This window comes from Pieris rapae, chromosome 20 (genome assembly GCF_905147795.1).
Source record: "Pieris rapae chromosome 20, ilPieRapa1.1, whole genome shotgun sequence".
Lineage (NCBI taxonomy): Eukaryota > Metazoa > Arthropoda > Insecta > Lepidoptera > Pieridae > Pieris > Pieris rapae.
Genome location: NC_059528.1, coordinates 7,142,538 through 7,430,895, shown reverse-complemented (window position 1 = coordinate 7,430,895; position 288,358 = coordinate 7,142,538). Strand labels below are relative to the sequence as shown.

General features: G+C 33.3%; 14 protein-coding genes, 2 long non-coding RNA genes and 1 other non-coding gene across 24 annotated transcripts in view; 9 read left to right on the top strand and 8 right to left on the bottom strand.

The window, feature by feature from the left end:
* The window catches only part of LOC110999482 (beta-alanine transporter), a 10,657-nt gene extending 3,086 nt beyond the window's left edge, over positions 1-7,571 (top strand). The window contains exons 3-12 of the mRNA XM_045632670.1: positions 473-518; positions 1,618-1,728; positions 2,643-2,746; positions 3,321-3,514; positions 4,030-4,150; positions 4,765-4,900; positions 5,191-5,707; positions 6,020-6,151; positions 6,564-6,745; positions 7,139-7,571. Of these exons, the coding sequence (XP_045488626.1) occupies positions 473-518; positions 1,618-1,728; positions 2,643-2,746; positions 3,321-3,514; positions 4,030-4,150; positions 4,765-4,900; positions 5,191-5,707; positions 6,020-6,151; positions 6,564-6,745; positions 7,139-7,315 (1,720 nt within the window). The 3' untranslated portion in view covers positions 7,316-7,571. The remainder of the gene's footprint in view (positions 1-472; positions 519-1,617; positions 1,729-2,642; positions 2,747-3,320; positions 3,515-4,029; positions 4,151-4,764; positions 4,901-5,190; positions 5,708-6,019; positions 6,152-6,563; positions 6,746-7,138) is intronic.
* Positions 7,572-9,517: 1,946 nt separating this feature from the next.
* Trnav-aac lies at positions 9,518-9,590 on the top strand. The gene has a single exon. It is a non-coding gene; the product is annotated as a tRNA-Val (tRNA).
* A 39,800-nt stretch (positions 9,591-49,390) lies between these two features.
* On the bottom strand, positions 49,391-65,411 carry LOC110999487 (CCAAT/enhancer-binding protein). The gene is made up of 2 exons (XM_022268550.2): positions 64,383-65,411; positions 49,391-51,159 (listed from the first exon to the last, which is right to left on the bottom strand). Exon 1 carries the CDS (start codon positions 65,241-65,243, stop codon positions 64,389-64,391), a length of 855 nt encoding a protein of 284 aa, XP_022124242.1. The 5' UTR covers positions 65,244-65,411; the 3' UTR covers positions 49,391-51,159; positions 64,383-64,388.
* An 11,754-nt stretch (positions 65,412-77,165) lies between these two features.
* LOC110999480 (trypsin-4-like) lies at positions 77,166-86,239 on the bottom strand. The gene is made up of 8 exons (XM_045632649.1): positions 85,932-86,239; positions 85,118-85,316; positions 84,359-84,455; positions 82,021-82,194; positions 80,924-81,073; positions 79,930-80,020; positions 78,798-78,927; positions 77,166-77,514 (listed from the first exon to the last, which is right to left on the bottom strand). Exons 1-8 carry the CDS (start codon positions 86,167-86,169, stop codon positions 77,190-77,192), a joined length of 1,404 nt encoding a protein of 467 aa, XP_045488605.1. The 5' UTR covers positions 86,170-86,239; the 3' UTR covers positions 77,166-77,189.
* A 9,232-nt stretch (positions 86,240-95,471) lies between these two features.
* Positions 95,472-135,148, top strand: LOC110999484 (facilitated trehalose transporter Tret1-like). The gene is made up of 10 exons (XM_022268547.2): positions 95,472-95,504; positions 123,312-123,382; positions 126,781-126,977; positions 127,427-127,590; positions 128,176-128,326; positions 128,396-128,606; positions 129,183-129,354; positions 131,243-131,357; positions 132,735-133,136; positions 133,636-135,148. The coding sequence occupies exons 1-10, from the start codon at positions 95,497-95,499 to the stop codon at positions 133,888-133,890; spliced, it is 1,746 nt and encodes a 581-aa protein (XP_022124239.2). The 5' UTR covers positions 95,472-95,496; the 3' UTR covers positions 133,891-135,148.
* Positions 135,149-139,527: 4,379 nt separating this feature from the next.
* LOC110999483 (long-chain fatty acid transport protein 1) lies at positions 139,528-156,218 on the bottom strand. 2 transcript variants are annotated; one of them, XM_045632665.1, is made up of 12 exons: positions 156,103-156,191; positions 155,232-155,485; positions 147,020-147,170; positions 146,551-146,788; positions 145,987-146,221; positions 144,625-144,826; positions 143,950-144,142; positions 143,021-143,099; positions 142,124-142,197; positions 141,492-141,687; positions 140,758-140,848; positions 139,528-140,102 (listed from the first exon to the last, which is right to left on the bottom strand). In XM_045632665.1, the coding sequence occupies exons 2-12, from the start codon at positions 155,444-155,446 to the stop codon at positions 139,797-139,799; spliced, it is 1,980 nt and encodes a 659-aa protein (XP_045488621.1). In that variant the 5' UTR covers positions 155,447-155,485; positions 156,103-156,191; the 3' UTR covers positions 139,528-139,796. The 2 variants fall into 2 exon arrangements, with proteins under 2 accessions (XP_045488621.1, XP_045488622.1); XM_045632666.1 differs by having other exon boundaries at positions 139,529-140,102; positions 156,107-156,218.
* A 1,010-nt stretch (positions 156,219-157,228) lies between these two features.
* On the bottom strand, positions 157,229-166,183 carry LOC111002028 (facilitated trehalose transporter Tret1). Its single transcript, XM_045632722.1, has 8 exons — positions 166,073-166,183; positions 164,361-164,590; positions 162,924-163,244; positions 162,618-162,732; positions 161,486-161,560; positions 161,088-161,305; positions 158,401-158,583; positions 157,229-157,766 (listed from the first exon to the last, which is right to left on the bottom strand). Exons 1-8 carry the CDS (start codon positions 166,107-166,109, stop codon positions 157,527-157,529), a joined length of 1,419 nt encoding a protein of 472 aa, XP_045488678.1. The 5' UTR covers positions 166,110-166,183; the 3' UTR covers positions 157,229-157,526.
* Positions 166,184-168,345: 2,162 nt separating this feature from the next.
* On the top strand, positions 168,346-189,168 carry LOC111002029 (dystrobrevin beta). Of its 2 annotated transcripts, XM_022272120.2 has the most exons (21): positions 168,346-168,615; positions 169,405-169,580; positions 170,886-171,102; positions 171,929-172,014; positions 172,623-172,774; positions 173,640-173,748; positions 174,241-174,407; positions 174,868-174,995; positions 175,701-175,804; positions 176,798-176,889; positions 177,152-177,190; positions 178,334-178,446; positions 179,010-179,181; positions 179,772-179,869; positions 180,855-180,943; positions 181,665-181,727; positions 182,489-182,584; positions 183,257-183,313; positions 184,352-184,434; positions 185,764-185,807; positions 186,799-189,168. In XM_022272120.2, the coding sequence occupies exons 2-20, from the start codon at positions 169,412-169,414 to the stop codon at positions 185,791-185,793; spliced, it is 2,064 nt and encodes a 687-aa protein (XP_022127812.2). In that variant the 5' UTR covers positions 168,346-168,615; positions 169,405-169,411; the 3' UTR covers positions 185,794-185,807; positions 186,799-189,168. The 2 variants fall into 2 exon arrangements, with proteins under 2 accessions (XP_022127812.2, XP_022127811.2); XM_022272119.2 differs by lacking the exon at positions 185,764-185,807.
* Positions 189,169-190,980: 1,812 nt separating this feature from the next.
* On the bottom strand, positions 190,981-213,409 carry LOC123690074 (facilitated trehalose transporter Tret1-like). Its single transcript, XM_045632736.1, has 7 exons — positions 213,184-213,409; positions 198,739-198,968; positions 197,492-197,815; positions 195,530-195,665; positions 192,701-192,924; positions 191,829-192,014; positions 190,981-191,379 (listed from the first exon to the last, which is right to left on the bottom strand). The coding sequence occupies exons 1-7, from the start codon at positions 213,254-213,256 to the stop codon at positions 191,128-191,130; spliced, it is 1,425 nt and encodes a 474-aa protein (XP_045488692.1). The 5' UTR covers positions 213,257-213,409; the 3' UTR covers positions 190,981-191,127.
* A 2,492-nt stretch (positions 213,410-215,901) lies between these two features.
* LOC111002035 (disintegrin and metalloproteinase domain-containing protein 10-like) lies at positions 215,902-225,661 on the top strand. The gene is made up of 14 exons (XM_045632601.1): positions 215,902-216,074; positions 217,120-217,308; positions 217,532-217,644; positions 218,256-218,378; positions 218,985-219,099; positions 219,767-219,962; positions 220,772-220,935; positions 222,089-222,286; positions 222,745-222,853; positions 223,577-223,688; positions 223,899-224,048; positions 224,751-224,904; positions 225,224-225,396; positions 225,554-225,661. Exons 1-14 carry the CDS (start codon positions 215,912-215,914, stop codon positions 225,659-225,661), a joined length of 2,067 nt encoding a protein of 688 aa, XP_045488557.1. The 5' UTR covers positions 215,902-215,911.
* Positions 225,609-232,953, bottom strand: LOC111002033. Its single transcript, XM_022272125.2, has 10 exons — positions 232,765-232,953; positions 232,387-232,692; positions 231,923-232,039; positions 231,643-231,760; positions 231,144-231,353; positions 230,811-230,883; positions 229,021-229,188; positions 228,384-228,550; positions 227,235-227,417; positions 225,609-226,680 (listed from the first exon to the last, which is right to left on the bottom strand). The coding sequence occupies exons 1-10, from the start codon at positions 232,903-232,905 to the stop codon at positions 226,457-226,459; spliced, it is 1,707 nt and encodes a 568-aa protein (XP_022127817.1). The 5' UTR covers positions 232,906-232,953; the 3' UTR covers positions 225,609-226,456.
* A 159-nt stretch (positions 232,954-233,112) lies between these two features.
* On the top strand, positions 233,113-233,535 carry LOC111002032 (splicing factor 3B subunit 5). The gene has a single exon (XM_022272124.2). It carries the CDS (start codon positions 233,262-233,264, stop codon positions 233,517-233,519), a length of 258 nt encoding a protein of 85 aa, XP_022127816.1. The 5' UTR covers positions 233,113-233,261; the 3' UTR covers positions 233,520-233,535.
* Positions 233,536-233,785: 250 nt separating this feature from the next.
* LOC111002031 (exosome complex component MTR3) lies at positions 233,786-235,044 on the bottom strand. 2 transcript variants are annotated; one of them, XM_022272121.2, is made up of 4 exons: positions 234,785-235,044; positions 234,593-234,713; positions 234,349-234,508; positions 233,786-234,276 (listed from the first exon to the last, which is right to left on the bottom strand). In XM_022272121.2, the coding sequence occupies exons 1-4, from the start codon at positions 234,954-234,956 to the stop codon at positions 233,794-233,796; spliced, it is 936 nt and encodes a 311-aa protein (XP_022127813.2). In that variant the 5' UTR covers positions 234,957-235,044; the 3' UTR covers positions 233,786-233,793. The 2 variants fall into 2 exon arrangements, with proteins under 2 accessions (XP_022127813.2, XP_022127814.2); XM_022272122.2 differs by having other exon boundaries at positions 234,794-235,044.
* Positions 235,045-236,714: 1,670 nt separating this feature from the next.
* LOC111002036 (transmembrane protein 165) lies at positions 236,715-263,683 on the top strand. Of its 4 annotated transcripts, none has more exons than XM_022272131.2 (5): positions 236,715-236,869; positions 237,333-237,451; positions 255,008-255,376; positions 259,978-260,248; positions 260,870-262,243. In XM_022272131.2, exons 2-5 carry the CDS (start codon positions 237,341-237,343, stop codon positions 260,938-260,940), a joined length of 822 nt encoding a protein of 273 aa, XP_022127823.1. In that variant the 5' UTR covers positions 236,715-236,869; positions 237,333-237,340; the 3' UTR covers positions 260,941-262,243. The 4 variants fall into 4 exon arrangements, 3 of the variants coding, with proteins under 3 accessions (XP_022127823.1, XP_022127822.1, XP_022127821.2); XM_022272130.2 differs by lacking the exon at positions 236,715-236,869 and adding an exon at positions 236,903-237,056; XR_006750872.1 differs by lacking the exons at positions 236,715-236,869; positions 237,333-237,451 and adding exons at positions 247,293-247,785; positions 262,719-263,683 and having other exon boundaries at positions 260,870-262,456.
* A 770-nt stretch (positions 263,684-264,453) lies between these two features.
* LOC111002034 lies at positions 264,454-270,944 on the bottom strand. Of its 2 annotated transcripts, XM_022272126.2 has the most exons (9): positions 270,739-270,944; positions 270,068-270,264; positions 269,517-269,612; positions 269,137-269,232; positions 268,065-268,220; positions 267,653-267,797; positions 266,305-266,452; positions 265,447-265,580; positions 264,454-264,624 (listed from the first exon to the last, which is right to left on the bottom strand). In XM_022272126.2, the coding sequence occupies exons 1-9, from the start codon at positions 270,872-270,874 to the stop codon at positions 264,479-264,481; spliced, it is 1,254 nt and encodes a 417-aa protein (XP_022127818.2). In that variant the 5' UTR covers positions 270,875-270,944; the 3' UTR covers positions 264,454-264,478. The 2 variants fall into 2 exon arrangements, with proteins under 2 accessions (XP_022127818.2, XP_045488589.1); XM_045632633.1 differs by lacking the exon at positions 265,447-265,580.
* Positions 270,945-276,312: 5,368 nt separating this feature from the next.
* LOC123690062 lies at positions 276,313-276,972 on the top strand. Its single transcript, XR_006750887.1, has 2 exons — positions 276,313-276,588; positions 276,908-276,972. It is a non-coding gene; the product is annotated as an uncharacterized LOC123690062 (long non-coding RNA).
* A 2,641-nt stretch (positions 276,973-279,613) lies between these two features.
* On the top strand, positions 279,614-281,321 carry LOC123690058. The gene is made up of 2 exons (XR_006750884.1): positions 279,614-279,925; positions 281,240-281,321. It is a non-coding gene; the product is annotated as an uncharacterized LOC123690058 (long non-coding RNA).
* Positions 281,322-288,358: the final 7,037 nt, after the last annotated feature.

Here is a 288,358-nt window from a genome sequence, read left to right as displayed (position 1 = left end):
ATTGTCATTATTCAATTATTATTATATATATTAAAACAATTAGGTCTGGACTTCAGATTTCTGTAGCCGTTTTATGATTATTGTCAATCAAGGCAAGTAGGTGATCAGCCTCCTGTGCCTGACTCCTCACGATGTTTTCCTTTAACATTCGAGCGAATGAACGCCCACATAGTAAGTCCGCAGCCAGAAATCGCATACTGAAGCCACTGTTCTGTCAATAATGCTGATCAACGAATGTTTTTGATATTTTTTTTCTATATATTTCGATGTTTTGTTAATCAGCGTTGTATCGATATAACATATATCTGGATTTTTTTGTCATCTGATCTGTAAATTCACTTGTTTTCAGAATTAATGTTTTTTGGCAGATAACCAAAATGTACATTGTTTTGAAGTTTTAATGACAGAACGATAAACAAAAAAATCAGTCCATTTATTTTAAGATACTGTTAATTTTGAGCTTTTGTTTCAGGTCCCAGGAACTAAACACGAACGAAAATTTTCCATTCAACGTATCTGTAAGAGTTTGGAATTTATATTAGAATAATAATAACTAAGCTTCATTCATTCCTTGAAACAATGATCCACCTTTACAAAATATTCACAAACATAAATAATTATTTATATTATTTCTGCAATGAACTCTTATGGAGTATAGCCCTCCTCCCACTGGATCAATCTCTCTCTGTCCTTCAATATAAGAGTACCTATATATAATACTCTTATAATGATGATGCGTACCAATTCTCAAAAGGCCAGCAACGCACTCGCTATTCCCCTGGAATCGAGTGTCCGTGGGCGGCGCGGCGGCACTTAACATCAGGTGAACATCTTGACCGTCTTGACCTCTCTTTCTTTTTCCTGGTAGTTATTTCCATCTTGTTACCCTGTTTGTCCATCTGCCATTGTTCATGCGAGCTGTGTGACTCGCCCATTTCCACTTAAGTTCATCAATTATAATGCTTATAAAACTGATAAGCAAGATGATAGATGATTATCAAAATAATCATATTAATACATCGTATTTTATGAGCGTTAAGTGTTGTAACAAAAAAAACTTATGACTTTGTAACTAATAACGGAGTCACCTCGTAACAGCTGACAATTTCCCTTCTAAACATTTAACAATGAAACAATTATTTTAACGGATAGACTCAATAGTAATAGGACTTTTTTTAGAAGTAATAACGACCACACAACATAATACACAACGCAAACCTACATATGCTATACGTTGAAAGAGATTATACAAAATAAAAAGTAAAAATAGCGTACCAATTCTTATAAGGCCGGCAACGCACTCGCGAGCCCTCTGGCATTGAGAGTGTCCATGGGCGATGGTATCACTTAACATCAGGTGAGCCTCCTGCCGGTTTGCCCCCTGTTCTATAAAAAAATGAAAAAAACTGCTTTTATATTATGCATTTGTCGCGTTCTTAATACATTGATACAAACCACAGCAGTTTTGTCATGCAACATATTTAATTATTTTATCATATTTTTCGGACCAATTCTTAAAAGGCCGGCAACGCACTCACGAGCCCTGTGGCATTGAGAGTGTCCATAGAATACCTATTTTAATAATGTTTTTCAATAACAGTAGTTTTTTAATTCCAGACTTCAGTTATAAAAGAAGCAATACTAGCTGTACGCAGCAAAGAAGCAAAGAAATGTGACAACGGATGGAGTTTCAGCACAGAGCTATACAAACGGACTTTGGTTACCAAGGTACTGACTGGTTTCTCCAGGTTTCAATTCAACGTTTTAAACTAAACTTTTGGATGTACCGCGCGCACATTTCACCTTGGTTAGCAAAGAGCCACTCACGCGAGCAATACAGAATATAATTCATAAATTTCTATTGAGATAGACCTATTTGTTTGTACACTGTCTGAGTGCATAAGAGTTGCTTGCTATATTGTTAGTTATAAGGTATAGGCATATAAATTTAATTTTTTAATGTTTACATGAAGGATAATTGGTCTGGGAATTATTTTGGAGTTCTATCGAAATAGTAGTAACTGTTAAGATAGAAAAATGTAGTGGAATAAATAAATAAATACATTTCTGGATGATAAAAATATCTGGTGACTTGGTTCAAAATCTCTTTCAAAAAATAGCTCACCAAAGTTCATACCCCTTGAATAAAAATACAAATTACAGTTTACTTTCTATATATAAGTTCTAACTGTCATTGCATATATTTTCCCATAAGCTCCAGTAAAAAATATTACCATTTTGATAATAATTCACACTGTAACCTGGTAAAAACACGACAACAGTTTCTTTTTGTCTCTTGATTTGCCTATTAAACAAGATACGACATTAGAAACTCCTCATCGAAGTCATTTTTGTTTTCACCATCTTTAGAAATGGTTGCAGTTATCTCGTCTTCTTCCGATATTGTGTCAGTCTATGATGTTTTATAATTATATCCTACTATGGAAAATTAATTTATGTGAGCCAAATTGTGTAAGGCAAAAATAAAAACTATGTGATAGTATCATAAAGAAAATTTTATATTTTGTTAAAGTTTGGATTGCGTTTTTAATTCTCAACTATGCATAAGTTACGTAAGTAATGTTAGTTTACATAACTCGGGTAGTCAAATTAAAACTATACATATTTTCTGAAATTTTCAGTACTTATTGGTGTGCGATGCTGACTGGTTACCACGTACCAGCAATGCTTTATTTTGGGTCGGATCTATCTTTGGAAATCTATTTTTTGGATGGATGTCTGACAGGTACTCGTTTTATTTTCTTTATATTCATTCTAAATGACTGGACTAAATTTTACATACAAGAGCTTTATTGATAGAAGCCTTCAAAGGAAAAAGTAAAGTTTTCGTTATCATATTTTAGCTTTTCTAAGCAAGTAGGCGATCAACCTTCTATGCCTGACACACACGCCGTCGACTTTTTGGGTTTGGTTGCTGGTAACCCACATTGTTTTCCTTTAACGTACGTGCGAATGTTATTACACACTCAGAAAGTTCATTGGTGCACAGCCGGGCATCGAACCAACGACCTCAGACGGTGACAGTCGCACGCTGAAGCCACTAGACGAACACTGCCCCTTTTCTCTTATTCCGTGGACTGTCCTTCCTTTAATCAAGGACAAATAATAATAGTGTTAGCCTAATGGCAAGAGCACTGTCATCCCTTGCTCACAGCAGTGGTAGGTAGGACGACTGTGCACCGATGTACCTTCCAGTCGGGTACAAAAGGCTGATCCACTTGCCTATAAGATTAAAGATAGAGAATGGCCAAGACCAAGAGATCTAGTGATTTTTCCAAAGAGACTATTTAATTTTTCAGATATGGCAGACGCCCCACAATCCTGCTAATGATTCTTCTTCAAGTGCCTCTATCAATCGCCACTTCATTCCCTGGAAATTACTGGATCTATGTCGTGTTGAGGATATTCTGTGGATTATTCTTTCCAGCATTATACCAGTTACCATTCATACTTGCTTTAGAATTAATGCCGCCAGCGCAAAGAACAAATGCTGGTAAGTTGTAGTTAGAAGACAAATGTCGCAGCCAACAAGCTATGTTAGCCGTTCAATTAACAGCCTAGCCGTTTAAACACCTTAACGTCCATCGTTCCACAACATAGCCATTCTTAAGGCAATTCCTGCCGCGCGCTGCCACCAGCTGCCCACTGAAGTATTTTTGAAGCAATTCGTCTTAGGGTCCTTCAAGAAAAGAGCGTAACAATTCTTAAAAGACAGGCAGCGCGCTTGCGCGTCTTCCGGCAGTGCCAGTGGCCATGGGCGGCGGTGACTCTGAGCATCAGGTAGCCTCCTACCCATTTGCCTCCTATAACTTAAAAAAAATCGGTGCCGTTTAACTAGCGGCCTATACCTATATCAAATCAATTTCCGTACTTGATAATAACCCCCTATTCTGAACTTTTAAAGAGAGTGAAATTATTGCATATGTCTAATTGCTAAAAGTTTTATCTTTTCTTGAGCATCAGCTGATCCTTCTCTTACATTTATTTATTAAAGCCTATGTTTTTCAGGAATCGTTGTTGGCATGCTGTTTGCAAGTGGAATGTGCTTACTCGCACTTCTAGCGTATGCCCTTCGTGATTGGTTCTACTTATCACTAGCAACGAGCCTGCCATTTCTACTATTATTCGGGTATGTTATTCTAAAAGAAAATTAATTTTTATTGTGAAACGTTCGTTAACCGATTTAAACTCATTAATAGCCTCACAATGACCACCACTGATTAACACATTAAGTGCTCTTTTCTAGGATCCGAGCAGGGTCATAGTAGCGATGCCGCCCACTCGGCTCCGTGTGAGCGTCTCCTTCATTTTTTTCTGCACCTAATGTGCTGCATGCTGACCACTCGGATCCGATTTTTTTAACAAATATAATAATATATATTGATCAATCACCATAAAAAGTTTTTTTTATCATCGCCGAGTCGTTTTAGAAATCTGGCAGTATTAATTATCTGCTATAATTATTATCATCTTTATTGCTACATTATGTTTTTTTCCTCACCTATGTATATCAGACAAGCTCTGTCTTTGAAAAAAACTTGTCACAACCCTTTCGTCATAAATAAAGTACATTATATACAGAGTCTTTCAAGTTGACTTTTTGACATTATTTATTTTATTAGAAACCCTACTAGGAAAAATTTGTTAGTGTGTGATATTGATGAGTTTATGTAATACTTTATAATGGTTCTTTATTAAGTTGGTTCATGTAAGCCGTAAATGTAGATAAAACTGATGTTTCAGATACGTCTTTATTCTGCCAGAATCACCTAGATGGTTGGTTGGGAGAGGGAGAATCGCTGATGCTGAGAAGGTCTTAATAAGTATTGCTAAGAGAAATGGAATCACTCTGCCACGAGGTTTCTTACTGGAGTTACATGTAAGAACATTATAATAATTATTAAGTATATGTTTTATTTATAAAGTAAAGTTTACCTTTTTCTCTATAACGAAATCATATCTTAAGTGTTTATAAGAAACGTCTTCGTTTTAGCGTTTTTCCTTCAACTTACTTTGCAAGTACACCAATAATTTTAATTAATCAATCTGAATACCAAAATTAATCGGAATCGAAAAATCCAATCACTGTTCTAGTAGTAGTATTAGGCAAGTATTGTTGAACCTTGTAAAATGCTTTATTACTGTCAACCATATAACTTTTAATTTTAGAAAACATTAAAAGAAGAAGATGACATCGAACTATCCAATGGTCGAAGGCCGAAAATCAGAAGAACATCACTCCGAGAAGAACACATAGAAAGAAGAATAAGTAATATGCCAACATTCAAACCAGATTTTAAAAGAATAGCCGAAATTAATGAAGAATTAAATGAAAATTCTTTGTTAAATGCCAACGATAATAAAAATGACGACGGAAGTGAATCTCAAGCATCAAATAATGAAAATAGCATAATTTTACAAATGAGTACTTTAAGACGAAAATCAATACAAATAGTGAATAGACTAATAAGTATTGAAGATGATGATTTCGACAATAAAATAATGGACGATCAAAATTCCGAAGGGGATTGTGAAGCTTCGCTTTTAGATATATTCAGATTTCCGAATATAAGAAAGAAATTCTTGATTCTTACCTTCAATTGGGTAGCTGTTGGTGTGGCTTATAATAGCTTAAGTTATAACACACCCAATTTAGGTGTTGATGACTACTTAGCATTTTTTATTGGTAAGTACTTTGAAATTTCATCTGATTTTTAAGGCATTTCAACTATGTTTTATTTATCGTCGGCGTCGAAACTCACCACCTCACCTCTGTTTTATTCACTGATCAGACTCTTATAAGGTAAATAATAATTTAGAAAATATACTGTAAGTATAGCAAAACTAAAATCCGTTCCGTTAACTTTCTCACCGTACCTACTTACTACGTTAATCGGGAATCTAGAACGTAGCAAAGACACATACTGACTTCAATAGATGTGAAGTGTATTTTTGTGAATAATACCAATTTATATCTTATAAAACTAAATTATTTTAGGTGGTGCTGTTGAGCTACCCTCTTATTTCATAGCATGGCGTTGTATCGAAAGGTATGGAAGACGATGGGTATTTTTTAGTTTCGCTACAATTGGAGGAATCGCTTGCGTTTGCTGCGGATTAGTACCTGAAGGTATATATTTCTATTTCCTAATTGTATTCAAGGATACCATTACAACTAATGATTTGAAGGAATGAATGTGATTATAGAACGTAGACCAAATAGATCAGAATGAAAAAAGAATTTGACGTTGTCACTTCAACAATTTGAAGTTGAGAAGTTCGGGAGAAATGTTACAATTCGGTTTATTTATTTATATTGTAATTCGTAATCGTTCAAACAATTACGAAAGGAAAACGTCAATAAAACTGAAAAAATATATGTCTGCAGTTTTGTTTTGTAATGTAATGTATACAAATACAAAATCAATGCTAACTTACCGTTAAACTAGTCCTTAAAATATTTTTACAAATTCAAATGAAGACAAAAAAAAAAGAAATTTGTTACATCTCAAGAAGTCATGACAATAAGACTGTTTTTTTAGATTTACCATGGATAACGGTGTCCCTTGCGATGCTGGGTAGACTATCTGCTGCTGCTTGCTTTGCTGTATTCTACATTCAAATTGGGGAGCTTTTGCCCACTGTTTTGAGAGCTCAAGCAATGGGTGCCTCTTCTTTCATTGCTGGTGTTGGTCTACTGGCCTGCCCTTATATTGTATACTTGGTAAGTTCTATGTTCTCATTGATTGTTGAACTCATCTATCTACTGTAAAGAATAACCTTATGCAGTCATCTGAATGATTTAGAATGATAATAATAAAGCCTGTTTATTTAAAATCTTTACAAATGTTAACAATGCAGTTTAAATTTTTTACAATATAATTTTTTTCTTGTTACTTATAACTTCCTTCAGCAACATTAATCAGATACTCTTCACGGGTATGCCCTCCTCATTCATTAAATTTCTCCATTTACTTCCTGATAATGCTTCTATATCTTCTATCTCCCTTTTTTTGTGACTTCTCTTTTTTATATTCATTAAAACAATAATAAATTATTTTGAATATTTATTGTGTATTGTTCTTTTGACAACTTGGAAAATTTAAAACATTTTCAGGCAGTGATCTTCAAAGCATTACCATTACTCATCATTGGTGTACTAAGTATAGCCGCTGGTTTCACATCTCTATTTCTACCGGAGACCTTGAACCAGCCATTACCTCAAACCCTGGGTGATGGAGAACTTTTTGGAAGAGACTTTAAGATACTCAGCTGCGTACAAGAAGAGGAATGATGATTCCAAATTTAATCAGTCCAATTATGTCAATTAAATCATTTGTTAATAGTTAACAGTCACTTGAACAATTGAATGCCACTGGCTCAGTTTGTACCTAAGCTTATGGAGGCCATTTTACTTATTTTATTTTTAAGTATTAAAGTTATTCAATACCACATGGGTGCTCTGCATTCAAATGCGATTGAGATTCACACTATTGTTACAGTAACTTTATCATTAATGTTAATTTTTATTATACAAATGTATAAAAATGTATAAACGCTTTTTATTTGGTTATACACCAATACACCAGAACCTCCCCTACAGCGCGGAATAGGAAATCGCGAAGTGGGTATATAACATATACGCATTATATAGCGTAAAACCGTTTTTTAACAATTCAAAAACTAGCAAACAAATTTATTAAAGTTATTAGTTTAATTTACAACATCACAATTAATGAAACAAATGCAAAGGTTTTGACAGCTATCTTCGAGATCGGACTCAACAAGTTAAAATAGGAAACCTTTACAGTGAAGAAGAAAATGTTTTATTTGGTGTGCCGCAGGGGAGTGTGCTTGGCCCAACGCTGTTCCTGGTGTACATTAACGAACTATGTAACCTGCTGGGCAGCGGAGGGAAAATATTCTCCTATGCGGACGATACAGCTATTGTCTTCCATGGAGAAACTTGGGAATCCGTACGCCAGAATGCTGAACGAGGTCTTGCCGTTATATTTGACTGGCTAAAGGCTAATTTGCTGACCCTAAATATTCCAAAAACCAACTTCATTTGTTTTTCTCCAAGTCGGAGATCTAAACCGGGTGCTACTTTTGGGCTTGGGATACATGAGTGTGCGGACCACTATACACAGAAGTGCAACTGTCAAATTATTCAGAAAGTTACCTCTACAAGATACTTGGGCATCATTATTGATGAATGTCTATCATGGCACTCACACATTTCTACTATTATATCACGAGTCAGGAAATTGATATGGATTTTCAAGACGCTACGCCATGTGATGTCTCCTGTGATACTGAGTAATGTTTACGTTGCATTAGCTCAATCAGTAATTACGTATTGCATACCAGTATGGGGTGGTGCCACAAAAACTAAACTTCTTGAGCTGGAAAGAGCGCAGCGGTCTCTAATAAAAGTGATGTATTTTAAACCATATCGATATCCCACAGTTAACTTGTACAGATCAAGTGGATTGTTATCGGTAAGGCAATTATATCTTTTAAATGTCACCTTATATCTGCATAAATGTGTTCCTTTTAATTCTGCTAGCCAGGATACAAGACGGAGTGGTAATGTGGCCCGCTCCGTAATGGTCCATTCAAATTTTGCCAGCCGTCAGTACGTGAGTCAGTCTGCATATATTTACAACCAATTGAACTCTAAACTCCGACTTCATCATAGAGTTTTGTATGATTGTAAAAAGGTTGTAGTAGGGTGGCTGAGAACTCTAACATACGAGGAAACTGAGCACATTTTGGTTCGAGTTCGCTAGTTTGAGACGGGCCGTATTATGAACTTGACAGCGTGCACACTCGCTCACACACAGCACACACATGCACACATACACACACATTCACACACATGCACACATACACACACATTCACACATTCATAGATTAAGTTAATTTAGATTTAGATTTAGTTAAAGTTTGTTTAGTTAAGGGAAGTAGCGAGCCAACCCCAACACAAGTGTCTCTTGACTACTTACGGGGGTTGTCTCATACTCATTTAATGATGTTAAAAATTTGAGAAACAATAAAAATTTTATTATTTATTATTATTATTATTATTATTAAATGCAAAGGTAAACAACTTATTATGGACGTGAGAATTCTCCGCGTCATAGGGAGGACAGAATAATAATGAAAAAATTGGCATTGAGAGTGTCCATCGGCGGCGTTATCACTAAACATCAGGTGAACCTCCTGCCCGTTTGGCCCCTGTTCTGTAAAAAAAAAGGGATTACTGCACTTACATTAATAAAACGAAACTGTACAAACAAATATTTAATAAAAAAATTCCCAGAAAAAGTAAAACAGTACAAAAACTTAATTTAGTTAATTATTCAAAAATAGCCAACATTTGACGTCTATTTGAAAGATTTATTATCTTTCAAATAAACGTCTATAAATCATTATTATGACAATAATTAATAGTTCTGTATTATGATTTTAAATTTTGCAATAATCAGTGTCGGTTTCCGTGGTGTAGCGGTTATCACATCTGCCTAACACGCAGAAGGCCCCCGGTTCGATCCCGGGCGGAAACATAGTTTTGTTTTTCTTTCTTATTTTTTAAGTTTAACTACAAATAATCTTACAATTTAGTTTAATCGCATGCATTTATTTTTAATATATTTTAAGATATAAGCATAGTTATTACCGAAATAATACAGTTTGTGGGATTAGTAAAAATAAAATATTCTTTTATTGAATTAATGATCATTATTATTGATACACCCATCGGTTAATTTCCATCTAATTTGTATTAATTTAGATTTAGACTTCTAGGACTGATATCTTTACCTTAAAGTGGTAATAGCGTCACCTATCGTAAAATAGCAGTACTACAATGTAATTTTACCTGGTAAATTCGACAGTTATTCTTGCTACACGGGAAAATGTGCTGATTAGTTAAGTAGAAAGCTAGAAAACGTAACACTACTTTTAATTTTACCAGAATTTATTTTTATTTTAAAATCTGCAGTTAAGCGAGCTTTATAATCTAAAACCGTGATCTATCTTCAAATAGCAACACAATAGTATTACAAACCATCTTCGTGATAAGCGACATCTATAATAATATATTTGTACTTTAATCTTTAGTAATTTAGTTGGCAATAAAAAGATGGCGACAAGAGTCTTACAACAAATATTTGATTTATAAAATACTCATTATTTTAGTTAGTTCTAGAGTTTTTAAATTTAAACCGTTGGATTTTCTTGGTTGTACATTTCTTTACACATAACCAGCAACTTTACACATACTATCATACATTTTATTTGTCTTTGGACCAATAAATATTTTAGCTTTTAAAGTTGCTTTGTTTTGACTCAATTCTTTGAGACTATTTCCTACACAATACCTTAGCCTTTATTGGTTGTGCCTTTTCGTTTATAGCCTGGTTAATGCTTTTCGATTAACTTTCCTATTTCAGTATTTGTTATATTTATTTTACGTGCCACGTCTAAACATAAACAATCACATCTTATAACACAGTTTTTCCGAAAAGAAGCTGTTATTTATTCTATCACACTTGCATAATATAAAAAACTGTAAAATTATTGGTTATATTTGTGATAATAGCAACACTTTTAAATACATTTATGACCCCTAAATGCATTTATACTGATTTAAGGCAACCATTTGGTATAATCGATCCTCGCCCATAGAGTTATAATTTTCTCTTGGCAGGGACTAATCCACGAAATCTACCCTCGCTTACTGTTCAGGAGGAGTGTGTACTGTTATACCTAAAGGGAGGTTCTTCGACCAGTCCAACCTTTGACAGGCCCGAAACTCAGGTCAGGCTGTTTTGGCCAGTGTGGTTTAGTAAGGCGCCTTCTCCCGACTACGACTAGCGCAAGGGCGTCTCCTGAACCCTGATTGTCAATCGCCTGAAGGACAGGACGGAAGCTCAAAAGAGTGCGCCAAGTACAACATTAAAAGTGGCTCAATTTTTTTAGAAATGGAATCTCGCTGTTGGCCTTTACAGCTCAGCTCGCGCTGTTTTGGTGAGCTGAGCTCGGCCTGAATGGGTGGTTTTCCCTCGACTCGCGCCAGAGCGTTTCCTGTGAAACTCGAACCTCGGCTTGTGCCATCGCGGGGTAGTCAACCGTCTGAAAGGCCTTCCCCGGTGAACGCGGTTTTTTACCCTAATCTGTTTATGGCTACTATTATTATTGGCCGCGCGCGGGCGGCTTTTAATTCGTCGTTAGCTATGGTAATTGGATGATCCGGATCCGTTAATACGTGTCGGGGCCACCTACGAGCCTTTTTGTCGGGAATAGGTAGTAACTAGTAGCTGATGCTTTTACATCATCAACGGGTTGGGATGGTGTGTAGTCTTGTCAAAATGGCGTGTGGATGCCACCTTCATCCATTGGGCTATGGTAGGGAAGTGACTCAAGACGAGAAGTTGTAAATATATATTATTATGCTTAGTTGGAAATACTTCGTTAGCGCATTTTAGGGTTATGACGTCATCGCAATGATTTGTAAACACAAAAAAACGTTTATTGTTTCTCAAATTTTACGTTACATGACTATGAGATAGTCCCCGTAAGTAGCCAGAGACACTTGTGTTGGGGTATAAATATAAATAAACACAGATTATATATGGATTTAGCTTCACACACATAATATTACATTTTAATAAAAAATTGGATCGTCAATGCGAAAGAACAATAAACCTGTCGGTAAAGCACAAGAGAATGCAATCTCGTGACATATCACACGATAATTAGAATTACTGTATGTTGCGTAATGATTGTGAGTAATTCTCATGGCTCCTATTGGTGGTATTTATTTAAAATTACGATTTACTTCTTCGTAATTTCTGATCATACGGTCCAGAAATTACAACCTTGATTCCAGGCAGGAATACTTAGGTCATTTTGGACACGCAAAAGTTTTAGGCTTGCGTTAGTCGTTACCATTTGATGGGCATTTTGACTCCAACTAATAGTAGTGTTAAAGAAAATTACTTTATTATACATAATAAAAAAAGGATGTTTACTTGAAAGAGAAAGCGGGAGCGGCTAAAGGCTACCTCCAGTTTTTTCCATAAATGTCTATCCATGGTTTTCTTTCTCCATTCTCTTCCTGCTAACAATATCTTCTATCCACCTTTTATTACATGTTGTAGTTAGCACTGCAGATTTCGTACCTAAGTCTAAAGACGAGTTTGAATGAAAGAAATCAATCTGATCCTGAACTGTGACCCCGTATGTCAAAATCCAATAAATTTTTGACGCACGGAAATTCAGGCTAAGTTGTTTTTGAATCTTATCCTGAAACTCCAGTCAAAAAACGCGCTCTGGTATTTTTTTTAAAGATGGAATATGTTAGTTTTAGTCTCTCCAAGTTTCGTAAGGTAAAGAAGGTGTGATTTTGCCAAAGAATTATAAATAAGAAGACGGACTTTATTAAAAGATAAAATAGCCTCTGGTATTTTTTTTTTTTTTTTATAGAACAGGGGGCAAACGGGCTGGAGGCACACCTGATGTTAAGTGATACCGCCGCCCATGGACACCCTCAATGCCAGAGGGCTCGCGAGTGCGTTGCCGGCCTTTTAAGAATTGGTACGCTCTTTTCTTGAAGGACCCTAAATTTCATTAAAGAGTTTCCCTTTTCCCTAAAGAGAAAGATTAATTGCCTCTTTAAAAGACATTACTATCTAGCCTTACTTAGGACTAAAAACTAACCTAATTTACTAATAATTAGAAGTCATTATTTGAGTTTTGACGCCGCAAGTTATTCTTGAAGAACATTAAGGAATCATTGTAATAATTAAATTATTACTAAAAAAATAGAACATAACAAGAAACGTTAATCAAGTTATATAATTTTAAAATGGCACGCGTCTGCATTATCAACGCACACATGCACTTTACATGTGTGTGTGGCCCTATGTTGAAATCTCTTAAATAGGGCGAGCCCTGCCACTAATAGAAAAATACAGGGCCAGCTCCGAAAACTTTTAAATTTATATTCGATTTTTAAATTTAAATTTCGAAGTTCTTTTGTCTACGAAAGAGGCCAATTGGATATTAGTTTAATATAATATTATGTTCTGGTATTAAGATCTATAATTGTAATAAAATATTTATTATTATTATTTTTTCCTTTGCTAGCTTACTTATGTTCTAATATACTTTATCTGTGTATAAAAAAATAAATAAATAGCGATTTCAGTCTCGTCAGTTCCCTAACTTTATTATTTATTAATAAACCGTTTTTCTATGTCGATAATTAGCACTAAGTATGCATTACCTTGTCATAATATTTTAATTATTGAAGCAGACGATTATAAGGATATTAATTATACGTAGGTTGTACGTAAGCTGATTTATTTGATTTTGACTTTCGTTGCATTTTAGTAAGAATCACAAGAAACAGATGTTAGCTAGATTTTACAATATTTTTAACATTAAAATATGGTACTTACCAAATCTAGTAATGTAAAGTGTAAATTACTCGTTAGCTGTACCTAGGAACTTCGTTTCAACTTAACACATTGAGTTATTAAACAATGGATTGAACATGTATTATGTACTATGATAAAAAATTGGTTCCAAGTTGTCGGCATCCGGCATGTCGAGTGCAGGATACTCGGATCCGAGAGCTAGGGATGGCAATGGTTTAGAAAATGAACGGGACACTCGCACTCCGGTGGTTCCGCTTACATGGCCCCGCTCCACTCGTATCCGAGAAAAGAACACTTAATGTGTTTATATGAAGTTTAACTTTTTTAGTAGCTACTTACCAACATATGGGACATTTTGCTGCCCCATAGTTCGCGAACACAATAACAGAAAAAAGTGTTTTTTAGTTTTTATTTGCAATTTTACTCTCTTAAACCTTCCACAGAGTTCAAGGAATGCAAATAATACTCGTCCGTATTCGTCCAGACGTTTTCGAGTTTTGCGCTTAGCAACTTATTATATTTTTACAAATTCTTAAAATAGCATTGAGAGTGTCCATGGGCATAAATCTCCACTTAAGATTAGATGAATGAGAAAAACCAGGGGCAAACGGGCAGACGGCCCTGGTTCAGTAAGGAAATAAATATGTATTTTAAAAGAAAGTGTCATAAGTCCGTCCCTGGTATCAAAGTTAAAAACATTGCTTGGATCTTTTAGTAACGATTTTAGGTCACACTTTATGTGTGCGTTATAGAATTATCTTGGAGATATTGATAGCTAGAAAAATAGTTTTCGATAAAATAGATAATGCGTAGACAAAACAAATGTATGCCAGTGAAATAAACGCAAGAAATACTACAGAAAATACTTTTCTAAATCGAATTAGTTCGGAAATATTTCCGTGGGCAGCTAAAACTGCCTTACACACTCGGTGGTACGGGTGGAAATTCGCATTCTATCCGATTATGAAACTTAACTTCTCTAAACACTCTTCATAGTTCAGATTGGTATCAAATTACGCGAAAGCGACATTAGCTTAGATCAATCTCTTTTTTATGTTGCAGGAGGCAAACAGGCAGGCGTCTCCCCTGATATAATCGCGAAGGATTCATGATTCAGATGATTATATTTTTGGACTAATTAATTCTTATGAATGTAAGTTATATAAAGGATACGTGTGAAAATTACAAGAGAAAAAATCGTTTAAAAAGGCGCAGCGCTAATCAGATCCATGCAACTTTCTCACAATCACAGACTATATGGTATGACACTGTATGGCTTAAATTATAGTCGATGCATTAAGAACAGAGGCTTCTGGTCATAAATCATATTCATCTGTCTCGCTCGCACTTCCAGGTCTTATGGACAGGTGTAATGCGAGTTTTTTTAGAATTGTATAAATGTATATCGATTGATTCGATCGATAATATGCTAAATACAAAGGAATAATTTTTTGTTAAAAAATATCAATCAATCAAAATATCTTTATTCATATAGGTAAACAAGTACACTTATGTACGTCAAAAAATTAAATTAATTGTAAATTTACATTTACTGCCAGTTCGCAAGTCAAGTGCGTAGAGTGGGCAAGAAGAACTGGCAAGAAACTTTCCGCCACTATTTTCAATCGCCAAGTTTGCTTGTTTTGACGTAATGTATATATCGTATCGTAATGTATGTATGTATGTATGTAAGGAACTGTATATATCGTAATGTGGCCCGGACTTTTTTTTATCTTCTAGGGATATTTCTTAGTTCTTAAAAAGTCATCATCTGTTATGTTCCTGTAGGTTATAAACAATGATTTGTAGTGGCTTCATTTTAAGAGTATTTTTGTTAAGTTGAGAAGAAGATTTCAGAAGTTGGTAAGTGGAATCCTGGCATCTTCTGGAAGCTTGTGAAAACATTTTTATTTATTTAGAATATAACCCGAAAGTACTCATGTTTATGAAACAGATAGACAATTGATACAAAACACAAGATTAACACACAATATGTATGTAAATACAAATTGGTCACTGGACCACTGACCTTACTGGCCTTGGGCTTAATTAAAACAGTTTTCGGTAGACGGCTTTACTAATTTCGATGAAATTCAGCATGATAGTCTTTATACTTATCGTGATAAAGTTATTAAATGTATTTAACAAGTAAAGGCTCGAATCTCGGTCGAAAACCATATTTGCAGAGAATTTTACGGTAAAAAGGAAAATTATTTTGGGGAATTCGAAAATATCCTAGAAATAAAGATGACGACTGTTATCTATTAAATCTATCAGGACTTTTTTTTATAGAACAGGGGGCAAACGGGCAGGAGGCTCACCTAATGTTAAGTGATGGCGCCCATGGACACTCTCAATGGCAGAGGGCTCGCGAGTGAGTTGCCGGCCTTTTACGAATTGGTAGGCTCTTTTTTCTTGAAGGACCCTAATATTCAAATTATTCATTGGTTTTTCTTAGGGTGTGGCTGCATAGACTATTCACATAAACCCCACGCTTGTGCCTGGTAACTAGGGAACCGGGTCCAGAGAAAGATTCATGCATACATATATACTTAATAAATATATTATATATGTATGAGTAGACAGTAGGAACTGAAAGTGGGCCGAACCCACGCAAGAGAATTTTGACTGATTGTTATCGCAATGATAAATCTGACCATACAGAAAACACGACTTTCATTATTTAGGTACATAGGTAATTTACCATTAAAGTTAAGACCAAGGTTCCAATAAGACCAACCAAAATGGAACTTTTGAACGTTAAATAAAATATAAAGATCTAGTTGCCGATTCCAAAGGGTATATTCGTGTGGAGAAAAATGGGCAAAAAACTCCACTTTTACTCTTTTAAAATCTTATTTAGAATATTTGCAGATATTAGTTAAAGAATTATATTATGTGAAGACCAAAAATTCTATACGGGTATATTCTAATATGTATCAATAAAATAACTAGTATTGTTGGTATTCATGTTGTCACATATATAATATAAAAAACCCTATAGCGTTTGGATCACATATACCAAGGTTCTCGACACCGAATGGGACAAAATCATATTCGGAGCCTATACCCCTGTATTTATCTGTGGCCATAGGTCAGAATATGATATATGCAATTGCATTACCAGGACAAGCAATTAAATTATTAAGAATACTAATACAATTTGAAATATTCCATATATTTTATTTACTTATATATATACATTCTAAAACAATGTGTATGCCTTAAGAAGACATCACTTATATGAAATCACAAATTGAACACACACATACACGTCCATTACAGTAAAACTTAAGCAATATATCAAAGGAAAACCTAAAGAAACGACCACAAAATAAACAAAAATAAAATAAAACAAAACAAAATATTAATAACAACTAAAACTAAAAGATAAAAATAGCAGTAATAAATAAACAAAATTAAAAATCAAACCACATTAAGATTTAAGAGACTGCAAAACAAAGTTACGGTATGTTGGTAGACTGTAGTAAAACACATCAATATTTTAATCAATTATTAAACTACTTAATTATTAAATTAATTAATAACTTATCATCCGACCTTTTATTTAGGATATGTTATTGTTTATTATATATTATTTATGTTAGCTGTAGGATTACGAAATAAATATTTATCAATAAAATTAAGAACATAATAGTAATAAACTATCCTTTGTTGAAATAATGAATTCTTTCGGGGATTCTACGTATACATAATATATTCTGAATACTGAATCTAAACTTGTCTTTTGTCTGACTTTCTAACCTACTTCTTAATTCATAGTTAATATTTGAATAAAGTTCAGAGTGTTGTCAGGCGCGAACTGCCCAGCTGTCTAATACAGAACTTCTTTTTTTTAAATATGCTATGAAGGATTATGGGTCGTTTATCAAAGAAACGATAGTAATTAGCACAAATATAACTTTTATTTGGTAATCAGATGAATGACAGCAAGAACACTTAGTTACAATCTTCATATAAAGTGTTGCCACCTAGTTAAATTTTCAAAAACTATTTTACTTAAATTGCTCAATACTCCCACTAAAATTTAAACTAGGTACAAATATAAAAAAAAATAAACTCCTACTGAAATTAGAGTTGTGAAAAGAAAAACAAAATGTGATCTCTTAAATAGATAAAAGCTTGAGTTGGTAACGCTTTAGTTAACATATCTGCTAATTGACTGTTACTAGGAATATAATTTAGTTTAATTACACCCAACTCAACCTTTTCCCTTATAAAATTAAATTTCACATCTATGTGTTTGGTTTTCTTATGATAAACAGGATTGCTAATTAACTTAATTGCACTCTGATTATCAACATACAATGGAACACTTGTAATATTTTCACCTAAATCTAATAATAATTGCTGTAACCATAATATCTCTTTTGCAGCTTCACAAGCAGCTACAAATTCTGCTTCAGTTGTGGAGAGAGCAGTAGTCTTCTGTTTCTGGCTACACCATGTTATAGGTCCCCCATTCATATTAAAAATATAACCTGTAGTAGACTTACGCGTATCTACATCACCTGCAAAATCTGAATCCGAATAGCCAGTGAGATCACTACTTTCTCCATAACATATACATAAATCTTTAGTATTTATTAGGTATCTAATAACACGTTTAATGGCATTTACATGTTGTTGACTTGGATCGTTTACATATCTACTCAAAACATTTACAGCAAAAGAAATGTCAGGCCTTGAAACAGAGCTCAAAAATAACAAGGACCCTATAGCTTCTCTGTATGGAAAATTAATAATATTTTCATCCATTTTTATAGCAAAAACCCACTTTGTAGTAAGCGTACGTTGACCAGACCTCTCTACTGGAGTCCAAGTATTATTCTCTTCATGTGCAAGCAATTCTTCATCAATAGCTTTCAACCAGTCGTTTCTTTGTGGACTTTTCATCGCTTCAGCATACGTTTGTGGCAGTGACAGTTCAATTAGGTTTGCTTCAACACGTCTATTAATCCTTGGTCTCAAATTTATGTTGCTTTGAATTAAATCATCATCTAATTCTTGAGAAAGTTCATATGTAGGGTCATTACTATTACAACTCAACATGCTATCTTCATTCTCTGATGATGAAGTTTCCACAAGAGTATCCTCTACATTTGTTTCTTGCATTTGATTTTGTTGTCCTAATGTCTTCACTTCATTGTCAATGTATATTTGTGTAATATTCTTCCTTATCTCTGGAACATTATGTTCTTCAAAAATTACATTTCTTGATATTTTAACCTTTTTGGTTTCTGGATTGAACATCCTGTAATTGTTATTATCATACCCAATTAGTATCATTTTCTCACTCTTTTTGTCAAGTTTAGTTCTTAGCTGATTAGGAATATGGACATATCCAATACTTCCAAACACCTTCACATGGCCTATATGAGGTTTGATGCCGTTCCATAATTCAAATGGTGTTTTCTTAGGAGTTTGGCTGGAGGAAGTCCGGTTTAATAAATATACTGCACAATTCACAGCCTCAGCCCATAATTCCAGTGACACATCCCTTGCGTACAACATTGAACGTGCACTCTCCACAATGGTACGGTTCTCTCTTTCAGCACGCCCATTTTGTTCTGGTGTATATGGCGCAGTACACTCATGAATTATACCTTCTTTGCTGAGATAGTCATTGAAGGTTTTATTCACATACTCTCTTCCATTATCAGTATGCAATATTCTGACACTATGCATGTACTTATTTTTGATCATAGCATTGTATTTCATGAATATGTCCATCACATCACTTTTATGTTTGACAAAATATACATGCCTGTAACTTGTAGCAGCATCCTTAAATAATATAAAGTATCTCATACCTTGGATAGATGTATGACTCATAGGTCCACAGACATCACTATATACAAGGTCACCTGGCTGTAGTTCTCCTCGTATAGATTTGTGAAATGGAAATCTGCACTGCTTTCCATATGCACATGCTTCACAAACAAAATCAGTTTTATCACTGTTATTCAGTTTCAAGCCTTCTACCACATTATCAGCACTCATACTCTTGATTTGTTTTAGGTTAACATGTCCCAGTCTTTCATGCCACATTTTAATGTTATTTTGATCACTTTGAACTAAGTTACATGTATCTGAGACCACAGCTTTAATTTTCAATTCGTATAAATTATTTTCTGTTATTGTTGCACACATTACCAAGTCATTTCCTTTGTAAATGAATGCACCAGAGTCTTTCTTGATAATGATATATGATTTACGCATTATCACACCTTCTGAGAACAGATTTCGTCGCAAATTCGGAACATACAATACATCATGTAGTTCACTGTTCTCCCACTGTCCATTGACACATCTCTTTATTAACACCTTGCCAATGCCAGCCACTTCCACTGATTGTTTGTTTCCTAATGTCAATGATTTCTGGTTACATTCCAATAGTTCTACAAAGAACTCCTTTCTATAGGTCATATGTGCAGAGGCACCACTGTCTAAAATCCACACATTGTCTTCAGCTTCATGGAATTTGGTTTCTACATTAAACGCTAACAAGTCTGCACCTTCCTGTTGAGGTTTTCTATACTTGGATTTCTTTGGAGCACGACATTCTCGAGAAAAATGTCCTCGTTTCCCACAATTATAACATTCAAATCTGTGTTTACTGTTTTTATTTTGATTTGAATTACTAGCATTTCTATTCAGCTCACTTTGTTTTGGGCTATTTTTACATCCTTTCTTAGCCACAAGAAGAGCGGTTTCTTGTTCTTCTTCACACTGTAAACTAGCTTCTTCATCTAACAAACGAGCAGTGAGATTGACAAGAGTCTGTTGCTCTGGATCCAAAGACATCCACGCTTGACGGAGTGATCTATACTTATAAGGCAGTGTTCCAAGTATTTTTGTTATCACAGCCATTTCACTAATACTTTCGCCACTTTCTTTTAACTGCTTGGCCAATGATTCCACTTTAGAAATGTGTTGAGCTACACTGTCATTTGTAGACATTTTATACTGATAAAACTTTTCATGGATCAACATTTTACATAATTCACTCTTCTGTTCGTATATTGATTCAAGTTTTGTCATTATTTCCTTAGCAGTTTCACAATTTTCTATTAAAGTTATTTGTTTGAAGTCCATCGAAGATGTTATAATAAACATGGCCATGCCATCATTCTTTGTCCATTCAACATTATTTCCAGCCGGTTTAGGCACTGAAATATCAATCCCTTTTGCTTTTAGGGCACACTTTATCTGGAATTTCCATTGCCTAAAGTTATTTCCATCAAATTTTTCTAAGTTTATTGACCGCATTGAATCCATTTTGAGGTTATTTTGTCAATTTCTTCACAATACGATTGTAACTTTTTCTTTGCTATTTTTCTTAAAACTTTCAATTGCAGAATCTACTGGGCCCATAACCTGAAGGATTATGGGTCGTTTATCAAAGAAACGATAGTAATTAGCACAAATATAACTTTTATTTGGTAATCAGATGAATGACAGCAAGAACACTTAGTTACAATCTTCATATAAAGTGTTGCCACCTAGTTAAATTTTCAAAAACTATTTTACTTAAATTGCTCAATATGCTAAATAAAAATAAATCACTGGCGCTGCATTTTTTTAGTTCTTAGACTTATATGTATCATGATCGTTTGTCAAACGAATAGGCAGATGATCAACCTCTTGTGTCTGACTTATGTCGATTTGGGTCTAAGGTTCCCCACGATGTTTGTAGAGCGAATGTTAAGATTTGCTTTTTTAAAAGACTACCGAGAGTTATTTACGCTGGCTTTTTCTCTCGGCCTACAACTTCTGCCTACAGGTTCAAATTTAATGACGTGGAATAAGTGATACCTAGATGATCTTATGTTCCAAAATAAACGTATTTTGTTTAATTTTTTTTATTTTTCATATACAAAGCAATAATGCCTCCTTATTATGGGGGAGAAAGCTTTGTTTTTAATTTATATTATTAATTATTACTTAAGATGTCATGGAACATGGTGTATCTATCTGTTTTTGACGTCCATAAGTTTACATTGTGTTACCAAAATGAATAAATGATTTTGAATTTGAAACCATTGGTGCACAAAAAGTACTAGTCATATAATTAAGAAATTCATCAGCTGGTAGTTGCGAGAATCGCATTGCAATACAGTGAAGAAATGCCGTCAACATTAAAATATATATATATGTATTTTAATTGTAATTTAGGTTAAAAAACAATTATATATATTATATAAATAAAGTATATGGTAGGAAATCATAGTCTAGATATAATAAAAAGAGTGGTATATTTTTTATCAATGTTTTATAATCCCTATGATTTGTATGCGTGAAGAATTGGTACAAACTTGATTTGTTTAGTTAATAGATACGATGCTGGGTCAGGCCGTTAGTTAATTAAGTCGAAGTTGCATTTAATTTGGTTTAATTAATATTGATTTGAATATTTTTCAGAATAAAGATTCATTCTACTATAACCAACTATCTATCTATCCACCACAGACTTTGGAGTAGAGACTCTTGAGCCGTGGGGATCAAGTCCACTGGTGCTAATTAAGGATGTAATTTGGCGCCTGGTAGATAGAAAAGTTCGTGCTATCCTCGCTCAACAAATAAGTTAAGAAATAAGCGTAAGCGAAGAAATGCTGCCACTTTTTAAATTTGTTTTAAAGTTCAATTTATTGATTTCAAGTTATTATTATTATTTATATTTACGCCTGGATTCTTTATTCAAAATACCAGTGGTTTTTGCTACGAGACGTAGATGGAACACCTTTGACAGACATTCATAAAGGAGGTTTTTGTGTGTGAGTTCGAAATCAGTAAGTATCCCATCAATCGTCAAATAAGTTTAAAAGAAAATATATAACGCATATATATTTTCATATAATATACGAAAAGAAGTAAATATACAATTTTATTCAGTTAAGATGCAGCAGAAGGCGTTCTCACCAACTTTCATTTTTTACAGCCAGCTTTCAATTTCAGTCCATCGCTCTTTTGCTACGCCCTTGTTTCTTTGTCCTTATGGGCCAGTCCTTTCGGTAAACGTTTGAAAATCTACCACCTGTATAACGGGCTACGTAACCTTATAAACCTAAAAAAAATATGAAAAAGGATTCAACTTTACAGCCAGTTCTTAATTCAAGAACAAGAACTGGCAATAAATTCCGCAGATGTATGTAACAAAACATCACCCTAATCTCAAAAAACTCAAAATTAAACAAACAACCTAATAAACGAATGAAGTATCAGTTACTCAACTGAAATCAAAAAAGGTTTTCTGTGCGAAATGGACCGATAAACCGGTAAATTGGCAAAAATAAATGAATCCAAGAAGTGGGCCAACAACGTGAAGGAAATGATCCGCTGTGGCCATTCTGCACGCTCTTGCGTAAAACTGGTTGCGGAGATAGATTATACAGGCTGTAGACGTATAGCTAGAAAGATTAAGAGGATAAGAGAAGCTACTTAATGCATGTGTAATTGAAGCTATTGATAAACACGCGCCTTTGACTCTTGTTCACTGAAAACGGTTGGAGTTCCAACAACTTGATTGGAACCCGCAAGGAAAGCGGACAATTGCAGGTGAAGCAAAAAATTGCCGGAAAGACTTGGCGGTGAATTACGAGGCTCAAGACCAAGCGCGATGGAGACTCATTGTGCCCTCTGCCCCATCTAGGTGTTATAGGACATTAAATCAAAGTCGTCAAAAATATATTGGATATGGGAGTCTTATTTTGTTTCTGATTCCACCCTCAATGGAACTGTGAAGGAAAATATCGTGGTTGTGAAGACAGGATGCTGCTTTGGTACTCTGGACTATAAATGAGTAAACTATACAAGAAACAAACAACAACACGAAAACAGTGTTGTTTTTTCATATACTTTTCACAACTCACACACACACACTAACACATACGAGTTGCAGGACTCACGGCAATGACTCAAAACTTGAGAATAGCAATACTTCAACATTTTCTGCCAACTGTCACGACTATTGCCTTCGACATTTTCTCACCCAGGGATAACTATTTCATCCAATGATTTACTGTACGGTTGGACACATTGAATTAATTTGTAGATAAATCTATCAAAAACCGAATAGCATTTTAAAACTTTACCTCCCTCGGACAAGCACAAAAGATGGTGCGGAACAGGTGGGAATAAATAAACGGCTCAAGAAATAAAACAATATAAGTATTTTCTTCAACTTTTATTTTGTTATGGAGAAGATTCAGTTCGATTTTTGGCTTTACTTCTCAAAAGATTCATTTAACGGGTGTTGTCTACCAGATTTATGAAAGGGTATTCAAAAAGAGTATTTTTGGAATCATTCGCGAACGAACTGGCCTGGTTGTCCACTTTAAACAAACATAATTTTAATTGATTGAATCGACTGAAGTAATCGTCATACATTTTAGATTATGTAAAATATGCCGTAGATTTAGCACTATGTACGATGTGGTAAACTGTTATAAATAAAAATAATGTATTGCTGTAATGGAAGAAGAGTAAGACAGGGCGACATACCATAAAAGGAACAGATAAATGTAGCAATATTATACAACTAAGGCAACCCAGAGGCCAGAGGCCATAGAAGAAACAGAAGTAGTTGACTTAGAAGGGAAATCATGGAAATGTCTGGAAAGACCTGGACGGGATTGGTATACAATAAGGGAAATGGGGGGGCTATAATAATTAATGCATATATTTTGTATTTCTAATATATGTCTATAAATAATGTAATACTGTATATAAATATGAATATAACTACTTTACATAGACGAATTAGATAACAGCCTCTATAAGAAACTGCGTTCCGGTCTAGTTGTATAGTTGCCCGACAATCGCGACTTATATAACACCCTGTGGCAATGCCTTTTTATGGCTATCTGATTGCTACGGATAGTTTAGGAGCCGACATAAAATGTTACATGTTTTTTAACCGACGTCAAAAAAAGAATGATGCTTACAATTCAACGTTTTATGTGATAGACATAGATACACATTGCCAGTGGGCTCGTAAGTGAGTTACCAGTATTTCAATAATCTGTACGTTTTTTCAGTCGACATGGTTCAGAAATACTTCAGTGGGTAGCCGTTAGCCTTTCTCAGTGGATCGACGGACGTCGAAATACGGGTGGAATTTCTTTGACGACATATTGTCGTCTATTTAATAATGCGTATGCGCATCCGATTATTCAACTTCAATTCAACAGCTCTTACACTAATTATTACGTGACAATTGACGTATACGTTTCACGATACGAAAATAACTGAATCTCTTTGTCACGGTCAGTGATTACGAAATCATTTAATTATTATATCATACCCTACTTTTTACTTAAAAACATTAATTCATATACAAACTTCCGCCAAGCCTTTAAAATTGTTGGGAAATAATTTCCGGCCGGGGAAACGCTTAGTGAAGCGGGTATGGGTGTCGCGGTTTCCAATGGACCCCTATCGAATTAAGTCATGGCGGCCCCTTTCTACTTCTTCTATACAAAGAGTTCCCTCGGGAGTGTGTTGCAGGGATCTGGCCTGGCACCATCTGAAAGTCTCATGTCATTTTTACACGTGTATATTCTTTCTAGGACATATTTTCATAAGTATTTTTTTTTATTTAATTTTATTGTCCTCATTTCAACATTTTGGAGCCAAATAATATGAAATCCAACTATGACGAGGCAGGTTAAGATGTTCTCATAATTTGTGTTTTCGTCAGGAACCTCTTGCTTGAACATGAACCTATTCTAAAGTCTTGATGATCTTTTTTATGTACTAGAAGACAAACGGGCACCTGAAGTGATACCACCCATGGACACACATTGCCAGAAAACTCGCAAGAGCGTTGCCGACCTTTCAAGAACATACACTTTGTTCTTGAAGGACTCCAAGTCGAATTGGTCAATACATCAAATTCTAGTAAAATTCTTTTGTTTATGAGAATATTAAATGAAAAAACGTGATACGGATGGACCGTATCACGTCCGTCCTTCGTCAACTGAGCGTGATATAAGCATTACCTCTACATGGAAGCAGCACTCAAATTTCACACACGAAAAAGGCGTACCAATACCTTAAAAAAAAATAAAAAAATCTCCTAGTACTATGTAAATTCGCTGACGAGGCTTCAATTCAGTCAAGGGAGGTCATCGTAATGAACAATTACAAATTGCACAGTCAGTGACCACCGACTGAGACAATTCATAAAAGTCCGCTCAGCAATTTAAAACAATGCAATATTCTTTATAAATTCGTCACTGGCCACCTGGTTTCATTGAATACTTTAGTAAATTTATAAACATATTAAGCCGTCTAAAGCATACGTAGAATAATGGTGAAAGGAGTCCTTTCGGTGACCGATGATATAGATCTTCTTAATAGCCCGGCGACGGACTCGCAACCCTTGTGTTGAGAGTGTCCAAGGATGGTGGTGAGCGCATAAGGAGAGCATTCTACGAAGAATTTAGGTACTAGTCCAACAAAACTATAAAAAGGAAAAAACAATAGTATTCTTTTAATTAAAGATAAACAATAAAATTTAAATCTGAAATGAAAAAATAATGAAGAAAAGTATAATTTACATATTATTAATTATAAAAAAACTTTTTTAATCATTGTAGTATTTATTCATTAATAGTTGATACTTAAAAATTAAAATTACATTCGTCTCATTATCTTGAAACTAAAAATCTTTGGAGGTTTCACTTTTACCACGTGTGAATTGCAAACTTGGTTCTATTATAGAACAGGGAAAATGTAAATGTAAATGAGCAGGCGATTCTCAAAAAGTTGCCGGCCTTTTAATATTTGGTACTCTCATTTCTTCTTGGAAATCACCCTTAGAAACGCTCAGTTTTAGAACGGTGGACGTCGAGGTAATACGAGTGGAATTTCGTAGATTACACGTTTTTCTTACAAATTTCATCCCGTACAAGTAGATGAGAGAAAAATGTATAAGCGGATTTAAAACCTACCCTTAAAAGATATTCTATAAAAGAGAACAGGTATAAAAAGGCACCGCAGCCCATAGACACTCGTTTTGGTTGCATTACTACAGTACATGAGCTCTCTAAATAATGAGACAATACCAGAGACAATCTCCATCAAGTGCCGATTTCAGATTAAACGAAAATTGTGAAGTGGACGTAAGTTGGATTAGAGCTCCGTCCAGGGCTGCATTACTATACACATCTTGTATAAGAACATTTGTGAGATATATACAAATAATTATAATCCTTGATGGCTGGAAATCTTCCATAGTCCGTTTCACAAGGCATTTTCATTTGCGAACTACCGAACTGTGGAATCGACTCCCGGTGGGGTCTTCCCTGAGAGATACGACCTCCAACTATTTAAAATTCGAGCGTAGCCTTAAAGGCTGGCAACGCACCCACTAAAAATGGGCGTCTATGGGCTGCAATGACTTTTTGGGCGTCACGCAGGCTCATTTATTATATAAAAAATAATTAAGTAAACGAAAGCCTTCAAAACATTTTTCTTTAAAAGCTCCGTAAGCTTCCGTAAGCTCTGATAAGGCTTACAATTTGGGTTCTAGCTAGCGGTCGCCGACCCGGCCTTGCACGTGGTGCGTACACCCGACTGAGAAATTGCTTTAATATTTGTGACGACTTTTCATAGACAATAGAGATTTTTTTATTTCATAGACAACAGACGTATGAAGTTACAATTTTTTTTTGTAATTTGAGCTTCATGCTGTAATACAATTAAAATAATCAGATAAAATCGATTCCAGGCAACTACTGTAATTTTTTTTATTGCTTGTTACACTATAAACTAATAGTACATTTGGAAAACGTATAACATATATAGGCTGGTAATTAGACTGTAGGGCTACAAAACACTACAAATTTTAAATTTAAGTTTTATTTTATTTCACAGGGGGCACTGATGTTGTGTGATACCACTGCCCATGGACGCTCACTGCCTGAAAGCTCGCAAACCCGCTTCAGGCCTTTAAAAATTGGTACGCTCTTTTTTTAAACTCTATGTCGAATTGGTTTGGAAATACTTCAGTGGGTAGATGCTTCCACGTAGTGATGTACAGCAGAAATTAAAAAAATACTAATATAAAAAACGAAAAAACATTATAATAGTATTTGATAAATAATAAAAAAATACAACATTAATGGAACATCACCCCTGTTATAATTAATTAACTCTAAATCACAAACCATAGACAATACTATGAAAGAGTAATTATGCGTCTAAGTGTACTGCGCGTACGCTGACCTGTGCGTTGACATTATGCAGTTTTCGGGAACAGGCTGTGACGTACTTAAACTGGATTACAGCCGTTTCACTCACGCATTAGCGTCACACATTAGAGCGAGCGAGATGTAGCGCTAAGGAAGAAAATCAGAACTACAATGCCCGTCTTACAGACTTATGTCGGCGACATCACTTGGTTCTAGGTTAATGTTATTTACTGAGTTTATACCTAGAGTGGCCTAGTGGTTTTAGCGTGCGACTCTCATCCTTGAGTTCATAGATTCGATCCTTGGCTGTGCACCAATGGGCTTATTTTCTTACACATTTAACATTCACTCGAATGGTTTTCGACCCAAAAAGTAGACGATGTGTGTCAGGCACAGGTGGCTGATCACCTACTTGCCTATTCACAGATGACCATAAATCAGTTTCAGAAATCTGAGGCCCAGGCTTAAAAAGGTTGTAGCGCCACTGATTTATTTTTATTAATTTATTGTGAAACATAAGGTTCAAAATAAGAGTAAAAAATCTAAATAAATCGACGCACGCCTATGTTAAGTTCACAATTCAACAATTGTAGAGAAATGCCCTGAGGCTGTGCGCGGGCGCCGGTGAATTCCACTGTCGCTTTCCGAGCTTTCTTCCGGCGCAGCCTTGAAATTTTGGCACAGAGTATCCGTGGAGCGTCATTCTCAATTTATTTTTTGTCATGTCAATATCATTTTATTGCATTTTTTTGTAACTGTTATGTTGTAAATTGACATATATTTTAGATAAAAAAAACTTTGAAACACGGTAGGCTTGTTGACAGTATCTTGCCCGCCCCTTGACTTGCGAACTTGCTGTAAATTTACAATTAATTTAACTTCTTCTCCGACGTCTATAAGACTTTATTACCTATATGAAGTTTAACACCAGAGCTGGTACTGGTGCTTGCTCAACGAATAAGAATCGCAATTAAGCGAGGAAAAGCTGTCAGAGTTAAACGCTAAACTTTTTAAATTAGTTTTAATTTTATTTTTAATTATTATTAAAATTACTATGTGGGTTAAGCAAATTATAAATTCTGTATATTAATAAACAATACCGTTCATATAGTTTTAAGTTATGGTAAAATTTAATAAATAAAAAACTTAAATAAATTAAAATAGCTTCAGCCAATTTAATTTCTGCTAAAAAAGGAAAAATATTTCTATTCTCAAACGTTTAACGATAACGTATTATCTAAATGTTATATAATATTTAATAAAAATAAAATAAATAACTTTTAAAGAAACTTTTTTGACACAATGACCTATCAAAATACTTGATGTACTCTATAGATCCCCTGTTCCAAACAGAGTGAATGAACCAAATGAGAGATGCACCGAACTGGTACTTTCACCGAGGTGAAGGCCCTGCAGGCCCTTACCCTCGGCCAATGCACTTCTGCATAGAAGAATAGGAATTATTTCTTTTTGTGCTATGATTTTTTTGAATTTGGAATACTTGTAGATTGCACAGAATAAAAAAATACTCAAAAAGTTTTTAATGTTGACTTTAATATAGATATATAATTTTAAAACAAAGACCCTTTAGATTTTCTTTGTGGTGTAATACCCGGTACTATGAACCCACTCTCCGAACATTTTTTTTTATAGAACAGGGGGCAAACGGGCAGGAGGCTCACCTGATGTTAAGTGATACCGCCGCCCATGGACACTCTCAAATCCACAGGGCTCGCGAGTGCGTTGCCGGCCTTTTAACATATAAATTTGTCCATAGTTTCGGGGACAGCATTCAGTTCGCAACGTCTTTGATGACGGGGATCTTTGCAACAGACTTTTCAAGCCCCGGTATCGCATAACAACCTTGTCCTTCGCCTTCAATGAAACCTAATTCCTGGAGAAAATTTGGGTTGAACAGTAGGCCATATATTCGTCCTGGTTGGGTTTGAAACTTACAAAACGCATAAAATAATGCTAGCCAAATAGGATTTCGATTCTGCAAAGGCACACATATTTTGATTTTGTTCCTAACACGGAAACAGCGCACGCTTAAAACTCTAATCCGCGCTTAAATACAGAGTGTTTACACACACACACACACATACATACACGCGTACTTAAGGCCTTTATACGACTTTTGTTTGATGTGTACAGACGACTTTTTTTAAATTTGTTTTCACTATGTACAACGGAATTGTAATCTAATTACCGAGTATGGGGCGTTAGAACTTTTTCACATCCATATTTCTGTCATGAACAGCGTAGTTTTATTATTATAATTTAAATATTTCTACAGTATAAGTTAAATTGAATTAAAAAGGTTCAATTTTTATCGCAGTTAAAAAATTTAATATTTGCTACTGTGTTCTGCGCTCCTAGTACCTCGAACAAAATGTTATAAACAATTTTTTTTTAAATAATTTTTTTTTCAGCTAATAAATTGTGCGATTCTCATCCGTGATCTGGGGTCGTAGGTTCTATTCCCGGCTGTGTGACTTTCTATGTGCGCATATAACAATCGCTCGTACTCTTCATTTGCTGTAAAGATAAATAAACTCGATACCGACCGCAGCGCCATCTGCCGCGACGCCAGAACGTCCACACACACAAAAAATCATTCAAATCCAGCCAGAGAAGTTAAGTAACACACACGTACAGTAGAATTATATATAAGATAAACAAACAACTTTATTTTGTGAAGCCATTAGCTTACAAACATTTGAAACTTAAATTACGTAAAATATTTGGAAGGAAGTTGTTTAATACAATAATTCTCCAAACCCTGAAACTTTGGTTACATAACTGATTTGTCCGACAAAATTTTATGGAGTTATTACATGATTTTAATACTTTTCATGTTCTTTTATTTTCCGTGTACTGAAAGCGTAGGTTAATTAGAGCGGCTTTTTGGGTAAAGCCGCTGTCTGTGAATCAAATTGATTCTGATGATGCAAGTCTGGATGGGGCTAAGCAAGGCCTGGGCCTCGCTCTTGCAGGTCTCGTGCAACAATCCACGCAAATTAAAAAAAAAAACATTTTTTTACTCCTTTTTTAAAATTCAAAACTTTTCAAATTGATCCTTAATTACTTATTAAAGTAACATAATGATTCTTTAGGCAATTTCTGCCAATTTCTTCTGAAATCCTTATAATTATAAAATAATTATAATTTCTGCGAAGCGGTCATGAAAATAAAAGAAGAGGCGGAAAGGACCAGGGAGCTTTGTCCCGATGCCCATCCGCGACGGCGAAGGAAACCGCAGGCCCGTCGCGTAAATGCGCGACGCGCTCACTAAATCCTCGCCACCTAAAAAGTGGTCCATGCGTTTAAAAGAAGGGATGATGACCCATCCCTGCATGTACTGGACCCGATCTCCCCTAGCTATTTGTAAATGCGTATGGCCCGGTCTGTGAAAGATGCATGCTGTGTCAAGCATCCTCACAAACCAACAATGAGCGTGAAGAAGTGGACGCAACTGCCGCATCGCATGTCGGGAAGCGGATAAGGCTCTGCTGTTACCGCATCCTGCATAAGGCGATTTTTGGTGGCACCTTGGGGTTTTAGTGCGTATGCACAATGGCGAGTCCCACATAACCCTTCTGGACCAAGCAGTTGTGCCGCGGAAGGATATGCGCAATGCATTTCACCAAGTAAAAAAAAAATTCTGCCGCCCATCATCATCTAGAACCAGCTGTTCAGTTAATTCTTAAAAGGGTGGCAGCGTGTTCGCGAGTGTCCATGGGCCGCGGTGTCACTTAGCATCAGATGAGCCTTCTGCTCGTTTACCTCCTGTAACATATAAAACGGGTTTAGGTGTCAATAAATTCGGATTTGCAGCAGAAGTTTAATTTGACAGGCAGGATTGAGAAGTATATGTATGTATATATGCTTCAAAAATTGAAAAAAAAAGCTAAGGATAAATAATTTTATACCTAGATTATTATTATGAAAGTCTTTATTGAGTGGTCTATGGCCGAGGCCCATAATATTGTCATCGAATTTTGATGTCAGTTAAATTTTTATTATACAATAACTCGTAAAGTATTTATGAAACACATATTTTTTCCTTTTTTTAGGCCTCTAAAAAACTAGTAATATATATTTATGTGTTTATGTAAGATATATTGATTTGTTTCTGTCTTTGACAAATATTTTTGTTAAAAGTCTGTAATAGACTACAATGTTCTATGGTTATGTTACGTTAAAAAATCTACGACACGTTAGAAATTACGACTGGTTATTTGAATAAGTAATGAACTTATATCTGATACGGTCTACTTTAAAAGTTTTTAATAATAAGACTAGTAGCAGACTGTAGCTAAATTAAATAATTGTGATTACAAAATTATTTAATTGTATTTTAAACTGTATTTCGTTGAATTAAGGGTGATTGTAATACACTGAGTTGTCGTGGGAGTGTTCCCACACTGAAACTAGAACTCCTAGACAATTATGAGCGCCTAGTACATGACATTTACGAAGATGTTGGCCTGGTAATTCATTTCTCTGTCTGTTTTAAGTATGGGTGGGGGTATTTTGTGTATCAGGGAGTCGAACGCACACCGATCTTTGTCGAACAGTGTGTGCAACCCTATTCGTCAAATTACTCATTTTATACGCAGACATGCATGCGTCAATTAAATAGATTGGCATGACGGAATTGTCTGTGGGGACTAGGGAAATCCAGGTAGACGGACATAGGAAGACGATTTATTTAATGCAAAAACTAAGTAATTGCTCCCCGACAGTTCAAACTAAGTCCTAAATATTTAATTGCCTTTTCTTGCAGATTTGTTGGATTCGAATTTGAATTTGAATGTTACGTATCAGAACAATCAGTATTTAGAATTTTCTTAACCAACATAGTAATAATAAAAATTTATAAAAATATAATTAAAACAACTTTATAAGTTTAATTCCTTTGGCAGTGTTGCTTGCAGCATTTCCTAGCTGTATTTCGATACTTATTCGTTGAGTGAGGAAACCAGCTCTGGGTACTATCTACCAGGCGCCAACTTAGTTAGCACCTGTGTACTTGAATCGCTCTCCAAAGAGTCTCTACTACAAGAGAACAAAATCGAAGTTGGAGGAAATACTCATTTTTGGTCATCTGCGACTACCTTAGCTTTTTTGCTCGTCTGACGCCCGGACCCAATAATTAATCCACAATCTAAGATAAATTAATCATCTATCGATCTCCTATCTGGAATCCAATAACAAAACTACGAACACAATCCATTTTTGGCGAAGGGTAGAATGCAATCTCTTAGCTTTTTACACTCATTTGATTATATCAATATAAATCAAACAGAACAAATAATATTAAAATATACATGTTTATTTTTAAAACATATCATAATATAGCTTCTTAATTATTTTAAAAACTGGTGTAAGTTCTTCTTAAGATAGGATCTTGACACAGTTGAACTGTCACTTTTATACAAAAGTCTATCCACATACACCGATTCGACCTACCATGAATAGCTTGTATCGCCAGGTAGGTGGCTATTACAATCCGTCGATTGGTTATTGGAACATTTTTATCAATATTTGGATTTAGAAGTCTATCTCAGGTGGTCAGAAATCGATTGAGATAGTAAATGGGTTTGGGTGAGTGAGGTGAGACGGGGCAGGAATTCTTTTTTTATGTTTCAGGAGGCTCACCTAATCTTAAGTGAAACCGCCGCCCATGGACTAAATGCACTGCCAGAAGGCAGCAAGCGCGCTGCCGGCCTTTTAAGAAGCATCACTTCGCTATTTTCTTGAACGGCTAGTTTGAATTACTTACTTATTTTTTTCATTTCCCTTCTTAGATCACCGAATGATGAATACAAAGTACCAGGCACGCATGACACGTACAAAGCTTTCATTTTCATAATCCCTTTGATTATGTGCGGGTCATCAAACGCCAAAATCCGTATTTACATTCTATTCTGCTCAGGCAGCCCCCCTCCGTGAGCGAAGCGGACTGCACTTTCACTTTTCATTGTAGGGCAATCTGGTAACAGCAACACCATTGTGTATCGTAAGAATTTTTAAATGAATTTGCACTATCGTACCTTATAATAGAGCATAAAATTCTTTAAAACTGTTCTTGCAAATGGAACCTTGTCGAATTAAGTGTTTGAATTGAGAACTGTCGTAAGTCAGAAATGTTTGTTATTAGATATAGGAACGTATCTTCTAGTGTTAAAGTCGTATATTCTTTAAGGTTTTTTGGAGATTCTACGTTTGTATATAAATGAAATGGTCTTAGGTTATTCCGCGGAGAGATTCGGAACCTTATGACGAATGTTATGAAATCTTTGACACGACTCTATGTATTGTTTTTGTGGTTAGAAATCGCAAGAAGTAAATCTAGAGCGATTTTGAAGAGATAATTGGCCATTGTATATAGAGATATATACATATATGTATATCCTAAACATTCTCAAATAGTACGGTTTTTATCGTAGTATTATTTTTAACTGTGCGCTCTAACAAAAGCCAACTTGTGCAGGAGTGGCAGGATGTTATTTATAATTAATATTTTAGTGTTATAAAAAATGAAATAAATAAGACAGTAGCGCTACAACCTTTTTAGGTCTAGGCCTCATATTCCTGTATCTGTTTCATGATCGTTTATCAATCTAAAAGGCAAGTAAGAGATCCTCATGTGCCTGACTCATTTCGACTTTTTGGGTCTTTTGACTTTTAAGGCAATCCAGTTTCCTCACGATGTTTTACTTCACCGTTCCAGCGAATGCGTATAGAAAGTCCATTGGTGCACAGCTGGGATCGAATCTACGACCTCTGGGATATTCGGATGACAAAGCCACAGGCCGTGTTTATTTGGAGAAGTTTCCTGCTCATTGTTATGTTCATTGTAGCTATCAGATTCACTATATTATATCTCCCTCTTCAATAACCGCTTAACTTTATTGTTATATTGTTTTGTTATAAAAAATGAAATAAATAAGACAGTAGCGCTACAACCTTTTTAGGTCTAGGCCTCATATTCCTGTATCTGTTTCATGATCGTTTATCAATCTAAAAGGCAAGTAAGAGATCCTCATGTGCCTGACTCATTTCGACTTTTTGGGTCTTTTGACTTTTAAGGCAATCCAGTTTCCTCACGATGTTTTACTTCACCGTTCCAGCGAATGCGTATAGAAAGTCCATTGGTGCACAGCTGGGATCGAATCTACGACCTCTGGGATATTCGGATGACAAAGCCACAGGCCGTGTTTATTTGGAGAAGTTTCCTGCTCATTGTTATGTTCATTGTAGCTATCAGATTCACTATATTATATCTCCCTCTTCAATAACCGCTTAACTTTAGTTGACATACTTTTTCATACAAGATGCGATCAACCAGGACCTGAAGTTAAATAATGATGCACTCATCTCGCAAGTGCGTTGCCTGCCTTGATGATGTTGATATCGTATACTATGTTTTTATACTTCTGTCTTCTATGGAATAAATTTGCTTTGTTCAAAATTTCATCCATTGGTAGGCGAGTGATCAACCTTTTTGACATAAGTGATTTAGACTCTGTGATCAATGTCTTATTTGTGTTTACTTATAACCAATCTTCAATAAGTTGAATCGCTCAAACGAAGTCTCGAGAAGCAGAAATTACACAATATTACACAATTATTTTTATCAAGACCTGGCAAACTTCGTACCCTGACTGGGTACGAATCGAAAGGAATGTCATGACATAGATTAATAATTTTAATAAACACACAACTTTCTAGAAATAAAGGGACAATCATTTGAAAATTGGACAATCATTCTATCAAACAAATATTCACTTCGGCAAGAATATTACCAGCAAATTTCTAGAAGATACTATTATTATTAGGCCTTTATTGCTGACATCCAGCATAATATATACAAACATGTGTTTTTGTTATATAAATCTTCTAATCTAAATTCTGTATTAATATTATTATATTAGATATGCTGGCTTTGATGTGTCAAATAACATATCTTCTGGCAGCTTATCTTAATATATATATTTCTTGTGTGCGTGTGTATGTGACTGAACTCCTCCTAAACGACTGGACCGATTTAGACGAAATTTTTTGTGTGTGTTCAAGGGGATATGGGAATGGTATAGATTCACAATTTAGTCCGCTGGACAATGTATTTTTAATTAATTTTCAATTTATTAGTTGTTGTTGATTTTGGAATGTTTTACATTGGATCCGACAGACGGCGCTACCATCGCAGTTTCAAATTTTAAATAATATTCGAATTTTAATTTTAGTCTGTCCCGAAATTTAAAAAAAGTTTTGTTATCATTGTGTTATATCGTGTGTGACCATGTGCTGGATCGTTAGATATTGTCATAACATTTGAATAATAATTTTATCAAAATGGCTTATTAAAAATTGAAATTTTGAAATTAAAGACGTGTAGACAGGACAACGTCTGTCGGATCCGCTAGTATTTTATTATTTATTTATATTCCTATTACCGTCTCTTGGTTCATTTCATTTTTTTGCGATGTCTCAGTAACCCATGATACGTCTTTCCCTTCCTCTCTGGCTTAAACATTCAAAATTCATTTTTTTCTAAGATAATGCGGATTGAGAATGTCCATGGGCAGTGGTATCACTTAACATCAGGTGAGTCTCCTGCCCGTTTGCCCCTGTTCAATAAAAAAAACACAACGAAGTTATATTTTATTTAAAACGTTCTTTGATTTGAGGGGAGAGCATATCGTATCGACGGGATGAAGTGAGAATATCGTAAACGTTCAATGTTTTTTGACAGAGACAAATATAAATAAAAAATGATATATTCCGGTTATCGAGTTCTAAGTGCGGACAAAACCAAATTTGTTTCATATGTTAAGAGGAAATCAAAAATAATTTTGCATTTATAAAATAAATTATTAACCCAAAATCGTGCAGGCAATATCAGAAACCGAAGATGTCCTACTTTTACAAGGATGACTCAATAAAAATCCGTTATGGAGAGCTGGCCACCTTCACACTGTACTGTATCATTAATAACTGTATTTAGCAGTAGTAGCAATTTATTTTTTCTTTAAAATATTTAATTGTAGTTTGTTTAATTTTTTGCAGTGTTGGCCTAGTGGCTTCAGTCAGGCGCAGGAGGCTTATCACCTAGTTGCCTATTATATTGACAATTTGATCACGAACAGAATCAGAATCTAAGGCCCAGACCAAAAAGGCTTGTAGACCACTGATTTCTTATTATTTAATTGTTTAATTTTAGTTTTATCTCTATTTATGTACTTAATTGTCTTATTTTTACTATTTCGTATATATTGTTTAACATTGTAGTCTATTTTGGCTCTGTATATTGTCTACGTTTTTTCTTGTATATGTATGAGTAGCGATTACTATAAATAAATAAATTTATTACTAACAGTGTAATAAAGAAAATTTACAATATTTTTAAACTACTTAGTAATAATAATAATTAAAAATCATAATAAGAAATAAAACAATTTTAAAAAGTCTCTGTGGCAGGGTATCTTTAATGCTGGCGTTCGCTGTATTGAGATTATATTCGTGGAGCGAGGAAATCATAGGACGTAAAGGCAGAATTTGAAATTCTCCGTAACATCTCGCTGGGGCCAGTGAAACCACTCTATATTTCAGAAACAATTCGACTTAGGGTCCTACAATAAAAGAGCTTATGAAAGCCCAGGAAATTGCGTTAAGAGGCCTCTGGCATTAAGTTTCCCGCGTTATCATCAGATGAGCCTGTTACATAAAAAAACAGATTTCCAATGAAACTGAAATTAACTGTTGATGATAACTAAACACACAGTAAAATTGTCATAGTATCTGCCTAGTTAATTTTAAGTTGTTTAAGAAGAATATACAGTACGGTGTGATAGCCGGACATTTTTATTCGCGGAGCCGGATTCAGGATGCGTTCCTTTTGCTTTCATTTGCTCACTTTCCTCGAAGCTATTATTAATAATTTTGGATGACCGTGACACCGTTGACGTAAGTATAATAAACAGTCATTTGGTGTCAAAATTAAAAAAAAATGACTTAGCAATTTTAAAAAGCGCTGTTTTTAGTCACGTATGTTTGCTAATACGTCATTGAACATAGGATCTAGCCTAACTTAAGTCTAACAAGTAAGGCGCTTTTCAAGTATTATTCAAATATTACTACCAAGCAGATTTATTGCTGTATATGCCCTCTTGTCCGCAAAAGTAATAATAGTAAAAAACCAATTAAAAAAACTATTAATTAATAAATTGTCACGTCTCATCAAAATCAAAATCAAAATTCATTTATTCAATTTAGCTGCGTCTTAGGGCATGCTTTTATGAATGTCATAAATATTTACAAATTAATTAATTAAATTAATTAATAATTATTTCTAATAGTAATTTTATTATTAATTGATAATTATTAAATTTACTAGTAATTGAAAATGTATATTTTAAATATATCTTTTGTAACATATGTTTCCCATAATTGACTGAATAGGTACCTTTATTTTATCAAAGATTGCTTGTAGAAGCTTGTAACCTGTACTGAACATATAGCATTATGTTGTGGTGAACTTTGATAAATAAATAAAACTATTGACCAAATTAAGTTGGGTCTTAGTATTACATAATATTGCAAAACGAATGTCGGTCAAGCGGTTTTGTAATAGAGAAAGGTTGCATAAGCCCGCGAGATGGGACTTGCGATCAAAGATTAATTAAACAGATCTACCACGTTTTTGTAAGTAATTTAGATGTAGTTCTCTCCTCGTGGCACTCTCTATCGGGAGGAGTTGGCGTTGAGGTAGGAGACTCACTTGGGACAAATAAGCTGGTGAGCGAACAAGTCGCGATCTCCCTTGGTAATACGAGAGATTCCCTTAAAACAAAGGCCAGCAACGCATCAACTGCCATTTTTGGGCGTCCTAAAGGCTAGTTTATGACTTCATCATGATTACATACAAAGTTGTCTTATCGGTATCGCTATCGCTATTCCTAAATTATACGCAAAACCTAAACATTCATACATAAGTTTATTTATTTCAATATAGCATCTCTTGCGTATCGAATTTATATCAATATGCGTACGCGCATCCATGACTGAGGAAAGCATCGCGTGTATTCTTCCAATATTATTATATCACTCAGTAGTGATCACTTATAACGCGTATTTGCAGTTAAAGGCAAACACCGAGAACGTGTGTCAGACACCCGTGAACCAACAGCTTGTCAGGCATCGGTGGCTCGCTCACTTGCGGTACAATCAGATGATGTATGTCAGTCATTCGTGCACCAACCGTGTGTCAGACATCCGTGGACCAACAGTATGTCAGGCATCTGTTGCTCAATAACACAGACAGAAATCTGATCGGGTTATCTGTGTGTTGTGTACGCTGTCGACATAAAATTATAAAATTATTACAAAACGCATTTTCATTATTACGGCGTATCAATTTCTTCAATTTCTCAAGATTATTATAACTATGATAACACACGTTTGTCTTATCATAAATAACTGAACGTGGTTTTAATAATATCCAATTTATTAATTTCTATTGTTAACTGAGACTAGTTTTGTTTTTCGACTTGTACCTTACATTTTAGATAACTATTTAGTAATCGTAACAGTCAAAACAATGTTTTACTGGTTCACTTAAAATATATTTCATCTGTTACGCAAATATTTAAAGCTTATATATATACAATTAAATAAATAAATACGGCACTACAACCTTTTTAGGTTAGGTTTCTGTATTGATGATCAATTTAACATGCAAGTAGGATCAGGCTCCTGTGACTTACTTATGTCGACTTTTTGGGTCAAAGGCAAGCCGGTTTTCTTATTAGTTTTCCTTTCCATAGTGGTTTTAAGTGCGCACATAGAAAGTCCATTGGTGCACAGGTGAACCAACGACTTTGGGGATGGGAGTCGAAGCTAGGCCAATACTTAACAATTTATCGTAATTACTGTATTACGTAATAATAATAAAAAAAACTGTTAAATTTTGTGCAATTCACACGTGATAGAATTGAAACCTTTAAAAATTGTAGTTTTAAACCAAAATTTAAGATGAATATAATTTTAGGTTTTAAGTTTGATACCAATTATTAATTTTGATAAAAACTACAATAATCCAGAAAGTGTTTATAGCTATAATAATATGTAAAATATACATTTTTGCACTATCAAAATGTAGTATTAGAATTTTCTTTAAATACATTTTTAAGTTTAATAAATTAATAAATAATTTTGATAAAAACCAAAGTTATTTAAGTTTGCAAGTCGATGAAACGAAAATGCGACAGCAAATATTTTTGTTAGACATTAAATGCCTAAGATTTAACGTGAGAGAAAATAAAATATATAGCATTGTACAGTGTATAAATTTTTGATTAGTTTTTTTTATATAGAACAGGGGCAGGCAATAGAGTCTAGGCAAATGGGCAGGAGGCTCACCTGCCAGATAAAAAACTGACTAAAGAAACTGAGAGATTTTTTAGTCGGTTTTTGCTGCGTACCACCACTATGGAACCAGCCCACAGAAGAATTACCAAACCAATTCCACTTAGGGTCCTTAAAGAAAAGAACGCACCAATTTTTGGAGGTTCTTTTCTTGAAGGACCCTAAGTGGAATTGGTTGCGCATAACGCAATTGCGAGCCTTTTGGCAAAGTGAGTGTCCATGGGCGACAATGACACTTAAAATCAGGTGAGGCCGTTTGCCTCCTATTACATAAAAAAGAATCTCATCATGAATACGTGTTTTTATTATTGTCTAAAAGCTACGCAGAATTGTCACTTATTTTATGTTAAGCTTTTGCGTATATCGTATCTATTTATTAATAGTCTTTGATGAGCAAAGAGGGGAGGAATGTAGGTTGCAGCGCCTTTGTCCCCTCCACAGCCCACTCGATTTAGTTAAGAATGTATAAGAAAAATGACATTTAACTTAATTAAATATTAATATGCAAAGTTGGAATTGGCGTTTCTAAATTGTTCGTGTGACATTTGTTGAAGTTATCAATTTCTGAATTATTTATTTCTTTACTCCTTGAACTAACATATTTCTTTTTAATAAAAAAAACAGTTATACTAAATAAATATAAATATTGTGTATTAAGTATTAGAATGCATTACCTGCATCTTGCTAATTATAAGTCCCTTGTACATTTTTAGAAAACGAGAAACATATTTGGAATTTATTTATTTTAAATTATTTTAATTCGTTGTTGACATTCAAACTTTAAAAAATAACATATAAGGGATGCAACGGGCAGTATTATCGCTAAAAAGCGATGTCTTTCAGGCAAACCCTAGTAAGGAAAATTAAACAAAAAGAAAATACTAAGGGTGTAAAAGAATAAATATATAATATATGATGGATACTCATACGAATTTTGAGTATTTGAAGACTGAAATAAAGCCATATCAGTTAACGTCCTGCGACGTTGCAAATTCCACTTTGAATATTCACCGTGATGGAAGACATCTTGACGGTATAATATTCCTCACATAAAATCCGCAAATATATTACGAAGACAGTTTCTTTCTTTTATTATTTTAAGTTTAAAATCGGCACTGGGACAACCTATACAATAAAAAATACTATTATATTACTAAATTTTATCTACAATTTAATTAAAATATTTTTTATTTAATTTAAATTTATCTCAGTGTGTTTTTTTTAATTTAATATAAAAATACACTGAGACCCATAGAACTTATTTTTTTTAAGAAACATTATAATTGGATTAGTTAGCGACTGAATTAAGGTAACATTAGCAGTGCTGGGTAGTTTAGCTTAGCTCAGGTATTTTTAAATCATACTGAGCAGTGTTGGTCTAGTGGTTTCAGTGCGGCATTTAAATTTCTAAAACATCGTAAAGAAGCCTTAGATCTAAAAATTCGACGGCATGTGTCAGGCACAAACTGACACCTACTTACACGATCATAAAATAAAAACAGAAATCTGAGGCCCAGACCTAATATGATAAGCGCCATTGATTTATTTATTGTTTTGTTTGAATCTTCTTAATAATCTAGAAGATACAGTATGTGCTGTAATATTTCATTTTACATTGTTCTGTTTTGTTTATATGTGTGTGTATGTGGTATTAATTATATAAACACACCGAATGGAATGCAAGTTTTCCATAACAATGTACCAGGATGACATAAACGCTAGGTGAAATAAGTTAAACAAAGGCCAAACAATGTCAATCTCTTGTTATGTATAAAGTCCTAGTACACTAGGACTTGGTAGCGGTGCAATTTTATTAGTTTGGTTAAGTGATATAATTCAAGCCACCACCTGTGCCTGCCTAATCATACGTTGCTTTGGGCTAGATTCGTTAATTGCGCAGAAATATTAGTGAACAGCCAGAAATCGAACAGACGACCTTAGGTTTTAAAATTGTTTAATAAAAGCACACTTTTATTCACTTTAGATAGCAGCGCTAATGAATATATTCCTGATGCATGAAAAGCTAATTTCCCGCAGAGTTCGGGTGAACGATCTATCCCGCGCGCCCGCGCAGCGCATTTATTACCGAGTAAGGGCTTAACCGACACAGAAAAGGACACTTACTTGTGTTAAAAAAAAAGATGAAATTTTTAACAAAATATTTAACTTGTAACTGACATTATAAACCTTATAGACCTCATAAACATTCAAATATGATTTAAATGAAATTTCTGTATTGTAGTTAGTATTGTTGATATCGAATTTGAATGAGAGATAGAGATATATTAGTTCTCAAATACTTTTTTTCCGAGATTGGGACTTTTACGAAATATGGGCTTAATGGGTTAAAAAATAAAATAAATTATAACTATGGAAAATATTATATAACAGTACACTAAAAAAGGGCCAGCCCTCCACGTGTCCCGCCTATCTCTGTGACCTAGTTACACACACATCTACATAAGTATGTGCGCGTGGGCATTTTGATATGCATCTACGTGCATTCATTCCCAACGCGTCGATGTGTGCATCATTTAGAACTCTAAACATGTACACTCGTTTCTTTGTGTGAGTGGAATTTTGGTAAGCCCTACACACTACTTGTGTACGATGAAATTAAATTGTCATTGTATGCGTGGAATTTTTTGGAGATTTCCTACTTCGGGCATGTGTGCGTTGATGTCTAAAATGTGTGCGTTTCGTTATTTGCATACATGTGATTTTTTGTAAACATAGTTTTATCGCCTGTTATTTATCAAAGAAAATGCTTTCGATAGCTTTATATCTTGGATAAAATATGACCTGTTATTAGCATGACATGAAGTTTCAATAGGTGGTCGACTATGTTCATGCAAAATATGGACCATGTCTCTAATAAATATTATTCAATAATTCCATATCTCCTCCTGTCCTGCCTTAGGTAGGTAACCCCAACAGGTAACCCCAAATTGACAAGGGTGAAGAATAAGTGAATAAAATTTCCAGACGAAACTAAAAAAACAAACATATGAAATTACATAATAAAAAATACAAGAAATTAACTAACTACTATAGGCACTAACAAATAATACAACTGTTGATACATCATGGCAACAGTATCTTGAATGATACGAATAGCCTGCTGACCAAGCGAGGCCAGTGGAAATGAATAGGCCAATACACTCCAAAGAGATGCCAATCATATCCCCAATCAGTCGCTTGATTGGAAGCCGCAAGGAAAGCGGTAGCTTGGCCGTCCCAAGCAAACCTAGTCTCGTCTGACAGTTGCAGATGAGTTGAAATATAAGGCTCAGACTGAACGCGAAGACGACTCATTGTGGACGCCAGCAGCTCTATCTAGGGGTCATTACATTAAGTCAAATTTTATGATAAATGATTAAAGGTACCTCTTCGCTTTAAATGAATTTTATTTGTAAAAAAAATTCAATTTTCTACTATTATTTCGTACCGTTTACTGCATTTTTCAAAGTCAAAGTCAAATCGTTTATTTGCTAGAAGTTAGATAGTTTTACAATTAGTTACATAAATTACAAAAATCCGCCACATTATGAATAGGCATGCAAATGTCATCTTATATTTTATTTATTTATTTATTTTAACCGTAAGGTTAACACTGAGACAAGGTGTGTATATTATTCTATGTACCTAATCTGTGCACCACAGACTAGACGCATATTAAGTGATAAATCAATTGTCAAACTTCAGAACAAAGAAATGGTTTAACGTATCTTAAACTAGACTAGAAGGCGTCCACAGTCTATTAATTCGTACCTCTGCTTTTTATATGTATAAATAAGTTAATGAATTCAATTTCGTCTATTATTCCGTAATGTGCAGTAAACAGTAACAGTTTTAAGTATTAAGTTTTTATAGGTTTCTCTGTTAATCTATGTAATCTGTTCACAACATAAATGAAGTGACAAGTTCGCGCGCTGTCGAATGTCAAACTTCACATCAAAGACATTTCTTTTTCTATACATGAATCTTGAACTAGTTTATATCGACTAGACGTCAGACTAGACTGCGAGGTTTACATAGCTCTTTTTTTGCTTAGCTTTATTAGCGCGATGAGTGTAATTTAGCTGAGTTTCCTTGTTCTATAAAGGAAAATAAATTTTAAACCAAACCGATTAATAATATCAACTGTGCAATTAATACCCATTGTACATAATATTCAACACTGAATAAAAGCTAGTTCGTAATGACTCTGAGTACAGTTATTTCTGAATAAGGTGGATTGTAAAAAGCATTTATTAATTACATGCGCGAACATATCTGTTCTACATATAAATAAAAATTAATGAAATCCATATGACGCCTGGGGCAATTCGAGTTTTTTTATTTATTCCTTGATTAATTTGGTTTTAATGAGAAAAGTTTAGAATTCCATGGACACTTAAAAATCCAGCGGTTATTCTGGTTAAGAGAAGTAAAACCTAAGTTAACTCTGGGGTTAAAATGTTCCAGAAAAAGTTTCAATAATATTAAGGCCTAAGTAAGATAGAAGAAACGTGAGTTGTTCTAAACTTTTTGGGTCTCTCGCGCCTGGTCTCCTATTACATACAAAAAAACAGTATGCATAGGTAACAAAGTGCAAAGAGTATTGCTTCCTTAAACACTGGACCGATCCAATAAAGGCCCTCACTGACTCGGGCAGTTTGTTTCTGAAGTTGAAACTCTACTAGGTGTAGTCTCTGACTGACCTTGACTAAACCTTGTCAGAAGACGACGAAGAGACGAAGAAGACACAAGTTTGCGCATTTTCCGCTAAAAAAACGCCCTTTTCAAAAAGAGGAGTGTTTTCGAAAAGGGCGTTTTTTTTAAACACTCTTCTTAAAGCCACAGGCAGCATTCGAATTGCTTTGACATGTCTAACTGAAGTAACCAGTAGTCCGAACCAATTCGACTTACTTCAAGAAAAGAGCGGCGGTATCTCTTAACATCAGTTGAGCCTCCTGCCCGTTTGCCTCTGTTCTATAAAAAAAACCATCAGATAAGCAGTCGCTTGCCGAAGGGAAGACAGACTGCGTTATCAAGACCTGAATGAAGAGTGTGACTGAAGAAGAAGTCACCCCGAGGTCGTGACAATACCACGTTAATACAAATGAATACCTTCTCGAAATATAATTGCAGTGAGAAATAACCCGGAAGCCTTGCAAGTCAATTAAGGGATAAACAATAGATCGTGTTTTTCCGTGATTTGCGCACGCGATGGTGAATTTTTTTCTTATTTTGCGTTTATTATTCGCCGCAGAAAATAAATACAATACGAGAAAATTAAGTTATTGATTGAATTGATATTGGTCCTACTTAAAGGGCAAGAATTGCAGCCCATGGTAACCCATATTAGTGGCGTTGCTGAATTTAGAGGGAGGAGTGTTTTGGATTCCGCATAGACATCCATTTAGTCCACTGTACGTCCTGGCTAATAAAGACATTAAGCTCCTTCAGAAAACTCAAAAGTTCCCTGGGCTCTTTGCAGCCACCTCAGTGTTCTGATTTCTGTCCGTTGGAAAATTCTCAGAGGAGTATCCTCTTCTTGAAGCAGTTGGATTGTATCTCCAAGTTCCCAAAAAAATCTAGTGAAGGAAGTAAAGTGAAGGAAGGACTCTCATCCTTGAGTTCGTACCTCAGAGTCGCACGCGCAAGTCACTGGGCCTGGCATATAGAGTATATAATATGGGCATATGTAGTGTACTTTGATATAAAAAAATCTCTTGAACAAGACCAATCAGAAGAAATCTGGGGCTTCTAAAGATCTTAGGAATGAATCAAGTCTGAATAATCAAAATTAGTAACCAGTAACCATGAAAGAGCAACCGACAGATCGGATTTAGATGAAATTTTATTAGTAGACGAAGTCGCGTGTAACAGATTTACAAATCCACTCGTATCTATGAGGGCCGATGTAGGGCTGCCCCACAAATCGCATCCCACTTTAGAAATTAGGTCGGTATAAATACACTGCACATGCACCGATTAGGGCTGTGCGAATAACTAATATTTAGAAAATTTTATTTAACGATATTTTCAATTTCTTTCCAAAATATAGCTTGTCCTAAAATAATTAAACGTTAAAAAAGGCAACCTTTGCGCTACACTTGCGAACCTTTTGGCAATGTGAGTTTCTTCACTTAACATCAGGTGAGCCTTCAGCTGGTTGAATAAATAAATATAATAATAATATAATATTTATAAAACTAAATCTAAGTCTATACATATTAAATACAAATATATAATTTATTTATCGTAATCAAATGAATAATTTTTCGATGGATATATTATGTAATAAATAAAACAAACTAGTTTATCATTTGTGGCAACCCTATCAGCGGACATTATAACGAGGAAACGAAAAGCAGAGTAATTTGAAATAATAAAAAACACCACACTCCTTTGTGATTTAATCCTATTTATTGATGATAGATACTCTTATCTTTGGATAGATAAGAGAATCTATCTCCAGCTTAGTAAAAAAATTGTGGCTTAACGTTTTAAGTCAGGGCCTCAGATTTATCCTCTCTCTTCCGTTCTACTTAATTTGAGGACTTGCCCAAATCTCTCTGTCTCCAATCAGTTACCCACTGACTTGAACCCTGTCTATTCGGATGTTCTATAAATGTCTTTCTTTCCACTTTGATTTTCTTACCTTGGGTAGGGTTCAAGTGCACAGCTAATTAAAGAGATGATTAAGTTGGTGATAGATAGTACCGTTGACGATAGAGCTTACTTTGCTCAACAAATATCGCAATACAGAGATTCTGGCGGCATCAGCAGCAATTGGCACAGGAAGCAATCTTTTTTTTTAAATTTGTTTTAGTTTTCTTTTAAGGATTTTTAATTATTATTATGCAGGTTTATAAAATATAATAACTGTATGTCTGTTTTAAACAAATATTATTAGCTATAATGCAGTAAAACAATTATATGAAAAATCTGTTTGAAATGTTATTTTTTAAATTAGTTAAAACGATGGTCTAGCATGATTAATCGGAGACATTAATGTGTCAAAATAACACAATCTGCGCTAACAGTTGTCCCACTTAACTGAGCCAGTTAAAAATAACCGGCATTCCGTCAACTTGCCAAGCGTTTAACCCTGGTTGGTTCAGGCTACTGACCTGATCGCACCTAGAAGCGTTCTATTGTAAGACTCTATTAGAGTTATAAGGGTCAGAACGGAGTAGTTCTGGGTCTTGTGATGACATTTATAAGAAATAAATTAGTAACTTCTTTCATAGACAAAATGCGTTCTACGTATCTGCAATCAAACCATAGACCACTATCTACCATGTTGTTCTTCCAAATTTGTCGCTGGACGTTTTTTATTTAAGGGTTTCTATTATCAATTTTATTTATATTATATAAAACCAAGTAGAGATAAATGAACTGAACTCGCTATCCAGGTTCTTAAGATGAAGAGTCCGTAATAATAATCCATTGATTCCAAAGAATCTTTTGGTATGGCAATTTTATATTTTAATTTATGAACCCAACATGTACTAAGAAAAAATTTTGACCAGTAAAGAATTGGATGATACCAGCTTATATCAGAAATTACCTCACATGATTTTGCCGTTTTCTCGAAGGTAAATCACGGATATCCACTTGATCCTGTCATACCTCTCCCGCTTTATCCACTGTCATGATTAGATCGTCGGTATAGATACCTTTGACCTGACCCATCCCCAGTAACTCCTGGATTGTTCCCAGTACTTCATTGATTGACAACCCACGGTTGTATCGTACATCCTGCTTGTTATCCGCTTCTCATTGATCCGTTTAACCGGAAAAAAAGGGGTGGGGTCCACCTGATGTTAAAAGAAATAGCCGCCCATGGACATACATTAACAGCGGGCTCAGCTTAATGAATAAGTTCGCTCTTTTCTTGAAGGACGAGTCGAAGATCAGTGCGTAGCTGGTTCCAGATAGTGGTTTGGAACGACAGACGTCTAGGTGATGTCCAAACCATCAATTATTCCCTTTCGTGTCCTGGTCACGACGTCCACTTTTAACACACGCTGCTCCCGTTGGTATAATTATATCTTATATATAAAATTCTTGTGTCACGGTGTTAGTAACCGAACTCCTCCGAAACGGCTCGACCGATTCTCATGAAATTTTGTGTGCGTATTGGGTAGGTCTGAGAATCGAACAACATCTATTTTTCATCCCCCTAAATGTTAAGGGTGGTCCACCCCAAATTTTTTTTTATTTATTTTTTTACGATACACCATAAAAAATACATGCAACCCTAAATTTTCACCCCTCTACAATCATCCCTTATGTTTTTTTTGTTAATTATAAACTTTAATTTTTTGGCACAAAAACATGGCAAAACAACGTTTGTCGGGTCAGCTAGTAATACATATATAGATGTTCTACTTTGTGTTAACAGTGCCATCCCTTGACCGTTTGGCAGCAGCGCGTACGTGATTCATTGCAAATTCACTCTGTCAGTGGAACGATTTAATTAAATTATGGTATAAAAATGTCAAAGTCAAGATGTGTATTATTTTGTACCTAATATTATTACATATATAATTGTCTTCTTATTTTAGACAAAGTGATCAACAAACTGTGACTGACATACGTTTTAATATTAAAATGTATTCTATAATTTCTTTTGTAAGGTTGTGAAAAAACATCCTTAAAACTTCTCCAATTTCTTTTCTATAGTTATTTACGGCTTGTATGTAGTACCCTAAGTAATATGAAGTAGGCCCTTGGCTTTGGACCCTTAAAAAACTTATATGCGTGATGAATATTAGGTTAAATTAAGGGCCTGATAGCCTAGCGGTCTTGCCGAGTGATGAAAATATGTAGAAAAAAAATTGGATATTCTTTTAAGCAAGACATGGTGAAGGATCTGATGGTCGCGGTTCCAAGGCAGAACAAAAGTAAGCTTAAGCACTGGACTAATTTCTTGTACATATCAATCTATGAAGCATCACACTTCGTTTTGAAAATTTATTTCATTCAACTGCAGAAATGTATGATAAAAATGCATAGCAAAATATGTAAATATGTGCTAAACGCAAACTGGAAACTTGGATCAATTCCAGTATTTTTTACTTATTCCTTGAACTCTGTGAAGGGTTTTTATAAAGAGAAAACATAATAACTAGTTATCTTTTTCTGTCATAGTCAACATGAACAGTCACATGGGGGACTTAACAACATGATCCATAAGTTCGTATGCAGGTAAAAGGTAGGCAAAAAATCATATTAAGGTTTGCGTGAATTATTATAAATAAAACCATGTTGTATATTAAATAAATTTATTTTAATTGCACCTATAACATCAATCGCAATTATTATCAAGGCCGTAAACATTTCTTAGAAAAAAGATTTCAAGCAAAAATATACAAAACAGAACAAGATTGAAAAAAACATGTCTTTGGCTCTGAGAAAAGAAAAATAATCAAACGTAGCACCATTTCGATAAAAGATAGAATAAAAATAACAAATTGCGTCTTTATCTGTGTAATTAAATAACATAAATAAAATTGATTTAAACCACAGACTACATTCAACCTGTCAAAGGTATCATATGGTTCCCACAGATAATGACGCACGGAAAATGCAAAGGGAGAAACTTTGTTTCTTTCAGGCCTTCTCACACAGCGTACCAAAATATTCATTAAAAATAAAAACACGATCGTTTATAAAAATCTATACGTACTTAAGTAGTGAAAATATATTCTTAAAAATCCTCTTACTATATTTTTACAATGAATTAGAATATATAACTCGGGACGGATTTCTTTTACAACTATTATGTATAAGTAGTGTCATTTGCACACTAATTGTTCAAAGCACTATTAGTGCGTGGGGTAAAAACACCGTTTGAAAATAGTGTAGAAATGTCTATTCTAATATTTATTGGATCAGTATGGTAACCATTTATTTCAAAACCCGTTTATAAATCACCATCGCTTATATTATTTTCACCTTATTGGTATTAAATCAATGTATATAATAGCAGCCTCTACCTTATGTATTATGTGCCTAACCCGTGAAATATAGCGTTGATGTTGAAGTACATAGATAAATACAATCAAAAACAGATTACATGTAAATTTGTAATAGAAAATAAACTATGATCTGTGTTATGTCAACGCTTGTATAAAACAATGTCTTGTACTTATCATCCGGGAGTGCCCAGATCGTGTTTTTATTAACCTACACTAATTAAACGACATTTTAAAGGTACTCTTTAGGAATAAACATTTTAGTAAACAACAAAATATCTTACCCCAATTACTCTTATAGTATATTTACATTAAGTCACGTGAAAATTTCAAAATCATCGATACAATGTCAGTCCTAAGTAAGCCTTCACGTATAAAATTGACGACGTATCGTAATTAGGATTTTAATAACAAAGACAAATTATATACAACCAATTTACATAAAAATTACAATTATTCTAAATAACTAATTTACAGAAATGTACCAATGTTTGAGCGACGCTAGCGGCATCTAGTTTTTGACAGTCTTCACTTAAAAGACTGATTTAATGATATGACAGTCTTAATGTAAAAGACTGATTTAATGAAATTATGTTTAAGGTTTGTGAGACTCTAATGGCAGTGATCTGTTGTGCTCATTTCTATAAAAAAAATTATGAAATTTTATGCGTATAATAAATTGGATCGACAAATGTATATTGTCATAATTTGGCAGTTACAAAACAGAGTATATTGTCATAATTTGGCAGTTACAATACAGGTAAAAAAGTTAAATCTTTCAAGTTCAATAGTAATTATTGTCGTTTATATATTTCTTATGTTAGATATTATATACTTAAATCGGTGATACTTGATATTTGAGATCCTTATCGTGTATGACCGATTCTCTGCATTTTATGAAAATATTGTATAAAAAGTATTTAATGTATATAGATAGGATAAGCTTTAAGTTCAAAATGGAACGTCACATTCATAAAATGCAGACAAAGTTAATCACAAAATAAATTTGCTAACTAAAACCTAATAACGTCGTGTCACGGAGCTTCTCTGAATTTCTTTAATCTGTAACAAAAAAAAAAGGATTTATTAATAAAAAATAATCTATGGTTCTTATAATATCTTTTATATCTAGGCGGTTGCCTGGTAAACAGTAATTCTCATTATCAAAAAAAATATAGCTGAACTAAAATCATTTTAATTTAACTAGGGACGGATAGCACTACGTATTGGACTTTCTCATACCAGAGTCATAGTTCTCACCTATATAACGAAAGCTCCAACTAAAATAATTATATTATATATAACATATTAACATAAAATATGGACCGATTAAAAAATACCGTCAATCTATGGTAAATTGTGTTTCAAACCATTACTTAACTCTGTGCCTAAGTGTTGAAGAAAGTGTGTCAAAACCAAACGAATCATTGACAACCGGATACGACAAATAAGGATATTAAAGCTCGGATGTTCATGTAACTTATTTGAAAGTAGCTTTTTATCATAATACATTTAATAAGGATTTCAAATTAAGTTTTTTTTTACTAGATCCCCTAAAACGCGGTACGCGATCATCTGCTTCCGAGAAGTCAGGCAAAACTTGCTTTGGATGTCTTTTTCGTAATCTTTATTACTGAAATGTCCGTCTTGAAAAGTCCTAAGCGATACGTCAACTTTCTGTGAAACCACTCTACCCTTAGCTTGTCTTGGTCAGACCAAAGCTACTCCTTGACCCCAACTTTTCCTGCCATCACTCCTCCCTACCTTTATCAGAACTATATTCAATATGGCCAAAGTAGCCAAGCACCCGTTTGTAAATGATAGTGATTGGTTCATTTTGCAGTCCATGATGTTCGCAACTAAAACCTTTGTACACTTTATATTCATAATCTAAGCACACGGAACATTAGAAGTGCAATTCCAAATTCAAAATTAAATGGTCACATTTTAAACGTATACCTTTTCAAGAACATTAAAAATCCTAATTAATAGGGCAAGCACAAACTGTGTTAGTAAGACAAGTTACATAACGCGGAAGAACTTTCACATTTGCGCAAGAGTTGCATAAGCCCAGAGACTCAATGTTCATAGTTATGCAACAATTTTTGGCGGTTTAACTCAAATGCTATAGAAAGTGGGACGTGCGAAGCTGCTACTAGTTCAAGTTGATGTAATCACTTTGAAATTAGAATTTTGGGTCCGCATTTGGCGCTATTGTGACCGTCAATGCCTAGTTTTGACAATTGACACGAACTTAACAGATTAATTACATGCTTACTCTATGGTTCGGCGCCACAGATTTACAAATATTTAGGTCAAATGATATAAATTTAAAAGGTTTAAATTTTTTAAAGAATACTTCGATACCGGTTCGTTACCGGTGACATTTGACAGTTATCGTTTGACAATTACAACTTTGTTTATGGTATGGTTAAAATATCCTTTTTTCCCATACGTCTTTGTGCATACCTACTAGCTTTCAAAATACAATAATTATTCACCATATGGAACGATTGAAAAAAAAAATAGTTTATAGTTTTACTTAATACCAAAAAATTTTGACTTGTGTAACCAATTGTTAAGGAAATTGACTATGTAGAACAGGCGGAAAATACACGGCTCAAATAAATTATTTCCTCCAACTTTATTCCCTTCGGAATAAAGATTGTTGGGACGTGGGGTTCAAGTGGACAGGTGCTAATTAAACATTGAAGTTGGCAGCAGATAGTACCGGTAACCCCAGAGCTGGTACTTTCCTCACCCAACGAATAAGTATCGCAATACAGATAATATAATATACCGGCATTAAACCCTGCCAGAGGCCTTTTTAAATTTGTTTCTATTTATCAGTGTTTCATTATTGTTATTATACGTTAATGTGTGTGCTGGGAACAAAAAAATATAGTAATTAATTTTTATATACTTATCAAAGCTTGTCTAATTAAATACATTTAGATAATGAGCATACTAGTTTTATGGTGAGTGACATTTATCAAAATTTAGTGCAGCAGAGTGCATTGCCTTCTCACAGTGCAATGACCTCAATTCACTTATTTTTTATGGCGCTCTAGCGAACTTCGGGAGATTTTTCGTTTCACGATTTTATGTGTTAGTGTTTGTTGATAAGTACCTGATTTTATTATGAATATTTTTAATCATTGCAGTATAATTCAAAGTGATTTGAGATTTGTTTCAAATATCACTTAAATATATAATATTGGAAATAATTGCTTTATCATACTTATTTATTATTAACATCAAACATTTATTAAGAAAATAATTAATTAATAATATGTCGTAAATACCTTCAAACAACAATCCATATAAAAAATGCTGTTCATTTGGCTCGCTAAAACTATGAAATACCTGAACATTGATCTCCAAATATTTGTGGAAGATCGGGGAATGATTAAACAATATTTTAATATATAGAATCGTAAATAAGAATAGATAAATTAATTCATTTTCCAATATAATTACTTTTTAACCGCAAAACATTTGATGTTTTGAATGTCTGTTGTTTTTTTACCATTATAATTCTTCTATGTTTGTAATAATAAACTCCCAAACAAGTTCAAGTGGATTTGCGAATGGTACTCACATAATTTTTACACAGACATTTTTGTTATTTGTTGTATTTTATGTTGTGTTTAAAACGTGTGGACAGAACGTTGTCGGTCATACTAATAAATTAATTTTGATATCCTTGCTACTGAAATTGTAGATCATGTACTATGACAATTGTTATCTATACATTTTTGAGTTTAATTCAGACTAAACGCGTTCATAATAATCAAACAAATAGTGCATTACATAAGTGATGACATTGCACGCGGGATCAACGCGTGTGACGTAAGCACTAAATGTGGGACACATAAAAAAAGAACGCCACACCTTCACACACACACGCACGTAGTGAAAGTGCGTGCGCGCATCAAACCGTGCGCATTCGGCGCATGTTCGGCGTGTTGATTGCACGTAATAAATTAACTTTTTGCTACAAAAACAGATTTTAATACATATCTCCTCATTTAATTAAAATAACAAACATTACTTTAGTAATTTATTTATAAACAACTTAGGGTAACTCTAAAGAGATCCCAGGAGTAGTAAGAAGACTTTTGTATAATCCCGTAAACTAATGTCTGGTACCCAGAAACATACATTACATATAAAAAATGTTTACGTATAGAAGAGTGAGGCAAAAATCTAGACCTAACTATAACCTATAAAAAAGGTATTGGCCTCAGATTTATCCTTCCGAAACTTAGCCCTGGGTACCCAAAAACATACATGTCAAAAATGTTTAACATACAGAAGACAGATCAAAGCAGACCAGGGAGTGGTTCAGAGGCAAAAAAATCACTGATTTCTAATAAGCAAGCCTATGTCTGTCACGTCGACTTTTTGGGTCTACTAAATGATGTCAATTTTCCTTCCATGCGAGCAATTAAGTCAATCACTAGGCCAGCACGGCCTTATAAATTTAGTTAAATTTATAAATATTTCCAAGTTATAATAGAAGAAATTACTTTCTAAGTATTACAACATTGAGGAAAAGGCTTGCTCTTGTTGTTTATAAGGCTTCGCCGCGGAATCACGTTGTAGCTAACGTGCATTTATATTTGAATTTCCAAATTATTATTAGCTTAACAATGACAACATTAATATAAATAATGAAACAATTAATTATGAAGTTGTAAATTACTAGATTAATTCATGAACGAGTTTCCCCCTTGCTTCTAGTGACAATTATGGGTCACAAGTTCTTAATATGCTTAGCTTTAACAAAAATACAGAAGCGGCAATGGGCATATAGCAAGTTATACTTTAAAGCCTACATGGAAAGCACCAAGGGGAAGAAAAAGAGGACGTACCCAAGCAAAAGGTGGACAGTGAAATAGAAGCGGCAGCAAGCGAGTGGAGATAGAAAGCCGTGGACACAGTTGTGGCATTTACCTGTGAAGGGGTTCTGACCGACGGTACTGATAGAAGCTATGATATTAGGATAACAAGAAAAAAAAATATATTATATATACTTATAATGTTATTTGTAATGATTGGAAATAAAACGGGATTTTATTATTATATAACATCCTTGAAAGGTCTACGAGAGGTAGCAATTATAGGTTCGGGCATTTTTTAAAGAACAGGAGGCAAACGGGAAATCACCTGACACCACCGCCCATGGGCACTTTAAGATCTGGTACGCCCTTTTCCTGGACCCTAAGTCAAATTTCAAGTTACTCTTCATCACTGCGTTTTACGCTTAGTGAAAGTGTAGTATCGGTGACTATTATTGAACTTAGAATACTTTTTATACATAATTTGTACGTTTAATTTTTTTTATTTAAAGCTTTTCTAGACAGTATAAAATGGGTGTTAATTTAAGCGGCGGTGAAACAGGCATAGAGACACGCGCCCTTGAATAGGCCACATATATAACATAAGGCCAAACGTATATGCAGTTCTGTAAAAAACTTTTTTTTTCAGATTTGAGTCAGTCCCACTATATCGAGTAGGGTTATGTAGGGCGCGTGTTGATAGCACTGACACAGTTAAACCGTATCAATAAACAAACAAACAAACGTAGAGATATCGATTGAGAAGAACTCTGGGCTTATTGATTTACATCAGGCATCGTGAATTTCGCCTATTATAACATTTATGCGAATCCAATTTAGATATTATACACAATGCTTTTCTAGTGGCTTCAGCGTGCGACTCTCATCCGCGAGATTTAGGTTCGATCTCCGGCTGTGCACCAATAGTGTGCGCATTTAACATTCGATCGAATGGTGAATGGATCGTCCGAAAACCGCCATAGACCCAAAAATACAGATACAGGAGGCTGATCACCTACTTGCCTGTTAGGATCTTGAAACTGATACAGAAATCTGAGGCCCAGACCTAAGGTTGTAGTGCTACTGGATTCAGCACATTTTCAGCTTTTTTTTTGATAAATAAAATTAGGTACATAAAATATATAAAGTAATTATGTAAATTTAAATAAAGATCTCCACGCTGAAACTTATCTATCGTCGTTAGTAGATTTTCGTAAAATTCAGTTTTAAAAGCATTTATTTAAAGCTTTATCTAGTATTGATTGATTATTCTTAACGTATATAAAAAATAGCATGAAAATGTCAGTTATTGTATGAATCACTATCCGGTACTTTAGATACAGCGTACTTGAGATAACTGCACGCTGGGAAAATAGTTGAACTGTATAGGGTTGCCAGATTTCTAAGACGAATGTTTAGTGAGAACCCTTATTTATGTATGCAAAATAAAAAACGGACTAAACCCAAAAATCTATCAGAACACATAAATATAATATCTTGGCGAAAAAAAATGTTTTAAAAAAATCGATTTTTTTATAGAACATAAAGTGGGCTTATCGGTTGATAAGTGATGTGTGTAAGTGACTCTCAACGCCAGAGACCTCGCGAGTACGTCGCAGGCCTTTTAGGAATTGGTACACAAATCGTTGTATCTTCCTCCTGTAACACGCACACACGTGCACGTAACTTATAAACAAATATCGTTAAAGAAATCGTTATCCCGTTGATAAATGTCAACATCTGCGGAATGACTAAGAAACTCTATGAAACGATATAATCATACAGATTGTGCGAATCACAATGGTTATTAATTTAGTTAAATTTGACTAACAATTTGATAAGGAACCGGAAACGCGATTGCCTTGAACGATATAATATTTTACATAATTCGGGAATTCGTTCGATTCATTTAAATAACGAATTTTAACTAGGATTTATTTTCACACTTTTAACACATCGCTCATTAATGAGTAATTCATGTAGAACCTGGTAATTATTAAGATTAGGAGAATCTCCCCTTTTTCCCCCTGTTCTGTAAAAAACAATTTCTTTATTTATTTGCAGTAACTGCACTCAACTGAAAAATGATTTTGAGGATTTTTATAGATCAAAAGGGGTAAGAGAGAGATCGAGTGAAGATCAGAATATATGAATAAGGATACAAGGGACAAGAGAAAGAATTATCTCGGAAATCGGAATAGATCAATTATTGGCAGTCATCCAAGTCATAATACAATTAAAAATGGCAAAATGACACTATATTTGCTAGTTCGTTGACACAGCAAACAAGTTGGTAATCGAAAGGTTTTTCACACGTTAAAAGGCGTTCCATATTGTTCATGATATCTACAAATCAAGAAGAAAAGTAAATAAGAAAAACTAGCATTTAACAGCGTAGCACGTAGGAATGGGAGCATCTAGTACCAAGGAGAAAGAAATACATGTTCCAATAAGAGCAAAGAACGTAAAACTTGATTACGTAACGTAAAGCTTGTTTCAAAGTACATAACGAAAGGCCAGCAACGCACTCGCAAGCCCTGTAGCATCGAATGTCCACGTCACTTAACAAATGAGACTTCGTTCGTTCCCCGTACATCCGAGACTCGATTCCCGACTGTGCACTAATGGTCTTTCTTTCCATCTCGTTGATGAACTCCATCATATATATATAGATATGATATCTCAAATCCAAATATTGACCAAGGAATGGTTGCAATTTACCCCTAAGGGTTTTAGCGCATCAAAATTATTAATATACTAAGGGCCTGTTTCACAATGTATGGATAAAGTGTCAAATAGCTATGCAACACATAAATTATTCGAAAGATAAAAGTTCCAAATAAGATACTTCGAATTTCATGACGTATAGCGCTATTTGACAGTCGTGAAACGCAAAAATACTATTTTTCCTACGAATAAGTAATAAATAGCTTATTTGGAACTTATCCGGACATTGTGAAATAGGCCCTAAATCTTAAGTAAGAATCGTTTCAATGAATGAAAACATTCTTTAAGAATCTTTGTGTCACGTTTTGCGGTCCTTGTAAGCGTAAGGCCACGTGAAATTTCACCAGTATGCAACGTGACCGGTTGCAAGCTTTTTAAAAGATTTAATATAACCATTTGTTTTATTTATAACTTTAATTTATTTTGAATTATTGGAAATCGATTAACACTTTAAATCACTTGAAATGTATTCTTGTTACACTTGGTTTAAATAGAGATGGCACTACACAGAGCCAAGTTTAATTACCCCTATTGACAAAAAGCGTACAATACTCGGCCGATTTCCCCAAAACTTTCCAACAGCCTACTCAACTCCTGCGCAGATGTTATGCAACACAGTGCCATACATAATTTTATTATTTGGATTTATTAACGGTTTATTTATTCTAAACTTAAATCAATTACTTATTAAACAATTTCCATAAATTATAACGCTATTTAGGGGTGATCAAATTCGCATCAACGATTCCAAGGATTTGACGGAAATTCCACTCAAAACTTCGGGGGCATAATGACATTATTCAATAAACAATGTGTTAAGGTAATTCCATGGAAAGTGAAAACAAAGCACGTGATTTATTTCTAGCTGGTTCTTGCGTGGCGATCGTTTGACACACATTCCGCGCAGGTTGCGAAACGCTGCGCGGGCGCTGTCTGGCACCGCGGTCATTTCTTGTAAGCCAGCGGATAGGCGCTTTGATGAATCAAACACCATAATTCGAGAATTTATTGATACTGTTTTTAATTTCTAAAAGTTTTTAGAAATTAAAAAAAAAGTATAAAGTATATTTCTATACGTTATGAGTTTGTCTTTTCTTGTTATTGTTAACTACTGCATAATATTTATAAATTTAATTATTAGAAACTTAAAAAAATTGGGTACTATGTGTATGCTGTACTGCGATAATTATTCGTTGAGCCAGGAAAGCAAACATTTAATTAGTACCTGTGACACTGCCCAAGAGTCAAGAATCTACTCAATACGTAACAAAATCCAAGTTGGAGGAATGTAATGAATTAGTATTATATTTTCTAACTCTAAACACGGATTTAGTGCTGAAAATCTTCTAAAATATAGCGATGGAAGCGCTGCGTTGTACGAATTTATTGCTTGGTTTGTTTGTTTAATTGCTGGAAAAGCATCACTGGCACTTTTAACGTCCATCAAGTGTTACAGATCAATGCCCCGTGAAGGTTCATTTCCTAACGATATAATTACAGTATTTCATATGTTAGCTGTATTTTAAAAACATAGTAATGTACTACTCAATTTGCGACTCGGTAACTTCTTTATAACTTCTCTGTAACTTCTAAAAGAGAACGCGATTCCGAATTCATTTGTGTATTTGTGTATTCCAATGCTACACTGACCGACAGTCGCGCATTCATTTAAAGAAAATATTATATTCTTTATTGCATACACTCATCCAAAACACAAAAGGTATATTCACGAAAAAAGTGAAAGCACCACGCACACCTACACAACGCACGCACACAATGACAATTTGGCTGAATCATCACTTGGCGGGTTAATTTCGAATAAACCAAACTATCCTAGATTTTATTCTTTTCGTGTTTTAACTTACATATTTTTTTTAATGAAGAGGAGGCAAACGGGCAGGAGGCTCATCTGATGTTAAGTGATACCGCCGCCTATGAACACTCTCAATGCCAGAGGGCTCACGAGTGCGTTGCCGGCCTTTTAAGAATTTACTCTTTTCTTTTTAGTTTAATTTAACGTATATTATACATAATTTCCATAAGAACGATTTATTTTTTTGTTACTACTTGCTTTTGCTGTGCTTATAAACAACAATATATTGTATCATGGTGGGTACCAGGAACTTATAAGTTCAAGCAACTATTTCAATTCATTAAAAATGCCTTATAAAAATATTGCTTTCTAAGAAAACAATTTATAAATTGTTCATTAATGCCAGCAGCATATAAATGAGTATCAAATTATATAATCATATTATGCATTTACTGCATACAATTGATTGAAATGCGATATGAAAGGCGTGTCATATTTAAAAGGAAGTTCAAATTATGTTGAAAATATACAGTTTCGTAAGCAAAATTTTCAATGGGATTTATGTCTATATGTCCACAGGATTAAATAAGAAGTCCATTTTTTAAAGACAGTTTTCTCTTAACTAGGTTGTGTTTTTATATTTAGGCATATATATGACCTATTTATGATAAGCTTATATAACTGTTTGAAGAATAAGAAAAAATTGAATAAATTAAAAAGCGATATCTGCTTGATACAATCTAGATATTTTTTTATTTGATAATTAAAGTTAATTTATCACATAACGTAGTAAATAAAACTTTCACCTATAAACCTTATTTAACAGAATTCAAGCGAATTAACTTTTAAAAGCAATCAAAAATGTCAGATATTTTCGGAACAATTATATTCTTTTGCTGTTTAAATGACATTAATTTTCTATGTATTTGACTTCGATTACCATTTATATATATTTAATTTATTATTAGTAGCACAAACTATTCTTCAATTAATTAATAAATGACATCGTTTATCAAATGGGATGTTTTAACAGTTTGAATGATTTCTGTAAAGCGAGTACCTAAATGAAATACTGAGAGCGTAACTGGCAGGGACCATACTTTATAAGTTTGTTTTATTTGCAATATACATTTTTACTATATAATTTAAGAATATGCTGTATAGTTGTATTTTGATAAAATAACTAAATTTATTAATTAAGAATTTAGAATTAAATAGATTAAGAATTATTCATTTCGACCGAAAAGCCAGCCAGCGGCGCTTCCGTTTTTATACGAAATATCTATACAAGTAGAAATCATTTAAGATGAGAGAATTTCAACCAAGGATACACGTTAAAAGTAATGTAGGCATATCAGCTGTATCTAGGACAGGCAGCGAAAATTTTCAACTTACACAAGCTAATAAGGACTGTGTGTTTAACACACAAGGTTTATATTTCATTGTACAATGAGAAGCGAAAATGAAAGTTATATGCCGTTTTGCACGGACAAATTTCAATACGAAATTCACGATTCCTTTGCTTTGTGTGGTAGGTCGGATGTAAATATGGGTTTAAATATATCCGACCAATTTCGGGTCATTCGAATATATCGGAGCTGACACTTATGTGGAATAAAACTAAGATTCAGTAGTCCGACTCTCGTTAAGTCAGATTAATATATTAGATTAAGGGGCTGTTTCACAATGTATGGATAAAGTACCAAATAGCTATGTCACACATAAATTATTAGGATGATAAAAGTTCCGAATAAGACACTTTGTGTTTAATGAATAGTGCTATCTAACAGTCGTGAAACGCAACAAACACTAGTTCATCCTACCAATAAGTAATAAATAGCTTATTTGGAACTTATGAAACAGACCCTTAGTATATCAAATAATAATAAGTAAGATTTTGATACTGGAGTTTCTGAAGGCTTAAGAATTAAACTTATTAATCCAAATTTCTTCAGTTATTAAATCTAATTATTTTAACAACTGAAAAAACAAACAATTACCAAACGAGATCGTCGCCCATGGACAAACTCAGAGCTCGCAATTGATATTCGAAGGTGAAAAGTACTTATTAATAAAATAATATCATTGGAAATCAAATTTATATACAAAGCTTAAATTTCGCTTGACGTCAAATATTCCTGAAATTGTAAGCATTTGCTTGTATTTACAAGAAATTTAAAACGAAAAATGGTGTCAAGTTAACAACGTGAATCGAGTCACGTTTCCGTTTCAAAAGTTCGGTGTTAAGTTAGTCACTTTTCCACGCGGTTTAATCATTTCAAAGAGGTCTAATTATAGATGTTTAGGGTAAAAATCAGAAACGAGATTTGGCGCTTAATCAAAAATTTTGACAATTCACATTTTGTATGGAATTCCAAAAATATAATTCAGATGAAATTTTGTATGACTATTTTTGAATTATTTGCTTATATTAATTTGATTAATTATTTTTGCCTTCATTATCAATACCTAGCTTCGACTCCTGACTACAAATTCCCCGACTTTTCATCTTGCCTGTCTGTTTCTTTTGTTTTTTCAGTTACTAGTTCAGTTACTCACGCTATAATATTTATAATAAACGTCCGATATGAAAACGTGACCAAAACATAGGAAACGTGAGGAAAATGACTCAAGGTATTCTAAAAATACGAGTTGGAAATTTATTGACACACCCCTGCCCCAAGACGAAGAGAAGCCTTACACGCCAGAATTCAAAGGCCGCTTGTGTCCTCCAAAACCTCGGTTCCTACAAGGTTACAGAGAAATTCGTGAACTTACCATATGAATGGCGCTACAACCTTTTTAGGTTTGAGCCTCAAATGTCTGTTTCGTGATAGCAAACGTGGTCCACCATCTGACACACACATTTGTCTTTGTGTGTCTAAGACATGTTACACTATAAGACTTGTTTAGACTGTTTCTTGACAACCACGTCATCATACATTAAATTAGATACTATTTGGGCTTGAGCTTTCTAGCTGCTTCGGAATCATCAGTATGAGATTAAATGCCAGTTCTTCTTTTTTTAAGTTACAGGAGGCAGACGGGCAGGAGGCTCACCTGATGCCAAGTGACACCGCCGCCCATGGCCGCATTGCCAGAATGCTCGCAAGCGCGCGCTTTTTAAGAATTGCTACGCTCTTTTGACGGACCCTAAGTCGAATTGGTTCGGTAATAATTCAGTGGGAAGCTGGTTCCACATAGTGGTGGTGCCAAGCAGAAATCTTCTCTTCCGTTCTACGCTCTTGATTTGAGAACTGGCAGTAAATGTAAAATTAGATGCATTTAATACAAGTATTTTTCATTTTTGACGTTCATAAGTGTAACCTAAATGAATAAATGAATTTGAATTTGTCCAGAACGCTTGTTTTATTCAATTATTCTAATTACATATTCCTCCTTATTTGTATCAACCATTTCAAGTAATAAAATATAATGTTTAAAGAACTTTATTTCTCATTACAAAAAAAATATTTTATTTATATGAGAAACTTATTATTAATAATGTTTTTTTATTACTTAAATAAATATGTTTTTTTTAACCTTACATTCACGGACTCGTATGCAGAATGCATGCCTAAGCGAATGTTAAATGCGCACATAGAAAGTCCATTACTGCACAGCCGGGGATCGAACCTACGACCCCAGGGTACAGTCGCACAAAACCACTAAGCCGACACTGCTTTGGTTGATTTTAAACTTATAAAAAATTCTTAGTAACTATTGCATGAAGTCGCGCCATTTTTAAATGCAAAACGCGTGGTGACGTTGGTAATTTTGGACACGTTTTCTCTTGTTTTCACTGTATTTAATACGCACATAGAGTACGGTAATTTTAGGGTTAAAAACGCAATAGATAATAAATATATAATAAACGCGATAGAAAAACGATTTGTATACGAAGTGTTTTTTCTTGAGCCAACTATAATATATAATAACTTTTTAGTATTTTTAATATTGCGTTTCGAGCTTAGGACTATGGGTAAGAACATTTTTATATCCATTAATAATTTTTTGATGATACGTGTTAATTTGGCCTAATTTACAATTCCTGATTTATTCGTAATGAATGATATTAAGTTAGTTCATTACTCATTGCGTTTAATTATTTCGTGTCGTTTAACCAAATTGTTGTAATTTGGTGATCATTACTAGGAAGTTTAATATATGTTACGTTAATGGCAAAGTTTTTAGGCAAACTTAAAACCAAAAATGACTAGTCATATACCACGTTAGTTCGCAAGTCAAGGGCATAGAGCGGACGAGAAGAACTTGCAAAAAAACTTTCCGCCACTCTTTTTTATTCCCTAGTTTTGATTCATACTAATTCTTTTAACTGGGATTCCAATCTCCTTGGAATCGGATTTTTTTGGATTGGGTTTAATTTGCTCATTTAAAATTAAAAATTTACTCAATTTCATTGAACCTATCGTCAAATTTATAAATACGTTATTTATTAATTTAAGTTGAATAAGAGTTTCGAATATATTTAGTGATCATTCTCTAATTGATTTAATTATTGGGAGTTTGTTGTAAAAACGAATAAGTTAATCTTTTGAAACCCGCGCACGGGCTTTTAAAAGTCTAAAGTTAAAACAAAAAGAAACATAGTCGAATATTAATAGTTAAACACTATAAACTATTTAATAAGATTTTTTATAATAAATATATTAGATATGACTTAAATTTAAATAAGTTAACCTGCAAATAATAATCTGAAAGCCAATTTAAACGTATTGATATATTTCAATACGAGAATTACATACAAATAAATATGTCGCAGTCATAAACATTGCATAACGTTCCATAAAATCAAATCCTTTTCCGATTTACGACTTTCACACACATGCGTCCCGCACACATGCACACCACACTCACACCGACACAACGCACACACTCACCTATGGTCAGAGCGTATGATCCGGCGCATGCGGCGCTCCTAGCTGCAGCATCGACCTGCAGAGTTCCGTGATCTCTGGGTGATTCAGATTTATCAGATGAACGTACATTTGTTTGTGCAAACTTAACTCCCCTGTGACGGCTTCTAGCCTCTTCAACAGAGCGTCCTTTTCCCTCAATAGGGTTTTAACTTTTTCTTCCACCTCTCTTGAACGCACTTTGGCCTTTTCGCGTGATTTTCGCACTGCTATATTATTGCGTTCCCTTCGCCTTCTGTACTCATCAGTACCTTTATCTAACCCTTTACCAGACGAGCGTCTTGGGGGTGGCGGTTTGTGCTTTAACAAGGGTGGTAGAAGCGGAGCACCTAGGGGAGGTAATGGGGTAAATCCACCCCCATACGGTCCGCTTACACCTACTGGCGGCTGAGGATTGTACTGTCCGGTATACTGGGCACAAGTAACAGATCTTCTGAAATCGTGTGGTTCCGGAGGTTCCTCCTTAATTGGCGGTGCTTGTTCGTGTGAATTAGGTTGAACTGGGGCAGCGTATGACGCACCGGAATGCACCGGCTGCGGCATATATGCTAAGGTAGTGCGAGCGAAGGGCCTCTGTTGGGGTGATCGTCCTCCCGGAAGGATTTCCTGGAAGAGGGCCATCGTTTCCTCTCCGCGGAACTGGTCCTCGATGAGGTGTTGTAGGTCCAAACTGATTTCCTGTTCATTGAGATCGGAGTCTAGGTGCCGGGGGTCTAAGTCTGGTGGTTGGTAGTTGGTACGTTTGTCGTCGTTGGTCTTCTTGAGGTCTGGTTGCGGCGGTGGCGGCGGTGCGCCGGCCGCGTCGTACATTTGCGGTGATTCCATACCGCCCGGGCCGATCGGCCCAGCGGTTCCGTTTCGAGTATCCACTTCAGAGCACTAAAGGATCACTAAAGCACATGCGGGTCGCGTGGCGTATCACTCGCGGTACCGGCTAGTACGTGTGTTCGCTCCGGCGTTCGGACGCTGACTGAGCGCGCGCGCAAGGTTGTCCGGAAGGAAGCTGTAACTGAAAGTTTACAAGTAAAAGTTTAAGCGTCGCGCACACAGCCAAGCGTCGATTTATGATTTTTCATACAGCCGGTTTGATGGGCCTTAATTTGACGCGTCATTTTAATATCAGGGCTTAGAATAATATATTAATTTTATAAACGTTACTGGAAGCTTTCTCGCAAATCCTTATAAAACATCGCACTGAAAAAATTACTTATATAAAAATCCAATTTTTTTATAAATAAATTAAAAATATAACTCTTAATAGATGTGCTAATGTAGAATAATTAAAGGCTTATATTAAAAGAAAGTTGCGATTTTTAATTAAGAAAATTAATTTAGCGAAATTTCAAGATAATTATTTTCCATTTAAATGTGGTTTATATGAGCATAATTACAGTACGTAGATAAGAATTTAAATTAAAATTAAGTTAAAAATAATATTTATGAATAAATAACGAGAATTAAAAAATATAATTACACTTGTAGGCTGCAGGCACGCAAAAATAATTTGATTTTATTTAAAATAAATATATTAATTATTTATTATTAGTATAGTGATGCTATAGGCGGCCTTATCGCTAACAAGTATATAAAATAATATGTTTAAAACGATAAAATTCATAAAAATATTGTTCTTATTATATTCTTAATTTTCTCAGTTATAAATTAAATCATTTTAATTTTTGTAATTATACAACAATCTTATAAATAAAATAATTAAATTTCGAAATAATTACGTAAAATAATTCGATCGCTATCAAGTCGATTGCACGTGTATTCGTGTCCCATCTCGATTCATCGATTACAAATAACGATGTGGATGATAAAGAGTTCGTGCCGATAAAGATAGCTCTTATCAGTTCACCGTAGGGGTGTATGTTTTTATATCAGTCACTGAACGGAGATCTGCAATTTTTTGAACCGGGATCGACTTAAAAAAAGTTCCCAGTCTCAAACTGCTGTATCATTTTCTAATTGGCTAGTAAGTGTCTGACACACGGGTATGGTATATCTATTGACCTCCGGGTTGAGAGGAACTGTCAAGCACTTTGACCGGCAACGCACTCGCGAGCCCTCTAGCATTGAATGTCCATGGGCTGCGGTATTAGCTTCGGGTTAGCCTATCGGTGTTCTAAAAAAAGGCCTTTAGTTTTGCAGAAGTTCAAACGCACTTCTTTAAGGTCGGCATGTCAGTTACTAGTACTGCCCTCTATTAGAAGATTATGTAAGCTTAATTTTTTATATTCCATGTATCCTATTTTGCGTATCCCTTAACGTTTTCCATAAAAAATGATTTACGTAAAAGAAAATTCCGTTTGAAAACCCGTTTAAGCGACAAATATTTTAACAACGCCATCTAGGTGAAGAAAACAGCGTAAAATCGATAAATAAATTATGCTTTGTTAACATTTTCACATCATTCTTACGTGCTAGCTATAGAATGACCCAATTAAAGTTTCCGATGTCTAAGTGATATTTGATTCTTGTATAGTATTTATATAACAACGAAATATTTTGACCCAATCAAGTTTCACGAACAGCGGGCTTTTAATACAAATAAAATACAACTGAAAATTATAAAGTAAAAACCCTAACACAGGTATATTTACTTAAAAGGGTTCCCAAATCTTACCGAAAGATGTACCAACTTAAAATGAATAAAGACTTTTTTATTATTATTATTTATTTATTTTTTAAAAAACACGATTCCTAACTTTTTGTGTATGAAGCTCCACTCCGCTCCTTTTCATATTTATTTAAATCTTGTGGAGGAAGGAAAGTGCTCCAGTTCCTCCAACCTACTTTCCAGTATAACCAGCGACTAGCTTGATTGTGTATATATAAGTCTCTTAGGGTCCTTCAAGAAAAGAGCGTACCAATTCTTAAAAGGCCGGCAACGCACTCGCGAGCCCTCTGGCATCGAGAGTGTCCATCGGCGGTATCACTTAACATCAGGTGAGCCTCCTGCCGGTTTGCCCCATGTTCTAAAAAAAAAGTAGCAATAATCATAGGACGTTTTAGAGTCATCGTTATTGCTAGTGTAACGTTTTTGATTACTTCCCTTCGAGCAGGGCCGTATTCATTGAGGAAGGTAGGCCTTCTGTGCCTGACACGCCGCCATCTAGTGTATAATGCCAGTTTCTTCACGATGTTTTCCGTAAATTGAAATCTAGTGAGCTTAGGTATTAAATCTAGCTTTAAGTAACTATTAATTAACGTGTTTTAAAGTTAACGGAGGCAGTCCAACTTCTTGATACAACAGGAGAGGTGGCATGACCGTTTGCCACTTGATTTAAAAAAGAACGCCTAAAGAGAACTAAATCTTTTGAGCTACTAAACCTAGTGTAGTCATTGGGGCAAGTGTGGTATCATAGACAGACGAACATAATAGTTACAGACAACAGAAATATTGTTAATGAACTTTAACTAACACTAGTAGTGAAGAAAATCAAGGTCGACGTAATATTGCTTATAACCGATAAATATTGTATAGGCTTAATTGTAATTCATGTAAAGCTGGAACTGTTTCGTTAAATGTTTTCTAAGAAAAAAATAATACATAATTTTTTACTAGCTCGACCGATAGATTTTTATTTTATTTTTTGTTACAGCGTACAAAAATACGTACAACCCTTAATTTTCCCCTACAATCAACCCCTATTCTTTATTTGATAATTAAAAACTTGAACTCAAGAATGAAATGAATTATTTATTGTTTATATGGAGAAAAATCACAGAAAACCTACAGTTTACACTCCGGAAAACCGTACAGTCTCTGGTGTAGCAAAATGTTCCATGTAGTACATAATATGTTGTTAGTATAGTAGTAGTAATCACATTAAGGAGAAACGGAGTTCGCAACTGGTTATAAAAATCCTCTGTTGGTTCAAACACACTTAAATCGCGCAGAGAGTCCGATACATTATTTTTTGGTTTAAAAATAGAAACAAAATATTAAAATAACCTAGACCTTTTTTATACTATTATAGGTATATATTATGGTAGCAGCCCCTTATAAACGATCGTAAAACAGATGCTGGTATCTTGTCTTGCCTTGGAGATCTGGCTATTCATAAAAAAACAACAATGGTCCAACAAATATATCTCATGATCATTTATCAATCTAATAGGCAAGTAGGTGATCAGCCGCCTGTGCCTATGCCATCGTTCGAGCCAATGTTAAAAGCCAGCATAGACAATCGATTGGTACATCCGATGTTCGCGGACCCCAAGAATGAGCCTCACGCTGAAGGCACTGGTACAAAGAATTTTGATACGAAAATACTAAATTCTCTAGAAGTCTAGAATCCAAAAATCAGTGCAGATCAGCAACTACAAATTGAAGTTGACCCATTTTTGGTTAGTTGCTTTTGGCTAATTAATGGCCATTAAGTTGAATCAAAATATTTTTGGACTATTGCCTAGGTTGAGATATCACGAGGATTATTAGCATGATGAATTCTTTGTTCTAGTAAACCGTTTATAGACGGTGAGACCTAGTAACCACCCGTAGTGGGGGTAGTGAGAGGGTATGATGCAACGCACTTCTTAAAAGGTGTACCTCATTTTGGCACGTTTGTCTTAGTAACAATAAATATTTATATCTCCATCTTTTCTTCTCCCCTTCAAAGGCCTCCTCTAAATCCCGCTATTCCTGTGTGCACTGTGCCACACTCTCTCATGAACCTGAAATCCAATCGGAACCAGCAAAACGGGGAGAATTAGAACATGTCCTGTTAAAACACTTTTTTTTATAGAACAGGGGGCAAACGGGCAGGAGGCTTATCTGATTTTAACTGATACTGCTGCCCATATACACTCACGTTGCCTGCATCGCCTGCCTTTTAAAAGTTAGTACGTTTTCTTGAAGGACTGATTCTATAATATTGGCAGTTTTATTTGTCCAAGTACCGATATTTAATTATGGAAATTAAATTGTTTTTAATCATTGGTTAACTAACTTTATTTTTAATTTACCCTTATGTTATAAACTTAATAAGTCACTAAGAATCAAAATCAAAAGTTTTAAATTAAAAAAAAAGCGTAGTTAATAATCTATATTTTTAACAATTTGCCTCGAGGCCCCAGGCGTATTCCCCTGTTCACACCCTAAACCCGCCGCTAGTCACTAATATCCCTGGAAGTATCGGAGCCTAGTTTAATTATTCATAGTTGTGTTGTGTATCTGTTAATACTTATTATGTTTATTTAAATGTTCCAAAAGTGCAGAAAAGAAAAGTGAAACAAAAGATTCTACCACCAGTTAACTTTAAATTAGTATTGCTTTAATCAAAAGTGCCCATATGAGTTGGGCATACGTTTCAATGAGTGGGTAAGTAGGCAAACGACAGCAGAAAGTTGTTGGTAACAGTGACGCAACGCCCGCGCCGCTAACCCAGTCACCGCAACCGACTGCGAACTAAAATGAGAGGACTTCGTTTTAACTGAGCGTTGAGGCAGTAGCCAACACTATGTGGAACTATCGTATTTACGAACCCATTTGACTTTGAGACCTTCAATTCTTAAAGCAGCCAGAGTTTTCTAGCATTGGGTGATAGCGTTTGCCCTCATTTCTAGAAACACCAACCAAAAATATAAACTAGTTTTTTCTTTATAATTATGAACGTGACATGTGTGGGTTAGCATAGGAAAATGTTCCATATGTTGGTATGTACTAAAAAGGTAGGTTTAGTGAAACAAAGGGGAGAGCTAGACATATATAATATGATAAGTCATAATTTCTTTATTTATTTTTCCGATTTTCGCTCTATTTCCCAATTATTTTTAAAGAATCCTTCCACCGGTGAAGGCCTCCAAGTAACTCCAGGTTTTGGGTGATACCTGGTATAATAATAATAATTATAACAAGAGTATGGTAGAAAATGTTATGGTGGCACAATCGAAAGCTTGCATATTCTTTCACACACGTGCAAATTTGTTTTTAAAGGAATTTTACATTAAAATTATGAGTCATATCAATTAGTCTAATTAAATATCACATTATTAAAGGTATATTACTACGTTAATATGATTATTATATGATAAATATTATATATTACTGGTTTTCCAAAAGTATACATTCAAGTCGATTTTTAAAAACTCTAGGAAGAAGAACTAGGGAAGATTAGGGTTGCCTGGACGAAATCGCTTGTAAGCGATAAGGCCGCCCATTGTCTTATAACTTTTGTTATGTGTAAGTTTTTCTATAAAATAAATAATATCTTTTAATGATTTTGTTAATTATTATGAACCTTTATTGCCATACAAAGGTTCAATTACAATTCCAGATTATTTTTTGCACAGCCAATTTCTCCCCATTTCTACTTCGACAGATATATATTCCCATTGGCTTGAAAATATGTATGTTTTATATATTGAATCCTTATTATATCTCAGACACCAGATGAAATGACATCTATCATGAGAGGAAGTATGTACCGAGGCTAATAAATGGACTACCCAGTCAATTACTAACTATAGCTTAGCGACGCAACAAAAAAAACAAATTTAATACTTAATAATTATTTTTACAGTAGTTTTTAAATATTACTAAGATATAGATTTAATATTCTGTAATATAAATAAATAAAACACTATGTTCTGTAGTTGTATTTACTGTATTATTACACTTTTTCGCGATTGTTTCTTTTTTATATCTAATAACAATAAATCAATAGTTTACTTACAAAGACAGTGTTACATTTAAATTGCTTGATAATAAAGAACATTAGTGGTAGTTAGTGGTTTAGCTCTTTTTGAAGTAATACTTCTATTAGCGATGGAAAAAAGTATGAGAAGCAATGCTTAACAAAACTTACTTAGCTACATTTTAGTTTCTTTGTGATATTTAAATAAACTTAATTTAACTGCATAATGCGTTATATAAAACTTTCAATGTATTAAATACCTTTTTTCTATTGTTAGTGAAGTTTCTTCTACAAATGTATAATACAATTCTTTAAGAATTTTTTGTCTTGTTAGGCCAAAGAAGTATAACTTCTAACGCGTGTACATATGTTACATGTATTAAGTTTTCGTGTCCTTCATCATGTATTACCCATGCCATTTTGTTTAGTTAAATTTGATAGGTAACAATTTTCGACCTCTGCTAACAAATGAATGCGTTGGAGTTGCATAATATACTATTATACATTGATGATGTCATTCGACTGCACTATTATTTTTATAAGTACCAAAATAGTTTAAAAAATTTAATTCTTTTTTATTACTTAAAGACAAAGACTACATAGTCTTATAAATAAAGTTATGGTGGAAAAGGGCCGGTTAAGGTCGCGTTTGTGATGACAGATGGGTCAACCATACCCTTCTGTCATCACAAAACCGTTACTTGCCCAGTGGGAAGGAAAAAGATGGGACGCACGCCAGAAACGAAAAGAAAGGGTAGGTGGAATAAAATAAATAGCAGGGAAGGATTCGGAAATATTGGCCAGGATGAGAAGTGGAAGAATTTGGAGGCCTGCATTCCGTAGAGGTGGAGTACCAATGCAACTGTTCTCAACCAGTTTTATATTGTATTGTTTACACAGGGTAAAAATATAATGATATGTACATAGCGTATTTTTTAACGTATCTTTCGTATCTATGTGTTGTTTGTATTTTTTTTTTGACTGCGACCCCCCTTTTAAAACAACATCGATCCCCACAAGGGTCGCGACACCCCCCTCGTTGAGAATATAACTAATGTTAAACTGATTATGTAGTACTTGAATACAAGCTATACAAATAATGTTGATAATATTTTAATGTCAATACAATTTTTAATTGTTCGGAATTTTGCGTGCAGCGTACACTTTTTGTTTATTAATTAATTATAATTATTATTATGTATCATTAATTTTGTTAGCACCTATTTGATTAGAGCCTTGAATCGAAAATTTAAAGCCGTTTGAACTTTGACGTATTAAATTAATAACCAAAGTAACGCCTACATACACCTACGACACAAAAACATGCACCAGGACGGCATGAATCGGGCACAAGTGATTGCGTAACGAACTCTCACTTTCGCGACTGAGGCCGACTGTGCTCCATTGGTGTTATGCATACCTGGTACTTTATGTTTATGTTATTTGTAAAGGTTAAATGGCGATTATTAACCGTGATGATTTAAAATCGCTTTGGCGTTAAATGTAACGAAGTATTCTTGGAATTAAAAACAAAGTGATTAAATGAAAAGTGAAAGTTTGCCCAGGAAAATCAACTTAATTAATTTTTTTTTTGTTTCATAAAGTCGCTGTAAGCTTTTTAAAAAAACCTTTATTATTTATTCCCACAATCATGCCATTTAACTGCCGATTAATGCCCGAACCCAATTATTAATCAACAATCTCAGATTGAAAACAATCTTATCTTACAATTATTTTAAGAACTGGTGTAAGTTAAATGGAACCTTAGGATGGAATCTTAATTCCATGGATATCCTGTGAGCCACATGCCTATTCCAGCTACTTACACTATTTTCTAATGCTATCAGATATATAGATAGCCATTCTTCTATTTACATTCCAATATTACTTTACTGATCTTAAATATAAGCCATGCGTGCATTTGTATGAACCACAAGTACCCTTTGGACCCTTAAAACTGTAAAAAATGATAATATTGCATGTATGATGTAGATGATATTGATTACATTAACATTAGGCTAGGTTAGGTTATAGCCAACAATTTGTACCTTTAAATAAGGTTTTAATTCAGTTCTATGGATCATTGGATGTTACACCATTGCCTAGAGATGAAAATATGTAGAAAAAAGTGTGTGTGATGTGTGTAAACACAACTCTTTTGAAACATTTATTCTGCGTTTGTTGAAAAAACGACACTAACAATAAAAAAGCCATTTAATACACTGTACAGTTTTATTATAATTATGTAGTTAAATAAAGTTTATTTAAATATCACAAAAAACTAAAATGTTATAGCTAACTTTAGGGTCTCAGATTTTTGTGATTTTTGCGCGCGCATCGTAAAAATTTACTCCCATCATTGTTCCTTCACAAGCCAAAAGAAGTAACTTCAAAAACCCGACAAATTTACCCTTTTTTTATACATAATATAAGCGAAAGCCTGCCTATCTATTCCTAAAAGTATATTTATTATAATTCTACCCGGAAGATACAATATTACAAAGTTTGCATAAAAATTAGAACAAGTAAATGTCCTCAGAAGGCTTTGTCCGATTGTAGTTCAAACATTTTTTCTATAATCAGTCAAAAAATGACATCATTGTTCGTATAAGTTTTTATGGTTTTTATCTGTCTTACGGGCTTTGGTATGGATTGCTTGTGTGGACACGTTAGCCTCACCTCCCTCGGACAAGCACAAAAGAAAGCCGCAGACGGAAAAAAAATATACATAAGAGAGACAAATATAAGAGATATCTTCCAACTTGATTTGTTTCCTTTGAAGTAAACTATTCGGCCTCGGGGATCAAGTGTCGCTAATTAAAGAATAAAATTGCCTCCTGGATATTACGGGTGACCTCCGAGTTGGTGGTATTTTTTATGTAACAGGCAGGATCCTCTGATGTTAAGTGATACCGCCGTACGACACTGCCAGAGAACTGGCTAGTCCGTTGCCGTCCTTTTAAGAATTGGTACCCCTTTCTTGTGCGCACCGAGATGCCCACTGAAGTATTTTCCAGTCGTAATAGACGGCAACATCTGTCCCTTTGGCCAGGTTATCTTCTGGATCCCTTCTGTATGTCCAAAAAGTCTTATTGGCATAATGATTAAATAATAGTAAAAACTAAAATTAGAAGTGTTTATTGGTGTATCATATTTTTTGTTACATTATGTACACGTGGTAATGTAATTTAGAATATATAGTTTGTAACATATACTATAGAGCAGAGTTCCCGAAACCTTTTTTTTTGTGTCGTAGACCCCTTGCCATGTTTTTCCGTATTGGGTGACCCCCTACTTACCTGATATTGATTTTCTGCAAATTTCTAACTGTAGCGAGGTTTAGTGTCAAAAACTTAAAGTAAAAACACATGTTAATTTATACTATTTATTAATTGAATTATTTTTTTTTTGTTTTTACAAGTTCAATATGTATTGCGACCACAAAGAGAATACCAACATCCTACAACTTACACAATTTCATAAACATTTATAATATTTTTTTTACTTCATAGGTACTTTTATAAATAATGTATGTTTTGATATTATAAGATAGTATGATGTAAGTAAATAGGAACTATCAGTGTATGTATTAAGATCCACTATCGTGGACCCCCATTTTCAATTCATGGACCCCCAAATTTTTTACTCGCTGACGTAGACCCCTTGCAGGTTGTCATAGACCCCTAGGGGTCGATATAGACCACTTTGGGAATCACTGCTGTAGAGATTAAGCTCATTGTAGAAAGTCGTGTAATTGGAGCCTCCAGATGCCATTTGGCAAATCAAATCAAATATGGGAAAGAAAGAAAGAAGAACTGAAAGATTCCTGCAGTAAGATGATGCCCCAACTTGTCTCTGAATATCTATATTTAAGGACAGTGTATTTAAGGACCACAAAAGTCGGGGGTATTGGGAAATTTATATTAAGTACATTATGTACACATGGTTATGTATTTTAAAATAAATAGTTTGTAACGTTTACTTGCGCCCACAAACAAGTCGGACAGGGATGCATCATTATAGAAAGCCCGGTAATTGGAGCCTCCAAGTGACTTTGGAGAAATATTAAGAAGCTTCAGATCTGAAGATTCCTGCAGTAAGATGATGCACAAAAGTCGGGGGTATTTGGAAATTTATATTTAAAAATAACTTATACTGTAAAACATGCATAAAATGATGTGGTGCAGTTTCGATAAACACGTGCAGTGACCTTAATGCAATTTTATCAGTCAGTGCATTTTTTATCGTTCTTTGATCTTGCAGTTTTTCCTGAAGTGCAATCATTTGCATCGCAAACATAGATACCGCTTGTAAATATTATCATGTTACAGATAGAATTGAAATGTCGACTTTTCAATGTACTTAAATGTAACATTAATTATAACATAATTTAAAAAGTATTTTTAAATAAGTCTCTCCTCCAATTTGTTTTTATTTTTTTTGGTAATATTTCTTCAATAAACGCTACTCAAAATGTAATAAATATGTATCTAACCTGTAGTTACACATTATACTCTCTAATTCACTCACATGCACCCACACACTCATAAAATTATTTATTTTTTAATGTTAAGGAATTAATATTATGTTGGTTATGGAAGGCCTGGGAACCCTGACAGGTATTTTTGACTTAAAAGAGTTCTTCACACTATCATCAATAAACACATTTGCTTATCATCTCGCAGTATTCTCAAAAATTTCAATGAGTTTTGTAAGTGATATGTAAGCATACGATTTTAAATGTCTGTCCAGCTGTGTAAAAAAATGTTTGTAATTCTATAACCACTATTCAGACTTCCGTGATAAAGATACACATTGAGAAGAAGATAGATGGGGTTACAAAGGCAGATCTTATATTTGCTTTAAAGTATTATCAATTATAATCATTATTATCAAATATTATTATTATTATTATAAATCATTAATTATGTCTGTTCCTTCCTTTATAGTTCGGTTACCTTTTCATCTATCCTGTAAACTATCATTTGCAAAGCATATGGCATATTTGTATATCTGTTAACATAACAAGCTCATAGTTTCTTTGTTATAATAATTAATTACTATTAAATACATGACAACATGTATTGTTATCGAAACATCTATATAAATCTAGTTTCATTTATTAACTACGACATAAAATACTCTTAGGCATAAAATATATTTTCTTATCTTAAAAGTTTATTTATAAAATGACGAACATTACGCTTTGTAGATGCGTATTGTAGTATGTATATATCAATAAACTTTCCTGCCTATTTATTTAATCTTAAGGGAATAAATAATTTAAAATAACTTCCTATTAGAGTTTTTACACTTTTTAAAAGTCGACTCATTGTACTTCTTTCGGAAAAAATTTATAATTCAATTAATGGTTATTGGCGTAAACCATTTTAATAAATATTAATTGGACAAAATAAATAATATATTTTAATTATATAATTATGTAGTGATAGAAATATAAGAATTGACTATTCATTATAGTATGTAGTAATGACTCATACTGTATGTGACTTCTATGTAAAATTATTTTTAAGACAATTTTTTTATTATGACTATATTTTAAACCGTATTAAATTTAATGAAAGATGATTTTATTATACATTGCAATACTAGGTATTTCAAAATGTTAATTTCAAAGATTCGGTCATTGTTTATATGCACTAGACTGTACCTGCCATCTAGTTATAGCTCATTGTAACTCTTACAAATCGTTTATCACTCATTCATATTATTTCTATTAGTTTCCGGTAGATGGCGCTGATGCATCATTTTAATAAATTCGTTTTTGTAAATGTGGTGGCGCTAGTAATAATAAACGTAAATTAGCATTAATAAGCAATATCATTTAGTAATATATTATGTTAACGTAAAGATTATTTTAATGATCTAATGTACAATGTTTGGTAGATTTAGAGAATTAAAAGTAAAAAATAGCTGCATAAAATATATAGAGGGCGTAACGAATCTATCACAACGCATTATAATGCACATTGACTATCATACTTTTAAAGTATTGGTTTCTATTCATAAAAACAATAAAACTAGCGACAAAGATGTTTAAGTACTCGTTGTGCTTTTAATTTTTATTAATAAGTACATTAAGGCTTGTATAAAATATTTATTCGATTTATTTTATCACCAGCGCCTGAATCACCTTCTCACTACTCCAATCCTGTCCATCATTAATAACCTCCATAAGTGCCAACGTACTCAGAAAAACCTCTGCTTCATTTTTGGAGTCACTCTCAAGTATCCTATCATGTATTAAATTCTCAAAATTAACTTCATCCAACGTGCTATCATCCATTTGGCTTCTTCTGAAACTCTTCCGAATATTAAATCCAGCCTCTCTTAGCTTCTTCTTGGCTAATTCTAGAAAGCTTGGCGAGTGTAACGTTTCGCGTAACCAATTCTTGATTTTACTTTTCTTGTCCTCCACGCGAGCTTTGAATCTGGGAAATATAGTACTGTCTTTTATTAACATTTCTTTTACACATTTAAAGAAAAACACTTTTTTAACGGATTGAAGTTATACTAGATAGGCCTAAGCACTACATACGCTTTGACCAACTGAAAGTACTTGCGAAAGAAAAAAGATTCTTCTCAAGATTGGGACGCGAAGCCAATGAAATCAAAAAACACGCCAATTTAAATAGAGAGGACGGCCTAAAATTATAGAACGCCTGGGATCCAATAATATCCAAATTAAAATCTCAGCACAAACCAGCCGCGAAAATATAGGACACCGCGAGCAATTTCTGCAGAAACCCTACATCTTTTAGTCGATACCAACTCCGGGGAAATAAATACATATAATACAACATTTTCTACAGCTGTGATACTTTTTTGACATTCAACACCTTTTGTCAGTCACCGTGACCACTCACGCTGTTAAGTAAGCGAAACGTCAGTTAAATTTAAAATTATGTTTAAATAATTATAATAATACATAACAGCTTCAATCCGTTAAAAAAGTGTTTTTCTGGGAAATATTTTGTTGAGTTATTTATTCGTATGTATAAAAAACGAATTTAAATTGGAGCTGTCACAACTCATGATGGTCCTTCGGAATCGATTGTGTCAGGTTCTTTTACATCGACCGCCGAAATTGTGTCCTCAGCGAAAACTAACTGAAAATGACATTGTATGGAAATTAATAAACTGCATTGACAGACGTTTTTAATAGTCCGTTGAGTCTGACAAAATCTCTGCTTCATGTCAGTTCCTATACTATCTATATATAGAAATAGATAGTATTTTTGTAAATATTTTAATCTATTACTTTTTGTTGTTTGTTCTACGTATGTATTAATATAAATGTTGCTGCATTCAGAGTAATCTGCAATAGTATTTTTTTTGTAAAAAAAAAATTCCTTCTAGAATGATCTTCTTGAACTGTAGTTCAATTAGTACTGTAGGGTTGTAACCCTAAAAACTAAATATGGTGATCTAATGAACTGATGTTATCCGAGGCCCCACTAACATATTACAAAACATTTTTCATTCGCCCAAAAGTTATTGTTATTCATTTGTTTTATATCGGCGTTCAGTTGTGGTTACCATTTTGTATTGCAGTTACCGCAATATATTTTAATACAAATATGATAATTGCGACTTTATGTAGCTTAGCATTGAAATAATTTTGAAAAGTTTTTTTTAAAACGTCATTTTTACGCGCTCCAATCCAGCTATCCAAAGGCCGAAGTTACGAATCAAATCTAAACAATATCTTTACTTCTGCAACTCCTTCTCTCTTTGCCTGGCCTTCTCAATCTTCGCCATTAATTCAGGAACACTGGATGCTTCATTGGACGTTATCGTTTTTTCTACCCAGTTCGATATTTCAGTCACTCTGCTGTATACACCTGTGGGTTAGCAAGTTACGTGTTACTTACATGTGCATAGAAAATATACTATAACTCAATTCAACTTACGCCCAAACTCAATAATCTATCCCAATTTATTTTTGACAATCTAAGATAGACATCTTCCAAATATTGATAAAAATGTGCCAATAACCAATCGACGGGTTGTAATGGTAGGTCGGATCGGTGTATGTGGATAGACCTTTGTATGAAAATGGCAGTTCATCTGTGCCAATAACCTATCTTAAGATTTTAACTTACACCAGTTTTTAAAATAATTAAAAAGACATGTATATTTTAATACTATTATTATCAAATATGAGTGTAAAGAGCGAAGATCACGTTTTTTTTTATAGGACATGGGGCAAACGGGCAGGAGGCTCACCTGATGTTAAGTGATACCGCCGCCCATGGACACTCTCAATGCCAGAGGGCTCGCGAGTGCGTTGCCGGCCTTTTAAGAAATGTTTGATCTCAGATTGTTTTCAATCTGAAATTGTTGATTAATTATTATTGGGTTCGGGCGTTAGGGTCCTTCAAGGAGAGAGCGTACCAAACCATCTTACTGGCAAATTTCTGGCAATTTGAGTGTTCCTGGGCGGTATCACTTAATGGTCCAAGAGCCAGTGAGAGAGTGCCAGACCTTCGGGATTTTAATAAAAGCTGAAAATTTTTCTATGTGTGTCCCTAGTACAGGTAACAATGATCCTCAATAATTAATGATCTCATCTCTCATGCTCTGTAACATCAACCTGCCCGTTTGGGAAACAATATAAGTGTTTTATCTGCATTGTTATCTATTGAATACTATTGCACCCTTGGTGCTGGTCTCATATATGGTTATTTGTTTCATAATCATTCTCTAATAGGCAAGGATCAGGCCTGATGGGTCTGACACTCTGGATTTGTGTATTGTTCCTCACAATCTTACTCATGTAGTTATTACAAAATAAAGCATACAATTTTCACCTTGTTGGGTTGTAAACAATATTATTAATTTACCTGGTGAGGCAGGGTCGCCGCACTGTTTACCACCGAATGACACAATCCCCAGAAGGACACCGTCACGCACAGCCGGCCCACCTGAGTCGTGCTGGGGATTATTTATCATCACTACATAGTATAAAACAAAGTCGCTTTCTCTGTCCCTATGTCCCTTTGTATGCTTATCTTTGAAACTACGCAACGGATTTTGATGCGGTTTTTTTTAATAGATAGAATGATTCAAGAGGAAGGTTTATATGTATAATAGCATCCATTAAATAGTGGAGAAGTACTGTTATTTTTAAGGTTTCTAATATGATGTCGTAAATAATTACATTTTTTCCGCTTACATTGCAAACGCAGACTGAACCCTACGAGTTTTATCAAAATAATGTACTAAGTATTGTACACATTGAAAAGGTCTACAGAAAAGTCCTTGATGGTATATGTCTATCTCTTATGGATAACCCACATTTTTATATACAACGTTCACAGATTTTCTGTAGTGTATTTAGTATCAGCATTGCACCCGTGCGAAGCCGGGGCGGGTCGCTAGGTTTATATATTTTTTGAAGTAAAACTTCTTTAGGAGCATGAAGGTAAAATTACGGATGAAACATCACGAATATGTGAGCGTTTTTGTAGAAGAAATGGGAGAGAGCGATTGAAACCGATTGAGAGAGAGTGAGAAAGGGAGATTGATAAAATATACACGCTATTAGTTAATGTATTCGTTTAGTAATTACATATTAGAACTTTAGATCGTAATTCTGTCACATAACGACTTGTGCAGTAAACGCAAATTTCTATTTATTTTTATTCCCGTTCCCCCTTTGAATAGCTGGACTAATTCTTTATGCGAGGTAGCTGCCAGCTCTTCGTTCTCCTGTGATGTCGACTAACCTTTTTTTATATTTTATTTTTATAATATATTTTATATTTTATTTCAATGCTTAGATTAAAATTATGTAAATGTATTCGAGTCAATGGGGTCTGAACTCCAGGTACTTACATTACAGGCATCTTTGCCCCCTGTAGCGTACCCAGCACATATCATCCTCGGTGTGATGTAGAAGTTATAAGCCTTCTGACACATCTCCACCTTCATCACCGGCACGGGGACAAAACGAAGCCGATCTGGGATGTGACCATAACCAGATTCCTGAAAACGTTCAATGGTAAACGCAGTTCTCCTACCATAAAAATACCAACTAAAGGAACTTTCTGTCTTAAGTTATTACATAATTAGCTTAGCAACATCTTATACTGCCCCAGTGGCTTAGCAAAGGGGCAGCTGGGGCGGGCAGCTGGGGCGGGCAGCACCAGGTTTCACCTTTTTTGGGATGACACAAACCACTCTCAACTTTAAGATATCCTTAGCTTAGATTCCTCCACTAGCACTAGCTCAGGTGTATGTAGAATTCGGGGATTCCCCGTCCTATACTTGCGATCTTTTAATAAATGATCCATGTCATTTATAATATAAAATTTATTGCTTTTTACATTTAACGCAAGTAAATTATGTTTTGAGTTTTTTTTTTAAGTGAAACTTCTTTACGCACGCTTGACTTGGAGAATAAGCTGGCGTGACGTAAGCGTTACGAAAAGTGTGATCGGGCAAGGCGAACGGAAGTTGAGTGGGGGATATAAGCAAGAGACATAAGTGCGCGCGCATATTTTCTTTCTCTCTTCCTCTCATCTTCTCATACCATAAGCCTATAGTCTCGGTTTTACAATCAATATGTATATATATATATATACATACATACAGATGGAGCGAAAGAAGTTTCACTTCAGTGTGGTCAGAAGCACACTCGATTTTTTTGGTTTTTAGATTTTGGTACAGAAACAGAAAACACATTGATTAAATACATATTACACACTAAACAACATTTGAAAACCTAAAGTCCAATTACATCTGTACACAGCATTTTAGTGCTGGTTCACTTAATATTAAGCATTACATACAGTAGGTATACAGGTACATACATTAAAATTAATGACAAAAAAAATTATTCCGGTTGCAATTCTTCACCGCGAATAATATTTTTAAATTTATATTTGCTATACATACTAATGGTGACTTAGAAAATTATACAGAAAACTTACGTCAGTACTACCCCAGCCGGTAACAATAAGAATATCTTCAGGTTTGATATCATAATCCTGTGAGGGTAAATTTAAAACAGCTATATTTCTCCCAATCGGCATTGGTCTGTCAAGGCGAATCAGGCTGTAGTCATAGTCTGCAGAGCCAGGGGAAAAATCATTATGAAAGAATACCTGGAAAATATTTTTTTTTATTTTTTTTTTGTTTTTTTTTATTAAACAGCGGCAAACGGGCCTCACTCAAACTCACCTGATGTTAAGTGATACCGCCGCCCATGGACACTCTCGATGCCAGAGGGCTCACGAGTGCGTTGCCGGGCTTTTAAGAATTGGTACGCTCTTTTCTTGAAGGACCCTAAGTCGCATTGGTTCGGAAATACTTCAGTGGGCAGTTGGTTCCACAAAGTGGTGGTACGCGGCAAAAACTGCCTTGACAAACGCGCAGTTGTGGAACGGTGGACGTCCAGGTGATACGGGTGGAATTGCATATTCTGCCTCGACGTCCGATGATGAAACTCAGCTGTAGGTATTAATAGGAACACCTCTTAACTTTATTATAAGTGATGGAAAAATGCATGCAAAACCGTAAAGATATCGTTTAGAAAATATTTCATCAAGGTAATTATTAATTAATAGATACATTTGGTTTTATATTTTTTATTAAAGCTATTGGCTACTTAGTTATACTACTTTTCCGCTTCTATAGGAAAACTGATAAGAGTACATTTTTACGATGCGCGCGCACACCGTCACAAAAAAGACACCCTGATGCAGCTATAGTCAACAATTCAGTTTTTATTGTTAATCAGTCAAATAGTGTTTATTTATTTACATAAATTTATTTATTTATTTATTTTATTTATTTACATAAATACATTTATTATCCTTTCAAACATGTTGTTTTTTTTATACGTCAGAAATATAAATCTTTAGCCTATTTTATTCAGATTATTTAATTTTATTAAGTCTTAACCTGCGTAATGCTAAATTATATGTACAAGGACACAATTAAAATGTGATCATAAAAAGTTCTTTCGCTTTTGGAAAGTAACAAATCAAATGGTTCCATTCAGAAAATCTTTTTATCGCACTCTTTAAGCGTGCCTCAAAGGCGTCTTGAAACATTTCAGCTATACGGCGCTCTCAATGGATAATCATTAATTAACAGATAAGTATCGAATCTCCTTCATTTATCTTTCATCTTTCCTTTGATTTCAAATGCGAGACATTTTTATTAGAACAAACATTTCGATAATGTGGTACATTTGTTAATTTAAATGCAAATAAACTTCATTATAGTATCTTAAGCTAATGGTTAATAGAAACGTGCCAGGAGTCTCGCAAGCGCGTAGAATTTTTAAGAATCGGTAAATAAGTCGGTGGAATTTCATATTTATTTTGTGTAATTTTTGTTTTACCCACGTAATGTAAACTTAATAACTATTAAGCAAAAATTGAATTATAATGTTATGAGGCAGTGACAAAAACTTGTTTTTAAACTAACAAAAACTTTATTTAAAATTATGCTTACAAAACTAGTGTTCAAATGGAAATATGGAATGGAAGTGTCTTTCAAAGGATCGGGGCTTGATACTTAAAGGTTTTGGTCTTGTCGTTTAAGAGTAGGGATACATTAAGTAGAACAACTAATTAATCTTAATTTATCGTAAACAGATGGTTAAAAGAAATTGTAACTTGATACTTAAAAGGTTTGGGTATTGTCGTTTAAAAATAGAGACACATTACATGGAACAACTAATAAATCTTAAATTATCGTTAACAGATGTTTAAAAAGGTTTGGGTTTTGTCGTTTAAGAATAGGGATAAATTAAGTCGAACAAACTAATTAATCTTAAATTATATCGTAAACAGATGGTTAAAGAAATAGTAATTAGGTAAATAGAAATATTAATAATATAGTGGGGACCACATAACAAAATAATATATATGTTACTGTAAAAGCTCGAACTACGGTTAATCTTAAGAGTTAAGTGTAAGTCTTACGATTGACAGACGTGAGTTGGTAAATGTAAGTATTTCAGAAAATACGACGATTTTTCGAGCTTTTACCATTCGAATTCAGTATATGTTAGGTTTTACCAATGTCAGCTGGTAGATGTTGGTTTTAGGAATAAAACAATGGAGACAGGAGTGTTTTTATAAATAAATAAATCAAAAATAAATATTGGCCTTGGCTGCTATGTCTTTCACTTTATCCCTACTCCGCGGCCGACCGTCACGCGACATGCAACACACAGCCGAAAACGTTTTTTTTTTTTTTTATAAAACCGGGATATAATAAAGACGTTATAATAAAAGTTTCACTTTAAAAACTAACCTTATTGACTCTGGCCTGATATCCGCCACGACTGTGAAACGAACTTCCAGCTCTTACAGTGAATTGTGTCAGTTTCTTCTTATCATCACCACGAACACTGAAATTAAGGATAAACTCATAAAATTTCGTCGTTGGCAGGCTTAAAACTTAATTCTAGAAATGTATATTCAAATAGTTTAGATTGACTTAACGCAGTGGCGTAGCAATTATATAATATAAAATATTATATTGTACATTACAAATTCATAAAAGTTATTTTCAGGCATTCCTCCACTAGCACTACCTCATCTCTATTCGGGGATTCCCGAAAAAGAGTCTGACAGTGTCGTGGGGGAAGCCCCGTCCCATACTCGCATCTTTTAATAAATGATCCATGTCCTTTATCTTATAAAATTTATTGCTTTCGATGGTGACACCACCATCTTCGCACCCAAGGTGGCCACTGACTAAGCGGAATAAAACCAAGTTATTATCCGAGTTCGGTGGGGTTTGTTGATGAATATGTTCAGATATTTTAAATGAAAAACTTTAATTGAAGCTCGGTAACAACTGTCTTTAATAGTTTAACGCCCAAACCCAATAACCTATCTCAATACAATTTTGACGATCTGGGATAGGCATCTTAATCCAAAAAAAAGAAAAGAGTGCCAGTACAAATTAAAGAATAATAAAAATTAAATAATTACAGTTTGTATTACAAAAATTTGTAAAATTAGATCAGCAACCAATTGATTTTGTTTAAAATAATGAAAAACATACAATTCCAAACAGTGAGCTGCTGTCAGCACCCACTGCTCATCAATAATAGAGCCACCACACCAATGCTTCCCATTCCTGGATATCGCAACGTTGTATGGATACATGGATATGCTGGTCTCCATGCCCCCCACGATGCGGCGCACGGCATATGTCCGAAAAGCCCATGCCAAGTGACGATCACTATCTGATTCTGGAAATGCTGTAAAAACATTCATTCCAGAATATATTTACAACTTAGGTGAAAAAACTAGAACAAAAAATAACGCGTATGGAAAAAAATTTACAAAAATGCAGTCATTGACGATAAATGTTAAAATTAATCAAAAAGATTTTATTTAAATAAATAAATAATTAGTAAATACTATCACCGTCGTATATTAAATTGATTTAAAAACACCAAAATAATATTTAATATTCACACTGTTTAATTGTACTGTTACGAAACACGTGTTCTAATTATAAATATTCAACATTAAATGCTTAAGAAAAATACAGAATTAACAATAACTATGAATTAGGGTATATTAAGAATAATAGGCGGCAAACGGGAAGAAGGCTCACCTGATGTTGATTGACACCGCCCATGAACACTCACATTACCAGAAGGCTCGCAAGTGCGTTGCCGGCCTTTCAAGAATTAATACGCTGTTTTCTCGAACGAAACTACGTCATATTGGTTCGATAATATTTTAGTAGACTGGTTCCACTGATAACCCCATGTGCATTAATCCGCTAACTCATCTGACCACTCTTTATCGTAAATAAGCAAGAAGGTAAAGAGTGACAGAGATCAAGCTCTCTCGCTCTCACTTACTTGGATCTAATCTATCCCCAAATTGTATTCTATATCTGGTCGACGTGTTATCATTTCTAAATTTATATCTCTCTTCTAAGAAAGTTTTGAACTCCTCTTCGCTTCCTGTATGTCTTATATCTAATTCACTCATTTCAGCTTCTCCGCTTTGTAATGATTCATCCACTAACTCTACTACTTCTAAAGCATTTATATTTAATATAACCACAATGATTATTATTATATAGGTTTCTTTCATCGTATTTTATATTCACGTGAAATTACTTTTACTATATCGGCCATATTGAGTTATGTTTCATTCTATTTTATTGGTTTTGGTTTGTTAAAGAGATTTCTAATACAAAACGTGAACGAATGAAACTATTGTTCATATGTTTTAATACCAGATTTATTATTACGATATAATTTTAATAGCTGAATATTATACTGGATTTACAAACTGTTTTTTTAAAGTGTACGCGGAAAGTAGCTGAATTCGTCTTTGCAGTGACATATTATCTTACCAATTTTACGTTTTCTGTTTGCTAAACTACCAAATTCTGGCATTGAGAGTGTCCATGGGCGGCGGTATAACTTAACATCAGGTGAGCCTCCTGCCCGTTTGCCCCCTGTTCTATAAATAAAAACTGTCCTAAAAATAGATTTATATTTTCAATCTTTGAAGCGAGGTTTTAGACGCTTTCCAAAGTTCCAAAAACAAACTTACAAACGTACAGAACCAGTTTTTATGTCCTTAGTGCAGTGTCTACATTAAATAAAAGTTTAATGTTCATTTTACGAGCGATTTCATTATTTAGCTAGATGGATTTTCCAAGTACAGTTTTATAGAAAGCGGAATACGTAAAGAATTGATTTTCATTCGATGTTTTAAAATGATTATGGTATTTAAACATAGACATAGACGTAGACATATTCTTTATTTCAAACAAAACACATAGACATAAACACACAAAATAACAATAATCAGTGAGAAAAATAAATATAAAATATGATTTTTTTTCCTTTTTCCATTTGGTTCGTCTCAACCATGTAATGCGTGTGTGCTGTGTCTTTAAATGGCCCTGGCTCAGCATTATGCTGAGGAGCGGAATGTTCCACAGCGCTGGCCATTTTGCCAGAGACCACATCAGCTAGTTTGTTGTTTTTTTTTTTGTTTTTTTCAAACATAGATATTCATAAACATAGCTATACCAATTTATTTTATTTAAATCCATATAATAAATATATATATATTCTATATAATGTAGTGATGTATTGAATCCTTTTGTAAAACCTAAACATAACAATCAAGTACACAGTATTTACAATTTTCTTAAACTACGTAGTAAAAATAATTACAAATCAATAAAGAGAAAATAAAACAAATTTAAAAACATTGGTCCCTGTAGCAATGTACTTTTAACGCTGGCAACATTTTCTCACTGTATTGCGATACTTATTTGTTGGGTGAGGAAAGCACCGGAGTCACCGTTACTATCTACCAGGCGCTAACATATTTAAATAGCACTTAGTGTTGGCATGCTAGTCCGTCCCTCTTTCCGACGGATCAACGACGTCTCATCTTGGTAGCTTCAGCATACGACACTCATCATCTCGACGTCCAATAACTGTGCGTTTTCGAAGTATTTTCGAACTAATTCCACTTTGAGAAAAGTGCGTATCAAACCTGGAGAGGCTGTCAATGTAAGTCGTTCGGAAATGTTGGGGTTAAATAGCGGCGGTAAAACTACTACTAAAACAACTAAATTAATGCTGGGTAAAAAATACACAAAGGGTGAAAAGGTCAAAAGTTGTTAGAATTCTCTTATTTCTAGTTTAAATGTTCGCTTTAAGTTTTATCTTAGTTTTCTTTTTCGTGGAAATTTCCGATTTCACTTAATTCTCGTTTCAACTAAAACCTTTTTGGTTGTAAAATTGTTACTGAAACTTTATCTATTTCTGACTTAGTCTGTACCAATTAGGCTTCCAAAATGTCAGATAAAAATAAATTAAATATGTGTTTTGGAACTTGGAGATGACAAACTCTAGTGCTGTATTAGTGGCACTAGCATTGATTGTTAGCGAATTAAATTTATTGCAGAATGGTGAGTTTAAAGTGCTAAGAAACATAAATTATAAAAAAACATATTGCCGTGCTACCAGACGTATTACTAGTAACATGAGAACAGTCAATACGTGAAGATACCTATATTTCACATGATCTCGGATCTTCTAGCCATAATCAAGTACGCATCGAGACTAGGACGTTTAAGCGCCGATGAATTTACTTAAAATCAGTACACCAACCACCAGAAAATCGTACTTTGGGTTTCTGTTCCCGTTAAAACTCACCCCTGGGTGTTATAATCTGCCTGATTGGAACTAGCACCATAATATAATTAGCAGGTCAATAACTCAGCAATGTCGATGATGAATGACTACCAAAGTTTTTTATTATGTATTTATTTAAAACGGTTTTGGTGCTATTTTATTAATAAATTCAAGGCCATAAAAATCTAACTACCAACGTCGTTATTCGTCTATATTTATTTTAAGCGGTAGGATATTTGCAGGATATAAAGATGATTCACAGTTCAGCAGAAATCACTTCAAGAAGTTTTTCGCATGTATCATAAGATATTCATTGTTACAGCAAACCTTTTAATAGAGGACTTCTTTCCGTCAAACATAGTTTTTCTTCTCAGTATCTGTATTCTTCTGGAACAACTGAGAGTGATCTCAGTGCTACGTTTGTACTCACCTATAAGCTTTATATTTGAGGTAAGCTCTTAAACAGTTATAAGATCCTGGTACTTTTTAAAATTGTGTTTTGATATTGTCTCATAATTAATTTACTACTATCGAAACCCCTGCGGCGCAATGGAAATATATACTATCAATTTTGTCAATATCAAGTAGTTACGTGCCTATAAATAAAAATTATTAATGTGGAATATAGTTTCAGTTTAAATCTGCCAAATCTGCTATTTCTAATTCAAAAATAAACATCGTACAGTATGCGATTTATTTAAGCGCATTATCCAATCTCTAGATATCAGTCATTCTTAGATAATAATTATGCCATATAAAAAAAACGTCTACTTAAGGGACCTTCTGTGTTAATATATATCTGCTAGAAGTGTCCCACTTAATTCTTGTGTGTGATCGGTTAGTGAGTTATTGAGTGACATAATTAGGAAATTCGATTTATGATTCTTAAACTATGAACTATAAAATTAAATGAAATTTGAAATAAACCGGGTTTATATAAACACAGTTTGGTGATTTAGGGTTTTATCAACCACGAAGTTAGAGGTAGAATATGGCCAGAACTTCTCCAAGAAGAGGCTAGTACGCGTTGCCGCTTTTTGCTTGGCGGGCACTCATTAAATGAATCACACATATTTCAGATCCTTCTCTCGCTGTTACTTTTAGAATGTTCACTGCTATACATTTGGCGGCCTTTACAATTATATCTACTCATCAACGCTGATGATATCCTAGTACAATTATATGAGAACGAGACATTTAACTGGCTTGTTTGTCCCCTGTGCTGTGGTACCCGCAACCCTGCCCCAGACTTTGCTCGCCTGGTGCTTAAGATTTGTAGTTTTAGCTTTTTACTGTCTGTTATTTTTGCGACTAAATTAAATAAGTAGATTTAAGTATAAAAAATAATATTTCGAATGTGTTTTATTTATTTTGAATATATTCATTATTCGTATTTAAATAAAAATAAATAAATCAGTGGCGCTACAACCTCTTTAGGTCTTAAGGTCTAGCTCCGATTCTGAATCTGTTGTCGACATTTTGGGTCTAAGAGATGTCGGTTTCCTCGCGATGTTTTCCTTCACCGTTCCAGCAAATGTTTAATGCGCACATAGAAAGAATGTCCATTGGTGCGCAGCCGGGGATCGAACCTACGAACTCGATGAGAGTAGCTTCAGCGTGCTACTCTCATCCTCGAACCAATGGACCAAAAAGTCGATGGCGTGTGTCAGGCACAGATGGCTGATCAAGTAGCTATTAGATTGACAAATCGTGAAACATACAGAAATTATAGGCCACTAATTTTCCCTCGACTTAATACGATTAAATTCGTTACAATAATTATCTTTCCGAACAATTTCGTTTTATGTTCACCAAGAATAATAAAAGATTGTCTCGTACCGCTAAGAATCTTCAAGTTGGGTCCTCGATATTTCAAGCTCTTCTCGAGATTTTCAATAGATTTTTATATTAAGAAAGCGATATTCATTCTTATCTCAGGCATTGAGATTTTATAAAATGTTTGTATTTCGTTTTAATATTAAATCTGCTACATGAAAATAGCTGTTGCTGCAGCATATTTTTAAAAGTATATTAATTTGTCCTGCCCATACGGCATATAAATATATATAAGTAGATTAAAAAACAGAGCAATGTTGGCCTAATACAGGGATTCCCATTTTTTGGACTAAATCCCACCATAGTCTTCTTCATACATAATTTTTATATTAGGAAATTGAATTGTTTACGTAAAAAACTTCAATATTAGGTTAAGGAAAAAGGTTTAAGGAAAAAATAACTAACTGTTGTTTTATTAAGTAAATTTTCAAAGCATATAATGTAAAGCTGAAATACAAACTCCAAAAAACTTTAATAAGTTTTGGAATAATCCCCTTCACAATCAAATTATCCCCTTGTGGGGCGTAGGCTCTACGTTGGGAAACACTGAACTAATGGCTGCTAGCCGCGTCCTTGGGGTTGTAAGTTCGATGCCCAGCTGCACCAATAGACGCGCTTCACACCCGTGTAGTGAAGGAAAACATCGTGAGAAAACCGGCTCTTTTACCAAAAACCAAAAATTTTAGAGTGTGTGCCAGACAGATACAGAAATCACAAAATAGATACAGAAATCTGAGACCAGACCTTAACGATTGAGGTCATAATTTTTTATAGGTTAAAACAACTTGTTAAATCGTTTTATCGCGAATCCATTTAATTATATGCTTAACGTTTCGATTGCACTCCAGCTAATTGAAATTCCAATTACTAAACCATCCGTTGCCGCGAAGTTGGTATTTGAATTCATCCGTAGATTAATAATCCTCTTCTGAAAAATTATTAATATCTGTCCATTTATTGAGGAAGGCAATAGTAATAATAATAAAAATGCCTTTATAAGTAAATGATTTTAGTTCTTCACAAGACATTTTATTTTGCGTACTAGCTAACTGTATCGACTACCGGGGGGTGTCATCCCTGGGAGATACGTTATTTATCCATTTAAAAAGGGTATAGGGAGTATAAGGCCAGAAACTCACCCACTGAAATGGGTGTCGACAGGCTGTAACGACTGCTCATTTTGGGCGGTTTATAGGCTCGTTTGCCTATGCTATAAAATGTATGACACCTGTCACACACAGGTGTCTAACACAGGTGTCTAAGAAGCCCTTTCTAGATGCCTAGCCTGTAAACAAAGATAGAGACAAGGACATTTTTTGTACCGTCTTTTCCTGATATTTCTATCAAGTCATCAGCCCACCTTCTTTTAGGACTACCTTCCCTTCTCTTCCCGGGTAGTTCTTTCCATCTTTTGTCCAAGTATCGTGTTACATGAACAGTCCTTTACCATTTTTGTTTGTTCGTGATAGCATCAGTTGTTATTGGTTTTTTTCTAATATAATCTAGACTTGGTGTATCTTCTATGTATCAAGTATTCTTTTTTCATAAGTTAAAGTACAGACTTCCTAATGGTATTTTAGAAAAAGTGTTCTATTTATGTGTTCATGTAACACGATACCTGGACAAAGGGCCCAAAATAAAAATGTAATAAAAAAATACTTAAATACTAAACTAATCTACGTGGTTTCACAAAAAATTATTGATGGAAAAACTTAACTGAAAAAATTGTCCATTTTATTTGGAATATAATTTCGATGCCAGGGTGCCGCCACTCCTTTGTTGCCCCCAGTCCAGACCTCTAAATCCGGTGCTGGACAAAGTCGCAGGCTTTAAATTTATGTGCGTGGAGACCTTCAGAAATATCCAGACAAGGACGTTGGGAAAGTATTTAAAACAGCCGAGTTTCATTTCGTGCCACAGTGAGTTATTAAAGAGAGTTTGTGAAATGTTTTAGTAATATTTAAATGTAATTTAACACCCGCTGAACTAACTGTACAAATTGGATCACAAATTGGAGCTATATATAATTGACAATTATAGAACGCTGATAACGATCCTACCCACTAGGCATGCTCTGAAGGATTCCATATTACCGAGTAAACTCTCGTGTCACCACCTGGTGTGGTCTGGATGCTTTCAACTTGACCTGGAAAATAGGATCCAATGTCGAGTATTGGATTATTTTATATGAAAGGGTTCCATGTGTGTATGTATGTAGACTCGTTTTAAGGCTATTATCACTCAGAAATCCTCCCTGGCTGAAAAGTTTGTAGACTGACACATAGATGGCGCTATAAATATTTAATTTTTAAACTTCAAAAATACTAAGAAACATTTGACAACTGTCGTTCTATTAGTTTGTGATGTGTATTATGATTAAATTAACGTTTGTTTGTTTAAAAAAATGAAAAAAAAGAATTTCTTTCCTTTCTCTTTTTTTGTTGAAAAATAAAAAGGAAAAAATATTCGATAGTTACTAACGCATGTTCCGTATTATGTCATTTCAATTCTGCTTCATTCTTATTGTTGATATTCCAAACAATAAAATAAAGGGCGGACATGGAAATGCAAACAATGATGATAATGACCACTAATTGGCGATTCAATTAGTAGATGAGTCGCACCCAACACATACACTATTGATATCTGAACGCAATATCATTACGGAATTAATTAAATTTCCTGGGTTTCTTGGTGACAGTTTTTGGGTCACAGAGGCAGCGGAGTGAGTGGTTTCATTTTGATTGAGACACGACATGATATATTATGACGTCCATATATGCAATGATAATTAAAATTTCGGCTTTGGAATTTTACACTTCATTACACGATTAAAATAATTAAATTATTAGGAGGGCAACGGGCGGCCTTATCGTTTACGAGCGATCTCTTTGAGGCAACAAGCGAGCCCTCTGGAATTGAGAGTGTCCATTCAAACTCAAACTCAAAATATCTTTATGCATATAGGTAAACATGTACACTTATGAACGTCAAAAAAACAAATTAAACAAACAAACATTGGTATCAGTTAAGGTGAGCTTCCTGTTCGTTTGGCCCTCGTTCAATGAAAAAGTACGTAGTCAAAGTCAAATTTATTTTATTTATATTAATAGTTAGGTACACTCATGAACGTCAATATTTTAAAAAAATTACCTAAAAAATGTACTACAACTTCCCAAATCGATGCGTAGTGTTTCCTAACGTGGGGCAGGGGACAATTTGATTGTTAAGTTATCCGAAATTTTATTAGAATTATTTGGAATCACAATTTCAGTTTTTTATTGTTTTGAAAATTGACTTACTTTGTTTCGTTAAATATTTTCTAGTGATTTCTTCCTCAAACCTAAATTGTTTAAGTAAAAAGTCAAATTTTTAATATTAATAATTATGTAATAATAAGAAATTTAGAAAGACTAAGGCGTACACCATGCTTTTTAATTGTACGATTTATTATATTAATTTTAATCGATTAACAATCATAACTATAGAGACTAAAAAATAAAAATTAATATAAAGAAAAACAAATTAAAAGAGGTTAAAATTAGCTATTATCGCTTCTAGTATTATAACCAGATGGCCAGATTTAACTGACAAAATGGCGATGGTGTGTTCGACACGATCAAATTTCCCACTAAATTGACAGCGCGTAGCCGCCTTGATTGATGTGATCAATTAAGATCCTTACATAAAGAGATTCCCTTAAAAAACAAGAAGAAATATCACCATTTTGAACCCTAATACAATGTATTAAAGCCCAAAACAACTTGACATCCCTTCGAGTGTAATACTAAAATATTAAAGACACGGTTATTAAGACGCTTTAATGTAACACTGAGATGCGTTTCATTTCGGTAGGATTATACACGCTTTCGCGGGAGATAGAAGTGTTACCAGGTGAATGTTTTCAGTTTTATGGAACTAAAACAGCGCTACAATAAAGTTATAATGTAATTGTTTATTAAAACCTAAACAGTCAAACAGTATTCTGGACCAATTATGAGTCTAATTGCTGAAACTGAGTCTACCAACCATACAGTAATTACAATTTTCTTAATCTACATAGTTATAATAAAAAAATAAAAAATTAAAAGAACATTAAAAGCTTTGGTCCCTGTGGTAATATACCTTAAAAGCTGGCAGAAATTCCTCGCTGTACTTATTCGCTGCGCGAGGCATGATTCTGTTTAATTTTCACAAGTCTCCATATTTCATATTGTTCCCGCTTGATCGACTCTAAATCTTCACACACTTCATAACTATGTTTGCTTTACTTAAGAATAATAATAAAATCACGAAAATAAATATTAATGTTTGGGCCTGTGGCAAAAAACCCTGGCTTGTAGTTTGAATGAGGAAATCACCACCTCGGGTGACTCGTTCCGAAGTTATAGATTATATATCCGAAAATGTAATTGTGACGTCCCAATATTATCGGTAAAATTTTCGATACTGGCAACCCCCGTACAAACTGTTGCTGGGGCGGCAGGCGTGGGGCTGATTGCGAGAGGCTACCATTTCCCTTGATTCAGATTGTAATTGTAGAGAGATGTTCTTACTTAGTAAAGGTCATAATTTGTCGATATAGGAGTCCTAGATGCACATAGAGAAGTATTGAGTCTTAACCTTGACTCCAGATTTTGTTAAAGTTTTTTAAATTTTAAACATAAGCTATTAATTTTTAAAAATAATAATATTTTTATATTCCGATACTCTGTGATCTTTAATATATTTTCAATACAACTTAGAATTCGCTTGGCAAAGGCCTCCTCTAACACTTTCCTCTTTTCTATTTTCTTTGTGACTTCTGTTAATTTGAGTTCGTCCCCCCATCTATTGCGTTGTAGGCCTCTTCTTCGTTTTCCGTCTTCAAGGTACCCGTATTCCGTCAATATTTTGCTCCATTTTTCAAAGCATTATCTCCATTTCATTTGGTCTATCTTAAACTGTCTGTCGCATCTGTTATAGCTTTTATAACTGTGTTTCTTTGCTTGTCTAATTGTCTTATTACCTTTTTCGAACCCTGTTCTGGTAAGGGTAACATGCTTGTTTCTTCATGTTACTCGAAATTATGTATATTAGCTCTGTTAAGATAAAATAGATATTTTTATTGCTTACTCCAAACTGAAGTTGTCACTTGTACAATGCGTTTTCCGGGATCTGTAGACAGAAGAACCCTTAACCAACTGGCGAGAGTTGCATGCAGCCAAAAATGTGATCAAACTCACATAATAACAGTATCATTACATATAAACATATACTAGAGAAAATTACTCTTTCCCTGAAGCGAGAATTACCACTGAACTTGAAAATTAAACGCTATTCATGGGGTAATAGCAGCTCTATATAAATCCACTACCCTTACTCCAAGGCGCGGGCGTTTTCAGTCGCCCATTACATTTCACAGTGAGCAGACGGCACTATGCAACGGTAAGTATTATCGAAATATCTAGAAAATAAAATTCATTTTTATGTTGTATGTGATGGTTAAAATCGGTAAAATATCAATAAATATTTAATATATTTATGTAATTTAAATTGTCCTTGATTAGTTTTTTAATTTATGTGCTGACGTCGAATTGAATGAACATTACTATTAAAGTGTTTAGACTTAATCGTAACGGATATCGTAATTCGTATGTATATTATTTTAAAAGTCTGTGTTCCCAAACTGGACATGGAACCAATGTACAATCAGTTCAGAATATGGACATAAAAAATATTTAAGACTCAAACCTAAGACAGGAGGAGTAATGTTAGCAATATTTTAATATTCCTATCTATTTTAGATATTTTACCACAATACCGTTTTCATAGGATTAAATTAGGATAATGTGAGCACAATAACCATATAGCCGAGTAATTAACTTAAAGAAAACACTTTTTACCGGATTGAAGCTACTCGTAGTATTTTAATAACTCGTTTTTAACGATAATCAATACTTAAGAAAGAAAATTTCTGTTAAACAATATTTATAAGCGTACCGCAAACATACAGCCGGAGTATCAACGATTAAGGCTTTAATGGTACTTCAAGGATTCTGTTAAAAATATTTATGAGCGTACCGCGAGCATACTGCTGGCGTACCGAAAGCGTAAAGCTGTCATCAATCATTATCAGGACGTAATTGTAGTCCAAGTTTTTCTGTTAAAATATTTTAAGCGTATTTCAAGCTTACGGCAGCGCACAGTAGAGTCATGAACGATTATCAGGACTTAATGGAAGTCAAAATCATTCTGTTAAAAATCTTTATAAACGTACCGCAAGCCTACTGTAACAGTCGAGTCGTTAATGATTAGTAGGATTTTATGGGACAAATGTTTTTCTATAGAAAAATTTCATATGCGTACTGCAAGCGTACAGCAGCGAATAAAATATTCACTATATACGAAAGAATTTAATATTTCCGACACGATTGTATACAATATGTTACATCCGCGTTTGTATATAGCCTATATCAATAAATATATATCGAACAGTTCACACAAATAATATTATATAAAACTACTATAGAATAGGAAATCCTCCAAATTTATACATTAATTAGTAATTATAAGAATTCAATGTTAATAAAAAAATAACTTACAGATGTATAAAGTTTGATGCGTGTCTCTGAGTACCTTTAAGGCTGTATTGCGATACTTATTAGTTCAGCGAGAAAAGTACCAGCTGGGCTGAGCGGTACAGTCTTCTTTTTCTTCTTCTTTAAGTGCCTCTCCATTACTGGAGGTTGGCCGTCAGTTTCTTGAAGCTTGTCCTGCGCCAGATGTAGCAACTCTTCCGCATTTGCAATACCCGTCTACTCCCTAACATTGCGAAGCCATGATTTCTTCCTTTGAACAACACGCCGTTTATATCATAATTAGTTGAAGGAGGTGGTAGCGGTCATGGTGCAACACGTGACCTTATATATATATCTATATCTTCAATGAAATAAATAAATACAAATTTAAAAAACCTATCTAAGATATTTATTTACTTGGACTTGAAGTATAACCATGGAGATTACGCAGTACTGTCTACCAGACGCTAACTTAAATCTTTTGCGTGTGTGCACTTGAACCCTCTCTCTCTCCTCTTTATTCCAAAGGAAGAGATCTTTATTCCAAATTAAAGTTGAAGGAGAGCCGTTCATTATTCAAATAATAATTATACTTAACGACTACATGTTCACTGACTAGTGTATTTTTTTTCTGTACTAACAATAATACGAAACTTACCTTCAACCATTAAAAATGTTTCGTCTCAATGACACAAGAGGAGCACAACATTCAATTATGTCTTAATCTGTATGAAAATATCTATAATACGTGTATTATCTGCGTTAAAGCGATTTTAAATCGCTATTGTTCCTGTGTCTCTATAAAATTATATATTGCCGAACAAAGAGTTTGTATAAGCCCGCTCACTCTAGGTAATCTTCGGTCTCCAACATACATCTCAATCCGAACACTGTCAATACGCTATTTATTTCAGAATAAAATGTTATTGAGAGGAATCTGTGTGTCTTTAGAAAGTATTGTAAAGTAAATATCTGGTAAATTCATTGATTTGTCAAGAAATCCACCATTAAAGTATAGATTTCTCTACATCAAGTGACAAATTATAATGGTCACAGATTAAAATAAATAAAATACGTTTATTTTGGAACATAACATCATCAAGGTATCACTTATTCCACGTTATTAAATTAAAACCTGTATGCATCCCTACTTGTCGGCAAAGATAGAGGGTGTAGGCCGAAAGAAAGTGCCGGCGTAAAAACTCTCGGTACACTTTTAAAAAAGCAAATCATCAAACAATACTACAATATTTAAAACAATTTTAGCAAATTAATTAGAAGTAGCCTGCCCTGCACTGGTCCCAGGTACTTTTATCAACTAGATAATCGCTAACTTTATAGTAAGCCTTTTTACACAGCTCTTCTTTAATACATTTCTTAAATTTATTAAAAGGCAGATATACAAGTTAGATTAGTTAGATTAATTAGATAGCAATAGACATGTTAATAAGATAGCTAGCTATACTTAATAAGTCTTGGAGTGTCAATACGCAGGAGACTGTTTTTGATCGAAATAAAATAAATTTGTAATTTAAGAATGATAATTAACTCGTAAAATACTTAAATTATATGTACAAACGGTATGTTATAGAGTGCGACGCCATCTTGCTCAGAGAAGCGTTTTAGCGCGTACCTAAAATAATGAGTGATTTGAATTAATAATAAATTGTATAGATTCTATACTCTTGTCTATGCATAATTGTAAAGAACCCAATCAGCCGAGAGAAAGGATGAAAGGACGATTTTATGAGTTAAAAAAAAGCAATGACGCAACAAAACAATCTTTTAGGTTATGTTTCTTTGACCACTTTCATTTATAGGGCCTTCTGAACTAATACCATCAATGAAATAAATAAATAAAAATTAATAAAAAAATCGAATACGCCAATAAGTAAATGCGTTAAAAAAAATGTGGTGGCATTTATTATATACATGACAGGCATCTATGGCAGACAGGAGGCTGGTCTGATATGTAATCTGATCTGTCCATGGATACTTACATTGCCAGAAGGCTCGCAAGTGCGTTGCCAGCCTTTTAAGAATTGCTAACTTCTTTTGTTGAGCAGCTGGTTACACGTCGTGGTGGTGCACGGCAAAATCTATGTTAAAACGCTAAGTTGTGGAATTATGGATTTCGAGTTACATAAAAATCGCTTGTAAATTAAAATATACATTTATGAAGGTCATTCTTCCAATAATGTACTGCCGCTCGTTATCACTGTAAATTGAAAATAATGTTGCATTCATTTTTACAAATGAGAAATATGATTTATTCGTTCATTCTCGTTCACCGTTACGTTTCTTGGCCGTCTAGATAAACAAGCTTGTAAAATTCTGTTTCAGAGGCGCCGGTTCGTCTCCATTTAATGTGGCTCATGCTAAGTCTGTGTGTACTTTATATTTATGCAAGACAGGGATTCTTTGCTTTTTAGAACCTTTCCAAAACTTCTGACACACACTTGCGTTGCTTGTGTGAAGGGATCCCCCCTTAATAAATATATTTTTAAAGAAAACACTTTTTTACGGATTATAGTTATGTATTATTGTATTTAAACTTATAATTATTTAGACATAATTTTAAATTTAAACCGACGTTTAACGCCTCTGTCTTCAGTCACCGTGACCACGCACGCTGTAAAGCACGCGAAACGTCGGTTTAAATTTAAAATTATGTCTAAATAATTATAAGTTTAAATACAATAATACATAACTATAATACGTAAAAAAGTGTTTTCTTTAAATGTGTAAAAGTTATGTTAATAAAAGACAAATATATATATTTTTTATTATTAATCATTCCTTGTCCACAGTTTTTTATTACAATGTTTCTTTTGGTGCCACAAGTAAAGGCTTTAGTTGCTAAGATCATAAATAGTATTGTCTATTGTCCAAAACTTAATGATTTCCTGGGTTCTACGTTCGCGTTTATTTTTCTTCACTTCTAAGTAGTTATATTACTTTTAGAGTTCGCATGTCAGCTGTCAACTGTCATCTATCAAAATACTAGCATGTTAATTTAGGTTTATAATCTGGTAAATTATTATCGCAACGCGTGTTGGTACTTAATTTGTATTGTAAGAATTTTCGTGTTCATATATTTCGTACAGCTAACATAAATGAATAAAGAAACAATTATACTGAAGATATAAAGGTGAAATACATAATATACACAGAAACATTTATGATAATTTTTAATAGGCAAGTAAAAAGTTAGATGCGCACATAAAAAGAAAGTCTATTACAAACGGAAAATCAATAAAATATATTAAATGCATTTAACTAAGTAATACCTCGCTGTGTTGTGGGGAGGGGTGTGCTTGTGCAATACAATTCATTGTTTAGCGCTATGGGTATTCTTAACTAAGCATACTCCGAGAAAGCTTTAACAAGAATAAAAATGGTTAGGTGAAACAGCAAAGAAGGCACAATCCAATAGAACATTTGAATGTTTAAAAATCATGTATGACGAAATTTTCCATTTATTTTGCAAATACCATAACCAACAGAAATATATTGTCATATAACGATAGACAATAGTTTTACGATGTATTAAACTGAATACACGCCACTAAAAGTTATGATAGCTTTAGATTTACGATTCGATTGAACTTTTCCATCAAAGTCAAATTATAGCAAAGTCGAATCGAAAATATTACGATTTTTTGACATAACCGGTTGTTTTGGCCACTAATACCTCCTCCTCCATCTCTCACAATCTCCTGCTGGGTGAATAAGAGACCTTGGTGTCCAGGTTTTATGAGACCTGTTCCATCGCGTTGGGCTGCATACCCTTTTTCGTCATTCGGTTATTATAATGTTTTTAGATTGACATGATTCAGGGCATTGTAGTCGACCTTTTGCAACTCTCTGGAAACAAAGTCTCTTGATGACATGCAATTCCTTTAGAAATGAGACTTTGGTCCTAAGGGCTGTTCAGGGTATGACGTAGTAGCGTTTCGCCGAAAGAATAATATGCAGTAGACGCCGGAAAATGTCAAGCATTTTGTCAATGTAAACTTTTGTCTTATTTAAAAGATATATTTAATAATAGGGAAATAGAACTTATATACTTATATTCCTCTGGCATTGAGAGTGTCCATGGGCGGCGGTATCACTTAACATCAGGTGAGCCTCCTGCCCGTTTGCCCCCGGTTGTATTAAAAAAAAAAAATGAAGTGAATCAAATCAATCGAAACAATCGTAATCACCCACACACGGCAATTTCAAATTTTACAAAGAAAGAAAAACATTTATTTGATTAGAGTACACACAAATACAAAAAAGAAATACCATCACAAATATAGCTTTAAGGTACTGTCACCAGTAACAATGACGGGCGGTATCACCTGATGTTAAGTGATACCGCCGCCCATGGACACTCACATTGCTAGAAGGCTGTAATCTGTACGCTGTTTTAAAGACCCTAAGTCGAATTGGTTCGGAAATACTTCAACGGGCAGCCAGGGTCCAATTAGCGGTGATGCGCGGAAAAATCTGCCTTAGAAGACGCTTAGCTGGAACCACGGACGTCGAGGTGATACGAATGATAGATTGACAACTGATAAAAACAAACATTGAAATGAAATCGTTTATTTGCTAAGATAGTGGCACAATTAGATAGATTATTATACAATTCCGCACAATCAGCAATATATAAATATACAATATGTAAATGTAATATTTATTATTAACTCATATAAAAAGAACGAATATAATGTATATAAATATGTTAGTATATTAATAAATCAAGTTATTTAGTCACTTTTATCATTATCTCAATTAAATAAATTAAATTATTTATTTTAAATTGTTTAAAAATATAAATTTTTTTATAGAATCATTCATAACTGAACAAGATATTTCAAGATACACACAGGCTTTTACAATATCCTATAATCTTTAAACAAAAGCTTTTATCTAGAATAGTAATTATCTTCCATATAACATATCTATTGATTGTTCGCGGCCTCCGTTTCTCGGTTTCAAGGTTCCATCACAAAAGCCATTGAGAGCTGCTGACTATATGAGCCATTTTCGAGTGCCCTTTTAAACTTTTAAAGTACGTTTTGGCGACTTAAAACATTAGCTTATGTTTGATGTCATGTGAAGTGTTAGCAAGAATTAAAAAAAAATACGTTTATTTTGGAACATAAGATCATCATGGTATCACTTATTCCACGTCATTAAATTCAAGCCTGTTGGCATCCCTACTCATCGGCAAAGAAGACAGAGGGTGTTGGCCGAGAGAAAAAGAAGCAAGAACAAGCAATCAATAGCAAGACAATATGTTTTTTAAAGAAGCCTAACGAACCTAATTATCGCTAATTATTACAGTCTGTTTTACGATTTAATAATTTGTATTAAATATTCATTTAAATTTTTATTAGTAATTATAACAATCAAATATACAGTATTTACAATTAATAAAATAATATTAATAAAATTAAATTTAAAACAAATTTAAAACCTAATTCCGTGTGGCAGTGCAGATTGAAAACAATCAGATTAATTATTGGGCTCGGCCGTTAATCGTTAGGTCTTGTCAGGCTTTTCACGTAAGTAATAAAACCTAACAACTAAATATAGATTCATGTTTTGGAAAACTTTACACTGAAATTTGAGTTGCAGTGCTTACGTCAATCAAGGGCAATTAATAACATGCAATTTCACAGCGATGACTATCCAGGCCAAATTACTGCGAACAGCGCCAAATTTATAGTCAAACATGAATGTTTGAAACGTGAGCAACTTCGGTTCAATATTCAAAGAACTCTATCGAAATACAAAAACGAAAATCGCCTTTTAAGTATTACTACCGGCTTTTTAAAACGAAGTGTAGGCCTTAATGTTTTAATTATTAGGTCTAAAGATTTTCTCGGTAAATAGCTGTATCACGACTTTGTAGATATTAATGTCTTCTGTAAAATTGTAGTACACTAGGCGCTATTGTCAATAGTTTCGTAGCGTACGCGTGTTATGAATTGTTGTTTTAATACAGATTTTTAATAATATGTACTTCTATTGGCGCGTTAAGGATAAATGATGAGAGTAAATTTTTACGATGCGCACGCACACCGTCACAAACAACCGACACTCTGAAGTAAGCTATAGTCAACATTTTAGTTTTTTCTATTGTTCGTGTCGTTTATTCTACGAATGTAGAATATAATATTTGAAAAGGTTTTTATCTTATTACGCCAAAGAAGTGAAGTACTTGTTACACGTTTACATAGGTATAATTACTTTTTTTTAATATTGTATAGCCTATCGTCAGCGATAGTGTAGCGCCAGTATTGGAGGTTACTCAATACAAACACAGAATAAAAAATTTCCTCTTGATAATACTAGGATTTTAAAAAAACATTGTAATATTTCAGATCTGGGCCACTTTATTTTCAAATAGACATAGACATAACATTTATTACAAACAAACACACATAAAATAACAATAATCAATGAAAAAAAAACAAGAAAAAATTTAAATAAAAGAATGAGAGATACAATTTTTTTAAGAACAAGGTATGTTTTAAGAATGTAACTGGTCCTGGCTAAGCGTTATGCTGAGGAGCGGAGTGTTCCACAGCGCCGGTCATTCTGCCAGACAACACAGCAGCTAGTTTGCGTCACAGTCGCGAAAAAGAATAGTAATGTAATAATACTAATTAGTCGAATAAAATAATAATAATAAAAAATTGTAAAGAATAAAAAAATAGAAGTTATTAAAAAAAGATCGCAGTGTAAATAAGTGTTAATAAAATTAAAATAAGAATAATTTTTAAGAAATAAAAATAAAGTATTGTAAATAAAAAAATGCAATAGTTTTTAATAATTGTCGTCTTGTCGTGAATTATTATAATTAATATTAATTTGATAACGTAATCATATATTTCAATAATTTATGATGAAGTGATAAAATATTACAAGGATTGACTATATTATGACTCATATGTAATATCTATGTAAAATTGAAATTAAGACAAATTTGCACGCCAAATCATTAATGTATCATATTCTTGCAAATAAATATTATTATTATTGTTAAAGGATTTAATTTTATTAATCCCACCCTAAGTAAAGAAGTGTAATCTTTTTGACAATATTTAAACTTCAAAATCGAAATGCAAACTCATGCTCTAAAAACTTATCTCAAAGGGATTCAACATTCGCTGACTCGGAACAGTTTATTGTTTCGAGACAAATAGGCCGCGTCTATTATTAAAATAATCCAGCCTTATTATAAACGAATCTTTTATTCATTAAATACAACACGTATGTTAAAAAATACAAGTAAATATGTCATTACAACTTTTACACCTTAATGGCTGGAAATCTCCCACAGTCCGTTTCACTAGGCATTTTCTTTTGTTCTACTCCCAATATGGGTTTCCCTGAGAGATACGACCTCCAATTCAAAATTCGAGCGCACTGCCTCCTTAAAGGCCGGCAACGCACCCACTTAAAACATAAGTCTATGGGCTGCGATGACTGCCCTTTTTGGCCATCCCACAGGCTCGTTTGCATTTATTATATAAAAAATATATATACATAATATTAATACTATTATTATTTAACAGTGATAGCCTTAATAGCGTAAAACTCTCATCATCCTAGGTTCGATTACCTGGCTTCCCCAATGGGCTTTCTTTCTATATGCGCATTTCACATGCTCGAACGGTGAAGGAAAACAACCGGCTTCTTACAGATACAGAAAGTTTGAGGTCCAGATCTAAAAAGGTTGTGGCGCCACTGATTGGTTTATTAATACTATTGTATTACTTTTGATCAGATACCATTATTTTAATATGTTTTGATTAAATTTATTCGATTTACAACTCGATATAGATTCAATTATGTATTCATCTCATGTTTTAATTTTCAATTTCTATTTCTTTCCAACATACATTTGTATGTTGTTATTACAGTATATTTTTTTTTATTTTTTTTTTCTTAACCTACATAATAATAATAAATATGTCCCTATGGCAGTGTACCTTTAACGCTGGTAGCATTTCTTTTGTTTGTCGTGAAATATTATCGCAAGCAGTTGCCAGAACTCGGAAGACCAGACTGGACCAGGGGGGAAACCAATGTTAATAATCTCGTTAAATTGTGTAAAATGTCAACTACTCAATCATATTAATTGGTGAAGCTGACGGGTGATGGCCTATAATTGAGTCAATTAAAGGACTTTCAAAGTTTAAAAGAAAAAGTCGTGTTGGGTTTAAATTTACTAATCCATTTGAATAAAATACTACGTGTCAAATAAGTACAGCGCCATCTATTGAAATGTGCATCACAATTAATGTTGCATTCAAAATTTAGTACCTTTGTTAATGAGGTCTAGTCAAAAGCCAAAACTTCTAAAATATTTCATAAACTTTCGCTATAATCCGTTTGCTTCGTTTTGATATCAGCAAAATACATTAGTTATTGGTTATATTGATCATTTAAATTAGAATAATTGTAATAAATAATGGAAGAGCAATATCAGTCGGTGATTCGATTCCTGTGTTTGGAAGGGAAATGTGAGGTGTCAAACAATCCACACTGATTACAGGAGTGCGAGATATAGTAGCCATCTTAAAAGAACATATGGGTCATATCCAATATATGGCAATTTATGGCCATGCATGTAACCTCACAAACTATATGCACGAAATGTATTGCGGGTTTAACCCACCGAATGATTTATTAGAAATTATTAAATGAATATTTTTCACGGTATACAGTCGCTAGTATAATGTAGAGTTGAGATTAATTCAAATGCCTTTGAATATTTTCTTTAAGATTGAAAGTATAACGTTTAAGAACACTTTTTATTTTATTGCAATGTTTTAATTAGTCCGTTTTGTTTAATAGTAGTTGAGAAATCTATTAAAGTATTTTTAATATTTATTTCTTGGTTTTTAATCAAAATACTATTTTAATAAATGAAGTTTAGAGCCTATAAGGGAGTTCCATAAGGCGTTCAAACGCCGACTGGGTGTCAATTACTGTATTTGTGTATACACCTACTGAAATTATATACAATGAATACAAAAGGCCGCATATGAATGATATATGCAGTTATCTGAAGAACTGTTTTCTCTAAAAGCTATTTTTATTTAGAGGAAAACGATTTAAAGATACTTTTCTAAATATATATAACATATAATCACAAAAGATACTTGAAAAATTGTACATCTATGGAAAGTACTGGAAGCATAATAAATGCTTCCGGTGCTACGGCGTTACGCCGATGTTACGGAAAAACGGAAATGACGCGTATTTCCGGTCTCTGACAATATGATATCCTTATAACACGCGGATATAAGCAAATTGTTACGCTCTCTGTGATTTTTGTCCTTTGGGTGATACGTATACTCTATTCTGTACAATTTCTTTTTTTTGTCTTGTCATTAACGACCACTAACATACATACATACATTTTCATTCCAAAAATATATGCGGACATTCAAAGAAACGGGAAAATGGGTATCTCTGAATTAACATAGTTAGTTCAGTCATAGTTTAGTTTCCAAGACATTTCCGAAACGCACACGCCTGACAGTAAATATACAATTTCTTCTTGATCAGAATTATCTTGTAGATCATGTTGTCATTCGAACTCAGCTATCTCTGATATTAGATTTCACATCGTGTAGCCATTTTATAGAGTGCACTTTGCTTGCAATACGTCGCTCTGAGGCACAATTTTATCTTCGCAGCATCTGACATTTGCAATTTACTAGCAATATCTATACGAAATTATATTTATGTAACATATTATGTATGTTTGCTTAGCGGCCACGAACCAACTGCCAGCTGTAATATTCAAGTACTTTTGAACCAATTCGACTTAGAATCGCACCATCATTATCTTAAAGCTCCACCAGCTGCTTACTGAAATATTTTCGAATAAATTCCACTTAGGACCCGTCGAGAAATGAGCGTATCAATTCTTAAAAGCCGGCAACGCACTTGCGAGCTTTCTGACACAGTGCCACGGGTGACGGTTTCACTTAACATCAGATTAGCATACTGATTTTTTTTATTGGCTGAGGATTGAGCCTTGATTATCACCGAACTTCAAAAAGAATATAGGATGATTTGCTGTTTTAGAAGTGTACCGAGAGTTTTTTACGCCTGCTTACACCCTCTGTCTTCATTGCCGATGAGCAGGGATGCCTCAGGTTCGAATTTAATGACATGGAATAAGTGATACCTTGATGATCTCATGTTGCAAAATAAACCTATTTTATTTTAAAAAACTTTGGGGATTGATAAGAACCGTACGATTTTTTATTATATATTTTTTTAATATAACGTATTCAAAATATATACTAATTTAATTTTAATAGGAAGATTGTTGCAAAAAACTTGAAGTAATAAAATAATTTTTAAATCTCAACTAAAAGTCTAAAACAAACCAACCATTTTTCTATAGAGTATTCATAGTGTATCATAGTCTGAGTTCTATAACATCTAGTTTGTTGCATGTTCGGCTATCGATCCAAGTAGGTACATTAATAACTTATTATGTCAGGCATGAAACGTTGTGTTTTGATATTATTAAAAGTAGATTATGTGTAAATTCCTATTCACAGCCTCTACATTATTATATAATTGTATATTTTTTTACTAACTTAATTAATAAATTAATTGCTTTAGTTGTAAATTCTACGTCGTATAATTTAGTCATATCATGTATGCAGAGGCCATTGTAATTACTCAAGCAACTCAAACTTTCTCAACTTCAGTTAAGCGTTCACTAACTTTGGATGTTATAAGCTTTGAGTGCTTTTCATCGGTTATCAATTTTTATAATAAAATATGTCAGAGATAATGAAATAAGAGAAAACGATTCTTTGGGTCATTTGTTTTATTAAATGGCAACACCACGCCTTATACATCTTACAGTTAGTCAATTGTCAATGTGTCAACGTCAATTAAATCAAATGGAAGTGCGATAGATGTAGATTGATTGAGATTTTACGCATTCGCACATGAATTAATTAATTTTTATAAGAATTTAATATGTTTATTGCCAGTTCTTCTCTTCCGTTCTACACCCTTGATTTGAGAACTGCCAGTAAATGTAAAATTAGAAGCATTTAATATATATTTCTTTTCTGACGTTCACAAGTGTACATTATGTTACCTACATGAATAAATGATTTTTGACTATTAAATAAATTAAATATTAATATTGACAAAAAATATTGTGTAACGGAAGGCTTTGTCGCCTTTAGGAACCAGTTATGCAAAGATATGTAGTAAAGACAACGATTCGACATCGATTTCAGCTACGGCAATTTTTATGTGACTTGTATATACAATTTGTTTGTAGATCATATATCCTATATCATATGTCCATGATATGTGCGCTTTTTTTATTAATCAATATTTGCAAATAATCATTAATATTAAAGTGTATTGTGTGTGGCCTTTATTTTTCAACTCTTATATATATCTATCGTCTAAATACTGAAGATAACACTTCACATAAGTATGATATTGTAATTATATTAATGTATCATAACAAACTTAGTCCGCATTTTACAATCATCCCTTTATTGACTTAAGAAAATTTTAAATCTTTAGTACCTTTATAAAGAATAAATTTATTTAAAGTAGATTTAACTATTTCTTCTACATCGTGACCGCATCGCGGTTTTCTCTTAAAGTTTGCTAATTCATTAAAACAGGATGGATTCAAGAGCGGTTCGAGTGAAATTTGTTTTTGAACACTGACATTTATTTAAGCTCAAGTTCCGTAATGGGATTTGGGAGATTTCTTTATAATTTAAAAGCACCATTTTTGAAGTGAAACTTCTTTTTGCACGCTTGATTTGGGGAGTAAGCTGGCGAACGCGTGACGTACGCGTTACGAATAGTGTGATCGGGCAAGGCGAACGGAAGTTGAGTGGGGATATAAGCAAGAGACAGCAGTGCGCGCACATTATCTCTCTTTCTCTCTTCCACTCATAGCAAAATACGTTCCGTATATCTAACTTTCTGTTTTTTTTATAAGCCTATTGTCTTGGTTTTACAATCAACCACAGTAATTACTGATGTATCCAATAATTAACATAATGAAAAAAATAAAAGATCTCTGCAAAAATATTAATTTGCCAATGACATAAATTTAAATATTTGAAGAAAATTAATATATGTATATGTACATACATGTATATATTTTACACACACACACACATATATATACATACAGGTGGGGCGAAAGAATTCACTTCAGTCGTGTGGTCATAAGCACAATCGTTTATAACTTATGTTGTTATTAACGCACTTTTGTAAGTTTGTAGAATAGTATGACAGTGGCAACTGACAACTTTTATATAATGTAGCAATTTTACATGTGTTTATTATAAATAAGTTTATTTTAATTCGGCAAAGTATGTCAAAGAATGGCTATTTCAGATCTGATCGTTTTAATGTTTTAAAATTAATTTCTTCAATTTTTTTAGAAATATATATACTACTACTACTATACTAACAACATATGGACTTATTAATTGGTCTGAAATAAATGATTTTATTTTTTTATAAAGTGTAATACAATTTTAGAAAGCCTATGTAATACAGTATTTAACGCATAAAATAGTAGGTATTAAAATATAAATATATACAATGTATATTTTAAAAATAAACAGTGAGTGAGGGAAAAAGACAATTGATTGTTGCCGATGTCTCCCTGAGCTTTTGATTTTGTTTTGTAGTGTAGATGTTCATGAATAACAATTATCCTAAAGCTAAAGTGCAAAATTAGCACTTTTGCAGCATTTAAATTTTTGAGCAAGATATTTTTTTCCAGGTATAATTAACACAAAATCTTTAGATTTTTTCCCCACTGGCAATTTTTCCAGTTCTCAGACCTCAAACGACCGCTTCTTTTGAGACTCTTTGAGAAGAAAAATCTACAAATCAAATCAAATTCAAATATATAATATAAAACAATATAAGTTAGTCTGCCGACTTTTCAGTCCACACCTATACGCTACAAAGCAAATTCTTAATTGCTACTGAGTGTACGACTAAAGAACTTCAGAGATTCATTTATAACAAAACCTTTACTAAACAACAAAACAACTCGTGTTATAAAGTACGAACTAACGTTACGATTCAGTCGAGAGTAATAGTATCTGAGTGCAAAGTTAAACACCAGTTCTAATCCACGATAGAGGGTTATAAAACTTGTTATATTTTTATATGTTACGAGCATAAACCTCGCTATATTAACTATATTAGCTATTATAAAAAAAAATCTGCAAATGGCAATATTCTGAACGTGATTTTTTATTGTCATATGTCGAAGTGTTGTGTCGATTGGATTGTCTGTGGTCTTTGGTAAGAAGTGTATTATTTGTTATTTTTATTTGTTAATTAAAAGCTTACGAAATGAACTCTGAGGTTTATATAGAGAAAAATCACAGTTCAACATAATTGAAAATTCGAGCGTACTCCTCCCTTAATAGCCGCAACTTACCCACTAAAAATTGGTGTCTATGGGCTGCGACGACTGTCTTTCTGGGCGTCCCGCAGGTCGTTTGCCCCCCTTTTGCATTATATTTAAAAAAAACGTTTTCCTTCCGAACAATGTTTGAGCTAGATTAGCAAAATGTTCCATGTTAGTATGTACTAAAAAGGTAGGATAAGTAAGAGCAGCTAATAATATATATATGTAAATAAACTAATGTTTGGTTACGTAAGTCGCGTCATAAAACACAATTTTCCTCATATACGTTGTATTTTTTATTTAATACCAAGCTAATCTTAAGAAAAGTTACCTTGAATTTGTTCATGCGAGCTTCCAGCTGTGCAGGTATGGATTTTTATTTATATCTTCGCAATAAACACTCGCATGGGTGGCAGTTCATATTCATATCTCAAGTAATAATCTCGCTTTGAACACTGACTAATATGTCAAACATAATAATGATATAGCTCTATAAACTATTTATTTGTCGTCCAAGAAAACGGGCCTTAATATATGGAAAACATAGTTTTTTTTAATACAATTATATATCAACATTAATATAGTATTATGATCGCATGGGTTTTTGACTGAAAACAGAATACATCCATTATGTATATATACGTGATACATCATATGCAAATTCTAATTCAAAAATCATTTAATCATGTAGGTAACATAATGTAAAGTACATAGACGTTAAAAAGAAATATACATTGAATGCTTCTAATTTTACATTTACTGCCAGTTCTCAAATCAAAATCGGAAGAGTCAAAGGAACGGACTCTTTTTAATCGCCAAGTTTTTTCTTTTACGTTATGCAAGGAGCTGCAACCATTACACCATGTTTCATATGACACCTTAAGTAATAAATATCAATAAAATAAATTAAAAACAAAGATTTGTCTTCTATCAGCATGGCATGGTGAAATAGGAGCACGCACTTACATTATCGTGGGAACAACATGCAAATACATAGTAAAAACAACTAATACCACCGCATACAAGAATTCAAGTACGAACAGTCACCACAAGTAGCACCCGTTCACGAGAATGACGCATGGCCATCGGCCCCATCGCCATATTTTAGGGAGAGAGACAACCCGACGCATGGACGCCGGCAATGACTGCACATAGTTTAAATAAAATACACCATTAATCTAGTTTGAGACAAATCCAGTGCAAAAAACCTTTGAAGGAAATAGAAAAACTATTGTTAAAGCGAACTTCTCAAGTATACTAGTTAAAAGTTAACTGTTATTCATACAATTCTTGCATTAATTTGCGAAGTGTAAAGTGTTGAATTGTTAAGAAAATTCTTTGGAAAATATTTCCATTTCTTCAAGGAATTTGTTCGTATAATTCTTAGTCCTAATTATACACGTGATTTAGTTGTTACGTTTCAGGCGTTTTAGGTAATAATGTTTATAACAGGATGGGGAAAAAGTTTCTTCGCATTTTGAAGAAAATTCATAACATGTTTAATATAGTTAATTTACATTTAACTAAAGTATATACAAGGTACCATTTTATCAGGTAAATTTTTGGCAACTTCTAGGAATATCCCATTGCTAAAGAAATTTTGGGGATTCTGATAAAAATACCTGAAAGATATTTTGTTCTTCTGTTGATTAACTCCGGCCACTTTCTCTCAACTTCTTTCTTTAATCTCATCAGTTATTCGCAGTAGAGTTCAGAATCAATGCCCCTGCCTGGTGGTAATAGTTCATAATGAATAATGCCCTTTCAATCCCACCACACACACAGTATTACGTTGTTGCGAGTTAACCCTGGTTTCGCCACAGTCTGTGAAGCCTGACCGGCCTTTGACCATAACCATTTTGTTGTCACTTTTCATCACCACTTATCAGTTATCAGCCTGTTTAAAAGTGGTTCGGTTTCACTACATCTTAATAAAGAATCACTAATGAGTACATGGTACATTGGGTTTCCTTTAGTGAGGTCGTGAGGTACCCAAATATAGAGATTTATTGGGTACCCAGTTTTTTTAACTACTGATATGCTTATTTTGCTCCACTTTTTCAAAAATAGCATTCTTTTTATCCGTTATATAATTGAATAAATAATTTTCAGTGGACATATTTTTTCAGTTTCAGTTTCAGTTTGTGGACATATTTTTTGATTAATTAAAATAAGTTGTTTGCGCATCTGTTACCATTAGTTAGACTTCAAATGGAATAAAATTGTTGTTGCCAACTGCAGTCAATTTTATACTTAAAACTTTCCACTCTGACTCACATCGCCTCTATTATAGAGGATTTTGGGTTTGACAATTTAAAATAACCGAAGGAGGCAGTATATTTATTATTGTTTAACGCGTTTCATTAAAGGCACAGTGTGAAAATCTAGCTCAAAAAATTTTTGTTTCGGAAACATAAACTTTTGTAGGTTAAGCGTGGGTTGGAGCACGCTGGTCATGCGTTCGAATCACGGCTATGTAACAATTGATTTTTATTTTTATGGGCTCTATTAATACTCGCGTACGATGAAGGAAAAAAATCATGAAAAAACCGTGCCTTAGACATAAAAAAATCTACTTTGTTTATATAAGTCAGGGAGTAAGGGGGACACTCTCAATCTCTCTCTCTCTCTCAAATCCAGCGAGTATGTTGCCAGATTATTAAGAATTGGTTTTTAAGTCGAATTCATTCTTATATACTTCAGTGGGCAGCTGGTTCCACAATTCAGTTGTGGTGCTTGAAAATTTAGAAAAAACATATCAAGGAAACGTAGCAAAAACTATAAGTATATATTCAACTGTTTAAATCACAATAACTAAGATTTAAATATCATCTTAATATATATAAATTACGCGTCACGTTCTTTGTCCGATATGGACTCCTTAACTACTTAACCGATTTCAATGAAATTTTCAAACTTTCAAACAAAAATTGTGTAGTTTAATTAACTTATAAGATAGGATAGCTTACATACATAGTTCTACTATACGTGTGTATGTCACTGAATTCCTCTTAAACGGCTGCACCTATTTCAATGATTTTTTGTAAGCGTTTATGTGGAGCCCTGGATGATTTACAAATCAGTTCGGCAGATGGCGCTGCATTTGGTACTTTCATACTTTAATATCCTAATCGCTTGAAATATAATGCAGGACAACGCCTGACGGGCCCGCTAGTAAACATATATGTTTGGTTCAAAGTAAACAAAGCCTCGCCCTTTTTTGAATTGGGGTGATGGTAAATTTTATTGTTTATGACCGTTATTGTCTCATATAACTGGTAATATAAACATAAATGCTTGGATAATACTGAGAATTATTTGTAGCGTTTATCGAAGATTTTTTTCTTGTGAGGATGCGAACAACGTATCGATTTCAAATAAACCCTGAAAGTGTAAGAAAACGGAAAGCTCTTTACTTTAAGTGTAACTTACATTTGACCCGCACTTTTGGAAACAAATACATCATACAGGGACGAATTCTTATTAAATCTATTTTCTTGTCTTATATATTAATTATGAATAAGAAATTGTGAAGTACACAAACCAAAGTATATAAGCAAATCTATTGTCAGTTCACTCAACGAGTACTCAGTTCACAGAAGTATTTTGACTTAGGGTCCTTAAAAAAAGAGCGTACCAGCACTTAAAAGGCCAGCAAAACACATGCGAGCCTCCTGGCAATCTCAGTTTTTGTGGGCGGCGGTATTACTTTACAAAATCACCGCATGAAATATGCAACTTTTTTAATGACTATTTTACCTCACTGCCTACTAAAAATAAAACAAACAATTTGCCAGAAGCTAAAATCCCTCTAAACCATAAAAGTATTTTTCTTTCCCCCATAAATAACACGGATATACTAAAAATTATTACATCGTTGAAAAATACAAAATCTACAGGATACGATAATTTAGATACCAAAACAATTAAATCATGCGCATTATACCTACTTGATCCACTGACATACATAATTAATCTATCGATAGTAGAAGGGATCTTTCCTGAAAAACTAAAAATATCAATTATCAAACCATTACATAAAAAAGGAGCAAAAACACAAATGACTAATTATAGACCAATAACTTTAATTCCCATATTATCTAAAATTTTCGAAAAAGTCATGTATAATAAAATAGAGAATTTCTTTTTATCTTACGATATTCTAAAAAAAGAACAATTTGGCTTCAGGAAAAATCGTTCCACTACCCTTGCGTGCTTTACCCTAGTTAAACAAATTACTGAATGCTTAAATCATAAAATGCTTGTAGGTTGCATCTTTTTAGACATGACAAAGGCTTTTGACTTTGTATGCCATGAAAGACTTTTAAAAAAATTAGAATGCTACGGAATAAGAGGTAATGCCTATAACTGGGTGAAAAGTTACCTTGAAAATAGAATGCAATATGTGGAAATAACAAAGATTTGTAAACTAAAACAAAAAACCTATAGATCCAACTATAAGAAAAATGAGTACGGAACACCTCAGGGCAGTATTTTGGCCCCACTACTTTTTCTAACATACATAAATGACCTCCCAGATGCTATACACCAGAACTGTATACTATTTGCTGATGACACTACACTTATAATAAAAGGCAAAAACGACCAAGATTTAAAAAACAACTTAATTAAATCTCTAGACGACGCCATCAACTGGATGAATTCAAATAACCTACAAATAAACATGACCAAAACTAACATAATTCATTTTCAGACATATAACTCTAAAACACTAATAGACGTACAATATAAACACAATAAACTGGACATAATGAACGAGTGTGTATTTTTAGGTATAACGATAGATAAATTTTGTAATTGGAAATCACATATTGAAAAATTACAGAACAAAATAGACCGTTTTGTTTTTGTGTTAAAACGACTAAGGGAAACTGTTAACCATGCTGCGGTATTAGCTGCTTATCATGCATATATTGCATCTATAATTAGATATGGAATTATAATTTGGGGAAATTCAGTCGAAGTGAATAGGGTATTTAAGGCCCAAAAAAAATGTATTAGAGCAATTTGTGGAGCAAATTGCATCGATAGTTGCGTGCCTCTATTTAAGAGACTCAAAGTGTTATCTCTTCCATGTATTTATATATTAGAAATGTCCCTGTTCGTACACAGAAATATACATATATTTAAATCGAATGTAGTAAGTAGTAGACATGGGGAGAAATTGGCTGTGCCAAAAATAAATTTAGAATTATTTCGGAAAAACGCCTTCTGTATGGCAATTAAAATTTACAATAGATTACCGAAAGAACTTAAAGATCTTCCGACAAGAATCTTTAAAAAGCGACTTAGTGCATTACTTTTAGAAAAAACGTACTACTCAATAAACGATTATTTGTGTGAGACATGGTAATTTATATAAATTTAATTATGTATAATAATTGACTTAATTGATATGAATCTGACTAATAATGTAAAATCTAAACTAAGATAAATTTGCGCGCCACTGTGTGTGGCAGAATATGCGAACGACTGACAATTGTACCACCTTGACATTTTATACCATATTCGTGCAATAAATAAATTATTATTATTATTATTATTATTATTAAAAAAATGCATAATCAAGAACAGTGACAACGGACAATTAAAAACATTTTTTTTATATAATAGGGGGGCACACGAGCCTGCGGGACGCCAAAACAGGCAGTCGTCACAGCCCATAGACACCCATTTTTAGCGGGTGCGTTGCCGGCCTTTAAAATCAAATAATTTAATTCAAATTGCAATTAAAAATAAATTAACATGTTTGGAAATAATGCAGTTATTTATTTCTATACATTCATGTGTGCCCTTTTCTAGAGGTAAGTTTTGGTGAGGGTACGGCGGCGGCCAATATAGCTTTCCTACCAAGCACCCAAATCGTGTATGAAAACGATAAACTTAAAAAGTATTAAGCGGATTTTTGTATGGTTTACATACATATCTAGTCTGTTTTGTAAAGAAGGAAATAAGTTTTTATAAGTGTATAAGTACTTAACCAATTTTTACTTAGTTTATCACTTTCTTTAATTTATATTTATACTAGCTCAGAGTCGGCCAAGCGTTGCTGTGGCTAAGGTTTTTGTAATATTACATAGTAGTAAACTATGCAAGGGAAACGGTAGGAGAACTTATGTGAAATGTTGGTATTTTTAACACAGCGCCATCTGTTAGAATTGTATCAAATAATAAACAAATAATTTGCAATAAAATAAAATTGCGACTATAATTAAAGATCTAAGCTATCCTATCTCTTAAGTTGGACCAGACTGCTCACGGTGTGCCAATTTAATTTAAAATCGGTTAAGTAGTTTAGGAGTACATCGCGGACAAACATCGTGACAGGAGATTTATATAAGAAATATTTAAGAAAAGATAGTTGAATTTAATAATTTTATTGTTACCAATCCATTTAATATTATTAGTACTAAACTATATCTAAACATGTATTTAATGGATGTATGGATAAATCATAAAGTGCCAAATAGCTATGCAACACATAAATTATTCGAAAGATAAAAGTTCCAAATAAGATACTTCGAATTTCATGACGTATAGCGCTATCTGACAGTCGTGAAACGCAAAAATACTATTTATCATACCAATAAGTAACAAATAGCTTATTTGGAACTTATCCGGACATTGTGAAACAGGCCCTTAGTAAATAAAATAGTAATAAGCTGTAAATCTTCGTCAATAAAATAAAAAAGAAATGATTTATAGTCAATTTTAGGCATTGAATTCGTCACTGTTCAAAGACAAACGCGGGTATCAGATACGTGAACCGCTTGAGCACGTGCCACAGAATAACGAGCACTCTCATAAATCCTTCAAATGTACCACAGATTATAGAACCTCAGAAACATATTTATAGGAGTTTCCGTTGAATTTCTTTAAGCATCGTTGTTTCTTTTTTTATAGAACAGGGCACAAACAGGTATGAGGCTCTGCTTACTTTACAATACATACGGTTTTTTCTTGAAGTCGAATTTGTCGGAACTTTTTTACGGTTTTTCGTTTGTTTCAGTCGATTGGACATAGGCCTGTTTTCTAAAATTCCAGTGCGGATAGTTTCCCACGCTCCTCCACCAGGTGAAAAGTTATCTTAACCTTCCACCAGATCATTTACCGACCCGCAGTCTCCATTATAAGACTTATATGACCCCTGGTTCACGATGAAACAGATATAGAATCTGAGGCCCAGACCTAAAAAGGTTTTTTTTTTATAGAACATGGGGCAAACGAGCAGGAGGCTCATCTGATGTGAAATGATAACGCCGCCCATGGACACTTTCAATGCCAGAGGGCTCGTTGCCAATGCCAAGGTTGTAGCGCCACTGATTAGTTTTGAAAGCTTTAAGATATATTATGTGGTTTTTAATATCTGGAAGGTTAGTAAACTGTGGTACATGATTAGTTCTCTGTGAGTCAAGATTTATGTAGTTGTGCAAAAATTACCAAATTATATTCGACGCGTTCGAGCGATATGAGTAATGTAAATTTGGAGAATATGAGAATTATTTAAATGAGCGAAAAATTCTCATGCATTATATGTACAAGCGAATATTAATTCACAAAAAATATCAGTCAAAGTTAGAATAGCTTTATTAATATGGTAAAAGATAAATTAATTCTAAATTTATATTTTCCTACTACTAGTTCGCAAGGTAGAGTGGGCAAGAAGAACTGGCAAGAAAATGAGAGGTTTTACTTGTAAAATTATATATAATTAAAAAAATATTAATAATAAAACTTAAATAAAATTTTATTACAATTCCTTCACTAATTAATCGAAAGGAACTTCGTTCCATCCGGGTGTCCCTTGACACATTTCACTTTTATAATTCGTTCCTTGAGCTGTGACCTACCTATAAAAATTGTAAAAAAATAAAAATAGTTTTATTAACATATGGAAAAGCGACCTTTCTCTATGGGGCATAGAAAAATGTTCCATATATTGGTATTTAGCTACTAAAAAATTCGCGCGATATGGAACTTTGTTCCAAAATTTCGCAGTCCATTTGGTTTGCACAAATACCATATTTATTTACAAATTAAAATATGGCCTAATCGAAGAGGGGTGAAAGTGAAGCCTTGCATATATTTTTGTGTTGTATCATAACAAAAATTGTCTAAAAATTAAAAATCATTTATTCATATAGGTAACATAATGTACACTTATGAACGTCAAAAAAAAAGAAATATACATTAAATGATTCTAATTTTATATTTACTGCCAGTTCTAAAGGGCGTAGAACGGAAGAGAAGAACTGTCAATAAACTCTCCGCCACTCTTTTTAATCGCTAAGTTTTTTTTTACACAATGTTTGTATGGAGCTGCAACCATTACACCATGTTCCACATGACATCTTGAGTAATAAAGAATAATAAAATAAAAACAAAGATTTGTCCTCTATCAGCAGGAGGCATGGTGAAATAGGAGCACGCACTTACATACTCGTGAGACACACATTTACATACTAATATCACCGCATACACGAATTCAAGTACGACCAGTCACCACAAGTAGCACCCGTTCACGAGTATGACGCATGGCCGGCCATCGGCACCCTCGCCATATTTTAGGAAAAGAGACAACCCACCGTATCGACGCCGCCACAAGCAATGTCATTTAAGTGACCATAACGATCCTTGAAATGTGGACTTGGCTACACAAGAAAATAGTAATTTTCTTACTAATTACATTGTATGGTAGAAGTCAGGGTCAGACAGATAATTCACAGTTCGGCCAAAGACCTACCGTACTCTATTTATTCCCAAATAGACCTCGCCAAAATGAAAAACTCTAGCAAAGCGTAAATCGTTCCTTGAATGTCTAACAATACAAGTCAATTTCGATATTGGCAATTTACGATTCAGTCTCTCGGGAGGTTCATAATACGATTACGCTGTTTGTTCATTCTGTATTTTCCTTCAGTACTTTGGCCTTTTTACTGTTAACCTTTGATAAATTCTTTATTTAAACAATAACGATAGATCACACCTGTAGGCGTATTATTAAGGGTGGCACTAAAGCGTTATTGACTCTTATATAACAAACATATGTGGGACCAACTGCCCACCTATGTATTTCCGTACCTATTTGAAATTTGAATGTAGAACAATGTGGATATTTTCTATTCGTTTTGTCAAAATATGAATTAATTTCTCATACAAAAATCTCTGCATCGATAAAGGTTTTTTCATTAGGTTTTCCACTACGTGAGCTATTTGTTTGTCGCTGTGAACAAAAACGACATATTATGTGAAGTGACCTCGTCTACTAATATGTTTATTATAGTAGTCAGTTTATGATATGCCCAAGTGAATATGTTAATAATAATAGCAATATGTTTTTAATAATAAATGTTTCAACAATTCCTATCATTTTGTCAGCCACCGGAATAATCCAAAAACTATCAAATTGTTAGACTTCCCGAAACCCAACTAATCTTCAAAATGCTATAGTTAAGTTTATATTAAATACAACAAGAATAACCCACAAATTGCTACGAGATATTAACCCTATAAATTTAAAACATAATTATTTTTTGCCTTTATTTTTCCATTCGACTGTACCTTATAAACTAATAATTCTCTTCATTCCTCGGGATGTGCACGTCAATCTGTCCTTCGTGTGACCACGATGGTGACGTACATCTGTCGCATCGGAGTTTACGAGATACGGAATGTGTGTCAAACACACACTTGTGCATATCTTCGTATGATCAGTTTACACACACATTAGACGCCAATTTCCTCTTTATTATTGAAAATAAATAAATCTTATACCGCAATGAAAGCACTCCTTTAGTGAAGTCTATTTATTTACAGTATTGATACCGAACACGAATTATGACTACGTTAAACTACTAACAAATTTAATTACTACTGCAAGAAACGTAATTGGTGAGTGCTGGATGAATTCAGAAACCTTCATGTCATGCGTTCAGGCATTTAAAATATTTTGTGTAAACATAATTTGTCAAAAGATCTTTGGTTATAAACGTGCTGTTTTTTATCCGTATCACCTCGACGTCCATCATTACACAACTATTATTTCTCACGGCATGTTTGGTAGTGCACCATCACTATCTGCCCACTGAATTATTTCCGACCCAATTCGACTTCGAGTCCTTCGACAAAAGAGCCCAATCTTATTTATTTAATTATAAGTAATCTAACAGCTTACTAAATACATATTATTATACAATACAGAAAGCCAAAACAGATTACATAGATTAGCAAATTATGTATAAAAAACAGAAAAATTCTTAAAAGGTAAGAATTCTTACTCGCAAGCCTTCTGGAAATTTTACTTATATATGGGCGGATTCAGAGATTATTTTTCCATACTTTCCTCTTTCATGTGGTAAATTAATTCTACTAAAAAAACTATAATACCCGAATGTAATTACAGTGATAACTGTGTCCCACAAGGTTGAAAAAACTGTAGCTTATTTTAATAAGTTCCCAAGAGGGCTGGTTCTGCAATAAAGCCTTTGAAATACAAAATTCTATTTCATGAATGAACATTTACTTTAAGTCTATTGGATTATTACGCCTTTATGATAAAATTTGGTAGATGTACGAGTCGTTAGGAATAATATGTTTATACTTTCTAAATGAAATAAGTCGCATTCTGTACCTTTAAGTTGTATACGTAAATTGTATAACGTATGAAAACCTATACACATACGAAGGTTTCAGTTCAAATAAATGAATTTTTGTCTGCCTTAGACACACATGTCTACGTTTGTCTTTCACTCGGTACGTGGTAATTTTGGTCCTTAATGATTCCAATACTTCATGTTTTAGTCTAAAATCAGCTCACGGCGACAGTTGGAGTTAGACATATGGCGTTTCAACTCTGGGGAAGTTGAAGGTATTTTATTTATTTAGCGCCACTTTATCGGTTCGATCGTCACGTGTGACTGAATTAATGATGAAGGGACATGTTATAGCGTGGCCTATTTCTTTGAAAAATAAAAACTTTGTTATAAAGATATGTTAAACAGGAAGCATTTAATCTAGGAGTAAAAATTAACAAAACCAGAATGAAACAATTATTAGTTTTATTTAATGTTATATAAATGTGATGTTTACTGTCAGAATTACGTACTAGAATAGACAGGTAATTTAACTGACTGAGTTATGTCGGGACCGTAAGAGATTCGTTTTCTCCATCTTAAATTTACTCTTATATTATGCATCAGTTCTAACTAGTTATTATTTCTTCCACAACCAAGTGTTATTTAAGGTGAGACCGCTTGGTACGCGGAAAAAACTGGTAAAACACAAACAAACAAACAAAACAAATCCGTTAGTGCACAGCTGGGGATCGAACGTACGGCTTCAAGAATAGTAGCACGCTGAGGCCACTTTGCCAACAATCTGCAATAATTGTTAATACCTATGGATTTAAAATCTTAGAGATAAGTATGACTCCATATGTCAAAGTAGATACATTTTTCAGACACATAGTCATACATAAATCTAAGCCAGGACAGGTCTCTAATCTCTTGTAACGATACTTAGCACTATTCAATCACTTTACGAGAAGTTTTAGATAGGTTTCGTAACTGTCAAACATTTTCACAATGTTCATACCGTCGCGACGACGGTAAACGTCAAATTGAAGAATCTTTTGATTCGAGTCGAATTATTGTCGATAGATCTTGAAAATTAATCTATTTCCATATACAATATTTACAATCTTCGTAACTTACACAGTGTTTAATGTTTTTTTTAACCCAAACCCATTTATCCGGCTCCAAATATCATCAAATGAATAATTATCCTTAAAACTAAACGTCGAACCTGATTTTATTCTTCTTTTTCCTATACAACCTCATTTGACTGATATAAATAAAAATAGTATGAATATAACACACATAAGATTTGAAGATTTTTACATTAAACACATAGTTATAATAATAAGTAATAGATAGTTAAACAAATTTAAAAACTTTGTTACCTTTAACGCTGCCAGCGTTGGAAATTTATTAAGGTACTTAAATATACAACAAATCAAAGCACATTAAGTTCATCTTATCTATAACACGATTCTCATTGACTGTACGGACGTAAGAAATTCGCTGGGTCAGGTTTAATTAAATACTTTCCTGCCATAGATCATCCGAAATAATGACACACACTCAGAAACGATAGTTTTCATACACTCCATACATTATGTAACTGACTAGCCAACGTTATTAACAAACCTATTATATTTCGTTCATGCAATATTAATGAGGTGAAATGCTAATTCTATGCAGCTCTTCCGTCTGAGCTAACTACGCTCGGTGACCACGATTCATGGTGTTTGAAATAGACGACCTACTTTTTAAAAATATTGATTTTACGGCTTATTTATTTAGAGTTTGTATTGTACGAGTTCACAGTCAGTTATAAATACATATGACCCGTCTGAAATATCAATGAATCAAATCAAAAATCATTTATTCATATAGGTAACATAATGTACACTTATGAACGTCAAAAAAAGATATAAGACGTTAAATGATTCTAATGACTATAGCTCCTTACAAACATTGTGTAAAAAAACTTGGCGATTAAGAAGAGTGGCGGAGAGTTCACTGCCAGTTCTTAAACAGATAGAGCTTTTATTGTGTCTATCAAATTGTGTTAACTCTTATGAAAACAGATTAGTAGTTGAGATAAATACTAAAGGTATAGTATGTACGGCCAAATTTGCGCTTCATAGAGTTGCAAGCGATGGACCGGGGTAAAGTACCGTCTCGCCTTGCTGAGCACACCAAGCTTCTTAGAGGTTAACTTAGCCTTTTCTTCCAAATGACCGCAAAACTGATATGTCAACACCCAGTATTCAGATGCTAGCTGAGGCTTTTATGGAGAGTGTGTAAATGCAATGCGATATGCTAACCAAAAAAAAACAGTGTTTTAAATACATTTATAAAATATGAAACTTTTAATTATAATCGAAGATTAATATCTGACAACTTCGTTTTTAAAATTCTTGTATTATTCGTTCCTTTGAGATACTGTCCTTAACCTAAAGCTTTGAGTTCAAATCTAGGTAAACAAGGTCGTACATAAGGGTCGAATTTAAGAAAAAAAAATCGAGCACGTCAGTTTTAAGGATGATAAGAGAAGTATGTTACTATTAATTGACGACCTTCAAAGTAAATATAATTGATCATTATTGACTAATAACATAGTTTCTTTTTGTTTCAGGAATCGAATAGAGAGGTCTGCTTCAAAACGATGGCGTGGCTCAGTGAGAAGAATTATAGCGTCTTCAGTGTGTGAGTACTAACTTTTTTATTATGTGTATGTTTATTTATATCTGTAGTCATAGATCAGACAATGATAAGTTCCTTATTTCTGTTTGGTAAAAGCACAACGCATAGCACACCAATACATATTTTACTATACTATACGATAATTTGAGAAGAACTTAAAGGCAAATGTAATAAATACAAAGAGGTACAAAAAACTAAACGAAAATCGATTTTAAAGCATAAGGGGAGTTACTATGGATATCCAGACCTCGCTCGTTTATCAGAATTAATGATTAATAATTTTATGATGATTGTGTATATTATAAATACTTGACATTGTTAATAATTAAACAAAATAATAAATTATAAAACAATAAACGAATCGTCCTACAATGTATCACTGTGATAACGTCATACTCTGAAACGCGCTAACAAAGTAATTTCAACCAAGGATATATACTTAACGTCCTAACTTCTCGACAAGTCTCTGGGGACTTCGCACCAATCAGTAGTCAGGTTAAGGATTCATCTTTTAGGTCAGAAGAAGTGATTCTCCTTCTTCTAGTTTCTACTTGTGTGAAATTTCTTGAAGTGTATGTAGCAGTGAGTCGTACTCTGTTTAACAGAAACTCAGTATTAGAAGTTCAACCTACGAAGACTACTATCTAATACTATATTTAATTATTTAGACGTGTCTGTGTTACCAAAGTATAGGAATTTGGAATTGTTTTACAATATATTATATATATATTCTCTATATATGTAAAATTATCGTGTCACAATGTCAGTTCCTATATTCCTCCGAAACGGCTCGACTGTTATGAAATTTAGTATGCTTATTCAGTAAGTCTGTTACAATCTTTCGAATAATTTCCCCTAAGCGATAAAGGGTGTACAGTCCAATACATTTTTTATTAAATTTTTTGACAATTTTTTGTTTTTATTTTATAATACGGCAAACAAAAATACATACAACCCTTAATTTTCAACCCTTTTCATTTAACCCTTATTTTTTTATTTGTTATTTAAAAGCTTATGACATGAACTCTGAGGTTCATATAGAGAAAAATTTACAAGACAATCTAAAAAGAGAAACGAAAAGAGTCTCTGGGGTAGCATAGCAAAATCTTCCATGTTGGTTTGTACTAAAAAGTAGGCTAGGCATTAAGAAGAAACGAAGTTCCTGGGGGCAGCTAGTAATAATATTAAAATAAACACTCGCGAGCCCTCTGGCATTGAGAGTGTCCATGAGCGGCGGTATCCCTTAACATCAGGTGAGCCTCCTGCCCGTTTGCCCCCTGTTCTATAAAAAATATAAAAAGTTTGGTCCCTGTGGCACTCTACCTTTAACGCTGGCAGCATTTCCTCGATGTATTGCGATACTTATTCGTTAAGCGAGGAAGGCTCTGCTGTCACTGGTACCATCCACTAAGAGTCAACTTAATCCTAGCTGATGTAATGTATTATGTATAATAATACTTTATTTATTGCAAGAATGTGGTACAAAATGTTAAAGTGGTTCGCATATTCTCTCCCACACAGTGGCGCGCAAATTTATCTTAATTTACATTTTACATTATTAGTTAAAGTCAATTCTTATATTATCTGTATCGTACAGATCAGAAGAGATAAAATTTTGAGCTTCTTAAATAAAGGTACGCAACTATCAATACAGTTTGCTCCACAAATTGCTCTAATACATTTTTTTTGAGCCTTAAATACTCTAATCACTTCGACTGAATTTTCCCAAATTATAGTTCCATATCTTATTATAGACGAAACATATCCATGATAAGCAGCTAATACCGTAGTATGGTTAACAGTTTCCCTGAGTCGTTTTAACACAAAACACAAAACTGTCTATTTTGTTCTGTAATTTTTCAATGTGTGATTTCCAACTACATTTATCTATCGTTATACCTAAATATACATCGTTCATTATATACAGGTTATTGCTTTTATTATGTATGAGCATTTCGTTAAAAAATATATAAATAATTTATCTCCATAAAATGAGTACAAAATATTCAGGCCTTATCAATATGACGCTTCGAAGTCCCGTGAGTATGAAAGGTCAATTCGATACCATTGCATATCGAAATTAATACAGCCACACTATATTCACGATGTTATCTCTACAAAATTACGAAGCTTTTTATTTTAATATTATAATGAAACTGACAAAAATTTCTGCGGACAATTATTGAGTGCGAGTGGATGATGGGATTAATGCTTCGAAGCAACAACGTTCACTATCAAAGCCATCTCGAAGGCTTTCGTCAAAAGTACAGATACCGATATATATTCGACTTAGGGTCCTTCAAGAAAAGAGCGTACCAATTCTTAAAAGGCCGGCAGCGCACTCGCGAGCCCTCTGGTATTGAGAGTGTCCATGGGTGGCGGTATCACTTAACATCAGGTGAGTCTCCTGCCCGTTTGCCCCCTGTTCTATAAAAAAAAACAGCAACTGATTTACCGATCACGCGATTGACAATTCATTCTCCATACATATATACAGCTGTAGAGGTCAGCAAGCCGCTCTAATATTGAAATCCTGCTGCGGCTTCAAAACAAAACACTGCGAAATATAATCGCATTGGGAATTGCCACTGTCGAGGAAGACATTAAAGGATCAACCGTGCTATACAAAATGAGACTTCACAAATACGTTAACCACCTAGCTTCAGGCCTCTTGGAAACGACATACAGTGTGTATCGGCTGAAAAGGGCGAAACTTGCCGCAGTTTGACAGACTACGAATTACGCAGATAATAAAAAAATATTTTTTTTTTAAGCAGTAGTTTTTCTTTAAGTAGTAGTTATTAATAAATTCTTAGTATTGCTTGTTGCTTTTTTTAAATTTATTCTTTTGTTTTTCTTTTAAATGTAACTTTGTCTTTTAATGCTTGTTTTCTGTTTTTATATATAATTTAATAAAAAGATAAAAGCCAAAAGGCTTAAAAAAAAAAAGAAAAGCACGACTTCTATCTGTTATATTCTGTTAATTTTAATTCAAAAATCTATAAATGATTCGTGACAGTTTGTATATTACAAATTTAAATTACTCTTTATAATATAATATCTATTTATTGCATAATCCTAAAGCTAGCATAAATCATATACACAAACAAACTACACTAAAGATAGAATACTTATTATACACAAAAAGGTTCACACTTAAGTAGACAGCCAAAAAAAAATATTAAATACATTTAACTAAGTAATGCCTAATTCGGCTGGGTTGTGTGTGTGTGAAAGTGAACGGATGTATGTATGGATGTGTGTAGCCCCACTCCACATGCTCATGATGCAGATTATATTAAAAATAACTTTGCAGAAAAGCAACTTTATACACTCAAGGGCACAAAATAGGGGTGGAATGCTAAAATAAGCATACTAATTAACCAGTTCACTGCTTTTAGATAATCTGTCATGCTTCACGCATGGCTGCAGCACGGGCTGGGTGTCTGGGGTTCTGGGGAACGAGGCCCTGACAGGCGGTGCCTGGCTTGCAGCTCTACCCTGCCTGGTGGCTCTGCCTGCTGCACCGATGTTCGCAGTACTAGCTGATGTGAAGGGAAGAAAGGCTGGCGCGTTTTTTATAGGACTTAGTTTTATTGTAAGTGTTTTTTTTTACTTAAAGGTTTTATGTTTAGGTATGTTAATGATTTACCAGACTGTAATAAACAAGAAGTAGGTAAAAACTAAAACTATTTTATTATATGTTATTCTCTTGGTGCGACGGAGAAAAATGAAAAGAGTGAATTTACGATGCGCGCGCACACCAACACCTAAATTCGACATCGTAAAGTTAGGTCTAGGTAGCATGGAAATCGATAGCTATGTGTAAGTTATCTATAATTATCTTTATTCGATAATTATATTCATATTTCATAATTTTATTAGTATGTAATTCGTACTTAAATACAATTTCCAAAAAACACGATTTATAAAAAAAAATACCGAGCTAAGCTCGGTCATCCAGGTCCTCATTATAATATACAGACTAACGTTTCATACTATTTTAAAGTAACAGTGTGACGTAAGGCTTCTCTCTATGAATTCCAGTTCAGCTGGTCTTTAGCAGCGTGGTGTGGAGCCAGAGGTGTTTGGGCGGCTAGGGTCGCTGCTGGGGCGGGCGGCGCGGGTGCGTTGGCCCTCGCCCCACTGTATTGTGCTGAAATTGCCCCCAGAACTAGAGGGCTTGCAGCTATGCCAGCTTTAGCTTGCAGGTAATGCTACAATTGCTTTACAAGAGGTAAAAGAAATAATGGAGCGATAAAAAAATATATTTTTATAAAAGTAACACATTTTTTTTTAATGTTTGATATTAAAAGGAAATATGTAACTCCATTAAAATTAGAAGGCTCTTTGTTCAATATTTCCATTTTTTTGCATAAGAAAATATTTACAAAACCGTAACTAGCCTCCTACAAATTATGTAGGAGTTTGGCAAATTGCATTGCTGATGACGCAAAATAGGTATATCAGACACTGAATTGGGATTGATTTGCTCCAGTTGACTCAAAACTTGAGTGTTTCTTGCCAGTTCTTCTTGCACACTCTAAGCCCTTGACTAGCGAACTAGTAGTAAATGTAACTTTTTGTCGACGTTCTTAAAACATCGAAATCTTTTCTGTTGACAGTCATAAGTGTACCTGGTTAGGTATATGAATAAAATAGTTTGAGTTTCAAATGTCGATGGCACTTACATCTTGAAATAGAACAAATTCCTTTATCTTACTAAACCTTTCTTCCTTAATTTGTCTCTTACTTCTGTATACTTCTATTATATTCTATAACACTTTATGTTTCAGCTGCGGCATTCTCTTCGCCTACTCCGCGGGCGGTCTTCTTTCTGCGCACGCGCTGTCTTTGTCAATGGCTATTGCACCCGCACTTCTGCTCATATCTTTACTATGGCTGCCTGAAACACCTTCTTTTCTTATTAATGTTGGGAAAATTCAGGTAAAATTTTAAATATAGGTTTTAAATTGAAAAGTAACAAATTTAAAACCTAATAACGAGTGATTCCAGGAGGCGGCTAAAGTGATGTGCTGGTTTGATGGTTCAGACTTCAGAGAAGACTTGACAGATGTTATTGAGCAGCAGGAAGTAAGGATACGAACGTCGGATTATGCACGACGGGAAATGTCATATGAGTCTGAGACTTCACAACCAATGTTAAAGAAGAGTCAAGAATCTGATAAGAGAACTGAGGGGGAGAAGTCAGCTTGTAAGGAGTTGTGTAAGTAATATGAATGTTAATATTCAAATAAATTATACAACTTATAAAATTTACATATGATGTATTCTATAAATATATAAATAAATAATCAATAATCAATTAAATAAATAAATAATCAATAAAACAGCACAATGCGGCTTTTCCTTCGAGATTTAAAAGTTGTTTTCACTACCTTCAACTGAGGACAACTGAAATTTGTCTTTGCTGAAATGTAGAAATAGTAAAAATGTCGAACGAGGTTTCATATGAAATCTATTATCGCGTCATGTTATGACAAAGAAAATGCTCCAAGGTGATGAACACTGCCTACGTTTAAAACTTTTAACCGTCGGAAAGGAAATAGTTGTCTGTACTTTAAACATGACATCGTATGTGACATAAGAACAGAATCACAATGACAGAAAAACAGAAAGAGAATGTATTGTTAGTGTTAAAGATAGTGCAAATCAGTTTAGTTTTTTCTACGAAAAATATTTTTTTTTGGAAAGATTTTAATCTTTACGCCAAAGAAGTATAACTTCTAACGCGTGTACATAAGTACACGTTTTTTTAATCCTATTTTGTCAAATTCTTCAGTCTCACATCGTCGTTCGCGTCGTGCACTTATATCTTGCTTCGTGGTAATCGGCGCGGCTGCCGGCACCGGTGCAGGCGCCTTCAACAGTTTTGCGGCTGCTGTGTTGCGACATTCTGCTCATGAAATACCAGTACTAAATACAACTGCTTATAATTTCTCCATTTATAACGGGTAAGTCTGAACTGGAAATATCGAAAGTCTCACTTAGATTATCTATATATAGTAAGCATGTTAATATTAGGTACTTCTTATGTTGGACTTTTAAATACACAGCAAGATGGGTCTTGTCTGTCTGAGTCAGACCTACGTTTAAGCAAATAAAGTCCCTTTCTTCTTTCTAATCTTAGGTCAAATCCCAATACCACAGGATTATTAAGCTATTGCATAGATTTTATCGCGGGCTTTGAACGCGGCGACCGAATCAAGAAATTGCGTAACGAAAAAATCCTAACACTGATCGGTGACGTAGCAAGCGCGGCCGGTACAGCTGGTACCCGTTCGATTGAGACGGACTATATAAGGGTGTCTGAGTGTAGTAGAGTGGTAGATTGAATTATTATCAAAGATAAAACTTAAAAAAATACCGCATAAAAATAAATAAATAATTATATTTGCATCAGTTGCTAAAAATCGCGGCAGTCCCTGAGTGCCACACGATTTTTAATTATTTTTATTTATTTATTTTGTACTCCTACAGCTAACACAAAATACATATAATAGCAAACAAATACACCGAGAACATAGCCACAGATGGGATACATGGGTCAATCAACTTTTATTTGTCCTGTAAGTACTTTGTTTTGTCCCTGACCAATAATCGCAGTTCTAAAGAAAATTAAGTGGTTTTTTGGCATATGTCGCATTTATCTCATTATTAAGCAAACATACGAGTAAATTTTTTTAAATAAATCACTATTAAACTGGAATTTTAATGGTTGTCCAGGTGACAAAATATCTGGATGTAGCGTTTTTTATTTGTCCCCCAGTAGCTATTTACAATGAAACATTACTTTATACAAAAAATATTATATGGCAATTAATTACGCTTGTACATAATTATTCATTACAATGTTCACTAAGATGCTAGCATATAGATTTTTGTTTGTTTCATAATTTTACCGAATTTTTTGCATGTTCGTTTTGGTCCCTATTATATATTATTATTCCGACTTCCACCGGACAACGGTAAAAAAGTTCCGAAACCGAAACATAGATGAAATGATCAGTGCCTTGACAATAAGTCAGTCGATTTATTGACAACACTCATCCAACCGTCATTTTGATTTCATCATTGCCGCGGTGTCAGTCGGTCGCGCGCGTTTTGAAAAAGTGCGTGGCTTTTTTGTGTGTCTACCGGACAACCAGCACAAAAACGTTATTTGATATATCATAGTAAATAAAAGTGAAATATATATTATATTTTATTTATATTTTTCACTGTGCGTAAGACGTAATTCAAAATATCTTTATTTATTATCAGAAAGCGCAAAGACTGATAAATGTCACTCGGACAACCAGTCACTTAGACAACCAAAACCGTTGTCCGTGGGACATTTTGGTTGCCCATAGGACATTTAATGATAGAATCAGCATAGAGCAATACTTTTTCCTTCAATAATAAAGTCACGTCTGTTATTTATGGAAGACAAATTGAAATCCATCCTATATTAAGTGAGAATAAAGTGACGATTCACAATTATACTGAATTTCAAATGGTTCAGAAGTCTATTTAGTTAGTTGTCCAAGGGACTATTTCGAAGTCAAATTTACTATTTTATTTAAATAAATCGTTCTGCTCTATGTAAATTCTTAAAATATAAATAATTATCTAAAGAAAAATGTTAAAATATAAAAAAAATTCAAATAAAATTATAAAAATAAAATTTATCATTGATGTACACTTAAAAGTTGATTGACCCACATACATTATATAACAAAAAGATATAAAAAAAAGGGAACAAACAAACAAAGTATTTAATACAATTAACTAACTGACTGACTGATTGACTAACTGACTGACTGATTAAATTTGTATTATTTACGTTTGCAAAATGAACAGGACATTGCCACGAAAACTGTTCGAGTCATCTGAAGCTGGGTCAATGTTGTGCGGCACAGCGTTGGTACTGGGTGCAGCCGTTGCTACAGTGACTGTTGATAAAGTCGGACGAAAGGTAATGTACACAGTTTTTTATGCCAGGAAAAATGCAGTGACGAGAATGCTAGCCTTCTTTCTATCCGCACTATAGTCTCTAAGGCCAAGATCTATAGAGCGCACTTATACTTGGCTTAGACTTTAAATAATAATAATAATAAATAATAATTTTTTTTATTGTTTCTCAAATTTTTACATCAATAAATGAGTATGAGACAACCCCCGTAAGTAGTCAAGAGACCCTTGTGTTGGGGTTGACTCGCTACTTCCTTATCTAAACAAACTTTAACTAAATCTAAATTAACTTAATCTATGAATGCGTGTTTGTGTGCATGTGTGTGTATGTGTGCATGTGTGTGCTGTGTGTGAGCGAGTGTGTGCACGCTGTCAAGTACACAATTCACTTAACTTTCAAGATTAGTCAGAGTCGGTATTTATGGAGCAAACTGAGAATCTCTCTGAGTGCTGGCTTAGCTTAATGTCAAGTCCACGAAATCAGTGCCTTAGCAAAAACTTTGACTATAAGCCTAAGAATATATATAGAAGAAAAATTTAACTTTGCCATCATATCTTTTACTAGACTTCTTTATTTTTATCGTATAGCACTGGCATATGTTGTCAACAAAATTCAAACAAAACAACTATCGTTTCACATCTGTTATTTTCGTTTGCCTGATTATTCTACATCTTATTAGCTGACGAACCTGATTTATTTGAGATAGAAGTGAAACATTTAAAATTAAAAAATCAGAAATAGAATTTATTCAACAAAAATATAAATTATGATTAGAAATTTTATAAAAAAAAATACGTATATGATAAAAATCAAAGAAGTTTTGTTTTGATTTTCTTTATTACCAAACCAATCACCTAGTTAAATTTGACATTCATAGATTTGTAGGTAACCAAATTAGCTGTTTACGTTATGTCGTTTGATACGCGAATAAATTGTTCTGAAAAGAACAGTTGTACGTTTGCGTAAGATACAAGTGTGTTCTGAAAAGAACAGTTTTGTCAGTGTTGTCGCATAGGCTATAGGCATATCGAAGTGATCTCAAGAGAGCACATCCGAACGCTTCAGCCGCTGCGCGCAGAAAAGGGTCAAATTTTTGCCGCGCCTCGCTTTTGTTGAAACACGAGTCAGGTAGCGAAAGATCCCTTTCGACCACACCCTGCGCGTATCAAACGACATAACGTAAACAGCTAATTTGGTCACCTACAGATTGTTAGAATGCACGACCAGTAAAAGATCGTTCATTGTTTCTGTGGTCTTCAATAAAAAAAGTGCACAGCCGGGAATCGACCCTACGACCTCAGGGATGAGAGTCGCAAGCTAAAACCACTAACCCAAAATTGTACTAATTTTTAATAGGAATTTTATTTATATTATTTTCAGACTCTCCTCTTATGGTCGTGTTCCGGCATCGCTTTCTGTTTAGCCGTTTTAGGGGTGTACTGTGATCCACATCTACAAGTGAACACGTTCTATAAACATCGTTTCCTAACCAAAAAGTTCACCAGAGATAAAAGTATCAGAGACAAGATAGAATTGCCAGAAAATTTGACAATTTACAACGATTCACTCAAATATGGGAACGACACAAAAGCATGGTACAGAGTAGCAGAGAACTATAACGAGACAGAGGAGCAGTGGTCTGTCAAATTTGAACAAACCATAGAGAAGGATGATATATCAATATGGCTGCCGGTTGTCATGTTGTCTTTGGTACTGTTTTTATATAATATAGGCCTTGGATCAGTGCCTTATGTATTGATATCAGAGTTGTTTTATGTAAACGTAAGTATATTTTTTTTATTTCTATATTACCTCATATTCCGAATCAATGTGAAATGTCTATAGGCGGTATAACTTAACATTATCTGAGCTTCATGTCTGTTTAAACCTTATTACATATATGTATATGAATAAACCAAATACTTATATACCACCAAACGCCACGTTTGGTGGAGCAAAAAATAGCCAGCGCTATAACGTTTTTAGGTCTTGGCTTCAGATGTATTTATCTGTTTCATGATAAGTTGAGAATCTAATAGGCAAGTAGATAATCAACTTTCTATGCCTGATACACGCCGTCGACTATTTGTGTTTATATCAGCCGGCTTCCTTACACCGTATGAGCGAATGTCACCTAATGTTAAGTGATACCGCGGCCCATGGACACTCTCGATGCTGGAGGGCTCGCGAGTGCGTTGCCGGCCTTTTAAAAATTTGTACGCTCTTTTCTTGAAGGACCCTAAGAAAAAAGCGTATAATTAATATCTTTATAATTTTTTAGGTTCGAAGCTTAGCGTCCAGTTTCCTCATAACCTGGATGTGGCTGAGCAACTTCTTCGTGCTACGCTATTACGGAACTATAGCCTTCTCTATTGGCCTCCACGCCACATACTATATATGCTCCTCTATCACTCTTATAGGGGCTGGATATATCTATTTCATTCTTCCTGAGACGAAGGGCAAATCTCAGAGTCAAATCGACGCGTCACTTGACGGACCCTGGCTTTTGACGTTTGAGAGGAAGAATCAACGATGACAGACGGAAGTGTTCACCATAGAGCGGAGTGAGTGAACTAAATGTCTATAGTTGATAACTGAATCAAGAATGAAGTTTTTAAAAAGTTTTAATTTTTGGATTGAATGATCAATATAGAGATTCTAAATGGCCAACTGTAAAGTGAGTTATCAAGTGTTATGCTATATTTTGAAGGATCAAATCAACGAAAACTCTGGAATGATTACAAAAGAATTTAAAATAGGAGCGCCTTGTATGTAGTACAACTAAATTGGCTTATTTTAAGGCGAGGATGATCAAATAAAAAGACTTCATTGCTTGAGATATATATTCTATTCCAAATTACTCTAAAGAGGTCTTAGAAAAAAGGTTTTATGCTAACGTAACCTACAATCCAGAATAACAGTTGCTCTTGATCATGTGACTCAATTAACTGGTTCTATGAAAAGCGTTTGTCCCAAGGCTCCATGATTTTAAGAGAGAAGAGAAGAAATAAGTGTTGTAATTGCACACTATTCATTAAATTATATTTTTACTATTGATATTGTAAATGTTTAAGAAAACAAACAAGAATTGCCAAAACTTGGCTATTTTATGCTTCGATAAACAAGTCGTTATAATCAGATATTTTCCTAATATCTTAAGAAAATAAAACACCTTTACCCGTATATCATGTAGATATATTAAGATTTTATAGATGTATAGTATTTTCGGAAATAGTTCAACATTTCTGGACAAAAACGTTGATCTACTCAATAATTTATGCCCCTGTATAATCTCTTGTCGCAGTGTCTGTTAGGCGTATTTATTAAATAAGTGTACATTAAATGCTTGTTAAGGTACAGTCAATTATAGTGTTAAATGTCAATTTTGTACCTATTCAGAATATTGTTCCATATAAACTCCCTTATTTGTAAAAAGTTATTTTTCATAATTATACTTGTTTTGGCGCGTTAGGGAAAAATTATGAGAGTAAACTTTACGATGCGCGCGCACACCGTCGCGAAAACCGACAACCTGAAGTTAGTTAGTTAGAAGTATATTCATCATTTTTTGAAGTTATACTTCTTAAAAATATAATCAATCAAACCCGATCGAGGTTTTCTAAGAGATGTTTATGAAACTAATTACTTTTTGTTTGTGTTTAATTAAGTAACGTCTCGTATTTTAAGGTAATTATATTTTTATAGTTAGTGTTAAAATTATAATAGATTAAGACCGAAAAATCTGATGAATCCTTTAAGTTTACTTTACCATAATGGCCCAAATGACTTCAATATACGAGTTTCTAACTTTCTTCCTACAACTATAGCATCTGAGTCGTTACTTTGTTCAATGAAAAGAAGAAAAACTCATATTTCTGAAGTCTCTGTTTCATTCTGTCACATTGATTTGACCCTGTGATGAAAAGAGATTACCGATTCTGTTAAATCGTGTTAAACATTTTTACCTACCTAAGACTTTCCATGTTATAATTATGAACAAATCGCACTTCGACATTTAGTATAATAGATACTAAAAACTGGTGTTGTCACAGGTAAGTGCAATAATATACATATCGCTAGCCCTGGGAAACAATGTGGTAATGCTATTATTACTAGGATACTCAGTACATTAATTATACAAATATATTATGTATCAAATGAAAGCTATCACTGTTTAACATAATTACGGACGACACAGTAATTGTATATTATAGGTCGTGTATATATAGACGAAATTATAGGTCGTAATAATTTATTACCACTCTTTATTTATTTTAATCTGTGTCGCATTAAATATTATGATGATTTGGTAGAATTACACACCGAAGAAAGTCAAAAATGAAAAAAACATTTACTAGTGCTTTACGTGCTTTGTTTCCCGGTATAAGCGATATTTATAAATTAGATTATATACAATTCTAGTAGACTCGGCCAAGCGTTGCTGTGGTTAAGGTTTTTGTTATATTACACAGCAGTAAAATATTCAAGGGAAACGGTAGGAGAACTTATGTGAAAGGTTGGTACATTTAACACAGCGCCATCTCTTAGAATTGTATCAAATAATAAATAAAATATTTGCAATAAAATAATATTGCGGGTATAAATTGAGATGTAAGCTATCCTATCTTTTAAGTTAGATCAAACTGCACACTGTGCAAATTTGATTGATATCGGTTCGGTAGTTTAGGAGTCCATAGCGGAGAAACAACGTAACACGTAATTTATATATATACATATTAAGATGATACTCAGATTGATGTTCATTTAATTTTAGCATTTATTGCCGTATTATCGGAACGTTTAATTTCGATATCTTATAAGGGAGTTACAATAGTTCCTTATTTACGCTTAAAATTAAACAAATATATATTTTTATGACTGGCAAAATACAGTCGTAGATTTTGACAACAAAATAGTGTATTAAATTAATTAGTTAAGTGTGAACCAAATTGTTTGTAGTCGTTGATTATGATGACTAGAATGGCCATAACATGGACGCAAATATCAAACAAATTTAAAAATGCAAACGCTTGCATACTTAAAATTTGTACCCACTAAGGAAGGATTTTTAATAATTTGACTCATAAAGAAGAATAAGCATTGTATGGCTGTATGTAGGAAGTACGATGAATTTCCTCCGACCTAAAAAAAGGATCCTGGAGAAGTCTGATCCGAAGCCCCTAGTGACCATTTTGCTTTTGATGGAACCTGGTTGTTGGCCTGACTGGTCAGATCAGCTTCAGCTGTTTGACGAGCGCAGTGCGACCGAAATGGACACCTTTTCTTTCAAGCGCAAGGGTGTCTCCTGCGAGACTCGAATCTCGGCTTGGGAAGTGGCGAAGTGGTGATTCATCTGAGGGACCGGAAGGTCGCTGGAGTGAGCGAAGTTCAAAGTAAAATTCCAGATTCCTGATGAAGCGGTTTTTATATTAATCTTGCCATTAGCTAAGGTAATTGAATCATCCGGATCCATTAAAACGGACGAGCCATTTTTGTCGGAAAGGGATAATTAGTAATGATTGTGTCGCTACAATTGTATGGTATTATGTAATTAAAATATTTTAAAAGCATGAAGCCCCACTAAACTTTGTAAAAAAGAAAAATTTTGTAAAAAAATGTGCGTGCACGCATCAATAAAGTTGTAGTCACTGCAAGCGTACCGCAAGTATAAGGCGTGACTTTATAGATATACAGTCATTTATATATTTGGAATGTATAATAGTTAATATAGAATTATTTTGTCATGAGATCACTAGCCGTATTTTCGCACAAACAAAAAATATTTTTTTAGAAACATTTGTATCAGTATTAAAGATGTATTTTGGTATATTGTCTTAGTTTTCAGTGTCTAATAAATGTGTTGAATGGTAATGTGTTTTATTGATATTTTGTAATGTGTTTTATTTCGAACCTTGGCTCTACACCAAAAGATGTTTCTTTCTGTGCGTCGTTTTTTTTAATAAAATAAAATCGTTTATTATCCATCTTAGAGCAGTTGACCCCGATCCCTGAGGACGTGGATCCACCAAATTTTTTGAAATTTTAAGGAAATCGACATTAAACCCAAAAAGTTGACTTGTATCAGGGTGAGAAGGCTGATCACCTACTTGCCTATCAGATACAGAAGACAAAGATCGGTGGTAGCGCCACTGGTTTTATTTTAGCAAAACAATGATTACATCTGTTTAATATGACTACTTCTTCATTTCTAAAGGTCAAGGTTAGCAGAACTGCCTCCACTGTCCCCAATCTTGGGCAAGCCTACGCCTGGAAGACCTGTACGGGTATTTACTAGATCGGTCCAGGGAGCGTTGAAGTCTGGTGCCAGAGTTAAGAAGATATAAAATAAATAAACCCTTATATTATTATTTACTTTTAATAATAATTTTACAATATCACATTTCATTACAATGTCTTCAAAATCAGTGATCTTCATAGGTACAATTTACTGAGTTTATTAACAGCTAGGCTATTCATAATAATTTCTATCAATACATACAAATATTTTTTGTAACAAAACTTATTTCATTGAAATGCTACTTTATGATACTTGACTTTAAATTTCTGGAATATACGCCTAGACGAAACGGGTCACACTTATTTATTTTTACCCGAACCACTAAATATAACAATAAAATACAAACTAGAACCAATGCGTGTCCATGTTCGACAACTTATGACAAGTTAGTTTACATGAAAAATGACAAAATATGACGGAAAGAGACCTAAAGTTATAAAAAAATTTACAAAACATGGCAAAAACAGATCAAAATTCCGAAAAAAAAAGAAAGTCACATGCTAAAATAAACCCATTTATAATCAGATGGGGAAAAATTTCCAGATCTTTCCAGAGACCCCTTATAAAATAATTTAAACTAAAAAATCAATAAAAAATATACAATCTATGGCCTCGCTAGTCTCTTTTTTTAAAGGTGACACGCGAAATCCAAATAACGGATAAAAACTATGTAAAAGGTCACGTAAAAATATGTATACAAATACCGGCAAACATCTTGAGCATTAAACAAGGTAGTGGGGGAAAGTCTGCGCATCGTATCGCAGCGCGGGACAGAAATGTCAACTGATTTACCAATCACGCAATCGACACGTCACTTTCCCCCCCTACCCCTCCCCTCATACCTAAAATCGCTTCTGCGCAGGCAAGGACATATTTTACGCAAGATGTTTGCCGGTGTCTATACAAAAGTACATTGTGAACAGGCTTGGATGATAAGCTATATATATTTAAAATGTATAAAGAAAATCAATAAATATAATTTAAAAACTTTTTAGATAGCAATTTCTCTTTGAAATCTATATATTTCGAAAAATCACTGTGTAGGGATTTTATCTACACTAAAGAAACTGACAACTTCGACCTCAATTATTACTATTTTATTTATACCACAGACCCCAACATTTTAACCGTAACCTAAAAATGTTTAGTAAATATTTTCATATATATTTGTCCGTTAAATATAATAATATAACGCTTTTCCGGTAAATTTATCGAATCAAGGCTTCAACTTAAAACAGTTATAACTTTCTATCGTTCTTTACGACTTCTTTGTTGTACCCCAGTAATATTAAGAAGGTGCATGTCTTTGGACCCCTTACAATGTTTATAAACTGATGATATGATATGATATGATACGACATGGATGATATTGTCTCAGGTCCCAATGAATTACGCTAGGTTAGGTTTTTTTAAATATCTTATTCTTAGTAACATTTGTGATCAGATTAGGTTGTAGCCGAGCCGTGATTCGACAAATTTACCCCCTTTTATTGTTATATATTTAATTAAAATGTAAAGTTTTAAAGACATAAATTTTAATGCTTTTTTCTATTTAAAAAAAATACGTACATAATATGTAAAATGTAGAACACAATAGATAAAGAATAATCACATATTTTAAATAACATATTTTTCAGATATGATGTTTGTAATCAAACTCAAATATAAATATAAAAATCTTATAAGCTTACAATTTCTAATAATACATATTATAATATGCTTACACTCGTTTTTGAGCAATTAAATATTTTATGGAGATATGGAATTTCCAGCCATTAATATTGTTTTCCTACGCACTTTGTGACACAGCAGGTTCACAAGCGTTAAATTCCCGACTCAATATTGTTTTTTTTTGTGGGTAGACTCAAAAAAATGAAACACATTAATACGAGACTAGTAATTTCGTTAAATAAATCTTTCTTCATGTATTTTTTATTAAAAATATTTTTTTATCGTCCATTTACAATTATACTTATTCTCTATTTGAGACGAATTTAAACTCTACATTTATACAGAATGCTGCTATTTAAATAATATTATATTTTTGAAACTTAGGTAGTCCAAACTAAGGGCTAATCTCTCGAATGTCAAAAACATTGATTTACATATACATGAGAATAATTAATTTATATATCTCCCAATAATCACAGCCTAATATTACCTTGCATTATATCATCATACATCTTTTGGGTCATCGGCACATACTTCCCAGTCTTCTGATCCAGAAAATATACAGGATCAGTTCCTAAACTAAATGCCTGCTCAACCAACTCCTTCTTCTTGAGCTTAAACGTCGCTGTCAATGGAGGTGCTGGAAGTATCCGTAAAAATAACGGTCTGGCGTAAACTGGGAGAGATGTCTTGATGCCGGACGCGAGAGATTCCAGGTCTAACTTCTTTTCTGGATCCGCTATTGCTACCATACCAGCACGGCCTTCGATGTTCGGTATCTGAAGAAAAAGTAAAAAATAATAATGAAAATGATGTACCTAATGTGATTTTTTGGAGTGAAACTTCTTTAGGCGTATGACGGTTATTTTTTTACGGAGACGTCACTAAGATGTGCAGCTTTTCTGTCGCTGAAAAGAGAGAGTGTGAAAAGGGAGATCGAGAAAAAATACACGCTATTGGTCGATATATTCGTTTAGTTACATATTAGAAATTAAAATGGTAATTCCATAACGGCTTGTGCAGTAAACGCAGATTTTTATTTATGTGTAAACAGTGTGAGTATAGGATATTCAAATACATGGAATGATCATTACTGGTGATCATTTATTGGGACATTTACCTTTGCCATAATTAATTAACAAACAAGTTTCACTCCTGACATGTGTACTTTGTTTGCACGCATTTTTTTTATAGAACAGGGGGGAGATGGCAAAAATAATAATTGGCTCACTAGTTTCTTGAAGGATTACGGTCCAAATTGGTTCAGAACACAGGAAAATTTACAAACATGATGGGAAATTTATATTTATATATACATATATATATATAAATTTATATATACATATTATAGCTCCTAAAGAAAGCGAATCAAGAAGAGTGGCAAGTCAATGAGGAGCTGCTGTTGTAAATTCTCTATATAATCGTAACACTTACAGTAACTCCATAGACAACAGCGTCTTTCAGGCCGATTAAGTTACTGATTACCCCTTCCACTTCAGCTGTTGATACATTTTCCCCTCGCCATCTTCAAACAGTAAAAACTAAATCAGTATCAGTACGATATTTTTATATCAAATTAAAAAAATAATGATAATTCAGTGGCACTACCCTATATGGTATTAAACCTTTAACCATCCCCTAGGGATTCCTAAAGAAGGGAGGCGATTCTTGGTCTCGGATTGTATCCGTTTCTTGACATTATTTAATAGACAAATACAGTGCCATTAACTTTTCTTGGTCGGAAAGTGCGTTGCTGTCATGGATATTAGTATTTTTATTTATTTATTAACACTTCGTTGCATTACATAAAAGGAAAATATTAAACATAATTTAATATTATAATTTATATATATTATTATAGGTTTGTTACCTGTACTATTAATATAATAGATTTTAAGATAGCTAGCATTCAGAACCGTTTGATAATTAAAACTTTTAAGTTGGGTTTTTATTACAAGGAACTGTCAATGTCAGTCTGACATTTCAAAATGGCGACGGTATAACCAATTTCAGCCACCGACCAAGAAAAGGCACTGTAGTTGATCTGCGTTTGATCCGCTGACATATGTCATGGGTTGACATTGAGACATGCGTTTTCTCACAATGTTTCATCTTAGAAGTAGGTACTAACACGAAACTTAAAACTTTCGCATTTTAAAAAAGCTTACCTAAAAGTATCTCCAGTCCGATCCTTGAAATAAAAGTATCCAAAATGGTCCATCACAAGAATATCTCCTGTGTTAAAGTAACAGTCTCCCTTCACTCTTACATCTCTTACCATCTTCTTCTCCGACGCGGTCTTGTCCGCGTAACCGGCGAATGTTAGTATCGCTTTTTTAGGCTCTATTTTTCCTAAGAGCAGACCTATAAAGAGCCAAAAGTTTAAGGCAATTTGTACCTACCAGGGGCATGGCAAATTATTTTTTTTAAAAACCTAGTTAGTCTTTTTGAGAATACTTTTTCCTTAGGACCTGAATGACCTGCCTGATTTTGTATATTTAGATTGAGCTGTGTTTATTTATTATATTAGTATTCCACAGAACCAAACACACTAAACACAGATTACAACACAACAAAATATAATATAGATAAAAACAGAGTCATAAAATAATTATATTAACATCAAATTAAAGTAGTTTTTAAACATTCCTTTTCCGCTATCAATATGTTTAATAATATTTTTTAAATATTTCAGTAACTAAAACTAACTTTGGCTATTACTAAAAAGTAACCATTAAAATGTTTTTCTCCGCAGCAGGCTTTCATCAGAAACCAACTAACAACACTAAATAATACCAACCGGGTTCATGAGGTCCACACGTGATACAATTTCCGTTCTCATCTCGCAGTATTTCACCCGTAATTTCGTCGCACCTTAAATTTATCAAAAATAAAACAAATGAAACTTCATGTTACGTCATTCAAGGAAATTATTCCATTACCAACTTGTTGTTCATTCAATAAAATTACTGTTAACAGCGACCTCTGTTGTTGGTTTAGTTTTTTCGGTTTTTGTTCTTGCTCGGCTTAATGAACATCCTTCGACACTTTAGTATAAGTTACTTAAAATTTAGAAATAATCGAGACTTGTAAAAAATCACACGTGCAAAGCGTTGAGCTAACACACTTTGTATTGAATTTATATATAGAACTTGTTTGATACTTGATTCTCTAAAAAAATGATAAAGCAAGTATGACGTTGTAATATTGAATAATACTTATATACTATTTCTTTCCATTTAACGATTATATAATGCTGGAAAATGTGTAGTTCCTAGTTTGAAATCCATTGCAAAACTAAGCTTCCATTGTTCACGATTTATTGATAAGTTTTTTCTGATTTTTCGGATACGAATACTATGTCAGTAATTTATAAACATTTAATTTAGCATCTTTCCTCCTTAAATCTTGGTTTTCATAAATGTACGATACATTCATTAAAATCTGGACTTATTTATTAATTAGTAGGGCCTGTTTCACAATGTATGGATAAAGTACAAAATAGCTATGCAACACATAAATTATTCGAAAGATAAAAGTTCCGAATAAAGTACTTCGCGTTTCATGACGAATAGCGCTATCTGACAGCCGTGAAACGCAAAAAATACTGTTTATCCCAACAATAAGTAATGAATAGCTTATTTGGAATATATTGTGAAACAGAAGAAATATTTTTTGGAAAACGGAATAAACTTACTTGACTAATGTTAAAGGATAAATTGATGAAACCGTGCGACTCAGAAATCCGATGGCTCCAACTTTTGAGTCCAAATTCACTGTAAATTAAACATATATATTTTAAGTCGTAATTAAAAAAAATTAGTGGTGTTTGAAACTTTTTAGATCTACTTTTTGTTTGTATATTCCTTTCTGTTAATTTTTTAAGCTTTTTTTTGTAAAATGTAGGATGTGTTCTATCTCTGGTTATATTTTCAGTGTATTTAATTTTAATCATGAAAGATATATTATGGTTGTAACATAGTTCACACCTCTAGGACTAGCATCGTCATAGATGTATACAAAAATTTATTATTCTGTTGTATTACTACAATATATTGGGCCGGAATTTAATTAACACACAAATTTAATCAGTTTAATAACAAACACACGTACTAAATAATAAATACTATGTTTTTTCTGTCAAATAGCCAATCAAATTGTGTCTTGTAAAATCAAGGGATTTACCCGCTTCGAGGTTTGTTTGTAATACATATTATCTTAATATGTATATATAAATTACGTGTCATCTTGTTTGTCCTCGATAGACTCCTAAACTACCGAACCGATATCAATCAAATTTGCACACCGTGTGCAGTTTGATCTAACTTAAAAGATAGGATAGCTTACATCTCAATTTATACGCGTAATATTATTTTAATGCAAATATTTGTTTATTATTTGATAGAATTCTAGATGGCGCTGTGTTTGAAGTACCAACGTTTCACATAAGCTATCTCCCTTTCACATAAGTTCTCCTACCGTTTCCATTGAATAGGACTACTATGTAATATAACAAAAACCTTAGCCACAGCAACGCTTGGCCGAGTCTGCTAGTAGAATATAAAGATTTTAAAACTAATCAATATTCTCCGTTTTATAGGTTATAAAAGTCGCCAATTCTCTTACCAAGATTGCTGTTTCCCTCAGTAGCGCCGTAGAACTCCAGAACGCGTTCAATATTGAATCTCTTGACGAACTCTTCCCATATTTGAGGTCGGAGCCCATTTCCAATCAACACCTTCGCACTATGAGCTGTGTCATACGCTGACGGTGGTACAGTGAGTAGGTACCGGCATATTTCACCAATATATTGCGCGGCCTGAAAGTTTACAACTTAGGTATAATATAATAAATAGTATATTTGCAAAGAGTACAGTCAGATTGATTGAAAAAAAACAGACTCAGACATATAAAATACGTATATAAATGTCATTATATACGAACAGTTAAGTTATTTATTTACATATATATATATTCTACAACAATGTATATGCCTAAAAATACAAGAAAATATGACACCACAAATTTAACACACTTACACATACACATCAATTACATTAGAACTTAAGCAAAAGCAAAGGAAAAAACTAAAAAAAAGATCACAAATTAAACAAAATAATAATAACTAAAAATTAATAATGAATAATAACTAAAAGTAAAAGATAAAAATAATAAATATACATACTGAGGTCGGAATCTAGTGTAAAACATAAAATACAGGGACAAATGTTGTTATAGTTTGGTATAGTACCTACTCGAGTAAAGGCTATTATTATTATTATTTTTACACAAAAGCATTACCGTGCATTTATAATTCGCCACATCCTTCCAATAGTTACTAGCTGAGAACTTCCTCCTCAGTACCACGGTACAGCCCAAAACGATACATTGACCGGCGCCGAGAACGCCGCCTGCAGTGTGATGTAGTGGTAGGGGGTCGTACACAATATCAGACGAAGAGAGCTGCCCTGAGTTATGCACTCCTAGTGGTATTAGGAGGTATCTGTAGGATATTATGAGTTGTTGTGAACTTACTTATAAACAAACGTCAATTAAATATAAACCTGCAATGTGAGCTGTCCATGGACGGTGTCACTTAATCATGTGAGCCTATTTGTTCAGGTTGCCCACTGTTATAAAAAAACTAATTTCTAAATATACTCCCAAGAGTTCGGTAAAAATTTACTTACAAACGTCAATTAATTATATAATGCCCTCTGGCAATGTTAGTGTCCATGGGGACAAGTGCCCCCATGAAGTAAATTAAGTAATCAGGTGAGCCTCCTGCCCGTTTGCCCCCTGTTATTAAAAACAGAGTATGAATAAATTTAAACTTTAAATGTTTACAAAGTAATAGTACCAATGTAGTTATGGTAATGCACTACCAAGTATTTGCGCATTTTACATTATTACGATCAAACAATCAATCTATAAGATAAATAGGATTCTAGGCTTATCATTAGCCTATAATCATTAATCGATTGGTTCATTAACCTTAAATTATTACCGTTAAATCTGTTAAACATTTCCTGCCAATAGGAATCGCTAGAGAAGATGACTTGCCATCTTCTCTAGCCGGTCGGATGGGATATTTTGCCTTCCTTGGAGGATGGGACGGGATTTGGTATAGGATGCTACGTATGTGGACACATTAGCGTCGTCCCACCTCCCTCGAACAAGCACGAAACCTTTCGCGCAGAAGGTTGAAAATTAACGGCTTAATAAAAAAAATAAGATTCTTTCCTTCAACTTTCATTTTATGTCCTTTTTCTTAGAGACTCTCGGGCGGTAGGGTTGGTATCGGTGACTACAGAACTAGTCCTTAAATGCCACAGGGACCAAACTTCTTAAATTAGTTTTAATTTTCTATTTATCTATTAATTAATATTTTAATTATTAGTATACATACGTAGGTTATGAATATTGTAATTACTGAATATACGAGTATGTGTGATGGATAAATATTTTTAAATCTACACCGTATAATCAGGATGTACCGAATTAAAAACATACGAATTATTAACGGTATCACGTACATCAGACAAACGAGCAGTTCACCTCGTGTTAAGTAATCCCGACGCCCATGGACACCCATTAGAAGGTTGAAACGTTGCCGGCCTTTTGGCAGATAAATATTCTGAAAACTTTTCTCTGCGTTTTTACCTTATGTTCGTTATGATGGCTGCCTTCGGGAACCCAGTAGTGCCACTCGTGTAGATGTATAGCAATGTATCCCTGGGTTTGGCTGGTTCAGGGTCCCTGTAGGACTCGGAAGACATTTCAGTCAGCTCAGTAGATAGAGGAATTGTGTCCTGGAGTATTGGAGCAGACTCTTCCCCTGGCGGGTTGAATTGGAATAACGGTATGTCTGGTATTTCGTTCTGGATAGATTTTATTGCTGAAAAGTAATATAATCGAGACTTTATTAATGTTTACTACTATATACTAGTACAGTAGTATTGGCCTAGAGGCTAAAACGTGCTACTCTCATCCCAAAAGTCGTAGGTTCGATCTCCGGCTGTGCACCAATGGACTTTCTTTCGCACATAGCATATTTAACATTCGCTTGAACAGGGTAGGAAAGCTGGCTTTCCTTAGACCCAAAAGTCGACGGCGTATTTAATCATGTCATTATTACTATCGTTACGATTACAGAACTAGCAAGAAGAGACATCGTTCTTGCTTGATCAAAAGTCTCTCAACGTCAATCCTACTCCCTTAGCTTACCTTCAGCCATCTCAGCACCGAAGATCACAGCCTTACATCCAGCTATTCGCAAACAGTAGATCAGCTGAGATCCCCTCAAATTGGTGTTCACCAATGCAGTTGTAACTCTTAATTTCGCCAGACCAAGCCAGAGAAAGACATATTCTGGTTGTGTCTCCATAAACAGTGCGATCACTTCACCACGCTTGAACCCTTGGCGTTTGAAGTACCATGCCATTCGGTTGCTAAGTTCATCACCCTGTGAATAATCATCTATATTAGTATAAGAAGATTTGGCCTAGTGCCTATTTAAATGCAGTAGAAGATGCAGGGAGATCCCACATCTCTATGCAACCCCAAGGGATCAAGCCTCTCGAAAGTGAATAAACCTGATGTTGTCCATGGGCGGCGGTATACTTTAAGTGACCCGCCTGCTCCTGCTGTTTTGATCATCATATTCAGGTTTAAGTTTTTGGTCTACCTCTCATACCTCTCTAAACGTCAAAGATCTGTCAGCCATGATAAATGCCGGTTTGTCTGGTGTCATCTTGGCCACTTCCTCCCACCTGGTAACCACAGTTGTGCCATTGCGCTCCCATAGCCAAATGCGAAACATCGTGGCTAAGAGAACTCGGAGACCTCTGAAAATAAATACCATTCGTTGAAAAATATTTCTTTCGTGATTTTCAATTGTTTTCGACAAAAAGAAAAGTACTCGTAAAAAGCCCTGTTGATAAAACCTTAAGAAATGTATATAATTGTGAAAATGAATACTATTTCCCCTGATTACGGCATCAAAGAGGACGGTCAAAGAGGACGTAAAAAATGAATATCGTTTAAAATATGTACTAATAAACTATTCTTAAAAGGCTGGCAACGCACTCGCGAGCCCTTTTGGCATTGAGAGTGTCCATGGGCGGCGGTAACGCTTAACATCAGGTGACCCTCCTGCCCGTTTTCTCCCTGATCTATAAAAAAAACAACAAATGCTCCGATCGAAGTTATTATATTGATAATATACATATAAAATAATTACAGTCACTAACGGTTTGAAGCATTGATCTTGAAAATCCATGTTTTTTTTCACATGGACAGGTATGGTTATATGTTGCATATTTCTATGTCGGAATACCAACAAAACTATTTATATACGTCCCAGACAATCAAACAAAAAATTTTGTATATCATACAGCCTTAGAATAATAAACACATTGTTTCCGGAATATTTTTTTTTGTTAGTTTATACCAATTCGAAATCAATAATCATAGTTATGACAGGACAACGTCTGTCAACGCTAGTTATTTATAAAAATCACTTATTTAAATTGCTCTCACTTTATCCACTTATGAATAAATATGCCATACTTCTTAGCCGCAGAAGCATCAGCCAGTTTATAATTACAGATTAAATTTCACGTAACATATACTTGACCGCAGTTTACCTTATAAACCACTAATGAACCATAAAAACCAACTATATTATAAACCATACTGTCTACATTTACAATAGTAGAACTATCGTGGTATAATTTCCAATGTTTCTCCACACTTGGGCCCTCGAAAGATCGAGAATCTTTAGGAGGAGCAACTCTCCACAATATTTTAAGAGCGGGCACTAAGCAAAACTACTTAGGGTCCTTTATAGGCCGGTTACGCTCTGGCGAGCCTTCTTACATTGAGTGTCCATGGGCTGCGATATCACTGGCAAAATGGCAAGTCGGAGGCGCAGCAGACGCAGTTCGATTAATCTTATGTTAGGTCAGGCATTCAAAATTAAAGTAGCAATGATGATCGCCAACCTTTCCCCAGAAAGAAAAAAAAACAGAATCCCCTGCGCAGACAATAATCATAGACAAACTCAATAAGGTGAAAAAAAATACGTAAAATTATGCCTTCCCATAAGATTTTTCAATATAGCCTTGATGCAGGTACCTGCAAACTTCTTGAGCATTAAACAAGTGAGTGGGACAACAATTGTGCAAAGCAATCTAAGATTAGATCATCATAATACACAAACATAAATCAGACCGTGACAGTCGATCGATCTCCAACTAATATCAAGCTGTCGATTAGTTATTGGCACACTTTTATCAGTATTTGGATTAAGTTCTCCATCTCAGATAGTCAAAAATGGATTGAGCTAGGTTGGGTTTGGGTGTAATACAATAAAATCTGAAGAACAACATCGATAGGACTACTCATACTGAGTCCTAAAAACCGATGATGTTGTTATTAAAAACTTATACTTAATAGTATTCAGCCGGGACCTATATCATATCAATATAATCGGTATGTTGTTCTAAACGGTGTCGTTGTAAACAGATTTGACTGTATATGAATAAATATACATGAACATTTGGTATATAAATACGTTTCTATTTCGATAAATCTGTATCAAATTGCGCCTCAATTGAAGGATAAAGATTTCGTATTCATCTAGCGTTACTCCCGTGCGTTACGCTTGACAAATAAAATGTGACCTTGTTCTAGGACAACACTTCACGTTTTTTAGAGACCTCAAAGCCTTTCTGCCCCCGCGAACTTCATTTCTTCTTCATGTAATTGAAGTATTTATTACCACACTATTTTTAGTACATACCACAGAGACTGTATTTTTTGGAATGAAAACTTTTTAGGATTTTCTGTGATTTTTCTTCTCTCCTCTTCCTCGGAGTTCAAGTTATAAGTTCTCAACTAACAAATAAAAAATAGGGGTTGATTGTAGAAGGTAGATAAATATTAAGGGTTGTATGTAAAAAACGTCTACAGAATAAAAAATAAATTTTGAGGTGGACCCCTCACCACTCAGGGGTTTGAAAGATAGACTGTAGCCGATTCTCAGATTTACAGAATATGCGTTAAAAAATTCATAGGAATCGGTCGAGCGGTTTCGGGGGATATGGGAGCATTGTGACATGAAAATTTTATATATTCGATTTAAAAATTCGAGAGTATATAGGTCTGAATCTGTTTCATGATCCTTCGTCATAGGCAAGTAGATGATCGGCCTCTTCTGTCTGACACACGCCATCGACTAGTTAGCAAGCCGATTTTTCTCGCTATGTTTTCCTACACCGTTCGAGCGAATGTTAAAGACGCTAGAAAGGAAGTCCATTGGTGCAGGGATCGAATCTACGACCTCAGAGATGAGAGTCACGCGCTGAAGTTGCTAGGCCATGCTCTATCACACCACAATGGCTTCTAATAAAACACAATTAACCTTGTCAATGGAGTCTCAAAGGGAAACTTCAAAGCATTACGAAACTAATTACTATGCATACATTGTAACTGATTGGTGAAATATATAATTCTGTATGTATACTTGTTCTATTAATATATTATTGAAATAGATACGAAACAACACATGGCCTTTGATATTATGCCTACAAAACTGTAACAAGAATGATGTTTAAATGATTTTTGTTGAGTGGTTTTTTACAGTATTATTCGTCGACTGTCCCTGTTTACAGAACATTTATCAATCTCCTAAAGATTACTGTTCCCCCGGTATTTCTAGCTGCGTATACTGTTACGTCACATAGCCCCCTACCAAGGTTGTAAAAATTCCATTGCCGGACGTTATTCATTATACCAGGATCGCAGCAAGCAATAGGTGTTGGGTCTATTGAATGATTGCTCTATTAGGAACAACCTTTGATCTGACGATTTTTGTCCGAACATTCCATAGCTTAGCCATAATTTTAATATATTTTTTTTCACTCTAGAAAGTATTCTAGAGTCAAACAGACCTATATAGTATAAAAAGATTAGATAGGATTTTTAAAATGAAACTTATTTAGGCGCATGAGGATATTTTTTTTTACGGATGAAACGCAATAATAAGCGCCACGAAGATGTGCAGCGTTTTTGTCGAAGAAAGGGTAGAGAGTAATTGAGACCGATTGAGGAAGGACCAAGCTTGCAAGTGAGAAAGATCGAGAGAGAGAGTAAGATATCAGTGCCATGGAGCGAGAAGTGGGAGAGAGCTATAGTGAGAACGATTAAGAGAGAAATTCAAATTCAAATTCAAAATTTATTTATTCATGTAGGTAACAATGTACACTTATGAACGTCAAAAAAAGAAATATTAAATGAATTTAATTTTACATTTACTGCCAGTTCTCAAATCAAGGGCGTAGAACGGAAGAGAAGAACTGGCAATAAACTCTCCGCCACTCTTTTTAATCGCCAAGTTTTTTTTTTACACAATGCTTGTAAGGAGCTGCAACCACTACACCATGTTCCATATGACATATTGAGTAATAAAGAATAAAAAAAATAAAAAAAAAGTGCGGGAGTTGGAGAAATAATATACACGCCATTAGTTGATGTATTCGTTTAGTAGTTACATATTAAAATCTTTAAATGGCAATTCTGTCGCATAACGTCTTGTGCAGTAATTTTAATTTAATTTATTAATGTTATCATTAGCACGTATACAGTGAGTAAACAGTTTAAATATAGATACTTATACTAAAACATGCAGTGATTTTATACTGGTACATGATCATCTTTTAGGGCAAATTACCTTAATAATAATTAATTTACAAAGAAGTTTCACCTCGGATATGTGCAATGAGTATTTTGAACGCACGAACTTTTTTACGAATCCTATAAATCAATCTTCGCAGTTCAATAATAATAAATAGCATTAAAATGAGGTTATTGAAATATGGAATTATATTAGGTATATATATATATATATATTATCTGTGTATTTGTCCAATGTTTTGGGTTTTAGCTTACAACACAAATTTAAATGATTGACATTTTCCACCTTACCAAGGAGAATGAATGTGAGGAGACATTTTGAGAAGCGGAAACTGACTTTAATTTAGTTATTTATTTAAAATATAATAAATATGTACCTACATAATTTGTTTTTTGTTTTCGTTTTTCGTTTTGGTGTATTTTGTTTAACAGTGCAATCTGTGCTGGGCTATGTGTATGTTTTCTTTTATAATATTGATTTTTTTTATTTAATTATTACGAACTTATAAATAAGTTGTTTCATCTGCTTAATGCAGCAATGAATGTTTTGTGAAATTTACAGATTTAAAAAACTTATGAATAACAAACACAAGAGAGTCAAAAATAGATTAGAAAAATTAAAAAAAAAACATTTGTGCAATTCACACATGGTAGAAGTGAAACCTTCAAAAACAAATATAAATTAATCATTTTCCACTATCTAAATGTGTGTGTTCTTTAAAAACAGTATATTTTAATTATACATTTTAATTTATAAGTTTAATATAAATCTTTATTAATTTGACAAAAAACTTTTTTTAAACCTCCAAAAAATCTTTTCTTAAAAAAAACAAACTTCGTGTGCATTCAACAAAGGGGACTTTGGACTGCACGATACCAGGACACAATGAGCTGTTAAGAGATGTGACACTCTTGAACTTTGCACCAAGTAGTATAGAAAGATAACGCTTTCTCACGTTACATTTTTCAACTATAGTATAGTTAGTTGCAATTTGCAAACGAACCGAAAGTAGACACAAAAATTGTTTTTTTACTATGGCCATTTTATACATTATCAATTTCGACTTCCGCTTTCGATTCTTTAAATGAGAGCTAAACTTCAAGGAAGAACAAACTGTTAAAATCTACACTTAAAAACACACACATTTAAAGAAAACACCTTTTCTTTTGATTGATGCTATGAATATCATAAAAAAGACAATACTTAACACACACATACACAGATTATTATGTTTAATTTTTGATTGGTCAGTAATAAATATTAAGCGTGCCTTTCATGTTATATTTATTATATCAGTACATAGTATAAAACAAAGTCGCTTTCTCTGTCCCTATTCCTAGTCCTTTCGAGTTTTATCAAAATAATGTACTAAGTATTGTACACATTGAAAAGGTCTACAGAAAAGTCCGTGATGGTATATGTCTATCTCTTATGGATAACCCACAATAACTTTTTTTGTCATTTACTTTTTACGACAAATAATGGCTAATTTTCGAAGCGATTTTAACCAATACAGCATTAATCCTTAACCAATTAAATACCTTGAATACATTGTTCTATACAGATATATAGATAGACTATATAGATCTATACAGCCCATTACAGCTTATTTAGCAGCGATCGAACGCGTATATTATCGGAACTTTCCAGCGACGGAAATAACAATACATAATAAAAAACCTGCTTTTCATCAGCATTGCACCCGTGCGAAGCTGGGGCGGGTCACTAGTACTAAATACAGCGTTGACTAGGCCGAAAGTTTTGATTGTTATTATTATACCAGTTCCTCATAAAGCCAGAAGAGGTATAGTGTAACTTAGGTGTTTGAAATGTGAAATAAATTTTGTTATATTTTATAATACATATTATATAAAAACAAAATCTTGACCATAGACAAGACCAAGACCTATAGAAATTGTTCCGTTTTGATTTTCTTTCTGGCAATTCTTTAATAGCTCTGTAAATATCTAGTGATGCTTTGCTTTCGAATTAAAGGTTGTCCTGCCTGACCACAAAGGAGGTTATTAACATCACGTGACTTTTTTAAACTTCGCTCACTCCAGTCAGCTTCCGCCCTGCCCTTCAAGTGATTGACCACTCCGCGACGGCCCAAGCCGAGGTTCGAGTCAAAGGAGACGCCATTGTGCTAGTCGCGGGAAAACTAATAGCTAATTCAGGCTGAGCTACGCTCGCCAAAACAAACTGAGCTGAGCTGTAAAGGCCCTTAAGGCCATCAGCGAGATTCATTTAAAAAAAAAGAACTTTAGTTATATATGAAATGGGTATAGAAAAAAATATCTGATATTTAGAATGTTATATTTATTTTATTGTTTTTATTTCTATTAAAAAACACATACTAATTAAAAATGTGTGCAACCGAGACAAAAAATAGAGTTTGTTTGACATCCACAGTTATAGCGAAACAACAAACTGTTGTTATGAGTTGAAGGTCAAGTGAAATATTTACGCAGATAATGTTATCAATAGATCATTAGATAATAAATGTAAATAAAAATACAGCTCTTATCGGTGGGTTATGCAAAAAAATTTATTAGTGTCAGAATTTACTTGCCACAAAGATACTAAGACCTGGAATCTACTGACCTAGACTTAGTACCTATCATAAGACTAAAATAACGGTACACGGGTAACGTTAAGATTAATTGAAATATTCTTACGACACTTCTGAATATCTATTGTGTTTTTATAGAAGAGGGGGCAAACGGCCCGCCCGTTAGACAATTATTAGTAAACCTAACAACCTAATTTGCTATCTATCTATATCTAATATTAACTATTTGTAATTTGTATCTTATAGGGACCAAATTATAAAATCTTTTGTTTCAATACTTGGTCAACTATGTCTGCTAGAAGTGACTTAGACTTTTTCCAGTCAGTGAGTGAGTGAACTTGAAATACTTTAACTAGTTACAATTCCTATACTATTGGTTTAAATTGAATGAAGTTTTACCACCGCGTTACAATGCTAATTACCCTTTAGTAACCTCAAGGGAACAACAACAAAGTCATGGGAAGGAGGTCGAAAACAGCCTGAACTGTTTCGAGAAGAGATAAACTCTACCGAAGGAATGGAGGCCCCTTGGCCCCAAATTATTTTGCAAATAAAATTAAAGACATTTTCAGTCCAGATTCAATCAATAATTGAAACTAAAGTAGAATTTAAGTATCTATCTGCCATATGCCAATATTTAAGATCATTATAATCATGATTGTACAAATGTAAAAAAAAAGCTTTAGATTTCTGAATCTGTTTCGTCATTTATAAATCAAATAGGCAAGTAGTTGATCAGCCTCCAGTGCCTAACACACGCCGTCGTATTTTTAGGTCTAAGCCATGTCGGTTTCCTCACGATGTTTTCCTTCACCGTTCGAGAAAATGTTTAATGCGCCTATAGAAAGGAACTTCACAGTCCTCGATGCACACCCGGGGATCGAACCTACGAGCTCAGGTTTGAGAGTCGCACGCTGAACCCACTAGGCCAACGCTGCTCTTAGATTGTACTTAAGGTAAAGGTAAAAAAGTCGGAATTTAAACAAACTATTTTCCAGTTTCTGTGGTGGGGCTCCCGTTTTGAGGCCCCGGGGCTGTATGCACTTTCTCTCCCCTAAATAAATCCCTACTTTTTTTATTAAAACATCTTTATTTTATAAACAAATGTTACGGATACCGCTATGTGGTGGATTGTAAACAGCACCAATGTGGTTTAAAAACATCTAAGAATCCTTAGAAACAATGAAATTTGAGTAAATTCCGCGTGAATGATTGGAGTTGTGTTACTAGAAGAATATAAAATGGAAGATCTATTGAATTATTTTCAAAGTAAAAAAAGGTAGAAATAATTTAAGGGTTTTCGATTATCAAGCAAGGCAGAAAAAAATCATAAAATTATAGCCATGATGTTTTTTTGCCATTGTTTTAATTTTAATTAGTTTATATAAAATTATTGTAGAAATATTATATTGTTTTTTTAGTTTCTTAATTGTATAATTTTTCATTGTTATTGGTTATTTTATTTTTTACTTCGTTGTGCAATTATTGATAATTATTATTATTATTAATTATTATAATAATTTTTTCATTTTATATTTTTAAAGGCCGCGCTTAGTACTAATGAATGTTGCCTGTTTTATGTGCTATGAATGTATTATGGAATAAAATGTTTCATATATTAGAATAGTTGGTACTCACAGTAAATCCCGAAAGAAAGTCTTCTTGCAGATATAAATCCATTGATATCTGTCTCCACTTAACAAAAACACAGTCAAAACAACCACTAAACTAAGAAGTGCCGTATAATGTCGAACGACAAAACATAATGTGCAACAGAGAATAGCGGTTAAAGTCAGAATCAGACCCTTGCGTCTCTCTGCTTCCTCAAAACGAACTTCTGGTTTTTCTGACATCCTAGTACTTTATGTAGCGATGCACATAGTTTGAGAATACTGAAATTTAAAAAAGTTTATTATTTAATGTTAAAAAGAAAGTTGAAGGAAGTGAAGTGTGGTGATAATATTTATTCTTTTTTTAAAACTAATAAAATAATATTATATTATTGGAATATTAAGAGTAAGGATAAGCAGTGTTTGTTCTCAATTCAAAATAACTATTTCTTGGCGTTTACCAAAAGCTCATTTGACAGAGATTTTGTTCTTAAAAAAAACAAACAACGACCAATCTCTCTATCTATGGATCTATCTTTGTATCTGGCAAAATGTTTTAAGAAATAATTAATTAATTATTATAATTTATAAAAACAATCCGAAATAATTATTTATTTCTGGACTATACCTAAATAAGCTATAAAAATTACTCGCATAAGCGATTTATTACTTTTTTCTATTCTAAATAATGAACAATAAAAAATATTCTTCATAAAATTTCATTCTTCAAAAAGATAGATGCAATGATGATTATAAAAAATGTGACCAATGCACTTAGTTCATGTCCACTTTTTATTTCGAACCAGTAAATTAATTTCTATCAAATAAAATAAACTACTTGAGTCCATAAAATAATATATAAAACACTTATTAACAATAATTAAAATAAAAATTAATACTTACGCAAAATACGACGTCCACTTTATACAAAAACAAAACAAGATAAGGTCACCCGTATACTAGCACTGATTGTGAGTAACTGCGAGGGGAGGAATGACCCAGAGTGATAGTGACGTGCCGCAACGATAACCGTTATTATATCGAACATTTACGTTTAATTGGAACTGCCTTTGTACGTCTATCGTATCAAATTAATGACAAATGTATTATATACACAGATAAATGACCTTTTGATTTGAACAATAATTAAAATGTAGTGTAAATATATCAAGTAATCTTACATGCGCTATTTTCATAAAAAATATAATTTGAATTACTAATTGTAACATTTTTAAATTTTAATTTTAAGCTATTGAATAGATAGTAGCGCGTCTACCGAATCAAGAATTTCCGTAACGAAAATAAACCTACACAATGACGTAATAAAGGTGAGGCCAATACGCGTAAGAGCGGGACAGATCGCATTTTGCGTATTCACATCTCTCTGCCGTTATCGTTAGTGCGGCCACAGACGGAGACAGACTATATAGGCGAGTCTGGTAGAGTGGTAGATTAAATTAATATCAAAGAAAACACATTCTGCGTAAAAAAAATATAATTGCATAAGTTGATAAAAAGGCGGCAGTCCTTGAGTGCGCCATGTTTAACGTTATGCAACTTGAAAGTTTGACATCATGTGTTTTCGATTATTGGAAAATTTCCATTCTGTTCTATTTATTTAGATTAAGAGTGTCCATGGGAAGTCTGTTTGCGCCCTACTCTATTAAAAAATACAGTTCTAAAAAAGGATTCCGTAGTCTCAGCCAAGCGGGCCTTTTGCGGAAAGCCAGAGTTCTCTGCATTCAATTTAAGATTGCAGCCTCACACACTTAATAATATTAAAAATAGCGTTGGTAATAGCGAGATAACGTATCAGATAATATAATGACCACATCACTATGCTTCCTTTATCAGACTACTTCATTCATACCGGTTGTCATCTAAAACTCAGGTTTTTATAAAATGTACTTTATGTTATTATAATATGGTTCATTTTCACAGAACATAAACTTAAATTAAGATCAACAGATAATGTTACCTAACAATAAACAAGGATTAATGTGTACTTCTAGAGTTAATCCATAATGAGTTGGCACGTCAAAGTCAAATGCACGTCAAATGGTGGCCAGGCGAGAATTGATTCGACCTAGCCGTGAAAGGAAATAGGATCACAATAATAATTGACAAAGAACTTCACTCATATTTTGGTCATAACTATTATTGACGTTTAATTGGGAATAAAATTCTTTGATTTATGTCAAATTTCTGTAATTTTGTTTATTTATTTAACTTAACGAAAACAGTCAAAATAACCACTAAACTAAGAAGTGCTTTATAATGTCGAACGACAAAACTATATAATAAATAATTTATTTAACTTAAATTATACATTATTAGGTTTAGTGTTTTTAATAAATAATGTTTGGATAACATCAACTGGCAACCCTTTGGTTTCGGGCAAGAAATAAAAGGAATATAGGGCCGTCGCAAAGGCAACACTTCCGAAGATGTAAAAGATAGGGCCTATACCCAGGACCGCTACAAGTGGGTTGAACATGAACAATATTATGAAATTGCACATCCATGCCCATTCGAATGCAATCATTGTGACTATGCCTTTTATCTGAAACAAAAATTATGTTATAGTCATTTGCCATTGATATTATGAAAATCATACTTGCCAAGTCATGACTCTGTATTTAAACTTACCCTTAGAGATATATAGAGATAAGAGACTTAGCGCATATAGATTTACATAAGTCACCAGTACGCCATTCTGAATTTCACGTTAAAGGTGTATATACATACGCTTTGTGATAATATTTAAATCGAGATATGCTAATTAGGAATCCGTACGTCGTCAGACATTTTAGAGGATTTAGAGGGAACACGCGAGTCTAATCTAAAAATTACTTTTGTGTGTCAAATTCAATATATTTGTGAGTTAGACTAGCTATTTGAGCATTACTTCATTAAACAGGACTTAATTAATGACATTAATAAGGGCCTGTTTCACAATGTATGGATAAAGTGCCAAATAGCTATGCAACACATAAATTATTCGAAAGATAGATGTTCCAAATAAGATACTTCTACTTTTATGACGTATAGCGCTATCTGACAGTCGTGAAACGCAAATATACTATTTATCATACCAATAAGTAACAAATAGCTTATTTGGAACTTATCCGGACATTGTGAAACAGGCCCTAAAAGCGATGCAAGTAATGGTATTTACCAGGAACTAATAAACTTACCTCAGGCAGAAATACCTCCGCAATAAGTACTAGGGGAACAGTGCCGGCACCTAGCGAGTAGGCGACACAGAATGTGTATAGGAATATTGCCGAGATCCAATACGGTCCCCAGTGCAATTGTATCTGTGTTCCCAGTACTAAACAACAGACTCCAGCAATCAAGGATGAACTAATCATAAGAAACTGAAACAAAATTATATTTTATATATCTTTTGACGTTGCATACTGTCACAAAAAACCGACACACTGAAGTTAGGTTAGGTTAGTTAGCATTTTAGTTTTTTCTACAAACGTAGAGAGAATAAGGGAAAAGATAAAATTTTGAAAATATTTTTGTCTTGTTACACCAAAGAAGTATAAACTAACTTCTATCTAACGTTACTTTTTTTATATATATTCGTATTAGTAATTACTGTTAAGATAGAACAATGTAGTGAAAAATAAATAAATATTTATATTTTTATATTAATTACTAGTAGTAGAGCGCCGTAAGGTTTATACCTCGGAATCCAGGGCCAGTCGATGAATCTTAATATAAACCTTGAAAATATGTTTTTAATAGTATATAGAAAAATGTTAAATTCATCTAGAATATCAATCTTAAATTATTTCAGTTAATTAGTAGGCTTTCTTCTTTATAATGAAAATGATTATAAAATTTATATATAAAATAGAAAATTTAAAGAAAACATCACTTAATCAATTCAACCAGGTGCATGCGCCCATGCCTAGAAAAAAAAGCATTCTTATTGTTAAATAAATAACAAACAAATTAACAGGATAAATAAGGAAGCAAACAAAAAAGAAAACCAACCAAAAAATACCAACCGCGGCATATGAAAAATCATATTAGGAAACTAAGACTGAAATACCAGGGTACCATAATATCAAAGGACATTTTATTCTCTTATTTGACGAAATCGCTTGCATCCAGCCAACAGCGACAGTGGCGCTAAAATATTATGTTTTGAGTGTTGAACTCAGATAAAATAGTGGCTGTGTCTTTCAACCGTCAATTTTCGCGCCACTTTCGTTGATTTTTGAAGTGAAAACTTCTTTGCGTTGTGTGTACAATTATTTCAGTTAAATCCAATAGTGTTATTGGAATGGGTAAAAAATGTTAAACTCGCGTCAGTAGACGTGACCTGATCGAAAATTCATAAGGCGGATGGAGAGTAAACAGCTGGCGCGGCATATTTAATGTAATATAAATTGTTATGTTTGTGTTCGATAGCGCAATAAATAAATATTCTATTCTACCACATAAAATGATAATACTTTAATACTGATAATTAAAGCAAATCAAATAATGCAATATTTAATAAATAAATTTAATTAATACTAACGAATAATAAGCATTATAATTATTATCTATTATTATATCATTTATTTAGGCTATCCACACTATAAAGTGGGTGGTATTGGCGTAATAGTAGGTACCTGCTTTAACCATTATATCTGTTGGAATATAATAACTACAACTATGAAAAAAATACTAGATAATAGTTTAAAGGATATAGATTAAAATACATTTTTTAATAATTAGATGCCCGTGACAACAATATTTTAAAGTTGAAATCAAACTCAATTTCACATTAAAAACTATAAAATATTATCATAATCATAAAGTACAAATATTCAAGTTTATTTTGATGTATGATAATTAAAGAAATATATATAATATGAAACTAAGGACATAATTGCCGACACTCGATACACTTGTTGACAAAATTCACAAGCACCTATTAACCGACTTTGAAATTTTTTTTTTTTTGAAAGAACTCTTCATATTTCATTGCCATCTGTAGTTTATTGGGTACAACACTATTTCGTAAGCTATCGTTCTACGTCGATAAAAACGTTTATTTCTAACGTCAGTTTGAACTAGATGTCATTTTCTTAAACTCTTCGTTTTGGGTATGTACGAATAAGGGCTAGCGCGCACTGGTGACTTTTGTCACCGTGACTGTTTCGTCACTCACATCAAGTCTATGAGTATGTATGGAGGTGCGCGCACGTTACGACGTGACAATTGGGTGACATTTTTGTCCGCCGATCGGCGGACAAGCCCGTGACGAAACTGTCACCGCGCCGGTAGGTTTTTATAGCAGCGCGCGCACGGGCAACAAAATTGTCACTCAACACGTAGTTCTTCCCCCATTTGCATTCGGATCGTCGTCTTTAGCGCACGAAAAATGGCGTCAACGTCTACGCAAAACGTGAAAGTGCATGAAGAGGATATCGATAATGATAATGACAATCTCATGTTTGTATTTTCGTATGTCAACGCAGGTCCTAAGTTGCGAAGTAATTCATCAAAACTTCTAACACTCATGCGAAAATACCCAATAAATTTCTTTGGATGTTCCCGAAGTTTATGAAGCATGGTTAAAATTCTTTTCGCTTTTTTTCTCTTTTGAGTTTCCTTATAAGCTCACAGATGACGACCGAGACGGTCGAAATCCAAATGAAGCTTTAAAAAAAAACTGTCACCTTTCGTGAGCGCACCTCGCTTTGGAGGCGTGACGTGACAGCGACAAAAACTTTTTTGTCATGTTGACAAAAGTCACCGGTGCGCGCTAGCTCTAAGGCCATACTGTTTTTGGTTACTGTAGTACCCACGTACAAAAGAGCCAATAAGACAACCATACCAAAGTACTAGGGCGCCATAACGGCAAGGAACTCACCCGCCTTCCGGCCTTTTCCATAAGATACCCAGCCAGACATCCCGCTACAACTACAACTACAGCGAATATTACACTTGATATTGTTGTTGACACGTGAGGGATCGCCTCTTTGAATAAAGGCTGTGCGTAAACTTGTACTACGATTAGACCTTGGAAAATGGAGGCCGTGTAGAGAATGAGACATAGCAATAGAGCGCGTCTGGTTGAACGGGATTTTTCTGAAAAGATTATATTAGATTATTTTACATAGTTTTAGTAATTAGCTCCATACATTACATCTTAATTATTATATAAATTACGCTTATTTTAAATACTTCATAGATAAAAATACTAATATTGTGTGTATAATTATGATTTCCTTAAATTTTATCATTTTATTACAAATACAATATACTTACTAATGAACCGCCAAAACGATAATTTCACCTTTTCAGTTGATACTCTCAATTCTTCTTCTTCTTCTGCTGTTGCATCTGAAAGTTTTTATTCAAGACTTAAGACTTAGTTCGAACTTTGAAGTCAAGTACACTTATTATCGGAATCGTTTTTATTAAACTTGACACGGAAGCTATAATTATAAAGTGATAAACTATGAGAATAAAGTGATAACCGCCATATACACCTGCAACGCCAGGTGCTAGCAGTTGTGTTGCAGACCTTGGGCATGGTAACTTTTTTCTTAAACAGTCGTATCGTTTCGGATATACCTCTACTGGCAGCTGGTTTCACAAAAAGGTGGTGTGAGCAGAAAGTGCCTTACAAAGCGCTGTGTTGTCGAACGTGGATGGAATATATACCTATTTTAAATAAATATTATAAAATATGGGATATAAATTAAACGCGTTGATTGAGTTTTAGTACACTATAAGATGGTTACAAAAATCTTTGTAATTTTTTCATATTCTATTAAAACCTTAAGATTTGAGGAAATGTGAATTTTAACCAAAATTAAGGAAATAAGTCCAATAAAGTACTCAAGCAATTACAGATAACAATATTTGGAAATGGACGCCATTGATAAAATTACGTTATAAATGTTATCTCATCACAAATGCGTTAAGAACAAGTTTAATTGAATGTCATAAATGCGTATGTCCATATAAATAATAATTAAGTGATAAAAAATCTTTTATCACTGTTGTATTGATGAAATATTTTTTTTCATACTTTTAATCCTGAACGGGCAAATGAAATGACGACTGGCGTTCAAATGACAGCTTTTGACAGCGGAATTTTGTATTCTGCCTCGTCTTCTGAAACTCGGCTGCAGGTATTAACCCGCCCAACTCCTCTGAACTCTTTCCATGGTAGAAGATGCAGAGTGATCCCAAATCACTTAAGAACCTTAAGACCCTCCTGCCCGTTTACCTACTACTACATTTAAAAAAAATAGGTAGAACTTGAGAGAATTTCTTAAAGGCCGGCAACGCAATCGAGAGCCTTCTGGCAGTGTGGGTGTCCATAGGTAGCCGTGTCTCTTAACATCAGATGAGACATCTGGTCCTATACCCTGTTCTATAAAAACCTTACCTTCTTTAGCTTCTAATTCAGGATTCAAGGATCTTCGAATGTTGTCAATTTCTTGCATTACAACCTTGGATTCCACTTTCTCTCCTCTGTAATATGCAACTGATTTTGCTGCGTCCTGTTTAAAATGAATAAGGAATAATTTAGAGATTCTACAGCAGTCACTCGCTTCCTAACCATTTCCTCAATTCTCTACCAGAACTGGTAATATTTAAAAAAAATATTTTTAATTAAACTTATACTATAGAATATTTGTGTTTTTTTAAAGTACTATTAAACTGCTATACATAGGAAATTTAAAAAATATACCTTTTCCAAACCCTTCTTCATGAGATGCGTTGGTGACTCCTTCAGGAAACTCAGCAAAGCCACCCCAACGACCGTCAGACTTAAGAACGAATAATTCATAGTGTGGTACTCCAAAGAGCCTCCCAGAACATATGACAATAGCATCCCTAGTCCATAGAAAATGAGGGCTGACGACGTCATCATACCACGTATGGTCTCATCACAGAATTCGCATATGAAGACTGGTACTATGAGAAAAATGCAACCACTGAGCCCAGATATAAACATGGCGATCAGGACGCCCTCTACTCTGTAACACGTCGAAATTATTGTCCAGGCAATCTGAAAATAAATTGTAGTTAAAAATATTTTGTTTCCGTGATAAACTTGGATAGGTTCAATGATCTAAAACGATTTGAATCGAATTCAGTTAAGCCGTTTGGTCACCATGTTTTTTTCGTTTTTATGATAAACATTGTACAAACAATGTAGTAAAAATAATCAATGCATAGCATTTAATTTTAACTGCATTTTCTGCCCGTCAGTCAGTTAAATTTTCATTTGTTAACTTAAATGTTAATTAACAATACGAAAATAAATAAATGATTTCAAATCGTAAATATATTCTTAATATATAGACATTTGACCATGGATCCTGACAATTTCACAAATGTATCTCTTGCGGTTGATTTTTAATCCATTTTTTAATTAAAAGTGCTTAAAATTTTCATTACAAAAAAAAAATCAATTTTTTTTAAAATCGTTTGCACGCGTTGTACTTCTATTATATAGTTTCAAAAGATATATATGTACATATATATGTATTTGTTATATATATCTTCCAAGATAGTAATTAAATTGATATCATGGGTTACTTTCCATATGTGGCGAAGTGTATATTTAAATAGGGTTTAACGTCTTGTACGCAAATATTGGATTATTTGAATAAATTTTATACATAAGAATTGAATCAAAACTGTATTTATTACTTTGACAGTTTGATGTAAATTTTGATTTATTATACAGCATGTAAGTTGTCTAGATTTTGTAGAACCTAAAAAACTCCTGCGTATTTAATGACATTGACAATGACTTATCTTCTTATCCGATACCTTTATATATCTTTTCTGCCTTTCCAAATCTCACTAGGTCCACGTTTCAGCCGATGATAGGGAGCATATATGTCCACACGTCTTTCATGACTCTTATATGTATAATGTAATTTTGCGTGACGTACTTTTACTAGGAAACAACCCAAAAACGCTGCGCATCTTGGTTCAACATCCAACTTGTTAATGTATTATTTTTGTTACAGCCATGAGAAACTTTTGAGTCTCTGGTTTGGGATAGGGATTTTACGAATATACGTTCATTTATATTTTTGATGGTTTATTTCTGACTTCGAACCGCTATCTATTTATCTCTATGTATAACATGGACGCTACAATATATACTTACAACTTGCGGGAGCCCGAATAAAATACAAGAGTACTTTCTTCCCAAAACATCTAGCAGAAATCCAGAGCATGGTGTACTGAATAGAGCAGCCACAGAAGTAAGACTCCCGAACAAAGCCAGTTCCGTCTGAGACATTGGCCGGTTGAGGGTTGTGTTAGCTGACGCGAAGAGGCCCGACGTCGACGATGGCCAGGAGTTTAGAAGACCAAGGTTGATGCAAAGACAGCATACTAGAAAACATTTTAATCTTTGTCGCTTATAAATAAATACAAAACCTTAATAAATATGATTACATAAGAAGTTTATTGCCCTAATTAACCATGGTCATTTAGTATATTGATATAAACGAATATTTATGGGCACGGCAGTATACCTGCCAAGGCGAGCAAAAAAGCGGCACGGCCTACTATCTTTTTTCGGTCAGGCCATTTTCCATTCTTTCTAACTTCGTTGTTGATAAAAGAAGATATAACAATTCTTAAATTGATATGGTGTTTAAGAGGTTATTAGGTTAGCTAATTACATAATAACTTAAGACAGATGATGTCTTCAATAGGGATACATTAAATTATCTGGTGTAACATGATGTTTCTACGGTAGAATTTCGTAGAGTTTTTTTACAAGATATATACCATGTTCTGGTGATGGATAAATGTTTAATCATTTGTTATAACAAAACTATCACTTGTTACCTCAACTCTTCTAACACGGTAATATGTTCTGGTGTTATTTTTTGCATCCAGCACCGTGCTGTATTAAAAGAAAACCATGAAACAATCCTTTCTATGAGACGTTGATGATATTTTGAAAGGCAATGTGCTACTACCTATAAGTTTTGTGATACTACCATACAGTATGACATGAAAAGAGGAATCTTCCAGCGCAAAACTCGAACACGGCTGGGGTTTCTTTTATACATTCGAGCTTTTTATACATTCCTTAAAATTTGAGGAATGTTATTATTATTATTATAACGTATATAAACACACTAGTAACTTAATAAGCTGATGTACGCGTATTATGAGATTTGGAGAAACAACCCAATCGGTTTATTACAAGAGCTCATGATGGTGCACTGATTATACTTTCTGTAAACCTATTCCAGTTTTATGGGCAGAGAAATTGGAGAAATTTTAGTTAGTAACTATAAAGCAAACTGTCTCTATGGAGTAGAATAGCAAAATCTTCCATATGTTGGTATGTAGCTAAAAGGGTAGGCAAAGTAAAATTAATGTTTAAAAAAACTTTATTTCTCAGTACAAAAAAAATATTTTTTATTTACATGAGAAACTTAATATTAATATGTATACGCAAGATGAGCAAGATACCTGTCGCCATTAGCCGTCTCAATTTTAGTCGACTGTGTTCATTCTAACATGCATCTTTACTGACTTTTTGAATTTGTCAAACACACCAATATTGCGAATTTTAGATGGTAATTGATTAAATAATTGCACACCCTCATACCTAATAGACTTCTTCAAATAATTTGTACGCGGCTTCATCTTCAAAATTATATTCAGAGGAAACAAAGTTCATTAATTTAATCACTTTTAATTATAATTTGACATATAGACACAGTGCGGTTTTCTTTTAAATCATCCACCATAATATTTACCAATATCAAGGGAAATAAGTTCAAATTTTAGTATGAAATTTATTCATTTTAATATTGGAATATTGTACATTTATTTTTAAAAAATATTACATACCTATCGCCGTAAAGCCTGCTTGCCGGAAGAACGACATCTCTCACGACAGAAAACAAATGAAGATCAAAATGATTCAATGACTGTCTTCGAAGTATTGTAAAGATTAGAGATAATGAAGATTGTATTTGCTCGCTACATAATATTTGTAGTTAGCATAATGGTTATTATAGCCACAGGAATTTATTGTGTCCGTTCCGTGAGTTATGTAACTTTACATTAGTTAATTTAGTTGACAATTAGAAGCGCAAAATGTACACTTAAAGCCAAAATGAGCACTTTAGTTGCTTGAAGCCAGTTGACACCTAGCTTCAAGCAAAATTTCATTTATTTGACCATCCCTCCAACAAAAGCCCTCAAACTCCCGCTTAATTACAATTACAATTTTGATTTTTTTTTAAACTTTTTACGACAAATTATTATTGAATTTTTATGGGTGCAAGTGAGTGTAATGTGTATGAAAGTATAACTGCATGTTTGGTCTTAGTAGCATCACCAACTCTGCATAATGTGAGTTCAGATATCAGTCTTTTAACCGTTTTTAAGGTATTGCATAGATTTTATCGCTTTGAGCGGGGCGACCGAAATTCCGTAACGAAAATAAACCTAACACACGATTACGTAGTATAGGTGCGGCCAATACGCGTAATAGATCGGGACAGAATGCATACTGCGTATTCACATCTCTCTGACGAGATCGGTGGCGTACCGTAAGCGCGGCCCGTGTTAGTCTGAGTCTCTCTGGTAACTTGGAAACTTCATACGGGGCCCAGGGTACGCTAAGAACGAATGCAAGATTACGTTCAGTAATCATAATTTAAATCTATCACATTATATGTATTTATTTATATATACAAAAACTTTACATAGATATTATAAATATATGTATACATATATAAATAATAATAATATTTTTTAGTTGTATTTTTTTTTGTTTTAGAATTGTTTGCTAGTTATTGTTAGTTAAATAACACGGCATTTACTAAATCCTATAAAAGCTTTTATTCAAAAACGATGGCATATTTCGTTCGATTGTGATTGGTCAACATCTTTAGCAACATTCGCAGATATGACAAGTTCTATCTTTCCGTTTAATTAATCATTAAACAAAATACGTCATCATTTCGTTTTTGTTTTACATTCTCAAACCGTTTGGTTATACAAATGTACTATAGTACTAAGCCGTTAAGCATTAAGAATTTTAAATAGTATTATTTTACAATGACCTTTAGTGGCCATGGCAGGTGTATTAAGCCCTTGTTCTTAGGTTATAAATAGATTTGCAAAGGCAAAGAGACCCTTCATGTTAATTTAAACCTTATAGATTTATACAAAAATGCAAATTTAGCAATAGATGTAAATGTTTATAGAAGGACGAAGCTGTTAAAATTTTTGCTTAAAGTTTAGACTCAATTTTATTAGATAATAAATATAAAAATATATAGATAATAATAATAAGACAAGTAAAAAGAGTATGAAATAAGCAATAGAAACCGTATATTTTAATTTTGTTTACATGAGTTTGAGTTTATGACAGTATAAAATTGTACAAAATTGTATCTATTATTTTTACCAATTAGAAAGTCACATTATGCCAAAATTTTATTACATATGTCTTATACTCTACTATATTGAATAGTTTGTACAAAATAGCCATGTTATTAAAATATGATAAATACATAAAAATATAGCATAGATGTGTTGTTAAATATTATGTTAAAATCTCCCGCCATCTGTTAGCCGTCAATCGTCATTCGTCAGGCTGCGACTGTGCCATGGTTTAAATAGGGATGTACCATTTTACCGGTAATCGAAATGCTGTACACATCGCCCTTCGATCATCGCATTATAGTAAAACTAAACTAAATTTAAATGTAGTGGAATAAATAAAATAAAATAAATAAATAAATAACTTGTAAATTGCACATTTTATGTTTTAACTTAAACTCCAGATACAGAAAAATTTAATGATATGGACGAATTACATTAAAATGCATATTTTGTGATACGACCTGATTATAAAATTTTTGATTTTGCAGATATATTATTAAAGAACTCAATAAATTAAATGGATTACTATTATTCTTCAAACGTTAAACGATTGAATCAAAATTTACTTGAAGAAAATATCCATTTAAAATACAAAAAAATACAAGTTGAGTTTATAACATCCTTCGGTTTTTTGAAGTTGTTTCATAGAAGAACCAACTCGTAATCGATTATTGTTATAACACATCGCATCACTACTTTTAAATTTTATTACTTGTCAAATTATGTGTGGATGGCATTAGAATTTTGTAGAGCGGACTAAAATATTACCGAAAATCGCTATAAAATTAAATATTCATTCGTTTTCTACTATGAAATGAGTTTAATGTATGTGAAATATATTTGTGAATAATATATTTGTGAAATAAGCGTCCATATTAACTACAATAAGCTATAATTATTGCCGGAAAGTAGAAACATCTTTAGATCGATACACCGAATCTTTGGAAGAATCCTTTCTTGCATAAAATATTCGTCAACAAAGAAATGAGATAACGGTGAGTAGTGAGTAATTTGTTCTATGCCAAGGTATCGGCTGAACAAAATTTTATTTTAAACTAAGAAAAACTGGTGATAAGTATTATAATTTTCTAAATAGTACGTAAATTATGCGTATTATCAGTCAACATTATTACCTTTTACTTTGTAGAAGAAACATTATAACGAAGTTAGGTTTATTATTGTTTTCTTAGGAATAAATATGAATTATGAAATTCACGCTTATGAATTATCCTAATAATATCATAAACCTTCAACGAAATTTTTAATTACTAAAATATATCGTCGCTCATTATTTTCTCTATATTACTAGTAATTAGTAACTTTACCAGTTGAAATAACCAAGAGAAGAAATTAGTCTAAGAAAGTTAATAAACTTATACCTAGTATAACCTGTGATTTTAATTAATAACCATACTGCTTTTCTACTAAACACTAAGTTAAGTAAGTGTAACTTAGGTTCTAGAATCTTCTAATCTAGTTGATAAGAATGTTGTTTATTTATCAGTACTGTTTAATGTCCTCCCAGTGAAACCTTGGAGTATCTGCCTCTTATTCCACTAAGCCTTCTGACAAACTATATCATCTGACATAAGTGCATTTGTTTGTATACATATATAATATATTTTTACTGTCAATAATTACAAAGTAGAAGATTAAGTAGTAAGATTTTGTAAGAGAAAATAATTTTTCAAATGTTAATTCATTGCCGGACATTTTTTGAATGTTGCAAATGAATGAAGTTTGTGTTATTAATTTAATTTGTTACAAATATCAATTAATTTCAGTGCAAAAATGTCACTAGAAAGAGATAACTTGGGCATGATGCCCATTCCAACAACAGGATCTGTAGACCCTCGATCACAGTTATTACAAGAGATGCGGGAGCAGAACTTTGACATGATAAGGTTTGCTTCTTACAGGACAGCTTGCAAACTTCGATATGTCCAGAAAAAATGCAATTGTGAGTTAATCTTATATTTCTGTCTGTTTTAATGAACAAATGCTGTTAATTTTATTTATGAAAGAACTTGCTATAGGGTAATATTTGGCCAGTATTTGTGGTGTACAACAGTAATGTATAGTTGTTTTTTGGAGGTAATTCTCATGAAATTAAATGTTCAGTGGATCAAATTTTGTGTTAAACTAGTGATGACAAAAGTCTGACTTAAGTATATATGTATGACCTGTTAAGAAAGAATATATATTTGAATAATAATGAGTAATCAAGTTTATAGTATTGTATTGTTGTTATATAATGCTCTTTAAATAAAATAGTGTCAAATATTGTTTTATGCTTATATGTGGAAAAAGACAATCCTGCTTTATTTTAAATCAAGTAGTCATTGTCTTTAAAAGTGAACAATTAAGTCATCAAGTCTTGCCCAAGTATGACTCATTGATTACCAATTGGTTTTTCTTGAGTCATATTTATTACATTATTGAATCACTTGCGTAAAATCGAAATTTTGTCTAAATATTTTCTTTTTTCTATGTATGTCAAGTAATTTATGCTGAGATTTGAAAATTTTTATAAAACTGTATTTTTGCAACTATCTTTAATAATTTTAGTTAGTAGTTTAGTTAGCTATCATGTTGACACCACTATGTTATGTTATTTGTTAATTTATTTTTCAATTGTGTTTATCTAATCAAATTAAGTGATGCATTGTTTCTTAAGTACATGCTTTCAACAACAGTCAATTAGATTCAGATATAAAGGGTTAATATCTTGGATTATTTTGCATATTATTAATTATTTAAGAAAGCTACAGTGACTATCTTTGTATAATAATATTTCTATACAAGGGTTCACTGTTATAGTTGTTCTTAAAGTATAGCTTAACAATCATAAGTTGTAATTATTATATTACCTATGTATTTAATTTTAATATCTGGACTCACCATACTATTGTGATTATAATACCTATGTGTCTCCCTCACAAAATAAATACAACCATACACAAAGAGATGTAAGGCTAGTTCAGTTAATATTGCAATTAAAAAATAAAAAATCAAATAAAAAATCTTTTATTCAGGCAGGCAATATAATGAACATCAAAAAATAAATATATATTGAATGCTTCTAATTTTACATTTACTGCCACTTCTCAAATGAAGGGCGTAGAACTGAAGAGAAGAACTGGCAATAAATTCTCTGCCACTCTTTTAAATTGCCAAGTTTTTTACTTTTACACAACATTTCATTAATAAATTAATTTATTTAAAAATTTGTATAGCAATGAAATGGCCCATTTCTCAATTTCAGTACATGCAATAGATATTTGGAATGTCATAGAAGCATTCCGGGAAAATGCATTAAACACACTAGAGCCCAACGCTTGTGTTAATGTAACGAGATTGGAGACACTTGTGTCATCTTTGTACCACAATTTGAATAAAAGATTACCACCAGTTAATCAAGTATCAGTGGAAGCATGTTCTGCTTTGCTCTTGAATTGGCTGTTGTCGGCTTATAGTACTGGGTAAGTAACCATTATTATTTTACACAATTTTTATTACTTTTGAATTTGTTTTTTGAGCAGTGTTGGCCTAGTGGCTCTCTTACCTGAGGTCGTAGGTTCGATCCTGGGCTGTGCACCAATCAACTTTCATTCTATGTGCGCATTTAACATTAGCTGAAATGGTGTAAAAAAACATGGTGCCTACTTGCCTATTAGATTTAAAAATTATCATGAAACAGATTCATAAATCTGAGGCCAGGACCTAAAGCGGTTGTAGCGCCGCTGATTTATTATTTTATTGAATTTGTTTTTTAATTAATAAGTTTAAAAACCTGCTTAGTAAAAGAAATAAAAATATTTTACTTATCAGTTTAATTATTAAGAAAAAGATATCTTTTAATCGATATAGTTTATATCGTAAATGTGTATCACTATCTAATAAATACTTCTAATGTCTAACTAGTATGCAGTTTCTCTAGTATTCCATTAATTTAAAAAAAATATTTGTTATGTTCTCTCCTTCACAAATAAGTTTGTGTCTACAAGTGTCTGACTTATTATAACTAGATTTTTTTTCTCACTATTTTGTATGAATGTATTTGTAATCTGATCGTGATGATGATAATGTTTCATAGATTTGGATAATTGGATATTTCATCATTTACTAGAATAGATTTTTTTTCTCTGTGGTAATTTGCAATCAGCCCTAAGACTATGAGCGAATTTGTTCCGTGGTGCTGTCATGTGGAGTGACTTCCCATTGGAGGCATCTACTCATCTTCTTCCGCTACTGCCGGTCTTCTAGCTCTAGAAAGAATAGATTTAAAACAAATCTAAAATTTTACAGCGAAAACGTAGGAAAGATTCGCGTCTTCTCCATTAAGGTGGCGTTGGCTACTATGTGTGCTGGGAAACTTATGGACAAGTTAAGATGTGAGTATTGCTTTTCTATTTCTGTGAAGATTTGTATGATAAAGAGACCTTAGAACCTGTCCAGTCCAGTTGTGGTTATATAAAATATGTTTATTACGGAACCTAGGTATTATTTATTCTACGTCGTTAAATTTGAACCTGTAGGCATCCCTACTCATCGGCAAAGAAGACAGAAGGTGTAGGCCGAAAGAAAAAGGCCGGCGTAAATAACTCTCGGTACTCTTTTAAAAAAGCAAATCATCAAACAACACTTATTTTAAAACAAATATAGCAAATACACAGCTGTTCTTTAATACAGTATCTGGGATTTTATGAAAGAAGAGTATCCCTTTTTCCAATTTTTTTATTTATATAATCTTCCATTATTTCACTTGCCAGTGTAAAAGCATATTACAAATAATTGCTGGAAAATACCAATTTTTTACTTGCTCTCTATATATATAGGAAACATTTTTTTTAGTTGAATAAAAATAACTTACAAAGTAACTGTGACTATATTTTAAAAGGGGTTTCGATTCTCTTATTTGGTGATACTTTATCATTCAAACAACAAAACTACGCCCCTAACAGGATAAAGCTACAAATGACTTAAAAAGAGTTCCTTTCAGATATCTTCTCCCAGTTGTCCGATGGCAATGGTCATTTGCTGATGAAGCGCTTGTCAGATTACCTCAGGGAGGTACTGGCCCTTCCTGCTGCGGTCTACGAATCTCCATCCTTCAGTTATAATGACAGTCTGGCCTTGTCCATATTTAACCAGGTAAAATTTGCTTTTCAAGAATTTATTGCGTAGATTTTGAAAATAAAGAAGTTACCTGAATTATATTTAATTAAATTAAAAAAAGAGCAGATTTGGCCAAGTGGATTTAGCGACTCTCATGTTTCTATAGGTTCGATACCCGATATACTGTGCACCAATGCACGTTCTTTCTATGTGCACATTTAATATTCGCTCGAACGGTGAAGGAAACATCACTACATAGTATAAAACAAAGTCGCTTTCTCTGTCCCTATGTCCGTTTGTATGCTTAAATCTTTGAAACTACGCCACGGATTTTGATGCGGTTTTTAATAGATAGAGTTATTCAAGAGGAAAATATGTATAATAACATCCATTAAATCGTGGAGTAGTACTGTTATTTTTGAGGTTTCTAATGTGATGTCGTAAATAATTACATTTTTTCCGCTTACATTGCAAACGCAGGCTGAACCCTACGAGTTTTATCAAAATAATGTACTAAGTATTGTACACATTGAAAAGGTCTACAGAAAAGTCCTTGATGGTATATGTCTATCTCTTATGGATAACCCACATTTTTATATACAACGTTCACAGATTTTCTGTAGTGTATTTAGTATCAGCATTGCACCCGTGCGAAGCCGGGGCGGGTCGCTAGTTTTAAATATATTTTAAGAACCCGGCAAAAGCCTTCTATGCAAGATGGCGTCGCAATAGCTTGTGACGTAGGAGAAGGACGGAGGGTATACGCATTTCAATTACGTACGTATACGTATACGTACTTCTAACCTATGTTTCTATGAAACGAGACGTTTCATGGAATCCATGGTCTTTCTTCTCGGTATAAAGGCGTGATTATATAAATAAATTTTAAACATTTTTTCAGAACAAGAAAGTAACAGTGAATGATTTCCTGGATACACTAATGTCTGACCCCGGCCCGCCCTGCCTCGTCTGGCTGCCTCTCTTACATCGACTGGCGAGCGTCGAAAATGGTAAGTCCATATGCTAATTCGTATCTCAAGTCGCCATCTTGAGCGCTGTCGAATATGTCAAACTTAATATGTAAAAAAGGTTTGACAGATAGTGAAATCTGATTCCAGATTGGTTGACGTTAATACGGGCCTAAGTTCCAAAATTAGAAGAAAAAATTTGCTATCTTTATCTATTTATATTTTTATAAAAGAAAGCGTTAACGAGCAGAAGGCTCACCTGATGATAAGTCATACAGCCGCCCATGGAAATGTCGCTGCCAAAGGGCTCGCAAGTGCGTAGCCGGCCTTTAAATCTAGTATCTATTTAATTTTGCATGTGTGCTGATTTCTGTGAATTTTCTTAAACTGAGTCCTTAAACTTAAACTCGTCAGAATTATTTTAATATATTTCTTAGGGAACTGTCCCAAATTTCATGAAAAACAACCCAGTAGTTTTGTATAATACATAATGTCTGATATTTGGAAAAGATTCTATCTTCTTGCTATTTCCAGTGGTACACCCGCTGGCCTGCAGCGTATGCCGCCGTGGGTCCCTAACGGGCTTTCGATACCGGTGTACGAGGTGTGCAGCGTACACGTTATGCCAGGACTGCTTCTGGAGAGGGCATGTCACACCCCCTCACACCAATGAACACGAGGTTAAGGAGTACGCAACTTATGTGAGTAATATGAATTTCCGACATTATTGCATTGGTTTAGGACTGTAAGGATAATGTATGTATTTTTATAAATAAAGAAATATGCAAAATAACCTAATTAATAAAAATAATAATAATAAAAACCCTAGCACTAAAATTATAATTTCATATATTTGTTAAATTTTGGTGTTGACAATTCAATAAAATTGAGGGTAGCTTCAAAAAAATCATATTATATCTTGCTGCTGACAATCCAATGAAATTGAGGGTAGCTTTAAGAAAATATCAAATCCATATATTTTTTTAATCTTGGTGCTGACAATTCAATAAAATTGAGGGTATATTCAAGACAATATTGTTTGTTTATTTATATATTTCTATTGTCAGAAAACATTCCTTCAGGATCCAATAATATTTTTTTAACTAATACGCAAATAATGTAATTAAATTGTATTATTTATATAGAAATAATTAATTTCAGAAATCCCCTTCCAAGCAAATAGGAGCGACGCTCCGGAAGTCCTTCCGGTGCGTCCCAGAGAGGGCGCGCGCTCCTTTACCGAGGTACCCCGACCAACCCGAACGTACCCTCAACCTCAGTCATATTGTGTAAGTACCCTCTATCTTATATTATATATATATCTTCTTTAAACGAGCAATTCTTGTATAAAATAATAATAATTCTTGTATAAATGTTCCAATTATATATATCATTTCTAGAAAATGTCATTTTATTTGTGTTTTATCAACTTAGACATAGAATTGCTCGTTTAAAGATGTCAGTCAAATGAAAACTTAAATATGAATATAATTATCTTTATTCGATAATTATATTCATATTTCATAATTTTTTTAGTATGTAATTCGTACTTAAATAAAATTTCCAAAAAACACGATTTATGAAAAAAATAATCCAGGTCCTATATTAATTGCTGTTTGTTTGTCTCATCAAAACTCGAGAATGGCTGGATCGATTTAGTTAATCTTGAACAATTTGCGAAAGTTGTCTGTTATTTCTAAAAGAGTAAATCTGGAGTTTTTTGTCCATTCTTCTCCACACGAATTTACTTTTTGGTTTTTTCTTTTTGAAAACTAGAATCATCTTTACATTTTATTTAACGTTCAAACGTAATTTTAGGTGGTCTAATTGGAGTAAATGATTTGACTTCGTCAATTAAATTAAATTAGGTTTATTGCACCTTTAGTAAATTAAATAAAAGGTAAGGTTTGGAATTAACAGTTCACATGGTTCTTAATAAAGATATCAGAGTAAAATTTAAAGTAGTTATCGCTTTAATACGATAAATATTCCAGGCCGCCATCCCCGGTCCCGGCACACAATGGATTCCCAGAATACGGTCCGGGATACGTCAACACAGGCTCTCTGGATAGTCGCTCTTCGAGATCTACACATAGAAGTATGTATATATGTCATATTTTTCCTAATATTTTAAGTGGATTAAATCTAAAAATAACATCAATCATGTGATTATTGAAATTTTAACATTTAATCTTCTGTTTTTAAGTTCTTTGTATCGCTGGCTCAAACGTGTGATAGGAACTATGTCTAAAACTATCCTAAATTATAGGTAAAAATGTCACTTAAAATATGTCTCATACTATGGGTTAAAAGATGTCTAAATATATGGATTTAATGTTTAAATATTTAGGTAAATTGTATCTAAAAAATATGGGTAAAACGATGTCTAAATAAATGGGTTTAATATGTTTAAATATATGGATGAATTATCTCTAAAAAAATGGGTAAAAGGATGGTTAAATATATTGGTTTTATATGTTTAAATATATGGATGAATTATGTCTAAAAATATGGGTAAAACGATGGCTAAATATATGGGTAAAACGATAGTTAAATATATGGGTAAATTATGTCTAAAAATATGGGTAATAAATTAGATAAACAAGCTTAAACATATAAGCATTCTTAACGAATATAGCAAGTACTTAATAGGCATTTTGACAGTATGAAGTGTTATTAAGATCATAATTAATATCATAATTATAAATTAATCTTTATTTCTTCTCTCACATATAAATACAAGGTTATTATGATAAACCTAAGATTATAACAATCTGTATAAAACATGGCCTTAAATAGCGTTTTGGAGTAAAATAATCATTATTTCTGACGAGAATTGTAAATAATGTTTACTGTCTTGGAGTTTAATATCGTCAGAGACTGATTTTGATTGAAATATAATATATTTGTGTAATTTAAGAATGGTTATTAATACAGACATTACAGACATGGTATTTCATAGGGTTTGATGCTTGCCAAGAGAAGTTAGCGGGTTGTTTTAAACCTTAATATATATTATATAATATATTTAAGATTTTATTATAAGTAATAATATAATCATGTCAGATTTGTATGTTAATTATATATTCAGGTATAGCAGATCATCTCTCTCGTGGTGTTGATGATGAACACAGGTTGATAGCGAGGTACGCGGCCCGATTGGCTCACGAAAATCGGACTATGGTATGTATTTATTGCATTAAATAATATATACCATACCATTTTTTTTATTTTTTTTTATATGTATATTATGGTAACCAAGCGTAAATGAATAAAACGTCTTGATAAAGTTTCAATAAAAATAAATTTGATATGTTTATAATATATACATTTTATATGAAATATATATATTCTTCATATGCCCACAAAATCCTTGGATATTGATCATTTATTTATTTAAGTCATATTGATTTAAATCATGTATATTATTTTTTATTACATACAGCCTCGGGCAGGCAGATCGGCATCTCTGACTCCAGAACTGGTAAGTTTCTTATTTAATTTGACACATTTCTTCAATTCGAATTAGGGTCCTTCATGAAAAGATCGTACCAATTATTATGAGTTTTTTTCGAGCTCTCTGGCATTGAGTGTCCATTGCTGGCATTTATTTTGTCCTCCTTATTCTTACTTTCCTTGAAGACGCGGTGGAAAAACGTCCTTTGCCAGTCCTATCGATTCCAAAAGATTCCATGTGGCAATAGTTATGTAATCTAATATTAGTTGAGTTACATATATTTTATAATCATTGCTGATTGAATCTCTAGACAGTTCTTAAACTTGTTCTGAAACTCGTTAAACGTTTCATTCAGTCACTTGTCTAACGGAACTTTAGCGACTTAATTAAATATCGATCTTTATTAGAAATGCAAACCAAATGTTAATAATCTCCACACGTTTAAAGCCAAAATGTCGAATTTCCACTTATAAATTCTTTATAACATTCTCGTTTTTGATATTGACCAATAGCTCGACTATACTTATATTCTTTATAGGTAACAGAAATGTCGTTTAGATTTAAGAACTTGTTATACTCCGATTTTTAATTCCGTAGAATTCTGACAGCTGTAATTTTTTGACACGTCAATTTGTTTGATTAACCTGTAGGTAAAACGAAAATATTATGTACCTGTTTTTTGGTTGCTGCCCTGAAGTAGGTCGAATTTATCCCTTTTCGGTGGAAAACTATTTTAGTTAGCAACACTTATGAAATGTCAGAATTCTTTGGAATAAAAATCGGAGTATATATAAGCTTAGTAAGTTTTTTGTTAACGTGGCATCCCCACTAATTGTAGATTAGTTATAAGCTCATGTTTTAAATGATTAACGTGAGTTGACATCGAACTTCGAAGGAGAAGTTTCTTTTAGCATTTATTTGAACCCATGACAAGAAGTTTATAAAAAAACGTTTAATTGAAATGACTTACTAGACAAATTAAATAATAATTTTATTTATACTCTCAAGAAATAATAATATCTCAGGTCAATGACCTTAGGGTGAATGACCTGGTAAAATTATTTTTAGTTGTTTATTGGTACTAAACAATTGTAAACCAGTGCGGGCTAAATCAGTCAGCTTAGTACTAATTGTAATTTTATTGTATGATACAAATGTTGTTTTTTCTAGGGGCGTTCATCTTCAGAAGGTTCAGAGGTAGACGCAGCTCGACAGCAGAGAGAGTTAATATCACAACTCGAAGCTAAGAATAGAGAGATTATGAGGGAAATTGCCAGGCTAAGGTACTTGATATTATAACTGCATATTTTTTTAGATAAGTTAGTTTTCTTGAGACGATTTTTGGGTCTAAATAAGATCAATATATCTATCTATATATAGTCTATGTTAGCAGCACGTTATTGACATACTAAAGTTATACTTAGTTATTAGACTAGTATCAATTAGATAGACGTCATTAAAAGAAGAAAGCCTTGTGACGTTTAAACGCCGTCCATTTTAACACCAAGAAGACATACGTTTAAGCTTTTCCGCTAAAAAGAACATCCTTTATTGCCACTCCTCTTTTTGAAGATTGGTTTTAAGAAGACTTAAAGCCACCAAAATATTACGTTCAGTTTTTCGGTCATTTGGAAGGAAATTGGCTAAAGAAGCTTGGTTTACTCAAGGCAAGAATGTACTTTACTGCGGGCATCGGAGCGGCCGTATACGTGTACGCGTACGCTTGTACGGTGAAGGAAATCATGTCACCTATAAATCAATCTGTCAGTCACAAAAGGCTGATCATAAATAAAAATTTAAGACATTTTTAAATGGGTTATGTTTTTATATTGACTTCACCATGTAGACGTCAGCAAGAAGCGGAGACATGTTCGAACACCGGTTCAGCCCCGCCCTTGGTGTCGGAGTTACGCGCCTTGAGGCAGAGGAAAGACGAGTTGGAAGGACATCTCTCCTCTTTGCAAGAATCCCGGAAGCATCTGATGCATCAGTTGGAAGGTCTCATGAGGATGTTGAAGGTAGGGAAAGGAATGTATTTATTTTCTACCACTACTTCTGTAGAAGAAAATCAAATATAAAATGTAACGTAAGCAAACACCCAATAAAATAACCCGAACCATTTCATAACTAATAATAGACACAAAATACCAATTCTTAAAAGGCTGCCAACATATTCGCGAGCCTATTATGATTGTGTGTCCATAGGCGGCATCATATATCAGATGAGCCACTGTTCCATACAATATGCAATTCTTGTAAATCCTGACAATTATTAGAAATTTATTTTTTGTAAAATGTAAAGACAGAAATACTTAATTAAAATAGATTCAATACATTAACAGATAAATGTAGCAATCTTTGCTATAATATATTAAAATTATTAATCCAAGATTTCTAACAAGGTTACAAGAGAATAAAAACATTTATAACTTTACTGGTGTACGTAGATTATGTACGTAAGTAGACGCTCGTTTGGCCGTTGCACAACGTACCAAATGTGCATCTACGTGCGGAATTGAGTTCACAATACTATAAATTTAATTTGTTGTATTGGTTTCTTCAAATGATTTTTTTTTGTAAATAATTAAATTATATGTATAATTTTCAGACCCAACAATCTTCGCCCAGATCTACGCCGAATTCATCTCCTCGTTCGACCAAAAGTCCTCCATTACCTGGATCACAGCCGTCGGCGCCTCAAGAAAGGTTCGCTTTTTAGCTTTACAATTAAAATATAAATTCTATTTATACAGGGAGAAACAGGCTGGAAGCTCATATAATGTTAAAATACCGCCCATGGACACTTAATTCCAGAGGGATCGCGAGTGCATTGCCAGCCTTTATCTACATCGTCCCATTTTTTTATTATTTTACTTCAAATAGTAAAAAAACCTTTTCCAAATAGACCACTGGAAATGCATTGTCGGACGGTTCTCTCTCAATAAATGTTTTACACAAAATCTGAAAAAATTATAGTATATAATATACTATAATTTATATATATAAATATTGTTTTACTTGAGTACTATTACTTATATATATATATATATATATATATATATAAAAATATAAGTAATAGTACCCAAGTAAAACAAATATGAGAAAACAGTCGTATTAGTGCTTTAAGACTATTCCCCGGGGCAAGCTATATAGACTTTGTTTAACGAAAAAAATTTTTATGGCCGATCTAAGAAATAATGAAGTAAGTGTTATACCACGTTAGAATCCTTATTAAATGCCCTAACTTTTAAAGCTACTTGCCAAACTGGAGTAGTACATTTTTTTTTTCAGGACGATCAGTTGAAGTAGTGCGAAAATTAATTTTGAAACTTGGTACGGTATAAAATGACATTTTCCTAAAAGTTGGAGTGATCAGCACAGAGTTTAGAATCATCGGTTTCATAAAACACTATTCGGGATGACGTAAGAGAAAAAAAAATGGCAAAAAGTAAATATTTGTAACAACAGGAATGAAAAAACTGTCACATGGTGTGCATTTTCTGGAATAACAAAAAAATATCCGTAACTTCAAAAATACATGACTTATTTTTTTTTTTTAATTTTTCTGATAACTGGTGTGGCATTACCTATGAGAAAGTTTCGTCTTGACGTCGACTTTTGGGACACCCTGTATATGTAACTTAAGTAACATTTAGTTAAATAACTTTTGCTAAGAATTATTTTTTTATAGAGAGTCCGCACCGCGTGGAACAGTCCGTAGCGCGCCGCAAACGCCATCTCTTGGTGAAAGGGAACGAATTGATATGACGCATAGCTTAGGTGAGTTATATATGTCACCGTTATATAGTTAAATCAGTGAGTTAATTGAATCTCTAGACAGTTCTTTAACTCCGGAAACTCGTTAAACGTTTCATTCAGTCACTTGTCTAACGGAACTTTAGCGACTTAATTGAATATCGACCTTTAATTATTAAACTTTCTAGAGATTCAATTAACTCTCTGATTTAACTACTTTACTTCTTGATATTTATATATAATTTTTAAGAAGTCCTACTCATTACTCAAACACAATATGACTTTATTCATATAGGAAAAAAGTACAAAGTTGTTAAATTAATTCGAATCTTATATTTACTACCACGCTTGATACAACTCAAGGGGTAATTGGCACATTTTTGTCAATATTTGGATTAAGATGTCTATCTCAGATGGTAAAAAATGGTTTCAGATAGTTTATTTATTGTATAAATAAGTTTTGAGTCACGCAATCGTTTGAAATGGAGGAAATCAATAGCAAGGATTACAATCATTTAAATAGTCGTTCAATTTATAAAAATCTTTAGTTATTACTAACTACTATTTACTGAACTTTCAGGAGTTCTTCCTCTGTTAAAAGTAATTGTGTTTAACCATAGATAAGGAGAAATATAAAGTCCCTGGACACTATGGCAGGGGAGTAGAGTGAAAATTATTTAAAAAAAAAAAAAAAAAAAAACCATAGATAAGGATTTTCTCGAATGAATACTTGTCTTATTTCTAGGTGGTATGGATAGTATGAGCAATGAGAATAGAGGCTTTCATCAAAACCAAAGACCCACCACGAGTGAGTATTTTCTTATACCGACCGAGAATTTTCATTATCATAGACTAAAGAAAACCTACATCAGAATATAAATTTGTAAAAACTATAATGAACTTTCTGGCAATGTTGCCTCTGCCGTAATTTAACATTTAAATGTTAAGTGATATCGGCTGTATGGAGTGTATCCCTTGTATCCGCTTATGTACCCGAACCTGTTTGTTCTGGGTATGGTGGGATATTTATTTATTTTAGAGTTTATTTATTTAAGATTCTTACGGGTAGGGTGCATAATCCGGATATAATGGAGAGGCTGGGTCTACGGGTACCAAGTAGAAACCTTAGACTTACGTCTAAACTTTTGGATGTCACGCGGGCAATACGGATAGTGAACAGAGTTTCTATTGAGGTGGACCTATTTGTTTGTACACTGGCTGAGTTCACAAGAGTTGCTTGCTATATTGTTAGTTATGGATAGATAGATTTAGGAATATAAGTTTAATTTTTTAATGTTTTTATCTAGAATAATTGGTGTGGGAGTTATTGGCAATTCTATCGTATTAGTAATTACTGTTAAGATAGGAAAATGTAGTAAAAAAAAAACATCAGATGTGCCTTCTGCCCCTTTGTCTCCTTTTACACATATAAAAGTTCTCTCAACACTGAGGTAGTACGTTCGAGTCACGGCTAAGTTTTATTTAGAGTTGTCCTAGTCATTAGATGGTGCTGTATATACAAGACTGTCTATTAAAAATGTTTCATTTTTATGTTTTTAATAATTTCAGTGGGCATAGACAATAGAAGTCTTCGTAGTGATCTATTGTACGCGGCCGATTCAGTTACAAATGCAATGTCAACTTTAGTGAGGGAACTCAATTCGGGTAAGTTGAATTAATGTTTATTGCATGGTCATTGACTTTCTAGGTTTTCTTAGATATCATTTTTATATTCATTAAAAGCGATATCCAAAATTTGGTATAAGTTTTTTATATGGTACATTGCGATTTAAGTAACAAAAATATCTTAATATTAAAATGTCATATGATAAACAAACCTATTTAATTAATTATATTTATTCTAATTGAATAAATTTTTTACACCCTTTTGTAAAATATACCTTGAGGAATTTAATAAGCCATAGACAACATATTTGTCGTGCAATTTAAATATAGCGCCTTCTTTATGTCCCTGTCAGTGCTAATTTAATTATATTATTGTCTGTGGTATATTGTAGCTATTTGTTACTCTTTGGTATAAAATATACAGTTTTGAATTTAAAAAAAAACCATAGACAACGCAATTGACTTGTATTTCGCGCCTTCTAAATTTCATTCATAATTCAATTTGGTTGTCTGTGTTGTGTTATAAATTTATTCTGTGGCATTATTCATGTTGTTTTTATCTAAAGTTTTAAATATCAAACATATTTATTAGACTATCATTTTAAAACGCCCTCTTTTCTTTCTGTACCCTATTGACTCGCTCGGCATAAGAACATTGCGAGAAAACTATCATATCATGTTTTATTATTTCACATTTTCATTATTTTCCAGAGGGTTCTGACGCTGAGGAAAATGTCAAAGGAAATATGGACGCTAGGAAACGGAGAGGTAAGGTCATCGGAGTATTATTTTTATTGCTCATCGAATTAGTTCAAGTCTTCATTCCACCAGAACTCATCAGATCGCACCAGAACCTATGTATAGCAAAGATTACAGTAGTATAAATAATCTCTACAAATGCATATATAAGTAGTTTTTAAGCTTTATCATAGATTTTATCGCGAGCTTTGAGCGCCGAGCGACCGAATCAAGAAATTCCATAACGAAATAAAACCTAACACACGATGTCGTAATATAGGTGAATTTGAACGCATACTGCGTCTCACATCACGTAGAGTGGTAGTATGAATTAATATAAAAAAAATACTGCATACATAAAAAACAAAATAAAAATACGTTGATAAAAAATGCTGTCAAATAGTCTATTTAGTAGTCGTAAAAATACTTCAACGTCCTCTCTGCATACGTTGTTTGCTCTTGTTTCTATTTGTCTACTCGTTATTTAGGTCATCTGAAGTGCTTGATTAGAAGACACCATAGTTAATTTTCCCCTTAAACAGGTATTTTATTTAATCTTTGGATTTTTTGTAAATATTCCGTTCGTTTGTTTAAGCCTGTTGAATTTTTTTTATTTATTTATCACTACATTTTTCTATCTTAACAGTAATTACTAATACGATAGAATTCCAAAATCCCACACCAACTATTCTAGATAAAAACATTAAAAAATTAAACTTATATTCCTATATCTATCTATCCATAATTAACAATATAGCTAGCAACTCTTGTGAACTCAGCCAGTGTACAAATTCTTTGGACAATGCCCCGCTAATACGCTCATACGCTATTTGCTATGTTTTTTTTTTATAGAACCAGGGGCAAACGGGCAAGAGGTTAAGTGATACCGCCGCCCATGGACACTCTCAATGCCAGAGGGCTCGCGAGTGCGTTGCCGACCTTTTAAGAATTGGTACGCTCTTTTCTTGAAGGACCTTAAGTCGAGGTCGTTGCTATGTCAGTGATTGGTTCTGCGGATCTCTTCATTTCTGTGGATGGTAAAGAAATATTTTTCTCTATTGTCGACAGATTTTGAGGAAGATGAGGACAGTGATGAACCCATGCCAAGACCGCAGTTGCCCAGGCATTATATACACGACAACAATGTACAGGTAAAATTATTTATGGGTGGTATTCCAAAATGCACTTGAATTTTCGGAATTATTTTAATTAAACACATTTTATTTTTAGAAGTAAGAAGATATGTGTGAATTATTTATAACTAAATATTAATTTATGCAAAAAACAGAATTACTGTAAACTGTTCAAAAATACGTTATTTTTTTAGTTAATTGCCGTAGCATTTGTTTGTAACAATATAAAAGTCATTTTACAGTAGAATATTAATTAAAAAAGTCCGTTTCTATTTTTACTTTTTTGATTTTGAGGTTATAAACTTCACCTTCCCTAGAATTTCAAACATATATCGTTAAGCTTTAAAAAACGTTTTTGGTTCTACCGTCTTTTCTCTGATTCCAAATTCATCACGAAATATAATACGGCAATACGGCAAACGGGTAGGATGCTCACCTGATGTCAAGTTATACCGCCGCCCATTGACAGGAGGCTCGCAAGTGCGTTTCCGGCCTTTTAAGAATTGGTATGATCTGTTCTTGACTCCGTGGAACGACGGACGTCGAGGTCTGTCTTGACGTCCAATGATGAAACTGAGTTGCAGGAGTTATTCCGAACAACTCCTATAAATACTATCCATGGTAAATGTGGTAGAAGATACAGAGACACTCCACATCTCTACGGTATTAGTCAATCATCTATAATCATCTCATCAGATCAGCTGAGCTTACCCATTTGCCCCCCTTTTTCTGTAAAAAAGTGTTTCATTTTGTGTATTAAACACACAAATTTATTGATCAATAGATCTATAAATTACCAATAGCCGGAAAAACTTTACCTGTATATAATATTAGTAGAACATCAGATAGGTTTTTTTTAATAAAACACAATTTTGTAGTACAGCCTTTGAAGACGTTTAAGTATTACGTAAGCGGATTAAATTTTTACTCCTCTTGCCTCTTGTCAGCAAGACTAAGAAAACTTCTCAAAAAAAATTGTACATAAACGTATTAATTTCTTGTAGAAATTCTGGAAAATGCATTTCTTTTTCAAGCATAGACAATTTGTCGGTAATATGTGTAAACAAGTACTGTTGACGTAATCACCAAATAAGAAAATGAAAGACCCCCTCTTTCTTTCTCTCTCTTTCTCTATCTCTAATTATCTCTCCCTCTCTCTCTCTATCGTTCTCTCTCTCCCTATCTCTCTTTCTCTCCCTATCTGTCTTTCTCTCTCTCGTTCTTTCTCTCTCTCGTTCTTTCTCTCTCTCTTTCTCTCTCTCTCTCTCTCTCCTCACATAGTGCTTACGTAATACTTGAACGGCTCCTTATTGATTTTTGCTTTATAGTCTGCACTTTTAATTTCAGAATTTACCTAGTTTGATATCGCAATCATGAGTACTGCTATAGAGGTTTGTGTTGCACTTTTTATTTACATGCTTTATTTTTTTGTTTGATGCGCTTCATAACTGACTTTAAACATTTAAGTTTTGTAATAATTGTGTTAATATACATACATTTCTTAAAAACTATATGTAATTATATAATTCAAAGGAAACGGTTCAAAAAATAGGTTAAATAATGTCATTACTTTAAGTAATTAATTATTTATGGAAGAGCTGGAACCCAACACAGGTATATTTTTACTTAAAAGGGATTCTTACACTTTGAAAAGAAAATGTACTTAAAATGAATAAATAATTTTTATTATTATAATTAATATAATAATAAGCTGATGCCGTTTCTCGAGACATGCCGCACTCAACGATATCATACGCCAACTTTGCCACCGTCTACGTGCCAAGTCTACTGGAGCCGACTGGAATTGCAAGAGACGATGGCAAGAGACCGGACAGTATGAGTTTGATTCCATGGAAGATGGGCTGGGTGCTGGTATGGGATGCCAGTTCAGACTCACTGGCCCCTTCCCATCTTCATGGAACCAACAACAGAGCTGGTGCGTCTTGTGATGCGGCTGAAAAAGCTAAAGCACATACAGGGGTCTAGGCTCCGAATATGATTTTGACCCATTCGGTGTGGAGACCCTTGGTTCTTGGGGTCCTAGCGCTTTTTAGGGAATTATCAAAAAGATTAGTCGACATCACAGGAGACCGAAGAGCTGGCAGCTACCAGGAATTAGTCTAGCTATTCAAAGGGGGAACGCTGCCAGTATCTTCGGTACCTTGCCTAAAGAGACTCCTTTTAATAATATATTTTAATTATTACATTTTAAGGTTAGTTATTAGGTATATTAGAATTACTATAATTATATTTTTTATTAGTGTACATTGTCGTAATAATGAATTATGTCAAATTCATAGTCTCGTTTCTGGATATTACCCTCTTCTGTATGTATGTATGTGTTAAATTTTTGTTATTTATATATATAATTAATTATTTCAGGACACACCTCCGCCTCTACCAGCTCGCACGGGCCACTATTACCCAAGAACATAGCTTAAGACATAGTATATCTGTATCGTGATAAGTTAACGGATTTGTTATCTTAGATGAAATATTATATAGTTACGTATATCTTCATAACTTAATTATAATGGAAATGTTTGTCCCATGTTCCATTTGGGTATCAGTTCTTTCCTATTACGATGTCCTAACTCTTACTTAAATTGGTTTATGAGTAATATATAATTGAGAGGAAGTTAGCGGCGATGCTATATGTTTACATAGCAACCATATAAGAGTGAGTGATGGCGTATGGGAGTCAGATCCCGTTTCTGACGTCATATAAATGGACTGTATAATTCTGACAGCTGTAGTTAATGTTAAAATTTGATTTGTGTATATTAAAATGAGTTATTTTATTCGATATTACGATTTATAAAGGAATTTCAAACCTTCTAGATTTTTTTTTGTAAATATATTATTTATAACCTATATTTACATTCTAGTGAAATCGGTGTCACGGAATTTTAGAAATTCAGTCAAAACCTGTTATAACGACATGGAGGGGTAAAAACCGATTGGCCCTGGAAATCTTCCATAGTCCGTTTCACAAGGCATTTTCTTTTGCGAACTAGGGAACTGTGGGATTCGAGAGGGAGGCGGTCTTCCCAGAGAGATGAGACCTCCAACTATTCAAAATTCGTTCTCCTCCCTCAAAAGCCGGCAATGCACCCACTAACAATGGGTGTCTATGGGCTGCGATTACTGCCCTTTTAGGATCGTTTGCCCCCCATTATATATAAAAACAAAAAAGTCTTAACAGCCGATAACGTTATTATTTTAAAAATAAAATTCATCCGAGACCTTAGATTTTGGTCAATATAACCGGTATGAAAGATGACGTCGACTTTAAACTGTAATTTCTTTAAAATAATCTCTGAAGAATCATGTTATTCAACAGAAATAGCTATTCACATATCCATTCTATTTTTCAGTCTTCCACACGTCAATTCCTTCCAAAGTGTACAAAAAAGTCAATTTTTTCGTTTTTTTTTTCTATTAATTTTAGTTGAGAGTAAAAACCTTCCATTTGTATAATGGCAAAAGACTGATTCGAAATACCAAATTGTTTCCACCGCTATGAAACCAAAATTTTTATTTAACGTACGTACTTAATATTATGTCATGTTTTGTCTCTTTTTCTCATCGCAATGTCTATCATAACTTATCCTTTCTCTCGGCCTTTAAAAAGTCTAAAGGATCATATTGATAATACAATTGAAAAAAAACCTTGAATAAAAATATATTTAACAGAATCGCTCCTACTCAAGATAGTCTTCTAATTTCCAAATTCAAAATGACGAAGACGAATGACGTGTTTCGTTTAATTTTGATTGGTCAACGTCTAGTCCAATCAGATTCGCGATCCGCCTTTGACCAATCACAAACGACATGTCATAGTTTCATATTATACATTCTCTTGTTTATTTTTAATTTTACACATTATTGTTTTAGCTATAAGTATTCTAGAATTTTCTGTAAAATTTTATTTTACACTGTACTTAAAGGTTTTACGATTTTAATAGTCATAAGTCATATCATATTTTAAGTGCAATATACATCTTGCCATGATGTGTGATTTTTTTAGATTTATTTTCACTCCAAATATAGATATAATTAGGGTAAGTTTTCTGACGTTTTCATACAAATGACATGGAGACTGGTACCAAAACGCTTACCGACACTTGTCCATAACAGCAGTGTTACTCCGTAAAACCGTGCTCCAATAATCGCTGAAAACGAAATCCGATCGTTTCGTTTAATTACACAGCGTAGCACGACTTCAAGATTAATTCCTGCTGGAATTGTGGATAATCTAAACATTTGTTGAAACATTTGCAAGTTTGTGAAAGGATATGTATTTTGAAGAACCCTTTTTATACCATAGATTTCATACTGTTTAGAATAGATGGTAGGTAAGGGATAACTATTATGAATAAGTGCGGCACAAACAATTTCTCTATTACCATTTTTGTATACGTTAGGTCACATGTTAAATTGTATGCAGTGTTTGTAATCGTGTATAAAGTGAAGTGACGCGATCTTGCCTTGTCAAAATGACAGATGTCAGATTTATAGAGGAAAGATTATTCCATTTTTAAACAAAGATGTATTGTTTGGAGGTAATTTTGTTATACCCTAATGAAATAAAATCAACAAATATTTGTAGATATCTTTTATTTTTTATAGCACTAGTCACATAGTCTTGCCATAGACAATGCAAGATGGCGTTTAATGGACTTGTAATCTATAACTATTATGTATTGTAACGACTGTGTCTTGCAATTATAAACATTCCATTGCTTGTGAGTTTGATTTTTATTTCCTCTATTTTTCTATTAATGTCTATCTAAAACGATCTTTGAGAAAATATACTTGTTCGTTATACATTCTTTAAAATTAAATGCCAGGAAACAGAAAATGGATTGACTATATGAAAAATGTATGTCGATTTTCACTGTTTTACTTTAGTGTTTTTTTTAATGCCAAGCTAAAATAGTTATTATATAGTATATACGAGGCACGCCTTTTATGTTCTGTCGTTTCCATATTTCCCGGCAATGTGGAACTGTTATATATAGGAATGTGTTTTAATTTTGATTCTCAGAAAAGTTGAAAGTATTAGGATTGATGCTATTATTTATTATATTGTTTATTCACAGCGTCGATTGAAATGTCACCTACGAAAATATTCGTGCAACAATCTTCTACGACTAAGAGCCCTAACGATTTCTTTACATTCCCTAAAATTAAGAAGTCTTCGTGGTCAAAGTTTTACAAATTCTTAATAGGCCGCAACGCACTCGCCAGCCCGCTGCCATTTAGAATGTCGATGGGCGGCGGTATCACTTAGTAAGACATTTTGAACACCGCCCTTTAGAGTGGAATAAATGTTAAAGTAACTGGTATGAGCGAATAGAAAACTATTAAGTTACGTGGTGAATTCTTTAAATAATAATAAAAAGGTTTTTAGTTTTATCTATTTAGTTTTTGTTTTTTTCTTCAAACGACAAAACTTAGGTATCCCTCGATATATATTTAAAAATATTGAACCACAGTGATTAATCTCGTTTCAATACTGAGCGTTTGAAGCATACCACCGCCAATATGTGAAATCAGCCCTTAATCGAATTATTGAAGGAGATTTGAATGAAAGAAAAAAAGTCAGAATTTTAAACAATTTTATTATATGTATGTCGCAGCCATCTGGCTTAATTAGCCGTTCATTATTAATTTAAGAAAATAATTCTACCACTTATACTAAACATACCGATAGTGGAGATCACATATCGAAATTTCTGGAACTTTCAAGATGCCATTATTTATAAAAATACGTAAATTATTTTGATGGCAGTTCTTGTTAACACATTAACAATGTAATACAAAATGTTGATTATTTTCACAGTCTTAGCAGTATCAGATACTGTCATAGTTAAATTGTCAACTTAATATTAAATAATAACTTAAACATCATTATACCTAATACAGAAATATTATACAAATACTTATTTACAGGAATGTTAGCGGTTTGAGAACCCATAATTAATAATGTGTGTGTAGCCATAAAATAATATACAATGCAATTAGGCAATGTTTTCCGTAGTGCCTCATTAACTGGGTGCGTTTCTCGACGATACAATAATTCGTACTAAATAATATATAATAAATAAATACAATGAATATCGTATGTAGCAGAAATGACTGCCTTGTTTTATTTATTGACACAAAAAATCCTATATTACCTATCGCTTTATACAATTTTAAAACAAAATTACTTTAAAAGTAAGTAAGTAAACAAGGTTTTAATGTATATATAGGCATCGCATTATAATGTGTGTAGTCTATGATAATAATAGAATTTGATTTTGTTATTTTGTAGGCGACAACGTGGCGGCTTTAGTCTACTTTAAACTACTTTATTCATGTAGGCAAACATGTACACTTATAAACTTCAACAGAAAATATGTTAAATTGATTCTAAACTTACATTTACTACCAGTTCGCAAGTCAAAGGCGTGGATCGGGCAAGAAGAACTGGCAAGAATCTCTCCGCCCCTCTATTTAATTGCTAAGCTTTTAGTTATACTAATTGTTGGGTCTGGAGCGAATCAATACCAAGGATTAGGATCATTTATAAAGACCAATCTTATTTAGAGAAATAATAAACATAATATTTTGTGATATCTATCACTATATAGCAGATAGCAACGGAAAATCTCGTTCTTTCGCTATTTTTCCATGACTACAGATTTTAAAAAGACTCCTGCATTACAATCTTGTTGTAGCAGCTTCTTCATCCTTTTTCTTCCCGAAACCTTCATAGATCTCTTCGATTGTCTTCATTTTCGTCTCCGGCACATAACAGAAAATGTACACTGTACTTACAAGACAGACGCCGGCGAAGATCCAGAAAATTAAGTACAAACCAACAGATGTCGCTAGTGGTTGGAACACCCGCAACTCTATAGACACAAGAGTGCAGGCAAACGCTATCACTATAGAAGTCACTGTTCCACGGTGCTGCAAATACAATTCACTTATTAGTATCAACTTACGGCCTTCGTTTCTTGGTTTATGGAGGCAAAGATTCCTTTACGAAGACAACAGGTACTAGAGAAAATTAAATCAGTGAAATAGGCCGGTTATAAAATACTTGTTCTTTTTATGAATTTTGTGTGACGGAAAATGATTGGTTAGTTATAATCAGAATGATTCCAAAATAATCTGTAGGATCTATTAACTTACGTAAATGAAAGTGAATGAAAAAAAATTTTGGTCAATTTCATTATGCAAAGCAGTATTATGAGTCCACCATGTGTAAAGTATAGTCGTAGTTTAATTCTTATAGCTTGGAAAATATATAGTGTAGGTATACTCCGGTCTAACGGATCGCAATTCCACCGGCTGTTAAGTCAGACGTCCTAATGCACTCAGGTGCATAGTGCATATCAAACAGACATCAGACTTACCTGGAAAGAGAACATCTCAGTCATAATAACGAAAGGCACCGGTTGTAGGCCGGCAGCGTCACAATAAATGCACAGACACAGGGCGCAAATGGGCAACCACGCAAAATTACTGCTGCCGAACCAGAAGCATGCCCCAAGAATGGTTAGTGCAATTCCAGATACAAGACATGTTGTTCCTAGTAGCGGCTGAAAATAATAAACTGGTTTATTAAACATACACCGTATACTGCGGTAGGTTATTTAACTTCTGTCGGCACTCAATTACATACAAAAATATCATTAATTTTTCTGCCTCATTGGGGTTAGGATTTCGCTAGGGAGGCGTAGTAGTATTTGCTATAATATCAGCGAAGTGTTGCAGAAACTTCAGGATATTATATATTATACTAGCAGGCTCGGCCAAGCGTTGCTGTGGCTAAGGTTTTTGTTATATTACATAGCAGTAAAGTATTCAAGGGAATCGGTAGGAGAACTTATGTGAAAGGTTGGTACTTTTAACACAGCGCCATCTGTTAGATAAATAAAATAATATTGCGGCTATAAATTAAGATGTAAGCTATCCTATCTCTTAAGTTGGATCAAACTGCACACGGTGTGCAAATTTAATTTAAAATCGGTTAAGTAGTTTAGAAGTCCATCGCGGACATACAACCTGGCACGTGATTTATATATATTTAAGAAGATATACGTTCTGTTTATACATAATTAATTACTTCCAATAAATATAAGTAAACGAAGAAGTTCGTTGGGAATTTATATTATATATTATATTTGATATTGACCACGCCATTCGTGGTGAATATTCTAACATTTCTCACACATTGCATGGCATTTAATAGCATATGATAAATGAGAAAAAAACATTATATTACCCTCCTTCCAGTCTTCTCAACCAGGCCAGATGCAGTACATGAGCCAACTAGCTGAACGGCACCTAGTACGGCTGCCTGCTGGTTTGCAGTCAGCACCCAATCAGCACTGGCATCGTTGAAGATCATCGACGCAAAGTGTAAGACTGCGAGACATCCACACAACTCACGCGCAAGTGTTATTATGAGGGTAATACGAAATGCGCGGAAAGTTGATTTGTCGGAGACTGAAAATTAATTTTCAAAGATAATTTTTTGTAATTGTTTATTACGGAAAACAAGGTTCCATAGCAATGTTAGTAAATACAACTTAATAACTTAAATCTAAGTGTTAGTAGGTTTACATTATATATATTAAAAGGGCAAAAGGTAATTTTATAATAGGTGGAGGGTGACATAACGACAGACAGGAACGGTGTATATGAGATTTTGAAATTTTGTAATAACTTTGTGAGTAGGTATGTATGTTTTTTTTATAGAACAGAGGGCAAACGGGCAGGAGGTTCACCTGATGTTAAGTGATACCGCCATGGTTATACCCATGGACACTCTCAATGCCAGAGGGCTCGCAAGTGACAACACACCAACCTCTTTAGGTCCTGGCCTCAGATTTCTGAATCTGTTTCATGATCATTTTTAAATATAATAGGCAAGTAGGTGATCAGCCTCCAGTGCCTGACACACGTCGTCGATATTTTGGGTCTAAGACACATCGGTTTCCTCACGATGTTTTCCTTCACCTTTCGAGCAAATGTAAAATGTGCACATAGAAAGAAAGTCCATTGGTGCACAGCCCGGGATCGAACCTACGACCACTACTCTTATACAGCATTAATACTTATCCAATTTAATACCTTAAATACATTGTTGATTTAATATAGATCTATATGACTCTTTACAGCATATGATTTAAATAAATATTTTCGAAGATATTACATATTTAAAAATTGTGTGACGTCGTGTATGCGGCGGTACCGGTCGGCAGGGGCGGCAGGAGCGTGCCAATAAATACTGCATCGGAGGCCGCGCTTCTATAGATAACAATACTTAATAAAAACGTGCTTTCATCAGCATTGCACCCGTGCGAAGCCGGGGCGGCGACTAGTTAACTATAAAATGTCTGGACATTCCACAGAGAATCCCGCTGTGAATGAAGCTGCGGAAGCTATAACGAGACGCCACAACTAGTTAAACAGTTATGTTAATAGAAACCGGTCAAGCCTAACTAAAATCACGACACTTCCGAACCACTCAGGTGCTCAAATAGTGACGTGTGTGGCCAGGGTCGGATTTACATTGGTAACTATATTTTTAATAAACGCCACTATTTTTTCTATTCCGCGGTTTTTGAAGTGAAACTTCTTTAGGCGAGGATAATTTTTTCATTTGTCACGACGATGTGCAGCGTTTTTGTCGAAGAAAATGGAGAAAGCGATTGAGAGAGAGTGAAAAAGGGAGACCGAGAAAAAATACAATATTGGTTAATGTATTCTTTTAGTAGTCAAATATTAGAACTTTTTTTATTTATTTATATTATCATTAGCACGTATACAGTGTGAATATAGATATACAAATACATGGAGTGATCATATACTGGTTCATTATCTATTTATCTATTGGGGCTTTTGACAAAAGTATCGCAAGTGCGGTTGGCCTTTCAAGAATAATAGTACCGCTCTTTTCTTTGTTCATAAAACAGAGGTCCATATTCTCAAGTCACAATCTCGACTTTTACTACATATTTTCTGGAAAAAGTATAATAAGATAATATATATATAATAAGTAAGTAAATATACTTCTTCGAGAAGCAATTATCACTATAGTATTACTCTACACTCATTACTAAATAAGTACTATATGTCAACAAAAACACACTGTTTTAATGTAAGTCTCTATAAATCAATGAATCCGACCCTGTCGATCATTACCGTACACAAACACTTGTTGATTCGTTACTGGACGCTATGGGAACGAATTGTTAGCATCCACTTTACATCCCGTTAACGATAGTTTACTTTATGTTACTGCTTTTTGGCACAGACTACATATGCGTTTACAAATAGTAAGGAGTTTAGCTAACCTATTTGGAACTTATGAATAATCTGCGGTAAATTATAAAATACGGTAATTCATCACAGCTCACATACAATGTTTATTTATTTATTCATTTATTTTTCTACTACATTATTGTACCTTAACAGTTACTACTAATATGATAGAACGCCAAAATAATAACGATACCAATTATCCTACATAAAAATCATTTAAAAATTGTACTTATATGCCTAAATCTAAGTTACTTTTCAGTACAGTAGACATTTTTCTACAAATGTTTTCTTGCTAGTAGAATTTTAAATAAAGAACCACTTGTTCATAAAAATCTATTTTATTGCACTCGTTTAGCTAAGGAACTCGTTTTTTCGTCAAATTGTGTAAAAAACGTTGACCAAAGTTCCAAGACAAATAAATTTTTACGACATCAGGAGAATTCATGACATTTGCATGCTTTCATTAATATGTATGAATCTGCGTTTTTTTATATAATTACTTAATTATAATTACCTAATTAATCAAATTAGATAAAGTTTCACTAAAGGCTTTTATTATGCTATATCATTGACATGAATACAAATAATACCATATTTTCACTAAGATTATTACACAATTTCATTAATTGTTATCGTTATTATATATTTTTGTTATTAATGGCTTCAAATATCTTTGAATCAAATGGTAGGGACAAGAAAAAGATGGCGCGTAACGGAAAAATGTGTCGGTAAAGTTTTCAACCAACGTCGATAAAGAAGTTTCACTTCAATAAAAAATACTCACCCAATGTTTTTATTCCTTTGAAAAATCCCTCTGATTTAGTCTGCTCCAACTCTATAAGGAGTAACTGCAATTCGCTTTCAATTGACGCGTCTGTTACTTGACGACACCGCAGCCAGGCTAACGCATCGCGTGCCTCCTAGAGGAAAACTATGTATTAGCAGTTTGCAAAAAATCCATAAATACTAGAAGAATATTCGCATCATTCTCTTTGGTTTTTTTTAAGAAAATCCTATTAACATAGATTTACAACTTACAAGAATTAATGCCCATAAAAGACAAAAAATGCCTGACATTTGTTATTTAAATAACATCGAATAATTCAAACAAGTTAAAACAAATGAACAAGATTGTTCCATTAGTATTTCTTATAGCTTTTTTGATGATTTTTCGGTCGTTGCACCAATACATCAATCTTGACCCAACTCCGCATACGGACTCCCTTGCCTTCCTGCCTACCATATGCCTACAGCAAATTATATAAGGTTAGAATTACTTTATTTCTTATATGAATTATGTAGAAAATATTCGTTTACTGAGAAAACATTATTAACTAAGATTAATAATTATTATTAGAACGCACAGAGGTAGGTACGTATATAAAATTTACAAAACAAAAATATATATATATAAACTCGACGGTCAACCAAGCAAAAACATAGATGTTCGGATTGGATTTATTACTAGATGTTTCATCAACAAATTATATCATATACATATAATACAATGTGCAAAGGCAACGAGAACTTGGCGAAACTGATAGTCATTCGTAACACGGAAGGCAAAAGATCACGTGGCCGTTCATCAACCAGATGGACCCATCAAGTGGAAGACTTCAACCACAAACCGGGCCATGGGGTACAGTACCAGTGAGCCTAGAGCTTTTGCTTTTCTCGATCAACGAAAAACTATCGCAATCCAGCAAAGAAACGCTGCCAGAGTTAATGATATACATACTGTCACAGTGACCAAAAATTTTAAATTTTTTCAAATTTGTTTTTAATAAATTTTATTATTACTTTGTAGGTAAATTGTATATTTGATTGTTATGATTACGAGTAAAGTTACACGTTATCTTAGGGTTAAGATAACTAACAAAGTTGTTACATTGTTATTAGAGGATCCGTTGGACAGAAACCGTTGGAAACACATTGTCCGCTCCAGATGTTTCCTTGATGACTGAAGAGTGTAAATTTAATTAAATCGTTGGTAAATTTTATTTATTTATTAACACTTCGTTGGATTACATAAAAAAAAATTAAACATAATTTTATGAAGGGGCAACTGGCGGCCATCTCGCTTTCGAGCGATTTCTTCCAGGCAACCACTATAAATTTATATTTATAAAAGAAATTTATAAAACGTGATTTGTAAATTAATCCCTAGCCAGTTAGAGGATTGCGTGTTTAGACATGAAAAATGTAATCGATATGATTTAAGTTTATTGGTTTTATAATTAATTACTATAAGTTCAAAATGCCTTTGTGATTTACGATTTAAACTTGGGATAACTGTAATTTTTACCTTTCTCTAAATCTTAATTGATTTAGTGATTTAATCAACTTTCACTTTTATATTTTTATTAGATTTTGTTATTTTTCTGCTTGCTTCTAGCTTCTTTTCAATTTTATTGTATAGGTGTTAGTATATTTATTCTTAGATAGATAGTACATAAAGATTCTGAAGGTTGGTTCTTCTAATAATTTGAGAAGCTTACATGGTTTTCGTTTATCTAGTCCTTACTTAAATACATCATTTCGTATATGTATTACTTATACATTTTATTAAGAAAATCCTATGCCTGATAGATGTTTTTATTAAAATATAATGTTTGTATAGCTTCAGTACTCTTTGAGTTTTCTTTTTATATACAACATGGGGCAAAGGCAGGAGGCTCATGGAATCTCAGAGGGCTCGCGAGGGCGTTGCCGGCCGTTTAGTTTATCAAACTCTTAAGAAAATTACCTCAACCTTCCCAGTCTTCAGCAAGTACGATGGAGTCTCAGGCATCGCGGGAAATACGAGCAGATGTATCAACGGCACAGCAAGGCATATCCATAAAATGGCGTGGTAGCACAAATATTCTCCCAGTATATACACGATAAGATTCCCCAAATTTTGCGATAGCACCACGAGGCTTCCAAGAGTACCACGGATGGAGTCTTCGCTGGTTTCTTTAATGTACAGTGGTGTCACCACGTAGGAACCCGCAACCCCAAGTCCAACAATAGCCCTTGCAGTTATCAACGCCCATGTTTCCGTGGAGTACAGTTTGAGGCTCCAGCAGATCTGAAAATTAGTTTGATTGACGTCTTTTTATAGAAAAGGGGGTAAACGAGCCTACAGGACCCCCATAAGGGCAGTATCTGGCAAGGCAGGGCCCAGTCACCGAAGCTCATAGACACCCATTCTTAGAGGGTGCATTGATGGCCTTTGAGAGATAAAACTTCTGTCTGAATATCAGCTTACTGATTTACAGATATCGTTATTAGCGCCTGTAAAAAATACATTGTATTTCGACTGTTGCCAGACAGCGCTATCTCGTCTTTGAATATATCCAACTGATTTCCTCGCTCCGTATCGGCAGAAAGATATTTAAAAAATAGTATTTAATGATAAGTTTTATAAATACATTTCAGTGACAGAACTGATTCATTCATCTATAAAATATTCAATGAAATCCTGAAAACATCAAAATTCATAGTCATTTATTCATTTAACACAATGTACACTAATGAACGTCAATAAAGAAATACATATACATATGAAATGATTCTTATTTTCTCAATCTGGCGTAAAACGGATGAGAAGAACTGGCAATAAACTTTTAGTCACTCTAATCGCCAAGATTTTGTTTTTCAAAATGTTTGTAAGAAGCTGCAACCATTACACCATGTTCCACATGATGTCTTAAGTAATTAATAGTTTATTAATATTAACAGTTAGCGGGTTCATAAAATTATGAATATACATTTAAATTTGTAATGTCAGTACTATATATAACAGAATTATTATGCATATACAGATTCCATGCTCACTACTGGTTTTTAAAATATTTTAAAATAGCCCATTATATTAATTTCCAAAATATTCAGCCGTCGAGAAATTTTAAAGACGCCTGCTTAGCTTTTTATAAGAATAATGAAACCCAATGTTATATCGATAATTGCAGGTTTCCTCTTAATGTATTCTAAAACAGAAATAAACCTTACAGCCATGGACAACGACGTGGTCATCAATGCTTTTTTCCGTCCAAAATTATCCACGATAAACCCAAACAGGAACACCGCTGGCGTTCCAACTAAATAAGGCACTGATGCCATCCAGGAGATGACATCGGGATGTACTGGCTCCGGTGCCGGTCCTTCTTCGGACATGAGTCGAGGTCCCATTGGAGACAACCAACCGACCGCTGATCCATATGAGAAGACTGGCAAGACCACTGCAAAAAAAAATATTATAAGGAAGGAATCCCACTTAATTTTATCTATTTTTAATTGTTTTTTAAATATGTCAATAGCAATTGTTGTTATTAATTTCCTAAATAACTTTATTTAGAAATATTAACGACATGTTTCAGTTGCATGTTCATTAAATTAAGTTGTTTAGAGAAGATTATCACTTTGGATTAATTTACTTAACATGTAATAAAACTCTAATTAATGTATTATACTCTAATCTGTGAGTTTAAAGTGAGTTTGAATTTTACGGAGATTCGGTTGGCAAAACCCCGAGATCAATAACAAAAAAACTATTCGTTATTGTTGTGAATCGTTGAATTTCCATTCGAAAGTCCGGTTGACCTGAGAAACCAACCGAACAAGAGGATGAGTGCGGTAAATACCAATTTTACGGTTACACCCAAAGCGACCCACTTTGCGTTCCACGTTATCTTGGATTGGACTGGATTAGAGCCTTATAAACACAGATTATAATCGCTCTTTCTTTTGAAATGACATGTCATAACGAAGAGATTTCAGTTCCCGACACAGGGAATCTAAGTGTGACCTTTATTTAAAGGAATTTCTGTTAAGGGCCTTTTCAGATCGGGCTGCTTTGATGAGCGTAGCCTGAATGGGCGTATGAAACTCGAACCTCGGATTGGGCCATCGCGGGGTGGTCAATCGCCTGAAGGGCGGGACGGAAGCTCACTTGTGTTAACGAAGTATGCTGTATAGGTCCTCGCCTTCCCAGGTGAAGGCGGTTTTACCCTAATCTGTTTTTGGCCAGTGTGACTGCAGTTACTAACATTCTCATTAAGTAAAATCCTTTTTTATTAGGTACAATTCTTTTATTATGTTTTAGTCTAAAAACGCCGAATTAAAAGTCACATTTAGGGTCATTCACCTCTCCAAGGTCAAGAACAAAAATTAAAAACTTTTTAATTTTTTAAAAATTTTAAATTTGGTTAAATGACCAATTTCTTGATGACACTGGAAGAAACTAGCTTAAACGCTAGTGCTCATAGATGTATATTATATATAAGGTTGACCACAATGAATGTTGTAATATATGTAATGTAGTATTTGTTTTTGGGTCAAATAAAGAAACTTTTATTATTATTTTATTTATTATTAATTAATAACGAGACAAATTTTCTTCAACAAAACTTTTGCTTTCTTTTTATAAATTCTCTTAAAATATACATCCAACGCCCTTCTCAAGGTTATATTCTTAGCAGGTAACACGCGGCTGGCGACATCTGATACTTACTGACGTAATTTCTGCTTGAATAACAATTTTGCATCAATTAATTCTGAACGAGGTTGCACCATGGTCATTGCCAATGTTACGTATGGCCGAGCCTCGGACAAATCAATACAATTATCATGGCCCGTGTTTAATTAAAATAAACTGCTATATTGGTATGGGTCAGCCTGCTTGGCTGAAACTGTGAGGTCGGAGGGTTCAAATCATGGAAGGATAAAAAAACTAATGTTGGAGCTAGCTTTGAAAATCCAAAAAAATATATTTATTTTCAATATACAAATATAAAGTATGTACAATATTCTTAACCTACATAGTAACAACAATGCTATATATAGCAAAAAAATAAATATATAGTCAAATACAAAGTACACACGTCTGAAGTGAAACTTCTTTGTAGATTAATTATTACTGAGGTAAAAGTCTCAATAGATGATCATGTTCCAGCATATGATCACTGCATGTATTTGTATATCTATATTCACACTATGTACACTATTTTATTTAATAAATCAAAAATAGTAAAGTTCTAATACATCAACCAATAGTGTGTATCTTTTCTCGGTCTCCCTCTCTCTCAATCGTTCCAATCGCTCTCTCCCTTTTCATCGAAAACGCTGCGCGTCTTCGTGACGTTTCATCCGTAAAAAAATCCCCCTTATGCGCCTAAAGAAGATTCACTTCTAATAGAAAATTAAAACTAATTTAAAAAGTTTGGTCCCTGCGGCCGTGTACCTTTACCGCGTATTGCGAAAAACAATATATATTTGTACATTCAGGTAACTTATAAAGATTAAATTAGCTAGAGGTCACCCAGGTCAACGGTTTCACATAAAGAGTACGGCATAGTCCTCGTAACCCAAACATTTTTGGTTACCTTTCACAAAGAAGATATAATATGATTGACGCATTTTTATTCTAAACACTGTATTATTTTCTCTTTAACCGCGGATTCGAACTATAATGCCGGTAACATAGTTTGCTCTGAGATCTATCTCTGGTAGTAAATATTCTTAATCAATTCTTGTCAGAAGTTAGAAGCGTACTAAAAATAAGAACAGAAAAATAGGACAAATGATAGATGCCTTACATTATCCCCTAAAAAAGTGCCGATGAATGAAGCATAGAGCAAGATGCACAGACAAAATAGGACTATGAAGATAACTTTATGGAAAGGACCAACGGGAAGAAGGAGAAGAGGATGCTCCGAAAAAAGGTGGATAGGATAAATAGAACCGTTAGCTGGAAGTGAATGGAGAAAGAAAGACATGGATAAAGATGTTTAAAAAGCTGGAAAAGGAGAAGATGCAGAAAGGGTTCCGATCAACGGTACTAAAGGAAGCTATAAGGATAACAAAAAAATATATAACAAATATAAGCTACATTCTACTTTTATATGAAATTAAACGGGCTTTTATTATTATTATTAAAATCAATTCCTATTTCATCGGAACAAGACTGACGATAGACATTAAATCTTTATTTAATAATGCCAAATCCTATGCCAGCTAATAATTTTAAGATATTTTTATTCCAATGTTTATTATTTTTTATACTTCTGTTTGTTGTTTGTTTGTTCCACAATGATTGTTACTGAATCGCACCATGATTAACGAGTTGTGTCAAGGGTTGATAGCTTACAAAGTAATGTTCGTTGACAAGATTGCTTCGATGTTTCTAGATGTCTCTTCATAAATATCACTTAAATTGACAACAATTAGAATACATTTGAATTATAAATGTCAAAAAGGCAATCGGAATATCGGATCTTGAAATAATATGTCATTGGAGAATTATTGATTGGCATATCGTTTTCTGGCGTTTCGCTTTTTTTAAACTTATAAAAAATAGATAAAAACTAAAGTTATAATTTTTCGAAGTTTAACATTAACGAACTAAATTTAATAATGAGGTATACTTTGAACTATGCAGTCTTTAGATGAGATTTGCATTTTTGACATGTGATAAGACAGCTAAGTAGATATCCATAGGCTCCCTTTACACTTAGAAATCAATTTTCTTATAGTTTTTATAATATAATGTTTAAACCTTTATTCTCTTCGTGTTATGTTTGCTGTGGTTGTCAAATTAAATCTGGTATTTAATCTTTTACCAGTGTGCGGGCGTTGGCAAGCTTTTATAAATAAATATACTGATAGACGCGAAGAAAAAGCAAAATAAATATAATGACAGACGCGAAGAAAAAGCAAAATAAATATAATGACAGACGCATAGAAATTGCTAAGTTTTCCGCTAAGTAACATACATACATCGTTATTCAGAGACAATTCTATATTTATTTAACGTGGGACAATTTTTATTTTATTAATTAATGCAACAATATGATATTATAAAATAAAAATAGATGAGAATTAATTTTAATAACATTCTTTAGTTAAACTAGAAATATTTAAATAATTGGAAATATACGTATTTACCTTATACAGACATATATAGAATAGATGCACATGGCATTTAAATTAATTATTCTAGAGGGTTTTTTTTTGTTTAAAATTATAAGTTAAACTTTTGGTATTATTTAATATATTAAAAAGCAAATATGTATATACAACTTCAAGTGAAAAAATATAATAAAAATATTGTTGTAAATTAAACTATGTATAATAAAAAAAATACACTGAAGCTAGCTGGCTTCAATTACTTATTTGTTTGATGTTTTTCCTTCACCGTTTGAGCAAATGTTAAATACGCACATAGAAAGAAAGTCCATAGGTGCACAGCCGGGGATCGAACCTACGACCTTAGGTATGAGAGTCGCACGCTAAAGCCACTGGGCCAACACTGCTAACAAAATACTTAATTTGCAAAAAAATATTATTTGTTAATGTGTTAAAGTGTTTAAAGAGTACCTGTAAAGAACAAACTGTCAAATTTTGACAGCTTTAAAACAAAATACTGTGCTTGATTACTTTGTTCTCCAATAACCGGACTTGCCTTGCTTGGCCTGTACAACAAATTAAAAAAAAGTAGTTATAAGTCTATAACACATCTTCTAAACGTGCGCGCATTCGTGCCATATACGTACAAATTTAGAACAAGATATGTCTACAACGCAATAAATTAATTGGAAAATATCCAGATAATTTAAATACCAGATAATTTAAATATCTCTTAATTGGCAATACAAAACAATTTAATTAACTTTTATAAATCAATGAATGTGCGCAAACAAATTTGTTAATGCGATACTGACACACATACCGACAGTTAGTTCAAAACAAAACAATTTAACTCGTTAGTTACTTCTTGTGTATGGATTTTTATATTGACATTGAAATTTCGATGAAAAAAATTGTAACTACATGAGTCTTAGGGTCTGTTTCACAATGTTTGGATAAGTTCCAAATCAGCTATTTAGTAGGTACTAATTGGTAGGATAAAATTCAGAATTGGATTAAAATGGAAATTTATATGTTTAAATGTTTAAATGTATATAAAATTTATAATGTAAAATGTATCTGAATAAAGGCTTTTATTATTATGATTATTAATTGGTAGGATAAACTAGTGTTTGAAGCGTTTTACGACTGTCAAATAGCGCTATTCGTCATGAAATGCCAAATATCTTATTCGGAACTTCTATCTTTCGAATAATTTATGTCTTGCTATTTGGTACTTTATCCATACATTGTGGATAAAGTTGATTTTGATCATTTTTATTTTAAAGCCAAATAGATCAGCCATCTGTCTGGCACATCCCTTGCCCCGGGTAACAAAGTAAACCATACATAATGCTTTTAGGATACATTTGCTATTCGACAATTTAAACAATGTTGTTATGTATTTACTGTAAATGGTGAAAATTACATATACATTACTGTTATAAATCAGTTAGAATGAAGAGTATTTTACTATTGTTTCACACAAACATAGTTACGGACGACCGTATATTACCACGGTAATATTGACGGATTTCTAAAACGTAATAATTTATTACCACTGTTCCGAATAATTGTTTTTTATAGTAAAATGTTTTGCGAATATTTATAAAATTACAGTTTTCACCAAAAGAAATATATTTATTTACGACTTTGTTCCCCGGGGCAAGTGATATATCATACATTTTTGGGTTTTGGACATATCGTGACGATGTTTGCCTTTCCGTAGGAGGAAGAGGTTATTTCGCACATAGAAATAAAATTCCATTGTTCTATACAAATATGAGACTCCAGAAAGACGGTCATACTAATAGTCAATTGGAGACAATAAGTAGACTCCCATCTCATAATCATATTTAGCAGAGATGGTGATTAGCGGGTTTTTCCCCAAATTTGGACATCATAACGATCCATGGGTTCTTAACGGGTATATTATTTAGGGGAGGAGTGTTGTCGTAGTGGTTTCTATATGCAACTCATCTTCAGGTTCGATCCCCGGCAGTGTACCAATGGATTCTCTTCCATATATAACACTAGTATGACGAAAACGTGCCAAAACTGGCATGCCTTAGAACGGAAAGTTGACGGTGTGTGTCAGGCACAGAAGGGTGAAGGTTGCCCAAGAAATGATCACGGAACAGATGCAAAACTTCGTTTTTTGATATACAAAAATTACACTAAGTGATCAGTCTTAAGCTTACATTTAGACACGTTTGCATAATAGCTATCATATGCTTAAGAATATTCATAGCGCTAAATTAGGTTGCGTCATAAACACACGCCACATTCACACACACAAACCCCCATCACACCAACACACAGCACAGCCGAATTAGGTACGTATTTAACAATTTTAGTGTTTTCATTTCGTAACTATTTGAATCTTTTTGTATATATTATGTATACCATCTATGGCGATGTTCAGTTGAATCCTTTTTTGTTGTACATAATTTATGTTAGCTTACGAAATAAATTATATTAACAGATATATTATTTATCATCAATGTTGTCCGTTTTAGATTTTGCGAAGGCAAAAAATATCTCCCTGTTCCTGAGAATTGAGGAACGTTAGATGTGTACGTATTGTGGTCGACGATAGTTCGAAAAACTCGTTTTAAGAGGTGAATGAACATAATTAACGTGTTTTGTAAATTATAACAATACTGGTTTAATTTGTTTGTCATTTATTTAAATTTACAACTATTAAATAAATACCCCCACGAAGTTCGTTTCGCTTTATTCATTCAATTTTTTTTTATAGAACAGGGGGCAAACGGGCAGGAGGCTCACCTGATGTTAAGTGATACCGCCGCCCATGGACACTCTTAACGCCAGAGGGCTCGCGAGTGCGTTGCCGGCCTTTTAAGAATTGGTAAGCTCTTTTCTTGAAGGACCCTAAGATTACATTCACACTTCGTTGCAAAGAAACACAAATAACACAATACATTGGAATTACAAGGGATGCAACGGGCGGCCTTATCGCTGACAAGCGATCTCTTCCAGGCAACCCTAATAAGGCTTTAATATATTTACTAAGCCTAACTTATTCGTATCTACATACATATGGTTTTTCTAGAGAGATTAATCACTTTTTCAGAATAAAAATCTAAGTATAAAACCTTCCTTAAAAACCTTCCTCATAGCAAAAAATACAGCGGAAATTATTTTGAAATAAATTTTTATTTATATGGCTGGGCGTTTATACCAACTACTGTGAATCCGAAGTATGACTATGTAAAAATCCATCAATTGCGTTCATTTTTGTTTGTACGTGTTCAGAGACGCTAGAAGTCTAACAAAAGATTGGTGACTTGAGTTAGGCTGGCGCAATCAAACGGACATTTAATTAAAAATACAGATAATGTATGTTCTAATGTTTAACACACAAATAAAAATTAAAATACTCGTCTTCATCTTATTTTACTAAAATGCGCGCCACACCCAAGGGGCCGCATAATGATTGCATGATGTCATGAAGTTCGCAAAAATATTTTTTGAACCAGAAATGTTTAGCAAGAATAACCCACAAATTTCTATCCATGAAAAAACTGTGTACACTTGTCCCGTACGCAAATAAGTTAACCAAATATAAAATACTATATTTACATCAAAATGATATAAAATGGGAGAAAACATTTTTTTTTCTACGAAAGGAGGCATACAGGCAGAAGGCTCAACTGTTAATGGATACGCCGTCAACTTTTACCCCCTGTTCTATAAAAAAAAACTTACATTGCAACTGCGTTGCCGGCCTTTTAAAAATTGGTACGATCTTTTCTTGAAAGAACCGTGTTGCTTCGGAAATTCTTCAGTGGGCAGCTGATTCCACATAAAACCTGCCTTAACAAACGCTACATTGTGGACGTCGATGTAATACAGATATTTTGCATTGACTTCCGATATGTTATGAATCTAATGTTTACATAAGTTATCTGTCTAAACGAAAAAAATAAAAACAGATACATTCCAAGATCAAGGGTTGCGCTGGTTTGTGGGTTATTTAAAATTCCAAAAAAAAAATAGATTTTAAATTCTCTCTGATGAAATTTCTTACACATTTAAATGAGGCTTCGAGATTATATTGAAACACGTTCGATGTTTGGGTCTTGCCTTAGAAACATTTATTTATTACTGTCTCTCTCACTGTTTACATGTTTTATTTGCAAAGTAAAAACATCTTTTATGGTTCCTGTGTTAAATGTTACAACAAAATACAAAATAAAACATGTATTTTTATAATATATATATACAAATACTTATAAAAATATATAACTACAAATACTTATTAATAAAAGTAAACGAAAGAAAATTTAAAACTTTATTAAAAATACACTTTGTAGACATGCATACTACAACTTAGAGGATAATATTGAAGATAAAAATGCTAGGAAACAAGCAACGTCCTACTCCACAGAAAAATTAAACTAGACAAAATGAACCGTTTGCTAATCCAGGCATACAGGTCTATATATTTATTTTTAAAAAGAAATCAACTTTGACATAACTAACACACTTTTTGACTGAATTTTAATTATTTTGAAGTGAAACATCTTTATCGGCGTTGGAAATAAATGTAACGTCATATTTTCACGTTACGCGTCACATATTTCGGTTACGCACCATCTTTTTCATGTACCAATCACGGTTGATTCGAAGACATTAATAACAGAAATATATATTAACGATAACAATGATAGTAATATTTCTATAACAATTAATAAATTCTGTAATAATCTTAGTAGTAATAAGGTAAAATGAAATAATTGTATTATTTGTATTCATGTCTGATAATAAAAGCCTTTTGTTATCAGACATGAATACAATGTTTTGTTAAACTTTATTTTTTTTCTTTTATTTAGCCAATTTATGTAGTGGTGTTTATAAGCACCACGTATCTATATAATAACTAAGTTATCTGCTGCATTGTTTTTTATAACACCGTGCGGCTATTTTAATTTAGTATAGTATTTTTTTGTTCTATATTATCTGGTCTCAATATATAATTATCAAATCAATGCCTACAAAATGTTGTAAAAATATATTTTAAAAGAGTTTCTGTAGTAGTGTATGGAGTTTCTTGTCTATTCTTCTCCATATGAAACCTTCCAGAAGGTTAGTAGTTTTTTTAATATTTCAGTAGTAATTTTGACTTCCAAAAATCTATTGGTCTAATTAAAAATTAATGATTTAACTTGTTACCTAGCTTTGTTTCGTTCCATGTCCGACTTTATTATTTAATTATTGTATGTGTACGAAATGTTAATAAATAAATAACATTTAAGAATGTCAGGCACAGAGGATAACCTGGTTTTCTATTTGAATAATAAACAATCATCAAACAGAAACAGAAATCGTAGGATAACTAAAAGATTCTCGCGTACTAGTTTGTTTTATATTATATGTCCTGGATGACCGAGCTTAGCTCGGTATTTTTTTTTATAAATCGTGTTTTTTGGAAATTTTATTTAAGTACGAATTATATACTAATAAAATTATGAAATATGAATATAATTATCGAATAAAGATAATTATATTCATATTTAAGTTTTCATTTGACTGACATCTTTAAACGAGCAATTCTATGTTTAAGTTGATAAAACACAAATAAAATGACATTTTCTAGAAATGATTCCTAGCTAAATCGATTTATCTCCCCCGAAACCCTCTGTATACTAAATTTCATGAAAATCGTTGGAGCCGATTCCGAGATTCCAATTATATATATATATACTAGCGGATCCGACAGACGTTGTCCTGTCTACACGTCTTTAATTTCAAAATTTCAATTTTTAATAAGCCATTTTGATGAAAATTATTATTCAAATGTTATGACAATATCTAACGATCCAGCACATGGTCACACACGATATAATACAATGATAACAAATTTTTTTTTAAATTTCGGGACAGACTAAAATTAAAATTCGAATATTATTTAAAATTTGACACTGCGATGGTAGCGCCGTCTGTCGGATCCAATGTAAAACATTCCAAAATCAACAACAACTAATAAATTGAAAATTAATTAAAAAAACATTGTCCAGCGGACAAAATTGTGAATCTAAACCATTCCCAGATCCCCTTGAACACACACAAAAAATTTCGTCTAAATCGGTCCAGTCGTTTAGGAGGAGTTCAGTCACATACACACGCACACAAGAAATATATATATTAAGATTTATTTATATATTTATATATACAAAAATTGCTCGTTTAAAGATATAAGATAAATAAATAAACCCTTGGCCTAGGTCTGGGCCTCAAATTTCTGTATCTGTTTAATAATCATGTGTCAATGTAATAGGCAAGTAGGTGATCAGCTTTCTGTGCCTCACGCATCAGGTAGGGTCTGTCAGTTTGGTGGTCAGCCGGGATCGAGTGGGGTGGATGCGATCTCAGAGATGAGCTCACTGAAGCCACTATGCCAACAATGCTCCACAGAGGTTTTATATAACCAATACATACATTATGTATACCAATGTCATAACATTTTTAGCTAATTTGATGAAAGTAAACTAATATTTATGATTTATAATTTCTATTACGCTAAATTTTGGAAGCATAATTAATAAATCCCTTTGCTCCAATATGTACTAGAAATATTTCTTTCTTATTTGAATGCCAAAGAAAATTAAATATCTTGAGCCTTATTTATCACCATGGTTACGCTTTTAATTTCGTATCAAAAGAATCGTCACCATAGTGACAAATACTGTACTATATCTATGTTTAATACGGCTGAATTAAAATAGATTCTTTAACTAAATGGAGCAGGAATATGTGAAGGAATGTTCGGATAACATTATTAAAGAAAAATTACGTAAAATAATTTATAAAACCTGTAAGAAGCTTTGAGCTTGACTATTTTGACTGACTTGAAAAAAATCAATGTAGATTTTTATAAAAATGAGCGATTAATATAAATATAATGGTAATTTAATATATCTGTAACGCTTTGACGACTGAACCAATGAACCGTTTTTATCTAAGGACAGTTAATTATCCTTGTTGCATTATCCGCTAGAAAAACCTGCCCTTTAGAAGACCTATGAATGGTTTACATTTTTAAATCTTTTTAATAATAACTAAAGAGCTACCTAAAAAAAATATTATTTTGCGTAACAGTCCTATTTTAACAGAACTAAAAAAATTGGTTAGAAAGAAAAAACATTTCCCTACAACAACATCTTACCATAAGTTTCTGTGATCTGTTACATGATCTATTTTATTAGTGAGCCTTTTGTTTAAGGCATGCTTTTTCATTGCCCAGATAAAAAGAGCAGTACAACACTGCTCAACTGTTACAAGATTACTTTTGATTAAAGGAAAACCTTTATAAATGACTAGTGGCTCGTCTCGGATTCACACGGGTGTGTATTTTTTTTAATATGCATATAATAATATGTTTTTTAATTTCGTGGAACATTTTTTTGTTCTATCATCAATAGTTTTCGCAGTGTATGCGATAAAAGATATTTCTTAGGCATTTTTTACACCTTGGGTAACATTATTGTAGTATTCGTAGGGTATAATATATATTAATCAGTGATAATGTGGCATTCAAATGGTGAAAGAATTTTTAAAATCGGTGGATACTTTTTGAGTCAATTCGTTATATACATACATACAAATCTTTCCTCTTTATAATATTAGTATATATAAACACTAACATTTAAATTTCAAAACCTTAAAGGCGATTAAAACATTTTCCATAGACAAGAAAGCCTGACCGTGATGATAAAGAACGTAAGAGGCTAATTCAGTAGAGAAGAGGCAAAGCGAGAAGAGAAGAGAAAGAGGCAGTACAGATACTGGATGACTAAAGCTTTATTTATTAACAATGAAATGAAACTTAGCCATGACTACATAAAAACACACTATAAATATATATATATATATAATAACTATATATATAACTAAACCAGTCAAATATAAGATTATTTCCACCAAATTGACTTCGTTCCCTTTGGAGTAGAGACTCTTGGGCCGAAGGGGTCAAGGGCGCCTGGTAAATAGGACCGGTGACCCAAGAACTGGTGCTTTCCTCACGACAAATAAATCTCAATACAGTGAGGAATACCAGCATTTAAAACACTGCCACAGGTTTTAAATTGTTTCTTTATTCCTTCTATTATTAGTTACTTATGCCAAAAAAGCACTCAGTTGGGGATATGACAAGAAGATTCAGATCCTGTGCGTGCCCCATCATAAAACGAAAGAGGCAAAATAATTCTTTATTAAGACAGTTTATTTGAGTGTTTTTGATGAGATTGCAACAATGAATCTCGTTATAACTGCTCAATTGATTGTTGAAGTAGCATCATGCAGGGACTAATAAAAATGTAACTAAATACATCCAATTCATTAAAATTTGTTTAGACTTTAGCCGTAAAATGACCGGGGATTCTGAACACGTTAAAGTCCACATAATCGAATCGCAACTTGTTCTCGGCCTTTTGAGAATTGTTACATTTTTTTAAGAACAGGGGCCGAACTGGCAGGAGGTTCGGCTTATCTGATGTTAATTGAAACCGCTGCCATTGCCAGAGGGACGCGAGTGCGTTGCCTGCATTTTAAAAATTTGTACACTCTTTCCTTGTAGGACCCTCAGTCGAATTGGTTCGGATATAGTACGAAATTAAGACTATTTATTCGTTTTACTTGTGAAACATGTTTATGCGCGTGCGCCGCTCATCCCATCGAATCTTCGAAAAGATTTTTCACTTTACCTATCACTTGAGCAGTGTTGGCCTAGTGGCTTCAGCGTGCGACTCTCATACCTGAGGTCGTAGGTTCGATCCCCGGCTGTGCACCAATTGCCTTTCTTTCTAAGTGCGCTTTAACATTTGCTCGAATGGTGATGGAAAACATCGTGAGGAAACCGACATGTCTTAGACCCAAAAATTCGACGTCCTGTGTCAGGCACTGGAGACTGACCTAATTGCCTATTAGTTTTAAAAAATGATCATGAAACAGATTCAGAAATCTGAGGCCAAGACCTAAAGAGGTTGTAGCGCCACTGATTTATTTATTTATCACTTGCTGATATGGTTAAGGTAATGTGCGGAACCGGCATGACACACAAAACTTGCCGGGTGTATCAGGCACAGAAAACCAATCGCCAATTTGCCTAATAAGAAAAATCGCGAAACCGATACAATCTTAGGCCATATTTTTATTTTATTATTCCAACATAAAATAATGTGACTCCAACTGAGCAACGGTGACACTAAAATATATAAAAATGTCGCCTCATAATAATGGAATTTATCAGCTGGTCAGAGCATGATCTCAAAAACCAGATTGAAACCAGATAAATTGATGCTAACATAACGGATTATCTTGTTTAAATAATTTTAAAATAAATTTGAATTTAAAATTATTCATCTCGACTTTTCGCGTGCTTTGCAAACATGGCCAAAGTAGCTAGGCTTTATAAAACTGAAAGCACTTAAAGCTTAGTTGTGCAACACAGGTGTGCATATGCGTTGTCGGCCTTTCTGGGAGTGGTGTGCCTTTGAAGGCACCTAAATCCAAACGGAACTGGAAACAAACTCTATTCTGGTATGACAGCTGGTGGAAAAGAGTTTGGTTTCCAGTTTAATCAATAAAGAATGACACTGCTACGGAAAAGGCAGGATTATACTTTAAATATTTATAATTAGGAATGCTTATGGTATGGGGTGCTATTTGTACACGTTTGTGTCTTCGGCAAGCAAAAAAAGGGCGGCCGCAGACTAGGTATAAAATAATAAACGACTGCAATATAAGAGTCTTTTCTCCAACTATGATTTAATTTCCTTTGGAGTAGAGATTCTAAGGCCACGGGGTTCAAATACACAGGCCATGGACACTCTCAATCCCAGAGGGCTCGCGTGCGTTGCCAGCCTTTTAAGAATTGGTACGCTCTTTCCTTGAAGGACCCTAAGTCGAATTGGTTCGGAAAAACTATTTATCAATTTTTAATTATCAGAGGTTAGAAATATATTAAAAACAATTTCTTTAATATTAAACTTAATTCTCTTCGGCCGTATAAAGAATATTTTCCTGTTAAAGTTATTACTAGGTACATTCATGCGATATCCACATATTAAAGGAGCTTTGAGGTGCTAATAAGTAATTGTATATAAATATCTTATAAATATATTTATTTCATAAGACTAATATAAAATAAAATATTAAATAAGAGCACATATAGGTAACTACAAGAAGTAACAAAAACTAAAGGAAATTTATTGTGTTATTTTACTTTATGAAAAGTAAACTTTAAAATATGTTTTTATAAATCTATTATTATTAAATATATTGCTTAGCTATTTTTAAAATGTTTAATTAATTAATTAAATTCGTATAAGATATATTTTATTAGTATGTTTTTGATGACTAGCATCCTCTATAATCTATGATTCGGTTGAATTCTTGTTTTGGTGAATATAGCATTCACATATATTTAAAAAAATACTTTACTTAAATTTAATATTGATAAAGTTTAATATTTATGATTCACTTTTAATAAATTTATTGTTGCTATTAATAAACTTAAAAACTCACTCATAACAGCCACCAGAATCTGATGTACCTTACTGCCTTCCGAACAATATTTTTTCACTGTATACTTCAACATTTTCACAACACCGTCTGGATACGACCACAGACCAACACAGTGTGTCACTAAATGAGCATTCCCAGTTATTCAGAGTCCTATATACATTTAACAGGGCGATTCATGTAATATCGGCAGTCGTCGAGTTTCGTTAAGGTCAGATATTCTTTTAATAATTTTACGTCGCATTCGATCGCGCGATTCTAACGATTTGATAATGAATTTTATATCACATATAATTGAATGCGGCTACAAGATTCCAACATATAAATGTACATTATTAACAATATTCTTAACATACATAAATAAATATGTTTTATAGGCTACAAACATTGTTCAGGTGTTCAGATTTCTAAATCTGTTTCATTATTATTTTGTATGTGATCAGCAAGCTGTGCCTAACACGCGCCGTTGAGTTTTTGGGTCAAAGCCAAGCCGGTTTACTCACACACATACAAAGAAAGTTTATTGGTACACAGCCGGGAATCGAACCTATGATCTCAGGGTCGAGATTATCAACTGTCAATCGTCGATCAGCTGAGATGAGAGTCGCACGGTGATATCACTAGGCCAACACTTTTTTGCAAATATCCATCTTACTAAAGTTTATAAAGGAGGTTAATGTGAAGAGGAATAACCCAAAACATTTATTGGTTCACATTTGGCGATACACATTGATTTTTAAATTAAAATAAGAAATAAATCTTTTTCTACTGGCTATAAATATCTTTCGTAATTCGTATATATGCCTTATTTATGATTGATATATTTATAGAATAAAAAGACCGCTTAAAGGACCCTAGGTCCGCGTTTCGGAAATAGACAAAGTACATTATATTTTTACTGTTTTATTTGATCATTTTGACTTAATTTAAAAATTATATCGCGATATATTTTAAGTGTTATGTGTTAATTATGTAAAAAAACAAATGAGAGTAACTGTAGTAAAAGCTAAAATATTTTATATAACTTAAATATTTAAAGTTGGCGCCAGAAGGATTTTTGTACCAAACCATCATATACGTATGTGGTAATCATCTAAATACATTGTCTCTTCTATTACCATGTGAATACTGACGGGCATATTCCAAAGATTTATATAACAAATACAAAATATTTTTTTATTTAGAGGTGGCAAACGGGCTAAAGCCTCATCTAATGTTAAGTGATTCGCCGCCCATGGACGCTCACACGGTCTTTTAAGAATTAGTACACTCTTTTCCCCTAAGTCGAATTGGTACGGTAATACTTCAGCGGACAGCTGATAGCATAATGATGGTGTATGGCAGAAATAACCTTAATAAACACAGAGTTTCTAAACAAAACTACTCTCGAAAACTTAACCCCGTTAACAAAGCTGTCTCCGACACTGTCGACATATGAAACTTCGCAGAGGAGTTCACAGTAGCGATATTGTCTATCTTATGTATTTAATTTTGTTTTTGCACAGGCGCCATGTGAGTCATGATCATGGCAGCGACATGGCATTATTATGGCATGTAGCTCGCGATATACCTGAGTCGTGACAGACTACGGTAGTAGGTGTAATTTTAAATCAAATTCATTGAACAACGCTAATAGGAGGCACGTTGTGTATGTCTGATTAGCTTAATAGAAATGTGAGTGATAGGTTCTCATGGATTTTAATTAGGTATCTTATAATTTACAAGCGACCCGCCCCGGCTTCGCACGGGTGCAATTCTGATACTAAATACACTACAGAAAAACTGTGTGGTGTGTACAATACTTAGTACATTATTTTGATAAAACTCGTAGGGTTCAGCCTGCGTTTGCAATGTAAACGGAAAAAATTTAATTATTTACGACATCACATTAGAAGCCTCAAAAATAACAGTACTTCTCCGCTATTTAATGTAATTTAAAAAATATAATTTATTTACCTCTTGAATCACTCTATCTATTAAAAAAACTGCATCAAAATCCGTTGCGTAGTTTCAAAGATTTAAGCATACAAAGGGACATAGGGACAGACAAAGCGACTTTGTTTTATACTATGTAGTGATAAACGCGTGTAATTTTGTAATTAGGTAGTCTAACGTTAATCAACGTAAATAGAAAGTTGATGAACTATTTTTATTTGGATTTGCTGTTTTTTAAATGTAAAACGCTATGATTAAGATTTAGATTATACTATAAGGTAAAATCAATTAATAAAAACTGTATTTTGATTACAGTAAAAATCTTATTAATGTTATATAACTATATTAAAAACATGAAAAAGAGTTTTCTGGTTTTTACACCTAATTTATAAACATTTTAAGAATTAATAGGTATTGTAAAATATTATTTCGGCTAGAGGTGATGAGAACTTGTGGTTGGTTAGAAGGCATCGTCCTCATGAAATGACCTCTGTCATAGACAGAAACCGGTGGAAACAGAGAGTCCGTTCCAGATGCTTCTTTGCTAATCACGACGCCCAGACATGAGCTGCCGATTGAAGAGCGAGAATTTTGAATTAAGACGAATTACGATTCTCGCATTTACGCTCTTGCCTATATATTCAAAATTTGCCAGCGTGTCTTAGGCATAGACAACTGAAATTATATAGGAACAGATGCAGAGTGTATTCGAACTATATTTTATCTGTATTGTTTATTCTTCTTTCACTATCGTTATTGACAGGCTTATGTCAATAAACAGCATTTCTTAAGAACAATGTCGAAAATATCTTGGCTTCTATATCTAAATCTAGTGGTGATACAGGCTATAGATGTACAAAAAACGTCTGGAGGGATATGCAAGGACCACGGGTATGAAATTGTTAACGCCAGGTTCGGGAAGGAATCTCACACACTCTGCTTGAAATGGCAACTCATAGGTATTGATTTGATACTTAAGTCGACTCTCGCATCTACAATGAACCAGCTAGGTTACTTCATTTCACTTAGTTAGAACGTGTTATTAACATGTTGACAAAATGAATTGGTTGCTGATCTAATTTCAGATATTTTTGTTTATTTTTTACGTTTTGTAACCACGCTGTGGTCATTAGGAACGTTTTGGGTGCGTTAGAATAATTTGTTGTAATTTCAAAGAGATTGTTAAAAACACACTTTGTTTAACAAAAAAAAATTCTTATGGCCGATCTAAGAACTAATGGACTCAGTGTTATGCCACTGAAGACTTGACGTCGACTTTTGGGACACCCTGTATAATAATACGTCAACTAGTGCGTTGTTGTGCAGCGTTGCCAAAAATGTTAAGCGCCATGCCACGTGTTGCGTTTCAAATATTGAGAAATGAATGCTTAGCATAATAATATAATTTATTCCAATTAGATAACGCAGATTAGATTGTAAGTACAACTATTAATAACTTAAAACAAAACTAGTAGACACCAAAACAGTTCGTACTGTTAAGAAAATTAATTTACTACACTATGCGTTAATAATTGACTTTGGCGCCCTCTATTAACAAACTCTGTAAAACCCATTAATTGATGTTCTTGAATATCCATGTCGCACATGAGTAGTTCTATGATGTATCAAGAGAATGCTTGATGACATTTTTTGCTCATGAAGAGATAAACACTAAAATTGTAAGCTATTTTGAAAGTCAATTCGAAATATAAAAATGGTATCGAAAAATTTTGTCATCGTTTTATCGTTTTTTTTTTCTTTTCTCTAGAATGCATGAATAATCAAATCAAATTCTATCAAAAAAACACTTTATGGCCGTCAGGAGAACTGTGAAAGAAAACATTGTGAGAACCTAAAAACCTAAAAAGTTGACTGCGTCTGGCACAGGAGGTTGATCACCTACTTGCCTTTTAGATTAATAAATGATCATGAAACAGATGCAGAAATATGAGGCCCCGGCCTAAAAAAAAACTTTTTTAAACAAAAATGTTTTTTGGTTCCTAGATCAGTCTTTGACGTCAGAGGAGTCGGTCCTGCTTCTCGATCCAGACGCAAGCCTGAAAACACCAGATAAACACTACCGACTGAGTGAGATCACCATGGCATATGGTTTTCCGGTTGAGGATCCGGAGTCAGGTTCTGCTGAAGGTTACATTGGAGAGGATCATCAGTTTTATGGTGTTTTACATATAGGTATAACCCCTTCTATATACTACTTTTCTTTACTACTAAAAACATTGCAGTTGACCCGTCTTCGTAACAATTTAATAAGAAACAAATAACATTAAAACTTATTTAAGTTATATAACCTAACTTAATCTAATACATCATAAGGCCCGTGCTGATCAGCTTATTCTGTGACAGATAGGCCTCTTCCAGCTTAATAGGCATTTTTGTAATTATATTGTTATACCAGGAAATAGAACCCTGTACGCTGACCCCTACGGGCGCGATGACCCCAAGAAGCAGTTTGGGGCTTATGAAAATGACTTTATGCAGGCCCCACGGCACGTGCGTAGCGAAACTCAGGTATGCCGTTTCAGAGCTCTTGATATCAATTAGTATCTCAGTCAACTATCATAGAATGTTCTGGTAAAAGTAGATTTTGATTTGAAGATGTTCATGAATACTTTGTGAATTTAGTAACCACAAATTACGATGCGGGCGGGGATTGAATTATGCGTTATTGTTAATATTATTTTCGACTTTACATAACACAAATGGCAAATTTTAAGAAGTATTAAGTACCTGGGACCTGGGTGGATATGGGAACGTTACGGTGCGTTACATGGGGGGAGGGTCAAGAATCTTCAGAAATTGTGTGACGAAATACTTGAAAGCTCCCCTAGAATAAAAAACGGCCTTTACCGGGTAGGCAGCTGCAGTGAGCTTCCGTCCTGCCCTTCCTTTACATTATGTTATCTAAATGAATAAATGATTTGAAATTTGAATAAGGTTTGCAATTCCCCTACCTATGATTCAATATTTGCTTAGACTACATTACAATATGAGCATGTAATCAAAATTGTGTGAAGGAAACTAATAAATTTCTTTATTTAAGAAAATTGAGTTTAATTATCAACACGCCCTTACACTAAAACTCATCAGTTCAAATACTAACAATAATGTTAATATTTCAGCAAGATTCAGGTTTCAGCTATTTGATGAAGTTTGGTTATAATGTGATGGAGAAGAAAACCGGAGTGGCACGAGCAAGAATCTGTGAATTGCTTCTCTTGGCGGATAAAGAGTTCTATGAAAAAGTAATGCTATTGATAATTGTAAATCCCCTGAAGCTTGATGTAAATTTGAATTTCACGTTTCACGAATGACACGTTTCTGCATCTACTGTAATTAAACTTTTAAAACACGCTTATTCCTTTGCCTGGCACGTCTATTGAATTAAACACTCGGACTCCAAGCGAAATTGGAGAATCATAACAGAATAACGATTATATGCATAACGTATTACAAACAATTTGTATAACTCAAAACATGGTTTATAAAAAAAGTGACGGAAAGTGAATAAAAGTTTTTGAGTTTTATAGTTTAATTTTGGTTTGTATTAACTATGAAGTGGTGCAACTTTTTCGTTAACACTTTTACGAGAAACATCAGAAAGAAGAAACGATTATTTGATTAAGGCACACACACATATAAAAAATAAATACAAACACAATCGCTTTAATCAAAAATGGGCCTAACCTGATGACATTTCATACACTGAAATAAACACTATTTTTAAAAATCATCTACAATTTTTTTTTAATTTAAATAAATTGCAGATCACATTCTTAGAAATGACATAAGAACGTCATGTTAACATTCACCTCCGTAATAGCTTGTGTTAATAAGAGTATTTTTCATAGGACGCAAACTCAAGTCTCAAACACGCCATACGCAGAATGATGCATGCAGTCGCTCAAGCAGATATAATATTCCGAAATGCCGACTTTAATGAAGATGGTATACCAGATAATATAGGTAATAGTTATTTATTAATTAAAGTTTACCACATCATACGCACTATATCTACGGTTTGTCCAAAGTTTATCGTATAACACTTAAATGGTACATGAAAGGAAAATACTAGTACTTTTTGCTTATTATTAGGAAAACTTACCAGCAAAACAGCGGACTAGGTATAAATTTTTTAGCCCACTATTAAATACATCCAGCTCTGGATAAGTACTGTTAAATCCGTTATAATTACGATATATTCGAGCGGTGTCTGTACTCCCAGGTTAGTTTTTGCAGATGAAATTTCGAAAACCCTTTGATTTTAACCTTAGGCATGACAATTTTAATGTCTTATTCTGTATTTGAATTAACAATTACATAAGAACACTGGCAAGGGTAGGTCCCTTGCCAGTGTATATCGTACAGTGACGTCACATTAGATTTCTTAAGCCTATGAAACGGGTAAAAACGGGTGCCTATGAAAAAATCCAGTAATAATATAAGCTAGATGTTAAATAAATGATCTGAGAATGCTTTCAATGAGTTGCGAATGGATCTCATAAATACTTTAAACAAATTCCATTCACTTAAAACAAGTCATCGTATATATTTAAACCACGCCGTTATAATATTAATAACCATATATTGGAATCTTTTGTTAGATAATATGCTTGCAATTGTGTGATTACAGGTTTTTCCGTAAAGTACATCCTGTTGCTTACATCGGATGAGACAAATACGCAAGTTTTTGGTGATTTACTTCGAAATCGGTCGATTGACGGCAGGGCCTACTTGATGCAATTTGCAAGGCTTCGTCGTCTTTCTGAAGTGTGCCTTGGAGTTGCGTTTTCGGGACATGCTTTTCATAATAGGACATTGGGACTAAGGTACAAATTAAAAGTAGTCTAGAAGCGGTTTATTGGGTCAAAATATGGTACAAAAATTGTATGGTGGTACCATCTTAAGGTCGCATATTCTGGCGTGCGAATTTGTCTTTATAGATAGAGTAGAAGATACAATTACATAATGAGTCATATTATAATGTTTAAAGAACTTTATTTTTCATTACAAAAATGTATTTATCATGAGAAACTTAATACATATAAACGAACGAGAAAATGCACACCGTCACAAAAAACCGACTGAAACTGACACCCGGGGAATACACACAGTAATTTAAAATAAAAAAATGCCTATTTCTTTAATTACGTAGAAATATTTTTGTGATATTTAAATAATAAAGATTATTATGCAAAATATTTAAATTAAAATAATAATAATAGATAATGCGTTATAAATCTATTAAATACCTTTTTTCTGATGTTAGTGTCGTTTTTCTTCAAACGTAGAATAAGGCGTGTTTTTTGAAGTGAACTTAAGGCACATGAGGGTAATTTTTTTAACCGATGAAACGCCACGAAAACTTGCAGAAAAGGGAGAGAGCGATTGAGAGAGAGTGAAAAGAGATATATTGGTTTAGTAGTTACATAATAGAACTTTAGACGGCAATTCTGTCGCATAACGTCTTGCATTTTTTCTGGCATTTTTTATTTATTTATATTATCATACATGTAGTAATCATATACTGGTATTACATCATCTATTGGGGCTTTCACCTTATTAATAATTAACTTACAAAGAAGTTTCACTTTTGGCATGTGTACTTTGTACGCAGACTTTTTTTTAATTGTTTCAGTTTCACGTCCCTGGGCGGCGGCATGGGTGGGGCAGCGGGTGGCTTATGCGATCGGCGAGCTTCCGGTCGTTCGTTTAATACACTTGCGTTGGCGCATGGCACGTCAGACGAGAACGAACGAGTGCCTGAGAGGGTCGCTGCGTCTACGCTGGCACATGAGATGGGTGAATCTTATCTAGATAATATAATAAGATTTATCTACTGCAAGACTAGAGATCCCTGCTGCACACCTAGAGTTGGTGGAACACTTGCATCTGAGGGAGCGTATTTATAATTGAATTCATTGCCTTATAGAATTTAAGATTTATTTATTTATGAAGTCTACAACATCATACATATAACGAAATCTACTGATTATTATCTAATGTTTATTAAGAGGCCCAGAGCGTCAAAATCAAATAAATGTAAATTTTCGCCCGCCTTAGATTTTTCTTGTTAATTATTTTTTATTAATGTGTAAGGAACTTTATTTCTCATTACTAAAATATATTTTAATTACATGAGAAACTTAATACGTGTATACGACCGAGATACACGTCGCTATTAGCGGTCTCAATTTTAGTCAAGTGTCTTCACTCTAACATGTATCTTTAATGCCTTTTTGAATTTGTTAAACGCGCTAATATTGCGAATTTTAGGTGGTAATTGATTAAATTATTGCATACCCTCATACCTAATAGACTTCTTAAAATAATTTGTACGCGGCTTCGGCAAGATAAGCAAATCGCAGGACGAATATTGCGTTGCGTATACTATGGAGAGAGCTACTAAAATTTTTTTTTGTTTTTTTTTATTACTAGGTGTATTGTTGGCATGTTAGTTAGGCACGACATTCTCTTTCAAAACTATAATACCAAAACACTAGGGTTGCATGGGAGCAGTGGCGTGCCACCCTTGTTTCTACATTGTCATGTCCTAGATTATTATTACAATCCAACATTAGACTTGTATAAGATGATAGGGGGAAGAGGAGAGGATACAGGAGAGAAATACATTTTCAGCAATTTCGCTCTTTGGCGGACTCTAGCTGGTCTCCGGCTATCGGAGCTGTTTTAATATCGAAGTGAGAGACAAGTGAGAGGGGAGAGTCATTGGCGAAATTTGGTGTAGATCTGTAAAACATCAAAATGTTTGAGCCGCTAAATTTGCCGCCCCAAACATGTGCCGCCCTGCAGCCTATTCAACGTCCTGGTAAATCAGCCACTGATGGTAGAGCTTAACACATGGAAAGAAGACTTACTAGACTTCTTCTTCTGGTCACGTAATAGAGAACTAGGCTTATACCTACTGTATGGTTTAAAAATGTAGTTTTTTCAGGACATAGTTTTGGTGCGCATCATGACGATAACTTTCCAAATCCGGAATGTAAGGGCTATCTAATGGGGTCTCAATCGTCCACTACACAAACAGCCCATAGTCTCGAGTTCTCCCTGTGCAGTAAACGACTCATCGCCGCTACTTTGAGCAGCATGAGCTATTGTCTTGCGGTGACTGAAAGACCATATTGTGGAAATGGTATGTCCAAAATGGTTATGATGAAGTGTTTTTGTTATAGATGGACCATTAGACCACAGCAGACAAGATTGACTTCACCGTTTAGCCAACCCGTAAAGATAGCGGCTTAATCCCTTGGCATTACTTACAGATGTGGGGTCTCTCTGCGTCTTCTTTTTTACGATGGAGTGTAGAGAGAGAAATTCCACCCGTATCACCTCGACGTCTGTCGTTTCACAACTGAGCGTTTTTAAGGCAGTTTTTGCCGCACTATGTGGAACCAGCTGCCCGTGGTACTATTTTTGAACCAATTCGACTTAGGGTCCTTAGTAAAGAGTGTCCATGGGTAGTATCACTTAATATCAGGTGAACCTCCTGCCCGCTTCTAACCCAGCCGAAATCGTATTCAAGACTGCCGACAGAAATGCAGACTTTCTATTGAAACTTAGGTTTCTGATGTCTAATATATGCTTTTCTAGGTATAGTGGAAAAGGGAGAGGCATGTGACTGTGGTCTTCCATTCTACTGCAAGACTAGAGATCCCTGCTGCACACCTAGAGTTGGTGGAACACTTGCATCTGAGGGAGGGTACTAATAATTGAATTCATTGCCATATAGAATTTAAGATTACCGCATTAGGAGTCCTGTTACATTATTTAAAGAAAACTAAATGCCCTCGACTCATAATAATGGATGTTAATGGTTCGTGGACTCACTCCGTACTTAGACTCTCATTAGGTCCTGGCTAACTAAATGCAAAATCATTTATTCATTTTGGTATACTTATGAACGTCAAAGAAATACATATGCTTCGAATTTTACATTTACTACCAGCTCTCAAAGCAAGGGTGTAGAAGGGACGAGAAGAACTAGCTACTATTGATCAGTAAAAACAATAATTATGCACTTTAAAAAAAAGTAGAAATTTGATTGCTAGTTTAAAGACAGCACAGAAAACACAATTATGAGTAATAACATGATTAAATACTACTTTCTATTTATGAATAATTGATATTTGTACATTTATACACTTTATATTTATTACTTTCTATATATTTACATAAAAATCTAAAATATGGTCTAAACACAAACATTTAACACTTAAAGGACGGGGGACTTTAGGGGGAAGAACGTCATAGGTTAGTTTAGGACAGTTAAATAGTATGTGAGATTCAGTGCCTTCATCCAAGCCACACTCACAAATAGAGTGATCCCTTATCCGGAGTTTGGCTTAATGAACAGGAGTGCAAGCATGACCAAGAGGCAGACGTGAGATTGTGGATGTAATCCAATGGAGACAATTAATTACAGTGCTCTTCACAAGGAAGGTTGCACAGTAGCGCCACGAGCAAACTGCCACCCGTCTCAGGGCCTCTGTTGTAACGCAGACTGTCAATATGCTAACCTTACAAAGAGTGGCATCGTAAGTATACTTACAAATGTAATGATTATGTGTTTGTAACTTTGTTGGAAGCCCAATGTTTTTGAAGTTTGGATAAACACACCCCTCCTTTTCACGAAAAATCAGTCTTGTCGTTATTATCGCTCTTATTAACACAAAAAAAAGATGAAAGTGCATTAAGGCTAATTTACTTTTTAGTATAATATAGAGTTCTATAAAGGGTTTTTGTAGGATTGTACGCGTCAAATGGAAACCTGTACATGCCCCGACCTTAAGAATTGTAGATGTGGTCTAGGTGGACGCTGTTTACCAGATAGAAGTTGTCAAGCTGCAGAATGCGCTGTTCTCGGACTAAGAGAGTGTTCCTGTAAGATCTCACCCGTAAGTTTATATTTACGATTAATCTCGTCTGTGCGGAACGAACAGTATTAATCTAGTCTGTGCAGTACGTGTTCTGAGATAACTATATCAACGCTAATCATTTATTTATAGAGCACAATATACATAAAAGAAACCTTACATTAATAATAAGAATGTATGGCACAGAAACATTACAAAAAACATCAATTATTTTTTTATGAAATAATTTAAGTATTTGTTCTGTTAATAATATCATTAGAATTATATTACTTGACGAAACCACCATGCGCAGGTTCGGTTTCCGCACAGACTATAACAAATGATAGCGTTTTTCCTCTGTCAACGTCAAAAGCATCTCTAATAAATTGACGCGAAACATTTCGCATTTCCGTTTGACAAATCACAATGACACGAATCAAATGAAATGATGGCGTTTTATTTACATCAAAAGGGATAGTTCTCTTCAATAAAATGTCAGAGGCTCTTTTATCTCTACCTTTTAATAAATTTAAGAAATTATAGTCGCAGTATTTTTTTCTTTGGTACTGATTCAAGTTTTATTTTTCTTTATAAATAAGATTAGGTTAGGTAGGATCTAACCCAAGGACCAGACTGCTCCGTCCTTCATAACCTTTTTATATTATTGTTTTATAAGAATTTCGTAAGTATTATTAGATTAAAAGTATTCAGTTTAGATTCATAATGTGTAAGCTTTATTTCCAGGGTGGTACTCTAGGTAAAATGAAAATGTGTGGAGTCTGTTGTCGGATACAATATGAGTCGGCTCTGTGGTGCGTCGGCGCAGAAACTGCCGCTAAATATGCATTTGAACTAAATTTGTTACCAGTTGATTGGCCGGATCCTGAATATATAGGACGTGAGTTATAATTAATGGAAATTACTTGCTTTTTATTGTAATCCAAAGAAAATACATTATAATATGTAACTGGGTTTTATCTGTATATACTGTAAATCAGTGTGATCTGTGACGGAATTTCTACGTCACTCGTACCAGATATATCTTACGTAGACGTTACTTATAATTATTCGCTTTCCAATAGTTATCTAATGTTTTAAAAATAGATATAGTGTACCTAATTTAGTGTAACCCTATTTGGTTTTTATTTTATTTTATTATTATTCTCAACCGATTATATATCTATATATAATCATAAATTTGCTGTTTTAATTTTCAGCAAATGTCACTGTAAAAATTGGCAACACAACTCTATGGACGTATGCGACGATACGCGCTTGGCCACCTGGCGATGTGTGCGTGATAAGGAACACTGTGGGCATGTGTTCGCCTCGTGGCTTGTGCAAGAGTGTCAAAATGTTGCCATCTTCCAATATTTACCCCGATATGTTGGTAATATATAGAACCTTTTTATTAATGTTATTCTGAAATATTCTGGACAAATATTACTTTATTAAATTAAAAATATTACTTAGTACCAATACCCACAGCTGGGGCCATTGGTTAAGATTTGACAGTGATAATTTTTTAAATAGACATTTTTTTTCAGACTGTAAAAATACTCCGACAATCTTCAAGTGAAGGGATTAAATTAAAGCCAAGAGTAACACTAACAATTTTATTTATCAGTTTAAATATATTTAATTACACATGTTAAGCCAATTTTTATTATATTCCAAAGTATACTTTTTGTATTTCGGCTCGTTTATTTGTTTAGAGTGTAAAAAGGACAAAGTCAATAGTTTTGATGATATAACATCTTGACTACATATTGCAAATTATATTTATCATGTGACAATCCCTATTTGTTTTGAAAATGTAATTTATCCTATGTCAGTCGATGTAGATGGAGATTGTTAATAGTGGAAGAATTTTTGAAATCGGTCCAGTAGTTTTTGTATGAAAACAGTACAAACATACATACAGAAACAATACGTTTCTTCTTTATAAAATAAGTATAGTTAGTGTAGATCTAAGATAAAACTCAGATACTATCAGAAAACATCAGCCCTTTTAACGTTGGTTGCTTACCAGAATACAAAATTTGCACTATAACGAAACATGTTATGTGGTGAATGAAACGCAGCACTGTACTCTGCAGTCTGTTGAAGTCACTATGAAGTATGAACTTGACAATAATAGCGCAAAACAGCGCCTGACAGTGCCATAGACAATCAGACTCTATGGTTTGTACCACAGATTTTGTAAGTTTTTACAGATATAGATACCTACTATATTGTCATAAATAGTATGCAGTTTGAATTGACTTATAGAAAACTATTCTAGTTTGTAGATAAAAAATAAATTTTCAAAACAGTAACATTTGTAACATCGGTTTTTGTATAAAAATTATCATTTTTCATAGCGTGTTCGCGGTTCGATTTTGAATGAAACAATAATGATTCATGATTTTTATAGACAAACATATCAGTATAGATATATTTTCATAAACTTAAGGTTGACTCTCACACAGCTTTTCAAGCATTTTGAAATAACAATATTTAATGTCAAACTCCATGTCATACCAATAATTGACGGCTATGCATCCGTGACTCTGCGAAACGTGGTGGAACCATAGACTAGGCAGATACAGGCAATCGCCTTTATTTATGCGAATTGTGTATCTATGCGCTTTTGAAAATTGAGGGTAGTTCAAAAAGTCCGGCTTGAGAGGATCTGAAACATAACAATTTTAAGTTTTATTTTCTATATTATTATAGTATAAAATATTATGTACAATGCCAACAATTTAAAAAATACATAAGGTTTAATAATTATTAAGCACAACTAATAAAATAATACTTGTTAATATTGCTGGAAAAACCTCTCTCATACAAATCAATAAAGTACAAATTTTCATGCCGATATTTGATATGAACTAAATAATAATATTAAAAAAAACAAATTCAGCAGAACCTTTAAGGTATCAGTTTCGGCTCGTTAAAAATTATACTCATTTGGAATATATTAAAACATATGGCTAATAGGAAATATTCTATTGAATATTACAACAATAGAACATAACAAAATTGTAAGCTTTAGATTTCATACCCTTTATTAAAAAAAATGTCAAACAAAATATAACTGTTAAGTTTTTTTTTCTTTAAATATTATGTATTTGTGAAATAGGTACCACTCCTTATATAGGTGATTGGTAGTATGTAGAAAATTATGAAATTGGCTTTTATTAAGCAACAAAAAGTTAAAACTAGTCTAGTGAATAAACTTACCTATACAAATCCAAGGTAGTTCAGCACTATCTATCATTTCAATATCCCATCCTTCATTATATTTGAACATTGCCTGTTTATACTTCTTATATGGTACATAAGGCAAGTCAGTGGGCGGAATTAATATGAAGTCTTTGTACCCATCAATAACACAGTATATGTTTTCATAGGGGTCTTTGTGCACTGAAATAATTTATATTATGATTAATCAAATACATCAGCAACTTCTTGACAATACGAAACTATACTTTGATATTATTCCACAGAATTCTGACATTTTTTAAGTGTTGCTATTAATAAAGTTATCCACCGAAAATAGGACCAGTTTGACCCATTTATTTATTTATTTATTTATTTCCTTATTTCCTATTTTTACAGTAACTTAATACTAATACAATAGAAAAGTAACCTAAAAACATTACAAACAAAAACACAACAAGTAAAAACTTAAAACCTAAGCCATTTTATAACTAATTATAAATAATGCAATTCTTGTGAATTCAGTCAGTGTGCAACTGAATATCTCAAACGCAATAATATTTAGGGTGCGCAAGACACTCGTAAATGGTGCTTCTTTGCAATTGCTTCAATGCTTTGGTGTGGATTTTTGGCACACGCAGCCCCAGTCTCTCCAACATATTTTATTTATAGAATGTTTTAACTACAAAGAGGTAAACCTAAATATTTGTTTACCTAAACAAAAATAACAAATATTTCAAAATCAGAAACAATATACTGAATGAATTTTTTTTAAATTACTTTATTTTATTCTTTAGCTTGCAACACTACATACTAATTCCAACCAAACCTTTTTAATATATTAGTTATGTTCACTTATGCGTTTTTTACTCGCCATTAAACCACTATTAATGTGGTGCACTACACTTAATAAAATGGATACATTTACTAACAAATAAAATGTGTGTATAGACTCAGATGTTCATACTTGTATTGAAATTGAAAAATGTGCCCAGCAAAAAAGGTTTGCAATCTCTAACATGTCAAAAAATTATAGCTGTCAGAATTCTACGGAATTAAATATCTGAGTATAGGAAGGCTGAGAAGGGAATGTCTATGTTAAGGAGGTTTTGAAAAAAATTGAGATAAACAAATAAATATATCAACTACTCATTATTTTTCACTACTTACTTGAGGTTATGGCCCTTGAGTCACCCATCCAAAAATTGACAGCATCAGGCTTCTTATTAAATGCTTTACTCGCAAAATCTATTTCATGCTCTACATCTGATAACAATTCTTTGAAGTCTTCAGTTAAGTTAGAATTCTGTCTCTGAATGTAGGGTATGTAATTTTCTCTGAAATATTAATAAAAAAAAATTCACATATTGATAACAGTTTGAGACCAAATCTTTGTTTTTTTTATACATCTGAAAAAATCTAACTATGTTTTCACATAGCAGGCCATGGAAATTATTAATCTCCCATATGAGAATAATCTATCATAATATGTATGTATTGTGTAGTGATTATAACACTTTTTCATTAGAAAAGAAAAATAGAGCTTAAACCATCCCATTATAAATAATGACAAATGCACTCATATAAATGCAGTCAGTCTTTACGGCAACATTATAAACCGTGTGCAATGCATTAAAAAGTGGTGGATCTCTGAGCCTAGGAAGTGTATTTAGAAATTAGTTGATTTTAATATATCTGTGCCCAACAAGCTGCTGAGATAATTATTAACAAATATTTAAAATGGCAGTCTGTGTAATCTGAATTAAAAACAAATTCCTTTTTCAAATTATTACCTTTTAATGTATACCTTTTATTTTCAAGCATATCTAAAAAGGATGACATAGTAGTTTGGACTTCACATGGCATCACAAAGCATTCAATACCATTTTTATCTTTTGTTATACCATCTGCATATCCATTTGGTGTGATAGCTAGAGTTATTTCTTTGTTTGGAATAACTTGCCTGAAAATTGTAATTGAAGTATTTATACATTTGTTTCATTAAGTCTTTTTTAATCATTTCAGATATTCACATGCTTACAACAGGTACAAAGAGAAGTAAACAGACCTTATATTAATTTTAAGAATATACAAAATATTTTTTTATTTACAATGTTTATTATAAAAACACATCCTAACCAATATTTCAAGAAATATTTTTGCAGTAGTTTCGCCTTCCCTTAATTTTTTTGTTAATGAAGGTTTATATTTTTATATTTTCAGTATCTATTGTTCAAACCAAACTGAATAAGACATTCCTTATATCTAATAAGCAATACATTTTGAAACATTTACATTTGTAACATACCTAAAATACTGAGAGTTCCACTTATGTGTAGCAGACCATTTTAAACATCCACCTCTTATAATTACAGGTATATTTTTGGACACATAGTCTCTGTGAAATTGTAATGCATCTAAAGTGGACACTTCATCAATGTGACCATGCAAATATAATTCTGGAATTTTAAATTAACCATATTATAATACATACCAGATTATAAATAGGGAATACTGCCAGTATATTCAGAACCTTGCCTAAAGGGACTCCTTTTAATAATATATTTTAGTTTATATATTGTAAGGTTAGTTTATGTTAAAGTAGTAACAATAATATCACACATTTATTTTAAATTCCTTTAATATTTTGTAATTTTATAAAATATTTACTTTGAATCCAACCATATTACTTATATTTGGTTTCAATTCTGAATCTCATATTAGTGACTGAGTATAATATCACTAACCCTAAAATCAATAACGTTTCTGACATACATAACTAGTTAAATCATTATTAAAGTCTTAACTTTTAATTAAGTAATAAAACAATGTAACCATTTTATATATTAGTTTTAGAGTAGTATAATGCTTTTATTATGTTTTTTTTTTGCTTATGAAATTTTATTCTTCTGAAAACAAAACTACAACTCTCCTAATAATCACTAAAATGTCCTGCTTTAAGTGGTTATGGATTATTGGTTTCTGTAAACACTTAAGATTAAGAAGTTATACCTGATGTTTCTTCGTGAAAAATATTGAGTGCTTCTTCAAGAATATAAGACATTCTTAATGCTAAAATTTTATTTCATTGAGTTCGGTTATTGCATAACTCGCCTACAAATTATTTCAGGTTGGAACTGGTAATTGGTAAACACACGAATTAGCTTATAAAAACAATAAACAAATGTGTCAGCAACAACCTGAACCGACTATATACAATCAAGACAATAGACAATCAGTGCCAACTGACAAAGTTAATAACTTATGACACCTGTAGCACGAAGAGCTAGTTATAAAAAAAAAAAAAACCACACGCCAACTTACACATGACAACCTATAATTTATTCACGGAAATTATGAACAGCCTCTTACGATACTGATAATAATATTAAGAATAACTTTTAGAATACTGCTTCGTTTCTTTTATTTTTATCAAAATAATACAATGTAAAAAATTTTGATGTAACAAATAATTAAAATTGTTCCAAATCTAGATCCCTTCAAATATATTTAATTGGCATGGGTTTTTTTAGTATGCCCTTTATTGGAGCGCTTTGTGTGGAATTTCCCTTTGATTCCATTGGTGGTATTGGAGCTTTATCGATATCTTCAGAGCGATTACGCCAGAACGCTCTTGGCATGAAGGTATAGCTGGCATCCACCGCGGTTACTAAAAAAGATGTTTTACATATTTTAAAAAAGTGCTAACGCTTCATCCAAAAATTTAGTTTGTTTTAGATATCATGTGAGCATAATATTCTATTGTTTTTATAGGTAGAACGATCATTTACCCCTCCATTTTAACCAAATTTGTCAATAAATAAAAATTTATATGGGCTATTATAAATATAACAGGAAAGTAAATCAGCAAGAATAGAATCACGTCAGTTATTTGTAGTATACGATTTATACATGTAAAAATATACGTACATTTTGGTTTTTGATTCGAAAACTCAGATATAGAGAGTGCAGAGCGAGCCCGAGGTCCTGGTAACATGTTAAGTGCCAAAAACTCATCAGCGCCATCTCGCGATAAACTAAGTTTATTTTTTTCATGCAATTGACGTAATCGAACAACTTTATCAAAACTTTGCAGGAAAATTCTTGATGTATTATGAATATGGACGTCATCTAATACTCCTGTTAAATAATAATTCCATGTACATAATAATATCGTAAGTTGTAATAAGTAAATAACATTTTGTGGAAATGAGATTAAGAAAAAAAAAACAAAGAACAATACTAGAGCGCGATAAAACTCAAATTCAATATATTATTTGACCAATTGATTAAGTTAATATTAAAATGTATATTTAATGCTAGATAGACAATAATTATTAGGAGTTTAAAACTCGGGATTGTTAATTGGAAATATTAGAACACAACAATTTATATTTAATATTTGTATAGGGGCTTTTAAAACACTTACGTAGTGGTCCACATCTAGCTATAATAATTTCTTTATATCTATGTTTTTTAGTCATTGGGTTACCAGTGAAATTCACGTCCACTAAACTCACAAGGGTACACAAGTCGTCTGCAACAGACTGTAAAAATAATAAATAAATTAAACTTGTATCACGTTTAACCTATGACCGTGTACTTATTTTCATTAAACGATGTGTGATATTTAAAATATAAGTAAATGGTAACATTGATTCATAAAAATAACGAAGGGTAGATAAATATTTTGTTAATAAATTGTATACCTGAACATCTTCAAGAAGATTTTTCTTAGCTATAAGAACTTCCAAGCGACGCAGTGGTCTAGCCCATGATACATCAGATATTTTGTTTTCCGAAACATTGAGTATTCTAAGCGACGCCTAAAAAAATATTATAATACATATCTATAATCCGTTAAAAAAGTGTTTTTCTTTAAATGTGTAAAAGTTATGTAAATAAAAGACAATACTATTGATAAGTACTAAAACATGACGAAATATGAACGCATTGAAGTTCGCTTATAAACTTTTCGTAAATATTCGCAATTAGACGTCGAATAGGAATCGTCGTACCAACTACATCATTTTACCTTTCCACGAGTTAGATTTTCAATTTTATATTAAAAATATAGTACACTTCGGAGGAATTGACCATGAGAGTAGAGAGAATTCACCATTAAATGATTTAGACTTAGACTGCTTTTAAAAATAGTGATAACTAAACTTACACCAATAGAAATCATTGATCTAGGGTCGAAACATAACGGGTCACCGTTTTCTTTATTCTGTTTTTCAATATGAAGTTCTTCTAAATTTTTTAATCCCTCCAAATTCTCTACGACACTTATTTGATTGTTTCCCAAGTATAGTTTTTTTAGCTTCACTAATTTGTCGAGGCCTTCAATCCTGCCTATTTTATTCCATTGTAAATGCAAATGTGTTAAATTAAACATAGCTTCAACATTTTTTATTTGTGTAATATAATTGTTATGATAGTAGGCATAGATTATATGAGTTGGATTTTTCGGAAGAGGCTAAAATAATAATTGTTAGCGATATAAAATATTTAAAGATCTTCTTCCAAAAGTAATTTAAAAATAACTTACAATTTCGGAAATATTCTTCTCGTGCAAAAATAAATGAGTTATTTTTTGTCCAAACAGTTTCTTTTGAGTAATTTTTTTTGCTTGTTTCCGCAGTGAAAGGTTATTTTCTTTTAAATCGATATATTTTTCTTTACTATTCATAATTATAAAGTTGTAAAACCACGATTTGCTGGTCCATCGATTAATTAAAAAACTGCTTCAAAAACACCGCGATAACTCTCGTAACTATGGAGATAAATTACCTATATAGACTTATAAGTAACCACAGAAATACACCTTAAAATGACATTAGGCCTTGAAATTACCCGACAACTGTCAAATATCAATAGATGTTAAAATCTGTCAACTGTCTAGGGTAAAATTATCAGTTAGATTATTAGATATTCAAGTAAATAATGCTGAATTATTAAGAGAGTAAGTGTATTCAAATTTCAAAACGTAATTCGCCATACGATTGAAATATATTTAACCTAACTCTGTCTGTAATATTGTTAAACATGGGAGAAAGGTACAACATTCATAGCCAGCTCGAACATCTACAAAGCAAATATATCGGCACAGGACATGCCGACACCACGAAGTATGAATGGCTGACAAATCAACACCGAGACTCATGCTGCAGTTATATGGGACATCCAGATTTATTAAGCTACTTTGCTATTGTTGAAAATGAATCAAAAGCACGCGTAAAGTTTAATTTAATGGAGAGAATGTTACAACCTTGTGGACCACCACCAGAAAAACCAGAGGATTAAATGTTCCTTTTAATTATGTACTGAATTTTAATTTCTGGCTTTTTTATAAAATTTCGATTTAACTAATAAATTTTTCATAATATCATGTTTGCTTTTTTCATTATATATTGTAGTTTCAATTGGCAAATTGCCTGAAATAAGGAATGGTGCAAATGCCAAGCAAATGATTTAAATTTCATTGCTATTATAATCTTATATTAAAACATTTCACTTAAAATTGAATTGCAATGTTTGTTGTTTATAAATTAACAAGTAATAAAAAAACATTCTGATTTCATCCTGCATTTAATAACTTTCTCCATTCCTCGACTTTGCTTTGAAGCACTTCTTCCCTGAACTTTGCTTCTTCTAATAATATTTTATGCTCATTATGTTGCCTAACAACATTGCTCACCATAATTTTCTTTATTACTGGCATTAATTTATCACACTCTTTTTCTAATATATCCATAACTTTTAATACACATTCAGCATCAACCGAACCAATTTGCCGAAAATCTGTAAATTGTCTTAAATGGTGCATAATACACATTGTTATGATGCCATGGTTTTTCTCTTTATCAGTGTACATTAAAGCTAAATGCTCTTCTGCTTCTGTAGGGTCAATTATAATCTGATCATTGATTATAGCAACTGAACTGGCTGAAACTATATCATACATTGGCACCACTGCATCGGTTAATGCTAATCCTGCAGCATTTATTGCTGCAGATAAGCAACCACCATCATGTTCTAAGATGTAAACAAATATGTCCATCTGAAAGAATTAAAATCTATGTATATTTAGTTTGGATAAGGCACAATCAAGGCTTTAGGTATGATGGATTACCTGAAAATTAGGGAATTTATCTCTCCGGACTACAGTCTCTAAAGCTTTTTTTAGATCAGCTGATAAAGCTCTTTCATCTGTATCTGGAACAAGTTGTCTTCTTTTTCGAGGACAACAGAATGGCGCGAATTTCACTTCACAATAGATTTGGCCAAACCAACTGAAAATTTAATTATGGTAGGCGGTAATTATTTTACTTAATTTGTTTAACACTGTTTTAGATAATACGACAGTCGATACCTACCTATATTCGTTCTGATGACCAGACATTTCTCTAGGATCAAACACGGAACAAATAACCTTTGTTTTGTTAAATTCCACATATGCCGACCCTTTTGCCTGTGATACTACATTTGTTCTAGTAACTGAAAAGTAACATGATGTTTAGTTTTTAATATACAAATTTATAGAAACAAACTATTTGATAAACACGTACAAGACGTACACAAACTTCGTGCTTCATTCAATGCGCGCCCATCCTTCCTTTTACCGTTTTCATCTAGTAAGTCTCTATATAGTTCATCGTAGGTTCGCAGAAAATCTGCAGAAAAGCGTTTATATGAAACACTATCTTCTGGACCATTAAATCGGCGGTAATCAAAAGGCATTTGGAAGATTTCAATTTGAATTTTGTAACAATTTTAGGTTATGATTGAAAGCTGTTTTTGTTGTGACTTCGTATTTCGTAAAAGTCAGTAAAAATAAAATTTTGATCACAGATTACATAATTAAGTAGTTATAGATAAAATATGTGTATGGAAAACTACTTGCATTAATTAGTGAATAACATAGGTATAATACAATATACCTATGTTAATATTTATATTTATTTATCCTTTATCGCCTTATACAAAAACACACATAACAAAAATAAAAAAACAGTTACAAAATTTATAAGGCAAAGGGCGGCCTTATCGCTTACAAGCGATTTCTTCCAGGCAACCCTTATGAGAGACAACGATAAAGAAACACTAATAGAGGGTAGAGTACAAAAAATGAAAAACAATTAACAAAAAAAAACAAAAAAACTTAAAACAAACGTTAACCCATTAAGTGCGTGAGAAGATCCAGACGTCCATCAGGTTCTGGGGAGTAAATAGACTCAAAGTTATCAGCAAATATTTCTGCTATCATTGATGGCTCAACAACAAGTTCATCTGCCTCATTTTTTAAAACCGATGGGATTCCTGTTATAGAGCTGAATTGTTTTACAATTCAACAAGTCAAAAAATAAAATAGTATCCTGAATTTGACTAGCTTAAAGGAGTTCAATTTTCAGGTTTTTCAAAACTGGTTTCGAATAGTTAACATATTCGCTTTAAACTCAATATAATACCTACTACAATATATAACAAACTAGTGTAGTACTATATTTAAAACGTTAATAAATCAAAATAGATATTTAAAGTTATCAATATGATAACATTGTCTAAATCATCAAGATTTTTCCTTCTGCTTCTAAGAGTTCTTGTTTACTGCCCTTGCTAGAACACATCGGGTGGATCAGATCACCTACCTTGAGGCAAAATATACATTGTAAAAATAATTTTATTTTCAATCCTATTTATGTCAAGATTCTTAATCAAATGTATGTTTTCTAGTCGAAATTAATATTCTTTAGTCATAGAACATTAGTGATAGGTTGGGAATGTGTTTTAGTAACATGGCCTGTCCCACGCCAGTAAAGCCATTGCTACCTTGGGACAATTTCTTTTTCTAAAATTTATATGAAAACTAGCGGATCCGACAGACGTTGTCCTGTCTATACGTCTTTAATTTGAAAATTTCAAACTTTTTTAATAAGCTAAAACATTCTGGACCATTTTGATGAAAATTATTATTCAAATGTTATGACAATATCTAACGATCCAGCACATGGTCTACAAAAACACAATGATAACAAAACTTTTTTTTAATTTGATCGCAGCGCTAACTGTCGGGACAGACTAAAATTAAAATTCGAATATTATTTAAAATTTGACAGTGCGATGGTAGCGCCGTCTGTCGGATCCAATGTAAAACATTCCAAAATCAACAACTACTAATTAATAAAAAAAAACATTGTCCAGCGGACAAAATTGTGAATCTAAACCATTCTCGAATCTCCACGAACACACACAAAAAATTTCAACAAAATTGGTCCAGTCGTTTAGGAGGAGTTCAGTCACATACACACGCACACAAGAAATATATATATTAAGATGGTCTCGTAACAAAAAGTTAGGTGTTAATGAGTCACGCTTGTCCAAAAGTGATTTTTTTCTCAAGCTCTTAGTTATTACTGCAAAACTGTCAGACCGAACTTCAAAGTGTCAAAAAATTAATGTCAACGTCTTTGTCGCCACTAGATATCTTCCATCAATTTTTTTGAATGAAACGAAACTTGAAAGGTTTTGGAAATATTTTTATCATTGAAATATGAAATTGGCTATTTTTATGTTTTATTCGGGCTAATTACAGTCTGAAATGTACTGAAAGTGTTTATAGCAATTGTTGGTTAAAAAAAAAATATATTTTCAAGGTTAGTCTTGGTATTCGTAGTAATTTATGTTCCATTCACCTGACAACAGCAATATATCTAAAAAACAATCAAGGAAACTTATGATTGCCCCGCGATATAAATTTGATATTAAATTAGATATGGTGCGGTAATCTGGACACTTATCCAGATTACTACACCCTGTTTACCAATCACAACTTATACTCTTGTAAGTAAATACTAACTATTTCATTTGCTCTATATTTCTCTGTGAAAGGAAGAGTAAAACATGCTTGAATTGAAATCAAAGAATATATTTTATAAAACAATGTTGTTGGATTTTTATCATGTCTTAATATTATTTAATACTTAGGGTTGTATATGAATTTTAAGTGTAGATGAAAGCTAATTAACATACTGTCTGTATTATAAATACACCACAATAACTTTAGTTATGAATATACTTTAATTTTCTCCAGTTTCACATATTTATCCTCAATTCCAGGACTAATCATGCTTAAACTGAGGAGTGTCTATTTAGCGGTTATAGCATTTGCCACAATATGGGTGTTAACTGCTGGAGAGGATCAGGCACCTGGAGTGTCATCAATGCCCCCTACACATGTAAGTTTAAAAAGATATAGAACAGTTATTTAATAAAAACTGATTAAGCAGCTTGTGCTTAATATCAGTCCCAGGTCAGAATTTTTGAATGTATAATTTGAGTCTGATGGAAGAAATCAATATTTCTGATTAATAAAAAGCATATAGCAATTGAATAATAATTCAGTGACCAAACTGATATATTATTGCTATTTGAAGCATTTGGACAGAAAAAAATATTTAACTTTGGCTAACATTTAATTGACTTTTAGTAAACTTAATTTATTAATTTCCACTGATAGTTTCTAAAATCTGAGATTAGTTTTAAAATATAGCTCCCTCTCAAACTAGATTTTAATTCACCTCAATTACAGCTGTCGCCTGTTAGATGTGACAATTTTACTGGTAACATGTTTTACATTTGACTTTTTTTGGAAGAAAAATGCTAACTTAGCCTTCTAAGAACATTGGTGTCAATACAAGACAATACTTCATATAGGGCCACTACTTGTAACTGTAAAGTGCAAATTCAGTCCCACACTATTATTCTCAGCTCAACGCTGTAGCTCAATACCAGCTCCTTCCACTTAAAACCTATTAAAATTGTTAATTATCAGTCTCTTTTTGAGCAGATCTCTTGTGTTGCATAGAGATTTGGGGTCTTCCTGTATCTTCATCACATTTACCAGAATTGTTTGGATTAATAGCACCAGTTGAGTTTCATGATTGGATCTTGAGAATATGAGATTCAACCCATATCACAATTGTGCCGAAAACTCAGCTGTTTTAAGACATTTTAGGCTCCGCACTATCCCTATGTGGAGATGCCTGTCAAGATATTTCCAGACCAATATGACCTACAAGAAAAGAGCTTACCAATTCTTACAAGGCTAGGCCAGTAATCAATAGAGCCATCTGCCTCATTGCCCCCTGTACTATATATTATAATTGTATTTTTTTAAAAACTTATTTCTGTTGATTACTACTAAGGAAAAAGTGGAACAATTATGTTTTATCTAATCGAAACTAATTTACTTATTGAACAAAGATAACTAAATGACTGTGATTTTGAAAATCATGATTTGTTAACATTATTTTAATTATTACATTATTTTTACAGATAGATTAATTGTTATCTTAAATTAAATTTATTTCAAGATAGTTTATATGTCCTCCATCATTAATTTTGATAAAAATCAAATTACTTAACCATAAGAAAAACATTATCACATACCGTATAGTAAAGTTCCCCAAAATCTCAGCTCGACCGTATTTCGTAAAAAAAAATTTTTTAATTTCTTTTTTTCTTAAGTATTTCCGAACCAATTCGACTTAGGGTCCTTCAAGAAAAGAGCGTACCAATTCTTAAAAGGCCGGCAACGCACTCGCGAGCCCTCTGGCATTGAGAGTGTCCATGGGCGGCGGTATCACTTAACATCAGATGAGCCTCCTGATCGTTTGCCCCCTGTTCTATATTAAAAAAAAAATGTTATACCCCTAATATTTTATTTTTGAGTCATATTTCTTGTTTTTTATTTTTTTATGATAAAGCATACAAAAATACATACAACTCTTAACTTTATCCTTCCACGATCAAACCTTATTTTTATTTGTTCATTAAAAACTTGTGACTTGACTTCGACGTTTATATAGAGAATTCTAGAGAATAGAAAATTCACAGAAAAACCTTAAAAGTTTTCCATACCGTAAAACCAAACAGTCTCTGGTAGTATAGCACTATGTTCCATGTTGGTTCCAAAAGAGATGAAATTAAGTTCGCGGTGGTAACTAGTATCAACTTAACATCTACGTGAAATTTTTGTGGCTCCCGCAAATAACCAAACCCAATAGGTGTTTTAGTGGCGCTAAAGCTATTTTATATGACTGACATAATATGTAAAGACTCGACTTTTAATGATAATTAAAGTGGCAACTGAAATCGAACTTTCGCTCGATGCTCGGAACACCTTAATATTCGCTATTCGCCTGTGCTCCATCCCATCCGCAGTTGCAGTCAAAATGGAGGACGTAGTGGTGGTGGCGACTGACTTGTAATGTAACATTCAACGGGATTCGCCAAAAAACCGACAGCTGAGTGGCGCTCGGCGCCCGTTTCGACCTGCTCGGCTGACATTAAATTTTATTATAATAATAAATATACTTAGGGCCTGTTTCATAATGTCCGGATAAGTTCCAAATAAGCTATTTGTTACTTATTGGTATGATAAATAGTATTTTTGCGTTTCACGACTGTCAGATAGCGCTATACGTCATGAAAATCGAAGTATCTTATTCGGAACTTTTATCTTTCGAATAATTTATGTGTTGCATAGCTATTTGGCACTTTATCCATACATTGTGAAACAGGCCCTTAATATTCGACTTGTAAAATTCGATTTCAGTCGCCACCATTAGATTTATGAATGTGTTTTGTAAATAGTTTACTAGTCGTCTGTGTACACTGATGGAACTAAACGTCTAGTTCTTAGACACGCAAATTGCCACTCTGTATCACCGTGCAAGTGCTAATTGCGCGTATAGAAAAATTATAAATTGAATAGGGTTTGAATACACGAACGTAATTGAATTTCACAATTCACCGCTTGGCTAACTATGCGAAATGTTAGGTTTATTTTGTGTTCGTTTCGTTAAAATACATCATTGATCAAAGCCACAGATTAACGAATTGCATGGATTTATATAAATAAAATGATATTATGTCACTCATATTTTTTAAAATAGCATGATGTCTCATAAATAATACTTGTACTAATGATGTCACCATCATCTTATAGCGGTTAATATGATGCGATTTGTATTTCAAAATAGACTTCAGTTTCGGTGATAGCCATTAGCTAAAAATTTCTGTCCTGCGAAATCTTTCCAAAAAATTCTGATTTATTATTATTGTTAGGAAGATTATGTTTAAAGAACTTTACATGAGAAACTTAATATTATACGAGCGCGATACACGTCGCCATTAGCCGTCCCAATTTTAGTCTATGTTTACTCTAACATGCATCTTTAATGCCTTTTTGAATTTGTCAAACGCGCCAGTATTGCGAATTTTAGACGGTAATTGATGAAATAATTGCACACCCTCATACTGTATAGACTTTTACAAATAATTTGTACGCGGCTTTAACAAGTTTTACCTGTAGTTGTCTGTTTAATTTTTTTGAATGATAAGCTACTATAGAGAGAGAGTTTAAAAAAAAATTAAGATACAGGTTAGCACCTAATACGATACAATAAACTTATAGTTGAATTTATAATTCAGATTAAAGAAGGAATGAGAAAAACAATATTTGCGTACCTATTAATAATAGTAAAATATTATTTATATATATTAAGTTTAATTTGTGAAAAGGTAGTGATTAGATTAGTGATTAAAGGCTGATATCTCAATGATTAATGTAAACCTCGGCATTGACGTTACCAGACATAAGATCGTTTATTGATAAGCGGGAACTAAAGCTAATTTATTTCGTTTTGTAATAATAAACATAGTATAGTGTTTCGCTGGAAATCCAATATGTATAACGAACACTTGAAATGCTGTTAGAAACTCTTGCAACGGTGAAGCGATATTTCCACTTTGTTAGAAAGAAAATTTTCACTATCGATTTAAATCTTCTCAACCTGTCTTATGCTCGAAAATTATTCTTCTTGTGCAACAGTTCAATTCTACAAATTGTGTTTTGTAGAATTTATTAAATTAAAAACCGTAAATTATTAATAAGTTAGTTGGCTCTCTGCCCCATGACATATTGAACTGTCAATGTAGAGCACATAGAGAAAAATAACGCGGGAAAATGAGATCAATCATGGTTTTTGATAAACAAATGCACGGGTTTAAAAATTGAATTTGGAATTTCTAACCAAAGAGGAGATATTTGAAGTCAAAGTGGCCAGTACGCCAATTTAATATGTAAAAATTATTTGTTAACAAATATGAAATTTCACGTGTGTGTACGTGTTTATTTTTCTGTGCACATAAAACTTATCTACGACAAAACTATTATCTGAGGTCAAGCTAGAGATATACATTGAACTATTTTGTATTCAATGTATACATTTTAGAAATTACCCCTTGTTTATTTATGATATCATCACCCATTAGGTCTCCTCACAGCCTGCCTCCCTATGGCGCCACACCCCAGGGGATTCACTCCCCATTGGCCATGGAAATGATTAAACGACTGATGTTTCGGGGTATTTCCGTTGAATTGTATATTACTATAGCTCTACTGAGTTTTACAAATTCGTAGCAATTAGAGAGATTTCGATTTTTTGAAAAAAAATCTCTGTTCAATTACTTGTCAGTTTTCCTACGATTTCAGTACTTTTCAAAGTTATGATAAAATTGAGAGGAACTCTAAAGGGTTTTTAAGTCAAACAAATCATTGACGTATGGAAGAATTTATAGCATCGTTTCTTAAGCGGTGTCGCGATTCTTGTGGGGGTCGAGTTTGTTTTAAAAGGGGGTCGCAGTAATAAATTTAAACTGACGGGGTCGCAAGACCTAACTTTTTGTCTTTTTCGTGGGTCACGACAAATGGTTGAGAATCGATGATCTATAGAGATATATGTAAATGGAGCTATCGAAATAGCGCAGGCACTTATTAGCAAACAAATTTGTGGCTAGGCTTAATTGTATTGATTAAAAGAGGTTTTTTAAAATAAATAAATGATCCGTAAAATGGTTGGACAAAGCTAGTAATACGATTTTCTATTTCTTTTTTTAAAACAAACCAGTGGTGATACAATCTTTGTCGGTCTGGGCTTCATTTCTTGATCTGTTTCATAATCAATCTTGTGGATGATCAGCTTCCTGTGACACACGCCGTCCTCTTATCGGTCTAAGGCAACTTCGCGAATCAATCGAAATCGAATCTACGACCTTAAGGATGTGAGTCATAAGTTGATCACCGCTTATACTACACCAACGACTAAAACTTCCATATTGTCTATGTCACGTATTTAACGTCTATTGTGTTAGAATTAACCGCAGCGACATATACATTGTTCTGGTCCGCGCGGGGAAAAACCTTTTTATTTCTGTTACAGTGTCCTTTCACGGTGTATTTGTAGATATGAAAACATAATATGGAAATGTGTAGTTTTCATTATTTTTTCCACATATCCATTTTCTTATTGACTGCCAAATTGTAGGCGAGTATCAATTCAAAGTAATTACTACATTTAATTAAAATTAAATCTGGAACTAAATCTCCTTCTGTTGTCTATTCTTCAGAGTCCAAACACAATTGGACAGAGAGGAACGAAGAGTTGTTTTGTTTAATATATGCTTGGTTAAAGTAGTTGTAGGATGTTGGCCTAGTGGATTAAGCGTGACTCTTCTTGAGTTTGTGGGTTTGAACCCCGGTTTTGTACTAGACTATGTGCGCATTTATCCATACTAAATGCGTACTTGCCTATTAAGAAAAGTAAATGATCACCAATATAGTTGTAGTTGTACGACTCTCATCATTAAGGTCGTAAGTTCGATCCCCGGCTGTGCACCAATGGACTTTCTATATACGCAATTAACATTCACATCGTAAGGAAACCGGCTTGCCTTAGACTCAAAACGTCGATGCCATGTGTGTGTGACAGGCACAGGAGGCTGATAACATAATTGCCTATCAGATTGACAAATGATTATGAAACAGATACAGAAATCTAAGGCTCAGATCTAAAAATGTGGTACCGCCACTGTTTAAATTTTATTTTAAATGATGTCCAAATATAAACAGACATATTTCTGTATGTCTGGTTGCCAAGATAAGGAGACTGGTTTTTTGAACGGTCTTGTAACATAATGTAATATTTATGTGCTAACTTTTATATATTATATTACGTTTTTACGCTATGATAATTTGTTGTTCAAACAAATTTTAGCGCCGTGATAATTATGAATGCAAACAAGGACACGCCTAGTTTAAATATTTCGGCAAAGTCTGCATTATGTGTTATGTACTCTATTCCATTTACTCCCAGTCTAAATGGTCTGTCAATGTTAACTAATGTAAGGAGTTGATGAAACACTAAAACCATCATCAACATCACCTTCTTTATTGGATCTAGGCCTCCTCCATCTTCATCTAGTACTCCCTGCACTGGCCTCTACACTGGGAGTTTCTTGACATCCTTGACGCGTCAGTCCAGCTACTCTGTGGGCGGCCGCGCGGTATTTTGCCCTGCCGATGTCACTTTTCAAGGAGTCCATAAATTTTGTCCATGCGCGCTTAGTGGCCTGGCCACCGCCACTTAGATGGCGATAGTCTTTTCAACGTCACTCACGTCGTTCTTTTCACGATGGCCCCATGTTGTTCTCTATTCCACTGCGCGACTGTCAGGTTATAGAGACGTCATTTTACAGTCAGTTAGACAGACCTATAGAGACGTCTCCCCGCATTATATCACATTAAGTTTATGTTATTATATTTAATATTAAGCCGTCCGAATGAAAGCTTCCTTCAATTTTGTACCTTTATATTTTTTTAACAATGAAAAAATATTGATTAAAAAAAATTCACAGTACGAAAAACATATACATAAATGAGATGAAGACGGAAATGATGAGGGCACGCATTAACTACTAAACATAATAGCTATTAAAAGAATTGGGTCAAGGACTCAAATTAACACGCGAGTAAATTCTTACATATTATTAATATTTTTTTAATTTTACCGTAAGGTGGTTATGTAAACTTAGATTAAATTTATTATAAGTGTTAAAAAAAACATGGAGAAATGAAACAAGAAACACGAGCGAGTACAAGAAGTTCATAAATAATTACAGACTAAACTATTAAATCTAAAATTACGAAATTATTAAATCCTAAATGTAAAAAAAATATAAATAAACATACATTCGAAAGAAAAAACCACACAAAAATTTTACATAACTGTTTTGTAATGTAGAATTTACCAGATATGTGAAATAAGCAAGTTTCAGTATCGTGATTGTTTTTTATGAAAATTTTTAATCTCTACGCATGTAGTAGGTACACATGCTCGTTTGGGAATACATTAAATAAAATAGAGGTTCACGAATACGGAAATACAGGACTAAAATTATTGTGTACAGTTTCGTCTGATTGATGTGTATGTCGCAGCCTAGTCTCTTAACTAAACAGCGCTTTTTAACTGTAACGCGAGTATGCGGCTAATAAGGCCGCCTGATGCTAAATTCGTATTTTTTTAACCATCTGCAATGAGCTTGACGATTTTATCAGATTTTATGATATGATTGTAACGAGAATGTAATGTAACCATGCCTTCTGCTAGAGGACAAATTGTTTTTCATTATTTTATTATTCTTTATTACTTAAGATGTCGTATGGAACATGGTGTATTGGTTGCAGCTCCTTACAAACGTGTAAAAGAAAAAACTGGGCGATTAAAAAGAGGGGCGGAGAGTTTATTGCTAGTTCTTCTCTTCCGTTCTACGACCTTGATTTGAGAACTGGCAGTAAATTTAAAAATAGAAGCATTCAATGTATATTTCTTTTTTGACGTTTATAAGTGTACATTATGTTACCTACATGAATAAATTATTTTTGAATTTGATTTCGGATCTGTTCTTCCGCCATCCACTTCTCCCCGGCAACCTTTGTGATGTTATCAATATTCTGTTAGAAAGACATAGAAAGTATTCCATATTTATTTTAATTTTGATGATAAAGTTTAAATGTAAATATTAATTTAATTCAAAGATGACACCATTTGTCGCATACTGCTGCTAACTGATAAGAATGAGAAATTAATTTATTATTAATTATACTAAACATCTGTTATCACGTGAAATTTTTGATGATATACATGTTTTTCAAGTCGGTTAACATTGAATGGGAAAAAAGAGCAATTAACAAAATATTTTTTAAATTTAATTTTTTACTTCTTAGTTTTATTAATATTTTTTTTATTTTAGTGTAAAATTTTAATTAATAGTTTTAATTTTTTTAGTGTAAAAACAAATAGGTAGGTCTACCTGAACAGAAATTTCGTCAATTATTTGTATTGTAATAATTGTGTAATATAGTGTGGAAACGGGGTTACCTCAGACCCAAAAAGTCGAGTCTCATTACTTGCCTATTTTGACTAATGATCATGAAACAGATACAGAAATTGGGCCCAGAACTAAAATAGTTTTTAGCGCCACTGGTTGTTATTTATTGGTGTGTGTATAGGCAGAAGCCTAGAGTCGGTTAAAATTGTGGGAATTTTGTATTAGGGTCGTCGTAAAATAACCTACAAACCTTTGGATCCCCATTTAATTCGTGGTTAAAAGCTCTAATAGCTACGACTTAATGTCGTACCTGTAAAACTAATACTGTTATACCAAGGATTGGGTTAGCTAATAAATTAGCTCCTTTTACCTCTTGTACTCGTATCTTTGACAATATTTTTCTAAGTTCTCATTTATGTTTCCCAGTTTTTAAATCACATATTTTAGTCTAATAATTCTCTTAGTAATAGTTATTATGCATGCTGTTATTGCCTAAAGGGTGAACATTTAGGTTTTATGATTATGATAGGCCTTATTCAAATCAAATCCAAATCATTGATTCATTTAGGTAACACGATGTACACTTATGAGCGTCAAAGAAATACATTTTAAATGCATTAAGCTTCTAATTCTACATTTAATGCCAGCTCAAATCAAGGACTGAAGAGAAGAACTGGCAATTAACTCTCTACCACTCTTTTTAATCGCCAAGCTTTTTAGTTACACTATGTTTGTAAGGAGCTGCAAACGTTACACCATGTTCCAAATGACATCTTAAGTAATTAATAATAATGGAAAAATAAAAACGACTGTCCTCTATCAGCAGGAGGCATGGTGAAATAGGCACACGCAAATAAATGACACCCCCAAAAGGCTTAAAGTAAAACGATAAATTTTCCTTTTCAAACCGGTATAAACCGCTTTAGCGATATGATTCTGGATGCGTCACTAAATATATAGTTTTAAAATACATTTGTATGACAAAGCAAAATAAGCTTGCCGGCGAATAATTATGTATATTTTTACTAACCATTAACGCTCAGGTATATATGAAGTAATTTCTTGATATGCCTCGTCCTAGGTCTTTCGTAACAAGCTAGATGTAATATTAAAATTCCTACTGCCGCCAAGTGTACTTGGTGACTATTAATAACATGGCCCGTTAGCACTGAGTCGATACGATATTTTGTCGTATCGTATCTATATCGACGATATTATATATAGTTTGAAAACATCGAATGTATGTTTATTTAACATAAATTACAACAAAAAACAATTATACTAACGGTACAGTCAAACAAAAACAAAAAACATTTACAAAAGTCAAATAATTCGGCTGTGTTGTGTGATGGGTTGTTAGTCAGGGTATGTACGTGAGGGTGTGTATATGGTGTGTTCTCATGATGCAGGTTAGCGCTATGGATATTCTTAATGCGTTAGTGTTCATGTGATTTCAATAGATTTGCACCTATACGCGTTTTTTGTTGTATGTACTATGAAAAATTCGATTTCATATCCCGATTAGGAAAACTAACTTCTTTATCGTGATATGATTATTTTTCCATGGACATCTGGTACAACTAATATTAACAGTTGGATTATATATTTTTTGGTATAAAATCGAAAAAAAACAATTCCAATTCAAGGTCGCATTAATGCAAGTTTTAAAATATAGATGTGTATCAAGATAATGTTATCATAATAATAGATAAACTTGACGTTTGCGACTTATAATTGAGTAGTAATTAAAAAATTATCTATTTTATAATTTTTATTCGATACATTTATTAAATTTGCCTTTTCTGTTCTTTGTGGCTTCTTCTTCATTACATAACGCATAGTTTTTGCCGCTTACGATATCATCAACCTCAATACGACAAAGTGTGAACAACCGTTCGGGTATTCCTTCAAAACATCTAGTCTGCCCTCGTATCGTTCAGCGCTTGGTCGCGTGCAATAAAATGATAAACTATATTCCACTTATCTGATGTTATCAAGATAAATTTATCATGAGATGTGTTTTTAGTGTCATTGTGCGTTTGCGTATTCGATAGTCTGTGGTCAGTGAAATTGGCGCGTTCTCTATCTAAATATTGGCGCGAAATTTGAAATTGAATTTGGAACGATGAATTTCACGGATATTGTAACGGTGACTAGTGAGATGTTTTCGACAACTGTCCTACCGGATTTGATGTCGACGGATTTTTTTACGACTTCGGATTTTTCGTCGATGTCGGATTTTGCGTCTACGGATATAGAGTCGACTACTGATTTTGTTCCTAGTACGCTGCCTCCGGAGACCGGTATAAGGGAATGGTTGTTGGATCTCGTCGTTAAGGTTTGCGTTTCTATTTTATGGCGTCTTAATTTAAGAATTATTAAATATCCCGAGTTTTAACTTCCATTCTGAGGATACTCCACCCTTTAAAATTTTATTAGCTCCAGAAATAATTGTCAAAACTAGTGACAGAGGACAATCTGCCCTAAAACGGTTGCTAAACAATAAGGATACCTTTTTTTTAAATACTGTTCTTTGTTTTGACGCTCACTTACCTATGTTAAAATCCAATACGTTTCTGACAGACGAGATTCGTACCTAGTGCCTTCAGAATGAGATTTGTCATACATAAAGTCTCTTCTCTAAAAAGTACATAATCACATTGCTATTGTATTAATTTATGACCCTCTAAAAGATTCCCAAGGTGTTTAAGATAAACATCTATTGTTACTCATAATAAATACTTGATATTGTTACGACGACAATTGCCTACAGTTTGCGGCTAAAGTATTATAACTAGTCTGGCCATAAGTTCTGTTACAAATGGGAAAGCATTTTTTTTAACCTTTTAATTATTTTGAATTTGGAACACGTATATTATATTAAAAACTTCTTTTGATTTTGCGCCATTTCATACTGTTTCGTATCAGTTATTATCAAATTACAAAATTAAATGGGGTGTTAAATAAAATAGGATTGAAGTGATCGCTTAGCGTAGGAGCCGTTGGTCATATTCCAGACACCAGACTAAAGATAAGGATACAGAACTAAAGATAAAGAAAGGTATGTTCGTATATCGTTCTATCGAAAGATACACACACACAAAAGATACATACAAGAACACTTCGTCTGTCGAAGATCAAAAAACATCGGGGCGGCCGCGTGCTCTTAGAACTACAAAGGATGTTAATGCTGTTAAAGCCAGAATTTGCCGAAACCCCATTAGGAAGCAAAAAAATCTTATTGCGAGAAATGAGGATCTGAAGCTCGGTGCTTATCGTCGATATACAGGACATGTCCTAACGCCCGAACCCAATAATTAATCCACAATCTTAGATTATTTTCAATCTGAAATCAGACCGTGATAGTGGATAATCTCCTATCTGCATCCCAATAAACAAACCTTCGGATAGATAGCAATCTCTTCGCTCTTTACATTAACATTACAATCTTAAGATAGGGACATCTCATCTCTTCAAGGGACAGAACTACATTCTTATGAAATACAAAAAATAAAACAAATACCGATAAAAGTGTGCCAATAACCAGTCGACGGATTGTAATAACTATCTGTCGATACACGCTATCCATGGTAGGTAGGATCGGTGTATGTGGATATAGACCTTTGTATGAAAATGACCATCCAACTGTGCCAATATCCTATCTAAAGATTTTAACTTACACCAGTTTTTAAAATATGTAATTAAAAACCTATTGGATATGTTTTAAACATAGACATGTATATTTTAATAATATTTGTACGGTTTCATTTTGTTTATTTAGTTTTCAAATGACTGTAAAGATTGAAGAGATTGCATTCTATAAATAGGTGATCGATCGACTGTCACGGTCTGATCTGAGATTGCTTTCAATCTGAGATTGTGAATTAATTATTGGGTTCGGGTTATTGTTATTGGAAAATCCTGCTATCTCAAAGCAAAATATCGTTTGCTCGGCTGCTCGTAGCTATAAACACTCAAAAGTATATAGGGTGGTATATCTCGGTATATAGATTTAAACAAAACTTAATTAGAACAAACAATGTGACAATATTTAACGATGATTTCATGGAAGTTAAAATCTAGTAGGTTGAGGAAAATGAAGTGTAACCTGGTGTTGCTAGTAATACTCTTGAATTATGCATGATGGCAACAAGGTCGTAAGTGCAATGCACTTGAATCTAGGTTTAGTATTCAATTTCTTGCTCTTAGTTTTATTTGTCACACAAATATTGTAAACAGTTGGTATAGGAGGCAGAAGACCTACGTATAATCAAAGGATAGCTATACAGACTTATGTATTTGTCCGTCAGAATTTTATATTTGGACTAATTGGTCTATCTATCGTATTAAAAAATAACTCCTTTGCGTTTTTGAAGTTGCTATACAATAAGTGGGGCTCTCTTATTTTTACTGATTCTGTTGTTAGAATCGATAATCAATAGTTGTCGATTGTCATATGATGCGCGTGCGCATAATCTACAATGGTTTCGAGTACCCGACTAAATGTTCAAGGATGGTCACGTCACCAAGTTTCGAGCTAAGGTTATTCCCCAGGTGTTTTATTTATTTTACTAACATGCTCAAAAGTTAAAGAATTCAAGTTTACTTTAGGAAGTTAAATTATTAAAAAAAATGTGCAACAATAAAAAATATCTATCTAAATTCAGACAGACTCTTCAGTTTTTAATACATTGTTAGACAAGACTAATAAAATGTAATGTTTTTTTTATCATTGTTTATTTAGCTAATACCGTAATTTTTGCTAAAATGATAATAATGACTTTTCATTAAAAATAAATAAATAGAGTTAAGTTTGATGACGGTTGTTAGAACTTGGATGGATGTTCACATCGATGAAACTCTTTGTTTTAAGCTGGGTGTCAAATAGTTAAAAACCTGAGCTTGTAACTAACTAACACACAATTATAGGTGGGGTTACGATGCAATACTAACGTAAAACTAACTTGAATTATTCAATAATTCTTAAATCTTTAGTAAAACATCAGTTATATATAATTTTTGTTGCTATTGTATATGTTATTTGTTATTAACTAAAATATACAAGCTTTGCTTTGATGAATTGATCTTTTGTGATGATGAGTGCTTTAGTTAAAACTGTGCAAAAAGATAATACGTTAATGATATTTAAAATTATGTTTGAATTGTCAGATAGTTTATCTTATCCTAACAGAGAAAGGATTATTTTCAGTTATCATCTTGTATATTGAATAAGATAATCTATACGTGAACTGTTGCATGTAGACAATTCGTTAATCTGACATGATCTCACAGAAAGTAATGTCAAAACCGGTGTTGCGTGTTTGAGAAATGTCGAAGATAAAGAATTAAAGACATAGATGCCAACAAAAACATAACTTGAAAACAAAGTCTCCCATGCAGTTCTTCTACTGTAAAAAGTTGTGAGAACTATGTAATAAATACCAAATTGGTTAATTTAATTTAATACTAGCGGCCCGTCCCGGCTTCGCACCGATGGACATTTATTTTTAAAAACATAACTTGTGTGTTTACATGCGTTAGAAGATATACTTCTTTGGCGTAGCAAAATAAAAATATTTAAAAAAATTGTATTCTACGTTTGCTGAAAAAACAACAATACCTACAAAACATTGAAAGTTTTATAATTCACTTTCTAGCGAAATAAAGTTTTTTTTATATCACAAAAGAACTAAAATTACTATAGCTAACTTCGTCGGCTTTTGTGACGGTGTCGCGTCGTAAAATTATCTCTCATCATTTGTCCATAACACGCCAAAAGAACTATGACTTCAAAAATTTTGTAGATATTGATATGTTTTTTTACTAGTATATTGGACATTATTGAGTAAGAGTCCTAGACATAACCGATCACAAACGCGGCTAGCTTGTTGTTAAGTGTGCAAGTAGTCACTCAGTTGTCGGGTTTTTAAGAATTGAAAATTTCTTTTCTGCAAGGCTTCAACTTAGTTGACTTAGGTCCTTTTATAGAATACTAGCTGCTTCCGCGAACTTCGTTTCTCCTTAATGCCTAGCCTACCTTTTTCGTACATGCCAACATGGAACATTTTGCTATGCTACCCCCTTTTTTATTTTTTGGTTGATTTTTTACACCTTGTGTCCGAAAAACCCTAATATCTTACGGAACCCTATTTTTGTTTAAAATTAAATATAGCCTATATTACTCGTGGATAATGTAGCTTTCGAATGGTGAAAGAATTTTTAAAATCGGTCCAGTAGTTTATGAGCCTATTCATTACAAACAAACAAAGTTTTCCTCTTTAAAACATTAGTGTAGATGAAGGCAAAATAGCATCGCATCTCGTGGTCACCCATTTTAGCACCAACAACAATGCACCCAGCATTGCAGATCTTTGAAGGAGTATGGCCTTTTAAAGAGTTGAAGGTCGTACCTCCCAGGGAAGACCCCTCACCAGGTGTCTATCCGAAAGTTGATGCGCCAATGAATTGTCTTGTGAATCGAACTGTGGAAGATTTTCAGCCATCACGGTTTCAATACATAAATGTGCAAATATGCGTACGTTGTACGTAACTACGATTTATTTTCTTTGGGATTTCAAGGTTGGAAATAATCCAAAAATAAATTTTAGAAATATTAATAGTTTTATGACGTCAGAACTTTTTATCTGGCTTTATGGAAATGAAGCTTGCATATGACCTCAATATAGGTTGATGTTTAACGGCGATTATGTAAAGATTTGGTAGATCTTATTTTGTAAAGATTGTTGTTATTCTCAATCACTTTTTAATGTCTCTCAATGAAACGCGCAGGTGACTCACTGATGTTTAGCGATACCGACGCCCACGGACACTCAATGCCAGAGGAATCGCGAGTGCGTTGCCGGTCTTTAAAGAATTTTTACGCTCTTTTCTTGCGGACCCTTCGTATTTTTTCTGAAATACTTCGGTTCTTGGATTAATCTGCTGCTGTAAATCAAACAGCACAGGTAATTCTGTAACTTTAAATTTCGTAAGCAATTACGAGATTCTCTTGATATCCGTAGCACTGATTCGCTTTGAGTTTATTGCGGTTGAAAAATGCATTGAAATCGGGGTCGCAATCGCAAACTTACAAAATACCATTGCAGATGCTGATTATAACTGCCCCACGCATAAGCAATGGAAACCCATGAAATAGGAGTTTAAATATTTAAAAAAAATTATACAGTTAAATAAATATATACTAGCCTTCACCTGAAATATAGACAATACGGTATAATTACTCTTAATTGATTTATAAACACCAGAATCAGGTATGATTATGATGGCTTAGGTGAGGTAACAATTGGTTTTAAACAAAGTTGCTTAGTTCTAATAATTAAATACTTTATTCATGTAGCATACAAAGAGCATATTTTATTTTATTTATTTATGTATGTATCGTTACGTTTAAAGAAAAACAGATAACATAAAAATTATCAGTATTGCAACGGGCGGAATTTTCGCTAACAAGTGATCTCTTCCAAGCAACACTATTAAGGAAAAAAAAAACTAAAAAAACATATGATGGACAAAGTGCAATAAATGTATAACTTCACAAAAATATATATCTTATATTTAAAATTCTTGTGTCGAGGTGTTTGTAGTTAAACTCCTCCGAAACGGCTTGACCAATTCTTATGAAATTTTATGTGCATATTGGGTATGTCTGACAATCGAAAATCAAAATCACACAAACAATCAAAAAAATTCATTAAACTAAGTAATGCCTCATTCGACTGTATTGTGTGATGGTGTGAAACTAAGGTTGTGAGGGTGTCTCTGTGCTCATGATGCTTAATAAAACCAAATATATCTTAAGTAAGGATAAGCCATATTAAAGTCACTCCTAAAAACAATTTGCTATTGGATTATCTGTGATGGCAACAAACGCTCTTGAATCTATGGTGACGCGTGTTCTTTTTTCAAACATTCCTGACCTTGACGCGATCCAAGCCAGACGTGACGTAAATGGGATATAATCTATTTACAAAAAAGTTTACGTGAGCATCGCAATTATATAGTCGTGATATATGTATATAAATGGAAATATTCTTCAGTTCAAATATTAAAGGCTGCTCTGCCTTACAAACAATTTGTATCTATGCTGGCTTTTAAGCTTGGCGATTAAAAAGAGTGGCAAGGAGTTTCTTGCCAGTTCTTCTTGCCCGCTCTATGTCCTTCACTTGCGAACTGGTAGTAAATGTAAATTTAGAAATGAAATACCTTTAATATCTTTTCTGTTGACGTTCACATTTCACAAGTGTACGTATATGAATTGTTATTTACGGATTGAGTTATTAATCCGCTGTAGGGAAAGTAGGTAGGTCTGCGATAGATATCTGTAAAAGGCATGCTTACTCTCTGGCATCAGTTAATTAATTAATTTATTTATTAAGTCAACAACATCATATATATTACGAAAGCTACTGATAATTTTATAAAATCTTCTATCTAATATGTACGATACATATATTGTCATAAGTTTTGCTAAAAATAGAAATTAAAAAAAATACAATTAAAAACATAAACAAGATAAGATAATTACAAAATAAAATAAAATTACAAAGAATGTTGGTACTTAAAATAGAGAAAAAAAATCATCAGCAAAACAGCGAATTATGTTAGCTATTTAGCGTACCTACAGGTTTGAGAAAGGCACCCAACAATGCTATTTCTAAAACCGAGTTTTAGTTAATGTAATCTTTTAACGATATAATAAATGCTATAAAAATAATCCGCTTTATCTCGACTTCCCAGAGATTATTTAAGATTCAAAATAACTTTCAAAAATAAATAAATTTCAAAAATCATACTCTTTATTGTACCTGTTACAATGAAACAAAACATTAAAATAGATTATTCACCTTGAATGAATAAGTGAGTTACAGGCAGTGAGAATGACCTCATTTTCCTCTGATAAGCGTGAAACTAAATAAACTTAATATAAATACTTTAGTGAAATTGTGTCGTCTTTGTTTTGAAAGTAACAAAGAAATATTTTAATCTGTTGTTTTAGATCTTAACACGAAATAACAATGTTTTGTTTAAAACACTATATTTATGCATGTTTGGCTCTTTGGCCAATTTGCTTCCAGGAACCACTCTTATAATAATTTTGATTTTATAAGTTCAGCATATACTTATAATATAAAAATTATAACAGCTATCAGTCGTATTCTACTGATAGTGTTTAAAATAGGAACTCTGTTTATATACTATTCCCTACTCCGACTCGAAGATGGTCACTTCGGGTAGATGTTCGAGTCAATGCGTAACAATCGTACACAACCGAACGAGTTAAATAAGCAACTATTGCACATGCGCACTTGTAGCAAGAATTTGTTGCATAAAAAATGTTTAGAATTTAATGAAATAAATATTTAAAGCTAACTAACCCGCAAGAAAAATAATTACACACAATTCCTCGGTTTGAAAGATAGCCGTAACTACCAAACCTACGAAAGCGGGAATACGGAAACGGATTCTATATAGAATATATATGGGTGAAAATCCAGAACTTTTAAAAACATAGTAATTGATTTAATATCTGTTATTTTCAGAATTCAGCAGTCAAAGGCGGCTTCTGGCAAGGTTTCCTAGCATCACTGTCCGTGGTTATTGTGTCAGAATTAGCGGACAAGACATTCTTCATAGCTGCAATTATGGCCATGAAACATTCTAGAATAATTGTCTTCTGTGGTGCCATATCGGCGCTTATATTTATGACTGTTCTCTCAGCAGCCTTTGGCTGGGTAGCCACAGTTGTACCACGAGTGTATACGCATTATATAAGTGCGGCACTGTTCGCCATATTTGGTCTGAAGATGCTAAGAGATGGATGGAAGATGGACCCGAACGAGGGTCAAGAAGAGTTAGATGAGGTGCAGACCGAATTGAAGAGGAGAGAGGAACAGGTGTGTTTGAAGCTAGTATGTAGACGACTTTTATTTAATACTGTGTTGTCGTAATTGTTTGTGAACGTTTCAAAACAGTTTTAACTGTTGAAAGGGCCCCTAGTCGATCCATAGTAAAACCAAGAATTAAAGTCAAAATTCTGTTTTCCTTGCGACTGGTTGCTGGCGGCTTATTACTACGAGTCTAGAGTATAGATAAATTAGCTGTGATAAATATAACTGTCATGCTATGAATCTCGGTTGTACAATTTGCAGAACTACCTTATATATTGGATAGGATTATTTTTCTTTGACCAAAGCGAATTTAACATACAGTAATCATAGTTTGTATATGTCGCGAATATATATTTTGAGACTGAATACCTAACAGCCCTTTTAATATCACTTTGGCCGCTAAAAGCACAAGTCGACCGTGGTATAATGAATTTTTATAATTTGCGACTAGAGGTCCTAATTGGGAAATGTCATACATCATCAAAACGAGAAGACAGTATTATCATTATCATTGTTCTTGTTTAATGAAATTTTTTTCAGTCATATAATACTGGTTTAATATATAGTACGAAATCGAGGTTGGTGATTATGACCGAGTAAAAGTCATGGTTAATATATAAACAACTACTGCTCTTTGAATTCTATTAATTTTTGTCTATGGTAATATCATAATAAAAAGCGGTAGATGTCGCAATGATTGATAGGATTTCTACTGTATCTATTTGTGAAATTGACATTTGACATTGACACACTATAAGATCGCTCTTGGTGTATCTTATCATATTGACAGAATTGTCTTTATCCTGATATATTGTAAAGTTTGATTGTTATCTGGATATTTCTGACGTAACGATTAAAACATTATTAACTTTAAAAACAATTGATCGTTTACACTTACCTGTAGGGCTATGTTTTCAGTGTTTCATATTGAAAATTATTTCACTGAAATGTTTATTATTATTTATTCATGTAGGTTAACAAGTACACTTATGAACGTCAAAAAAAATTAAATTAATTGTAAATTTACATTTACTGCCAGTTCTCAAATCAAGGGCGTAGAACGGAAGAGAAGAACTGGCGATAAACTCTCCGCCACTCTTTTTAATCGCCAAGTTTTTTCATTTACACAATGTTAGTAAGGAGCTGCAACCATTACACCATGTTCCATATGACATCTTGAGTAATCAAGAATAATAAAATAAATTAAAAACAAAGATTTGTCCTCTAACAGCAGGAGGCATGGTGAAATGGGAGCACGCACATATATTTTCCTAATTAAAGATTTTGGCCTTGGTTTGATTTGCGTGAAAATAATGCAAATATTTCACCAAAGACCTTTGAAGAGGTTTTGCAATAATCTATTTCTAGTGCAACTTTTTAAATGTAGAAATTCTTGAAACATTTTTGCGTGGATGTTCGTTTATTTAAGTTCGTGTCCACTGCTGGACATAGTCCTCTCACACAAAGACGCACATCTTAGTTGAAGAATCTTAGACAATGGTTTGGTCAAAGCACTAAGTTACTGTTCAAAACTACGTCGCTAGAACATACATTTTCAGCGGATAACAATCACAATGAAGTAGAAAGTAAAACTTATGGGTATTTCTTATCATTCGAGTGGCGTTTATAAAGTATGATTTTTTTTACATGTCAAGAAAATTATTTCACCCAGCCAATCCTCGATTTTCGTATTATGTACAATAGTCTTACAGTAGTTTCAGGAAGTTTCTATACTTTTAGCAAATAGTATCGTTATCTTGCAAAAAAGTAATTAGGTGAGAATGACTACATCAATGTTTGGGCGTAAACAAAAATTGAAATTATACAGTTCTTACTTTCTGTCTGCTACAATTTCTTTAGATAACAAATGTTGAATTCCTTGTGATATTAAAAATACTATGTATTATAAGCATGGTGTACGCAGGGTTCCCCAAGTCCGTCGAAGACTGAAGACTCATCGGGAAGACCCCAAAGCCCACAATTAAGTCGGGTTGATTCACAGGCCTCTTTGAACCCTAGAACACCTGAGGCGCGAAAAACATCTAGACCCAAATCACTTATCTTATCTGACAGTCCTAAATCGTCTGAACGCCAGGTTCGCTTCAGCCCAGAAGTTACAAAATCTGATGTAACGTATCGAATTCCCAATGGCAAATCGCCGCAAGAGCAAACACCAGGTCATGATGATCAGGAATCATCCCAAAGTAATCCGAGGCAGAGACTCTCCAAAAAGGACAGAATAGAATCGATCTCTCCCGAAAGAGATAGTGGAATAGGGTTGAAATCACCACAAAAAGCAAAAACAGAATATATATCGCCTGAAGGTGAAAGTCATACGGGATCAAACACCCCCGAAGCGAATGTAACGGGTCAGAAATCCGAGCTGCAGTCCCAAGTCTACCCTGAAGATCCCCAAGCCGGGCCTTCGAATCGGCCCGAAATGAGGGTGAACCTATATCATATTGCCTGGCAGTACGAATGACACATTAGTTTTTTTTTATTTAGCTTTTTCTAGGTTTTATTTAGCATCACCATCATTGCCTTAGTATTTTAGTTAAAGGAATTCAGCATTTGATATATATGTATATGTTGTAGCACCATGTACTCGATTTATATTTGCTGCCAATTTTAGAGCCTATCTTACGTCGGTAAACTTTCATTAATGCACTATATTTAATTAATATATCTCAAAATAATATTTCTTTACGTCCTCAAAATATAAGTCATATACCTGACAAGCAGTTACATCTTCATCATCAATGCTCATACAGCACCCGGCTTTTTTGAAAGAATTGTAAATGTCACAGCCAACTAGCTTAATAAGCTGTTTAATTGGCGGTATAGCCTTTTAAATTTAGAAACAGCGCATTTTAAAAAGTGGCCTGAAACATATTATTGCTCAGTTGAAACAGCTAGGCAAATAACTTGGATCGATGACGTTTCATTACTCGCCTAGATTCTTGACTGTTAATTTAAATTTAGTTACACTTCCTGCCACCTAGCGGCTAGTATCGAAACTCGTCAAACTGTCAATATAGCGTTGGTAAATGGTGGTGTTTTCCAAAGTTTAATGAAGAACAATTAGTATAATCGACGACAGTGTACTGTAGTAATGATGTGAATTTATCTGTTACTGACTCAAGCAATTTAATTTGTTTTTATGTGAGATGTTTTATCTTTTTTATTTCTGTCACATGGTCACTCTATTATACGAATGTCCTAAGCCAGCCTTAAATGTTACAAATGCTACGACTATATATCTTTCAGGCCGCTAGGTAAACGGCGCTTTTTGGTTAAAAGGCCAGGCTCTTAATTGAACGGCTAATTAAGCTAGTTGGCTGCGTCTAAATAAGAGAACATGGTCATATCTTTAGACAACAGCTGATGGGTCATGTTAAAGTTCATGACTCCGTGGGTGAATGACCTGTGTTAGTAAATTCACATTTTGATAGTCAATTATTTTTAAACTCATTTGAATATTAATAGTTTTTATTTTACATTTTGTACTCAAGGTACTTTAATTTATTAAATATTGCGATCGCGATTTATTTATAAGAATGTTTAGTTCAGAAATTGGCAGTATATGTACAATATTTATATTATGTATACGTACTGAAAATCTTATATATGTATATAAGTTAGTATAATCAAATTCAGTTGCCGCGATTCCGTTCGATACGTTCAGGATATTATTATCGTAACAAACTTCGCACTTATAACATTAATTTCTATGTTTTTTTTTCGCATTACAATTTATTCATTCGTTTGCGCTTAGCGTCTGGGTCGGACTAACGAAAGAACAATAAACAATATTTATTCGCTAAAATATTATGGTGGCACAAAATTGTTTTAAAAGATAGAATTTTACATAGAATATAATATATTACATTACATTATAGTCACTTGGTAATTTCGATTTGAAATTTTGTGGTAGTTCATAATTCTAGCGTTAATAATATATCAATGCGATCTAAAAAAAGTCACTATTAAAGTGTGGTCCCTATTATTTGTAGTTTCGTTAGTCATACTTGGAATACCTATTATAGAGAGTATTTCGTAGTCTTAAAAGTATTTTTTATATAAATATTGTATACTTCGAATTTCATTTGTTTAAATTACATACAATATATATTATTTATGAAAATTATTTTTCAAAACTTCTTACTACAAGAAATAAGGTTACTCTGTTGTTCATGCAAGATTATAGACTACGTTATTTTATTTATTCAGAAGTAGTCTTACACAAATACATATTATACAGGGAAACGCTTACACAATATACCATAGTGCACAAACAAGAGTTATTGTTTTGCGTGCATAAAGGATTATTGTTCCTTCTATACTCTATAGAAGATACTACATTAATAAAGTTTTTAATTTCAAAATTCAATAAACCGTGGTTTGACAATTTTCATACAAATAAAAAACCTTCTAAAATGCTTCATTTGAAATTAAGTTATGTATGTCTAAAACATTTGCTAAATACGAAATTGTATATATATATACTTTGAAACCATTTATACTTTTAATCTATTTAATTATTTTTTGTAGTAAGTTGTTGGGGCTTTAAATGTGTTTTTTGTTACTAATTTAATGATATTAAAAGAAAATTTCCTTTCTAGGAAGACAAAGAAGAAACAGCTGAGATGTTGGAGCAAGGTCTAGCAGAGAGACGAAAGAGACGTAGTGCCGTCTATAAAGTATTATTGCAAGCGGCAACTTTGACATTTTTAGCGGAATGGGGAGATAGATCGCAGCTGGCAACAGTGGTGTTGGCCACGAGAGAAGATGTGTTTGGAGTCGTGGTGGGAGGGTCACTGGGTCACGCCCTTTGTACGGGATTGGCTGTGATTGGTGGAAGAATGGTGGCGCAGAAGATTTCCGTTAGGACTGGTGAGTTGGTTTTTGCGCTCTTCTATAATGACATCTTACGACATTTTTCACACGAACGGTTATTAATAATTTCATTCAAACAAAACAATTTTAAGCTCTATGGTTCATAGTGACTTTGAAATTTTTGTTTTCTTTTGTCAGGGTTGGTTAAATTTTCCAGTGACTACTAAAACGAAATAATGGCGCGTTTTTTGCAATGTCAACTAAACATACTCAAACGAAGAGCGCCATTGTTTCGTCTGTCATTTTACAGCATTACCAACATAATGTGTCTCTTAATTAAACAATGCATATATATTTGCATATTTTGGCAAAGTTTAAGTTGAAAAAATTTGTAATTAAAAATAATAGTAATTGTGCCAACAAAGAATTTTAAAGAAGATCATATAATGATTATATAAACTTTTTTTAAATTCCTTTGTACACAGATTAAACTTTGCCAGCCAGTGACATTTTTAAACATTTGTATTCGAACTCTTTTGTGATTTACTGTTTATTATAAAAAAAGAGAAATTATTATAATTGCACTGTTTTTTCAGTGTAAATTCATTTTGAAAACAGAAATATGTAGTAGATAATATTGCAAAGTTCTTTTCTTAATGATGTAACTTTTTTTTTCAGTGACAATAATCGGTGGTCTAGTCTTCCTGTTCTTCGCTGTGAGTGCACTAGTGATGGGCCCCGGCGAGTAAAGACTTTTAATCAATATACATGGTGCTCTCAAATGTTATTAGACGTCTAAAACGACGATCCTAGGGTAGACTTGTGCGTGCGTGTTTGCATTCACTCATTTCATTTTTATTTTGTTGAAAAATAAGATAGACATTCTGTACTTTTTTAACTCTCTCTCTCTTATTTATCTCTGTGGATTTTTTTTGCCAACAAAAGTAAAATTTGTTACGTCATTTCTTTTTTACGCAAATAATATAGACAATACACTAATGATTACTGGCGTTTGTGACGTAACAGTGTTGTCATAATAAAAAAGGAAATAGTAAACTTCAGCTACCTCATATCTAATGTTTAAATGAATCCTGAATAATTCAGCATTAAATTATTCAGGGTTTTGTCTCTTTGTCTTAAATGGTATGTACGCTGTGATGAAAAGAGACATAAGAACTTTAGTTTTAACGTTACAATTTGACGAAGAAAGTTTAATATATTATAAGGTTTTACTTTGAACCTTAGCCACACCCGTTGTTACAAAAAATGACGGTAGTTTACAAGTACTTGAAAACTACCCACATACATTGCAAAACATGGTAATACGCATTTATTTTTAAATTACTTATGTGATGGTTGTTGCACTGTTCTAACGTAACTTACCTGTCTCTTTCTCTCTAATTGTTTATACTGTAATGAAGAGACAATACGAGTTCATAATGTCTATCTTAGTTGACTTCGTCTAGGGTTCCTGCTACGTTATTGCCTGTAGATTAGGGATGTAATTCACGAAATGGCGGACAGATATATATAAACAACGTAAAATTTTAAAATTAAAACCTGTCACGGATCTGTGGTTAAGTGTAGACTCGGCGTCTATGACTCCTGTATGTCAAAACCCAGTAGATTTTAACGTGCAGGAGTCAGACTTAGTGTTACGAAGGCCGAAGTATAGAGCTCACTTAAATCTAGTTTCTGCTGACTTTTCAGTTTTCGCATTTCGTCACATCTATACAATTTGTATTGTTTGTATATCTGTTTGCGTCTGGTTAAGATGACTTTGGCTCGCCTTATCTAATGACTTCGAAGATTGAAGGATTAAAGACGAGCCAATTATAAAATATGCGCAAAGGCAATCTAAATTACTTTGTTCTTCAACCCGATAGTCTTGTCTTGCTTGCTCAAATGATACTCCATCGTCGAGAGTTCTACTCTTGGACTACGTGTTGTTCAATCAGTGTATTTGAATTTTGATTTGTACTCATCTGTAGGATTCCTCTTAGTGTGGTTACTAATAACGGTGTATATGGACCCAGCTGCCCCCTGAAGTATTTCCGAACCAATTCCACTTTGGGTCCTTCAAGAAAAGAAGGTACCAATTCTTAAAAAGTCCCTTCTTGCGAGCCGTCTGGTAATATGATTGTCTATAGGTAATATGCCTGTCCTGTTATGTAAAAAATGGTTATTATAATTGAAACTGGATGTTCCATAAAAATCAATAGAAGATTCACCTTTTTCATCGAAGCGAAAATAGCATTTGAATAGGTCTAGTCGTTTAAAGAAAAACACTTTTTAACGGATTATAGTTATGTATTATTGTATTTAAACTTTTCTGCAGCTGTAATACTTTTTGACATTTAACACCTTTGTCTTCAGTCACCGTGACCACGCACGCGAAACGTCGGTTTAAATTTAAAATTATGTACAAATCATTATAAGTTTAAATACAATAATACATAACTATAATTCGTTAAAAAGTGTTTTTCTTTAAATGTGTAAAAGTTATGTTAATAAAAGACAATACTAGGTCTAGTCGGTTTGGAGAACATTATCTGTACTGAGTACTACATAGATTAAGAGTCTATGGTAGCCCTTAATGTCAATGTCATACGACTGTGACAGTCTAATTGTCTCTTAGACCTATGAGTTTGCGCATATTATTAATATAGTGTTTTAATAGATAAAATGTAAATAATGTAAAATATGACAGCATTTTATTATTATTAGTCGAAATAAATAGAAATTGTACTTGCGCCCGCCGGTAATTACGATCAATTAAAACCAATAAAAATTGCTCAAATCGTTTTGGTATAGTATTTGTTCACATACAACACGTAGATATGAGATTTTTTTATATATATATAGAAACTAATTCGATATGTCAGCTATGTTCGAAAAATTCAAATTTTTTATATTTAGACACGGTAAACGCCTCAAATCAACTTACTTATATTTAAATGAAAATAACATACACCCAAGTGTCAGTCACAGATGACTATCTATATATTTGGCGGCCTAGTATCAATGAGATTTTGATTTCGGGTATACTGTCAAATGTAGCAATAAACATATAAATCAACTGTATAATTCCCGCAATGTGATATGTATAGGATGATGTTAAAATAGTGTAAGTACAAATAAATAACTTAAGTCTATAAAGCACACGTTGACTTGGCTCTTAGGAATTCAGAAAGACTAAGTCTGACTCACTTACGTCAAAAATTTGACTTTGACATATGGTTGTCATAGTTTGGGCTAAGTCTAAATCATATATTTTGAATAGATTCATCGAGCTTTTTAATTATTATGTAGAGTTTAACAAAACGAGAGAAGAATAGAGATGCAGTTTGAGCTAAATTAAATAATTGGTTTGGAAGCCTGGAATGCTGAGTCAAAGCAAAGTAAGCTCTATAGATTTAAGCATGTCGCTTGTTAAGTTGTAAAAAGTATTATTTTTATGTATTTAACGATTTTATTAAAACATATTTTAATTTTGTTTCTTTTATTTTAAATCCTGGTTGAATGTTTTGTTACGTTCGAACGTTGTTTGTTTGACTTGGGTGGCATCCCCATCCACACTAAAAATGAATACATTTTATATGATAATCGATCATTTATTAAAACACCGTGAGTATGAGAGGGAATCCCCGAATTCTACTTAGAGCTGAGCTAGTGCTAGTAGAGGAATCGCTGAAATAAAATAAATTTTTATGCTAGCTTTTTTTTTTGTAAATTGTTCTTAAGTTGAGAAACCGACTGGGTGACACTCGGTGCGTTCGTTTCAACGGTATGGTGGCCATGTTGGCTAACAAACCGCGGCTCAGCCAAGTTTACATAGTCGTAGTGTTCTTGCCTTCTCTAGTTTATAGTGTTTTGGTATGGTTACATAAATTCTATTTATCTGTGAAGATATTTAAAAATTTCAATGCAATAACATTTAATTCTTAGTTCTTATAATCTCATTAGGTCCATTGTGTATAATCCCGGCTGTGCACCAATGGACTGTGTGTGCATTTAACATTTGCTCGAACAGTGAAGGAAAACATGGGGAAACCGACATGTCTTAGACTCAAAAAGTCGACGTGTGTCAGGCACTGGTGGCTGATCACCTACTTGCCTAGTAGATTTAAAAATGATCATGAAACAGATTTAGAAATCTGAGGCGAAGACCTAGAGGTTGTAGCGCCACTGATTTTTTTATGATTTTGGCTTCCCCCCATTTCAGAGGTATATTTGGGTGCGGTGGGGAAATAAAAAAACAGTTGGTTGCATTTAATTTTAATCTTACTATCCTAAATAAACAGCTATATAATCGTCGCTAGCGTCAAGCATGGCTTGTTTCAAAATATCATCTCTTGCATTTAGAGCCGTTGTGTGCTTTGGGAGAAACAGACACATATGACTCGCATTAGCCCATGAATGGTTCAGCGTACCTGTAAACAATAAAACTTCAAGTATATTTTTAACTGACTTTTAAAAATATGAAATTTTTGTAATATGTCGGTGTGATGAATGATGAACTATATACTAAGTATATACTTGTATGTGTAATTTCTCAGAAACAGTGTTTATGATTGACGCGTGTTATCAGAGGGTACCTCAATGGTTTTTTTATATCTATTGCACGTTCAGACACGCACATGGTGAGGTCAGAAATCATTTCAACCCTACGGTGTGTGTCAGGCACGGAAAGTAACCCGTATAAAAAACAAAAGATCACGAAACAGCTATAGTAATCTGAGGTCCCGACGAAAGCCTACAAATCCATTTGTCTCCTCTCATTACTAATTTCCCATCGGGGCCGTCCATATATTACGTCATTCTAAATTAGGGGGGGGGGGGATTTGTCTGCGGATGACGGTAAATGATTGATGGGGGGGGGGGGGTGTTTCGAAATTGACGTCATTCTTATTTATTTACTTAAAGTTTATTTTTCACGTACAAAAAGATTATTTCTAACTAAAATAACTCATAATAAAAGAAATTGTAATTAAAAAGGTATATTATATCAAAGTAAAAATAATAAAAGGTGATTCTATAACCAAGTGTTTTAATCATATAATACCCTATTTTTCTCTAATCTGCAATGTTTTATTCAAACTAGTAATGACGTCAATTTTGGGAGAAGGGGGGGGTCAGTAAGAAATTACGATAGGATGATTATAGGGGGGGGGGGGCTAAAATCGGGAAAAAATCGATGACGTAATTTATGGACGTCCCCATCATCATAATTATTGACTGATGGAAATTCTTACCATAGTACCGCACAGGCCACTGGTCCATCTCGTGCGAGGAAGACATCAAACACAATGGGAGGGAGCAAGGTGTCAGCACCCTGGCTGGCCACCAAGAACAACTGTCTAGCTTGTGCCACACTATGTCATTATATCTAGAACACAGGTAACAGGTAGGAAGCAGTCTTTTGTTCATAATATACTATAGGAGGCAAACGGGCAAGAGGCTCACCTAATGTAAAGTGATAACCATTGCCGAAAAGCTCGTAAGTGCGTTGCCGACCTTTTAATTATAAGTTGGTATGGTAAGTTTACAAAAATATTATTAATTAACCAGCGAAGTTTAATCTGGCCACAGGATAATAAATTATTTCCTGAAATAGCGCAAAGTATGAAGTTTATAGAAAACGAAATGATGTTGTTACATATTAATATGAAGTATAAGTATGTATGTCTAAACTCAAAGTCAAATCATTTATTTCATTTAAACCTATTCAAAATGCACTTTTGAAAGTCAAAACTATAAGATAAAAATACTAAAATTAAAAAAATTAAGTAACATTGTACCCGTGACACTAGAGTACTCGTTCACTGCCAGTAGGACCAAACATAAATTTGTTTTCCTTTTTTTGTTTTTATTAATTATTATTATTACTATGTCCATGGGCTGTATTACTGAACACCAGGTGAGCCTCCTACCCATTTGCCCGGTTCCATAAAAAAATGGGTACTGTCGCTTTGGTACTATTAAAGGTAGTTTTGTGGGTGTAATTTTAGTGGGTACACCCGGTTCTCTAAATAACAGATGTCAAGTCAAGTCCCCCTGATGGAAAGGCAAAAGAAACAATCTAGAGAAAAGAACTTGCATTAATGACTTACCCCACTTTGGGTCCCCAACGGCAACTGGGGCACAGATCTTGATCGTCATCACTTGGATTATCATCAATACATTTGACCCTGGTGCTTGATAGTACTTTCTCCACAAGTACTGGCGAATCGTTCTTCACCTTCAATGGGCTTTTACGGTCTAAAAACTCATAACTGTTTAAAATGTAATGTTATTTTTGAGGCAGTATGAAGTAGCTTAACTGCAATATATTCCCCCACCTTCTCTTCTCAGCATACATAAGCCTTGTTCTCAAAAATAAAAGTACCTAAATGTATTAATTTTTTGTAGGAATCCTCGAAAATGCATTTCGTTTTCAATGTATTGGTAATATATATAAAAAAGGAAATATACTGGTGACGTAATCACCAAATATGAAAATCCTCCTTCCCCCCTATAGTGCTACGTATTACTTGAACGGCCCCTTTACAGAAAAACCAAGTTCGCTTATGTATCCAACTTTGTATTTCTTGTGTATGATACATGTTAGTGATAATGAAGGACCTCACTATCACACATATTTTTTAGGGTCCTTAGGGTAATGGGGAAATTTTGATGAGACTAGGACTGCGAGTACCAAATATTCAGTCATTGCAAGCGGTCACAATTTCTAGCAGTTCCAACAAACTCAGACATAGGATATAAGTTCTTATCTCAATTACCGGCAGCTGTATTTCTAATATATAAAATTCTTGTGTCACGGGGTTAGTAACCGAACTCCTCCGAAACGGCTCGACCGATTCTCATGAAATTTTGTGTGCGTATTGGGTAGGTCTGAGAATCGAATAACATCTATGTTTCATCCCCCTAAATGTTAAGGGTGGTCCACCCCTAAATTTTTTTATTTATTTTTTAGACAAAATTTTCGTTTTTATTTTTTTACGATACACCATACAAAAATACATGCAACCCTAAATTTTCACCCCTCTACAATCATCCCTAATATATATATTTTTTTAATTATAAACTTTAATTTTTTGGCACAAAAACATGGCAAAACAACGTTTTCCGGGTCAGCTAGTATGTTTATAAGTTTTTTAGTATTTGTATTAAGTTACTATAGAAAATAAGAAAATAAAATTAAATATTGACACAAACAATTGGCAGAAAGATGACGGATGCTGTGTTTATTATAATTGGGCCTAGATGCTTATTCTTATTTGTATTGAAACTTAAAACGGATTTTTAAAAATTAAACAAGCTGACGAGCAGTCTAAACCTGGAGAGATGTTTTTGTGTACTTCAATATCAGCGTACAAATTCTTAAAAGCCCGGTAACGCACTCGCGTGTCGTCTGACTGACACCTGAGCCCGTTAGGCCTGTTCTATAGAAAAACTTACGTATAACGGAAATAAGCCAGTTCCGTGAACAGCTACCATGGAAGGCGGCTGGACATTTCTTGCATTCCTTCAAGGCATCAGTCTTGCCACAGACGAGACACCAATTGGTGTGCACTGTCAGTGTACCACTTAAGTCCTCCCACCACTGTAGAGTACCAAGATTTCATGTTATTGGCAAAAATTTTAAATTTGTTTTTTTTTTTAATTTAAATTTAACACCTTTGTCTTCAGTCACCGTGACCACGCACGCTGTAAAGGCACGCGAAACTTCGGTTAAATTTAAAATTATGTTTAAATACAATAATACATAACTTTAATTAAAAAAAAAGTTTTTTTATATTAAGTTTTTTTTTGTATCAACCTGAATAAAAAATAATAATTTAATGATTTTTTAAGAACAGTTAGAACTCACCTCATCCGACTTCAATTCAAAATGTACGACAAAGGCGTATCTCCAACATTGTTTCAGATAATTGTCAATTTCGTTCCCAGTAGCGATATTTCGTAAAAGCTCTTCAAACCTGTCTTCAGTACTTGCGTCCACGCTGCGAAGATAATCTTTGACGTCCTTATAAAAAAATATTAAGATCTTTATGTCAAAATCTTATATATAAAATTCTCGTGTCGCGGTGTTTGTGGTTAAACTCCCCCGAAACGGCTTGACCGATTCTCATGATATTTTGTGTGCCTGAGAATCGGACAACATTCTTCCTTCATTTTTTTAAAATGATTTTTTTTTATGTTTTTATTATTAATTTATTTTTTATCAACTGTATCAACAGCATTAAAAAATACATACAACCTGAAATTTTCAACCCTCTACGATCAACCCCTATTTTTTATTATAAATGATATACATGGCAAAACGACGTTTGCCAGGTCAGCTAGTAGTGAAATATTATTTGGATTTCAGCTACACTATACGCCCTTGTCCTGCTAACTGATAGTATATTTATATATATATATATACTCGTGAATGAATGCTACTTATGGTGACAAGTCGTACTTGAATTCGTGTATGTGGTGTTAGTTATTTCGACTGTGTAATGTGTATTTGCGTGTTGTTCCCACGAGAATGTAAGTGCGTACTCCTATTTCACCATGCCTCCTGCTGATAGAGGACAAATCTTTGTTTTTAATTTATTTTATTATACTTAATTACTCAAGATTTCATATAGAACATGGTGCTATTGTTGCAACTCCTAACAAACGTTGTATAAAAGAAAAAACTTGGCGATTAAAAAGACTAGCGGAGAGTTTATTGCCAGTTCTTCTCTTCCGTTCTACGTCCTCGATTTGAGAACTGGCAGTATATGTATAATTAGAAGCTATTAATATATATTTCCTTTTTTACGTTCATAAGTTAAGTTGTGTTACCTACATGAATAAATGATTTTTGACTTTTTGAAATTTACATACCATCAAAGAGTGTAGGGATTTTGCTTTTTGGTTTCTTCTGTACAAAGAAATGTGAAATATCATACCTCATTGCGTTCTAAGAGTGATTGTTCATATAGTTCATCAAATAATACTTCTTTGCCACAACGAATGAAATCTTCAAATGGAATTTTTTCTATATACTGAAATAAAAATTATATTTTACAAGTAGTTAAAAATAGCAATATAACTAAAATAAATACATATTATAAATATTCAAATACCTGGTCTTCTAATGATGGGACCTCAACACAGATTATAGTAATATATATAAATAAGTAAATTCCAATAATTTATTAGGTAATTTAAATTAAGTAAAGAAAATTGTGATGAATTTTTAAAATTTATTGATTCAACATACTATCTCTCAAAGTTTTTTCATATATATTTTAAAAAAGGCCATGACAGTTAATTAAATCAGTATTACCTCATGCAGTGTTTCCCTCTCCTCAATATCAGAAACTGATCCTTCATAGTCAGAGCATTGGTCACTCAGGTCACTAAACTCATCTTCAGATTTTTTCTGAAAATATATTAAGGTTCATTTGATCAAGGAAAACTTGTCAATTACATATTATATCTTATTTTTAAGATTTATATTTCCTATTATCTTTATTATTATTATGGCAACACAGCAAACAGACATTACAGTACTTTCAGCATTTTTAAATGCCATTTTGTTCGATTTTAACAGTTGAAAGTAGTTCATTTCCAAAAAGTATTTATGTTTTTTTTTAAATAGAAGGCAAACCATTTCTATACCCCATCCATTAGTTAAGTAAGTCTCTTAAAAATATCTAGAGTAATCTAATCTAATGGGTACAATAGTAAAATAAAAATTAAATTTTGTCTATATTGTACATGAAATAAAAATACTGCTGTATTGCTTTTATAACAGCATGCACATATTTTATTTAAGTACAGTAGTTTTTTTTCATGGTAAACATATAAATATCTATGCATATAAAAATATCTTACCCTAGGAGATGGCTTTCCATCATTAGCTTTTTTTGGTCTGTCTAACCTCTCTGTCCCATAAAAGGGTCTTGACCGCTCAGCTAAATACATACTTGTGTATGGCAGCCATATTTGCTCCTTTGACCTTAGCACCTCAACATAATAACATAATTCTTCAAACAATTCAATATTATCTCCAATTGCTGATATTCCTAAAACTATAAAATAAAGTGTTGATCAAACAATTAATAAATTTTCTTATTACCAATAGTTTTAGTACTAGTAGCAAAAGCTAACAAAACATGGGTTATTATTTGCTATTAGGAGTTAGATCTTAACTAAATAAAAACAAATTTACGAATTGTAATCCCATCTAATTTAATATGTTAAAATCCACCATAGTTTGGACATGACAATGAACAGAACTTAACTTCTAAGTTGTCTGGAAGAGAATGCCACAAGACTTATAGTTTAATTCTAAAACCTATGCTAGCCTGATATCAAATGAGTGTGCATGTTTGACAAATCTGTTTTAGAATATGAACTATATCTTTCAGAAGTTACAAATTGGTTATAAATGATACACCTTCAAGTTATAGATTTATTTAATGAAAATGTATGACCCGCTGACCGACGTTATAAATTTTAAGAATAAGGAATAGACGATGAAATTATACTGTGACTATACGTACCTTTGTCGTCATAGAACAATCCGTCTTCATCTTTAACAACTTGCACTTTAACATAAACCTGCTTACTTAATCTTCCAAGAGCTACATCACCCATTCTCCAAAATGAAACTGGCTTCATTTTACTTCCAATATTCATAAGAATTATATAGGAATTACTAAGTAATAATGCCACTGTAAGTTAGAAGAAACTATTAAAGCAGAAATGAATATCAATTATAAAAAACATTCAATCATTTCATTTTAGCTTTTGCCATTTCCGTTTCCGCTTGTTAATTGTACTAAAAATTGAAAAAACTAGTACGTTTGGGGTTGGCACATATAAAAAATTATATGTGTAAATTATGGATTTTAAAAATGTTTTAACCAATTAAATATGAGTGGAGCATTTACAATTGAAATAAATTACAACAAGAAATTTTTACATCAAGCGGAAGTCAAAAGAGTTTCATATTTTTACCATAAAGTACTTATAGGAATATTATAAATAATTTTTTTGGATACATTAAGGACCTGTTTCACAATGTGTGGATAAAGTGCCAAATAGCTATGCAACACATAAATTATTCGAAAGATAAAAGTTCCAAATAAGATACTTCGAATTTCATGACGTATAGCGCTATCTGACAGTCGTGAAACGCAAAAGTACTATTTATCATACCAATAAGTAACAAATAGCTTAATTGGAACTTATCCGGACATTGTGAAACAGGCCCTAATTGATCAAAATTATACAAGTATAATAATAGTGCTATCTTAAACCGGAAAAATCACACTGAAATAAATTAAGCTCTAATAAAAAACTTGAGAGGAGTCAAGGGATACCCGGATGGAACGAAGTTAGGCTTCGTTCACACGACATTATCCTGCACGTTTTATTTGTATTCGTTTTTTTAACGTACAATCACCCCCGGGTGATTATAAAAAAAGAATACCCGTATTCACACGGTAGATTTTCCTTCGTATAAAAAACGAATAGCCGCAGTATTCACACAGTTGTGATTGTGAATAGATGTCAGTGATGGATCCACGCTTGGTTGTTCTTTTATATTGGTACAATCGAAGGTGCAAACGGTTTCGCCGCCGACAGAGCAGAAGGTTTTGGGTACATCCTATAAATGAAGAAAGAGGGCGTACTAAACTAAACTAAAAAAATAAAAAAGCGTTTGGTTATAACTACTACGCATCGTCAAAATAATGTGAATTATCAGTTTACATTGTCTTACCTTTAATTAAACAAATAGTTTTCTATTGCGTTGATAATTAACATAATTTACGAGACATTTAAGCACAAGGAAGTTAAAAGAATTCATGTTTTATCACAATATTATCTATGAATGCGGTGCGGTGTATGCGTGCTATTCGCAGTTTATTACTAATAAGTACTTTACTTGAATATAAAAGAGAAAACTTATACATATTGCATATTGAAATTACACGCAATGAATAAAATAATATTTGTGTTAATCTGTTTGACGATTTGTGGCGTAGTGCTGAGTGAAGATGAAGATATAGAGGGCTATGAGCTTTCCGAAATGCCTTGCACTATCCTAAACGTTGCTAATTTACTAGATTGTTTGACAAATTACGTAGAAGAGTATGACTTACACAAGTATTGCTTCACCATTTTTCGAGCCGATATGGCTCACTGTAGACTTGCGTAATTCGTTAGTATTTGATAATTTATAAATATAAAAATTTTTTACTTGACTCTCGAATGCCATATCCAATATATTTTTGATATACGAAAGTCAGTTCTAAGTCTTGACCTAAGTGGTACACAAAAAAAAATCAGTGGCACTACAACCTCTTTAGGTCTTGGCCTCAGATTTATGAATCTGTTTCATGATCATTTTTTAAATCTATTAGGCAAGTAGGTGATCAGCCTCCAGTGCCTGACACACGTCGTCGACTTTTTGGGTCTAAGACATGTCGGTTTCCTTACGATGTTTTCCTTCACCGTTCGAGTAAATGTTAAATGCGCATATAGAAATAAAAGAAAGTGGTACACAATTTATATATACATATATTGAATTTTAATAATTTTTAATTTCAGATTAACGATATTGGAAGACTTTTACGAACATTAAATACATTTTATTACAAACATACTATCCATATGGAGAGTTTTGCAGAGCAGCTGTTTCATCATCGGACGTCAAGGCAGAATACAAAATACCATCCAGATCACCTCGACGTCCGTTGTTCCACAACTGAGCGTTTCTTAATAAGCTATACTACGGTATTTTCGAACCAATTCGACTTAAGACAATTAGGGCCTGTTTCACAATGTATGGATAAAGTGCCAAATAGCTATGCAACACATAAATTATTCGAAAGATAAAAGTTCCGAATAAGATACTTGGCATTTCATGACGTATAGCGCTATCCGACAGTCGTGAAACGCAAAAATACTGTTTATCCTACAAATAAGTAACAAATAGCTTATTTGGAACTTATCCGGACATTGTGAAACAGGCCCTTAGACACTTTCAACAAAAGAGCGTCCAAATTTACTAGCGAGCCTTCTGGAAACATGAGTGTCCATGAGGCGGTATCATTTTAGGTGAGCCTCCTGTTTGCCTCCAATATAAAAAGAAAAAAATACCTTATTTATTACATTCCAAAGCACTTTATACGCATTATTTATCATTTTGTTATCCATTGTTATTAAAAACAACTAAAATGTATGTATAAAGAAAAGACTTTTTAGCAGGTTGAAGCTATGTATTATTAAACTTATGATTATTTAACATAATTTTATTTTTTAAAATATTTTTTTTTAATTTATCCGAAGTTTCGCGTGCTTTACAGCGTGTGTGGTTACGGTGACTGAAGACAGAAGGTGTTGAATTTCAAAAAGTATCACAGCTGTTGAAAAAATTACATTATCTGTATTAATTTCCCCGGAGTTGATATCGACTAAAAGATGAAGGGTTTTTACAGAAAATGCTCACGGTTTCCATGTAAAATATATATATGTTAAATAATTATAAGTTTAATCAATCCGGTAAAAAAGTGTTTTCTTAAAATGTGTAAAAGCTATGTTAATAAAACACAAAACTATAAAATATATGTACCTCACGGCTTCGACTGATTTGTTAGTGTTTTAATAGTCAAAGACAAAATTTTTATAGGTAAATGTACACTTATGAACGTCAATAAAGAACTACATATTAAATATGTTTCATTTTGCATTGACTGCCAGTTGTCAAGGGCGTAGAACGGAAGAGAAGAACTGGCAATAAATATTCCGCCACTCTTCTCGCCGAGTTTTCTTTTACACAATGTTTGTAAGGGGCTGCAAAAGGTATAATACTCATTGTACAGCCACGGGGAGAAAGGTTCCGGTTAAAATTGGTACAAATTGGTACAAATAATGTACTATGAACTGTATATTGCAAGTGATAACTTCATAGTGGTCGTAATTGAGAAATATTTTTTTTTAATATTGTCATATCACTTCTTGCTTACCTTATCTATTTTTTTAAATAAATAAAACGTGTAAGAGTATTCAGTTGCCTTTCAATTCGACTAAAATAACAATGAGTAAACAGCGTACAACCTACATTAATATCTGTTTCGTTACATCGTTTGGTTTCTTGTAACGGTACCAAATATTGGTAAATAATATAAAGATTTTAATTTCCTAGAAAGAAATACAATATAAACAATCAAATTTGGGAATTGCATTGCATTTTTGACATCAGCCTTCGCTAAAGTGTGCTCAAGAGGAAATGTTGACAGCGGAACTGACTGCCACAGGGATCAAACTTTTTAAATTTATTTAAATTTTCTTATTATTAATTTTTTAATTGTAAATACTGTATTGTTATATGTATTAGGATTTATTAAACAAGATTGATACTATCTAAGCTTCGTTTTTTTGTAAGGAATTATTTCACTTTCAGTTCTTTATTAAAATGCTGTAGATTTTATAAGTATAATTAAGGTTCTAATAATATACGACAAAAAGCCTGACAAAAGCAAGAATACTGTCACATGCTGGAATGATATAACTGTTGAATTTTGAACACGCCTGGGGTAACTCAGGGCACTGTTAAACCAGAGTGGCAATTATCAACAGTATTGTTTCATGTTGTAAAGGATATTGTTTTTAGTAGTACCTGTTTTAGTCTTCTGTCTAAGCATGCAGTTTTAGAACCTATAAGGGCGCAATGAAGTTCTTGCATTGCTTAAAATAGGTATGATAACTGCCAAACCCCTGTAAAAACTCAAAGATTAAGAAATCAAAAATAAAATGACGCAAATTTTTTCAGTAATATATTATAAATATAGTGTAGTAGGGTACAGTCTGGATCTAGCACATTACCGATCAAACAGGTAGAATCAGACTGAACTGATCTTATACCATAGACCTTTTTGAAAATATGGAACGGAGTCGCCTGAAAGCGGGCTAACAAACCGTGGATACGGAGAGTATAGCCTATACACAGACCAGCTCTTTGGTATACAAATGTTACTTCCGGTGTACCACAGGGCTCTCATCTAGGTCCAATATTTTAAAATATATTTATAAATGATACTATACTAACCTGTTTTAAGGAAACATAATTGTTGAAGAAGAAAGAGTAATTCGTGACTTAGAGTTAATTTTTGACAGTAAACTAACGTTTACAGAACACCTGAACTAAGATAGCTTCTAAGATTCTTGTATTTGACCTGAAAAACACTTAAGGATTCTAAAACATCAAAACAAAACTTATATTAAGAAAGCTCTCGTGTGGATAACACAAGAATACGGCACAGTTGTATCGAGGCGGCATTTGGCGACGCAAAAACGATTTCTGTGGCATCTACTTTTCTCCAATATCATCTCGAAAAAAGTGGCAGAGTGTTCATTGCCAGTTCTTCTCTTCTGTTCTATGCCCTTGATTAGAGTACTGGCAGTGAATGTAAAATTAGAAGCATTTAATGTATATTTATTTTTTTGACGTTCATAAGTATACATTGTGTATAACACAATGTACTTGTATAAATGTTTATTTCTTTTGACTTTAGTACACCAACAATATTAAAATCTTATATATAACACTAATACAGGCATCACAGTAACAGTGGTATTTAACTTTTGTCGACTTTCAAGAAGCCTTTGATATACTACACAATACTAGACATTCCTAATGTGTCAGTTTTTGAGTTTAAGGGCCTGTTTCACAATGTCCGGATAAGTTCCAAATAAGCTAATTATTACTTATTGTTATGATAAATAGTATTTTTGCGTTTCACGACTGTCAGATAGCGCTATACGTCATGAAATTCGAAGTATCTTATTTGGAACTTTTATCTTTCGAATAATTTATGTGTTGCATAGCTATTTGGCACTTTATCCATACATTGTGAAACAGGCCCTAAATATACCTAAATCTGTTGAGTCAAATAGCGTTAGCATGGCTATGTGATTTATAACTGTTGCCACCATAGCTAGGTGGCAACAGTTATAAATCACATAACAAATGTTTAATATATAATAAATGAAATACTTTCTTCGGAATGAACATAGTTGTTAAATACCATATTTAACTTGCACGTTTAAAATATGTACGGTACGGTATAAAAGACAAAGCTGTCACAAACACATCACAGAACCATACAATATGAAGTTAATTCTATTTTTCTTTATCGTAACAATTTCCGCTGTTCTTAGCGAGGAAGTTTTAAAGGGCCCTAATTATGTTTGTTTAATAAAATCTATTGTTAAATTCGCAAAATGTTTGAAAAAAAATCACGGTTTCCTATTAAATTCGAGCGAAAGTATGGAATTCGGATCGAGTCCGGTGGCAGAATGTTTAAAACATTGGGTAGAAGACGTGCTGGCTTGTATTTAAATCGGTATGTATAACGTTAAAAAAAACTATGTAACGTTTTTCGGTATTCACATAATCTTTAACTAACTAACTAACTTTTGTTTATATGAATTTTGTTTTTGTTTTTTTGTTTCTAAACTTACCCTTAGGTACTTTTTACTAGGGTTGCCTGGAAGATATGTCCTTTCACTATACTTTTGTAAAATTTCAGCAAATGTCTTGATTTTATATTAAGTACCTATTCCTAACTAAAGTAGGTACAAATTACTTGCCAGATCTAGCTTATTGTAAATGTAATTTTATTTACATCAGCCTAAGTTAATATTTAATATTGTCCTTTACAGATTTACATGGTGTTCAAATAATATCCTGCACTTGGAACATTGAAAATAAATATCTAAATAAGCAAGCTTATTTTTCATTCATCACCTATCTTTTAATTATAAATAGGTTATTTAATGGTATTGGAAAACTTGATAAAAATTAAAATAAAAAATAAATAAAATGTAGTAGAGGCATAATTATCCTGGTATATAATTAGTAAGAAAATATTTATGGAGGAAAAGGGAGACTTCTTTAATAAAATCCCAGAGGATCTTGTATCTCTGACTTTTAATCAATTTAAGAAGTGTATTAAGAAAACGCTTGTGTAAAAAAGCTTTTTATAAAGTTAGCGATTATCTAGATGATAAAAGGGCCTGGGACTAGTGCTGGGCAAGCTACTTCTTATTAACTTGCCATATTTGTTTTATAAATATTGTTGTTTGATGATTTGCTTTTTTAAAAGATTACCGAGTGTTTATTACGCCGGCTTTTTCTCTCGGCCTGCACCCGAACCTGCAACCTACAGGTTCAAATTTAATGACATGGAATAAGTACCTGTATTCCATAATAAATATATTTTATTTTATTTATTTTAACCATTTATGGCTAAACAATTGTGACAAAAAATATCCAAACAGCTCTTCTTATGCAAATCTGTGAACAGGCTAAAGTTATTTTAAGTGTAAAATTTTCCAGTTTCCGCTGTTTATATATTATATTGTTTGTCTTTAATCATTTGTAACGCCTGTTTACTATATATTTATGTATGTAAGTCTCTTCTTCTCGTAACATATTAAAAAAATAAATTTCATTTAAATTTTTATTACATTTAAACATATAAGTGACATTTTGTCATTGTATTGTACCTCTGACAATGAAACTACTTTGTATTATAGTTAACAATCCTTTTGTTTTTTTAAAATATATATACTATAATTGTATCATTATCATAAATATCTAAATGAGCAAACTTTATTTTTTATTTATCACCTATCTTTGAATTATGAATTAATTATTCAGTAATGCTATTAGACACAATTTACTAATGTTATATAGCCATATTAATAGTGGTATATAATGGTATATGATAAGACGAGATAATAGAAAAAATTGTCTGTACGGCTTGTCTATTGCATAAGGTAGCATTGACACGGCAGTACCATTAGTCTTGTAATTAGTAACTTCTAGGATGGCTTGGTGCTCCAATTAGAAGAATATGTTTCAAAGAATTAATGGACGAAATTCCTAAGGAATTACGAACTTTTTAATAATACTCAAAGCCCTTTATATGTAAAGAGAAAGCTGGATTTCGTAACTAATAATATTTTTTCCTCGCTACACATCGTCACATTCGGTAGAACTAGTGAGAACAACAGTGTGGACCCAGTCTTGCTTAGGATTCTCTTCTATAGCAACTTCGTACGCTTTCACGGCATCTTCTGGGCTCGTAAAGCGAATACTTCGAATTTTATCTTATTTATTTTATATATTTTTTTGGGATATATGAATGTCGCAGAGTGCCAGCAACGGCGGATCCATCCCCCTGAGATGGTTTCAGGACTTAGGTAGACCACTAATTGAACATAATGATTCTATTTCAATATTTTGTTACCATCCAGATTTTATATAACTACTTATCTTCAATATTTAATTAATTTAATATAATATAATAAATCTGTATGAAAGGAAAGATCCACTGAGCTGATTGTCTTTTGGTTTTGGGTTCGTAGCAATAATCGAGCTTTCATCACGTATGACGTTGTGAAATAAAGCATTTGAGTCACCGCCTTGAACATATCAAATATTTGGCGACACCAGTCCATGCGAAGGTGTTTCTGGTCGTCGGTTAAAGTATGAGGAATCTGGTACACAGCTTACTGACGCCTAAACGTCCGTGCAATTTTTTTTTTGAAGTTGACTTATACCAATGCTTAGGCCTGCCCGTATCTGCTGATAGGTCACTCTCTTATCTTCCTCTATCATGTTTAGCACAGCACTGATGTTATCTTTAGTAGTCGTTAGGACTTTCCTTTAACAACGACTACTAAAGAGAGACTACTGATTGAGATTGCTAAGTCCCCGATATGACTCGTTAAACCAACTGTTAATAGTGACACGAGATGGGGCTTCATCATCAATGCTACTCGCAGCCCGCAACGAAAGTCATAATAAATCATTGACCTAAAATTTTCTCGCGTTAGGTTCATTTTCAAGTGTAAAAAGAGTGTTAGATTTGCCGCCAATACACAAAACAATTGAATGCAATATACTACATTAAGTTACCAAAGAGTTCTAAATTTGAAATTTAAAAATAAGTTTTCATTAGCAATGTTTATAACTGGCCAATGCTAAACATATTCAGTGTTACCCACGTACACCGACAATATTAAACCTAACGTTTAATACTTATACAGGCATCCCATTAGAAAAGCTATTTAATTTTTATCGACTTCGATGAAACCTATGCTTTAAAATCAAAATCAAAATTCGTTTATTCAATTTAGATGCGTCTTAGGGCATGCTTAGGTATGAATGTCAAAAACGTTTACAAAATTCGCTAAAGAGCAAAACTACGCCAAGACTAGATATCCCTATTGTGTGAGATTGTTGAGTATTTAGAGTCTAAAAATGAAAATCTTATGTTCAAGTAAAATCACATAACAAATGTTTAATACATAATAAATGAAATACTTTCCTTGGAATGAACATAGTTTTGAAATACCATATTTAACTTGCATGTTTAAAATGTTTATGGTAGTATAAAAGACAAAGCTATCACAAACACTTCACAGAACCATACAAAATGAAGTTAATTCTATTTTTCTTTATCGTAACAATTACCGCTGTTCTTAGCGAGGAAGATTTTAAAAAACCTGACATCAAGTGTATAATAACAGCTATTGTTAAGTTCGCACAATGTCTGAAACCGAATAACGGATTTCTTTTACATTCGAGCCAAAGATTGGAATTCGATACGAGTCCACCTGCCGAATGTATCACAAAGTTGCTTGAAGAACTGACTGCTTGTGTGTAATTCGGTACGTATAATGTTCAAAAAAATATTAGGTATGTATCATCAGATTCCTATTATCACGAGAGTGTCCATATCACTTAACATCATTAAGACCGACTTGATATTGTGTAACAAAATGAACGTAATAATATTATCATTAAAGTGGTATAGACATATTTCCGGCACTTTGTTTGTATCTAGAAATGTTGGCGTATGACTGTACTTTATGCTATAAAATAAGATACTATGTAATTAATTAATTTAATTAATTATGTAATTAATTTGATTACATAATTGTTGTTAAATTAATTATGTAATCAAACAGTCGAGTAGCAGCGACCACACCATGCCGCACTTAAATCTGTTGGTTTCAGCGCATGGTTATTTGCATGTACCCTCATGTATTTTTTTATCACATGTATTGAATAAATAAAAAAAAAAAATCAGGTGAGTCTCGAACCCGTTTGCTCCCTGTTTAAAAAAAAAACACAGTAAGTGCTCTATTCTCTTATCTCTCTCGGATCCGAGTATTCGGCATCCGACGTGCTGTATATACCACTCGGATTTAAAAAAATGTTTTTTTTTGTTTTAATACTAATTTACATTAAAACATATTTTCAAATATTCATATTTACTTAATCAAAATTCGCCATTAAATGTTTTGGTTTCTGGCTATTATTTTGTATCGATTAAAAAGAGTGCCGGAGAGTTTATTGCCCGTTTTTCTCTTCCCTTCTACGCTCTTGATTTGAGAAATGGCAGATTAAAATTAGAGCATTTTATGAATATTTTTTTAGACATTTTTAAGTGTACATTATGTTACCTACATGAATAAATGATTTTTGAATTGAATTACATTATCCATTGTTTAAGCATTTAATGTGTTAAAGTTTTTTTAACTCGACGATATTCTATTAGAAGTCTTCCATATAAACACCACTGAACCTGCCGGATCGTAGGATTTTTTTTTATAGAACAGGGAGCAAACGGGCAGGAGGCTCACCTGATGTTAAGTGATACCGCCGAAAATATATACTTAAAATATATATTTTATATTAATATGTAATTCATGTATTTTCTTATTCGTTTGTTTAGTCTTAATTGTAATTCATGAAACTTAAGAGTTGGTTTTAGTTTTTCGTTTATTATTTTTTATTCTATATTAATTTTGGTAATTGTATATTTTTCCGCTTTACCCTTACTTTTGATTGTTTTTCTTTACTGTTGTCTGGAAGAGTTCGCTTAACGATTAGGCCTGCTGCACACCGTTACTTGTTTTTATTTAAAGTATAAATATAAAAATAAATAAATAAATAATATTTAAAATTTTCCTTTACAGATTTGTTATTTGTTTGTAGATGATGGCGTTCGCAATATATTCTGGAGTTTCAACATTGAAAATAAATATCTAATTGAGCAAGCTTTATTTTTTATTTATCACATATCTTTTAATTATTAATAAGAAATTTAATACTAGACCAATACACTCACTTCATTTATTTTTTTTAATATAAAACAAATAAAATGTAATAGAGCCATATTAATCCTGGTAAGGAAAGAGGAAAAATATCATTATGACAAAATAATTTAGTCTAAAAAATGTCTAAGTCTAAGTATGGTCTATCGACTTCGCACAGCGCATTAAAAAAAAATTACCAACACAGCTCTATTTATGCTTACTGTAACAAATATAATTGTGATTAGCCAGAAATTATTTGGAGTGTAAATAATGGTTATTTCAGATTTGCTGCTTATATCTATTGTTTATCATTAATCATTTGTAATGCCTGTTTATTATATTATAAGTCTCTTCAATACAGCAAATCGTTACATGTTACGCATATAATTTTCGTAAAAATATGAAACAAAACATTTAAAAGTCGATAAAGGTTGCACACGGAACAAAGCCTGGCAATATGAGTGTACCTGGAGTCTTTGTTAATAAGAAAATCAAGTACAAAACATTATTTACGGAAAAGCGCCGGTTTTAGCAATATTGTTTTTTGTATAATGATTTTCAAAATGATTATTTATCACTGCCTTCGATGACGTAAACATGAACTTAACAATTTATTAGACCTTCAGAATGTCTAAATTAATACCCTGCTGCGAGTATACCTTTGAGTCTTTGATTTCGTTTTTCTGATATAGTTTATGATATACGAAATATGGAATAATACTTATCTTTATTTTTACGGGAGCTTAGACTTATATTTTTCCGTTTATGGTAGTGATCACATTTATTTTACAGATTTCTGTACCACGAAATATTTTCTATCTCGATCACAAAAAAAATCATCCAATGCAGCGTCCTCTGTTATCAGGTAGACACACATTTTTAACAGAAGATGACTATTTGGAGTTGGAATGAAACATTACATTCATCTACTCGACAATAGATGTCACCACCTATATGCTTCGGCGTTTTAAATATTGACATCGTTTTACACAATGACAACAATATAACTGATTACATTTCATATAAAATTATATTAAAACAAACTCTTTAAATACATGCAACAAACTTCTCAGTAAATGAAAATACATTACATAATGATGTAATGTTCTGGACACTTTCTTATGTTGTATAAATATCCTTACTAGTAAATTAGTTTAGACTTAAGTTACTTATTAGTCTTAAGTTAGTCTAGACAAGTTATAAAAAAATATAAAACCGTATCCTATATACGTGATGTGTGGTGGTTTGTTTGTAACATAGTGTTCAGTTAATATTTTTTTTAATAATAAACGAATGAAAACGTAGTGACACACTAGGTACATAGTTTTCTGTATTTTAAAGTTGTGCATTTTAAGTATTATTTTTTTACATTACTGTAATAATTATAATACTGCAATTATGTAATTATAAACAAATACATATATAAAGAACCACATATTTCAAAATTATAAAAAAATATTTCGAATTTTTTTATTCGATCAGATATTTTAAGATTATGTTACTTGATTACTATAAAATATATTTTAATATTCAAGATATTTGAATATTAAAATATATTTTATAAGAAATAATTATCAGAAGAACATTACATTTATATGAACGAGTATAATCATCATATTACCATTATTAAATTCCATTAAGACGTTGATTTGACGTGTTATCTTCATTTTTATTAAAAACAGATATTTATTACAATTAATAACACCTAATTTATCAATTTGATAATGTTTATCTCGACTATATATGATTCAAGATAGGGCGCGCTGATTGGTCAATCTCGAAAAAGGGCGTGGCCACAGCTTCCAATGGTACATTGCTAAGAAGGGGACCAGATTTAGTTTTTTATCAAGCTTACTGTTTGGTGATAAGGGCGTCACTTGTGTGACATTTATATTTCGTATTACATAATTTATATTGTCTAATTTATGATAATATGTGTAGATTTAATTAGTTTAAATTTAAATATTATTTGCAGTTATCAAGAAAAGGCCCAACAGACTCCAATAAAATTAATACACTAGCAAATCTTCTGGTAATGAGTGATCGTCACAGACTGCGTTATCATCAGATCATCATCATCCATCAGATGAGCTTTCCATATGACCGTACCAACTCCTTCCACTCGTATTCGAAGAGCGGTTCGAATCGTCGACGACCAATCTCTCTCCGAGCAGCTTGATCCTTTGGCGTTGCGTAGAGATGTGGGGTTACTCTGCATCTTCTACCGCTTTTACCATGTAGAGTGTTCAGAGGAGTTGTTCGGATTAATAGCGCGTAGTTTGTTAAACTGCTATTCTTCTTTCGTAATGTAAAGCAATAAAACATTTCTGTATTTGCAGAAAAAAAAATGTATTAATATTATTACCATAATGAAATCCTAAAATAAGTTACAACAATATAGACTGTAGGCGAAACGAAATTAGTCGGGGCAGCTAGTAATAAATAAAAAATATATATGAAATGTGAATAGACATAGAGGACTAATTAACAATCAGAGAAACCGGATCAAAACAATGTTAAAATGTAGACAAAGTAACGCTCGCGGACAGGTGCGTCCTAAGTGAAAGTTCAGCAGATGCCTGTGTTACTGTTGCCTACGTCTTTCACTCGAGTATAAACTTGTATTTTTTTTTAATAGAACAGGGGGCAAACGGGCAGGAGGCTCATCTGATGTTAAGTGATACCGCCGCCCATGGACACTCTCAATGCCAGAGGGCTCGCGAGTGCGTTGCCGGCCTTTTAAGAATTGGTACGCTCTTTTCTTGAAGGACCCTAAGTCGAATTAGTTATGAATTAGCTATGGGTTTTTGATCTTGGTTTCTTCTATATGATAACTGGAGCACCAGTTCCTGTGCACTCCCCTACTAAACTCTTGTAAAATTCAGTGTTACCTGTATTATTATGATGTGGTTATATTTTTTATGTAATAGAGGTAAACAGACAGGAGGCCCACCAGATGTTATGTTATACCACCGCCCATTCACACTCTCAATGCCAGAGGGGGAGATTTGGTGAATTTTCATGAAGGACCCTAAATAGACCCCCTAGTTCTGAAATATTGGCAGATGATTCCTAGTAATGGTGGTGCGCGGCAAAAACTGCCATAGAAAACGCTCAGTTGTGGAACGACTATACTTGCATTTTACCCTTAGTAATTATTTTCTTATTGCTTTTTTCTAGGGTTCGATAGGTGTCAGTGAAGGAGAGTTAGTGTGCTCTACTCAGACAGCAGGGCAAGCCTCCGGGAGATGTTATAAGTACGTTTCAGGCACATACAGTCAAATGCTGGAAACTGGTAGATTCCCGATTGTTCTCTCCGTAGTTTAAGTGATTATAGTATTGTCTTTTATTTACATAACTTTTACACATTTAAAGAAAAACACTTTTTTAACGGATTATAGATATGTATTATTATATTTAAACTTATAATTATTTGTACATAATTTTAAATTTAAACCGACGTTTCGCGTGCTTTACAGCGTGCGTGGTCACGGTGACTGAAGACAAAGGTGTTAAATGTCAAAAAGTATTACAGCTGCAGAACATGTTGTGTTATCTGTATTTATTTCCCCGGAGTTGGTATCGACTAAAAGATGTAGGGTTTTTGCAGAAATTGCTCACGGTGTCCTCCATTTTCGCGGGTTGTTTATTTTGAGATTTTAATTTGGATATTATTGGATCCCAGGTGTTTGATAATTTTAGGCCGTCCTCTCTATTGAAATTGGCGTGTTTTTTGATTTCAATGGCTTCGCGTACCAATCTTGGGAAGAATCTTTTTTCTTTCGCAAGTACTTTCGGTTGGTCAAAGCGTATGTAGTGATTAGGCCTATCTAGTGTGTGTTCACAGACTGCTGATTTTGTGTGTCGTCTATGTCTTATGTCCGCGATGTGTTCCTTGAGTCTGCTGGACATATTGCGTTTAGTTTGCCCTATGTAAGACAGGCCACAGTCGCAATCCAGTTTGTATATACCTGCATCTTGCAATGGGGTGTTACTTTTGATTGGTCTTAGGAATTGCTGAATCTTCTTGTGCGGCTTGAAAATTGTATTAATGGAAGCTCGTTTTAGGACCCGGCTAATTCTATCTGTAACTCCCTTCACATATGGCAGGTAAGCTGGCTGGCGAGGAACTGTTTGTGTCTTGTTTTTGTTTCTGTGATGCAGCCGGGGGATGCGCAACTTGTTTCGGTGTAGCACCTGTTTGACATGCTGTAGTTCCTCCTTGAGGTGGGCCGCATCACAAAGACGTTGGGCTCTCTGAAACAAACATTTACCGACAGAGAGCAGTTGTGACGGGTGGTGGTGGGATTCACCATTGAGGTACCTATCTGTGTGGGTTGCCTTTCTGTGTATTGTGTGACCTAGTGTGCCATCTGCTTTGCGTATAATTAAAATGTCCAAAAAGGGCAGACAGTTGTTGTTTTCTTTTTCAACAGTAAATTTAATGTTCTTGTGTATTGAATTTAAATGCGCTAGAAATGTAGATATTTTGTCATTGGGGAGTACTACAAATGTGTCATCGACATATCTCTTGTACAGTCTAGGTTTAACCGGGGCATTGGCCAAAGCTCTCTCCTCAAAGTCCTCCATGAAGATGTCAGCGACTATAGGTGAAACCGGAGAACCCATGGCTACTCCATCAACCTGCACATAGAACTCATCTTTCCACATTAAGTACCCTGATGTGAGACAGTGTTTTACAATATCTACATAATCTGGTGACATGTTCTGTTCCTTAAGTCTTTTTGAAATTATATCTAGGCAGTCATTTAGTGGTAAGTTTGTAAATAGTGACTCAACGTCAAAACTCACCATAGTTTCGTTGTGGAGTAATTTGAGATCTCTACATGTTTCCACAAAATGGTAAGAGTCCTTGACATAAGCACTAGTGTGCCCCCTGAGAGGGGATAATATTGATGCTAAGTGTTTGGCTAATTTGTATGTGGGTGAGTCGATATGACTGACTATTGGTCTTAAAGGATACAAATAATTATAAGTTTAAATATAATAATACATATCTATAATCCGTTAAAAAAGTGTTTTTCTTTAAAGTTTAAGTGATTCCTACGTGCCCATTGCACCCTATAAGTCGATTGAAAAATATTTGAAAGTCATTATATAGGAAAGACTCTTTTAATTTCTTTAGGTTCCGGTAAATTAAGTGACATACAAAAAGTACGATTGAGACACTTTTTATTGTTTAGCCCGTGCCGTACTTTCCTGTACAGTCGCGAACCAAATCTGATTTGAATTAAATAAAAAAAATAAAACTCAGTGGCGCTACAACCTCTTTTAAGTCTTGGCCTCAGATTTCTGAATCTGTTTTATAATCATATTTAAATCTAATAGGCAAGTAGGTGATCAGTCTCCAGTGGCTGACACACGTCGTCGACTTTTTGGGTCTAAGACATGTCGGTTTCCCCACGATGTTTTCCTTCAGCGTTCGAGCAAATGTTAAATGCGCACATTGATAAAAAGTCCATTGGTGCACAGCCGGGAAAAGAACCTACGACCTCAGGTATGAGAGTCGCACGCTGAAGCCACTAGGCCAACACTGCACTGCAATTTGAATTAAATATTGTATTTAAAAGTTTTCATTCATACCGTAGAATATTTAGGAACTTATAAAACTAAATATAAAAGTTTTTAGAGTGGGATGTACCGGTTGGCATGGCTCAATCGGCTTTCTGATTGCCTGGTGTGAGTCAAATCCCATATCCACGTAGACTTCCAGTTGCGGGGATGTGCAAATAGCATTTCCTCCTCGAATATTAAAAAGGCTTTAATTCAAAGCGAGTGCTACCATCAGTAAATATTAATATATGTCTTTGAAACCACCAAAGAAATGGCGAACCACCAAGCAAATTGGTAAAGTTTGTGTTACAAATTTCGTCGGATATCCCTTCGTAATGAGCCAATAAAAAGATTACAACATATTTTAGTAGTTTATTTCGTAAAGTAATATAAAGTTCTGTGAAACCTTTAAATTCCAAAATTACAATACAAGATTTATTAAATTTATCTGTAATGTAAGCACTTCTTTATAAAACAATAAAGTAGTAGATTAAAAATGAAATCCAAAAGCATCGTTGTGAGTAAGTGTACTGTAATGCTCCATTATCATCTGGTTTCGGTGGTTCCGCCTTTTCTCTCGGTTTTTATCAATTTCTTCAAAACTCAATCACCTGTGTCTAAAATATATCCTGTATTTGTTATCACTCCGCTGGCTTTGCGACCCAAAAGATTCTTGGCGTCCGAAATGAGAACCTAACCTAGTATTTTGTATTAACAGTGTACATTCGCGGAAGATTGGTGGACTCATCCGTCTTCTTCAATACAAAGAGGTCTCTAGTAATTTGGTGCTGAGATATTTTGGGCTACTCGCTTTGAGGAAGGAACCTTCTTAAGGTCTCATATCAATATCAGATGTGTATATCTGTATCTGTAAAGTATCCGATTGTCCTTATGTGTGATGTTTGAGAGCTAGATAGAATAAAATAAATGAATTGCTGGCTTTAAGCTGTGGCAGGTCCTCAAGTAGAATACCTCACTCCTTGTCGACCCTGACAAAAAGAGCCCAAAAAATACCCAAAAGAAGAGTCAGTGACGCAACATTATAGACATAATTAATACAATTTAAATAGTTGCTACACTTATAACAGGCAATTTTATGTTTGTATTGCAACTTTGAATTAAATATGATTTTCGTCAGTAGATCCTTCCACATAGGAGGTGGGATTAAAAATAAGTTAAATATAATATTAGAATTGTGTATAATTTTCGTATTTTTTTTGGTCCTGGCTAATTAAGCCAGCCTAGCTCCTTCCAGAAGTTCAGAAGTTTCTTCACTTCGCAGGCTTCAAGAGAACTCACTGCTCCGAGGATCTCTTTTCCAGGACTACGTGGGTGTTTTATTCCTCTGCGCTGAAACAGCTTTTGCATATAGAACTGTCTGTCACGCCTACGACAAAAAGATGTTTATTAAGGAGACAATGGCCC

What these genes read in the sequence shown, in the direction of transcription:
- LOC111002033 (XM_022272125.2), bottom strand. Translation starts at nt 232,905, where the DNA reads ATGAATAGTAAAGAAAAATATATCGATTTAAAAGAAAATAACCTTTCA. An exon ending in ATCTTCTTGAAGATGTTCAG is followed by an intron (nt 231,761 to 231,922) that starts GTATACAATTTA and finishes TTATTTTTACAG; the next exon opens with TCTGTTGCAGACGACTTGTG. An exon ending in CTCAAGGGCCATAACCTCAA is followed by an intron (nt 227,418 to 228,383) that starts GTAAGTAGTGAA and finishes AAATTATTTCAG; the next exon opens with TGCACAAAGACCCCTATGAA.
- LOC110999484 (XM_022268547.2), top strand. An exon ending in AATTATAGCGTCTTCAGTGT is followed by an intron (nt 123,383 to 126,780) that starts GTGAGTACTAAC and finishes CACTGCTTTTAG; the next exon opens with ATAATCTGTCATGCTTCACG. An exon ending in ATGCCAGCTTTAGCTTGCAG is followed by an intron (nt 127,591 to 128,175) that starts GTAATGCTACAA and finishes TTTATGTTTCAG; the next exon opens with CTGCGGCATTCTCTTCGCCT.
- LOC111002029 (XM_022272119.2), top strand. Translation starts at nt 169,412, where the DNA reads ATGTCACTAGAAAGAGATAACTTGGGCATGATGCCCATTCCAACAACA. An exon ending in TTCGAGATCTACACATAGAA is followed by an intron (nt 175,805 to 176,797) that starts GTATGTATATAT and finishes TTATATATTCAG; the next exon opens with GTATAGCAGATCATCTCTCT. An exon ending in AGTGAGGGAACTCAATTCGG is followed by an intron (nt 182,585 to 183,256) that starts GTAAGTTGAATT and finishes ATTATTTTCCAG; the next exon opens with AGGGTTCTGACGCTGAGGAA.
- LOC111002035 (XM_045632601.1), top strand. Translation starts at nt 215,912, where the DNA reads ATGTCGAAAATATCTTGGCTTCTATATCTAAATCTAGTGGTGATACAG. An exon ending in ACGTGCGTAGCGAAACTCAG is followed by an intron (nt 217,645 to 218,255) that starts GTATGCCGTTTC and finishes TTAATATTTCAG; the next exon opens with CAAGATTCAGGTTTCAGCTA. An exon ending in ACCTTACAAAGAGTGGCATC is followed by an intron (nt 223,689 to 223,898) that starts GTAAGTATACTT and finishes GGGTTTTTGTAG; the next exon opens with GATTGTACGCGTCAAATGGA.
- LOC111002032 (XM_022272124.2), top strand. Translation starts at nt 233,262, where the DNA reads ATGGGAGAAAGGTACAACATTCATAGCCAGCTCGAACATCTACAAAGC.
- LOC111002036 (XM_022272129.2), top strand. Translation starts at nt 247,573, where the DNA reads ATGAATTTCACGGATATTGTAACGGTGACTAGTGAGATGTTTTCGACA. An exon ending in TGAAGAGGAGAGAGGAACAG is followed by an intron (nt 255,362 to 259,977) that starts GTGTGTTTGAAG and finishes TTTCCTTTCTAG; the next exon opens with GAAGACAAAGAAGAAACAGC. An exon ending in GAAGATTTCCGTTAGGACTG is followed by an intron (nt 260,249 to 260,869) that starts GTGAGTTGGTTT and finishes TTTTTTTTTCAG; the next exon opens with TGACAATAATCGGTGGTCTA.
- LOC110999483 (XM_045632666.1), bottom strand. Translation starts at nt 155,446, where the DNA reads ATGTCAGAAAAACCAGAAGTTCGTTTTGAGGAAGCAGAGAGACGCAAG. An exon ending in TGGCGAATTATAAATGCACG is followed by an intron (nt 144,143 to 144,624) that starts GTAATGCTTTTG and finishes GTAAACTTTCAG; the next exon opens with GCCGCGCAATATATTGGTGA. An exon ending in GTGTGGACCTCATGAACCCG is followed by an intron (nt 141,688 to 142,123) that starts GTTGGTATTATT and finishes GGCTCTTTATAG; the next exon opens with GTCTGCTCTTAGGAAAAATA.
- LOC110999487 (XM_022268550.2), bottom strand. Translation starts at nt 65,243, where the DNA reads ATGGAATCACCGCAAATGTACGACGCGGCCGGCGCACCGCCGCCACCG.
- LOC111002031 (XM_022272121.2), bottom strand. Translation starts at nt 234,956, where the DNA reads ATGCCTTTTGATTACCGCCGATTTAATGGTCCAGAAGATAGTGTTTCA. An exon ending in GGTCATCAGAACGAATATAG is followed by an intron (nt 234,509 to 234,592) that starts GTAGGTATCGAC and finishes TTAAATTTTCAG; the next exon opens with TTGGTTTGGCCAAATCTATT. An exon ending in ATAAATTCCCTAATTTTCAG is followed by an intron (nt 234,277 to 234,348) that starts GTAATCCATCAT and finishes TAATTCTTTCAG; the next exon opens with ATGGACATATTTGTTTACAT.
- LOC111002028 (XM_045632722.1), bottom strand. Translation starts at nt 166,109, where the DNA reads ATGTCGTTCTTCCGGCAAGCAGGCTTTACGGCGATAG. An exon ending in TATTCGGGCTCCCGCAAGTT is followed by an intron (nt 163,245 to 164,360) that starts GTAAGTATATAT and finishes ATTTATTTTCAG; the next exon opens with ATTGCCTGGACAATAATTTC. An exon ending in ATCGTTTTGGCGGTTCATTA is followed by an intron (nt 161,306 to 161,485) that starts GTAAGTATATTG and finishes TAATCTTTTCAG; the next exon opens with AAAAATCCCGTTCAACCAGA.
- LOC123690074 (XM_045632736.1), bottom strand. Translation starts at nt 213,256, where the DNA reads ATGTTGAAGTATACAGTGAAAAAATATTGTTCGGAAGGCAGTAAGGTA. An exon ending in TGAAGACTGGGAAGGTTGAG is followed by an intron (nt 195,666 to 197,491) that starts GTAATTTTCTTA and finishes GTTTTCCTCTAG; the next exon opens with GAGGCACGCGATGCGTTAGC. An exon ending in TTGAGAAGACTGGAAGGAGG is followed by an intron (nt 192,015 to 192,700) that starts GTAATATAATGT and finishes TATTATTTTCAG; the next exon opens with CCGCTACTAGGAACAACATG.
- LOC110999480 (XM_045632649.1), bottom strand. Translation starts at nt 86,169, where the DNA reads ATGAAAGAAACCTATATAATAATAATCATTGTGGTTATATTAAATATA. An exon ending in ATCAGGCCAGAGTCAATAAG is followed by an intron (nt 82,195 to 84,358) that starts GTTAGTTTTTAA and finishes AATATTTTCCAG; the next exon opens with GTATTCTTTCATAATGATTT. An exon ending in CGGCGACCCTGCCTCACCAG is followed by an intron (nt 78,928 to 79,929) that starts GTAAATTAATAA and finishes GCTAACCCACAG; the next exon opens with GTGTATACAGCAGAGTGACT.
- LOC111002034 (XM_022272126.2), bottom strand. Translation starts at nt 270,874, where the DNA reads ATGAATATTGGAAGTAAAATGAAGCCAGTTTCATTTTGGAGAATGGGT. An exon ending in CACTCTTAGAACGCAATGAG is followed by an intron (nt 268,221 to 269,136) that starts GTATGATATTTC and finishes TTTTTTTATAAG; the next exon opens with GACGTCAAAGATTATCTTCG. An exon ending in TTGAATTGAAGTCGGATGAG is followed by an intron (nt 267,798 to 268,064) that starts GTGAGTTCTAAC and finishes GGTACTCTACAG; the next exon opens with TGGTGGGAGGACTTAAGTGG.